The sequence below is a fragment of the Falco cherrug genome, chromosome 1, assembly GCF_023634085.1.
Source record: "Falco cherrug isolate bFalChe1 chromosome 1, bFalChe1.pri, whole genome shotgun sequence".
In the NCBI taxonomy this organism is placed as follows: domain Eukaryota; kingdom Metazoa; phylum Chordata; class Aves; order Falconiformes; family Falconidae; genus Falco; species Falco cherrug.
Genome location: NC_073697.1, coordinates 32,164,686 through 32,385,102, shown reverse-complemented (window position 1 = coordinate 32,385,102; position 220,417 = coordinate 32,164,686). Strand labels below are relative to the sequence as shown.

Sequence of the window (220,417 nt, the reverse complement as noted above, 5' to 3'; positions counted from 1 at the left end):
AGGGGACACAAAAAATTTATGGACCAAATGCTGCCCTTGCTTAGGCAACATGCAACCATAATTGATGTTGGGTAAATGGGTGCACGTGTGAACTAGGAAAGCATGAAGCCCTGTTTTACCTGACTAATGCAATGCCCTCAGGCACCAGATCCCAGCTGGTCACCAGCAGAAGGCTACTTCTGGTGTTGCTGCGGAGTAAAAACATATGGTATTGACTCTTGCCTGTTGCTTCCAGCTGTTATATCGCCTGAAAAGAGATTCTATACCTGTTAGCATAATTTCTCTGTCTTCCCCAAAGGCTGTGCTAGAACAGTCTCAAACACTCCCCAGCAGAGTGGGAAGCATACGGGTAGCCATACCTGCTAGGTGCAGAGCATCCTTTGGCCTGTGCCTGAGGACAGGTGCAACACACGGAGCATTTCTGAGGAGAATGGCAGCACAGCATGCTTCGGTCCTGGGCGCTTGGGACAGCTTTTCTCCCCTCCCCAACGTGCCAGTGCTGCTGAACCTAGGAACCCCCAGGCTGATGTTCATCCGGCTTGGGAAAAATAGGGGCAGGGAATAATATTCTGTTTTGTCCCCTCCCTCCCTGACATTGCAAGTCTGAGATGCTGGGGGCTGAGGAATCACAGACAGAGCAGGGGTGGGGCTGGAGGAACAGAGCTCCAAAGCAGGGCAGGACTTTGGGGGGGTCAGATGAGGTGAAATTGATACTGGTTAGACCTGGTGGTAAAGTGACTGCATGCACATCACGGCAGGCAGAGATCACTTCGGATTCATCATCAGCAATTTCAGCACTAGCTTGAAATGCAGGGAAAGGAACGTGTTTTACTTCCTTTGGAGTAAAGCAAAATGCCTGGTGAGCCCTGAGAGGTATCCTAAGCTCGGTGGTCCTTCTCCAGATACCTCATGGTCATGGATGTGATGGATCACCTCCTAGTCAGGTAGGAGATGACCAGCCATGCATTCACAGTCTCAACAAAGTCCTCAATAATGTGGACCCAAAGCATCCACTGAGGTTGCTGAGGAGAGAAAGCAACCCAGTGCTCAGGGGCACCCCATCACAGGGCTTCATCCTGGGCACTGCTTGGGGAGGGATGGAGGAGACCTCTCTGCCTCTGCAGGGTGGCAGCTGGGCCATCTCTCCTCAGGTGTACATGCACAGCAGGGTGCTGATGTGTTGGGTACAAGCAGTGCGTGTTGGTACGTTCAAGACATATATCTGCAGCTGGAAGAATGGCCCATGCGAAAAAGTAATCAGGCACCAGTGACTATAAAGCTAAGATAGGAAAGGAAGTGACTATAAATGACCATAAAGCTGAGATAAAGCTAGGAAAACAACGCTGTGGAAATTAGTAACTGAAAAATAGTTGGACAGATTAATTGCGTGCTTCGTTAAAGGTCATCATAAGGTCCTCTAGAGAATGAGAGGTCTGGTTCCCAGCTGCGACTGTTCTATAGTTGTGACTAGTTGTCCTGTGACAACTAACAGCATGAACAGTCCTCTTCTGTTAGTGAAACTAACTTGTTCCCACACCATACTCAGCTGCTCCTCTTGGATGTGAGTCAAAGAGGTATAAGCCTTGAGAGGCAACTTCTAAAGCTATTAAGATGCCTCAGCCATGTGTAACAGGTGACAGGGATGAGTTACAGCACACTGCAGCTCAGTGTAAAGCTTTGGGGCTTTCCCACATGGTATCAGCTTGTTGCACAGCAGTCCTTGCAGGGGAAGACCCGCCATGCTGTACTGGGAGGAATGTTTGAAGCTACGATTACTCAGCCATTGACACTCTTAATTAATAATCTGTTTCAAGACACACCACAGGGCAGTTTTTGAATAAGAGTAATTAATGAGAGATTTTATTCGGTCAATGAAATCTTACTACAGGGACACTACAGATAACACTGCAGAAGCTGTTCTGGGTCAAAAACCCGACCTGATGAGAGCTGGAAGGATCTCTTGGTCGGAGCATCTATGAAGGCAGAACATAACCCCTGTTGTGTGTGAGGGCATTTGTAGGGCAGCGAAGACTCGGGAGACAGGACAGGACGCAACAGCCAGGTACATTCTCCTGGAGCAGTCCCCATTCACCAGCATGGTGGGGCTGTTGGGTCCTGGGAACAACCTGGTTCCTGGGGGTTCGGCCACCAGGACTCGGGGCTGGCTCAGGCACTGGGCAGCACATAAAGGCAGCTCAGGGGGGCCTCCCCCCCTGTTTTGCTCGGGAGCAGATTGAAGCCAGAGTATCATTTTTGCAAAAAGATCAGTTTTGCAAAATGCTTTGTTCCTCACCAGAAAAGTGAACACTTTGCTCTTTCACATCAAATTTAGCATTTAAAAGGTTTAGCAACCTTGTAGAAGATGGCAAGGGAGACTGGATGGCAGAATTCCTTCAGCATACATGCAGCACCTTCAACAAAGCAGACTATGGTTAATGGGAAGTATCACAGTGCTGAGAATGGATTTCCCACCTGACCAGTAGAAACGGCCATTTCAGCACCATCTGTTGACATGTCCTGGCAGTTCTTCTAGATGCAAACCCCAGAAGAATTTAATATTGCTTCACCTGGGCCAGGTGCCTCGTTCACCTCAGGAACAGGCATTGACATTGGCCTCTGTAGGGGCACAATTTTAGAAGTATGCCTGTGCCTGGATGTGCACATTGTACTGTAGGCATTTCTTAGTCTTAGGTCTGCAAATGATGAGTAGGATAACTGGTGCTACGTAAGATATCACAAGCATGTAATATTTTTTTAAATAACCACATGCATTTCCACACATGCAAACAAGCAAATGAAGTAGGGAAGAAAAATAATAACACTCAAAATGTTACTGAATACCTATTGGGTTACAAATGAACACTATTTCAGATGTGCTAGGGAATTTTTTCCCCAAAAAGCTTCAAACAGATTTTTAGCTTAGAAATTATGAAAAAAAACTTCCCTAAAGAGATGAAGCATCTCCAATAGCTAAATGAGGGCTCCTGGGGCACAGCTGGTGATGCTTTAAAGTGAAAGGAAATAATTTAAAACAGCTGAAAAGTGACTGAAGAAAAAAAACAAAAAACCACCACCACCTTGCTATGGCAGTCACCTTCTGGTTTAAGGGTATGAGCCAGAAATTGCTATGTATTTCAGTGTCTGAAGATGAGCTCATGGTAAGTAAGGATAGTCTTGAGACACATAGTCTAAGACAAACTGTTTTATAAGGAGTTATTTCGGGTTTTATCATTTGGTACTGGTTAGTAGTTCTGGATTCATTGTACTGTAGCAGAGGGGAATAAGATTTCTTTTCAAAGTGGGTATTTTCTTTAACCAGAGGAGATTTTGGGGGAAGGGATGATATTTTTTTCTTGGGCCCACCAGTGATGTTTTGAAAAGTGTATTCATTAAGGATATTTTTTGTTGCAGGAGTGTTATTTTTTCTTTTTCTTTCCTAGTCATAAGCTTACTCCTGTGAAGGTTTTATGTACAGTTAAAACTTACTTTTCTAGCTGTGTAGTGCACATGGTAGATAAACATTTGTTAAGACTTTATCCTGTCTGTTGGAGAGAAAAGAAAAAAAGTTAAGTAAGGCAATAAGTATCTATGTGTACTTATTGCTCGTTATTGCTATAATGCTTTAGGAGGGATGGCTCAGATTTTGTGCTTTAGGTGCTCCTATATGCAGAGCAGAATGCTTGTCTCTTTGAAGAAAGCTTGTACTTTTGGTTGTGGGGAAAAGTCATAAAATGTGGCTAACCATCACTATACAATACAGACAACTTACCTAAAACAATGTTGGAGGAATTGAGGTGCTGAAAGTGTTAGCTGGGGATGGATGGAGAATCATAGAATCATTTAGGCTGGAAAAGACCTTTAAGACCATTGAGTCCAGCTGTAAATCTAACACTGCCGAGTCCACCACAAAACTGTGTCCCTGAGCACCATGTTTACACGTCTGTTAAATACCTTCTGGGAGGGGATCGAGTGCACCCTCAGTAAGTCTGTAGATGATGCCAGCTTGGGTGGGAATGTTGATCTGCTGGAGGGCAGGAGGGCTCTGCAGAGGGATCGGTGGGCTAAGGCCAGCTGTATGAGACCCAAGGAGGCCACATGCCTGGTCCTGCCCTTGGCCTTGTGTGTTTGCACTTGTTCCATCAGCATCCACCCCTCAACAGTGCTTGCCCTTGTAGGAGAGGGAAACATGGGAGAGAGGGACCTGAATGCAGAAAGCCGTGAGGAAATTCCATGCACAAGCACCCTAATGCAGGCCAGTGTCTGTTCCTTGGTTCCCTGTTGTCTCTGCTCCTGATCACCAGCTTAAAACTGGCCTAGCCTATTCCCAGCAGATCTAGCTCATGCTGTGCCAGAAGAAGGGATCTGAAAAAAATCAGTGTCACCTATGGCTCTGTAAGTCCATAAAAATCAATGGAATTTGAACCAGCCTTGCAGCGTTATGGTGTGATAAAATGCTGAAAAGGATGTGGCTTTCTCAGCTGGGAAGTGGTTAAGAGGGAGTTCTGGCTTCTCCAATGGATTGAAATGGGTGTGAGCCTTAACCGAGATTGCAAAGCAGTCTTTAAAACCTAGTTTAGACATGCTCTGCTTGGGTGGAGCTCTGGATGGATTGGGTGCAGGGCTGATAGCTGACAAGAGAGCTCACCAGCAGGCTAGGAAAACTGCTGGATAACCATGATATGAGTAAATGGCCAGAAGTACTTTGTTACAAAGAGAGATTAGGCCAGGTTCTGACCAAACCATCTGAGGCTCAGATAGTCACTTACTGACATTGCTGCAAACAAATTGCACGCCAAGATAAATGTGCAGAAAATATTACTGTAGCAAAGGTCTTGACATGCTGGAGGATCGTAATCTGTTATCTATTACCTGAAATTCTTTTCACTAAAAATGTATGCTGGAAGTATACTGGATTGCAGAAACAAACTTAGTTGACAAACGCTACATTATGGTTAACACAAATTTGTGAGGCAGTACCATGTTTAATATAGCAAAACCCCCACCTGTTTTGCTTTGCCTTGAGCAGCAGAATTCCTGTTCTGGAAAGAAAGCAGAAGCACCACAGGTTTTATCATTACACTGCCTAGCTTCAGGCATTTGAACACCTCTGTGCAAAGGAAGGGAAGTTAGGCAGCTGAGAGAGGAGCCACCACTTGGCATGGGAAGCTGTTGGAGAGGTGAACAAGGTGAGGGTTAGTGCGATGTGATGCTGAGACTCTCCAGCCTAGTGACAGGCAGCTCTGGTACAACCTACAACAGGCACAGTCTATACACTGCATGGCAATACTGCGTGCGTGCGGATTGTCACTTCCATGAAGATGTGAGGTGGCAGTGCTGTGCCAGGGACTTGATCTTACTGTGAGCTAGCCTCAGCATCTCCAGCCAAAGGCTGGCTCAGAAGCTCTAAGCAGAAGAGAGATGTGAATTTAGACTGCTGAATTTAGGAGCTGCTGGTGTAACAGGCAGGTGGTGGCTGCTTTTTTTCCTGTTAGTCTTTTGGGAAGAGCATTAGGGACATGTGTCCCAGATCAAGCACCACCAGTAAAAAAAACACCCAAAATGAAAACAAACAAACAAAAAGAGCCACCAATACACCAAAAAAAAAAAAAATCCAGCCCCAAACCAAACCCCAAAAGATGGGGAGTCATCCTGTTGGGACCATGAAGGAGGTGGCTGTTGCACATCTCCTTGGCACCGTCAGCAAGCTGATGGTTCTGCATGTAGCCACCTGTAGAAATCTTAGGCCTGTGGTGGTTTCCACAGGACCAGGTAGCAATTGAGAAAACACTCATGAACACTCAGTACCTAAAATGCTGGCTCTGCGTTAGAATAGCACAGAAGTGTAAAATGACTCCTTGAGAACGCTTATGGACTAGGCAAGTTATGAAGCCAAGCTACCATTCATGGCTCCTGTGGCACAAGTACAGGTGGTGTTGACAGGACTTTCAAATTTCTTTCTGGTGTACCAACAATCTGTAGGGGGCAGGGCAACCTTCTGCGGAGTGAGGGATGTAGACATGGAAGTCCTTGACTAAGGCTGTTGAGTGCTGCTTCAGCCTGGTTAGGTTCTCCAGTCACAAAGCTGTTTTTAATAACAAAAAAGCTGCCTTTTTGTACAAAGGCAGTAGTATAACCACACAGCCCTACCAGTGTATAAGGTATACATCTTTTATTTTTTTTATGTATATATTAAAAACAGGCAGCAGTAGAGTAGCAGGTTCTTGGACATGTTAGGCACTGGGGCACCTTCACGAGGTTTTTTGGCATTTACAGCAGTCAGAAGCTGTAATCAAAGACAGTCAGAAAGGTGTACCACAAATATCTCTGAGTTTTGAGTTCCTTATTGCTATTTCTATGAGTCTTTAAGAGTGCTATAGCAAATTAGGTAAAGATAAGGACAAATATTGCAAATGGATTTGGGGGCTTATAATTGCAGATGTCAACAAACATTAGGTGTCTAAATTCCAGCTTGTAAGGCAGGAAAAGGCTTGGACTGAGACTGTAACTGTTCTGAATTTGTGAAAGTCGACTACCCGAATGTTACCTTTGTGTGGAAGAAACTGTTAGAAAGATTAATTTTTAATGACATCGGACATTCAGCTCCCAAATTTGCCCTTTAGCTCCTAAATACACACACTTGCAAGGCCTGTGGGCTTTTATCCCATGATCCATGAGCAGAAAAATTATTTCTGTAAAGGCTCATATTTACGGTCAGGCCTAGCAGAGTAATTCACTTCTCTGTCATAAAGCACAAGGACAGTTATATTTCTTTCTACGGTGAGGGGAACTGCTCTGGAACACTGTTTTATTTGTGTAGTGGTATAAAGTCCAGTTTTTTTGTAACAATAACCCATTTCTATCAGAAACGATCCTGCCGAATGTGTACAATATTTCATCTGGAAGTCAAATGTTCAAGCGACCAATCTCTTTAATTACTTATGTCCTGAGGACATGCTCTTGCATTTGCTTCTAGCAAGCAGAAGCCTTGAAGGAGAACACTGCAAGAGTGACTCAGCATTCTTAATATGATGGAGATAAAATGTATTTATCTTGCGATATGGATTATGCACCTCATGAATTTACCTCCACCTGTGCTAATAAATGCACATTGGCATAGACTAGCCTCGAGTAGTTGAGATATATGCTGGGGCTGGTCGAACAGAAATTATGGCGAGGCCAAGAGCATGGAAAGTTTACAGGGTGCAAGCCCCGGATCAGAGCCAGCCATGTCCTGGCCGATTCCGGGTGTTTGAACTCTGTGCTCCCTGTGGCCTTCCCACTCAACATCAGCAATCTAGCAGGGCTTACAAACTCAAGCAGGGTTCAAGTGCTACTGCTGTCTGGACCTTGGCCTGGTACTACTGGCTGGAAAGGGACGGTTATCTCTGCGCTGAAGGGCAAGCAGAGGTTACCTTGCTGACAGCGCCTGGGATAGCCCGTGCAAGGAACTGCTCTGGTGAAGCATCCCTGAACCACTCTGCCTTGACTTGTGCCGCACGCAGGCTTCCAGCAGAATATTCTGAGCCCTTCGTGCTGTGGTAAACAGACACTGTTTTTATCAGAGAACTGCAGCAAAGACCCAGAGAAGCTATCTGTTTTTTTCTGGATAGAGGAGTGATGGAGACTGTAAAAGGCTTTGGACTTCAGTGATTGTGGAGTTTGGGGGTTTCTGTGTGTGTCATTTTCTCTTCATTTTCCCTTGCTTCATTTTTTCCACAGCCAAACAAAAATGGCTTTCTCTTTCAGCTAGCCTTGATTTAGAGTACCAGATTCTGGCCTGATGGTTTTGTGTGCTGTGCTGGTTTTGGCTGGGCTAGAGTTAGTTTTCTTCCCAGTGGCCGGTTCGGGGCCATGTTCTGGATCTGTGCTGGAGCCAGCGCTGGTGGCTCAGGGAGGTGCCGGTGGCTGCTGAGCAGCGCTGACCCAGAGCCGAGGCCGTGTCTGCCCCTCACCCCCCAGCAGCGAGCAGGCTGGGGGGCACCAGCAGCTGGGAGGGGGCACGGCCGGGACAGCTGACCCCGGCTGGCCAAAGGGACATTCCGTACCGTATGGCGCCATGCTCAGCGGGTAGAGCTGGGGAAGGAGGAGGAAGGGGGCACGTTGGGCGTGATGGCGTTTGCCTTCCCCAGTCACGGTTACCCGTGCTGGAGCCCTGCTCTCCTGGGGGTGGCTGTGCCTGCCCGCCGGTGCAGAGGGGGAACGAATCCCCTGGTTTGCTTTGGTTGTGTGCGTGGCTTTTGCTTTACCTGTTAAACTCTGTCTCAACCCACAAGTTCTTTCACTTTTATGCTTCCAACCCTCTCCCCCATCCCACCAGGGCAGTGAGCGAGCAGCTGTGTGGGGCTCCGCTGCCAGCTGGGTTCAGCTGTGACATGTGAAGGGAGATGAAGGATGAGACAAATATCTAAGAGTTTTTAGATGAATCATTCTTCACTTAAATAGCATTGGCATTGTGTATCTTCAGAAGTTTCATTTTATAAGCTGAACTTCTCTTTGTCCTAGGTCTGTAGTTGTTAACACTAGCACAATCTTTTAAAAGTTTCAGAAAAAATCCTTTTGTTGGGTTCAGTGAAAGAATTGATTGTATCTTTACGCATTTGCAGAAGGGGCCTTTATTAAACCCAGCCTCTCATCTTCAGCCCTTCAAATAGTTCTGGAATTATACGAGGCAGGTACACAAAGCAGTGGGTAGATACCTAAATTTCTGCTTTCATCTGCAAGCGGTGGTGGGGTAGGTGGGTGCCTGGGCAATTCACCTTGTTATGGTTTTTTATAGGCAGACTTATGACCATAAAAATTATTCCAGCTGAAAGAGGGATTTTGGTTTATGCACCTACCCTTAACAAGCATTTAATGCACCACAGGAGAATCGGGATATTTCCAGGGTAATGGTATTTGGGCACAAGGTACAAAGAGGCATGAGGTGGGCGTTTGGAGGGTAGCCTGATTATTTTTCTTTTCCTCTTGCTAACTGAATTAGCATATGGGGTAATAAAGCTTCCTTGAAAAGGTGCATAGGTATTTTATTACTCAAAATGCTGAACAGGGTGTTTCCTATCCTTGATATCAGCATCAGTGTAACTGACTCTGTCACATGCTGTTTCTCTGCACAAACCGGTGTGGGGCTGAATGCTATCCAAGCGCCAAGGATCTCCTGTGTGTTCTTACTGGATATGCAAGATAGGAAAGTGAAGCTTTTTATCTCCTTTTACCATTGGAAAGGCACGGAGGGTATGGTTGCAGAGCACAGCAATGTGGTTCCACGTGGGATAGAAGAGTTTGCACTAGAAGAGCCCAAGAAATAGGCTGGGCAGCAACGCTGCTGCCGGGCTGCCTCTGGACCCCGGCCCCAGGAGCCTCTGAGGTTGTATCAGCACTTGCCACAGTTATCTCTGCATGACTGTCACTTCTGCTGTGGATTTTAGCCTCTCTAAGGACACCTCACATGCTTTTAAACAGCGTATATGACCACTTTTAATTCTGTTAGTCCAAGTTTGGTACCTGAAGAATGTGGCCAGAATTACTCTAGGCTATGGAATATTTGATTTCGTGTCTGTACTTTATGGCAGCTTTTCAGGTCAGTAAATTACCTCCTAAATATTGGCCTATGGTGCTTCTGAAGGCTGCTGGTGATTTTAACATATAACTTATTGCTTGGGATCAGGGACAGCTGAGCAGTGAAGATTTAAAAATATCTAGAGGAAAGATTTCTGACCCTCTACAGCTTCTCATGTTTGTTTAATGTAGAAAACACCAGGCTATTTTTGTTAGTGTAGACACATCTGGGTTTCCCCTATTGGTGTTGTAACCGACTGAATTGAAACGGTTAACTTGTCTTCCAGGACCGGCATGCTGTGGTTGACTCAAAAATGAAATCAGAAGAGCTATCCACGTATAGCTGGAGCTGGCTTGGAAGAGCAATGAAGCCCTGATGAGCAGACGTGAGCCTCTCAACCTTGTCAGCTGGGTAGGACAGTAGAGGGAGTTGGTAGGGGACAAGGAGTCAAGACAAGCGTTACTGCAACTAGCCAACTCTACAGAGCAGAAGGGGCTTTGGTCTTCCTGGAACAAGGTAAGGCATGAGTAGTGGTTTTGATTTATCATTCCCGTCAGTCGGTACTGGTGTGTTTTAGAAAGGCTGTCCTGTGCTCTACAAGCAACAGCTGAACATGCTGCTTTCAAGAAAGTAAGCCTTCAAAGCAAGCTCTGAACACATTTGGACTGCTGGGAGGCATCTCCTCCCATCATCCCATCATCAACAGGCTGGTGAAATCAGAGGGGCTAATCTTAGAGTAGTTGTTTAGGGGTGGAATGGAGTCTCACAGCCCACCAGTCTCTGTTCCTCTGCACAATTAATCTAAACAAGGTGTGAAGGATGCACTTGGGCACTGCCTAATGATCATCTTGGCTCTTTGGTGGTGTGCTTCCTGGCCTAACTTGAGCCCGTTTGAGTAAAAACCTCCTAGACAATGACCGGGCACCATTTGGGGTTTTTATGGACCAGGACTGGTCCAGATAAGTGGTACACGAGGCAACCGGATTTCCAGGAAGAGTTTAACTACTCACAGCCAGATAGCAGAGTCTGGTCTTCATTAGTTTATTAATACAAATCTAACCAGGGAGATTTGCTTCTAATTTGCACAATTAAAGATATGTGCTGTGTAAAGCCATGACTCAGGCTATGCCATAATGAACGGATCGAAAATGCTGTGCGGGTATCTCAGCTCCTACTTTGGCAGACTGTCATAAAACGGTGCTAGGCCCTGCTAATGGACTTGTGCTTTTTCCTGTTCAACTGGCAGAACTGATAAGAGCAAATAGCAATGCTGGGTATTAGGAGCTATCTAGAAGGCTGATGAATGATTAAGGAGAGGTCAACGTGGACAAATGAAGGAGAACAACAAGAATCAGAAAACGTGAACCAGGGAGGGAAGCAAGGTCAAGGAATACGTTAACAGAAAGGAAAGATCACTGAACACGGAGTTATAAACAAACCTGTTGCAGCCAGTTTTCTTCTAAGGGGTTATTAAGATGCCCAAAGGTGGATGGGTATCTATCTGATAGCACTTACCAAACAACCCAAGTTCCTTAAGTCAATGGGCACATAGCACTGGTGTCATTTAAGTTTGGAACCTCGGTGCTTCAGAATATCTAATCTACCACAAGTGGCTGAGGTTTTTGTTTGTTTTGGAGGTTCTGTTTGTTTGTTTGTTTTGCAAACACATCTAATGCTTACTGCAATGTAAGCACATACTGCAATTATGCAAGTGATTTTTTCCTCTCCATTTTGATTACTCATTACTCCCCATCTTTTCTGGTTTCAGTTAGCTGACACGGCTGCTTTTAACACAGATACCTTGTATCTAGGCATAGACTCACTGTTACTTTTTTTACTACAAATAGTAATGTGGCCTTCTGGCATCGGAATTAGGTCTTCTCATAAACATCCAAGCTGTGATGCATTTCCAGCACATCTATATCCCAGTAGCTGCTTTTTCTTCATTTACAATGTTCTGATGATTATTTAGGAATTGCTCCTGTCACCTAGACCCTAGAAGACAGCATAGGAAATTGCTCTGTGCTCAGGCTCCTGTCACTCTTTAGCTTCATTACTTTTTGTTCTTAAAAAATTCTGGCTTTTTCTTTCACTTCTGTTCTCTTTCTACATCCCACTCTTTTAATACATTTCATGTATTTATGGGAGGAAGGAAAGGGTGTGTGGGTGGAATTCCTCAGCTAAAGCTATTCAACCTGTTTCATACCTTTGTGCTGCATTTCATCTTGGATAAGGGTCAACAATCAGTTAAATGTCACAGTCCATTACTCAGTGGGGACAGCTTACACAGACAACAATCTGCTATAAAACAGATCTCTTCACAGATAATCCATGTTTCCCACATGCTTTTAAAGACCATCTATGCTTTCCCAGTAGCTTAAATGGGAATACAAAAGTCCCAACAGAGGTTATACTTACAATACATAGCCACTATGCCAGGGCTAATTTCCATGTATCGGCCCCTTAATCACTGAGTAAAATTTCTATTGCACAGTATTGCTTTTCAACATGTATTAATATATAACTAAGCATGTGCTCATACCTGTGTATTGGGATGTAATGTTCATCACTGTATGGACTGGAAAGCAGCACCATGCTGTGGTCAGTCACCTACACAAGGATGCCCACATTCAGGTTTGTCCTACTCCTACCTTGCTATGCAATTCAAAGCTGAACAAACTTTTCAGCATAGCTGCAAATTTTGCATAACCAGTTTGAATTGCATACTACATAACCTTAAAGTTATTAACCACTCAGAACTACTCAACAATGTCTTCTTCTTTTTTTAAGCTTACCTTGACCTATCTCCCTTTCCCAATCTGTAGTTGGAATCCCATTCTCACTTTTTTCATAGCACTTCGATAGCTGGTATGTAGTAACTTCTCTCGCTTGTCACTTGCTGTAACACACATCCATTTACTTGGTGTAAACTGCACTAATTTTAGATAACTGGGCACCTATTTTGTAAATAACGATTCTGAAATTCTTGGTTGTCTCTAATTTATTTGCTACAGATGATTCCGGGCTGAACCAAGGGAGAAAGAAAAATGGCCATCACTTACACCACCTTAACCCCTACCTCTGTTGTTCAGATGTCTGGGCTTCTATGGAATGTGTATAAACAAGCTGCATTTTAGCTCTATACTTGTGATTTCTTATTTCTTCACTCCCATTCTGACCACTCAGCATGGGCTGCAGAAGCTATAAACTTCAGTTATCTTGTTTCAATTGATGAAAAATAATCCTTGATACAGCAACTTTTTTTCCTTTTCCTCCTCCCCCTCTTCTGGGTGCAGTAGAACTATAAGATGCTTTGCTTAACTAACCATCCTCTCTTTCTCTCCAGGAATTGTTTGATTCTTTAGGTTGTCAAATAATAGCCCCTAGATCTTATGAGAAGTGAAGGATAATAATGTAACCATTATTATTTCAGCCGTAAGTATTGCTAGTTTATTGTGAAATGTTGCTTATCTTAATATTCTCCAAGTATATTTCGGTAGAACTTCTGACGTAATAGATAACAAACAAAGACCTAACCATTAACTGCTGTCGTCAAGAAATATATTGCAGCTTCAGCAATTGTCTTCTGAAACACAGATGTAAAATCATGTTTCTGGCAAACCTCCTCAAACTACTTAATTACTAAAGTTGAGAACATGGGTTTACTTTGGAGAGGAAAATGCAGTCAGCCTGACCGCTAACACTCAAGTCTGACCTATATGTACACAACCTAAGCCACTGCTGTTCTGAGAACTCCATGATTTCAACACATGGGTTGCAATCATGCCACCATGGACAAACTCCCACGGGATCAATATTTCACTAGAGGCTTCAGTTTTGCTATATATGACATATGTAGTAAAACACATCTTGCACATGTAGCTTACTACAGGCAAGACTTGCCACATGTATGTCCAAATAGTTTTTTGTGACCGTCAGTTATGTGCCGTTTGGTATCAGACATCATGCAATGTTATGACAGTTGTTTACTTGTCTTCAAAGGTTGCACTATTTTCTACCATCTAAACCTGCCCCAGTTTTAATACAACTGCATACTGTTTTCTTTTATTACATGATAAAAGTAAAGTTGAGAGAATTCTTGAAATATCCATGCATTTGTGTTAAGGAATCCGATACAACCAAATTTAGCTGCACAAGTTTTTGCAGCTCAAAACAGACTAAAAAAAATGATGGTGATACATTTACAATGGATACCAAAAGCACAGCACATAACCTCTGCAAATCAACACAGTTTAGTATGTAAAAGCAAAGCAGCTTTGTAACACTTAAATACTTAGCTTTACATAAAAAGAACAAAATATATATCTACAACTGTACTAAACATAAAAAATACTCTTTGCACTGTTCTTATTCAAATAAATGAAAAACTCAGATGTGTGGCACACAATTCACTTTGTGATGATACAGCTGGAGGGCAAGGAGGGGGGGAAGCTTCAACATCTGCTTCCTCCCCGCCTCCCCTTGTTTACTCAATGGAACTACTTACTCTAAGCATCAATTCTCTGAACACTTTTGAATGTTTGGTTTTTGGCAAGCAAAACACACTCTGGTGATATGTGCACATATACATTTATATATATATATATGCATATTAATCTCTCTGAAAGTTTGAAGGTTTTTTCCCTTTTAATTCATTCATTTCTTACTGAAAACTTGTATGTCTTGTTTGAAAAACAAACCAAAAACTCTCCCAGGTCTGCTCTGTGAGAATGCTGTATTCCTCAAAGCAAGCAAGGGATTGATTGTCCCATTTGAAGCCAAGAAAACAGACACCTAAATAATGATCTTAAGAATCTGCAACAGCAAGATACTGTATCATCTGACTAATGCTTTAAAAAAACAAATAATCCTCCACATATAGGCTGAATTTGAATTAGAAAAATATCTTTATTTACAAGAGTAAATAATGTAGTGCAAGGAGAGTGGATTTAACCCTCAATAATGCATAGATTGATGCAATTTATAGTCTGTGATCTACACTATTTTGCAGAGGTGCACGCACGCCTGCTTTAAAGGTCAGACCTTTCCTACAGCCACTTACCAGACAGCTTTAAATCAGACAGAAGGCATTTGCACTCCATACTTATTATCCACATATCCCACGTAACATTTATCAAATAAACTATCACTTAGATGGTTTTAAGAGTTACTGTAGAACATGAAATAAATCCTTGCCAATGTTAGCTATGGAAGAATCAAAAATTAAATAGTTCATTCACTTTGTGTCATCTGTTCACACTTAAATATTCTTTTATTTATCCATTAGGGAAGCTACTTTCTTTAACCAGTGGCTCTTGGCAGGGCAGGAAACATTTTGTTGTGTCCACCAGGGAACTGCTGACATTTGTGAAACTTTGACCAAGGGGTAGCCAGCAGAGCTGCTAGGTTATGATCATATTGCAAATCTTCCCGGTGTTTTACTTTCAAAATGAAACAGTTTTCACATCAGAGACTCAGGATGGAATACAAAATGCCAAAAAACCAATTGTCATTGCTGCATGTATCAAAGTCCGGGCTGGTGTGCCACGGAGCTTAGAAAGTGTTGGTGGCTGGGATTTAACTTTACATGATTTCCATGCTTCCAATTTGGAAAATTCTGGTAACTTCACCAGCAAAAGAAACTCAAATGCAGTAAAGGCAATTTAGTAAGGTATTAGATATGTAAACCTACTTCTTCATCAAAACCGGTGGGAAGGGTGCTCCTTCTTCAATTAGGCAAAGACTTTGCATGTTTTCTTCCAGTCCTTCAATTAAATACAGTATGATCATGTGTCGGATATAGTGAGATAACCTGTTTGGAGTGTTAAATAAACTACAGGGATGTTTTTTAATCTGAAGCGGAGAAATCAGATCAGTGAATTTGCCTACAATTTTAGCTGTTGGACTGAATTATTAATGCCACTGATGGGGTTGGTTGCCAGTTCTTGGATCTGTAGTTATTCATATCCCATCTTCCCAATGGGACGTCAACCGTAAGAAAACTACACTTCAGCTTGTAACAAGAGGATTCTGAGGGTTTGATTCCTGCTGTGCTAAATCATTTGAAAAAGTAGATCCATCTTGCTGTACCAGTCTAGTAGCATCTTCATTACTATTCCCTGAGGAAGAAAGTTCATCTGATGATGGTTCTGATCTTGTACCAGAAGAATTACGGGCTTTGGAAAAACATCAAAAGAAATTATTAGAAAAGACCCCACTGCATCCAAGAAGTCTATTTATAAATATTTCAATAGTATGTGGATATAAAATAACATATAAAGATAATACTCAAAAGGTTAGAAAATACTGAAAGAAGAATATCTGTAACTTTAAGTATAAACTTTGTACATATGAAGTATGATTCCCAAGTTGCATAAGTCATAGCTAGTAAGAAAATAAAGAAGGTTTTCAGAATTATTTCCATAGTCAGCATATTACTCACAGCTGCATGTCTTAAATGCTATTAAGGAATTTTAAAATTCAAATAATTTTGTATATTTAATGGTGGTTTGTGGGTTTTTTTAAATACTATCCCCTATAGAGGTAGGCTGTCAATGTGGAAAGTAATTTTTTTCTGTATTTTGTTATGGAAATATGTCAGAAAACAGTATTTTCTGACATAGGCTTAAACTGCCTACTGAGGTTAAAACACAATGTAAGAAAATGTATTTGGTGGAAGAAACTATTTTTGTAACTGGTAACATTAATTTCACAACTTTCCGACCAAGATCCTGTTTCGTGATTTGAAATGAAACACTTGCTTGAAGCTGGCAACGCTTTTAAAATGATGACTTATAATTTTTGCATGTGATGGTAGGGCTTTTTCTCCTTTCCTGAGCAATGTAGTTTTGTCTCTGATGTCTCTTTTAATATAGTAAAAAAAATAATGGGAATTTTAACAGACTGAAGTCTGGCATTTGGTTTTCTGTCTCTTCATATTCTCTGTCCCATCAGAAACGACAACATATACAGCAAGGCTTTCCAGTTTAGGACAGGAGGAGTCTGCAAGTGCTGATTGAATGTATTTACTGATTCTTTTACTGGTCTGAAGAGGCTGAACTGCCTTCTCCTAAGTTACTCCAGTGTACCAGCTCTCTGAACCTCGCTTTTTCTCCCACCTCGTATCTGAATGGATCCAGTTGTATGAAACAGGGAACAGTCTCATTGCATACTGCAGCGACAACACATGAAATCCAAGTCATATAATTACTCTAACAACACTGCATGTTGAGAGAAAGGAAATAATCTCTTGTTTCCAGTCATAATCTCCTGCAGTTAATGTTTTTATTAAGAATCTCCTTTACCAAGGGAAATTCTCCAGAAACCAACAGGCTTAAACCTATGCTTTGCTTCATCCACTCCTTTTCAATGATCAGAAAATTACCTGCATGTCAAAGAAGTTGCTGCACCACAACCAAATCTAGAATTCCTGCTTTTATTTTTCAAGTTTTTACTGAAACAAAGAGATCATTCTTTTTCTTTAGTTTTACTATGACAAATACTTACCAGATAAAGACTGAAAATACTGCACTGCAAATGCAACCAGAATCGATAAAAGAAAGGTTCCCATGAAGTAGATCTGTGACAGTAAGTTTGAAAACAGAATTAGAGCCATGCAAAGCCAAGGTAGTGCTCCAAATGAGCTCTGCATGTACCAAAGCAGAAATACATACCACAGTAGATTGTAAAATATTGTTCCAGAAAACTCTCATGTAAAAATAAAGCAATGCTAATGAGCATGGACTAATGGATTCCTGGTTACTATTATTCCAGCACCTACAACAAGAAGATTAAAACTAATTAGTCTTACTCTACAATTTTGTGGCATCTGTCATCTGGGAACCTCAAGTGGGTTTGCAGCAAACCTCAGTAACCCAGGAAAACAAGCTGATAGTATCATCCCTATCTCACAGATGGTGAAGTAAAAATTCAAAGAAATACCAGATGAACCTCATTAAGCACACAATACCTTACCCTAGGAGCAGGTTTTTTATTTTATTAGTCAACAACAGGTCTAAGCATCCAGGCTACCCTTGCCAAGCAGTCACAGTGCAAGGTCATACCCAAGATACTTTGCTCTAACTAATGTGAGTCAACAGCAGTAGGACTTGATTTAAGATTAGATGTACAAAATTTACTTATCTACACAGGATGCTGGTGCCTTAACCCGCTTTAGGGACAATGGAGTACTAGACAGCGCAGTCAGAGCTTGAAGAGTGCTTTTGCTGACTAGCTATGAGCCGAGTAGCTTTCTCAGTTCCATCAGTTAGGACTTCGCCTACTGGGGCAGTTTAGACAGCTAAATCACAGGCATCTATTTCAAGCTACAATGGATTCTTTTCTACCAAGCTGAGGAGGGAGGGTTGAGTGTGGGTGGGGTGTGTACATATATATATAACTTTTATATTAAAAATTATATTGAAAAATAGGTGTGATCTATACAAAATTATATATAATTCATGTATTATATACATATTTTTTAAAAAGTATGTGCCCTTCTGGACAAAAGTGTATGATGACAGGAAAACCCTGCAGTGCTGTCGACTCAGGAGTTACTCTAGTTGCAAAGCAGATGGATTCAGCCCAAGTGAAGGCAGAATACAGGCTCAAGCTTACAGTCCCAGATGGACCAGCTGGTCCAGCAGCCCTATTTATCTGTCTAGTAATTTCAGGTGGAGTGGAAGTAATTTGGGGTACAAGTTCAGGCTGATGGCAGTGAAGAACCATTTCAGCAGACCGTTGGTGAATCAACAAATGAGGTTTTAATGTTGATACCAACTCCGCTTTTTTTGGGTCACACAACACTCAGTAGCAAAACAGAAGATAAACTACTCATTCTTGGTTCACAGCTTCATGAATTAACTGCTAGCTCCTCCTACTTTAAACATCTGAAAGGCAATTCCACAAATTCACCAAATACTGTGTAAGCTTAAGCAACCTAAGTTCTGTACTGGAACCAGAAGTCTCCAGGTGGTTTGTGCATGAGCAGTGCTGGCACAGGCAACAACCTGTAACCTTCTCACGTACCTAATATTCTGTGCCACGTCTGTGCCAGACCGGAATGTCTTTGCAGAATAAACAGGCAGGACTGTTATTATGCCAGTTACATACTTTTAAGTTCCAATTAAATTATGCTCAATTTATCATTAAAAGATTGTTTTGGACTGTATACAAATTGTCAGTGCCTAATTTAGGAACTTAAATACATCGAATTGGAAAAGACCTCCTGGATCATTAAATCTAGTCCCTGCTATTTCAGATAACCACATATAATGAGGTCTCTTTTAACAGGCATAAACTGAAATACATTTAGGTAATTTATGTATTTCACACATGCTGACCTTAATGTGCCTTAAGTCATACAGGTGAACAAAGTTAATAATTACAGGAGTTGCTGTTCTCTGGAGTAAATGTTACTCACACATAAAGACAGAAGATGCTGATTAAGGGGAAATAAGACTCACCTGTAATAAAGTTCCTGAAGAAGTGACGTATTACTAGAATGCAATGCCTGATCAATTTCCAAGTGATCCAGAATGTAGGAAGGTATAGAGTTACCCTCTTCAATGACAAGGGCCAAATTAAAGAAACCCTAACAATAAAAAAGCATACATGCTTTTTAAACATTAAATTTTCATATGTATATTTAAGGTCTACTGTAAGCATAAAGTATCTAAATAATTATAACTTCCTTGTATAAATTAATTAAGTATAATGTGATCTTTACTGAATAATTATGAAAGCCTTTCCTCCTGACCATATACCCAGGTAAATACCGAAAATGCAAGAGAACTGACATTCATTTGTATACCATGCTGTTTTCTTAGAAACCATCTGGAAAAAGATCTGAGCTTTCTCATTTTTAGTTGCTCTTTAAATGCAGCCCCAATATTAAACTTAATCTTTTATCTAATAGGGAAATAACTCTAAGCAGAAATGGATTCCTGTTCTGTTACTGTTTAATTCACCTCCACCTAGCTCTCTAGATCAATAGCAATTTGAACAGTGAAATTGAGAGCAGAAATTTCCCCCAGACAATTTAAGACTTTAATCTTACAGCTTTGCCTTCTTGGACAAGACTTAGGCATCCCTGTCTCTTCAGAACCATGAAGATGCACACACATGAGATGTATTACAGGATTCCCCATCAAGTCTGGCTTTCATACTTTGAAGTAACTGCTCATGCATCTCTTCTTTCCTTTGCTAGTTCAGCAGTAATGTTTTATCCTAATATCCTTAAAACAGAACCCAACTATGTCACCTCTAAAAAATTCACATACAAGATACTGTCTGGGGACATTGTCATAAGGACAGAATACTGCACCCTGGAAACTTCAGGAGGGTCTGAGGGCAACAAATTCAGTGTTGAAACTGCATGTCTTTGGTAATGTGATATGGTGTATCTTTTAATTATAAAGAATTTTAAGATGAACCTTTTGTTGGTGGAGCGAACAAAATTCACCCTGGGATTCACTCAAGATACCAAGAGAAACAGGTCATTCTTCTTGTTTATATCCTAACGTAGCAAAGGATAGGAATGGAATAAAACTCAACAGTCTATTAATTCTTCCTCTTGCCACAGCAAAAATACCAAGGTCACAACAGAATCAATTGTGCCAAGGTAAGGCAGCACTGCATTAGGCCATTCACCTTTAGCTTTCAAAACATATTAATTCTAGGACTGTCCATCTGTGCTAGGTCTACCTTCTGTTATCATAAAACAGCAACTACTGACTCACAAGCTATTTTGAAATAATTATAACTTATTCTAGCAGGTTTCTTCAGTGCAGATATAGTCAAGCAGAATAATCGGTCTCAGATAAATCCTCAGACTGTTCTAAACTCTGACGTTTTATGAACACATTACAGCTGCAGACCCACCTGTGAATCTCCCTCTAATGCCGCTTGTGCATACATCCGCATTGAGAGCTCAAGGTCCTTAGACTGGTTGTGGTAACCATAGTAGTAGAAATCACCCATCTTCAAATAAGCTGTAGAAGAAACCAGTAGCACATAATTTTTTAAAAAAAGTCTCTCTCTGGTTGTCTCTGTGGCTACTTTACAACAGCCTGCCCACTGAAAATACTTACCTTGAATGAAATTTCTCATGGTTTCTCTTTAACGAATCTAGTGAACCAGATTGCTACTTTTACAAAATTGAGATGTAGAAACTTTATACTGCTTCCTTCTTCACCTGCTGAATCTGCCCTTGGGCAACCTGTAGCCTTATTATTCAGGCTAGCCCTACTAACTTGAAGAGACTTAAACACATGCTGTCTAAGTTTGTTCTGTACCTGTCACTGTGGTGGCTGAATCCATCCCCAAAGTTACAGAACTTTGCTGACAATAATTTCCTTAATTTCAAATCCATCCCAACCTAGGACGATGGTAGGTATAAAATTTTCCTGGTCTAGAAGGAAACAATGCCCAGCAAATATTTTACAAACATCTTTCTGTGATATTGCACAGTAATGAAATGCTGTGGACACTGACCCAGACAGGAGCAAGCATGATTCCTAATCTGTGTTGAAGAACTTAAAAATTCCCATGACTGTCTATGCTTATTTAACCTAAGCTTTCCCCAAATGGTTTGAAACACTCCTACACCTTGCCCTGTGTGTCTACGGCAGCTACCTAGAAAACCCACCTGTTTTTACAGGGGACTATAGCAAAGCACTTCCAGCAAGCAAGTCATTCGCTGACCCAACAGCAAAGGCGGAAAGACTAAGTGGATAGGCTGGCACAGATGCTGAGGGAAAGGCAATGGATGCTTTAGCAAACCATGAAGAGGAGAGCTCCCCTGAACCACACCAACTGCATCACTCCAGCCCTGGCCCAGAGAGCACTCCTGAACAGGCAGCGGCCTTGAGGTCACCCTGCAGAGATAACATAGCCCTGCAATACTCTGCTGCCAGGGTTAGACTCTCCATCCCAGGCCCTACACTGGGGATTTGATGCTCCACTACTGCAGAGAGGGGTTATGTTACTCATGTGAGGAAGAGGTAAAGTAATAAAATTCTTCCCCTCTTGAACCTAGCAAGTCTTTTCTCCTTTACTTGAATGAAATCACAGTCTCACTCCATGAGTCTGATCTTCAGAAGTTTTTCTAATGTAAGATTGTCCTTTTCTAACGTAAGATTGCGGATCTGCCGAAGGGTGAATAAAACTGCACCTTGCTAAGGCATCTACAAACTCCTTGTGAAAGCTAACAGGGTTTGTCAGCTCCTGTGGCTTCAGGCTCTATCAATGTGGCATTCAGTTTCTGCCTTGTTATGTTCACTCCACTTTTCCATGTGCTTCTTACAAAGCACCTAAACCTTTTTGTGAGACAATCAGATCAATGTTTTCAAATATTGAGTAACTCTTTCAAAGGCAACAAGATTACTTAGTCACTAAAATCACAGGTGTAGTAAAATCTAAGGCCAGAGGAATGTAACTTATTATATGTAAATAAGTCTTTTTTTTTTTTTTTCCTTAACAGAGAATCCTTTAGTTCCCCAAGGTAAGCTGTGCCAATGTTGATAAACTCTGTACCCCCTAAAGAAAAACTCATAATAAATTAGATAAGGAATCCTTTAGCCTTCATTAGTTTCTCATGACTCAATTATGATATGGAAGCATATTTGCTTTTGGATTTTCTTTTTGATAAACTAAACAGCATGAGCTCCTAAAGTCTACTGCTATTTTTTTTTTCTTAAACCTTGAACCAATTGCTTAGGCTTCTAAATATCTAGCTATCTAGCCCCTTCTCAGGGCTTAGCTTGGTCTTTTTTTATTATTTTATTCAAATTTTATCCATTTTATGCCATAAAAAGGAAATTCTCAGAAAAGCTGTGCTGAAACACAAGACTTAAAATGCCTTTCTGTCTACCAAAAAGGAAATGTCTGATAAGCAGGGATTACTCTTCCCTTAACTTGCTCACTCACATAGAAGTTATAAAAAATGTAGTTTTTAAAATAAAATAAAAACCCGTAAAATTAAAATTCAGAGAGAATTCCTTATACATACCAAATGATGGTGCGTTGACTTGAGATACAGAGAAATTGTAGTATCTCCAAACACAGTCAGTTGCTAGGTATTTCCTTGCTAGGTCCTGGAAAGAAAAGAATTGATCCATCCATTCATAACACAGATAAGAGACTAGAATCACGTTATTATTAGCAAGTGTTCCTTTTGGGATCATGAGCTGTGAATACATTTACTTACTGGTCTTTCTTCACAAATGTGTGCTAGATTTGACTGTGACACTTCAATCCCAGTTTCAGCTGCTAATACATAATGCAGCAGAGCTTCATGCCTGTCGTTAAGATAAAATAAATCAGTGACTAACCTGACAAAAATAGCATGCGTTTTAGTTAATAGTTAAAAAAATCCCACTAAATGAATTGATAAAATCACCTAAGAGCAAAATTTTGGTAGAACGTTTAAAAGCAAGAGGCTGGCAAACCCATGCAACAGCTACATCTACTGGCAATGTAACAACCTCTTAGTTGGCTCATTGTGTAACAACCTGCCACAGATCTCAAGAATCTGCAGTTTTCTCTCTTGCACTGAAGCTAGATTAGGTCCAGCATACATTTATTCTAAGTGCAAGACTGATGATACAGTTGATTTGATATTAAGCCCAATTATCTATTTAAATGTTTCAGACAAAACATTCTTAAGAGACCCTTACCTCCTACACTTTAAAAAAATCTGTAATTAACTTAGCTGTGTATGTATCTGTCAAACATTCACCTGGGTACTACCTGTATAAGCTTCACCCTTTTATTTCAATGACTTGTTTGTCCTGTCTTTTTAGACTATGAAATTTTTGTAACAGGAATTTTCTCTCGTTATATTTGAATGTGTGAATAGAATAACATTCTCAGTCCCCCTATGGAATCTAGGCATCTCACTGACTGTAAAATCAAGTAATAAAAGCTAGTTTTGCATTTGCGGTATAGCAATTCAGTATTACAGTACAGTAGTACAGCGCCGCTCATGACTGTAGAGGACAGCATCTCTTTCATGTTCTCTGTCACCCACCTACTCGGTATTATGAAGATTAAGCAATCAAAATTAAGAGAAGTCTTTAAAAGCACGTGTTTGGTTTTAAAATGACAAGATAAAAAAAAACTCAACAGTTGGTGTAATTTTTTCCTACTAAAGCTTCCTATTGAAGGGTCACGCTTCCAGTGATTTTCTCCACAACACAATTTAAAACCATGGCAGAGACCAAACCCCAGACCTCCTGGGATCTTAATGCTATACCTGGCATGTGCACAGGACTTTCATGTGACTGTATGCAGAGTGAGCTGGGCAGAGTCACAGGCTTGTACATCAGAACATGCTACAAAAACATTAACTGAGACTTTTTCAGTGTTGAAAAATGAGGTCACATCTCAAGAGAAATGTCTGTGATGGACCTAATAAAAAGAAACTTCTAGGAATCAATTACTCAGAACAGTAGGCTGGCAGTTCCTTATAGATCTCTTAAGCCTGAAGCAGTAATTAAGCACTAGCATAGGGAGGCTGCAGGACTAAAGTAGCCTGTTTTAATCACATGTGACAGCCTGATACCTGCATGTACAGTATCCGATGCTCATGCCTACAGGTCACTGCAAAAATGGAGCACTAACCTGGAGGCTATTTTGAAACTTCTTGGTTGGCTTATTGGATATTGTAACCTCCTATTACACTTTATAGAAAAGATAGTACTAATTATATACAAAAGAAGAACAAATCTAATCCAGCAGCCTGAGTTTTCATGACACGGAATTATACAGAAGAGGGAAAGCAGAATATGGTTTTTGGAACAGAGGGTATATTAAAAATGAAAGGCATTCCTCTGGCTAATCCAGTACACATTACATGCTACAGTACTGTGGGATGAAAACCACAGACAGCCAGTACAACAATATTTCACTACAAACTCCCTCTTTTTCACTTGATTCTGTCATAACTGTTGAATTAGGCTTTGGGTCAACTCCTCCCTCCCTTGATGTCAATAGGTGTTTTGCTACTGATTTCAGTGGTGTTGCTATTTGTGTTTTTTTGAGGTGATGGCCCAATGTTAATTATTTTATCACGCTATAAAGTTAAGTGAAAATAGAAAATGAATTTGAAGAGAACAGAACAAACAAACCATGAAAGCTCCAGATAAGCATTGAGAGCTTTTCTGATGACATGCCCTAAGTAGCCGTTCTTCTCTGCAATGTGTTTTGCCCAGCTGTAGAAAAGAACAAAAAACAAGAAATGAACAGCTGTGCTCCAGTAACATTATCCCAACTCACACTGACTCAAAGGACACAAAAGCATATGGGATCACTTTCTGACTTCTTTCATGAGACAAACTATGGAGTTTCACAGTAATTGCTACATCAGTCTTTTAACTGTCGACTGAATGAGAACATTTTGCCCGTTCATCTCTGAGCATACTAGAGACATCCCATGTTTTTTATCAGCAAAAGTAGTTCCTTGTTTTTCTTTTCTTTTTTTTTTTTTTTTTAAGAAAACAAACCTAAGTTAATAAGTGCTATAACTAATTATCTGCCTTTTTCCTGATACAAAGTATCAGTCCTACCACATCAGGAGACTAGTATTTCTTGAAAATCGAATAAGCATGGCTTTGTTAGATACGTCTCAGAGTTGTTCCATATAATCTCTCTGAGTTGTTCCAGAAAAAAAAAGTACTAAAAGTACTCAACATCTCTCAAAGTCTACTGGTCATTTAAATAATATACATATTCATGTGGATTAAACTTTACTGCAGAACAACCTTTTGTCAAGGAGGTAAGCACCATTAAGTACAAGATACTTAGGCTACGGACTCAAAAAACACCATTAATCAAGATAATCCCACCAGAAATATATTCTCCTTTAACCAAGGGTTTCATTCCTTACATTACAGCTTTTTCCGGATCTCTAGGGAAGTCTTCCATATTTCCTGTGATGTAGTACAGAGAGCATCGTAAAGTCCCTTCTATGTGTCCTCCTTGAGCAGCTTTATAGAAATAGCGTGCAGCAACTGTCTGTGAAGAAACAAGACACAATTCGCAAGGCTGCATTATTAACGTTTACTGAGTTTTGTTTCCTGGGATTAATTTCAGCAAATGAATTAAAAGAGGCAATTGGCTAATGAGGGCAAGCCAGTTTAAGTACTTTAATGTACTTAGGTGAAATTAATACCTTTCTTCTAACTTTTTAATAGTTTAGACTGGGAAAAGGTTTTTAAACACATAAATTCCGGTAATATATGGAATGTCAAAGAGGAAAGTGTCTAAATGTGTAACTAACACATGGTAACATACAAGTCCAGTTTAAGTACTTTAATGTACTTAGGTGAAATTAATACCTTTCTTCTAACTTTTTAATAGTTTAGACTGGGAAAAGGTTTTTAAACACATAAATTCCGGTAATATATGGAATGTCAAAGAGGAAAGTGTCTAAATGTGTAACTAACACATGGTAACATACAAGTCTTGTGTATACTGACAAAAGTAAAATTAGTTGTTCACTAGTAGAGAGATTAACAAGGGGTCTTGGGAAACAGGACTTCTGCTCTGGCGATGCCTAAGTGAGGGCTGGGGCGGAGCAGCAATGCTCAGTATGCCCAGCAGTGTGCAACCATGGTACTCAAGCCCCTGAAACTGGTTTATAGAAGATAACACAGGCTGAGTAGCCCGGGCCAGAGTTGCAGAAGCAGGAGGGCTCTGTGGCTCTCCATGTCTTACCCTCAGAAATAGTAATCTGAAATATAAACCAAAGCAGCATACAGCCCGAAATAATTCATTTCAGGAAATCTTTAACCATCAATATACATTTTCTGTGGGTAAGCATGGACTTCAGAGCATCCATCACAGCCATAACATACGCCTCCTTGCCCATAGCTTTGGTAAATAAAGAAGCCTGAGCACTTTTAGGTGTACTCTTATAATCAGTCCACCCTGAAAGGTGTTTTGGTCCCTCAGGAAGGAAAATGCATTTGCCGAATGCACATGTTGGTGAGTGCTGCTGCTGTTGGCAGCAGATATGCTCACTGTCTGGAGTATATCCGGATCTCAGAACCCACAAGCCATGCTGGAAACATCTTTTAGCTCCAATCACAAGGTCTTCTTGCATCTATTACAGCTTGCCTCACTATGTGCTGTTGGCTGTAAACTCTCTAGTTATTTAAAAGAAATATAACTTGAGTAGACCCTTCCTATTAGGGGAAAATTAATTCTGCACATGTCACTGAGAAAAGTTAATAAATGTACTGTCACAGAAAGACAAACCAAAATATTGCGGTCTACCAGGAGTGTATTAAATAGTTACATTTGCAAGTAGTTACATTGGCTTGAAGGTCTCTCACTGTAGTTGTGACAGTCTCAGAAGCTATGTGAATGTAGTTCACAAGCTCAAGGACAAGGTTCTGCTGCTTTCATCTATTGTGGAAAGCATCCTTTACCTACTTTCCATTCTAAAACTGAGAGATACCAAAAGGATCACACGATGTGAGAGCATACATTATCCTGCCTGCTGTCTCTGGAAGGAGGAAAGCAGAGGCAGTCCCTGGAGCTAAACCTGCACCTGCTTTGTTTCTAAATTAAAGGAACACAAACACACACATAAGTATGACTGAGATATTTGAGTAACATCTCTCTCTAAGCAATCTGACTGAATTCCCCAGTAACACCCTTCTTTGTGATAGAAGTATCAAAATCCAACTCAGAGTGAACACAGCGGTCTCGAAAATGAAGCAAAAACTTCTAAACTGGGCCCTAATGTAAGAAATAGTACTATTAAATATTTACTCACTTGATTTCTACCAGGTACTCCAGGGTAAATCCCATCTAAATAAAGGACACCAAGGTTGTACGATGCATCTGGATTCCCCAATTCTTCAGCAATTAACCAGTGTTCAGCTGCTTTTCTGTAGTCTCTTTTAAAATTGTGGTAGTACCATCCCAATCCATTCACTGCCTGGGGCAAGCCCTTAGGGAAGGAGAAGAGCAGTCTCACGTCACACATTTGATTCTGCTTTGGGTCACTTTGCAATTCCAACCTGCTGCTTGACTTTGGGTGCTCTCGTAACCTTGTCTATATATTCTAGATGTCTGGCAGACAGATCCAGCCGAAATTACACTGATCTGGGACTAAGGGACGTAAAGATTTGCTGGCTTTTTTTCACACTATTCTCCCTCCTGACCTCGTAGCGAGAACCAGGAATAAGACTCCAGTGCTGTCTTACTCTATAGTCTTAGCCATGTCTGCATTCAGATTTGTACTTGTTGACAACAAAAAACTGCAACTGTTTTTCTTGTTTCCTCTGCAAAGCCAAAACAGGACACCTATTCTTGAATAGGTGTCAGAACCTGGTTGACAGCGCTAGCAATCAAAAACCCCACTTCTTTTAAATCAGAACTTTTCCCTAAGCATAAACAGGAAGCAATGAACACAAGTTTGTGATGCTGTTTTCAAAATGTATTTGACCAACATCATACAGATCTGCTTAAGATAGTGCTACATGCCATCATACAGTTGCATCTTTGCATCAATAATTATGGATCAAGAGGAAAAAATCTTCCTGGACAGTTTTTATTTTGGTTGCAATGAGTTACCATCTCCTTGCCTAAACTGGTGGATCATATGGTGGCTGTAAGTATGCCAGCAGTTCAAATTAGTCTGTACCAATGAATATGAACATGCTATTTAGTCCTATTTTATAATGTATGTTTAAATAGCAACCATGCCAGATCAGTGACATAAGGTAAAAGCCACCTAAGGAATCTCAGTGCAGAAACACAAGTTATTTGCTTGCTACTGTTGCCTTCTGTGCTGAACAGTGGTCTCCTGTAATTTGTGTAGACAGAACTGCACACTACTGGCACTTACAAAGGCCCTCTGGAACATTATCCCTTTTTTCTTTCAGATTTAAAGAGTGTTACTAACCCATTAAAAGGCAAAAGCAGTTAAACTTTTCAATAATTGTATTTTTGTACAGGAGCATAAAAACATAAGTATCTGGGTTCAAGGAGAGTGAGGAAATTGTTATCTCCAGGATGCTTCCTGGAATCGGTTCCTCAGATCCTGAGTCAAGTGAATTTTGATCACACTGTGAAAGCCACTCAGTTTATTCAAGCCTTTCCCAAACAGGCAGTAGAAGAGGTAGTCTCTCCTCTTTCAAAGGAAAGACAGAACAGGCACAATTCTTTTCTGATGGTGCTCAGCAGTGAAGTCCTACTGTCCCTTGTCAGTAATTTAACTAGTTCTGGTTCTAAGAGCTAGTAAGGTATTAAAGGTCTAGGTACTCTTTTACTTTTATACTTAGGACCAGATCATGGCCTGGCTAATCTGACTGACTGTACTAGATTATTAAATGGAGCAAGGCTCCTCTTCTTTGTGGCACCTGTCAATGTTTCCCCATGCTATGGAAAAAACCAGAAGGCTTTGGGACATCAAGGTCTCCTCTCTGAAGCAGAGAACAGCTGGCCTAAGAAAGGACATGCAGTCTTTTTCCAGTCACCAGCATCCCCTGGAGGAGCATTAACTCTGTGCAGAGAGAAGTAGCCGTAAACCACCACAGCTCAGGGGGGTTGGACAGGAAGCCACCACTCTGCCTTCAGCTCCTGAAGGCTGCAGGAGTGCACCATCACTCTGTGCAGATTGTGGAAGTACAATCCAGACCTCAGCTGTTGCTCTTTCTCATTCACATTGCACCTTAAAGATGCTCTGTTATTATAGTGAAGCCTGCTGGCATGGATTTTCAAAGATGGCAGTTATCTCTACCTGTCTGGAAAGATCACCATGTCAAAAGCTCAAGCCTATAAAAAATATACCTAGTATGGTCTAGAGGAAAATGCTTAGGAATATGAGGCAAAAACATACTCCTGGAACAACTATTCACTCTCTAATCACTTAACTATCATCAAGTTCCAAAAGATCTAAGTAGAGAGAATTACTTTTCTTCCACAAAAATTTTGGCTGAGTGGCCATTCAAGTAGTCTAGTCTCTCAATTTGGGGGAAAAAGGCTTTCACCATTCATGGTGATGACATTGGGAGAAGCAACCAGTATTTACACAGAATTATAGTAACAGGCATTTTATATAAATCAGTTCATTATTATTAGCACCTGGTATATGACTTTTACAATAAAGTATTTATTACATTTTACCTTGGCGGCTGCTTTCTTCATCAATTCCAAAGCCAGTTTTGTGTTCTTTTTCACACCTTGGCCCTAGGAAACGGATATATGAAACAATCATTGTTTACAAATACAGAATACAGGCTAACGAAAATTCACACATAAAATGCATTTTAACAGTGATACTATTATTTACTAGGTGTTACTCAGCTTTAAACAGCTACAACAACAACAATAAAGTTTTGTGCTTATCCTTCATTCACAGCTCTACAAAGACTAGGAAGAATTACTTCACCAGTCAATCCAAGTGATTTTTATGGGTAAATAATATCACAGATCTTTAATTTTTGGCAGCTAAGGAAGAATTAGTAGCATTCGAAGGTGCATAGATTGTCCACAATTTGGCAAGGAGTAAGAACTCTCAGCTTTCCTGAAAAAGGATGTCAGAGTGTCTCCAGAGGAAGTACACAGATGTCATGCTAATGTTGTCCATATCAATTAATTCTGGACATGGGTCAAACAGACCATGGGTGCTCAAAATTAACACAAGCAAAACTTAAGCAAGCATTTTGTAGAGGACAGCCCATCCATTCCATCAAAAGAATGAGATGAAGACCTAACAGTTCTTCACTAATATATCTAACCTTTAGTACCGTTGAATGTCTTATGGGTGACACTGCTCAGCTGATACAACTTATTTAACCCAGGTTACGCTTGAGTGTAGCCACTGCTGTCTACTGCTTCTAGCAGGGAAAAACTAACTGTATGCAGACTTTAATTCCTACTAAAAAAAAATTCCCAGAGATCTAATAAATGGAGTTCTAAGAAAGGACTGAACTTTCACCTGCATTTCTACACCAAGGCCTCTACCTACTAGTTGGTTAGATTTTTGAGGTGACAAGCCATTATACAGAATTAGGATCTACAATTTATGTGGTATTTTGGTCCTGAATCTGGCTAGCAACAAAGTGACTAAACTGCTTTTAACTTGCTCTTTTTAAAATTTTTGTGTGTAACTGGTAAAAGTCAACCTTAGCTTCATAACTATTGATTGATTTTCAAAGACAAATCTAAAAGCACTTGTATACACTCTCACAGTGTGTCACTGCAGGTAACTTACAAACATTCATGTCATAGGAATGTTTTTTTAGAAGTTAAAATACGAAACATGACTTACCTTAAATAACACAATGGCATAATCATATATTAACACTGGATCTTCTGTTTCTATTGCACCCTTTGCGTACCATTCTATTGCAGCTTCAGGATTTTTTGCCACTCCTTGTTGGCCCCAAAACAGCATCTGAGCCAACCGTTGCTAAAAGAAAACATAAACGCTAATGTTATAAATGCTAGTATTGAGACTGGAATTGCAGGAGCAGGCTTTTGCAGGCTCAAATGGATTTTAAATACGTGAGGAAAATAGTTAAATGTCCTCAACAGTCTGAAAACAATTGGTTATCAAGAATATTCAGAGGGCTTCCCAGTGGTGAAATATACTGACATTAAATCTACAGTAGGGTTATTTTTTACAGTTGTCAGTTCCATGAAAGTCTGTCTTGATTTAAGTGCAGAGGTAAGTGATAAAGGCAGACTTTGATGCATGCACATGGCTCAGTGTTATTGGTCTCAGATCAGCAGCAATAACTGTACCGTGTCAAATACAAACCCAGTGAAAACGATCAGAGAAGGGGGTCGCTAAGTCTTGACAACTCTTCCCTTTTGCCTTGCATCATTGTTATAGCTTTTTACACAGTCACTGGATATTATCAGACAGAAACATGGGAAATAGAAGCAATTCTGGGTAGAAAGAGAAAAAGTCTATCCACTTCACTCTCCTCTACAACTTTCTTAGAAAGTCAGATGTACATACAACACGTGTATAAAATCAAGAAAAGGGAGGTGTACCACTTTATACCTGTGCAGCTGCATTTCCTCTTGTTGCTTCATGTTTTAACCACATAAAGACATCACCGTTTTCTTTTGTTTGAGCTTTTAGGAGTTCATCATCCATCAGCCTTATAGGTTCAACAAATGCCTGAAGAGTAGGTGAACACAAAAAAATGATTACACAATGAATTCATACATCTGCCAACAAAATGAAAATGTTGCCCGTTTCCTGTTTAACCCTAAAAATTCATTATCATTCTGGGTTTTAGAATTCTCACTACTCCTCTGTTGGCCAGTGAATTAAGAACCATCCTTACATCTGATGTAAAAAACATTTGTTGCCTCATTACAGTACAAAACTCTTAAGTCCGCTCTACACTGAGAAGATATGCCAAGGTGTCAACAACTGAAAAAAACCACCCACCACCTTTGTAGTTTTAAATGCACTTAATGGCAAAGAAGTTCTTTTAACCTTTTAAGGCTTTTTAGTTCCTGTAGAAATCTCTCTTAAAAGATAAAAAAAAAGGCTGGCAGAAAGCTTGATGAAGACCTGCCCTACAGCACTTTTATCTAGGTGGCTATCTACTGATTTTTAGTTCTTCAGCAATCAAAATATCTCTTTTTTTTTTTTTTTTTGTACAATAATCTTTCTTCCTGATAAGCCAGGATCCTAGTACTAGCCTACCTTCAGTATTCTTCACAGATAAAAGTTGTGTTACCTCCTGTTTAGCAGCTTATTCTAAAAGAATTTAACTGTAAACTTTATCTCATCAGATACCTATTTAACAGCCAAATCCTTACATTTGATTATAGGAAAGGTGTGAGTATGGAAAGAACAATTCATCTTTTACATGAACTTCATGATGGCTGGCTACTGAAACAGTGGATCGGTTGCTTAATAAACACATCAAATTATATTAATAATTAAAAATCTCAGTGAGGAATTAGGGCCCAAGAATAAGACCTAGACTTTACTGAAAGATACTCATGTGGACAATTCTGAGGATTTGAGCCTAACTTTGATTTGGTTTCCCCCTTGCTAAGAAACAGAGTAATGATATTTACATATAATTTGGGGGATTTCGTAACAATCATAGAATGGTTTGGGTTAGAAGTGACCTTTAAAGATGATTTAGTCCAACACCCCTGCCATGGGCAGGCACACCAATCAGATGAGCTAACATTTGTAAATCAAGACAGAAACGTTCTAGCTACATAATTAATATGAAAATTAATGAAAATATGAAAAGTCATAGAAAAGAAATTTAGATCCGTTTATAATTCTTACCTGTTCCCCTTTTATAGTGTGTTGATCCAATGATGTCTTTATTGCAATATTACTGTAATAAGCATAGGACAGCTCCAAATCAACTGGATAGTTATTAACGCCTTGGTAGTGTTTATAGCCAAGATTCATTACAGCAAGTCTCTCATTCCCCTGAGTGCCAACCAAACTATACAGCAGTCCCTGGCAAAAATCAACAGACATAAACAAGAGTGAATTCACTGCACATCTCACAAGTTTAGCGCTTTGGTGGAGATTCATAGGGAACAGTGTTCATACTGGTAGCTGACATACTAGCTATACCATGTAAAGAGTTACAAAATCAAGCACTGCCCTAAAGTCATTAAAATGCCTTCTATATGTATAGAAAGATTGGAAAGAAAAAATGGAATCTCTAAATACTTTTCAAGTATCGCAGTTACTCTGCCACCACTAAGGGTGCTACAAATTTTCATGCTACTTTATTATAGTGTTAATTATGCTCTGACAGTTTTTATATTCAGCAGTGACTTAACTAGTCTCACTGATGCCAACTGGAGTTTTTGCACTGAATTCAGTGGAAACATATGGAAGTTAACAAACAGCACTTGAAAATCTCACCCCAAGGATCTGACAGGACTAGAAGGATGGGACTTGTGGCTGACAAGGTTTCAGCACAAAGCTCCCTTGAGATAGTAATTGGTGCTGGAAATAGTTGAGGTACTGCAAATTTGCCAAAACCATTTTCAGCACTATTATTTTTCACCTGCACAGTAATAAAACAGTAGTATTCCATTTGCATGGGATATTAAATTATTTCCTACACTATCTGAAGCGGAACCAGTAATAAAATTACTTCGTCTCCATAATTAGCGCTAGGTATACTTCATAATTAGGGTACAAAAAAGGCTCCTGTCTAAGGTTTCTTGTGTTTGAAAAACTGCAGTGAGCTTGGTCTCAGACTGGCCTCTGAGGAGAAGTTCTGATTTAGCATCCTGTAACCACATTAGGCAGATCTGCTATTCTTTATGAGCATTTTATATTACACTATTATATCACAATTAAATACACATTGGCAATTTCAGTATAGCCCTCTTCCAGTGATAAATAAATGCTTCCACTTTATTTGACCTTGCAATGGAATCACATGGAAACATTTCAGTTATTTGCAACCTAACTAAAAGGTCAGGAGTTTATATGCTCTGCAGTTGCTCAGCTGAAGCATGGTCAGTTTTTTTCCAAAATAAAACTGTTCTACTTTGCTTACCTGTAAACCTCTGACCATAATATACTCAGCACCACATTTTTGCACACTGTAAAATGGGACTTCTTTCCTGAACGTACTGTGCAACCTTTCCACTTTAGGACATTTGCCTGATGTGAGACATTTTCCATACCCATCTACAAATGACTGTGGGTGATTCTGCGGTTATTACTTCATCCTACCATCTCAGTGACTGAGAAAAGCATTACGTTCCCTGCTTTTCACTTTACCACCATTTTTAGGTCTTACTATAGTATTGATTTCCTTGTTCTGGATGAGCAGGATAAAGATTCCCACAATCAGGAGTTCATAAAGACTTCACTGCCACTGGGCTTTTTAAGAGTAGGTGTTTTGGGGAATCCCTTCAACTACAGCCTAGATCTGGGGGCCATTTCACATTTTTAAATTCAATTGATCATAAATCCATTCCATTTCTAAATTGCCTTTAAAGGTAATTTCACGGACGTAACCAAGCATATTAAATACTCTACCTTTGTATGATCGACAGGCACACCTAGCCCTGTTTCAAATATAACTGCAAGAAAATAAGAAGCCTTATGGTATCCACAACAACTTGAATCCACCAAGAGAGGAACAGAGAAGCCCATATTGCTGAGGCCATCAGCGCTGGACAGACCCTTTGCAACCTTCTCAAATATCCTCCGGCCAACTTCTAGAACTGTATCACTTCCATCTTCTAACACCAAAAATAAAACATAGGACACACAGTTATTGCAAGAGTTAAAATCAGGAATGGATCTCCCCTCCTTAATTTAATGGGACTGAGACAGATTTTGTTATTTCTCACACTGAATGTTATTCTCAATACAGACAACCAAAATTCCTGGAGATAAAAGGTACTATTGAATAAGAGGAGTGAATAAAAATCCAGAAGACCATCTCAAAGTAACTAACCACTAAAAGCATAAGGATATCTCTATTTCCTTCTACAAAATAAGCCATCCCTCATTTGCAGCACAACATATAAGTCACATGACACTCCTTTACTAAGTTAGCTGATATGAACAAAAATGTGTAAAACAAACTGAAGTCAAAGCATACTAACTTAAATGACATATAATATGGAGTTGTTTAAGAACAATAAAATAAAATATGATTACCATCTGCAGCACTGAAATCCATCTCTTGTAACAGTTTGAACAAAGTGTGGTACTTTTCCCTGAGCTCTTTTCCCCACATGAAGGCATCACATTTAGATTTTTCTCCATAGTTGTGAATCAGCTCCAAATAATAGTTTTCACAGTAACCTAGAGAAAACAACATATTTAAGACATGAAAGCTGACTTGGCTGGTCTTTAAAATAAGCTTTTGGTAGAAAAAAAGATGTTTCTAGGGTAAACTAAAAATTCATGGACAAGATGAACACATCCTTAACAAAAAGTAGTGCTAAAAACTCATACAGCTAGCACAGACCAGTTACAAATAGGTAAGATTTTTTCTACTCTCCTCCATACTCCGGTCACAATGTATGCAATCAAATTCCAATTGGAAACATAAGCTAGTTTTCAGCACACACAACCTATGTTACTCTTCCTTCACTACAGTAGTTGCTTTGGTATATACCTGTCAATTACTGTACATTAGGCAACTGTGGCAGAGACATTCTAGAAAAAATCACCCATTTTGGGGAAAGGGCTTAAAATACGTGTGCCTTTAGGGTCATTTGGGAATGAAATGGAGGAAAGGCAATCAAATAGCTTACATGTAAGCTTGAAAGTGTTTCTTTGTCCCTTTATACACCTGTCTTACTAGAGAAGAGCTACCAAGAACATGATTTAAGTCTGTATTCCATGGCACAAAAGTCTTTGCAGGGACAAACCCATAGTTTTAGATACCAGTAACAAGGCTAAACTTTTCAAATTGCCTTTTTTTCTTGTTATGGCTGAATTTAAGTTTACTTTTGGTGACTGTTATCCAGATTCTGGTAAAAGGAAAGAAAACAGGTCTCCAAAGATGACAGTTTAAAATTCATACATCACAGATCAACACTTACGATTTCTTTGTGCTTTTTCACCTTGCCTTACAATGTATCTGTACTCATAAACAATTTCTCGAATGTCCATACATCTCTCATAGTAGAGTTCAATTTGTTCCACTGTTTCTTTATCATGAAGAGGGTTAGAAATCTATAAAAAGGCAAATCATAGATAAATGGCATCTACAGTACCTGTTGTTGCCTGTGCTTGGGTAGAAAGAAGTGTTGTAGGCAAATAAAACCAGGAAACATTGTTTACTACGATCAGCTTCTCTGGCACATCATGTTAATGTGCCAGGCAACCTGATGCTGGCCACAATAGACTATGACTTTAAACAGTCAGCATAATCCAAGAAACCATGGATGAACTTCCCAAACTGACCAAGTCTACATGACTTTTACCACCAATTTCAACAAAACCATAAATTAATCACATGTTCAATACTGTATCATCAAAAAGTCTGGGAAACAAAGCAACACTGAAAATAAATCCTTACTTAAATACAGATTCAGGAACATTGCTTTACATACTTGCTTCTATAAGTCTTATCTTTTAGCCTTTTAAGTGATAACTAACATTCCTAGATTTCAGCAGAACATGATCATATTTCGGTTATATATTCCCAAGTACTATTATGCTTCATAGCAAGTCTATCACTTGCTAAGAGCTTGAGTTAAAACAAAATAAAATACAGCCATAGCTGGCTGCTAATATTTAAACATTTCCAAATACTGCTTTTGTTTACCTGTTCTGTTTCCAACACATTGAGACGATAGTATATCACAGGTCCAAAGAATGCTTCAATACCATTTACATATCCACTGCCTCCAAGAACAAAGTATCCGGCAGTGTCATCATAATAGAAAACTTCCCTAAAACTTGAACATGAAAGAAAAGTCAGCTGGCTATCAAAAGGTACTATGAAAGAAAAAAAACACACCAAAATTTGTATCTCAGAATTTCCATAACTGACAGCCTTAAAGTCACTGCCAGTATTTTTTGCTTTTCTCGTCTGTTTACTCTCAAAATCTACTCTGCAATTTAGTGTGATAAATTCTGGAGTATTTTTAACAAATCCCTTGTCTACAAGCATATTAAACCAGCAGGGTGTTTTATTTTTCTGACCTGTAGGTATCTTCTGGTGTTTTATGCATCATTACACAACCTCAAAATTTTCAGCTCCACCCCTCCCTTGTATTTTCTAAAACTGGCATATGAAAATGTAAGTTATCTGTCTCTTAGAGTTACTATGTGTAAGTTTACAATTTCTGGGTAACCACAACAGAGAAGGTATAACACTTAAGTCTGCCATGCAATTTACTGTTACATAGTTTCCATATTAAAAAGTGTTTTTTTAAATTATTTGCACAAGAGTGAGTCAATCTTAAATTACAGGGAAAGAGAACAATTAAAGAGCCATTTAAAAAAATTATTCAGTTGCTTAGAGTAAAGGATAGAGGAAGAACATTTCTGGTAGAAATTTTGCTCTCTACCTAAGCAAAGCAGGAAACAATTTCACTGGTGAAATCCTAGCTCTCTCACAGCAACAGCAAAACTTCTCTTGACTTCAGTAAGACCAAGACTTCTTTTGAAGACTGATCCTAATGCCACTGACCTTCCAACCATTTTTTATGGAGGGTTATCAGACTCCAGTGCTAGATCATGCAGCATGTTAACTCAACTAGCTCACGGCATTAACAAAATTATTCAGCTCATGCTCCATGTAAACATAGTAATGAAAACTGGTTTTGAAAGCATAGACTGGAAGAATACTACAGATACTCTGAAAATCGTTTGGAATCTCAGTTACAAACTTGTGCTCTCCTTCTCCCATTTTCCATATCTGAACACATATACACATATTAGTCAACAAAAGGGAAAACGCTGCTTACGTAAAAGACTGATGATGATGTCTTTTCAAATTCTTCCCAACACTGCTTACTTCTATCTAAAATAACATAAAATATTAATTATAATAAACAAAATATTAGAAGGTATATTTATTAATCCATTTCAACTAGTTCAGAAGATTACAGCTGCAGCTTGTTGCATCTCCTCTGCACTAAAGAGGGTATATGTCAGAAGAGGTTAATGGAAAGCATTGGCACTGGTCTGTCCTGGCCAACCATGAGCAACAAAAAATAGCAAAAGTAGTACACGTTTCCTACTTCAGCTGTTTCTTTCCTGTGTTGAGTTATAAGACATCTGTACTTTGCTGAAGCTTTTACTCTTCTTGCACCTTCAGATGCTCTTAAAATCTGGCTCTTAATTTCTTGATGCCTAATTTCCCAACCTTCCCTAATTTATCTATTTTATCTCAAGTCATGCTGGACTAAATGTATCTCGATGGAAGTGAAATAATCATACAACCACAGAATCATTTAGCTTGAAAAAGACCTTTAAGATCATCAAGCTCAATCCTTAACCTAACACTGCCAAGTCCACTACTAAACCATGTCCCTAAGTGCCACATCTACACATCTTTTAAATACTCTCAGGGATGGTGACTCAACCACTTCCCTGGGCAGCCTGCTCCAATGTTTGGTAACCTCTCCAGTGAAGAATTTTTTCCTAATACCCAATCTAAACCTCTTCTGGTGCAACTTGAGGCCATTTCCTCTCATCCTATCAGTTATTACCTGGGAGAAGAGACTGACATCCACCTGCAAACAACCTCTTTTCAAGTGGTCGTAGAGAGCAATAAGGTCTCTGCTGAGCCTCCTTTTCTCCAGGCTAAACAACCCCAGCTCCGTCAGCCACTCCTCACAAGACTTGTTCTCTAGATCCTTCACTAGCTTTGTTGCCCTTCTTTGGACACAAAGTGCCTAAATAAGGAGACTCTTCTGTACCTTTTGAGGTTGTAGCATTTAAAAACATACTACAGGAAGAAGTGTTAGTAAGATGGAACCAAACCACAGCTTTATCTGTTCCAGAGAATGGCTCCAAGTACTAAAATGTTTTTAGGTTCGGTCCTACTTCCTCTTCTGTCCACAAGAGTGCTCATTAAACTCTTCCTGGCCCTCTTACTTTGTCCAGAAGTGGAAATTTATTGACCACAGGTTTTATCTCACACCTGAATAAATTCACTCTGCTCTCAATGAGAATATTTTCCTTAATCTAATTGTACAAATTTCCAAAAGGTCAAGACTAATATATCCTGTATCAATATTTACAGGAACTTTCACATTTGTACCTGAAGCTGAGCTTCAAAACCCATAGGGCATTCCCTTTCCCACGAACTAAAATTATTTCTACAATTTAAACAAGCAGAAAAAGACAGTTCTGATGCTATAAAACACTTTTTTCATTTTTCCTTTTAACAATATATTTAAAAGCATATGATATTAAAAGTAAATACACATTTCTACCCTATTTTCTTGCAAGACAATCAGTCTGCTCACCACTTACATACTTAAAAACAGTGGGGTGCAAAAGGAACCACAGTAGTTTAGTCTGTACATTGCTCTCTCAGTAAAACATTGTTTCAGCTTTACCAGTAATTTATCTCATACTTTAAATTTACTTAGTTGTTCTTGCCATTAATTAGCAATTATTTTTACAATTCAGTATGTAATCTATTCAACCATTTTCAAGAAGAAAGAAGTTGAGAAATAGAAGACTAAGGTTTTTTATTATTTTCACACCCTAATATCATAGTAGCTGGAGGTTCAGAGAACTTTGGCAGGGAGCCTGCATTTTCAGTGCTGCTTTTGGAAGGTTCTGTGAAAAAACAATTGTGATTTATTAAAATGTAAATTACTTATCTACTACAGAGGGATACTGTAATATTTTTTGGTCTTATAAAGGTAGGTAATCCTATGTCACTTTGTCAAATGTGCAAAACTTCGAAACTGCACATGCCTCCCTGTTAGCTAACACATCTAGGCAAGAGGCATGGTACCGTACAGGAGACCAGACATGTAAATTCTCATATCAGAACGGTAAAAACACCTAAGCCTCCAAGTGCAAAGTCCCTCAGAGCTTTTCACACCATGTAACTTCAAGTATTTAGACAAGGTATCTAAGCAAGGAGTACTGGCTGCCTGTAAAGTCAACAGTCTCTAGAGAGCAACAGTGTACACGAACATAGCCACCGAATACACAGTAATTCTAAGTAAATTAATACACAGAATTAAGATAATTCTCTTATCTTAAGCATCTAAGTTGATTTCCCTAAGTTGGATGGTCTGAACATCTCCCAACAATTTCTAGTTTTACATTTCATTCTTTCGCTATGTAAGCATGTACAAATTATAGTATTTCTGTCTTTCTCAGCTGTTAAGGGGTTTGTCAAAGGCATAATCAAATTAGACACATCTCAGTCGTGAACCTCTAATTCAGTAGCGCGCATACCTGTCCGCCCTTAAAAGAAAGATCCAGTCGAAACCACTGCTTGAGAGGAAGGCTGAAGCTAGTTTTCACTGCAAGGTCATCTCCTCTCATGAGGTGCATCTGAATATGCACATAACCTGACAGCAAAAAAAGGAAGAAAAAGGAAATAAACACCACAGAAATATCAACATTAAGAATGGGGTTCCTAATGTATTAGTTATAGCACTTCTGTCTTCTTCATCCTCTTCACTACCAACAGAGATCTGGGCACTCGCCAAGCCATACATCAGCTCTCTCAGAATCCCAGGGAAACTTGCTCCACATTTCAGTTACACATCTTGGATGCTAATGCCCAGGCTCCCACATTAAACCACAGACTCAAAACCAACTGTCTGAGGGATAAACACACTAAACGTATGGCAGACAGGGAGGGTGCCACAGTTGATCTCAAACACCAGAAAGCAGACATGTCTTGCAGCAAACAGCAGAGCAGACTACGGTGTCTACTCAGTGCTAAACGGATAGCACGTGAGGATGCAATGATCAAGTACAAGATGACTCTACCCTCCGATACTTGGACCTGCAGAAGCTAGTCTCATGGTTTGAGCTCTTAAGACCAGAACAGATTATTATGATAATTTAGTCTAAGGCTGAGAATAAAACTGGCCCTAAAACCCCTCAAAGCAAATCTTGCATCAAGGTGATAACTTCCAAACAAACTGCTATTTTTGTTTGTTCTTCAAAGAAAAAATCCAGTTTATAATGGATAGATTAATTACCTAGATTGGTTACAAGACAGAAAAAAAACAGAAATAGCAAAAATAACAGAGAGGAAAAGATTAGTTACGAAACTTGCAAAGAAGGGGAAAAAATGTAATGTCTTATGAGAAAGCCAGGTGTGCACTTTTAAAACTCTGCACACTTATTTCCTCTATGAGCCAGCCAGTCAGCTCCCAGCTGCTGAATTTCACTACCAAGAGGCTGAAGAGTCAGTCACCTTCTGGCAGGAATATTTCTCTGCTGCAAGTGTTGCTAGACTAAGACAGTCCTACCGCTTAACTTTTTTTTGGATAGGGAAACAGACTGTGCTTCTTGCTACATTACTATTGCAATATAGGCAAGACCTTGAATCATTTGGACCTTTTCTGAGGCTATTTCAAATTTTCAAAAATTTTCATGTAGTACATATACAAGAATTGAGACCAAGACTAAAATAATACTTCAATAATAATAACAGATGTTGTTCATTGAGATAAGATTGTTTAATCCCGGTGTATGTTCCTGACCTGTAAGATCCAGTCTATTCTCCTAACAAAGCAGACATTTCCTGAAGTTAGACAAGACCAGATGCTATGCAACTATTTCTCAGTTTTACCCTTTTAATTTAGTAGCTACTTTCCTATTGAGACACTATCATCAAAATAAAGCATTTTGCCAGGGCTCAGTTTCAGAAAATAGGTCTGATAATATAATGATCAGTGTTATTCCTAGGCACAGATCTATAAAGACTATATTAGACCCCTTCTGAAGGCCGTTAAGAATACCCCTTACCTTCCTCATTTAGAAATACAGCAGGAGTACTATACATTTCTTTCGGATCAATAAAATAGAGTATACCACACAGATCCTTTTCACAGTGATGGAGTAAATATAGCCAGATTGAAACAGTGAACCTGCAGGAGCAAAAACAAACAAAAAAATCCACTCCTGATGAGAACTCTCCCTATATCATTTGAAAAGCATGCATTTCACTTTAACTTAGCAAACCTTTCTCACACATGTGATCTTCAGAACAGAACACATCCTCTGCAGTGAAAACCTTCAGAGCAACCGTACTTAAGACTCTCGGATCTGTGATCTCCTTTTAACTGTGCACTTCAGTGGTAACAGCATGAGAGGAGAGTAAGAGAGTGTTATCTGAATCAATTCCAGAACTCTGGGTCAGAGCTACTACCAGATCCCACATCAATAGGGAACTGAAAACACAACTGAGACAACTCGGAGCCAACCTCCCGCATGCAGGCTACAGTACAAAATCCCCAGATGCATGGTGATCTTGATTGTTGAAGCCAGTGAAAAGTAAGCTGTGTCATCTACACTAAATGCCAACTGTGAAAATGTGCTTGGGAGAAGCATTTAAAAATGAATCCAGCCTCTGAGTAGTGCCGATATGAATAGCTGTCACGGAGCTATCGTGGGATACATAAAGGTGAAGCTTGTGCAAACTCTGGAGCACTGCAAAGTAGAAAACTGAAGACCCAACAATGTTATCTACTTAGAAATTTCTGTACAAAGCTGGCTGGCTGAGGCACTAAAAGCAGAATTTATACCACAGTATCTAATTTTAAGGAGCTCCTCTGTGCCAGACCAAGTCTGCTTCAGTGCTTGTAACAGACACTTGACCACTTATTTCCATAACATTTCTGTATCAGTTAGGCCAATGCTGAATGCCTTTGAAAACCATAGCTCCAATGTACAACCCAGCAAAGCATTATGATTATTATCATATCAGATAAAGAAGTTCTCTTTTCTTAGTGACTTTTAGGAGGAAATATTATTAGTATTTTCTATTTCTATAATTAAGAAAAAAGTCAATATTTGTTTATACTACTTTAGAACTGTGTCAACTTGCCTTGCTTCTCTCTCAAGAAGTTGCTGAACACAGAGTATGTGGTATCCTTTCCTAAACTAAACCAGGTATAGGTCTGAAAGCCTAACACCTGCTTACAAAAAAAATGCAAGGGTGGTGAAGTTTTCCCCAATACAGTCTACACCTTAAATATCTAATAACACCATATCCTTCAGAGATGGCACAAGGGTGAGGTGGAAGGGTCTGTAAATCACAATCACTTGTACACTGATTGTTACGACCTACATGCAAACACTGTGTTTCCAGAAATACTGCTGGTAGCTACCTCAAATGACTATTGTCAGTCTGCAGACGTCTGTCTTTACAAATCCCTGACTGAAGTCAAACAAGTAACTTCAATTAGGTCCATCTGCTTCTGTTGACCTTTTGGTGCAGCGGGGAACCACCACTCACATACAGAATGCTGAAGGGAAGCTCTCTTCCCCTTCTTAACAGAGCTACTCCAGGTTGTCATGCAACCACAACACACAAGCAACTCTTAATGTTAACCCTGCAGACACCACCTGAAGGCAAGAGAGGGTGGAACTGTGTGGAACAGGTAAAGAGCTGCATAAATTCATGCCATATATTCTCAAGCAGAGCTTGAGTAGTGCCTCAGTGCCAGAAGCAGAATGCAACTGTACTGTGAGCAAAGGGCAGCAGGCTGTGCAAACCAAGCTGTCACCCATCCTGAAGAGGCCAGGAGCTAAAAATTGCTCTGTACTTATGACTTCAGAGCTATAGTTTGAGGGCTAGTAATTTGTATGGAACCCACGCTATCTGGTAAGTCATCTTTGGCACTCTTCTTGTGGTCACAGGCCAAACGCAAACCAGCAGGCAAGTTCCAGTTCCTGTGATCATTTCCTATTTCTGTAATAATGTTGGCAGGCTAACAGCATCTGGTGGAAGGGAGATAAATTTTATATATATATATGTATTATATACACACACACACACTTTTTCCTCTAAAGTTGCAAAACATGACTGAAGATTTGTAACAGTTTTGGGAATGGGGAGAAGAGGAGAGAAAGATGATCTTCCCAGAGTGATTCCTCTGTAACTGAACAGTGTGCAGGGGCTAAGGAGAGTTTGTCCAGCTAGGAGAGTTTACACAGCAATGGTGGAAGAAAATAGCGTAAGCTCAAGTTTGAAGACTTACCTAGGCAGGGGGCTCCTATCCCTAAGGGCTTGTCAACTGCAAAATGAACTAGAGCCTGAATTTATAGGGAAAAAGCTGGTCCACATTGCTTGCCCTTGCAAGAAACCTGCACTTGGTCTGCAAACAACATTTGAAACACAGAAAACCCCAGGCTAGCTAGTCATGAGACAGCAGTCTGATTATGACAGCACATAACAGCTAACCCACCCTCCTATCTGTACCTAACCAGCTCCGTTACTCCTACTGTTGGTATCCCTTACACAGCACTGCACTAACACATAATATAAATATCTTTCTGAGGTTTAGATTAATCCTCTCCAAAACTGAAATCAGAGAACAGAATGAATTGCTAACTAGTTTCCTTTAGAGCTTTTTCTCAAATTAGTAGGCAGTATTCCTTTAATTTGTGGTATAGCCTATGAGTTTAAGGTCATTCTATAGCCTTCAACAATCAATTATAGCCTGCTTCAGTTATTTGCCTATACTTACATGGGATAATCAATCTGATGTCGTCTGACTGTCTCAAGTTCTCTGTTTTCAAATTGTTCAAATTTCTTCATGATTCCTGTCTTCTCCCCGCTGGAAGCGTAAATAAAGTTGAGAATCTGGACACCATCTGCAAAATAAAATCTTTCTTAATCTGCCAGGCAACAAGCATTGATAACTAATTAACTAACTCACACAGTCAAACATCTGAATCGTACAACAGATTAAAAATTAACACAAAACTTCAGTAAGTCCTTAAACACAAGTTTACTTGCTGTTATTAAATGCATTACAGTGTTGGACTGAATAACCCATGGAAAGTGAAATTAATTGACTTCCAGCTGGTATTAGAAGCAAGGAAAGAACAGACTCATTTCAACCTAAGATACTTCAAGAAAAGAATCAGTTAGTAAGGAAGAAATCTTGATTTATGTTATTTGGTTAAATCTCATCCTATCTTTGCTTATGCCTATGTAACATTACTCCACCAGCTCTTGGACTTGCTCTCCATTTTTAGCTCTGCAGTTTATACTATACGTATGGATAGACACCAATTCTGTTCTAAACTGATATGCATAATCCTGTAATAAATTTGATAAAGCCATTCCTGCTAAGAAACATGAAAAAGATCTTCAAAGCCATGACATGTTAACAGCTTTCCTAAAAAAAACTCCAAAACAACAAAAACCCAAAACACCAAAGCCCAAGCAAATTGTTACAAGCTCATTTTAAAAAATTAACTTGAATAAAATGTTATTTCCTCCTATTCACTGGTATACTGTTTTTATCTATAATATAACTAGAAAATACATAAGATGTTTCACACTGTTGTCAGAGATCACATGCTGTCTCCAACAAGTATTTTAGAAAGCCCCTGAAGGAAGCAACATCATTGCTTCCCTGTTTGTCTTCTCAGCCAATGTAGTGAAGATAAGTGATACAAATACCATTATAGGGGATTTTCTAGGAGACAACCCCTTAGAAGCAAATAACCTTTTTGCTTTTAGGTTCTGCTTTGAATGTAGACTGATGACAAAAATAATTGTCAGCAGGTGTAAAGCCAGATATAGGCAGACAGAAAAAAAATCAGAATTCTGAGAAAATCTAGTAAGCAGTTGTGAGTTTCAGTAATTTATACTGATGGCAAGACAGAGGGGTTTTTTTATTTAAAACTATTTATTTTTAAAACAAAAGTGTTTGCGCATAATGGTTTTGGGCAAAAAAGTGAAGTACTATGAAGTTTATTGCACTATAAAGACTTAAACATATGTTTCTGTGTGGCCATCATCTTAAGTAGACTACCTGTGTAAGAATTATGTATGTAAGAACTGCAGGACTGACCCTGAAATAACGCAGTAAGGGAGTGAACAACTCTCTCTGAAGACAAAGGAATGATGCCTGCTGACCTCAGTGGGTTTTAAATAAGTTGTTTGAATACGCTTAGAAAATAGAAGGCCATACTGCTGCAGATCTCCAGGCTGGCTGTGATGCAACAAGCCAGCTCTGAAGGACTTGATGGCATCAGTCATTTGCAGCTCTAACAGTTACAAAGCTTACATACTCAACAATGTTTGCCAAGCAAATCACTCTACATAACATTTACCTGTTTACTACAGGTATGTATTTTTTAACAGCTTACCAAAGATGTTATTTGGGTCCCATTAGTTTCTTTGTGGAAAAGAGTGACGTTACACCTACCACTTTCATGAGGGCACTGAGGTATCCTGTTTGCCTGGAGCATCCACAAATAGTCAGCACCCCACTGAAGACAAACTTTGTGATCCTTATATGGGCGTTCAAAAGGTGGAACTGCTTCTAAAAAGGTGTAGTTCTTGGCAACTGCATCCTGGTAGTCTTCGTTCTGCCCAACATCATAGCTGCTAACCGATTTGTGACTAATCCATGCATATAATATCACACTGTGCACTATTATTGAGTTTCTGATGATATAATCATCTCTGTAAACCATGATGCTCGGAAATTTCAAATGTACTTGTCGAGTTCTGCTAACATAAAGGTTCTTCTCATCCTTCCACCTCCTTCTATATACTGGTACACCAGTCCTGAACTCAGAGGAAGCTACTGCTTCCAAGTTAATGATACAAGGCTTAGAACATAAATACTGAACTGAAACCTCAGAATTGTTAAGAACTTTCTTTTCTAAAATGTTTAAATGAATAAAGTCCACATAATCCACATTTTGTCCAAACTGTGGGGTAACTGCTGTTGTCCGTGATGTCTCCTTTTCGAAGGACGGCACAAAATTCTGGAAAAAAACCCACAGAACACAACATTACCCAGAGAATCTAAGTTTACGTGATTACTAATATACTCACAGGACACTGTACAAGCAGAAGGTTTATATACCATACTTGAACTCAAAAAAACGGGGTTCATTCACATAGCAAGTAGATACGGATTGCTGGAGATCTACCATCAAGGTTTTAATGGTAACAACTCCCTTACATCAAGTTCTCAAAGTTACACATGCTTCTACAAACAAACTTTATTTACAGGGTGTATCCCTCAGCCCTTCTGCAAGTAGAATCCGGTCTAACATACTGACTCACAGGTCATGCTATTTACACATGCTCCTAGGATCAGGCCCAAAGAGTATATACTAAAATGTACCAACATTTATTAACCGTGTTGTTGTTCACTAGTACTGCCGCAGCCTGACGTTTCTATATCTTTTTTAAAAATTACCTAATTTTGTTACCTCTCATCAGGTACCTGAAGGGTAGAATAACAACTAAGGCAGGTCACAATGGTTTCCTGAGAATTAATTAATCTTCATGAAGTGTTTAGAAGCTTATTATTGAAATGTTCCTATCCTGGAGATGGACTTACAAAACTGAGCAGCAAGACCTCCAGGCAGCATTTGCTCAGCTTTTGCTCTCCACAGCTACATACATTAAAACATACTTGGAGATACATCAGGATTATCCTCCATGCTGAAGTTCTTGTCTCTAAGGCTTCCAACAGCTTCTTTTCTTTCTGCTCTGCAGTCAGCATCCGGCTTGATACACTGCCAAGGATACTGAGGATTACTCAGCTCAGAGGACCAGCCACCAGCACGGCACTTTTGCCATCTAAAATATTCAGAATTGTCACTTAGGACTACCAGAGAAGCTGGTCATTAAGATTGCTTAAAACGAGATCTGTCTTGGGTAACTTTTAACTTTGCTAAGTTTAAACAAATTGAACTGAAATTTATCTTGGATATCTGTATTGGACTGATGGCTTTTTCACTGTGATTATCGAAGTATTTAAAAGCCTCGGCCAAGTTGTTAGTACATTTCTAATTGGGTGCTGTGCACCTGGAGGACAAGACCTTGCCCATGATTCAATATGGGAATCAGTAAAAGTCCCTAATGATAAACTATTCCGCTTCATATTTCTTAAGAATTCTTAAGAATATGTTGACGCTCCTTGAGACCTATACTGAAAAAAACCATCAAGCCAGCAAAACCAGTGAAGATGCAAATATTAAGAGAAGTCAGAATGAAGTTTACCTATACTACTTTCTTGTTCCTATAGATGAAGATTTTGGATTTAACTATTGTGATCAAATGATGTTTTTTTCCCTGGAGCCCAGCCTCCTTAAAGGCACAGAAGAGCTCTACGGTGGCATGTGGAACACAGCTGTGTATAGAGGAGACTATTTACCCCAAGACCTTAACTTTGTTTAAGGCAGAAGCTGGAAGACATAACTGCATGGGGGAACTTCTGGATGAGAAAGCTGGATATCATTGCTAGCAGCTGGGTAACTCTAGATAACTAGATTTATTTAGTGTTCCTAGGTCTTTCTGAAATTGTCACTTAAACCCCTTTCCACACAAATAACCGAGTACTCTATCTTCTTGCGTCCAACAAGAGACACTAGAAGCCAGATGTGTAGCAATGCTGAACACTGATAAACATGTATAAGCACCAAGATATACAATTTGAACAAATAAAAATTCAAAACACAGTGTCAGTATCCAGGCTTTCTACAATAGGCAGTCTCTTCAGAGTGACAGACTTCCCCTCTGCCTTGTTTCCCATTCTATAAAATGAGTATTATAAAAACGATACATACTGAAGGGGCTAAAAAAGGAATAGTAATAGGAGGCTGGTGTCCATTAGAAAATTTACTACCATATCATGCACTAATACACACACACAAATACTGATATTAAAGTTGATGAGAGATCCTTAATTTTAATACTGATTTAATTATCTTTCAGAGCTTGACTTGGCAAAGATACTATTCTTTTACATTTCCTACATAATCCTTCTTTGGTTACAGATACCTCTAAAAGCATTACAAGCACATAGCAGCAACCACAAAGTATTCCAAACCTCTCCTACTTGATGGTTACCATTATTTCTTACATTTTTTTATCTTACAATAAAGAGTACTTGTAAACAGCTTAATCCTTGTGATATGGAGGCTGCGTCATGAGGAAGATAGCAATACATAATGAAAGCAATGCCATGTGGTTATCACAAAATGTAGAAGTCTACCAGGTAGATACTACAAAGCATTGGGGTACCACTGTGCGCTTACCACATACACACATTTACTGCGAAAATATACACAGCCAGCTCAGTTTCCTCAGGCGTTGATCCAATACAGAGATATAGGAGCTAGCCTCCAGCAAAGACAGTTTGGGTCTGGCACAGATCATTAACAAAGATGCAGCAGTGTGTGAAAGTGATCACTTGACTTCCAGCGAGCTGCAGAAATTTTGTGGTGGGGATCCCATGGTAGTAAGCTCTGCAACCCATAGCCAGTTCCTTGTAGAACAAACTCCATGATGTTCCTGAAGCACTTAAGCATGATGTGCCATGACCACTGCTGCATAAGGCTAGCTTCAGCCCTGTTGATCTTACCCCTTTCCCTTTAGTGCCTATTCTGTTCAATAGCTCCCACAGAATCACTCAAGAAACTTTTCTTTGTATTCTTTGGTGCCTGGGTATTAGTTGAGACAGGTGCTGCAAGAATGCGTGAAGAGCGTTTGGGTCTGCTGTTATATGACACCTAACAAACCCTTCAAAAGGCTCATCTCTCAAGGAGCACTGTGCAAAGACCCTGAGTGACGCCACACCGATGCAGCTGTGGCAGAGACCGCAGACCATAAGCTCCTCCAGACCATGGCTGACTCTGTTATCACTTGATTGCCTCTACACAGTGTTACCCAGCCCACCGCATAGCATATGTTATCTGGATGTTCCTACTCCGTGAGAAACCCTAGTTCTTTCCTCCCCATTACCTCAGACAATGCAGAGTTAATTGTGCATCACCTCCTACTACAGAGAGCAAGGATGAAAGGATTACACAATGAGTGTGATTATGAGATTTAAATATATAAGTTTCCAAGCCCAGCAAAGAGGCCAGCTATGCTGGATTAAAAACATTACCATAAACTAGGCAGTGCTCTACAAGACAGACACAGAGGCTTCACTATGTGGGGCAGCTTAACCACAAAAGGTTTTTTTCTTGATCTTTTACTTAAAACTCTCCGAATCTGAAGGAGTTAGCCCAAGTCATCCCATTGGATGCTGGTATAAAAATCCCTGTGGAAGGCAATCACAACAACTGGTAGGGAAGTGAAACTTTTCAGTAGTGTAATATTCCCGAAATGATAAGAAACTGCTCTTTCACTCACTGAAATAAGATCTCAGCAGGACCCTCCGTGAGTTCACCCCTGCAGAAATCCCACATAACCCTACGCAACTGCACCTGTTTGCACGAAGCCTGAAGATAACCGCAGTCCTGCACCGCGCCGTGAACACCTGCCACGTCACACCAGATTTTAACATGTGTGAGAAGGAGACACGCCAAAAAGGGTGTTGAGCTGCTCCCAGTCAGCATCACTATCGCACAGGCACACGAAAACTTTGACCGGAGTTTGTGTTTAGCAGCATGAAAGAGGAAAAAGTAGTTTCGCGGATGCCCCTAAAACGCAGTTGCTTCTGTGAGCCAGCGCAGCACCACACACGCGCACCTGTAAGCGATGTCAAAGCACCCCATTCCCTCCAGCCCTGCAGCTTCACGCCGCCTAGGGCGGAAAGCCTGTTAACGCTTAACGGCCCGACGCGCTCTAGCTCGGTAGGGCAGCGTAGCGCCGGGGGCTGGAGAGCGGGGAGCCGGGCCGGGCCGGACGCCCGCCAGGCTGGCTCCGAGAGGCGGCCCCGGGCCGGGCCAGGCGGCCGTCGCGGGCCGGGCCCGTCCCCCCGCTCCGGCGGCTGCGCGTCCCGCTCCGCCCTGAGCCTGCAGCCGGGCGGCCCCGCACCGGCCCCGCCGAGGAGCCGCGGGGTGCCGGGCAGCCCCCGCCCACGGGGCTCGGCGCTCACCCGGGGCCCGTCGCTCGCCCCGGGCCCTCGCCGCGGCCACCGTCTTCCGCCGCGACGGCCGCGGCGGGCAGGGCCGGGGCCCGGGGCAGGTGCGGGGCCGGCCGCCACTCACCGTGAGGAGGAGGAGCAGCAGGAGGGGGCGGCGGGGCGCGGCGGGGGGCTCGGCCGGGGTCCGCATGCTGCCGCCGGGGCGGCGCTGCCCAGCACGGCCGGGAGCGCGCGGCCGGCCCCGCCGACGGGGCTGCGGCAGATCCGGCTTCCTGGAGGAGGGGCCGCCGCCCGGGCGGGGCAGGGCCGGGCCGGGCCCCGCGCCGCAGGTGCGGAGCGGCCGGGTCGGGCTACACACGGGGGCCGAGCGCCCCTGGGGTGCCGAGCCCCCGGCCGCGCAGGGAGGCGCCCCACAGCCCCCCGCGCACGCCAGTACAGAGGCTCCGGGCGGGGCCCGGCGCAGGGCCACCGCCTCCCTCGCGGCGGCAGCGGGGCTCGGCAGCGGCTCCACCCGCCCTCGCCCCCACCCCGACGCCCCGGCCCCGCGCTGCCCGGGCGGCCCCCCGGCTCAGCTGGCCGGCTTAGGGCGGTAAGGCAGGGCCGCGCCCCCTGGCAGCTGCCGCTGCGGCGCGGCTGGCGCCGGGGCCGCCCGGGAGCTGCCGCCGTTCGCCGGTTCAGGCGCGACACGGGGAAGCGCGGCGGGCGTGGAACGGCCCCATCCCCGCCTCGCGGCGGGGCGCCGGCACCGGGCTGTGCCCCGCCGGCCCGCGAGGGGGCGCTGCCCGCCGCTGCTGCCGGGCCGGCCGGAGGCGCGCGGGTGTCCCCGGCGCGCCGCTTCCGGGCGCCGCGTAGCTTCCGGGTCGCGGCTGGCGGCGGCGATGGCGGGGCTGTCCCGCACGCTCGGCATCTTCGGGGCCTTCGCGGCCGTGGTGGGGGCGGCCTTTTACCCCATCTACTTCCGGCCGCTGCTGCTGCCGGAGCAGTACAGTGAGTCCCGGCGCGCGGGCAGCGGGGCGCGGGGGCAGTAGAGGCGCGGCGGGCGGGCCCGTCTGTGCCGCCGTGAGCGGTGCGGGGGGCCGGTGCGGGAGCGCGGGCCTGCCCGGGCTCGGGTGTGCTGCGGGCTGCTGCTGGGCCAGAGGCTGCCGGGTGGGAAAGGCTTTCTGCTCTCTTAAGAGATATGTAAAAAAAAATATTTAAAAAATCGTAGTGCTCTTGTTTCCAGTTGTTGGCCAGCATGTGGGGAGAGCAGCCTTTAGCTGTTCTCTGAAGTGATTAAGAGGTTTGAGATGTAGTCACAGAAGTTGTGGTCAGGGGCTGTTACACGTCTGTTGTGAGGACAGGCGGGGAGAGCTGGGGCTGTTCAGCCTGGGGAAGAGATGGCTCCGGGGACACCTTACTGCAGCCTTCAGTACCTAAAGGGGGCCTACAAGAAAGATGCAGGCAGGTTTTTTGGCAGGGCCACTTGCGATAGGACAAGGGGTGATGGTTTTAAACCGAAAGGGGGCAGATTCAGACTAGATATAAGGAAGAAATTTTTTGTAGTTAGGGCGGTGAGATGCTGGGACAGGTTGCCCAGAGAGCTGGTAGATGCCCCATCCCTGGGAACATTCAGGGCCAGGCTGGACAGGGCTCTGAGCAACCAGATCTAGTTGAAGATGTTCATTGCAGGGGGGTTGGACTAGTTGACCTTTAAAGGTCCCTTCCAACCTAAACCCTTCCATGATTCTATAAATTGTTCCAGTTACGCTTTCCAGCTGCAGCTGAGAAGTTTAACTTAAAATGTGATAACAGATTCTTTACTGATGATGATGATTTGCTAGAGCTGGTCTTGGTCTGCAGAATTGTCTCAGAAACACACTGCTTTCCTGCCAGCAGCACAGAAAAGCTGCCTGAGCCTGGGCCTGGCCCTGCAGCTGGAGGCACTCCCCGTGCCACGGGGGTGGTAGGGGGGTAGGCCATCACCCCCAAACTTCTGTTACCTACCGTGGAAGGAAGAAGGGAAAAGTTCTGGTGTAACCAGCCACGTCCCCTCACTGGAACTTTTATCAAACTAAGTGAGCTGTAGGCGATAACCTGAAGATGCATGCAGTTAATCTTCTGAGACAACTGAAGAGATTTTGAGGAAGGGGGGGGAAAAAAAAAAGAAAAAAAAAAAAGGAAAAGGGTAACAAACCTACTGATCTTCTTGGAGGGACTTTAGCCTTACATCAAAGCTGAAGTAAAATCTAACTTGCAAGAAATTTTTTATTTAAGGAAGCTATGTTTGTGAAGGTGGAAACTGCCCACAAAGATAGATTTTCTGTTCTGTGTTTCCATTTAAAAACCTTATTCTACGATTTATTTTTGCTTATGGTATACTTGCCTAAAATAGAATATCACACGTGTGACTCAGCATTAAGGAAAGGACAGAACTAGTGGACAGCATCCTCTAATGTACTTGCTAATTACATGAGCAAATGATCCCTAGCAGATTAGGGATTTTTTTAATCTCCATTTAACACATAAAATGAGTGATGCGCAGTTAGCAAGTGCTTAAACTTGGTATTTTGTAACTGATTCTAAACTTCTTGCATGCTGCTCAAACTTTTGATCTCACCTGCACTAATCTCCTAAAAAATGAGCTTTTTCCCGATGGTCATTGCTGCAGTATGAGAGAAGCACAAGTGTTTGTTGTCATGATACTTTAGACAAGAATGTGGAATTTCGCAGTTGTACTTGAGTGGAAGTATTTTAACCTTTTGGGGTACGAAGAATTTGATTTTTTCAGTGTATAGTCTAGTAGGCTGTATGACAACTTCTACAGAACCTCCCCGCCACCCCCTGCCATTGGCTTGAGCTGTGGGTGAATACTGAGTATTTCTGCATTTTGGGACACTGGGTCTGAAGTTGGACGTTTTGGTTAGCACCACATAGTAATCCTGCAAAAGGCAAGAATGGATTTTAGTTCTCTAGAGTGATACTGCACCTGTGTAAACATGAAATGCTGTCATCTTTTTCTCCGATCTTGTTTTCCTTGTGTATCTCCCAAATTCTACACAAATGAGGCAGGAAAGAAATTATGTTCAGGAAGAAGACTTTTCTGCAGGAGTTCCTAGCAGTCTAACAAATAAAATGGAAGATACTTGGAAAAACTGTGTGTAGTCATATTGTTAATAGAACCTTAAAATTGCATACAGGGGTTTGACTTAATTTCATACAGAAATGCTATAATTTGATAGGTTTTTAGTACCTCAGTTTGTGGCCTTAATATTTCTAATACTTTCCTGTCTGTAACTAGTGTTAAAAAAGACTGTTTCCTCATATGAATACATAGATTAGTGGCAGTGTTTAAACTTTGAAGTCTTCAGCACAGACTTCTTCTACCTGGATTAATTAAAACAGTGGGTTGACAGCTGCTATTTGGATTGATGTTTTCACAGTAGATTTGATGATTTTGCTTAATTGTGAGACTTTGCTCCTTCCCTCTCCTGTGGTATGGCTGTTCTCTCATCAAGACTGGCTCTTCCTCAATGTCTTTTTTTTGGCTTAAGTGTTTTCCAAATTGTTTCCAGCCCCCACACCAGTCTCCCTATCTATTGACTGTTCCTCGTCCTATCTCCATATTACGCATCTGTTTCTCTGCACTGGTTTCTTTGCCTGACCAGCTGGCAGTTCCACCTGTTTGCTCCAGGTGTGTTCCCAGAGCTCTCAGTTTGATTCCCATTTTGGTTTCTGCATCTCTTCCAATCTTAGTCTCTCCCTAAGACTAAATATCTTTCTCCTCCATGTCCTACAATAAGTCTGATTCCTTGCCCTGTTTTATTCTGTTTTCTCTGTCTGGGTTTTCTACGTTTTCCTTTGAAAATGGGCAGTTCGCTGAGATTTTGTCTGCTAAAAAAGATGGAATGGCAGTTGCCATGCTCAGCGAACAGAACTGGAGAAGCTTGATCTGCCTCTAGTGCCTACCCCCTTGCAAGGAGAATCAGTTATTGTGCCATGCCTGCTAGTTTCCAGTAGCATTAGATAGCCTAATAACAAGTTGTGTCTGTGCATTCTCAGTGGGATAGAATGCTGAAATATTTCAGGTTTAAGGTGAGGTTAGCTCTGAGTTTCCACTGAGAATATGCACCTTACAATTTTTTAGAGGCTTAAAACTTTAGTGGTATGGGCAAAAGATTAATCCAGCTGAGCTTTGACTTCCTGCTTCAAAGTACCACAGCAGTCAAGTGCTTAACTGGAAGAGGAGGAAAAAAAAATGAGTGGCATTTAATAAGGGAAAATAATAAAGTTTTGTCCATTTCTTTTCTTGGAAACGGTTGAGTCTTTCAAACAAAAAAACAAAGCCTAAGACAGGCCCCTTGTATGTAAAAATATCCCTCTGATGCTTAATTTCACAAAGTTACAAGCGGTAGTTTTGTAGATGCTGTCATGAAATCTACTTGTGATAAGATGGAAGATCTTTCAGGGCCTGAAAATGGGGAACACTGATACTGGAAAGAGTAAATCTTTTAAAGAGTTTTATGTTGAACGTATGAGTGATGGCTCCTAAAAGTACTGGTCATTCCTTAAGTGATGGGATCATGGCAGGTATTTTGGCAGCTTTTATTAAACAGTTAGTCATTACTTCTAAGATTTTTATCTTACTGTTTGTAATCTCTCAGACTATAGCTGTTAGTTTCTCAATGAAGTGTGAATACTACATTCATATTGTGTAGGTGGATACTCAACAGAATTTTACTGTGTAGCATCTAGAATGAATAAAATTTTCAATATTATTTTACTGGGTACAGTCAAGGTGTCTGGTATTTTCTTTCTTCTAGTAGTGTCCTTTCTTTTCTATTTTCCAGGGAAAGAGCAGTCAATAAACCGAGCTGGTATTGTTCAAGAGGATATTCAGCCTGCAGGTAAATTGATTCTTGTGTTTGCATTGCTTATTTTAAAGACCTTCTTGAAGTGAGACCTGAATATTTATGTGGATTTAAATAATATGGTGAAGAATACATCTGAAGAATATGTATATAACAAACTTGCCATGAAAAAAAATGTTATGGTAATTCTTCACTTGAAAGTTATGAATTCAATGAGACTTGTTTTAAATTGACTTAACTGGCCAAATAAGTTGCAGAAATTCTGTCTGTTGTCTTCATACTTTCTTAAATAGATGCCAGTTTCCACACCAGAAATTAACAGAGCAGACAAGAACTATGGGTGGGCTGAGCTGTATCTGTAAAGAATACACACTGTTGCACCCTGATCTTGTGAAATACTTCTTCACACCTTAGCTGAAACACAATTTGTGAGCACTTTGTTGGTACCTTCCAACCTCATGGGTGGAGTGGCAAGGCAGAAATCTGTTACACAGAAAGGAAATTTTGGAATGCACTGCTAATAGTTTTTTGATCCCTGCTATTGCCAGAAGGTGTAGAAAAAGCATATGAGGGGAATAAAATTCAAGTATGGCAGACTCTCCTTATTAGTTTTTTGTTTCATAGGTAATGGAACTGGCTATTCATTATGCAAGGTTGGCACTTCTCATTTATAGCCATGAGAGTGCTTGTCTTGATGAAACAGTTCATATCTGAGTATGTTAAAGGGTAATGTATTTCTATTTTTGGAAAAGCCTAACATCAGCAGCAGGGAAAAACCAAACAGGATTAGTGCCATGTCCTTACTGCACATACCAGTTAAATCATCAGTGCAGGACTTACTTTCCAGGAAAGTGGTGAAATGCTGAAGAGGAGTAGGAAGGGAATTGTGAAATAGAAGGCTGGTAAACCTGCCTTCTTTATTAAACATTAAAGAGGCCTGGCCTGGCTCATTTATCAAAGATGAAAGTACCTGATGACCAGTTCTGCTCCGTATAACCTTCTCATGTAAATTTAGCTGCTGATGAGAAGTTACAAGATCTACTAGTTGAAAGTGAAATCCAGACAAATTCACGTGCAAGCTGCAATCCTAGATGGTTATTCCAACAATGTTAGAACACCTTAACTATGGGTGTGATAGATTTTTTCCTTTATCTGAAGCTTAAGATCAAGATGCGTTTGTCTTTCTACATATTTTTGCAAGCTTAAGCAGAGTTGTGAGTTTGGTGCAGAAGTGGTTAGGTTCTTTCATTGTTTCTTACACAAAGCTGGAATAGCAGACCAGTTGTTTTTTGTTTTTTTTTCTGCAACAGTCTAGTTATGAACTGCTGGTGTTCTCGTATTTGATTTATAGGGTTAAAAGTGTGGTCTGATCCGTTTGGAAGAAAGTAATGTTGGCGGCTGGGTGTATTGCAAAGCAAAACTGAAGAGGGACATCCTCAGCTGTTTCTTCTTTCACTGAAGTGTGTCTTTGGGTGTTGCTGGAGAAGAATTCTGAATATGCTGTGTGGGCACGTGAGGAGCAACGAAGGCTACTGGTTGGAATCCCAAGAGCTAAAAACATACTAGTTTTGACAGAGGCTGCTGGGGCATAGTGCATGAACTGCTAGAGAGCTGAATGGTTCTTGAGTTTAGAAGTCGAATATTTATTTCCTTGAGAAAGGGGAAGAGGAATTATTTTGTTCTGTTAATCTGTAGACACTTGTAGAATAAATTATGAATAGAATAAATCATGCAGACTGCTGCAGTTTCCTTCCTAGTTTGAGATTTACTTTTTGTGGTTTTATTATGAAAACATGATAGTAGTACATACTGAGAGAGATCAGTGCAGAAAATATGAGATGGTGTAAATTTGTACATTAAAATGTCTTCCTTTTAAACCAATGCATATTTTTTCCATTTATTTTGCAAGTACGTGTGATGGGTTGACCTTGGCCAGCTGTCAGGTGTCCACTCAGCCACACTCTCACTCCTGCTTCTCAACAGGACAGGGGGAGAAGAAAGGATGACAAAGCTCGTGGGTCTGGATAAACAGGGAGATTGCTTACCCGTTACTGTTGCAGGCAAAACAGACTTAACTTGGGTGAAAACTGGTGTAATTAATTGCCAATTAAAGTAGTTCGGATAGTGAGAAACAAAAAGTAAAATAACAGCTTCCCACTGCCTCCATTTTTCCAGGATCAGCTGCACTCCTGACTCCTCTATTTCTTCCCGCCCTGAGCAGTGGACGCGGGGGTTACAGGTAGTTTGTAGCAGTTCTTCTGCTCCTTCTTTCTCACACTGCCCCTGCTCCTGTGTGGGCTCTTGATGAGCTGCAATTTCTTCAGCAAATACCTGGCTGCTCCAGTGTGGGCTCCTCCCCAGGCCGTAACGTGGATGTCTGCTCCAACATGGTCTTCTTTATGGGCTCCAGGGGAATATCTGCTCTGGTGCCTAGAGAACCTTCTCCCCTGGTTTTTTTTCTGACTTCGGTGTTCATGCTGCTGTTCCTCACTTTTTTCCTCTTCTTGTGGGAAAAGCCACCTCTGCTTGTCTGGTGTTTTCACAAAGGTGCCACCCACTCGGCTGCTGGGCTGAGTGGTATCTTGCAGTGGGTCCCTTGCGGAGCCAGCTGGAACTGTCTGTTGGCTGGCATGGGGCAACTCCTGCATCCTGCCTTCCTTGCTGGCAAAACCTTGACCAGTACCTGATATGGGAGATTAACACTGTATGTTGAGGTAGAAGAGCAGATACTTTAAATAACCTTTTTCAAAAAGCACCTTTTTCATGGTGAGGATAATGATCATTAGAACAGCGAGTAAAGGATTGACCCTACTGAAAATCTTTACCCAAATTGGATGTCTGTTTTAATAACAGGTTTTGAATAAACTATGTGTTTTCAGATTTCAAAAGAAACAGTCTGTAACCTATAATTACAGTCTATAACCTAACCAATATTGTTATTGAGTACAGGTATAACGTGTACATTTAAATTGAAAGTACTATCTCCTTTTCTTCATTTATTTTTGGCACTTCATTATGGTACACAACATCTTAAAGACCATTGCAGGATTGTATATGTTACATAGAATGTATGCGCCGTGATTGTTATTTATAAAGTTAGCAGATGTTAGTTTGTTAATTTTTTCAGACATCACACAGTTTTATTAAAACAGATGAAAGACTCAATGTTTACAGTGTTCTTTTCCAAACCACCATTCTGTTACTTGCTATTCCTTTTCTACCTCTTGTTGTCATTCCCCTCCCACTCAGGCACGTTTCCTCTTCTGAGTTTTTTGGTTTTTTAGTCTCCCATTCACTGTAAGCATTACAAGTTTTTTTGTTTGCTTGCTGGCAAAATGTGACCATATTTGATTCCTTTGAGTTTTCAGGTGATTTCACGTGGTGGCTGAAGCCAGAGTGAGCGTATGCATTCACTGTAGAGATGTTGACAGATGTCACGGTACACTGCACAGAGAAACACTGTCACAAAGTTAATTCAGTGTTTGCCAGGAAAAGAAGAAGCAATTAAACTGAAGAACAAGGAGGTTTTTAACACTTAAACCTTTCTTCAATGAGACTGTGGAAGTGAGGGAGCCTTGGTTTTTATTTTCTTCAGCAAAACATTGTCTTGATGGATCCGACAGTTTCAGCAAAGTTGTTTCATCTAAAACACCTTTCCAGTGGAAATACAGCATTGCTTAAATGCAGATACTCCATCTATAACTGACAAACTGCAAAACAGAGTTTTAGGAGAAACTGAGAATTGTTCAATAATGCTGCCTGTGTCACTTGGTGACACAAATGCTTAAAAAGCATACATCTTGGTAGCATGAAACAATTATTAAACACTTTTTCAGGATAAATGATGTGACAGAGGATATTAAATTACTTAGTTTAGAGATAGAAGGTAAGATAATCTCTGCTACTTGTTTACGTTGTGAAATTGAGCAGTTTGCTGAGTCTGGATCTTGCCTAGAAAAACGTTAGATGGTTTCAGAACAGTGTCTGTTGCTGGCAGGTGCTGACCCTTTTGCCTTCATATTACTTAAACGTTGCAAAACGTTTGAGACATGAACTCAATTATTTAGCATTTATAGAACTGCACATGTCTGTTGGTCATGATCTCTAGTTTATTCCAGCACAGAAAAGCTTACTAAGTTTTGTAATTGCCTTCACAGAATTTGCAGCAGTGTATATCTGAGTACTACTGAAGTGAATCTAAATCCTGAAAATGGTGTACATTGGTTTTAATGATTATCACTTCTCACTTGCTGTGTTCCACCTAATAAAGTGGGCTGATTGGTCATGTCTTTAAAGTGCTAGGATAGTGAATGTCTTTTTCAAATCTTTGGTATTCTGCCTGGATAAAACTGTTAAGTCAACAAGGAACATATTTCAATAATTCTCCAGAATTTACACTGAATTTTTCTGTGATTGCTCTGGCATTTGCCAGTTGCCTGGAGACTTGCCCAAGACTCGCATGGGAAGTCCTAATCCTGCAGCTGGCTTTCTGGGCTTTGTGACAATGCTCTGTTCTGCTCATGGATGCTGGACATAAGCCTCTCCTTCTCCTAGCTACCCAGTAACAGGTGAAGTTGAGTATTGCCAATTGTGCTCCCCAGAACTCTCCTTATCTTGCTCTGGAAGGAAGAGTTTTTGATACTTTTGTAGCCTGCAACAGCTATTAATTTTCAATACAATCACACAAAGTTGTTGAATGTGTTTATAATTATGCATAATTTTATAAAATTATTAATACTTGGGAGAGACTAATCTACCTTTTGCAGAGGAACAGCTTTGCTTGTTTTGGCCTACCTGTACTGATAGAAGGGTTAGGACAAAACATTTGATAAAAATGCCACCTTAGAATGTTTCTAAAACAGTTATCGTATCTGTTCTGTAATACAAATGCATTTTGCTTATTTATTTTAATTCGAATATGAACAGCAAATGTAACTGCAGCCTTTGGAGGACTGGAGAAAAGTTTTAAACAGTTCTTTTGTGGAGGAATGAAGTTGCAGTAATTAACATTGATAATATACAGCTGTGGGCTGGCTTCAGGGGCGGTGGGTTGGCTGACGTGGATAAGGTGCAGCTGTGGCTGGCTCCTGCTAAGTAGTTAAATAGCTCTGAGGTGTATGGAAGAGGAGCTCTGGATGAAGAGAGACCCAGAAGAAGCAGAGGGAGGAGAGTGAGTGCCCTGGGTGTAGGAGAGGCCCTGGGAGAAGCAGGGTCCCTGGATGAGGAGAGGCTGCCTGGAAGAGGAGCCCTGGATGAAGAGAGAGTCCAGATGCAGCAGAGGCAAGGAGCAGGGTGGACTGGCCTGCAGAGGATGAAGAAACAGCACGGACAGTAGATGAACTTTTGAAACCTTGTGGGGGGATGGTGGCTGTGCTGGGGCAAGACATGGGAACTACTTACTGAAGTTACCCTGGTACGGGATGGTAAAAGCCTTGTTGCAGCTGGCTAGTTTGTGCTGTGACATCTTTGACATCTGAACAGAAGCATCTGGTTGTACCGTTTAGGCCTGCTGTAGTATGTTGATAAGTTCTGAAATTATTAAAACTTGTGCCATGAAGAGCAAATCTGGCATTTTGGTCTAAACACAGCTTAGTTTTGAAGCGTTATAGACTGTTTATGGTGCAATGAAATCCTCAAGCACAAACAATTCAGAAGTAAAGATGGCAAAAGATATTGGCAAGTAGCCAGATTATACACATGAGCAAGAATGGGATTTTTCTTGCTGAATGTTGTACTTTAATTGGTATTATTCCCACTGATGAGAGGGTTGTATTTTCCCTATAATACTCAAAGCACACTGAGTAGCCTCCAGTGATAGTCACAAATTTTACTGTACGTATGCCCTTCTGCAAAAACCAGTACAGAAAAAGAAGCAGTTCTTGTGATGTGCAGTTTTCTAAACCAAAGTAAACCATGTATTTTCCTTTCTTGCAGTCTAGCAATAATTAACTACTCGTTTTCTCAGTACTGTGTACACTCCTACTGACCTTCATGTTAACATGCAGATACAGCAGTAAATGCAAAGCTGTGGTGCCATGCAACCCAAATAGTGTGTTTGCTAGTGGAAGGAAATTATTTTCCAGCTTCTGAGAAAGTGCTGCAGAATATACACTGTCAATGTGGACAATATATAACAGGAGAGAGCAAAAAACAAAGTGCAGGTCAAAGCGTGTTAAAGCTCATTGCCGTGTATTAGCCTATGATCCAAGGTGTGTTTGGGCATAGTGCGGACCGTGTGGGCCTTGCAACAAAAATGGTGTAGTGTTTAAGACACTGCCTTGGAAATTAGAACTGTTGTAGTCAGTTCCCTGTTCCACCACGCTTTTGTCTGGCAGCAGGTAAGTAATTTAGCCTTTGAGCTTCAGTTCCATCTGTAAAATAGCACTAACAGTACTCCCCTTCCTTGCAAGGCATGATGAAGGTAAATACAGAGGTGGGGGGTTTTTTTTGATGCTCTAGAAAACATTTTTGGTTCTTGTTTGAGAAGTTTTTTCATGGTTAGGAAGAATAGGTCTGGATTTGTGGGGAATCACATATTTTGGTTCCAAGAACTTAAAACATTTTGAAGACTGTTTTCCAAAAGCAAACAACTTCTGAAATTTCCCAGGACTTTATGCTGCTGAAATATTGTGCTCCGAGTATGGAAATTCTATATTTTGGGAATCAAACAGAAAACTCAACTGCTTTGCACAATATTCATGGTTTTTTAGATCTCCAAATCTGAGCGTAAACTTCTACGTGTAACTTGAAATGCACCCCAATATAAATGTTACTGCAGTTGCACAAAAAAGCAGAAAATCGTTCAGCTTTTGTTACTGGCCCAGGTGCCTCAGTGATTTTCAGTACTGTGACATGCCATTGCCCTCGTCTTCTGTAACAGTGGGTCCTCCCTTCTGACCTTTGCATGCCAGAAAAGTGGCTAGAAGCCTTCAAAGGGAGCTGCAAGTACTGAGCAGGAGAAGCTGGGTGGCAGTTAAAGGAGGTGAGGAAGAACTGGAGATAACTTCAGGGCAAAGAGCTTTCCTCCTGTAGCCCTGGAAGAACACATTGGAGGGAGGCTGGTGGATATGAAAAGGAGACTGGGCATACTGGCCAGTTGAACGGGCGGGAGCAGGAGGGACATAGGGCATAAATCCAGTGGAATACAGCCTTCATAGGCTCGGTGTCTCACAGAGCAAACTGGGATACCTCTTTCCCTCTTTTCTGTTCCCGCCCCCCCCCCCCGCCCCCCCCCGGCAGATCAGAGATAAAAATTTCTAAAAAAGTTCCTAGTCAAGACAGAGAGGTTTTCATGAGAAGAGAACATCTAAGGAGAAATTATTCAACTATCCTTCACTCTAGCCTAGCTCGAGAGGTCAGGAAGCATAGAATAACTGGGGTTGGGAGGGACAAGGATCTTTCAGGCCCCAGGTCACAGGGAAAGGTGCGTCCTTAGCTGTCAACTTCTTCCTGTAATTCAGTACAGTGAATATCAGCAATACCAATCAGGGTAGAGGAGGAAGGTACTCCCATTGCTTCACCAGAAATTCCTGTAGGAGGAGTCCCTTCTCCTCAGCCACCCGATTACTCCCAGCACTGGATGGCTCAGGCACAGTTTAGGAATGTGTTTGTTCTTCCACCCTGGATGAAGAGAAACCACTGTGGATATTAACCAGAAGCATTTGCCTCCTGGTCTATTATCTGTGGCTTTTGGGGTGCCAGTGATTGTAGCAGGCCAGCTCTAGATCCCTATCTCCTCCCATCTACAGATACAAGGAAGGTTCATACAAGAACTCTAACTTGTTCCATTACTGGCTGAACAGCACCATTAGGAGTCCTCTGAAGCCTGGAAAGCAGGTAATCTTAGTAACAGAATCTTCACTCTCTGCTTGTAGCTTCCTCTGAAATAAGCTCCATTCCCCTGGTCCTTCTTCCAGTCATCCTGTGAATGGCTCACACGGGCTTGTTGGATGTCCGTTATAACAAGGAATTTCTCATAGTTTGGTCCAAAATTCCATGTCCCACATAAGAACTCATGGGACTTCTCCCTTCATTTTCTCTGTTTTTAATATGGGTTATGTGGTTTTGTGGCCTCTGCTGCCTGCTCCCTGCCTACCTCCCTCTGCCTCTAGATCAAAGCAATGATGCCAACAGCACCACTAGATGAAGGAGCCTGTAAGGAGCTGTGAGGATCTAACAGAAGCATTCCCATACATGAAGTCTGGCAATGCTACTAATATGTCTCAGAATTCCTCCTAGCTGTTTTCAGCTGACAAGCTTTCAGTTCACAGCAAGAACTCTTGCTGTTATTCCTTACTGCACGTAGCAGTTAAATTTTGTCCCATAGCTACCATTCCAGCTATTCTTTTGCACTGACATCGTGTCCCACGATGTTTAATCAGAACATTTCATTAGTATACTGCTATTTTTGTGCCAAATGAGTATATTAAACCTGTTTTGAGATAGTTCTTTGACGAATGCCACCAGTAAAATCCCTCCAGGCCAATGACTTCCCATTTGTCATTTCCGCTTTAGCTACTTCTATACTTGGCTTACAATTCCTGCAGCTACTAATTGTTTCCCACGTGACATCATTCCAAATGCTTTGCTAAAGTCCAGATAGAATATATCCCCTGAATTTTTGTCATGTTGACAAACTGGTTACATGATTAGGTAGCAAGATTAATACTCTGGCATGCTCTACTTTGGGCATTTTTATTTGTGTCCCCACTTTTCATTACTTCAGAGCTTGCCATGATTCTTTTGTGCTCTTCTGGAAGGAAAAACAGCTAGGCAGATGTTTAAAAAAAAAAGAATCCCAGAAGTACCTGGACATCCTCATACTCCTTTTGTCTGGATGTATCATAATGCATATTAAAAACAATTGAAAGACTAGGTCTTTCAGAAGTGCCTAAACATCATGAGAGTGACCTGCCTCTCTAGCCCAGGCAGAAAGGAGAGGTGTTTACTGCTGTTGGTTCCTTTCAAAAGCTCAGAAATTTGTATTTGCCCTGTCTCTATGTCATTGATTATTGACTCATAAGAACAGGCCTGGCTAATAAAAAATTACTGTAAGCGTAGTACAAGAACACAAGGTTGGTTTTATTTGGTCAGAAAAACCATCGCTCATCAAACTGAGAGAAGAGGAGGTGCAGTTAGCAAGCCTTATTGACAAAATGTCATTAAGTGAATTGTCACATCTGTGTTCATTAGCAAGATTATTCGGAGGGTGCAAAAAAATTTACACCTGGCTCTGGTCTCCACAGGTCATTGGGTGCCTATCACTTAGAAAGGCTCCTAACGAGGTAGGTGTGACATCCAGATAATGACTGCTTTGAAGAAGGTAAGAAGTTTCCCTTTGCTTCAATCCTTTGGAATCACAGAAGAGATACAGATAAAGGTAAAATATTTCAGCTGGGCCAATGATTTTAGTGGAATGATACTGATGGCACTTTGTGATTTATTTGTGAAATGTCACATCCTTTTGGAACTGGCTGGAACATGATATGTATGGATCCTAGAAATTCTAAAAATGTCTTTATTTACCTAATTTCATGCCTTGTTTACAGTCAGTCACTTCACCCCACCCTTTTCCAGGAATCTTCCCATGATGGCATGGTCTAGCTAAAGTTCTGGTTAACTCTAAGTCTCAGAAGAGCAAAAGATACTTTGTTTCTGTTATTTTCTGTCTTCCAAGATAAAGTAAGTTTGTATGTGTTGTGGTTTAATCCCATCTGGCAATTAAGTACCACACAGCTGCTCACTCTCTCAGTTCCTCCCTGCCCCCCGGTGGGATGGGGAGGAAAATCAGGAAAAGGTAAAATCCATGGGTTGAGATAAGAGCAGTTTAATAATTGAAATCAAGTAAAATATAATGCTACTACTAGTATTATAATAATTTTAGTGAAAAGGGAGATAACAAAAAGAGAAATAAAGCTCAAAGAAAAAAGCCCAAGTGATGCACAACACAACTCCTCACCACCTGCTGACTGATACCCAGCCAGTCCCTGAGCAGAGATTCCCCCCAGTTTATATACTGAGCATGATGTCCTCTGGTACGGAATATCCCTTTGGCCAGTTCGGGTCAGCTGTCCTGGCTGTGCTCCCTCCCAGTTCCTTGTGCCCCTCCAGCCCTCTCACTGGCAGGGCCTGAGGAACTGAGAAGTCCTTGTCTTAGTGCGAACATTACCCAGCAACACCCAAACCCATCAGTGTGCCATCAACATTATTCTCACGCCAAATCCAAAACACAGCACAGCGCTGCACCAGCTGCTAGGAAGAAAATTAACTCTTTCCCAGCCAAAACCAAGATGGCATGCTACTCTCAGCTGAGGCCGTCATGAATCTTCAAGACCATGTTCTAATTCTAGCCCTAAGTCTATGGAAGATTTCTCATCTTCTTGATTCTTTCTCCTGTCTACGTTTGCAGGCAGACAGCTCCAATACTAAAAGTGCCTGTCTTAGATGTTCTGCTGGTAATACAGAAATGCTCGATCACAAACGCAGTTTCATTTTGAAGAAGCATTTAGGATTATCTTGCTTAGGAACCTGGCTCTTTGGGCAAATATCCATGGCAAGTATAAGGCTCCTTACCACTTAATTCTTTCAGCATTCAGCAATTTTGTCTCCTTTGCCAGTTTTGAGATAGATCAGAGGAAATATTGTAGTTCTTACTTATGGCGTAGGGACCTTCATCGCTCATGGTCTATCTGTGCTGAAATAGATCCCGAGCAGGATTTTCAACTATCTGAAAATATTTTCTGACATTTTCAAGACCATGTTCTGGGTGAATAGCTTTCTTTGTGTATGAATTAGCTTACAAAATGTTACCTTTACTGCATACAAGCAGTATGGTAATATTTATGTCTGCTCCACCAATATTACTTGGATAGGAACCGAAGTTGTACACTCTGTTCTCTTGTGTTAGTTAGTATGTTGACTATCGTGTAACCATTAAAGTTCTCTCTCAGAAACACGGCAGGGGAGAGCCCTTAAAACTATATGCATATTCTAAGTGTGTATTTTTTTATGGTCAGATTCACGTGAGTATTTCTGAGTTGAATGCCAGCTGTTATGTTGAAAGTCTTCCTCATAATTCTGATGGATTTACCATATTGTATCATAATGGAAAACACCACAGCGATACTTCATATAGAGATATAGAGTAATGAAGGAAGGGCCACATCTACTTATATTTGCAGAGGCTAGGCATCTGGGGGTTTACTATATTTAGCACAATGTTGCTCCATATGTTCACTGTTGTAGGAAGTGATAGGGAGTTTTTGAAGAGGAATTATGCATAGGAAAGGACCCGAGACATTCCTTGCTGTGGTTGGTTGATGTTGGCTGGATGCCAGGTGCCCACCAATCCACTCTATCACTCCCCTCCTCAGCAGGATAGACCAGGAGAGAAAATAAGATGAAAAAAACCCTGGTGGGTCAAGATAAAAGTAGTTTAATAAAGCAATAGCAAAGGCCGTGCATGCAGAAGCAAAGATAAACAAAAGATGTTATTCTCTGCTTCCCATCAGCGGGCGATGTCTGGCCACTTCCCGGGAAGCAGGGCTTCAGTATGCATAGTGGCTGCTCTGGAAGACAAATGTAAATAACAAATGCCTGCACCCCCCCACACCCCCCCTTCCTCCTCCTTTCTCTTAGCTTTTATTGCTGAGCAGACATCATGTGGTATGGAATATCCCTTTGGTCACTTTGGGTCAGCTGTCCTGGCTGTGTCCCCTCCCAAGATCTTGCCCACCCCCAGCCTGCCGGTGGGGGGGAAATGTAGAGGCAGCCTGGGTGCTGTGCCAGCGCTGCTCAGCAGCAGCCAAAGCACTGGTGTGTTATTTCCACCTTTCCAGCTACCGATACAAAGCACAGCACTATGAGGGCTGCTGTGGGGAAAATTAACTCCAACTCAGCCAGACCCAGTACAGTTGGCACAGGAGCACCCTTGCCCCCAAGTGAAAGCGTAATGCCACAAGCCTGCTCTGAATGTTATGGATCTGTCCAGTGTGTTTCTGCTGTGTTTGCATTTCATCAATTGCAAGGGACATCAAGAATCTTTGCTAGGATGATGGTAACTCTAGTTGAACCTGCAATCCCAGGTCTGAGGCAGAAGTGGTCTTTTCAGTGTTTCTTCACAGATGTGCTGTCTCAGCAGTGCTATCACAAAACCACAGACTATTCTGGAAATTACTATTGAAGGTTGCCTTGTCCAGTCCTCTCCTCAAAGAAGGGCTAACTCCATAGTCAGATCAAGCTGCTAAGGATTTTTGTCTCAGGATTAGGGCTGTTCTGCAGCTAGTCCCTCAAGCTTGGATAAGTCAGTACAAAACATCATCACCTCTGGGAGCTTTCCAGAATCAGTACCTACTTCTCTGAACTCTATGTGGAAGTGTCATCGTGCATTTTGGCGCAAAGCTCATTAGATTGTACCAGGGACTATGGTGTTGATCATCTCCAGACTTAACACCCCTGCCCTGGAGCAAAACATCCTTACCTTTGTCCCTTTGCTTGTGTTAGATGGCACAATCAACGCTGGAATAAGCTGCTGTGCTCTCTTGAAGGTACCAGCACCAGGATCTTCATGCCATTGACTGGATTTATCTGTCTTACCAGGAGGCCCTAGCCCTGCAGTATTTTTAGGGAGGTGGAGGGTCATGGTGAAGCCTCAGCCTTTGCCTGAGTAGGGGCCTGTCCAAAGAACACTTTTATTACGTGTCCACAGTGCAAAGAAAAGCTAGAGAGCTGAATTTGCTTTTCTCACTGCAGATGAGAGAGTGGTAACCAGCAGTTACTGCCTAGAGAGAGTATGGATGGAATGGACTTTTGAAGAGATGTTTGCTCTGCCAGGAGAGGTGAGGAGCTATTTCTGGACGAACTGGCCAGCCGTGCTGCCTTTTGAAGTCTAACTGGCAGGAGGGCTTTGGCAGCTGGAAGGCAGCCACGCAGTGGGGCATGAGTGATAATTACGCCTCCCTCCACCCAGCAAAGCAAGAGCCACAGTCACCTCTGTGCAAACTCCTTTTACCCACCAGCAAAAGAATGGGAGCTGCTCAGCCCAGTCCAGAATGAGAAGAGAACCATCCCTCAAACAGTCCAAACCATCTATTCATCTGCCTAGGCAATATTCCTGTTTCTCTAAGGAAGGGCTACTACCATTTGGAAGCCCTCTGTGTAAGCTCTTTCCAAACACTCCTCTCTTATTTCCCTTGGGCTGGAAGTCATTTTAGATGTGCCAGCTGGGACTCGGCCCCTGGGCTGATTCCAGCACCTGAGCCTAGTTTTATGTCAGAGAGAGCTGGCTGATCCCGTGGGACGTTACAGTGTGCCCTGACGCAGGTGGTGCTTGGAAAAGTGCTGCCGGACTTCTGCAAGGAGGTGGAAAGTGACGGTGTCAAAGCTGAGTGGTGGCAACGCCGTGATTTCCAGCTCCTTCTGATGTTTATTTCCTGGTGAGTGGCATGTTTAATAATATTCTTAATGCTTGTGATGGTGGCAAGAAGTGATATACTCATTGCTTTGCCTATTTCTTTTGTTTTGAATTTTAGAATATTTGTGACTAAAGATATGGTTAGCACTGCACCCTAGAACCCCCAAAACGGAGACTAATCAACTGTATAGTTGCCCACTCCTAAGTGTCTGAATGTAGAATTAAACTTCTGGTTTAGTATTTTCTGTGCTGTTTATTTTCCAGTGAAAGCAAATTGCCTTTTGATATAAAATACATAGTTCAGTCTCTAAGGAACCATCTCTTTGTGTTCTTCTTGTGCATTACTATTAAAAAAACCCCAAGCAACCAACCAATAGCCTGAAGTGATCACAGCTGAATAATGCAGACTTTGTTCCCAGGAAAAACATAAACAGGAAGAAAAATTGCATTCAGTTCTGTTACGTAACCAAGAAAATAAATTCTTTCAGAGATCAGTGCTAGGTTTTCCCCCATGAAGGTATTGTATATAACATAATTAATTATAGAATTACTCACAAGGATGTTTGATTCACCTTGTTTTACAAAAAAAAAGATAAAATCTGCCGAGTGCCATGCAAATAACAATTGAATATTGTTTCTGGACACTGATAATTGGGCAGAGATTGGGGAGTCATGGGATGAGGAAGATTGTCTCATGTACATTGATGGCAAAAGTAAAAGAAAGACTGAATGGTTTATCTGCAGTTGTGTCCGTCGCTTGCAGTTGAAGTCTGGTTTATATTCAAAACTCTCACCAAACATTTGTTTTTGCCAGTTCCTGGATAATTGGTCAGATCAGATTGACACAATAAGCTTTGGGCCCGTGATGTAAGTCAGATGTCTAAATCTGATCTGATCTAGGGAACAGAGTGGGGTTTCCCAGCCGAACAAGCCAGAACTTGGCCTGTCAAAGGTGTCTGCCGTGAGGGACTAGAGAATTCATGATGTCTGACTTGTCTGCAGAGTCTGCTTTTGAGAGTGATACTACTCTGTGGCTAGTAAAACTGGGCTGGCATCCTTTCAGCATCGGTCTTCAGCAGGTTTCGCTCTTTCACAGCTACGCGTTACTGCTCCTTTTCCAGCAGCTTCCCCCTGACTAGCTGCTCTCGGTGGGTGTCCCCCCCCGTCGTCCCCCCCCCCCCCCCGGTGCAACGTGGCTGAAGCTTTTGCTCTAGGGGATGGCTGCCCGGGGAGCCAAGCGCCATGCATCCTCACAGCAGGGGGAAGCCTGAGCTCTTGGGGTACATTTCTCTGAGTTCGCCTTCATCAACAGAGCGTGGTGCGTGAATTCAGAAGCTCAGGCACAGTTGGCACCTGTTTTCTCAGGTGTAAATTCTGGCCCCTCTTCCATCACTCAGTATTTTATAGGCTGGAGAATGGAAAGACTCTTACGTTGTGCTACTGGTCCCACACAGCTGAGGAATTACCGAGGAAGCCAGGCGTGCTTGGCTACAGGATTCCCAGAGCACCTGCCCTTGAGGAATCCAGCTTACCCTGCAAGCAGCTCTGCGCGCTGCCCGCAGTTCACATCTCTGTGCACGGTCCTGGGTGACACCTTAGCTGGCAGTTTGCTTCCCCCACCGTCTAGCGCAAGTATGCCAGGCAATTGTGTGCCTGTGGGGAATCACCCAGAGGGATTCTTGGGTGCTTGGAGAACTTGGGAAGGTAGCCCTCGGGGCCTGTCTTCAGTGGACTTGTAGACCCTTCTGGACACTGACAATGTTTCTTCTAGCCCAGTCCCTGCATAATTGAGGTGCTAGCGATTACATGCAGCTGACAAATCTCTTGGCCGTTTTGGTGACCTCTCTAGGGATGTCAGCTAGAAATGCTGGATCCCAGCTTACACTGTGGTTGTGAGGCTGTGCAAGCATTTGTTTCAAGGCACTATTGTCCATTATTTTTTTCATTATAGAGTCTTAAACTCCAGTGATTTCAGAAACATTTGACCATACCCTTAAGACACATAACTCAGCCCAAAATATACTTCTGGGAGGAGGCTAAGCAAACCTTTCATGATGATCTTCAGAGTAGTGCATGTGCTTTACGAACTCTCATGTACAACACATCACCTGATGTACCAGGAGGTCTAGAACTATTGCCTATGATTTCTTGCCTTGCCTGCTACAGACATGATGTATTTAAAAGTAGTCACAATTGCTTCTCAGGTTTATGACATGAGATGAATCAGCCTCGGTGGGGATGCTGTTCCTTCTCCTCCTTTACAGTCTCTTCTCTGCTGTGGCTGGTTGATTCTCACAGCTTGCTGGGTAACTGCAGTCATAGCTCCTCAGGACAGATGGTCACACTTGTGCTTTGCCACCTGTGCTTCCTGAAAACAATGCTGGGCTCCACTTGCTGAGAATGATGGTTCGTCATTCTCTGTTGTGGTGTGACAATAACCCCCCTCTGAACTTTCATGCCTGGGCCTAGATAGACATTGTGATAATTAAGTCCCATCTCCGCTTAGACCTTTTGAGACCCCACAGTCCTTTGAGAAGGAGACTTGTGTGTCCTGCAGGTAATGCAGTTACTTGCATACTGAGTATCTGCCTAAGCAAACAGTCCTAGGCTTGCTGGGGTCATGTGGAGAGAGCATGTCTGGGTGTAAGATCTCCTAGTGAATCAGCTTGCAGGTATATTGTGTTATGTGGTGGGTGGCTTGCTGCTAGGCTTTCTGGTGGCCTTTCTGTTGGCTGAAGCTTCTCTCTAGGCACGTCTGATCGGACCTGCAACCAGCGTGGGAGGTCGTGGAGCAAAGGGATGTTACAGTATGAGCACAGATGCTGCCCTCGAAGAACATGGATGAGAGTGAGGCGTGTGTTCCAAGTGAGAAATCCAACAAGTCTTCCTACCTGGGGCAGGGTGAAAGGTCTCTCACATCAACCCAAACTGCGTATTTTCACTCTCGACTCCAACCTGGTCCCTGAAGGAACAGACCCACTTCAGAAGGATGGATGCACTGCATGTAGTGATAGAAAATATAGGGACAGCAGGTCTTTGGGGAATCTGACTTGCTATTTAGTAAACAAATACTTATTAAAAAAAAACCCTATGAAGCCATGGTAACCTTGTGATGGCCTTACTGCGCTGTGATGCGTATGGCTGCTTTGTGACAAGGGTTCTGCAGGCTGTATTTTATAGTATTAAATGACCTTAGCCCGCTTCAGAATGAAAGAAGGCATATTTATTTAATTTTTCATGGTTAACAAGCCAGTACTACTGAACAGACTGTCCTAGTATTTCCTTCGAAAATAATGCATTTTTCTCTTTGGTCGTAAAGAAGCCGTAACCCTATTCCTGCCACGCGAAACAGTCAGCCTCAGGCTCCAGGTCGGCGAAGCATTTCTGTGCTTACCGAAATGCTGCTGTCAATGGCACTTACACATCTGTTTAAAGTTAGAAACGGGAACTTGAGGGTTCGACTGTACGGAGGCCTCGGTGGTCGTGCTTTCGACTGTGGTGTAAATCCAGTCTTCCCGCCGACCAGTAGATGGGGCAAGTGAGCCTCCTTATAGTCACCGTCAAGATTTTTCTGAATGCGAGGTTAAAATGTAGCCCTCGTTGGCTCGGTTCAACAGGCTAGTTTGAAGGCTCTTTACCTTTGTACTGTAAAGGTAAATTACGTACTTTGACGCAACTGGACTATTTTCTTTACAAACATGTGTCGTAAACAATTGTTCTGTTCCTTGAAATTCTGAGATTTAAAATTATGTTACTTTCTTTACACAGGGATGGTAACAAATCTTTTGAAGGTTTTGTTGTGCAAAGATATGGGAATGAGTGTTCCCTCCCCAAAACTAGCCAATAGTTAGGCGTTTACAACACTCACAGGGATGCAAAGGATCCAAGTTTTAGTCCCTGGTAGTATTCCATGTGTATGTAGAGTGTACCAATGACTAGATCACCTTACCTGCGTTTGGGCCACCTTCTCCAATTCTCTCCTCCAAAAGCTGTTGTTACTTTTACACATTTATTAACTTGTACAGATTATGAGTGACCGTAGCTGCTGGCCACAGTTGCTCTCTGCCCATGCTTCTGGCTTCCTGCAGTGCACTTATCCAAAGAGAGTCTGACTCTCAAAATCCTGAGCGCTGCCTGTTAGAAGGAGTAGAAGCTTTTTCTTGAACACATAGGAGTGTAGAGTCCTCAGTTTCCCTTTAGCCACAGTCACACTTCTGCATGTTCTTCTACATATTAGCTCCCTGAGTGTGCTCTTCTTTGTACCCACTCCTTCAAGCCCTGGAGCTAGTCGTGTTCTTGCCGGCAATGTGGTGCAGGTGCAAGAACCGTTTGCTGCCTTACGGTGAGGCAAACCACTCCAGTGAAGCTGGCCTTGTGTGAGGTAGGAGCCTCCACAGGTGCAGAGTCCAGTGGCAGTGGGGAGCTTCTGTTCGTCCCATAGATGAGATATCGTTGTTTGGCTTGTTGGGTATATCTTGCCCTTGTGGAAGCAGCTCCCACTGTTCAGCCTTGAATGAAAGGTCATGATATATCTACCCTGTTTTATTTTAGAGTGCGGCAAGCTTCCTGAGATGGTTGTGTGGAGGGGTGAAGAAACCTGTGTCTATATTAAACTGCATAGGCCAGGCAAATACCACATGCTAATAACATAAAAGAAAATAGCTTGGCTAAAGATTAAAAAAAACCACAAACCCAAACAAAAAAACCCCCACCAAACAACAAAACTCACCTCTTTCTCCTCCAATTTCCAAAAACTGAAATGATGGAATATATGTGAGCCTACCTTCTCAGATATGTAGGGAGAGCCTCAGCTGCTGGGCTTTAACTAGTGTAGCACAAGGGTCTGTGTGCCACTGTAATTATCTGTTTGTGATATCCCAAACTTATCTGGGTGGGAGGGAGCACGGAGGAATTCGTGGCTGGATTAGCATGACTTGGTGCTCTTACTTGAAGCCATTATGTTGTCAAAACTAAGATGGGTAATTCTGAGTACAGAGGACAAGGTTTAAGCTGGTGTAAACTGAGAGAGCAGCTGCTTTGCAGACAGTGAAAGTAACCAGACTCTACAGATGTCTGAACTGGTAAGGGTCTGGCTCACCTTCTGAAGTACATTATACAGAATCTAGGCATTACCTTAAACTACTCCATATTTTGGAGGACCAATTTGTGTTACCTTTTCCTCATATCACTCAAAGGTTGCCCCAGCTTTTTCCGTTTTTTGTAGCCTTGTGATGCCCTCAGACCTGATCTCCAACACTGCCTCCTCCATGGTAAGCAGCGTGACTCAGACCAGGCTTCTCACAGCCAAATTCCTACAGCCTGCTGCAGTTCCGCTTTCTTTACTTCCCATTCAGCCTACTGACAGTCCTACAGCAAAAATTCCTTTGCCTCCTGTCATATCTACCTTTGCCTTTGAGTGTTTTCATTGGCTCACTATGTTTTGAATGACATTTAAATTCCTCAGCGCATTTTCAGCCAGCATTTGCTTTTTGTTCTTTGTGTGTGTCTTGACCATCCAGTGTCCTCTGACTTCACCCCTGTCCTCGTGGTCTTCCTCTGTTTATTTTCTTGATATACTTCCCTGTTCCTGAAGAGATGTTCTCCTAATAAGCTGAGCAGTGTTACTAGCTCTCAACTCTCCTACTTTCACACTCTACTCCTGGCCTTCCCTCATGAGCCAGTGATTTTTCTCTTCATTTTCTGCTTTGTGGATGGAAAGAACTGCTTTATAAGAAATTTACTGCTCCTGGGGTAGGTGTAAAGCATGGCTCAGACTGCACAGGATCCTCAGGAACATGGGTTGTGACACAAATGCAGCGTGAGGGGAGCTGGAAACACCTACAGCACACGGTGGTTTATAGTAAGCCAACTGTTCAGTGACATTCTGGCCTCTGAGGAAAGCTATGTGTGCTGTTAGCCAGAGGTATCTCAGGAGGATTGAGAGCCTGTCTGCTGTTTGGCTCCTCACAGACAGCAGATGTTCCATGAGAAGGTGAAACATGCAATAAATGATTGTATTTACTCGAAGCAAATCAGAGCTCAAGAAAAGGCAGTGGTCCAGCCAAGTGTGTTTACTGCTGCGGGAATGCTTTTGTGCTGATGCAGCATCTTTCACCCAAAATCTCTGAACATTTTGAAGCCGTTAACAAAGGTAGGCTTATGCCAGCATTTGCAGACATATTTGAGCCAGCTTTTTACTGCTGATTTTGGATACTGCCATCCGTATAGCCTATACTGAGCTGGGTACTACTATGGCTACTTGGCGAGTGTTTCCTTAGCTGCATAGATGGTTTCTGCAGCTGGTGCTGAGCTTGTGCTGACGCAGCTACATTGGTAACAGGACCTAAGCAGGCCACTGCAGGGCTAGCTCAGGTAGGTACATGTGAGCTACAGTCACTTTAGCATAAAGATACATTTGTCTTGGTTTTGGGAGGGGGGAAAAAAAGGTAATCTAAGACCTGGACTGAAGACAAAAGTCCCTAAGATATGTCTGTCTTTTCTACTGCTTTTTTTGAGGGGAGGGAAGTGGAAAAAGTGAAATACTTCACAGATTATCACTATTGAAAATAGGTTCAGGCTAGGTTGTGCCATGTCTACCTGCTCAGTGAACGTTCAGCTAATGTCTAACACAGGGAAACATCCAGTGACCTAGAAGGGAGAGTAGTCTCTTCATGTGCGTGCATATTTTCTTCATGGACAAACAGATACCTCTTCAGATGCTTATTTTGAGATTCAGAAGTCACTTGTTAGTCTTCTGTGGCACACAGAAGAGATCTGTATCTTTAGCCAACAGCAGGGTGTTTAATGCAGGGATTTCATATTGCTTTTCTGGTAAAGAATGTACTGCCAAATGAGTATCACCTGGTTCTGGGTATGTGCCAGGGGCTAGGCGATGACTTAGGAGCCAGCAGAACTGCAGTGCCCTGAACAGTTTCCAGCAGAGCCCTGGAGGCTGTTAGCTCCGTGACTGGGGGATGGCTCTTTCTCTCCGCTATATCCCCGAATAATTGTGGTGGATGGCTCCTCTGTGATGGTCTGGTGGTCTTCTACTCTACAACATGCAAAAGGGGCCAGTCTCCAGAAGTTCTTGGAATAGACAAACGGCTCGTGTCCTTCCAACTTCTGTACTTTTTTACTGAGAAACTTGCATTGTTCCCTTCTCCTCCTTTGCTCAGCTCACTCCTGGTGGTGCTCTGCAGACTTTTCCCTAAATGACCTTGTTAGAACCAAAGAGAAACAAAAGGCACTGCACACATTCTGCTCTGAGTTCCTTAACTACAAAATGTTTTCAGTTTGAGGAAAGGGGTTTTTCCCCCTCTTTCCTTCTCTCTGCTCCTTGGCTGCCTGCAGTGACAGCCATATCTGTTTGATTTGAGGGGAGCCTTGCATGTGCTGTGAGTGGCTCCTTCTGCTAATAATTTGTTCTCTGGAGCCTGTTGCCACACAGTATAAATAAATTTCACTGTTTAGAACTTTCTGTTTTTATTCCCCTGCTGCTAGCAGTGAATTGACCCACCCTGTTCTGTTTTTCAGATTTATCTTTCTTTGCCGTTCTTGTATGAGACAAAATCACAAGATTAAGTTAACAAGGATGCATTATTGGTGCATAATTTTTTTGGTTATCCTGTGTCATGCTAAAAGTTCTGCATAAAATGGGAACTAAAATGCAGCTGACATCCTGGAACAATATTTGGTTTGGTCCTGGGACAGGGAATAAGACTTTATCCCACTTCAAAAAGTCTAATGGTGTGTGCTGAATAGATACAGTCTCCGTATAAAAAGCATTTTTCAGCTACCCTGCAACGTAAACTCAGTCTCTTTATAAACAGCCTTAATTTTTGCCCATTCCATTTGTGCATGCTGCTAGAATGACTAGGATGTTTAGCACATCAGATGTAGCTTTGTAGTGGTGAATGTAGGTACTGGATGTTCTCCAGTCATGATAGTATGCATGCCCCTGCAACCTCTAGCTCAGAGTAGGGAAAATATTTAGAATGGCTGAGCCCAGTTTGGGCTCTGTGCTGTTTTAATTAGATTGTTCCTGCCTCATTAAAAGCTGGCTTAGGCTTTTCTCTACCACACTAGAATCACTGCTGAGTATACATACCCCTGATTGGGTATGGTGAGGGCCACAGTCATGTTTTTCGTGGTTCCAAGCCTGATGCTTAGAGCACTTGAGGTTGTTTTTACTGTGTCAGTGTGATTGCATGTGAATTTTAATACAGGGAAAAACAGACTGTGATGGACTAATGAAGTCAGTAGAGTGGTTACTTGGAACCTGCTTTCTTGGAAGTCATCATTCCTGTCTTTATTGCTATAAACGAAAGGAATCTAAGCAGTATTCTTTCTGTGTGTCTTTGAACCTTTTTATAACATAAATATGTTTCCAGTAACATAAATCAAGTGGGTTTTCCTTTCTCTTCCACTGATTTCTTCTAAGCAAAGAGGGACATCTCCACGCACAGAGTAAAAAAGGCAGAGAAACTAGCCCTTTGCCGTTTGCATTTTACAAACCAGATCTTGGAGAAAAAAAAAAAGAAAAAAAAAAAAAAAGACTTGAAGGAGGGGAAATTTGTCACATTAAGATTTCAAATTATGTGAAACCAGAATGTCCTCCCACCACAGCATATGTTTGTGGTGGGTAGGCGGGGGAGATGCAGGGAAGAGAGGTGATGGTATAAAAATACCTTGTAAAACAAATGTTTGGCTAGGGGAGAGAGTTTGTCACTTCACCCAGACTAGAGGGGGGGAAACCAGACAGACTGGGGGTGGGTGGGTGGGAAGAATTTACGTCACTTCAGCAAGGTAAATAACTCGACAAAGTGTCTCAGAAATAGCTGTCAAATAATTAGGATGAGAAGATCAGATATTAAACAAGTAGGTGGCCTAGGAAGTTAAGAGGAAGGAGTAAAAGCTATTTAAACAAAAGACGAAGACTACAAGAAACAGTTAAATGTGTCAAACACCAAGCAGAAGGGTGACAGGTAGAAACCCCAAGACAAAGTGCACAGACTTGCTAGTAGCCACTCTTCCTGTGTTTTTGTGAACTGAGAAGTACGATTTTTCTCATTTATCCTTATAATAATTCAGACATGCCAAGTTGAATACAGAGCAGGAGCTTTATATGGTAACATGACTGCTAAATGCAGCTTCGTAATGTATTGCTAGCGTGGCGCTCTCTGCATGGGATGTTTCCCTCCATGTGCCATATGGAACAGTTTGTACACTCCACAGCGTCTGGTACCACGTGAGCGTGAGCAGACACCAACATGACCACCCACAGCAGCATCCAGGGTCGAAAATGATAGTTTGCCTTGTCATGCTGAGGGGGAGCTTGTGCACTGCAATGGGAGACTGACATCTCCACACCTTGGGAGCGGTGCGGTGTGGGAGCTGGCAAGAAGGAGGGTCAGGAGGGATGGCATTCAGTGCCCCTGCGCAGTTCAGGTTGGCAGCAGCAGCTGTCAGCATTGGGAGGTCAGTCTCCTTCCTATGTGTGATATAGTTTTTATTTGGTTTTAATTGACTGGCCTCACTGCTCGAGAAGGCATGGAAGAGTGAGTCAGTGTGAGAGAAAAAGAGAGGGAGACAAAAGAGGTGGGGAGAGTGGGCTGGTGACGTGCCCTGTACAGCCAGTAATCTGTTATACAGACATAAGTTGCCCTGTCTTACGGACAGCTTCAGATGCCTTTCCTTTCTACTTCGTATCATTCCCTGTTGCTTTAATATCTGGAAATTTGAAAGAAGTGTGAATGGATCTCTCCGTGAAGTGAAGGTGCTTTGCTAAATCTATGGACAAAACCTGCCCACCCTCTTGCTTTCTTATTTTGCTAGGAGGTATGTCATTCTCTTGCCTCGTGGTGACTTTTGGTGACAGGTCATTCTCCCTCCCCCATGGTGTGGGACCTGCAGGGTACTCAGCTGAGATGGGGCAAGCAAGGCTCTGGTGCTGTGCACAATGGTTCCGCACCTCTTGCGAGGGCTTATAGCAACCCACCCCCTTGCTGACAGACTGGCTGCTGGGGCTTCAGGGAAGGATGGGACCATTTTTAGTGCAGGCCAGGTTTCAAGGGTGGCATATACAATGGAAGCTCATTAGTGCCCAATTTGCAATCAAGGACGGAAAAAGATTCAGCTCTCTTCTCTTCTGACCTAAAGCGCGTTGCTGAGGTCTGTTGCACAGGGTGGGACTTTCCACTAGTAGGTGTTCATACAAATTCGTCTATATCTGGCTATCTTCGTGTGTTGATGTGCAGTCATTTCATACTTGCATTCCACAGAAAAGCAACGGGTATTTTCCCCCTTCAACAAATTTCAAAGAAAATACACTAACAAAACATTGTTAGAGAAATTTTGCACGCTCCAGTCAGCAAACTGAAACCTAGAATACCTTCTGAGACCCTGTCTGTGCAGCTGCGTTCTTGCTTTGTCCTCCAGGGCTGACTTAGGGTAGCTGTGAGGATTAGTAGTCTGAGTTCCCTGACTTACATGCATGTAATTTTAATGAAATATTTTGGTCGAAATCTAGCTTTTACATTTCAGATTTGTTTCGTTGCACCAGTTGGTGGATTGAAACCACCATCACAGCAGCTGCCTGAGTATCATGTAACGCAACACGCCTTGATGCTTTGTCATATTTCAGTGTTGGCTCACAGCATGAACAGTCCCAACCATTGTGCTATTTTTTTTATGAAGACCTAGAGTTAGTGAAATAGAGAGGATCTTTTTTCCTCCACTTTCTCAAAAACCCACAAGTTCTCATGCCTTTCCACTGTGCCTTCCTTCCACTGATTTAATGATTCATGCTTTACTATGCAAGTGCTTAGGGGTGCTTGCACCATGATAAGAAATGCAATACAGAAAGACGATGTAGATGCTTCTGCATATGTCTGACAACATACTGAGGTCTTCCTGAATATACTGAGCATATAATGCTATCATAACTGAAGAGTGGATGTTATAATAGTGAAAGCTAGGTGGTGTACCAATTAGTCAAGAACTTTTCTGCTGGAGATGTTAAAACTAAAACCTCAATCTTTTAATGGAAATTCACCACTTGTGATGAAACTTTTAAGGGAGTTTCTTATGTGTAGAGTGCGATTTCTGATAAAAAAGACAGAAGTTCATTGCAGGGTGTTCAATAACCTGGTTGTTGGGTAATTTCTGAGATGTACAAGACCCAGTTCTAAGTTCTCAGGATGAATGAGAAAAAACAGGAATATGAATTAAACTCTCCAGTATTGTAGATAAGTGTCTTAACTGTTGGGCTTTTGAGGAGGGTACATGAGTCTTATTTCTGTGGTTTCTTTGTGTGAAAACTCTCAGGATCTACGTTCAATTCTAAAAAATTCCTCTCCCCCCCCCCCCCCCCCCCCCCCCCCCCCCGCCAAGATTAATGGTTTATGTTTTTGCAGAATGGAAACCTTGTTATCCAGCTGGCTAGAATAATAAAAGTTGTAGGTGTCTTGTGAACATGAGGCAAAAAGAAGAAGAAAATGTGTTGTTTCATTGCCTCTGTGTGAGAGGAAGGTCTGGGCTTCATTTAAAAGTTAAATGTAAATATATTTTTGCTAACTTTGGCTTCTGTCAGATCAAGATGTGACATATTCTCAGTTCTCCTTGAGAGCTGCTAAGGATTCAGACCAACTTGATCGAAATCTACCTTTGACAGATGACAGCAGGATTTCATGAGCGATTTCTATCTCAAGGCAACTGGCCCTCTCCACAATCAGCAAGTGGCAATAGCGTTTTAAAGGAAGAATGTCAGAGAGCAGCTTGGTTTTCTCACTTGTCATCTTTATTTGTTTCTCTCCTGGCTGATCCACCAGAAGCAGGTTAAGGATGACACAAACTAGCAACAAATCACGGGGTGGAGGACAGAGCATGTGACAATGCCCTGGCTATGGTGCAAACATTTGAGCTACGTTTCGAAAGCCTGGGTTTGCGTTCAGCAGAGTTCACAAGCGAAAAATAAAAGTCTTTGACGATAACAGTCAACAAGCTCAATCTCATTAGTGTCTACCCTTCAGAGAAGAGGCTGGAGCGGATCCCATCAAGCTGTGATTTGGTTCAGTGCACTAGGGAAGGTTCCTAGAAGCATTCCCTCAGCTTCTTCACACTGCGCACTGAGGGGGAAAAAAACAACATTTGGCAATTTGTTGTCAATATTTGTATAACTCCTGATGCCACTAAAACTGCATATGCAGGCTTTAAACTAACAAAAACAAAGCCATGGCCAAGCTGGAGAGCTGGATTTGTTTCCATGCACAATTAGGTTTATTTGTTTAGGTCTCATTTTATTTGCTTTCAGATGACTCAGATAGGAGTATTGCAATCCTTTCAAAGTGAAGTAGTGTTCTGTGTATTTTGGGCATTGGGCTTAGCCAAATGTGGAAAGAATTGGCCGCTCAATAGTATTTTCCTATCCAGAGGTTTTTCTAACTTTTGAGAGGAACTGAAGGAATGTCCCTTCCATGCCAGGCTTTTACACCCCACCCCCCCCACCCCCACCCCCCCCCCCCCCTTTCACAGCATCTCTCCACATTATTGTTAAAGAGCACAGGAATTTTAAAACACTCCTCTGTTGTGCAACTGTTAGCAACTGATCTTATTAATTGCTTTACCATTATGCTGCATGCTTAAATTCTCGCTGGTGTCATCCATAATGTGCTGCTGCAAGTGCCTTTTAACCCGTTCCAGTAAGAATATATGGACAGTGCACTGCTCAGAATCTCCCATCCTGCTAAACCAGCTCTGGGTTTGCTGGAAATGATTTCCTGCATACATGAAGGGGTATTTACATTTTGGCAAGTAGCCAAGTTTTCTGCTGGGAGTTAGTCACTAAGGGCAGATTATTTTCCAATGGACACACTTGCACACTATTGGTGTTAAGACAATTGTCTCAAGTCTCAATGCCATGGTGTTTCTTTATCCCCGGCTCCCAACCCAAAAAACCAAAAGAAAATAAAAATGTAGGGATTTTTTTGTCTCTTCTTCTGCTATATATGAGTAGGAGGCAATGGCTTTTAATTGGTGCTTTAGGCACTGCTGTGGTTTTGGGGACTTTTTTTTGTTGTCTTTGTTTTCATCTTCTGATCATTTTGCTTCTAGAAATGCTTCCTTGGGTGATGTTTCGGAAAATGTAGACAATATGAATAAATCCCCATTTATTCCTATTTCTATGAAATATAAAGGTTAAAGGATTTCCTGCACCCACCAAAAGTATGCATCTGATTTATGGCCTTCCTTAATGCTCTTCCCACTCATGCTCATAAAAGAAATACAGTAACAAAGGCTAATAGACAATCTATTTTAAAGTTTGCCCTGATAAAACCAAACTGGAACTTTATTCAGTCTTAAATGTCAATTCTAAGATTTGGAATGTTTTTCTAATCAAGAACAATAAAAGTGGAAAGTGTCTCCGTGGAATGGAGCTGCAGCTCAGCATGCTGCTGGCCCGGTGCTGCATGCACACTTCAGGGGCAGATGGAGCCTGCACATCACGTAGCCCTCCCTGTGCAATAGCTTGCTCTGCAAGACTGCTTGGCCCCAGGAGGGACTGAGCAATGTGTCAGGTATGTGATTTGTTGTTTTATTTTGCTTTTAAGAGAATAGAAACCCAAAATATACCTATGACAAATGACCGAATTGAGGAGGGATGTAAATCTTCAAACACAATTAAGAAGAAAGAAATAATATAAATTTCCAAGCCTGTGTTAAAAACTAGAAGAAATAATAAGGTGAGCAAATAGATTGGATGGTGCCTAGAAACCTGTTCCATGCCTATGATGCTTTGTTTCCCTCCCTGTAGCTGCAGAGAACTGAGACTGTCAAAATGGATGAAACCCATTCAGTGGCCTTACTTAACATAGTATCACTTTATAACACTTCCAGGGCATTTTGACATTGTGCCTGGAAAGTCCTCTGCTACTCTCGCAGCACAGTCCGGTGTGGAGGCTGCTGCTCTCTGCACGCACCATTTTGCTATACGCAGTTCTTCAAGTCTAATCCAAGACTGAAGGAGACTGGGGACTTCGTGGGGAGCTGAGAGAGGGGGCTGAATCAGGATCTGTCAGAGCTCACATTCTATGGGCTAGTGTTAAATATGTAGTTTGATTATCAAAGTATGTTGTTGATGCAGGACTCTGAATTAATTTTACTTCTGTTGACTAGCAAACATAAAATTAGATTTTATACACTGAAAATGTGGAAACATTCCAGATGCATATGCTTCAAGTACGTGGGAAAATACAGAGTACACTATATTATAGCTCCCTCATCACATAAAAGACTTCCTACATTAAACTGATTTTTACCATGTGTGGACTCCCTTAGTCGCCATGTACAACTAAGTGGTAAGACAGAGACTTTTTTTGGCAAGTTATATGTACCTTTTGCCTTTTTACTTATACCACACCATGAGCTACAGCTGGGCAGGTTGTGATTTCAGTCTGAGATGGTTTTACCCCTTCCTTCCTGCAGTTGTGTAGTTGCGTGTAGGCAGATACTTGGTGATGCCTGGCTAGTAATTCAAGTATTGAGACTTGTGGGCTTACCACCACTTCCTGATGTGCATTGCAGGTAAGCCTGCAAGGGGAAGGAGACCTCGGGGAAGAAAATTAGGAGAAAAGGACTTTAAGATTTAAAAGCATCAGCCTTGAAGCTACAAGGTAGGGTCAGGACATTGAAAGAAGGCAGACTGCACTTCCTCCTCCAGGTGATAAGGGACCTGAAAAGTTTAGGTCTAGTTAAATCTTATGGCAGTGCCAAGCACAGGTAAGATGATGCACACACTAGTCTTCTGTTATCCTATCCCTCTGTTCTTTTCCCTGAGACACAATAAGCTACCTCTGCATCTAAATGCATGTTCCTGTTTGACTTCAGGGTAAAGTAAAATAGCTCACCCTGAAACATCCCTGGAGAGGTATAAGTAAATCTCATGGTCCAGGCAATACATACATGCTTTTCATCTGTTGTAAAGTATTACATCTTAGCTGAGGGTGGGGAGGAGGTGGCTACCAGCTATGAAGGAGTAACTGCCGTCACTTGAAAATTAAACATACCCTAATCAGTAATGACAGTACCAAATGCTGGGAAGTGTGAGGGGGGAAGAAGGGTGGAGAAAGATGAACCCACTAGTGATGCTCTGAGGACTGAGCGTGGCAGCAGCCAGGAAGACTGAGGGCTCAGAGGATACTTTGTCCCAGTATCCTCTGACACTGGACCTTTCTCCATATCTGAGGCTTATTGCCCATAATTTGACTCAGTCTTATAAAACAGAGGATAAAATTCAGACTGATTTGACCTACAGGTGTTGCTGTCAAAAACCACTTTTCTCCCCCACTAATGCAGATCAAGCTGTCATCCAAAAATCAGTTACTTTGGTAACCCATTTGATCGCTGCTTTGTGATGTTTCACTTTCCACAGATAGTCTTTATTACCTTATCCTGTTCATTTTAAACAAGACCTTCGATCCAGCTATGATTAATAACCTTATTATGGTGATACCTGTTTAATTCCTCATTGCTGGATTTCATAAAGTTTAAGTTGCCATCTTTGAACTTCATACTCTTCAACAAAGTAAAACATATCAGGTGTCTTCATTCCAGCAATTTTTTGTATGTTGCTTTTCTTATTATTATTCACTTCCTTATATTTATAGCTATGTGGTCACTCACCAGCAGATAAGAACTCCCTCTGCTTGTGCTCTGAGTGGTGACTGTAGTTAGCAGGGTGCAGAGCCCAACTCATAAACTTGCAGCTGTGACTTAACACTTCTCTAACGTGGCTGCAGAGCTTCCAGTTGGCCCTGAGTGCCAAAACATCTGCCTGTAACGCACCTGGTAAATAAACCCTGTGTGAGTCAGGGTAGTGGCTTCTTACACAGAGGAGTATTAGTGTGCAATTAAGTAGCACATGGTAGTAGCCTGTTTATGCTACAGATGGCACAGGCTTGAGAAGTCCAGTAGAGCTAAATGATGCAGATCAAGTGAACAAGATCATGTTTGCAGTATTGTACAAGGCACAGGTGAAGGTAAAACTGCAGGTTGTTGAGATCATATGATTGTGAACTGAGACAAACCTTCAGACAGAGACAAGGAGAAAATGGCACCATGCAGGAGAGGAAATCCTCTTCCAACCCTTCCAAGCTGATGTGCAAAGCAGAATTGCTGGAGAAGGCTCTGATTGATGGTATTTACCCGTTCTTTTCTCCATGACACTACCATCACTCAGAAAGGTGGGGGTGGGGAACTAAAACACTGCGAAAGTAAGTGGTACCCATGGTACTACATTATCTGCCAGCCATGTGGAGAAAAGCCAGTGTGCTGGAGGGCAACACAGCGCTGTGGTACAAAACATGCTTGTATGAGGGGGTGAATCTGGGGGATACGAAACTCTATGCCGATATCAGACCATGCATGGCTGAGCTCTCACTTCCACGTGTAAGGGGGAAATCCCTATGTTCATACATCAAGACAAAAGCCCATAATTTCCACCTGCTTTCATTCACCCCTTGCTAGCTGTATGTTTAAGAGTCTCTCTCTCTCTTTGTTGTGTCTCCTGCTTCCTCTGTGTCATGCTTTGTTTCTTCTTCGCAAGCACCCCACAGAAGAACCGTGTGGAGTCTGCACACTCCTGCCAGAAGCTGCAGTACCACTTGGGAGTGGGTGCTGTGTCTCTCTTGCCTGTCTGCTCTCACACAGCCATCTGTAAATATCATCTAAGCCCACTCTTGCACCTGCTTTAAATGCCTGTGTGCTTGCTAAGGGCCCAGCTTTCCAGAGAAGCATGTGTGACAGCTTTGCGTTGCTCTTGGGAGTCAGAAGTTCTCTCACAGTCTTGCTATGTGTCAAGGGGACAGTCATCCCAAGAGGCATCATTCCCAAACTAACCTTTTACTGCGCTGTCTCCCCTGGGATGATACCTAATGATCTTGTGCAGGGGGGGCTGGCCCTGGCGTGGTGGACCGGGACCACTGGAATGGCCATTTCCAGCAAACCGCAATTTGCCAGCCGCCCTGAAATCACCCTTACCAACCAACAAATTTCCACATAAAAGCAAAAACTGAGCTGTCTGCAATGAAACATACCGCTTGCATAGCAATTGCTGCACGTAAGGACATTCACAGAAATAAATGAAAGCCATGCTGGTAGCTGTCGCCGCTTTAGAGCAGCTCCAAGAGCTCTTTCTGTTTTCCTCAGCTAAAATGGTGCCAGGACAGTTTTGTTGCCTGACGGGCTGCTGGCAAGAGCCTCCCTTTTGGATACTGCTGGTTGTGGCACTGCTGGCTGCTGCCGGGCCTGGCAGCCGGGCTCCATCCCACCGCCCCAGCCAGGCGCAGGCCACTGCCAGGCAGTGGGGCGGCCCCAGCTCCGGGCACTGGGCGCCGTCCAAGGGGGGGGGGCTGAGGTCGGTGCAGGACGAGGGGCCTGTGGCCGGGCAGGGCATGACTCTGCCAAACTGGAGACCAGCACCACTGCAGCACCGCGAGAGTAGGGACTGGTGGCCCCAGAGGATAATGGAATAGGGTCCTTGTCCCTGGGCAGGGTGGGGGAGCCGTGGGGGGGCTGGCAGGCTTTGGATTTCTGGTGCCAGTGCCGCCCTGCACAGGAGCCTGCCGGCAGCGGCACAGGCAGGCTGTGGGTCTGAAGATGAACATACCTGCCTGCTCCGTGCCAAAACCTCCCCCAGGTGTCTTCTCCAAGTCATAAACCTGAAACGTAATAAAATACCAGATTTTAATGCTTCTGCCAGAAGAGGGTGACTGCTAGAGTCTGGCTTTTTTCCTCGATAGAGAAAGATGCTTTAGAAATGCTGGTGTCTCTTGGGTGTAGCCAGACAAAATTATCATCTGGCCAGGCAGTAAACAAAACCATTTGTGAAAGGTGAGTGCAAAACCTCAGCACCAGCTGACTATAATCAAAATGTTTGTTCCCATTTGAATTAAAGTCTCCCGTCAAACTGGAGTAAGTTTACACCTCAGCAGAACACTTTTAAATGGAAACCAAAGGAGAACATCTAGCAGTCGACATTTGAAAAGTCACCTCACAGAAAAGTAAACATCTGTAAACAGGTAAAAGGATCGCAATGCCAAGCTTAGTTTCCAACAGACAACTAAGAACTGAGAATAACCTGATGCTTAACAACCTCCAAGGAAAAGATGGCACAATGGGAGAGGCTTCAGTCTGTTTCAGAGGCCTGACTTCTGCCTCCGTGCTTGTGGCAATATTCTTCATTTGTGCAATGTTTTCCACCCAAACAACTGTGCTGTTAAAGAAAAAATGATACAATTGATGAATTAGTTGCTGTTAGCTTTCCAGTCAGAAAAGTGAAAGGAGATGCATTTGTCATAACGAAATGATGTCACTTTAGGAAGGGAATAATGGTTTTGGACTACAAGATAATTAATGGCTGCTGCCCCTGAGGGTTTGATTAAACTATCAAGTACCAAGTGACATCTTTGCCACATGACACTTCTTTGGAAACCATAAGCACCGGAACAGCATTTCAGTGTATACTTTGGCTAACGTGGAGCCACTGCTCCTCCCTAGGGCTGAATTTGTCATGACTCCTGGGCGGTGAGGAATCTTTGGTCTCCTGAAATAGGTTATTTCCTTTTTTGGAGAGAAATAAGGAGACACGAGCAAGGGATTAATAAATTATTAGGTAGAATTCCTGCAGCAAGGAATTGAGACGGATACGAAAAAGTGGTGGTACTGAGACCTTGGGCTGTGTTGTTCAGGAGGAAGATTTTGCATTTCACAATCAGCACAAAGGGAGAAACTCTATGAATTATTTTTTTCTATAGGTGTTTTAAACACAGATAACTAATGCTGGCACCAGGAAAGTTCCATGTATTGAAGGAAGTGCACTGACAAAGAATGAGGAATACCCATCTGAGACCGAAGAGGTGGTAAAGGCGGACAAAGAAAAGGCAGCAAAAAGGGGAGGGACATACAGATGACAGAAAGAAGAAGTGACACAAATATGGGAGAAATGGAGACAAAGCAATTGTTAGGAAATTAATCAGTCTCATCACACTGGAAATCTATCTGTTCCACAGGCGAATGGGCCCAGCTCTGGTAGATAAATGTCCTAGCTTCTACCACTTCACATTTAAACGGTAAATTCTGTCCTAGTGCTCAAATGTCTTCAGGCACTATGTCTATGTCCTTGCAAGTGCTGTGCAAGAAAAACTCATGCACACCAGCTCTGATAGAACAGTGAATACAGCGAGTGAAAAAATAGACAGCTAATTAAAGCTAAATATTAGAATGCTGTTGCAATTTCATCATTGGGCTTAACATGAAATGAATTTTCATTTAAAAATAAGGGGCAAACAGTTGGGTTTATATTCTTAATTTTTTCCTCCTTTTAAGAAAGATTACCACAAAATCTTACAATGTCCAGTTATCTTCACATACAAAGAGATTATTTCCTGCTTTGTAACTTCATCACTCTTAAAGGCACTACAGACATGATGCTTTGTTGCTCCCTAAGTTTCCCAGTTGGAAGGAAGTTTGTTGAGTAAGCGAAACAATAGACATGAAAATAGTAAAGGAAGGAACATCCCCATAACTCCACTTATTACATTCCATAGCAGGATGATGTGAGCTAAAAACAAAACAAAATTCAAGTTGAAATCCTTTGTCAGATTCTGTTTTAAAACTTTCTGTGAAAAGGTTCAATAGATCATTTTTTTTTAAATCCTTAAGCTTGTTTCGAAAGAAGCTCAGTTTTTAGGATCCAAACCTTCTACTGGCTGTAACGTTTGGTTGGTGTTAGAAAATGTTAGGCTTGGATTTCTCAGACTGTTTCATTCACCTAAGCCAGCCAAAAGGGAAAAAAAGAGAAAAAATTGGGGCATGCTGGGCTCAAACAGGAAGTGTTGAAAATATCGCCCCATCATTCAGAAACCGAAGATCAGGATTTATTTCTTTCTTTTTCACATGCTGCAGCAGAAATTGTCTCCAATTTCAGTGATCTTGAATAAAAATAATTTTGCTGGTATAATGTGGAAAACAGAGAAAATATGAAATAAAAGGTGTTGAGTCAAAGACTAAGTTATTATGAAATTGTCCCTAATACTCTCAAATTTTAGTTAAGTGCTTTATTAAATAATTATGCAACTTGATGCCTCTTGTTTTATTTTTTTTCTAAGGATTTGTGTTTCTTAGCTTGCTCACCTGAGGAAGCACAGCTTTTCACTTTCTTTTATGACTGCTATCAGATAAGGCTGAATTGTTTGGGGGACTTGAAAGAGTAACTTGGATATGAGAGATCAAAAAGAAGTTGGGAGATGTTTATGTACTTGCATGGCAACCTGGTCTTGTTATTGCTGTGAGTGAGTTTTCATGGCTTTCCATAAGGAAAAGAGAGTGATAATTTGTTTTCTGGAGACTGATACCTATTCACTGTTAAGGAGCTACGGGGTGGCAGTTTCCACCTCTGGGTATCTTACCACCAGGAGGAAGAATGTGACAATATGCGAAGCTTTGTAGGAGTCTCTGTGATCATCTCCAGGCAGCCTGTTAGAGATCAATGAATCATTTTAAATTCTTAGAATTCTTGAAGTATGAAGGAATTATTTGAAGTAGTGAGATTCCGGTTTTGTACTTTCCTTATAAAATGTATGCTTACCCTAGTAAAGCAGAAGTGAAATGTAAGTTGCCAGAATTTTTGGAGCTCTGAACTTTATAGAGTCAACCAGGTATTTGTTCTACACATATGGTAGACCTGAGGTGTGTCTGTGTGTCTGCTTTTGCACTATTGAAAACATTCCCAGACTTCACAGAGACAATCACCTGGTCAATAACATTCTCAGCAGAGGGCAGACGGTGGGATCTGATGCTGCACAGTCTAGTTGCTATGAACTGTTACTGCTGGCAAATCTGTATGTGGGATTTATAGGTGAACATCCTACCCGCAGCTTTGGGAATTCATTTTTCTCATGCTTTATTAATAAACTGTCTTACTTTCGCTGAAAGAATTTATAGCAGTATGGATTGTTATTGTTGGTACACTGAAGAGTGTGCAGACTTTTGAAAAGGACCGGCGTCTTTGACTAAGTGATGAAGAACAGAGTGTATGGAGAGGTGGGATGGAAAGTAAGGCTACAAAGTATACCACATCTGGCTTTTTTTTTTTTTTTTTTTTTTTTTTTTTTTGTGTGTGTGTGTGAGGCTTCTTGTGCCCTTTGCAAAACATTTCCTGCTGGACACTTAAATGGGTATGTTCTGATCTAAATGGACCTTGTGTCTGACTGGATCTTGCAATTCCTACATCAAATGTTAAACTCTTTCTATAATATACAAATAAATGAGCAGATAGATTATAGAATGCTATTAAAATTATATCCATTTCTTTCCATAATCCTTTAAAGGTGTGAAAATGAGGATACAGATATTCACAGACTTCATAGTTTATTTCATTCTGATGTTATTATATTGGAAAGAAAAATTACTAAGTCCGGGTTCTAATAATTTTTTCCTTAGCTGTTGATAATTCCTTGATCATATTGCTTTTGGAAGCTTTTGTTCTTTTCTTTGTTCTCACAATCCGGAAATTGTTCTCAGCTTCCAAACTTTGGTATTAGACCGTCTTATTTCAGTATAAGTGGTACCTTGCTTCAATTCGTTCCTTGAACTGATAGGTTATGTCAAAGTTCCCCTTGCATGGCATCTCACCACTGCCCTGGTGTATCTGTATTCTTGGAGCAGCCACCACACTAGAACATAAAAAACGTAACTGAAGCACTTACACATTGCTTATTGAAATACTAAAGAATATGCTGAAGAAAGCATTTCAGCTCCTTTTTTTTTTGAAGATCTGGGATTCTAGCCAGCCATGTCCTACTAAGACTAGAATTAGGTAGGATCATAAGATACCATGACTAGATTTTTGAGTTGACTTGAGGTGGCCTATGGTGGTACTTCATTTTTAAACATTTTGGTTTAGTCTGTTTTGCTTTGTTAGTATGTTGCAACAAAGTATAGTAAGTGTTCATCACAGAGCAACCAGAGACCCAGGACAGAGGGTCAGGAAGAACACGTGTGGCTTTATAGAGGCAGGTTAGAAGTTCATTCAAGTGGGAGGGAAAAGAGCTATGTGTCTCAATGGGACACAGCAAAATAGGAAAGGGGCAGCAAGTCATACATGTCTCCAGAATGCTGTGCATCTATAGGATGCAGCTCTCTCTGAAGGGTGGCTTTTCTGCTATTCTGGATTTCCAAAAGGCACAGAAAGCATTAATCTGAAACATGAAACCAGGTCCAAGGTCCTAAACTACACTAAAATAGCAGTGTTGTTTCATTTTCCAGCTGAGTAATTACTCCTCGGAGCCAGGGAGAAGGAGGGGCTTGGAATGTCACTTGGAAATGACTTCCCACACACACACCTCCACATTTTTTAAAAGACTTTCCACGCAATGAAGTCAGTGCTTAATTCTGAGGAGCACGTAAATGGTGATTAGCATACAGTATGCAAGCAGCGTACCTCTCCAGAACTGCTAGGGGACTGTTCAAAAGAAAACAGAAGGAAAAGGGGAAAAACCAGTTTAGATTCCATGTTGTCAGATCATGGAGACACATTCAAGGTCCATTCCACGTGTTCTGTATCACCAGAATGGCACAAAAACGTCACATTCACTCTGGCCAAGATACACTGCCTGTCGCTTCTGTATTTTTATTCCTAGGGTGGCCCATGTTAAAAGTGATAGGGTACTATCCAAAACTAGGAAATGTTAAATTTCATGATATCCACCACAAAACTGAGCAGTATGTAGGGTACTCAGCTGAGAAACCCATCTTCATAAGCTTGTGCTTCTGCCTTTCTGTTCTTGACCAGTCTTTCCAGTAAAAAAAAAAGCCTTCCTTTTCCTTCAACTTCTCCCTTGTTTACCTTCCTATTCTAGTTACCATTGCTTTTTTATCTGTCTGCCTAAATTCCTGTTTTTATTCCTCCCCAATATTGAACATACCTATTTATGGAATCAGTAGCACTGTCAATCACCACCATGTGCCAATGCTATCTCTAAGAATTAGCTAAATGCCTAGTAAATTCCTTGTTGTTTCTGGTACATTGCCCATACTAATTTTTTAAAAAAGTGCTTAGGGTAGAGTTCTTTGTAGAGCAGGAAAGTTGTTTGTGTTTTATTTGAGACAAGGCCCATGATGGAAGGCTTTGCTGCATTGTGATTGCGTTGGCCCAGAGGATAAAGCATCTGTAGAGGTTTGTTGATCATAACGCATTTTAATTTCTGGGGTTTAGTCCATTGACTGCTTTAGAAATTAGCAGCAAGTTTTCAAACCAGCTTCCAAAGCTTCTGGAAGGGCATCTTGACACAGTTCTCTGAGTCCATGAGAAAGAGGATAGAGGAAGTCTGTTAATGCTTAAAAGTTGTTTAGCTACAGTAAATGGAGCTGCCTAAATCTGGATCTGACCAAGGCGCAGATTGATCTTCACTAAGGAGTAAGGAACAAGTTTTCCAGCAGAGCAAAGGAAGGGAGAGATGCTCTCTGGCCATCCTCACCTAGCAGGGCATCAGGCAATGCCCTAGTTAACCACGTGACTGTGATAGCCCAACTCTGAAGGTTTCAGGAGTATTTTCAGGCAGTTCAAAGCATTTTCCCCAGTGTGACCAACACTGACTCAGTTTTGCTCAAGTTCAGCTTGAGCCAGCCAACCATGCTTTATCAAAAAGCTGTATTCCTGTAGGTGATCTATCTTTTCAATAATAGTAATAGCTGTAGCTGTTGAGAGTAAGTGTCCTTGCAGTGTTATCAGCTATGCCTCTGCCACTTTGGAGTATCCATCTGCAATCTTGTGTAGCTATTAAAGAAGAAAGATAACGTGTACAACCCTGCAGGTGAAGGCCTGGACAGAAGGTACAGTTGCATTATCATTCTGAGCTCTGCTTCAAACAAGACATTGCAGATACCACAGGCAGGGTCATCTCTTTCTGTATCCAGCATTTTTTGGCTTATTGCACCTCTGCATATGGCTGTATATGGGAGTATCAGGCTTTTCACTGTGTTAGTGGTAGCCCGAGTGGAAATAAAGACAGCCTGTATTCTGTGTCCTGATGTGAACCCTGACTGCAAGGCCTCCAGAAAGCTGGCAGTTGCGTGCTGTTGGCACTATCTGGTTACTGTGTTTTTAATGGTTTTGCCCAGAAATGAGATGGCAATTGCAGAGATCTTCAGGGGATAGTGTTTCCTTCCCAAGGAGTGGAAAAACTACTTACTTTTCAAGGAGCTTGATAGGTGAATCTCCCCGACTGAGGCACTGGCTATTTCCTTCTTTGGCAGGCAAAATTCTTCTGCACTGTTACCGATACAGAAAGCCACAGAACTGTTTCATAATTTATGGCTCTGATTTTTACCACTTTTCTTGAGCTTTGCCATGTGGGTATAGCATGTGATCATGCAGAAGTGATGAAACAGGTAACGGTATCTGTTGAAAGATGGAGCATTTTTTTCCTATGTGGGTTTACTTGATCTTACCAGTCCGGTATATTGATGATTCTTCACAGATTCCAGGGCTTCCGTCTAACATCTTAATTAAGCTGCCTGGCTCGATGAGCTGTTTTGTGTAGTGAAGTAACTATTCTGGTTGTAACTGTACTACACTTTTTAAAGAGTGATTTCTGTCTGTCTGATTCAGTGGTCTTGAGCCATCTCTGAGCCATGATGAACTTCATATTAGTGTAGGCAGTTTGGAATCTACATCTTGATGACCATTAACATTAGGTAGTTGGGCTGCTGGTTAAGGCACTAGTGAATGAGCATTTCTGTTCTCCTAAGATGAGTGAACTTTCCAGAGAGGAGGTTCTTTTTAGAAGAAGACCTGTTTGGTGAGAAATCTCCAAAGCACTGAGAGCACAGTGGTGAAAGGAGGAACTTGGGCTTGATAATGTCCTGATCAAACCAGAAAAGTGCTATGTTGATTTCACCCCATCAGTCACTCCTAAGTGTTCAATCCTATGCATAAGGTCTGTAGGGCATGTACCTTGTTCAGCCAGTATGCTTTCTCTGACCACTTTCAGTGAAATCCTTACAGTTATTACTTTCCTATGGGTCTCCTGTCCAATAGAAGATCCTGGTCTAAAATGGCTGTGCAGCCATCCTCTATTTTCTATTTGTTCATTCTGTGTTTTGTTCTTACATACAAAGAGTTCTGTAGGCTTCAAGAAACATCAGAAATTGTGTCCTGGACATGGCTGGCTAGTCCTTACCCAACACTCAATCTGCCAACATACGTAAGACAACTGTTAGTGTAATAATAATACGGAATTCGTTTTTCTGCTTCATATACTACAATTTAGCTTTAGGGTTGGGTGAGTGGGTCACATTATCTGTTGGTTTTTGTTGTTGTTGTTTTTTTTGTTTTGGTTTGGTTTGGTTTGTTTTAATGAGAGCTGTGACTCTACTTCTGGAATGTCCAAAACTCTTTTCTGTTTCTCATAATTCATAATCAGTTCCAGTTATATCAAGTATTTTATAAAATGGTAGCTGTGCATTTTTCCTACATCAACCATTAGGACTAAAAAATAAGTACACATAATAGGGCCAGAACTTCAGGACACGTGTGACACTTTGTTAAGCCTGTGAATGTAACAGTTTACAGCATCTGAAAGTTCTTGTTCTTTTCACCAGTTGTATTTTCAACTACTGTTCTATTCAAGTTTAGCCAAAGCCATGTTGTTCTTGTTCCCATTAACAAAGCACACAGATTTTCGTTTTCATTCTTGGCCTCATTAATGATGGTAATGCAAAGTTAAAAAACAAATATAGACCATGAAGAACTTGTAGCTGATTGTCAAGTTCCACTGGAGTATATATTCTTCGGGAGCCCCATGTAGGCAGCTTATCTGACAATCAACCAGTTCTTTCATGACTCATTTCGAACTGCTGGACAAGGTAGTAATGAGAAACCTTTCCCAAATTATGTGAGAAAAATAATCACCGATCAAAAATCTCCAAACACTTGTTACTCAGTACCCGCAAGCAGAGGAATGTGGCTGTGCATCTGCCTCTAAAATATGCGTGCCTCAGAAAGGAGTCACATGGTATTCTGGGCCAGCAAAGACTTCTTAAGACTCTATATGTGCACTTTTTCGCCTCTTCCAGAAGAAATTCAAGACACATTAGTTCTGAAGCCTACATCCTTTCTTCCTTTTCCTTCCTCTGTCAACTTTTTGTGTATATAAACACAGAACACTGTTAGTACTGCTTCCAGAGACAGCTCTTACATTAGTGAAGGAATGCCCAGTTTGCTTAGCTCCAGTGTGGACTTGTAGGTGTGGGAAAAATATATGAATGGAAAATGCCACCCTGACTTTTATACTCAATTTTTATTGTATTTTGGATTATCTGCATATGAGCCTTTAAACATAATTGTTTTCAGCAATGGAGTCAGAAAGTTGTTCCTTCTTATAGCATAAATCTCATTGTCACTACTGTACATATTATCTTCTAAAACTGAACTTAATCTGTGGTTTGGATTTGTGGGAGCTGCTTTTTTTTCTGGCTTTCTTATGTAACCGCAGTTATAACTGTGCCAAATGGCCTGCTTGTTCCAATAGGATGATAATCTGTGAGAGCAGGAGGAAAGAAAGAGAGGGGCTGAAGTGCCACGTCTGCTTGGCTTTGCAAATATGGCACCTTATACCTGCAAAGCATTTGCGAATGTGTAGCTAGCACTATAGGTAGAAGTTGTGCAGCATACTTTAGAAATGTTTTCTATTGAAAGCCTCAGAAATCTTGTGGGCTCACAATTTTCACCAGCATACTGATGTTTAATAAGTTACCATCTGTCGGCTGAGACATGGTAAAGCCAGTGTGAATGATTTTAGCCCACAGAAAATGTAAGACAATTTGACGTAGCTTTGCCTCCAAGGAGAGATGGATAAACTCAGCCATACCACCCTGTGTTTGGCCGAATTAGAAGTGTACAGCCAGGTATTTCCTGGGGCTCAGCTGATTTACAATAACTTGACCCATGATTGTGAGTCCTTCTGCACGTTTATCTGCAGCTAAATGATACCCAGAAACTGAAATCTGGAGGATTGGCTAAATATATCCATTTTTTGACTTAATTCAACTGCTTTGGCACCAGAAAGCCTTTCAGAATTTGCTCTGGCCAGAATGCATGGAAAGAATGCTTCCCTGACAATGTAACACTAATTATTTTATGGACTTCTACACTTTGACGTAGCAAGCATACAGGAGGTACCCCCAAAAAATCTTCCCAGTGCTCTTGTGGAGAATTGTTTCAGAGAGTAACTCAAGAAAAAGGAGTAATGTGTTTGTGTTTTGCTACTTACCACTGACTACTCTTGAAAAATTTCAAGGGGGAATTTGTGAGTTCCAAGTGTACAACTCATACTACACAGTGTGTTACTAAGTACTGTACTGTCTTGCAGGAAGTGAGGTCTGAATATCATGCTTGGGCCTTGAATACATCGTAGTCTGAAATGAAAAGGAATTGCCTTTTCATCATGTATCAACTGACATTTTCCTTTGAAAATTCAACTTCTACTTGGTTGCTATATTCTTAAGGTTACAAGTGAGATTACAATCTCCTGTCCTTCCACGTGACATAGCTTGTAAAAGCTAATTTTACATGTCCCAGTTGAACAAAGCCTAGAATCCAAGCAAGATCAACACTGCAAGTTTCTAAAAAGTCCATTTTTAAGAAGAGTCAGTTGGAAACCTCAGGCTGCAAGACACTCTAACGTTAGAGGAAAGTGATTTTGATTTAGGTCTGAACTTTATACCTTGGCCTTGACTCAATTTTTTTTCCAAGTAAAATTACTATCTGGCAAAAATACCCCAACCCCCTTGCTTATTGGGTAATATGGTTCACTAGTCATTTAAAGAAGTGTAAAAAGATATACTTGGGAGAATGCATTCCTTTGGAAGGATGCAGAGCACTACAAATGCACAATAGCCCCTGCTATGGTATGAAGTGCAGCAGTATTATTTTGAAAAAGCAAGTGATTACAAAAGGTTCTGATCAAAACCAAGATACAATTAGTCCTCATCTATTCAATCTTCACTGAGGCAATGACCCATTTGGAAAAAAAAAAAGTTTGGATTTCGCATCTATTTTTTATTTAATGACTAAGTGTAGACACTAAAGAAGGGAATTGCCTGTTTTTACTAGCTGATTCCCTTTCCTTCCTCCTTGGCTCATGTGTCTCTCTGGTGAGTAATGGGGAGGTTGCTTCTCTGGAACACAAGGGGAAAGTTTCAGTAAATTGCAAAAGCATGTTTGTTACTTGGAAGTCTTTTGGCACATTTTTGAGCAAAGTTCATGGAAACCTTAAAACTATTCTGAATAGAGACTTAGAGGCTACATTATCAAAAATAAGTACCTACGCACAGGGACCTGCTTATGAAGAGTTCACTGCAAGATCAAGAATCTAAGCTATTGTGCAGTCAAGCAGGTGTGTGTAAAATACACTGCTGCATCTGCAGATGAGACAGTTTCCCTATCATGGAAATATACAACTCTCAGAATTGCATGGATGGCTGTATGTTTTATAAGGGTGACTTAAGTACCCAGTTTTATCTGGGAAATAAACCCTTTCCTTACTTCTTTCCCTGACCCTTCTGTTTTCCATGTGCCTAAGATAAAAGTTGTCCTTAGAGAGCAATCTAATGCTTCTAAAATGCTCTGCCTTCAGAGACAGCACAATGTGAAGCAAGATTAGTAATAAGCTCATATTGGAGACCGGTACGTTCTTACAGAACCTTGATCTCAGTAGGACTTCTAAGTCCTCCCACCAGTAACTTGGGGTTTATTTTCTTACTTCAGGAAAACCCATCAGAACCTAGAGGTCTGTAGGGAAAATAAACAGATCTGCAAGATGGCAAAGTGGGTTTTGAAAGTGAGTAGAGAATAGGATGGATGTCCTCTGGCAGGCTTTGAGGTCCAGAAGGATTGCACTAGTCTTTTGGCTGCCTGGATTACCTCTGCAGCTGCTCATGTGCTCACTGTTTTAGATGTCTGCTTGCTGGCTTTAGTAGTTATAGTCAAAAAAACATTAGATTTTTCTTTCCTTAAAATGACCATTAAAAATGGATATTGCACTTGTGAAAGGTGTTAACTAGGCATGCTGAGCCACCTGGGATACATACATAGGACAGGAATATTTTTTGTATTTCACTTCCAATACCTTTCCAACTCAAACCAGAGAAAACAACTCTAATAGGAAAACGAAGCTTCATTTTCTATAGTCCTTTATGTCTTGGCTTCCCCAACAAGGAAGTCATATTAACATCTCCTCTGATGATGACTTATGTGATGCGTTGAGAATGGAACTGAAACTACATCTTCATTTCATACAACCCATAAAACCAGATCCAGGTTATCATTTCAAGGTTCATATGCCTGTGTCATGCTCCTGAGTTTCTCATAGTTCTCTGAACTTGCACTTTTTTACCAGTCCTGTACCCATCTTGGAGAAGTTTGCAGCGTGTCCAATAGGCATGTGTCTGCATGTTTGCAATTGACTTAAAAATGCCTTGCCAGTATGGCTGTTGCCACAGTTTACTCTTTGTCCTCTTCTTGAATACTCACATAACCTGCAATATCCTGGGAGGTTTTCCCTTTCATTTGTGATTTACCTAAAATTCTTCCTTTGGGTTTTTACAAGTCATGTCAGATTTATCAACAAGGAGTTTGTCTTCTGCAATACACTGTCTTAAAAAGCAGGGGAATGCATCCACAGAAACAGACAGGGAAAATCTGTGGAAAAATCGATAGATGTGCCTTAAATGTCCTGTACTGGGAGTGTATAAGAAAGAACATAAACCACAATCCGTCATACAAAACAATTTATATTAACAAATGAGAGCCATGGAGAGAGCTGACATAAGCAATCTGCCTAACATACAAAGCATTAATTTTCTAGAAATGCCCCATACGTGCTGACTATAACTACCTAACCCTAAAAACATTCATACACATGATTTTAAACAACAGCTTATAAAAGTAACAACTCTGACACTGGGTGTTGCCTGAGAATTAATGACTGTCCGCGATTAATGGCCTTCAACTGTGTTTCAGCCATCAGCTCCTCCCAGCTAGTCATTAATCCCTACAAACAGTTCTCAGACTCCTGTTGTCCGTTTGGTATTGGACAAACTGAAAATACATTGTCTTCAAACACTGAAAAAGCTTGCCATAATATAAACTTTCAGTAACACTACTGCTTGCTTGAGGTTTGTGCTAGGGAAATTTCTATGTTGAGTTTGGTCCTAAATTATGCCTTCTACCTACCTTTTGATTCCCACAATTAATCACCGCAGAGCACCATAGGGAAAGAGAACTTCCATATGCTGCAGTAATGAGAAGCCTCTAAGAAATGTGACTAATAGAGGAAATGTGCAGCTTAAGCTGTGAATTAATAATTTATGTGAATTGCAAACAGGACTTTGCATATGGTGCATGTATGATTACAGATGAAGATGCTCATGCAAATAAAAGGATCTGAAAAATAGTTGCACAACTCATGACCAAAATCCCTTTAAGACCAGGTCATAATAACTCTTATGACCTGGGAAATACAGGGCTTGGTCACACACAGTATATATTTAATCTGGGGCTGTGATGTAGTGGCTTTAGAATGTGACTCTGATCTGAAGAGCGACACCCCTGAAAAAATGGCATGCTCACTTAATGAAATCTTCTTCCTGCCTCTGTACTCAGAATCATACCTGCTAACCTTGGAAACGTAAATTCTGAGTTGAAAAGCAACAGTAAGTAATGCAGGAAGTGACAGGATTGGCACTGAAGCTGGGAGTGAGATGGAAGGAGTCATTCACATGGTTCCTTGCTTTTGTACAGGAATGAGTTAAAAGCTGGGATTTCCATGTCATGGAAAATATTATCACTTTGCAAATTGCTCTCCTTCAGAATGAAAACAGTCTGAAACTCCCTGTGGAATGGAAATTCTGTTGAAATATTCTGTAAAATTTGTCACAGTACAAACGGAAGACCTCCCAATCCATAAAATAAGACTTTCTGCCTTGACTAAGACACAGCTGTCCATATGTAAATTAAAACATGAGAATCAGCTTGTAGAATATTGAAGTTATTGTACAACATTCAATGTCCTGTGAGACAGCATTGCTACACCACCGCATAAGTTGTCAATATTTTCAAACCCCCTAAAATTAAATGACTTTTCATTTTTAAACGTTCATAGGTTGTCTGGTTTTGGCTTCAGGGCAATTTGAAGTCTTATCAAAATCAAGTTATTTTGGCTTTAGATTAAAAAAAGTCCTTTTTAATCTCTTAAAGACCAGTGCTTAGAAAAGATAAAGCCACGTCAATCCAGTATGGAGTTGCAGTGCTAGTACCTTACGCAAACCAGTGCGCCCACGTTACTGAGCAAAGTGCCGTGTATCTGTTTTGAATTGGCTCCTGTCGGGGCATCCATCATAATGGTGTCTGCAAGTCTGAGAATGTAAAGCTACTTGCTTTGCGGCCAACCTCTAACTACTAATAAGGGTTAGAGAGAAAGTTTCCTTGGAGGCGGTTCATCCCCTAATTGCTTGCACAGATTTTCTAAAGCCCTTCTCAGATGAAGCTGGCATAAAGTCCTGTCAGAGACAAAGGTTCAGACCACAAGGGCAAGAGCAGCTCCTGTGCTCCCACAGCCATGGCTGCCAGTGCCCCAGGGCCCACGCTTACGACGAGCTGGGGGGGCACTGGGGACGGACAGTGCTGTTTGTAGAGGTGGGCTTCAGCTGGGGCCAGCTGCTGGCGTAGGCAAAGCAGAGCATTGTATCAAGGGTGGAAGATGTCTAACAGCAGCAAAAAGGCTCTGCAGCTTGCTTGGTCTGTTGGAGGTCCTGCTCCTTGGCTTGCCACTGTGGTCTTTGGCAGGGATGGGCAGGAGGGAAGGAGCTGTTGAACTTAGGGCCTCTTCCAAAAGCAGGATGAGTAATGAGGGCTCTCCCCTCAGTCTTTGTCTTACTTTGCCTTTTGCCCTCCTCTCCAATGGCAGAAAGAGTGTGACCTCTCATCCACAGGGAGGCAAAATGCATTTTTGTCTGCTCTTTTGAGAATCCATGAGTCCCTTCTGGTGCAGCGACTTGTAATTCCCTTTCCTAAAGAACAAGGACTGTGGGGAAGTGAGCTTGTGAACAGTGGTAAATAGGGGCTTAATATTTGTGAGATAAAAAATTATTAGAGTGAGAGGTTTAACAATAACCGTACCTTTCTGGAGTTGGGGAATATAATGAATATGGCCAGGTGTATTTTTGCTGGTGTAGACTGTGCAAGAGTCCTTTGAGCTAACCGAATACGGCCAAGCTCTGAACCAAAAGCCCTGACCTGTGCTAACATAGGGTATCTCAGCTTTGACATGGTTACCTGGCTTGCAGACCACAGCTGGCTCACAGCTGGCCAGGTTGTGGAGTATGGACAGGGTGGACTCAGGTTTCCCTGTGTCCAGCTACCCGGGGCACAAGTCTAGAAGATCTATGGGACACCTAAACAAAAGCCTGGTTGTTTCTGGGTGGCAAGCCTGTTTTAGACATCTTTTGGTTTTGATCTTTTGTCATGCCTACAGGCTGGGATTTTTCTTTCCCTGTCAGCAGGTCATTTAGAGTTGGACCTGCTGATCACATGGATTCTAGGTAAGACCCAATGAAACAAATGAAGATCCTAACTTTATTTTGGGTTCTGCTAGCATCTTTTAAACCCAGTATTTCAAAGCTTTTCACAAACATTATAAAGAAGGTCTACAAAGGTGTCATTGTCTCTGTTTCACAAATGATGAAGCTGAAGGACGCAGGTGTTTGAAGGCAGGCCCAAGACAGCAGAGCAGATATGAGTGTGAGGACACAGATAACATTGCCACAGGGTCTGGGCTTTAACCAGGGGATCACAGGGAAGTGCTGTAACCACTTTAGGCTGCACTGTTTATTTATATTTTCATATCAGAGAAGTTACTATCATGTTACTATACACTGGGACTACTGCAATAGTATCGTAGTAGTAACTGTAATATTACAGTTAATCAATAAAAAGGCAGCATTCTAGAGATGTGAATGGCAGACTATGTACACATTTTGGTTAATAAGGTGGTAGCAGTGGTTCAGAATTCACAGTGTCAGGCCAAGAAAGTGACGGGGAACTTTTTAAAAGCTGAATGCCTGACCTGGCAGTAAGAATATATAAGATAAACAAGAAGAAATCCTTTCACAGTGAGGGAATGTAACAATTCCCATAAGATCTTTTTTTAATATTCTCACTGTGAACACAGTTAAATAAAGTAACTGGCAGCAACATTCAGCATAAAGTCATTCCCTGTTTATTAACAGCAGTTCTAATTAATGTAAAGTCAGCTCAATCTAAACAAAAAAAATAATATTTGTAATCAATCTTTGAACTGCTCTGGAGCATCTGGTAGATTTTTCCTCCTGCAATATTGTTATCTGATTACCAGGCAAGAAGTAGTTTTGAGCTCCCCAACAAGAGCTACATTTTCTGCAATAACACATCAACAAACATAGAAATTTACAAATGAAAAGATTCCAAAGTGTTATGAAAATATTTCTTTCCTGCACTTCGATGTGCAACCAATAAATCAAGGCAAATGTGGAACAGGTGCAAGAGGGACGAAATGGTCTCTTTAAGGTGATTCTCTGTATAAGAGTGTAGGCTCAAGGAACATCACTGAGGTGGTGTTGGTGTGCTGGGGTTGCTGCATGAGCCTGGGGGCATGACGCTATCCTTATGTGCTGCCCATATGAGAGAGCCAGAAGTAACTAGAAGCTCTAGTGCTGGAAGTGATTTTATTCAGGTTCAACTGATCTAATGCATGGCTGTGCAGTAAGGAATTTGTGGCTGGAAAATTTCAACCTGGGAACTGATTTCCAGTGGAGAAAGGAAGCTCTTTGCTAGGTATTGTAGAAATGGTAGGGTGGAAGAAAACTTGGACCTGAAACTGCCCAGCACCGATGCAGGATCAGGTATCCATACACCACCCTGACAGGTCATTTTTAACTTGTCATTATAAATCTCACGTGAAGGAGATTTTACATTTTTTTCCAGCAGCTTAACACGGTCTTTCACATCTCCAACTGAAACCTGTGCTTAGTAGCTTTGACCCAACAGTGTACTAATGCAGCAGAACGGCTTTGGGGATCCGAGGTAGTAACTGCCCAGACCCGGTCCTGCCCACTTGCTGGACTCTCACCTGGGGTGTGCTGCACTCTTCCCCACGGTGTTGTACAGATGTGGCCCAGGACAGTCAGGGGAAGAGGCAGGACCTGACCTGCTACCTTTTCCCCAGGGGTGAAAGGGAGTGGGTGTCTGACAACAGAGCCGATCTCAAACAGCTGCACCCTTATGGTGCCTGTGAGCCCTGGGCAGTGAGTTGCAGAGCCGCAGGTGTTGGTGCCACAGGTGGGAAGGGCAGGGTGGGAAGGTGCCTCTCCACGTGTGCGCCCCAGCATGGCGCAGCAGGCACACGTCACAAGCCACCCCTGCACAGGATGGCAAAACTGGGACCTACTCCTGCTGCTGCAGGGGATGCCAAGCGCCTCAGATAAAAGCAAGGTCAGCTAGCCAAATTAAGTTTGTCATAATATTTCAAAGTTCAGAAAAGCTTATCTGATCACAATATAGTCCATTCAGCTCTGAAATTAGCTCATTTTTTCTCTACAAAAGATCCCAGGGTGTGCAAAGCGGAAGGCAGGAGATTGAGAGAATGCTGTATGTTATACGAACAAAGTTATGACACTTTCTTAGACAAGGCTGGTGTTGGCCAAAGCTTCCTTCTTGGAAAGTAAGAAATAAACAGTCCTTCCTCAGCTCGGCTGAGTATAAGGTTTATTTTAAAACCTCTGCTGGAGGGAGTCCAGTGAAGGACTGTGAATTTGATGTAGGGACAGGGGCATCCCTCCTATGAGGAAAGGCTGAGAGAGCTGGGACTGTTCAGCCTGAAGAAGGCTATAGGGGGATCTCATCAATGTATATAAATATCTGGAGGGAAAGTGCAAGAAGGATGAAGCCAGGCTTTTCAGTGCTACCTACTGACAGCACTAGAGGCAATAGGCACGAACAATGACAAACCGTCTGAATGTCTGAATGTCACAATGTTTCACTGTGAGGGTGACCAAGCACTGGAAGAGGTTGCCCAGAATGGTGGTGGAGTCTCCATCCTTGGAGATGTCCAAAAGCCACCTGGACAAGGTTCTGGGCAACTGGCCCTAGGTGGCCCTGCTTGAGCAGGGGCGTTGACCCAGATAACCTCTGGAGATCCCTTCCAACTTCAACCATTCTGTGACTCTTTTAATTTTTCCTTTACAGACCTTGAAAAAACAGCAGCTTTTCAGGGAATGACCTGCTTATATGACCCTGAGCCAGCATGTAGGAGAGTGCAAATATCTGCCATAAGGCAGATGAGTCCAGTCCAGAATTTAGATGAGCGATAGTCTGTGAGACCTCAGTGAGAGGACTCAGGCAGGCCCTCTCCTAGCAATTTTAAGGATGTAAATACCATATCCAATATAGAAAGATCTACAACAGTGAGAAAAGCATGAAAATATTTTTTCCAGTTGTTTGATGTGCTGTCTTGTACCTGTTTGTTCAGGACTCCATTTATTTTAATAACTGATCAAAAAACTGCACTGACTCCATACAATTAAAACCTCAAATCCCAGTGTCATGTCAGGGTACGTGACTTGGTATCACCTCTGAGTGTCAATCAAAACAAAAAAAGCAGCAGATACGGAAGTAGAAAAGAAGTTTCTTGCATGGCTACTTACAACAGACTCAGCCTGTTAGATGCAGGACTGCTGCCCTCTGGATAGGGCCTTCTGAACCATTTTGAAATAGGAGCTAGAAATTAAGTGACATAAGGGCCTTTTGACCTATTTTGAGATGGATCACTCTGAGGATCTCGTTTGTTTTCATTCTGTCATTCTACTGTCCCTTCAAGCATTTTCTCAGATTCAGACGGTAGCTGTGATTGTGGCAGTTCCATGTCTACTTCCCCTCCCTTTAAATAACTGGTTAGAAGCAGACCTTTAGAAAAGCTACTGCTTTTAGTTGCATGGTTTGCTTTATTTCTTTAGTGCTGAAAAATCTCTTGTCCTGAGATTTTTCTTCAATAAAAATAAAGTGGAAACTTATTTTACCAGAATACTATGTTCCTGCTGACTGTGACCTACCTATACTCATGATGCATAAGCCCACACATTTCTTTTTGTTATGGATGAGTATTTTCCCTGTTTTTCTGTTCTTTCATTTTCTATGGAATCAATAATAGACATTTTTCTATGTCTCTGTGCATCACTAGAGAGGATCTGTTAGACAATAACTACATGGAGTCTTGGCTTTGGAAGGTCCTTCTTGCCTAGAACTGAGAGGAGTGTGGAAATTAAGGACAAACTTTATGCCACTGACGGCTCCTATTTCTCCTTCTGTCTGCATGCTTGTTTTAAAGTTATGTAGAAAGCTTACTGCACTCAAAACCAACAAAGATGGTCCGGAGCATATTTTTTCAATACTATTTTAAACGTGTGGTTATGGCTCTGAGAGACATGGTTTCACCAGCCACACCCTTCTCCTTTTCCCAGCTTCCTCAAACGGTTCCTCAGTGCTAGAGCAGATTCACTCCACGTGGAGCAATTGTGCAATCTTACACCATCCTGCACTCTTTGCCTCTCCATTTTCCTTACCCACCATGAAAAGAGTTGATCCAATATATTCAAGGCGTAACCAAAGCATTTTTAAATCAAATTGCTATCTAATTGTTATAATCAAAGGTCCCATTGCTATAATCTATTTACTTGTTTTCTGCTTATCAAATGACCTTCAGTTTAATCTCTAACATACCTGAATTTCACATTGGACAAATTTTCAACGATACTTTTACCACTGGCAAAGATTGTTGAAGGAGATAATTTTTTGTGGGATTATTTCCTCCTATGATACTTCATTTCTCTTGTAAATAGTGTTTGATGATCCTCTACTTTGAATATGTTTCATGTATTTTAACCACAACATGTTGGAAGAAATAGCAAAAACATTATCCTGATAGAATACTATCTAGATAAACACTATTTTTGCAGTGTTCTCTAGGGAATTAAGCAGAAACATAAAAAGTTTACCACTGGAGTATTAGCAAAGGCCTGCAGAAACTGTAGAGTGAGATGAAGTTAGGAATAAATTACAGGTATGAATACAGAGAGCTTTCACTGTCAGGTTCAATTAATACTAACATTTTCCTAAGTGCCATTTTATAGTTTGTGTCACCATTGTACCTGCTCATTAATACATGTGTTTTAATAAACATTCCTGTGGCAGAAGGAAATAATTCTGTTTCATGGATGAGGAGTTGAGAAACAGAGATTAAGCAATTTCTACAAAGTCACACAGGAAACATGTGGCTAAGCCTACATCTTTTGAATGCCAGTCTGGTGGTGCAACTACACCAGCAGCTCTCTGCCAAAAAAGTTGTGCTAAAGCTCTACATTCAATACTGTAAAAAAAATCAAGATGATCATTAACTTCTAATATATTATGAATGGTACAATGCATAGCACCATATCTAGTAGTTATGAATCCTAGTTTACTTAAGTTCTACCAGTTGCGCTACTGCAAATTGCTGCTGCTCAGAACACAGAATTTTGGAGCAAGATCTACAGATATTGACATATTATTATGGCAAGAAGTGAATGAATGGTACTTGTTCTACTTATGTGATTAAGATTACTTCCCTCCTACCACTGTAAAGTGCAATCCTGTAGAAAACTGCTTAACTCTAACCTAACGCTAGTCACCGACTATGGTTAATGTGTTTTGTGACTGTTCACTTATGCACAGAGTCCAGATTACCTCTACCCACAATACCTCATATTTCTGAAACACCCTTGAATATGTTTCAGAAATATCCTGACTGATCATAGATGGTGACTGCTATTAAAAGGTGATTTTTCAGTGGCTTTGGACAAATTGTGTAAATTCAGTTGAGAAAATATAGTTGCTCACACAACTTTTTTAGATTTAGCATCTATCTGATCTTATGTGGAAGTGCTTCTATAATAATGACATGGGCTACTTCGCAGCTTGTGTGGGTCCCTTGACACATGTCCTTTCTGTGGCAACTGGAAGACCACAGTGTACAGGTGTATTGAGTTTACCACATGGCAGTCCCTCTTAAGGCTCCTCCAAAACCTCTTAATCATGTTTTGGTTTCAGTTTTCACCTTGCCTTTTTATTTATATGCCTCAACCCACGACCACCAGGTTGTAGGATACCTCACCATCAGCTTCCTCTGCTGTGCTTCAGCTGCTCTGTCACAGCCTCAGGAGGGGATACCTGATGGGGATGCCAGGGACCTGAGTCTATTTTCATTCTCTCATCTGTCATGTCTTCGGGCAGAGCACTGCTGCAGAGCATCCACCAGCTCCTTGGTTGGTTTCAGGGACCCTTGGAAGGGTCCTCTGTCGTCTCCTTCCATCTCCAAATACTGTTTTTTCATTTCTAACCTATGACCGTAAAGTCTCTCCCCTTCTTTCATTTGTTGCCCCCCATCATTGTTTGTTTTCTCCCCAGTTTTTCTTTTGCTTACGTACTTTGCTGGGAGGTCATGGGCAGAGTGTATTCAGCTTTCTCAGGGACTGGCTAAGGCCCATTACCTTTGGAGGAAAATCCACTAGGAACAGTGATCAACTTCAGGCAGCCTGGGAAGAGTACAGGAACAGGAGAGTCAACCAGCAGTATTTCTGATCACCCACTGATCTGCAGCCTTCTGAGGTAGGCGCAGTCCTTGTTCTCCTTTGAATATGATGAATTTTCTTAATACTACTTTCAGATAAAGGTCATTTTGAGGGTATTTAGTGGGATGTGGATTTAGGTATGAGTATTACTGTAAGCCTGATTCTGGACAAATGCATCAGAAGATCTTCTGGAGGGAACCTTCCTAACAGAAAATGAACACAGCTTTTTATTCAGAATTTCTGGCTGTGTTAATAAACACCTCATATTCTCCCCAGTAAGATGATGGTCCACGTAAATTAGGTTTAAGGTGCTTGCACAAGCATCCTGTATTAGCTTTCACGCTCAAAGTGAATATTCATATTGATTTTAAAAATCCATTAATCACCCCAAACAATTTCACATCTAGAAGAAAAAGCTGAGGAACTCAGTAGTGAGGCATTCAATTGGAATGACCTTAAGTGGGCAGTTTCTTCCTCTTTGATTCATTAGTTACCTGCTTGCAGAATTCTTACCTTGGGTACTTGAATATATAGGAATAGGGGACCAGTGAAAAAAGGAGAAACGATCAGAGGCTTAGGGAGCTTGAAAAGTGAGTCTGTCAGCAAAGAGACATTGCAAGAGAAGTAATTAGGAGGTGCATGGAACAAATACCAAATAAGCAAATAATAGTCAGTGCTTAAAGGATTAACAGCATGATTGCATGGGTGTCCAGTAAGCAAGGCTGGAGAAAGAATTTGAGTCTTGGAACAACTTTTCTATGTTATGCTGTTGCTCAGAGGCAGTGCTGGGGGAGTCCCTGTTCCTTCCAAGCTTTTCTAGAAAGCTGATTAATAAAGTGTTTGCTACACAGGCACCAGGGAAAGGAAACTAGAACTTGCAAACTATCAGATTTGCATTGGAAGCTCTGGTAATAGTAATAATAATTTTAATAAAGTGAACAATATTTTCCAGCTGTAACCTGTATTCTAAAGGAAGTTCTAGAAAAACCTGTTTTAAGAAAAGATTCAACACTGGATTCTTAATCTGTGAGGGTGTTCCTATCAGTTGTTGCTAATTAGCATCAGCAATATGTTCTTTTGTGTATGTGTGTTCATGAGGTTTGACTAACCTTGGTAAATAATGCAAAGTAAAATTGTAGTGTTTGATCTCATGACAAGAAGAGGGGAGAAGCTGTGGGTAGTTAGTCAGTCTGAAGTAAAAGCTTACCACAGCTGAAACAGTTTTCAGATGAGGTAAGTAGCCAAGCAAAGACTGATTAAACTCCTTATTTGAAACACAGGTCTTTTGTCTACCTCTGCTAGTCTTGTAGAGCAATAATAATCTCTTCTTTTGTTATTTTGATGACCGTGTATTTGTGTTGAGAATTTCCATGATATCTTTTGCCTGTAGTTACTTGCTTTCAAGATTTCGGTTAAATACTTGATTTTTTATGCTGCTTGGATACTTCATTTCTTAGACATCTCTGTTTACTTATAAAGAAGAGAGGTTCCAGCTTTCATGTGAGTTACCCAGATGAGAGAGGACCTGACTCTGGAGCAAAATACTTCAGCTGGATTCTGTTAGTGGCCTTGTACAGGTATATACAGATGCTGAAATGAGGCTAAATTTTTGCTGACTTCATAAGGTAGATGTTCAAAGCTTCTTCCCTAAAGCAAGTGACTGTATTAAAGGCAGAGGACTGAAGACCTGGCCATTGTCCATCTGAAAAAATTCTTCTGCTGATAGTCACCTAAGGCATAAGGTAGACTAAAATACTAGATCCATTGCTGGCCAGTGATGAACTTGCACTATTTTCAGGTATTTATCAGGTATGGAAAACTTGGTAGATTTAGCACTTTTTGAATTTTCTTTTTAAAATGTAAATATATGCCAAATGGTGAAAATGGAACTGATGTTGTCCTATGACTTCTTGTGATGGGCAATTGGTGGCCATGCATAATTTTACTCGTGGATTTCTAAGAACAAGATACATGGCTGTGTCTTAAAGAGCAGCATAATGGGGAAAGAAGGAACATTCAGATGTAGGAGATAAGGCAGTGGCAATCTGAAGATCTATGTCCTTGATAGGACTAGCTGTAAGGTTCTGGAAATCATTCCTTTAAGACAATGATTTAAACCATTATTATTTTTTTTTCAGTCTTGTAGTTGTTTTGAATTTTTCAGGATGAGAAAAACCAGTTTATAACATTCCAAAATTTTAATTTTTTTTCAGGGGATTTCTGGGTTCTCCTTTTACTCCTTAGCACTTGACAGTAGTTTAAAGGTGTAAAATGTTAGCATCCCTGTATTTTGTTCGAAGTTAAAAAGAGAAATTAAAAACTTCTACACTTTTGTTCCAAATGGAATAAGTGGAAGAACAGCATGGCAGAATTGGAAGTTAATTATTGTTTTGATCTTTTAGCTAAAATTCACTGATTCAAAGACTAGGGAACTCCTGACTAAGAAGAGACTAAAGTCTAGTCTTTAAGTACAATCCTCTGGGTGTTGGAGTAATCTGAATTTTCCGTTATCTCTGACTGGGCCGAGGCTTCAACTGGCATGAAGGGGCAGGAGTGGTAAGCTGGCCTCACCTTGATTTGTATATTTGGTTAATAAACTGCTAAAGAGGCACTGGGAACATACACCAGATTCAGGACTTGCTGATTCCCATTTCCCACTGAGAGAATCCTTTTTTTTTGGAGGCTCTTCTTATGGAGTTGCCAGTCCGGAACTGTCCTACATCTAATGGAGGAGGAATGAGAAGAGCTAAAATGGAGTCAAACAACTAAATAGCTGACTTTATAGCAAAGACACGTAGAAATGAGCTTGATCCTGTAGGTTAACTATTAATATTTTTTGTCCAGCCCAAGAATACAACTAAAATGGTGAGAACTCTATGAAGTCCTCTGGAAAATTTGATGAACAACTTGTGAGGCTAATCAGCCATATTGTAAGAAGGAAATTACACAATTAACCAAAACCTCAGGAGACTTGGGTAAATTCACTGATAGCTCCCTGCCCCTACAAGACCAAATAAAGCCCCAGATTGTTGTGAAATCCTTGAAATTTCTCTTTTTCCACTGAAAATGGAAATTAGCACTAAGTACAAGCCTAGTGATTAGTCAAGGATTTAAAATCTGTCTTTTTAGAGTGGCTGGGCCAAGCAGGTTCTACATTTCATCACAGGGGCAGGACAGAATCTAATCTGGATCTGACCCATAATAGTTAAAAATGTTTGCTCTAGAGGTACTGCAAGCAAGGCTGAATAACAGCAGTAAGTGAGCATATGACATGATAAGTGAAGCTAAGCTGTATTTACTTTTTCCGCTCTAAAAATTGAAAAAGAAAAAAAAAAGGGGGGGGGTGTTGGCAGTGGAAAGTAATTCAGTATTTATAGAATTCATCCATGTGAACAAAAGATGCAGCTAGTATTTCAGTTGGTGCTATGATAATTGATGACTTTATGTGGGGGTACATTATTATATACCTCACTTTCAAATTACCTAGCTTATTCAAACAAATCTTTCCAAAATGTATCAATTAGATTAACTCAGTGCATCAATCAGCAGCATTCAAGATTGTGCTGACTTCAGTTTTTGTGGTGTCTTCTTTGCAGTATTGTTGCTCTTATAAAAATTGTTTCTGTGGTCCTTTCAGATTTCCAAAGTCGGCTGCATCCAAATTCTTCTAGCAATGGACATTTTGGATAGTTAGGGATAACTATTTCCAAAACCACATTTAATTTATTTATTACCTCATCCCAGAACTTATTTTACCCTAGGGCACAACCAAAACATATGTAACTAATTATCCTGAGAATGTCCACAGCTCCAGTAAGTATGATTTTATTTTATTTTTTGAATCCCACTATTTTTCATTCTTTCTGGTGTCCATTAAGTTCTACAGAGACATTTCTGCTGGATTAATTCAGCTTTGAGTTCATGTGCAAATTCATTTATGTTTCAGAATACTGTCTCATCTTTTGCTGTTCAAGTAATAATCTAGATCTTGGTCCACGGGCTCTTAAGCCTCTGTCAAACATTTCAGGGATATCAAATAAGAAAGTCACAAAATGAAGGCACCAAGGCCCAGATGCAGTCAGTTTAAATTCCACTAACGTCTCTATGCCTGGTGATTCCTCTTGGCTACACACAGCTGAAGATGCAGGGCCAGCCAGGAGGAAACATTAGGCAAGAAGAATAAATTGGAATTTAGCCAATACAAATCAGATCTTGTGTCTCTGATTTTGATTAAAAAAACAAACTGCAAAAGCTCTGAATTCTTCAGGATAGAAAGCTGTCTTATGAGCCTGAATTTTGTTTAAAGATAGCTGTTTTCACTGTCTTCCTTCCAAAAGAGGGAAATAACGAATAACAAATACTTACTGAACTGCAGTGGAGTTATAGGAGGAATAAAGTCGGGCCATTCTGATAGAAGTCTTTTTGTTTGAATTTCTCTGATGTTTGATGTTCTGTGATGTCCTGAGTGAGTCCTGATTCTAGGACTGCAAGAAGAAGTGTTTAAAAATAACCTAAAACAAGAAAACAAAAAAAAGCCCCAATGACAGAAACCTATAGTTGTTTGGAGAAACTTTCAGGCAGATGGGTGCTAAAGCTCTCTCAAATATACAGGTTTTCTGTTCTTCATTGCCACAGAACAGACTCTTCCAGCTTGCTCATGGGAGTGAGGGAAGCTACACATTAAAAGTATGCTGGCCCCAGATCAATGCAGTGTAAAGAACCAAACCTGTTCAGTCTAACTATTAGAAGCAGCTTAATTCTCACGGAGAGGAGATCCACCTATGCTAATTTATCTTATCAGGAAGCCTGGTAAATTAGCCTTAAGCAGCGATCACCAGACTGCCTAAAAACTGGGTGTGCATAATGTAGACAAGGCACTTAGCGCTTTCAGGTCTCATTTACTTTTCCGAAGATGTGGGAGCTCAGTCCATTTCATATTCCAACTCTTGAGTAAAGGTAAAATTCTAGCCTTAGTGAAGGCAATGGCAAAGCTCCCCTGAATTCAGTGAGGCAAGATTAGCCTGATTGTGCTAATAAAGGACAGGTACTTCTTCACACAAGAGCAGTTTCACTGCAGCATTCGGTGTACCTGACAACAGAAGATGACCCTACAGCTGAAACATAGCATTGCCATGTGGGAGCAAGTTCTCATTGGAACTCTTTGTTTTTAATCTTGTAAACAAGGAGGTTTAATACCTGACAGTTTAGATTTGTAAACTCCCCTCACAATTTTTCCATAACTATAAAAAGAAATAATTTTGATGCCTGGTTTGTTGTTTGTTTTTTTTTATTAGTCAAATGACAACAGTATGCTTGGTTTCATAAAAGACTTACAAGTCAGTGTGCCCACAGAAATATTAGTCTGCCAAATAAACATAACAAAAGCAGGTTTAATGGAAGACAGAATAAAAGAGCTGCTCCAGATTTCTTAACTAATTTTGATGCTGAGTTTCCAGTTACCGTGTTTGCTGGACTTTTGTGGGTCAATTGTCTTTGGGAAGGTGAAGTACATTTGAGAGAATTTATACAGAAACATATCCTGCATGGTCTTGCTCTGTGTGTGCGTGTCATTTATTTTACTTGTTGTCCATTGAAGCTAATGAGCCTATTCACAAGAGTAAACATAAGATGATAAAAGTTTCCCCATTCAGACCCTAACTCACATCTCAAGATGTGTGACCAAATGTCGGACATTCCACTCAGAAGACCAGATGAGCTCATCGCAGATAACTCACTGTGTTTCCATCTGGTTCAGATTTGAAGAAAAGTATTTAGCTGGAAGAAGAAAAATACATTTTGTATCATTTTAATGCTGAACAGATTTAGTGACATACTTGCTTATTTAATCTACAGCACTGGAGAGTCTAATGAACTGAGTAAGATACATATCTTGGCTCCAGTTCTGTTCTAAAATATACCAGAGAAGCCCCAACTGACTTAAATGGAATAGCATCTTTGCTAATGAGTGCAAAATGTATTCCAACGAAAAAAAGTGTACAAGCATGGTATGAACGTAAGTATTTCAAACTATTGGAAATTACTTAACAGTTCATCTGCATTTATATCTTGTATGTGTTTTTTTAGAGGAACAATACTGTTTAGCCAATAAAATAGTCTGGAATTTTTTCAGCTAAAGAATTTAAGCATGTAACTCCCACTCCCAATAGCTGGAGAAATAATAGGTACGTGAATCTTCCAAAATCTGATGGAAGGGTGAAATCCAGTGTTAGGCTGCACGTCACACACTGCCATTGTGGGTGCCAGAAAGGTTACTTTTGATATAATACAGCCTGGGCCTGGGGGATGCCAAGCACCTATTAAAGAGTTCATGGCCATCTGCTACATTGGAAAATGGGTTTCCTCAGGATGGTCCAAATATGCTTCCTTTCTGTTGTACTGAAAACACAGAGGGAAAATCCACATAAAAAACAGGTCTCCACGTAACTCTACTTCTATAGGGCAATTTGCAGCTGCTGGTGACCTTATTGGGAGAAACCACCATGCAGCAGCAAATGCCATAATCCTCCTTAACCTGGCATTGCCATTAGAATAAAAACTCTTCTTCTGTCTGTCTCCAGCTGCTCATTCATTCCCAGTTCTGCTCCATCCTTTTTTCCTGTCACACATGCTTGGGGGACCTCATGGTGAATAGGATCAAGGGAGAAGCTCAGCTAAAGCTATCCTGTTATTTGTGCAGGAAGGGACCATATAGACAAGAGATGAAGGTGGGAAAGAGAAATATAAACTGCATAAAGAGTGAGATCTATATTTTCAGTGGCAGTTCCATTTTATGCTGGTTAAAGTATGTCACAGTATACTTGAGGGAACATTTCCAGCTTTCGGAGGTGAACGGGCTACTCTGCCAGTTCAACTACAATAAGAACACATTTTATTGTCTCTGGCCCAAGTTTCACCTATAGCTCAGTTGTTTGCAATATTTTTTTTCCATGATAAGTAACGCATATGAAACCCTACAAGTAATACTGCAGAGAAACACAAGAGTTTAGAAAGAAGTGAGTCTAATTCATGTTTACGAGTTGGGTTTGTTTTACAGTTCAGTTTTCTTAAATGTTGTGCTGTCAATTTATTTTTCTACAGCTGTGTTGTCAAGGTTGTGGGATAAAAGACCTGATTCTTAAGTGTCAAGACTGTTTTCAGCACAACTGATGAGAGAAAAAATTAGAGGGCTGCTTCTCAAAAAAGATTATACAATAATGAATTGTACAGAGAACGTTATTTGGGCACTCAGCTATAAAACATGAAGAGTCTTCTGACAAATCTTTTTTTGTCAGAAAAATGTCATTTTGTTGCAGTATTCAAACACTGAAATGTCAGTTCAACAAAATTTGGCAAAATAGCTTCTCCAGATGATACATGGAGGGAAGGAGAGAATACAGTAAGAGAAAGCCTTGGCTTTTTCCCAGGTGTGGAAAATCAACTTTCCAACCCCAATCTGGCTGGTGAAAGCTCTCCAGAGGGCTCTCACCCTTTCCTGGGGAGTGCAGCCACTATGAACCTTCTCTGGGGGCTTTGTCACAGAGTTGTGCTTTGTTACCAGTGGAAAGGTTGCGGATTGTATTCACATGCATACAGAAATGAATTTTGAAACTAGATGCAGTTTAATGAAACAGAATTCCAATTTTCCAGTCACCCTTCCTGGCTATGCTTTGTCATTAGCTGAACTCATTGAAAAAGGAAGTAAAAAGTAGGATTCTCTAAAAAGAAAAAGACTCAAGGGAACATATTTGAAACAGGTATAAATGCCAAATTTCCATTGCCATAAAATGATTAAGAAGAAGTTAGTGGCTGAGAGGTTCTGTCCCCTTCATCATGGGCAATCAGAAGGTGGGAAATTTTCTTACACAGGTGCCAGAGAATTTAACTGCCTTTCTAAATACGATACTAAGGCTGGAGCGTGCATTGTGCCACATGCACTGATTACAGCCATGGCACAAACAGGCAGTCAATAAAGAATGCAGAAGCAGAGGAGGCACATTTGCTCTGAGTTCTTTTCAATTAAACAATTGGGGATAGAGATTCACAGGTGTTAACATGATCTTTTATGGCGTGCTGACAGTCACTGTTAATCACTTGGACATTTTTAGAGATGTGGGCAAAGAAGGAAAGGGAGTTAACCCTCCTTTTTACCTTTCCATTTAGCAAGTTCTTGTCATGATTCCTCTGCTCACTTGTTCTGAATCTTTTACGGTGTTAACTGTTCATTTGGTAGAACAGAGAAAAGGTGATTCTGTTATGCTTAATTAAAACTGACTCCTGGTTTCTTCAGGACAACACAAGACCAAAAAAAAAAAACAACCCCAAACTTAAGAGGAGAGGGAGAACAGGACAGCAAAACAGCACAAGAGTCCTTTTCTCATTCTATTCCTTCCAAGCTTGCTGCTAAAGAAAAACAAAACAAAACAAAAAAAAAAGTAGCAGAAAGCCTTATCAGCCACTCTGAGACCTGGCAAATTTACACTAGTTGTTGGGCTGTCAAAGGCAGCGTTCTTGGTATCTTGCTGGTTGCAGGATTGCAGCAGTGTTGCAAAGGAAAGAGTTTAGGACAGACTAACTAAACAGATGGCAAGAACAGAGAAAGATTAACTGAACTGGAGAAGGAAAAGCAGATAGCAGGGAGAGGCTGGGAACAGGAACCTGAGCCTCATATGCTGGATATCATTCAGAAGTTAACAGAAGCTAGTACAAGTGGAGTTATCTTTTGGATCCTTCCCATCAACTGTCTGCCCACATCATCTCAGCATTAGGAGAATTAAGGTCCAACAATGCCATAAAGAACCCTCAGGTCCCAGCAGGCAGTGGGCATTTTGTGCCATGAATGTAAATCTCACTCCTTTTAGCCCTTTTGACATCAAATGATGGACACAAAAGGGCAATAAGGAAATAAGGATTATCCTTTTGTTGCTTGCCAAGTAAGCCAAATCACCTGCTCATCAGTTTTGGGCCATTCCTGTCATTTCTCAGATGTCATCTCACCCAGCACTTCATTCAGCAAGCATTTTTCTCTGAACCTCTTAAGCCTTTTTGTTTATAATCTTTCCTGACTTTATAAACTCTTCTATATGACAGGCAGAGGGAGACTTTTGTTGTTTGGACGTTGGTGTGTCCATGCAACTTATTTTGTTAGTTTTGGATTAGTGGTTTTGGTCCAGTGACTTAGCAACTCTTAGTTTCCTTTAAAAATAAATAAACTACTATTTTACAAGGATATTTTTGTCTTCTAAAAAATCTGATATTGTCTGCTATCAGAAAGGGCCACCGAACACTGATACACCAGCAGTCCTAGGGCTTCAGGGACAGTGAATTGCCAGTTTCTAAAGGTGTATTCCTCTCACAAACATGCCTTGGCAAAATATCTTGAAAGCATCTGATGGAAATCTCTGTAGAAATGTCATTGTGCTATGTGCTGTCTCCTTAAAAATTCATAATTAACAGAAATAACTTAAGGAGATATTCAGACAGTAGTCTCAACAGCGTCAGTTATAAGCTGCTAGCTATGCCCTAGGCAGTGTACCTAGTATTCACAAAAGTGATCATGCAGTAGCACGGGGTTCAGCCTGGGCAACTTGGAACCCTGGCTAACAGCCACGCCGTTGGGTCCTCAGCCTTCACGTTGGCCTTGCTCTCTGAAGGAAAGCTAGCACAGGCACACCAAGTCTTGCAGCAACCTTTTCTTGCTACTGTCCTGTACAAAGGGAGTAAGAAATGAGAACATTATGTAAAGAACACTGCATGGGCCGCTAAGCAAAAATTGTTCTACAGTTGGAAAAATGTCATCATCAGATTTCCTCTTTTTGCTTCTGTAAATTGCAGCACTAGGAGAAGGGGGGCAGGGAGAAGGAGGGAAGTGGGCTTATGGCCAGATTTTTATTAGCCATTTAAATGGTAGTCCAAACATAGACTAGAAAGTTTTCTGTTAAGAAATTATTTTTTTCAAAGTTTTCTCAAATTCTTCAAAGTTCAATGCTGGTCTTTATTACACTGTTTGCCTCAGTAACACAATCAACTCTCAAATAGAAACAGTCACCCTCTGGTGCATATTACTTCTTCGTGGTGCAAGGGACTACCCTGTTACAAATGACATTTCACTCCAAGAGGCAGAAAACTAGTATTTTTCAAGCTGCATGTTTTTTAGTTTATCTGATGTTCCATGTAGCCGATGGAGAAGCTACCATAACAAATGGCCAAAAGAAAGATAAAATACAGAGATGGAAGGAAAAGCCAGTGGTCCTTTCATATTTAGTTTTACGTGCTAGAACTTCGACCATTCGAGTTCCTGTGATCCTAAGTCATGCCTGTGTTCTCCGAGATATGCTGGCATCCCTTCCAGCTCTGCTTCTGTGCATCGTTCTCCAGTTCAGTTACTCATATTAAATCACATTTCAAAAACCTGCTTTTTTCCTCTACTGAGTGCTACCATGTGTACCAGTAGTAAAATATACTTAGTATGGCTGCAATGCCATGAGGTGGGTCTCATGACCAGAATGTGAGCATCTGTGGCAGCAGCATGGTCTGGGCAGGTGGAGTGGGGTGAGGAGGTGCTGCAGGTTGCAGCAGGCACAGCCTTGTTCGCTAGTGCCAAAGCGGTCTGGGGAGCACCAAGCCTTTTACCTACGCATGTGGTTCGCATCTGTAAAATTCTGAAAGAGGAACCAGTGGCTACCTTTTACAGAGCACCTGGTCATTTTATGCAGCTGCCTGGGACATCTATTTGGTAGTATTGAGAAGAAGAAAAAAAATCTTGTGTGCCTTCAATTTTCAGTCTCTAAAGAGTCTAAAAATAAGAACCAACCTTTAATACAGAAAGCCTTGCACCCAGGGGGAGAATGACTTAAAATAGGAGCTCAGTCTAACAGAGGAAGATGAGTGCTTTATGATCTTGTTACCTTATGCGATCAGAGTATGACATCCAAAAATTAAAGGAAAAGAGTAAGCCAGTTCTCTAAAGCCTAAAGCAGTTTTAGGCATAGTTACTTAGGAACAGAAACTTAACATAAGAACCATTAATGAAAACTGGGAACTGTTCGAGGATCTGCTGCTGCTTTGTCCATGCACAGCATAAAGGAGAAGTAAATGGAAACAAGACTAAGTCACAAGTCAACACATACAGCTGATATATGGCAGTCAAAGAATGAATGGACTGTTTAGAGACAATTCTGTCTTGTGTTCACAGTGGAGCAGGAATATACATTCTCTTGGCTGGACAGCAAATAGTGTCACACTGTGCCATTAGCTACCTCCTGCACGACTGCATAAATGCCTTCAGCACGGCATGCCACTCACTGGAACTGCAGCCCAAGTCTGACACGTGCTGAGTGTATGGGAGGAAATAACTGAAAACTGAATTTCAATTCAACAGGCCTGATTAGGCATATTTAGTGCCCTGTCACTGCAAGATACCTACCTACATATCTAACTAGCTAGATCACTTACCACCTTTCTGCTCTCTTTTCTTTCACCAGTATAGGTGAAATGGGAGGAAAGCAAGGGAGAAAACCAGAAAAAAACCGAGAACCCAAAAACTGTTGCAGAAGGGAGATTATTTTGAAATGTTTTCTATGAAAATATTAACATTTTTCCCTGGCTCTACTGACTGCATGAAACAGACCTGCTATGTTCTGGTGCTTCCAACACCATTCAGGTTGCAGCCAAGGGGAAGGTTTTGGTGGCTTTTTTCGCTTGTGTGTTTTTTGACAGGATTGTTCAGTCTTCATCTTTTTATTTCCATTAGAACTTCACACAGAGCAAACCTTAATATTTCCAAGCATCTCCTTAGTAACTTAACACTTAAAATAGAAAAATCTCAACACTGACTTCATTGCTTGCTCTCTGCCCTCCAAAATTCCCGATGATACAGAGGATTCTAAGAAAAGGAAGTGGGATGTGCAGGCATGGTCCAAGGGAGGGAGCAGCTCCATGAAGACCTCAATCCAGGAAAGAGGCTGAGCAAATGAAGGTCCAGCAGAGGAACTGTCTCTCAGCTGCATGCTGTTGTGAATACTTTTTCTCTGGTTGCAACAAAGCTCTAATAACAGTACTATTTAACTTCCACTTTTTGTGTTTTCTTTGGAGAGAAAAACAGCCAAAAGGAAATTCTTTTGCCTATGGCCAAGTAATGTTATTCAAATTCCTGTGTTAGCTGGGGGTTGCTAAAATCCCTTTGGAATCTCCCTTGTGCAGTGTTTCTGTACAAACACAGCATGGCACTATGTTAAATCACCACGGTTGCATGATCTCTGCAATCCATGACATAAGGAAAATAGATTGATCATATGGACTAAATCACAATGGGTAGGAAAGATGAACACAGAATGTATCTTTTCTAATTAGGAAATTTTGCTGTCTCAGGTACTCAAAAGGTGAAGTTAATTCATGTAAACATTTTACATCCAGGCAGACTTAAAAACGCATCAGCACAGAATATTTTAAAGTTGTGGCTTCCTATGGGAAATTCAGTAAATTTTATGGCAAAACACTGAAGCCAATAGGATTTTCCTCTGTAGAATCAGAGTAAAACAAAACAGCCCCCATCTCTTCCCTTGACTATTGACGACAGGCACCAGAGCTCTGCAAAGGAAAACAGAAAATGAGCTCTAATGAATTTTTAAGTGAGCTTGCCAAGTTACAAAACTGTCTTCATTTAAGTCTCTTCTAAGAATTTTTCCAAGGTATTCGCAGAAAATAAATTGCTTATGAAAACAGCAGTATAACTTCAGTGGAACCATTGACATACTCAGGAGCCCAAGTCAAAGCTTTTTCATGTGAGTGAGAGTCTCCATAGCCATTGACAGAACAGCACATGTTTTATCAGTTTGGGGTTAGTTTGGCAAACAGATGTGGGTACAGTTGCTTACTCTGCCCTCTGGAAGTCTTCAGTACTTTTAGGATGATCCATTCTTTTCCTTTGGGTACCTTTCCATGCAATGATGACCAAGCCAACTCTGAAACTTTTCAAATCGAGATAATTTCTAAAGCCAAGTTTCAGATACTAAAAGATAGTCCCTGAATAAGCAATCCTGGTTTCTGGAAGCAGGACAATCTGATTAGCAAGGCACAGGTTGCTTTCCTGCAGGGCTGAGTATCCAAGCAAGCATGGCTGTTGTTTACCTAGTGCCTGCTTTGCTACTACATGATTACTTTGGGTAGATTGAAGTGTCCCTGCACTGGGCAGCCCAAGTTATAACCATGGGGTCTCAGTTATTTGGGTGTAAAATGACAGCAGTAATAGCCTCCTCCTGCCTTGCACACACATAAAGGGGAAAATGTTAGAAGACAAACAAGACGTGGGTGTTCTTGTAAAGAGTACTAGACCTGTCTAGTATCTCAGATCTCTCTGACAACTTTGTGAATTTTGAACCTGAGCAATGCCAACTGGCAATGTGATTTCATGATTTTATCCACAGTCCTGCTTTTACCTTGTTTCCCTCCTACTAGTCACATCCATGTTTGGAGAATGCAGTAGTCCAGAGGCATGGTGAGAAGTGGGAGAGACTGTTATCACAGAGCTGATGCTGGGGCTCTGCAAGTTACAGAAGGGCTCAAATGCAGTGGAAAGCTGGCTGGGTCAGAAGCTTTCAAGCCACTTCCTTTTTCTGCTGCCACCACAGCAGGATGTGAGATGGGAGGCACCCTATATTAAGACCTATCCTGAAACTCAGATGATTCTCCCTTGACCACTTAAAAAGTTTCTATTGGTAGATCATACTGGCAGTGCCACTCACAGTAGTCACACTAGATGGAAGTCATTGAGTAGCCTGCTCAGTTAGAAGATTGGATATACACAATGACTGTTTTTGTGTATGAACAAAGAAATATGCTGTCCTGCAAGGTAAAGAGAAAGAAGCTTCCTGATGTTAAAAGTGCAGGCAAACCTCCTCTCTGTATCCTCTCTCCCTTTGCGTGGGTAAGATGTTTCACACATAATATATGTTCCACATGTTACTGACTCATTTTCCTTCTCTTACTAAGACACTTTTAAAGCAAAATTTCAGTGTTTAAAAGCAAGTCCCTGCCCTTTTATATTTAGCAAAAGTAAACAACTTCTCTAAAATCTGTCTAAATTACTCTGCAGGGGGGCTTGTAGAGGTTATATCATGGATCTCACAGTCATAGTGAAAGAGGAATATGACCTGCTCCATATATGAACCGGGAAGTCTACTCTTTTATGTAGAGTTAGTGAATTTCAGATGAAAGATCTGAATAACTTCCTTTTTCCACTTCAAGCTAAAAATAACAGAACCCAGCTCAAAAAACAGAGGGATGGGGATAAAGTAGGAGACTGTCGGTCCTGTGGCTCAGGAGCTCGATGTGCTGCCAGAACGTCACATGCTGATACTGTAAACCAGACCCAACGGAAGTCTTGCAAGTGCTTATCATACTATTCAAACATACTCTTAAACCTTTCTGCACTATTACTCTGCCTCTGTCCCAGTTTGTATTAGCTCTTGTAGCAATCATTTTCCAGAAAAGAGGACTTGATATAAGAATTGTTCATTGAATGATCTCTGCCTGGTGCTATAAGGAAGCAGAACTGTATTATTTTTATTAAACTTAGTTACATTTTGCCTACCCTTCATGCCTAGTTTTGAGAGATCTCATATTGGAAGGTGAAGAGACTGTTTATAATCTGTATTTCTAGCTATATTCTCTCTGGGAGCCATATGGCTACAGTTTTGGGCTGCTAAACAGAGTCCAAATGTCTCTCTGGGTATATTTAAATTGTACAGCAGGTACATGCTGTAAAACACCTCAAGGTGGCTGTTTTTTAGTTGTTTGCTTCAAGCATGTGGCTGAAGTGTGTGTCTGCTCCCATCCACCCACAAGTCCCTCCCAGGAGCTGGTGGGGAGCCAGTAAGCATCTGAATCTCACTGAACTGCGAGCTGGCATGTGGGTGTGTGGGTCAACATGCCTTTTGCACGGCTGGGGAACGAACGTCTCATTTTTGTGGGCCTTTGATAAGGATCTCAAAGATGACTGATAATCTCATTGATTATTCCCTGCCTCTTATCAGGAGGGTGGAGCTAAGTGGTGGAATTCTGTATGTAAGACACCAACCCGAGAAGACAAGCAATTGAGTTGGCTAAGAGTTTCTGTAGCTGCATTGCTTCAACACCTTCTAGAATAGTGCAGTTCTTGTTTTTACCATTCAAGAATGATCTCAACATGTTGGAGACAACTCAAAGAGGGTCCACAACACTGGTTAAAGGACTGGGGGACATACAAAGACTCAAAGGAGCTCAACCCATGTATTAGGTAGGTGATAAAGTTAGGGAAGAGTCTGCAAGTCGTGCTCATTGAGCAAGAAACAATTGGATGATAAGGGGCTTTCCAATCCAATAGACAAAAGTACAAGACCTAGAGGATGTGATCTGAGGCTTCCCCTAAAAGCGCAGCAGGAAAGAAAGTCTTCCTCAACAGCTCCACTTTGGTCTAACTAGATGGTTGTGGAGGGAACTGTTCCTTCTGCTGAATCCAGTGCAGGCGCTGCCTCCAGCAAGACAAGCTGTGGCCATGGCCCTGATTTGGCCTCAGTGGTGATGACACTACTGCATCAACTACACTGTGCATTAAAGAAGCCAAGCAAGCTGACAGGTCACCTGTGAATTGTTGAGGGATTCTTATGAAGTATGGATTGATTTTAGTATCACGGACTGGGCCTGGTAAAGCAGACTTTCTAACATGTATTAAGATTTAGAAGACAGGGGCAAGAGAAGTAAGAACTAAAAAGGGAAACAAATTTCATTTTGGCTCTTGGGGAAAGAAAATTTTTTTCCCACAGATGTCTGACAAATTCTGGAGCAATAAGGAAATAATTTCTGCTCTCATCACAATTCAGAAGCACCACTTCAGGTAAAAGAGAGTTAGAGAATTTCAGATCTCTAGGCAAACTTTAGAGTAAAATGCTAAATAATTTTCTATTACATAGCACTTCAAACTGATAAGACATACTGCCATCAAAGTAGCATAGATCAAAACTCAGACAGCGGACTCACAATGACTGGAGGAAGTGCTGGACTTATAAAACTGGCTGAATTTTTTTTTGTAAAATAAAAAGGGTTACTTGTAGAAAATTTTCTCGTCTTGAAATTATTACATTAAAAACTTACATTTAACTGAGTGTACACTGGAAAAGATTTCTAGAATAATGAAAGAACTTGCAGAGAATGGAAAAAGTTATCACAAAATCTTTAAAGGAACTCTAACACCATCTCTACTGATGCATCACTTCACTCTGGTTGTCCTAATGTAGGGTAAAGCAGGCTTTAATAATAAATCATATTCTTCATATCAAAGGAAAACTAAGCAAAACCAAATGCAGAATATTTATTGCCATTGCATTTTCTCCATTGGTTTATGGAAGAGTAACATTTAACTGGTCAAATTCCAACCCCTAATTAAATCCCACCTGAAATCCACCTCTTGCCTAAACTGACTGACCTGTTCATACCTCAGTGCTATCTGTGTTCCTTTACTGAATAAACTGATACTGATGTGCAGCTGGAATGTTTTTTTGCTTGTAAAACACTTTTGAATTCTTTAAGGAAAAAGTTGCACAATGAAAATTATAAAAGCAGCTACACATACAGTGCAAAAATTCCTCAGATTTAGTTTGATGCAAATCTAGCTTATTAAAATAGTCACAAGTAACTATTCCATTGTATCATCATGATAGTGGGGAAAAAGATAACATATATGAAATTAATGTCATTTCATAGGTTATTGTAAGTGCAATAGTTTACTTTAAATTCAAGACCCTTAAACTGTTATGGATTAACATCTTTAACATAAACTTAATCTTTATAATGTGATTCATAACCCATTTTTGTAAGCAATGATTTCCAACAGTAAAAAACTTGAAACAGCACACTTCTTTCTAAAAATAAACTTGATGCTTAAATGAAAGTGAAGACATTTAATAAAGGACAGTTAATTGGACAAGTTTTTTATATATATATCTTAAAAAAGTATATATTACGTTGTACATCCTTAGTAGTGGGGGCTATTTTGTCTCCTTTGTATTGCCTTAAGAAATAATTAATTTGAATAGGAAAAATTAAGAAAATATCCTTGGTACTGAGTAGGAGGGAGTAAAGAGACAATTCCCAGACATCACAGATAATTGTAATTTTTCATATATCCATATATAAAATCAAGGGCCAAAAGTAATGACCAGAGAGGATCACAAACAATGTACTTAGGCATTATTAGAGGAAAATTAGAAATAATGCAGAAAATCTAGAAGTGTTTAGTAAGTGATTTTGTTCTTTTCTACAGGAGGAGGAATGCAATACTACATTCACATAATCTGTTGATGAAATACTTTCCACTACAGCAGTTTTCAAGGCTTCTCTATCCAACATATAGAAGTGGGAGTTTTTGCTGCTCATTTATCCCACCTGTCTTGGACTCCTCTCTCAGGACAGACTAAACCACTTTCTCAAAAGTGCCTAAAGACAGATGAATTCCATCCTCTGGGTCAAGGAACATGAATTTGTGTTGTAAAGTGATGTCCCTCATCAGGCATAATAAAAAAACTGAAAAGGCAAGTCAGCCACAGGATGCAATCAGAGGAACAAAGGGACCTGAATGCAAAAAGAGACAAGTAATCTCAGAATGAATCAGGTGAGGGTAGTTCTTTTTTAAAATGGGAATATATTAATGCTATTTGTCAAGAATATTGGTAAGATGTTATCTGGAAACTGTTCATTCATGTTTGAGAATTCAGACTTGTGCATGAGTAGAGCAGGCACCTGGACAAAATGGGGTAAATTGCTGTTGTAGAGCAGGCATGAAGGAGCTTGTCTTGTTTATCATAGCAAAAGAAAGGCTGGGATGCGATATGATTGCTTTCTGGAAATACATCAGAGGGCTGAGCACCACAAGAGGAGAAAGATATGTGAACTAACAGCATATACAGGAAATGGAAGATCGGTAGGTAGATAGATGTATAGATAGATAGATAGTCACATTCAAAGTGGCTCTTCCCTGTAGCAGTCATATCAGAGGCTCAAACAGTTGGAAGCTGAAATGAGAGACATTCAGATCAAAATGAGATGAAAATTTTAGTTGTGATGGTAATTGTAGCAACTTATCAGTTTGTAGTAGATTCTCTCTCATTGGAAACTTTGAAATGAAAATGGTACATTTTCTCTGAAATATATCTTTTTGTTCATTCACAGTAATGCTCTTGAATCAGGAACTGGATCATGGAAATCACACGGCTCTTATTTTGTTTTGTGTCGATTGGACAATTACCATAAATGCCTAAAATCTTGTTGCTATCACTCTACTTACTTACTTATACAGCTCCTTTTAAATTGGAAGAAAAGTGCAAATGAGAGTCAAAGGAAATAAAAATTGGGTCCTATTCTTTAGCACTTCTGAAAAACAAAAATCCATTGTTTTATATGTCTTTAATCTGTCTTCTTGAATGGTTTTATTTCATACATGGTGATAGCTCAGCAGAAGGCTGTTGTTAGCTCACAATAATAGATAGCCTCTAGGTTAACTTCTGGAAGTAACTCTGGAAACTAATTTTCAGGCAAAGCTCCAAGAAAAAGAGGCACATGTTGAGGAACTGACATAACTTTTTAACACCACGACCAGCATATTTCTTCAGGCAAACCCAGCCAAAAGAAGTTGCCAAAATCAATATTGATCTAGTTCTTCATCCAATCAACAAATGCCATTGTTTATAAGATATAACTTTTCTTGGTTAAAGTTCAAAGCTAAACGCCAAGGTTTTTCAAAACTATTAAAATGAGACGATGTAGGTTTCCAGAAATTCTGGCTTGCTCTCAGACTCAGTGGGTATTCTGAGCCATCAGAAATTATCCAAAGAACCTCCGCAGTTTTTATATAGAACCTAATGGTGAAATAACAGCAAAGAGAACGTGAGTGCATGCACACAGGCCTGTGTGTGTAATATATGTACACAAAAAGGTACTTCACAAATCTTATATAAAAAAATGGCACTTCAGATTTTTCTGAACCACTGAAATTCAGTTTGAGACTAAGAAAAGAGAATTATGCAGTATGATGAAACGAAATTTACAGGATCTCCTGTATACTGACAAATGTCTGCTCTTCCAATCCAGCAAAATAAAAATTGTGTTGGGTTCAAAATTCCATGAGCTTGGGTTTTCTAATTGTAAATCCATTGAATCATTGCATAGGTGTGAGATTGATTTAAACTTTTACTTAAGATGTTTCTTTAACAGAACCTGTCAAATATTCCTGAATTTTCCATGGTAATAGTATGTCCAGAACTACACAAACTCAGAAGAGGACAAACAAAATGTTCATCTGTTTTAGGAAGAGATTTTCACAATTCCAGGCAAGGATTATATTCCAGAATCTGGGCTTCATTTTGTGCGACATCCTATAGGAGCCTTTGATAACATGTAGGCAAGTAGGCCATATGGCAAAACCCCAAGCTTTCAACTAATCTTCAGCAACTTCAGTAAGTGGGATCTGCACTTTTCAAAGGTTTTGGGTAATAATCTGTGTTCTAAATAGCACTGTCAAGGTGTTCTTTAAATATTACTGCATACTGCTATCTAGATTTGGCAGGCCATTTAGGGAATGACGAAGCCTCTTGCTTAGATACTTAACGGTAAAATTTGGTTTATTTTCATAACTTCTACATTCCTGGAGCTATAGTCTAGACTGATTTTTAATAGGCTTATATGGTACTCTGAGGCTGCTGCTTTGTTTTTTCTTAGATTTAGGATTTTTGGTTTCCTAGCTTGAGGGTGAAGTGATTGGAACTGATTATAATTTCCAGTGTTAATTCCTAAAATACCCTGTATGTGTCTATCTAATAAGAAATCTGGTTATTTATTGCGCTGAGTAGAGATAGTGCTGCCTTCTCACCTTTACCATTTCATTGGCCCAAGACAGTCTCTAAAGCATCACAGCAGTTTGTCTGTACCTCTGCACACCTAAAGTTTCTGTCTTGTGACACAATAGACAGCAGTAGCTTAAATTCCCCCTTACTCAGTGGGTTACATGGTAACCCTGGATGCGACAGGGGACGGTGCCATTTTCTTACTGTCTTCTTAAAACTCAGAGGTATGCCTCTGATTGTGACAAAATGAATGCTAATTGTATTAGATTCACTTAGCTTTCTGAAGTACTGTCCCTAAAAAATAATGTGGTGCATTATATAGTCACCATGGTATCTAGTAATCAGACTATAAAATTAAAAACCTAGCATATTACAGAGGGGGCATTTGTCCAAAAATACAAAAAGGGTATTGCCTTTGTACTGAGAGGCCTTCAGGTCTTTCTCTATGCAGAAAAAAATAAGAATTTGTGCTGTTTACTGATGAACACTTGTAGAGGATAGATCTAGTTCTTCCAGAAATTGTGCATTATTGTGGTCTCAAGCTATGCCATGCTTTAACTTTTGGGTTTCATAGTTCTAGCATAGACTCTGTGGTAGGACATACATTTCATCCAGCTGTTGTCACAATTTAGAAAAAAAAAACCCAACCCCAAAACATTTTCTCAAAGAAAACTCCTTGCCTGTGGGTGCTGGGTTATTATCAAACTTTTAAGTGTAACTTCAAAATGGGCATCCCACTGAGATGTTAGTAGGCAAAGAAATACCTACTTACCCCTAGTCTTCACTTACAGGTCAGTCATCTTTATTAGGAGTAACTTGTTCTGGGTTTAGGGCAAGCAAAGGTAAAGACCTCTTCCTCCACCCTGCCAGCAGAGCCAGCCCTCTGTCCAGCAACGTAGGTACTTCCCATCAACCTCATCCCAGAACTCTGCCCAATTCCACAAAACGAGGGGTAGGGTATAGCACCAGAAAAAGCTCCCAGCAGCACTTCGGATACACCACCTCCAAGTATTCCGTGGGGAACGGACAGATGGGAATGCAAGCTCCTACTTTGAACTGGTCAGAAGGGGCATTTCACAGAAGGAGAGGGCTCTTATGGCCAAGGTGGTTGATGGTGGACAATCCAGTTTTCTGCTGTGGTTAAGTATGCTGCCTTGCAGACTGAATGGTTTGCACTGTGGTGGCCTCATCTGAAAGTTTCACACCCATGAAAGTGGTGAGGAGATGCTGCTGTCGTCTTTCAGCCCTTACAATTGTAAGGTGCTATAAGCCTGTCGGGCCTGTGGGACCTGGGAAGCAGCGGTGGACTGGGTACATACCAGAGTGTGGCTACACTCACCAGGCGAGGAGTTTTACATTTATCTGCTTATAATCTATTATGAGTTTTGTCTACATGTTTTTATTTGATTCAGGGCTTTTTAAAGGGTTCCTACATTAACTGCTTCATTGTGATGAATTTCACTGTGATTTATAAGACTGCATTGGGTTCATTTGTTCAGCACTTTAGGATCAACTGTGTCTGTACAGGAAAACCAGAAAACCCTACCCTCCTCAGCCTTTGCTTTTTTAAAAATCTTTCTGGATCTTGCTTAGAAGTAGGTGTACTGTTCACATTTTTTCTCCTCTCAGATACAGAAGGCCATTCTGGACTGGACATCCAATGACATATTTTGTTTTCAGGAAGATGTTTAAAAATATTTGAAATCTACTGCCAGTAAATATTCATAATATTCCCTGCAGAAAAGCTTGTTCCCAGAAGTTGCCACAGGTGACATGGAAGTTCAGGAATGATAAATGTTTCTTTTTGCTGACAATTTCACATTTTCTTCTTGCTGCTGACATTTAGAAAAAGTTTTCTGCTGACATTAGAAAAAAATTATTATTTTCTCTGTCCAGACGTTCCTGGCCAAAATATTACTTTTGTGCTTGCTTTAACATTCTTTAGTTCCCAGTCGTCCCAAACAAATTCTTTTTTATTGATCTAATGATAACTAGGTTCAAAATCTCCCTGATTATTCTTTCACTTTATGCCTTATATTTGTAGCTGTAGTAGGAAGCTCAGCTGCTTCATTTTAATACTTTTAGTAATCTTCCTTTCTGTCTGCCTAGCCACACAATAACTTTCACTTAACTTTAGGTTAGTTAATGGCAGGTGGCTACATGAATTCATATGGAGTTTTTTCCCATCTCTTCTGCAATCTGAATTAGTGATACTTTCTTTCACACACAATTCTCGAAAGTGCACCTACCCCATCTCTTTGGTGCCTTTATGTGTTGTTTTACAGCAATTGGTTGTGATTTCTTCACTACTCTTACATTATCAGGCATCTCTGTTTCCCTGATCACATCTAGCATTGTCCATCCTCTTGAGTTCTGGGCTTGGCTTTTCTCTTAACATTATACAGAATGTTCTTCAATTCTGTACAAAGTCAACTCAGGCCAAAATTTAAGGTTGCAATGGCCACAAATGAATGTATTTTGAAATAGCCTTACCTTCTAGAACTAACATCCAGTACAAGCCTTATTGGTTACAGATTTGCACAGATTTTTAATTGCTGCTAATTCAAAACTTTTGAATTTACTTTTATAACACTTAGACAATTAAAAGCAGGCTGGACAACAATGAACAAATCTGGGTCTTGTTATGACACAATTGTTACAACATTTCTGGCTGTTTGTATTTTGAAGTGAGAAAACTGAAAGTTATTCTGAACAAAACCAATGACTGTGAATGCTAAACTTTTAAACTCAATTTCACTGCCTTTGGTTTTTCTACCATGGAAAAAAACATTCCTAAAGAAACCATGACAAAAAAAATCAGCTCTTGAGCGTCATTATCTGGCTGCCAATCAATAAGCAAGCAAGAAGGGCACAAGTCTGCAATAACACAGGAAAAGGAAAACAAAACATGCAGGCCAAATCCTAGCAGATCTGAAAAGTTCAACCACTTTTACCTCAAAAGCCAAAGCAGTGGGGGAGAGGCAATGAAAATGTTCTGCAGAAAAGCCTACTGCACCTCTGTAAGTTGGAAAGATTTGTTCCATCTATTGCTGCCAAGGGAGAAGGAAGAGAGGACACTGAAAGTTTTGCAGGAAACACACACTTGTGCAGGGCTTTTGATATGCTGCTTCTTGTTTATCACTTAAAATGATAGGAACTTGCACACAGCTGTTCCTGACAAGCAGACCTCTTATGGTGGTAATACAGACTAAGAGAAATATCTTGGTTTGGGTTCGTAACTTCATTCCCTAAAGAAAAGCCACAGCATGGACACCTGCTTGTTGCTTTTTTCTGGGGTTCTGGATTCCTTAGATCTGCACCAGTAAAATAACACTTTGCCTGTGGAGCCAGACTGCCCATTTCCATGCTTGCACCTTTGCAAATTCAGATGCAGTTGGTACCAGTTGAATTGCTTTGCAGTAAGGGACCCACACTACACTTTCTGTCTTGCTACTCCAAACACTCTGTAATAGCCTTATTCTACTGATGATACAGGGGATGATACAGTGTCATATGTAATGAAGTCTCACTTGCCAAGGAAATTAAAATATCAAAATATTTATTAAAATATTAAGAAACAGACAAAAATAAGTCTCCTAATTTTTAGCCTCATTGTCTCACAGTGCCAAATAAGATTCTGCCATGCTACACTGTTCTTTTCTACCTTCATACACAATACTGTATCTTGTTTATGGCCTTGAAGATTTAAATATCTGCAAGGTTAGAGGCCCTTTTCCTGAAGGCTTGTTTGGAGGCATAATAGAGACTTGAAAGCATATACAGTGTGTTGAAGGTATATTACATAAGAGACTCTTCTCCCCCTGCCCCCCCCCATTCCTTTTACTATAAAAAGAATGAGAATTTCTAGCAGAAAACAGTCATCCAAAAACTTCCTCATTTTGCTTTTCCGTTCGCATCACTCCTAGTGCCCATGAGAATGAAGCAATGGAAATGAGAATTGGTTCAGCTTCATGCAGGTGTACTATTTGATACACTACATTTCAGTTAAGAATATGACACCTTGCATTAGGTGACAGAGAGTACTATATAAATAACAGGAAGTTTCCTGCTAAAGCAGGAAGCTGCTTCCCCCCACCCCCCCCCCACCCCCCACCCCCCGAAGCCCTGCAGAGATACGGTAATTACAAAGCAGTGATGCCTTGCTCTATTTTTCCTACTCATCTGACCCATCACAAAGGCTGCAGGAGCTTCCTGGTTTGGAAACCATAGCACTCCAGAATCACCTAAATATATACATTGTTAACTGCAGAAGGCAGATAAAACCAGTACTAAATCTAAGACAATGCTAGATGTTCAGGCAAATGTCAGCTTTGGAGCCTTCTAAAACTGAATTTAGATGTATCCTGAAATGATGGTTTAATCCCAAGCTCAGACAGGTACCACTGGGAGCATGCTTTCCTCTTCAACACAATTCTATATTGTTCAGCTGCAGGAGCACAGGAAGTTTAAGAGTTAGGAAGCTATGGACTTTTCCTTATGCATCGACCTTAACCTTTTTCTTTTTTCTGTGAGTGATTAAGTGCTTGTTTGTCAGCCTTAAAGGGCATATTTTACAAAACAGCCCACGAAAGACAGCATTAAAAATTGCTGAGCAGAAACTTTACCAGAGTTGAAGAGGGACAAAATTTACTTTTCTGAATTTCCAGTTCTTGTTCAGCATCTTTGTTTAGTGTAAAGAACATGGAAGACTGAAGAACCTGGCTACAATCCCTTCATGGGATGAACTTTCTCAAATTTTAAACATAAGGAAGATCGACCTTGTCAGCAGAGGTCTACTACCTTGACCTCTGTTGGGGTAACCCTGTTACGTTTTGAGGGAGTCTCACCATTTGAATCAATTAAATCTTTCTTGGGATTTAAATACCAAAATTTACACTGGAGGTGGCCAAATCCCAGGATATCTGAAGGGATGAAATTCTGGCATTTTGAAATTTGTTTATGTGCAGATTAGAGGGGAGAAAAGCCTTTGAAATTTCCCATTGAGCAGGCAAAGGGTAAAAAATAATTCTGGAAATACCAACACCCATTTCCAAAATAAGGTGCTCTCTAGGGATCATAGCAGCAGTTTTGAGAAAGCAGCTGCTAGTCACAGTAAGCAGTAGTGAAATCAACAGGACTCATGTCAGCATCTGCCACAGCTTCAAGACTCCAGGCAGACTTGGGGGGCCTAGAAAGCCAGCTGGACTGGGAGCCTGGAAAACCTGGGACCCTCGGACCAGGTCAGTCTGAATTAGAAATGGACCTTTGCAGCCTCCTTTGTGGCAGGATGCCTGGCAAGCAGGAAAACTGTGGCTTGAGCTGGGGTTGCAAGATGACTGCTGTAGAGATCAAGGCCAAAATAAAGTTAAAGCCAGAGCTTTCAATGTTTCCTCGCTCTTGGCTCAACTAGGATCCGGAACCCTTCCCAGCCCATGGCCCCAAGACTGCTTGTGCCGAGGGTTGTTGCGGAGCTGTGGGCTCTAGGACCACAGACTCCTAGACAGAAACCTCACAGCAGTGTCACCACAGCCCATCAGGACCACGACAGAACACCTCAGGTTTAACAGATCTGTAGAAAAATTTTGGGTTTTTTTTGAAACTGACCAGCTGACCTCTGAACCAACGCTTCCATCAAGGCCATAGGGATATGATGTGTAAAAGGAAAATACAAATGCCTCAGACTGAGCAAAGAATGTATCATAATTTCACAGTTAGTAGATGTGTCTCTCAAATGCCAGAAGAGGCATTTGCTGTCACACCATCAATCCTATGGCTTTTAACTTTACAAAACAGGATAAAAACTCCCTACTCATCTTAATTATCTTGCTGAGACCAAGACTGGGATTTTCTTTCTAACAACTGGGTCATAGCACATTAACAACTATCTGTACCTCATTTATCAGCTGGAAGTGAACTAGTAGAAAGACAACAGTGTAAGAACTTCCCTGAACCAGGAACTTTCAGAGGGTTATTTTGCTTTTGACTTTACTACCACTATAATTATTTTTTTTTCATTGTCAGTGTTCAAAGGACCCAGTTAAACCAGGTCTGCACTTTGACCTGGAAACTGAGTACAAACTGAGAGTGATTGTACTCCTGAATTTAAACTGCAAAGTAAGCTGGTGCACAACAGTCCTAGTTTTTTAAGATGATACAGTTGTATCCTTACACTGAGACAATGAAAGCTGTATATCAAAAACATTATGAAACATCACATTGAAATACACTGATTCAATTTAAGATCCACATTGGCATAAATAGAAAACAGATGCTACAACTGCATTCTTGTGGATCTTGGTTGAAGTACAGGACAATACTCTTATCTCTGGAAGTAGTTCATATCATTTTCTCTGAAGGTATAATACTTTGCTGCTTCTAATTTCGTACTTCTGTAAATAGGAGAAATTTTGTCTTCACCAAGCTAGTGATCAGCCTATAAAGCAGGACTGATGCTTCTAGAGTCTCTTCCCAGCTGGTAGCGTAGCAGTGGAGGTAGATGGAAAGACATTACAGAATGTAACATCCATCAGTTTATTGACTCATCTTTACTCCTGCAGTATGGTACATGAACAAATATGCAAGAAACATTGCCCTAACAAACAGAACAAATAATGACTAGGTAAGAGGAAGAGCTGAATTTCACATGCAACCATAGTTCCTTTTTTTCCCTTTCCATGATACATTTTTTCTAAAGTGGACCAATCTCATTACACTGCGTGAATCCCATACTGTAGCCTGTCTCCCTCCTTCCCCATATGCCTATAAAGCACAAAGTGCTGGGAAAATACTGTGGCTGCTTCTGACTGGTTACTGTACATTTTTGTGATAAAATGGTTTGTGAGACTATCAGGATGAACTCCAGCTGACTGCTTTCAGTCCAGCAATATTCCATATAGCCAGGAACTAACCCTTGAAGCATTTCCTTCTTTCCTTGAGCTCTGCAATGGGGAACACTGGCTAGTTATCTGTACATCTTGAGTGCTTCTCTGTATTTCTTTAAGCAAGACAAAGAGGCATTCAATAGGAATTTGCCTGTATTATATAGTTTCTACTTCTGTTTTTGCCATTACCACGTATCAGTTCTGTTTTTGTTTCCCAGCCAAGTTCCTTTCATATTTTCCAGATCATTCAAGTGCCTGCACCCAGCGCCCCAACAAGGTTTAATGAATAAGTATTACATTTTAAGCAAGCAATTATTCTTGATTCATCTTTTTTCAGATCTGTAAGGGAAACAGTGAATTAAAGAAACTAATGAAAAGGAGTTCCTGCTGCCACTACCATGTGCTGGCTCTGAGCCAGAGCCTGTCTAACATTTGCTGGCATGAGTCATGAGTGTGAAATGAAGGTGGACGATGTCTTTTCTGTAAAATGATTAACAGTGTGGGTCCACTTTCACTCTTCTCATGGAAAGAAGTCAGACAGTTCTTGAAGAAGAGCTAAACTAAAAAATATTCCTGGTCAGCCTGCCACAGGGAACCAGGATATCCTCACCCAGAATTAGCTCATCCAGCCTTTCCCCCTACTCCCAAATGTGTAAAAAGTTCATAGATGGGGATATGTTTTGGTGTCTGGCACCAATGATTGTTGCCATCTGAAGTAGCTCAGATCAGGATTAGGTCTTTTGGATGAAGATTTGGGCACCAAAGTCCATTTATTTCAATGCTGTTTTCTTTTCCACTTCTATTGGTCTGGAATACCTCCAGGTATGAAATTTGTGCACACCAGTGTCCTACCATTGTCAGTCTCTAAGAGAAAGCATCTTTCTCCCTTTCATGAGAAAACCACAGCAGAAGCTGGTAGTTTCCACCAAGTTCTGACTGAATAGCATAATATTGTTTCCCTTTCAGCTATGGTTTTCATCATCTCTCTTTGTTTTTCCTATATCATTGTCAACTTTTTATATCTTGCATTGGTGTATTGGAGCATGTGACCTAACAGCCAGACATAATTCTGACATGACCGTCATCTCTAGTAGCCATGGAGGGCAGAGGGAAGTAGTTTATGCTGTAACCTGTAGGCAACTTGAGCATCTAATAGGTGCGCTTTGGTTTCCCCTTATCTAGGGATGGCACAGGAAAACTAGGATCCTAACTTTAGTCTCCTCAGTGTATCTCATTTGGATGTCAAAAGCAGATTGCTTTTGTCACTTTTCTATGTGCTTACAATGACAGAAAATAATCCTCGTGTTTTGGTTTTACATCTGGAATCTGTTGCTGGACATGAATTTATTACTGCCCAACTTCCATTGCAGCATTGCTACTGCCATCCTTATGCTCCTGATGACTAAGATGTCAACAGAAGCTGATGCTAATAACACTGCATCTTCTCAGACAGTATTTGTGCTAGAGCTCCCCATCACTCTGATTGCTTGCATTTGAATTTTTTTTTTCCTCTCTGGATGATGCTAGTATGAATGTCTAATATTTATGCTGATATTAAAGTTTACATTTCATTTTTGCTTATGTTGTGTCTCTTCAGGCAGAGTTAATATTAAGGCTGTTACTGGAAAATGAGTCAGCACTTTCAGCAACTGCAGTCTTGAGTCCCCAAATGCTTAACCTTATGAGAATAGTTTTGTATAGATAGCCAAGGACTCCCAAAGCTTGGACATGGACTAGCTGAGATTGTAGTACTTGAGATGCTGATGTAAGTTTGCAACTTTTATTTCACCCTAATGAAGTTTCCAGTATTGCCTGTACATGTGAATGGGCACAGATCAGCTGATACAACACAGATTTCAACACTTTTGAATTTGAGCTAGGCTCTAATTAAACTTGCTTTGGTATCTATTCCCTCTAACACTCTGTTTCTCTGTTTTCAGAAAAGTTGTGAGCTCTTCTGGCTTAGCTGGCCAAGGAAACATTCTCTCTGCCACAGGCAATCCTTAGATCCAGGCAGCTGGAGTCCCAGTCCTTCAGGCTCACCTTTTTCAGCCCCATCACAAAGCCTGACCTGACGATGAGAAACATGCCTAGGTCCTAAACTTCATCTTCTTCTTTTAGCACTGATTTCTATTTGCATCACAAGTCCCTGACTTCATTATCATTAAAAGGCCTTTGTCACACAGAACTGTGATCGCAGCTCCAGGCAGACTGCATGTTATCTTGCATAAAGCACAGTGTCTTACCACACCTTCCACTTCCTGTCTGGAAGCATCTCCTGATGTTGCCTGCTTTGGTTGTAAGGACAGGAGCCATTGCAAGTATTCCCCTGGACTGATCATAATGGAGAAAAAAAGAGCAGTGCAGAAACTTTCTAGGAAGGTGGTTTTTTTAAAAATGAAAACAAAGCCTATTGACTGGAAATGATCTAAATGTGATTCTAGCCACTGCCAGGTCTCTTGGCAGCGTGAGCTGCCAGCTTTCCTTTCCTGTTTTTTTTCCCCTCTGATAACATATGTAAACAATCAGTAGTACACATCAGAAGGTTTTTCTTAGGCTTACGTAGGACCTGCAGCATAAAGCACACACACAATACAGGATGGCAAAAACTACTCCATCAGAGGTAGGACTCGTTCTGTCATAGGGCAAATTTACAGGATGATAAAACAGCATGATGGTAATGGAACTATTTGCAATTCAGGGAAACAGATGCTGAGGACAGTCAGATGACTGCAAGCCTCTGCCCAAGGCACAGCGTGACATGAAGATTGCATGGTCCTGGCTTCTCACACCCATCCAACAGTTCACTCACACTTGCCCCTCATAGCTGATGGAGGCAAAGACGTCATTACTGCAAAAGCCAAGGTTTTGGAGGGTTTAACAGGGTTTTCACATTTTTCTCCTCCTGGCACATGGAGTCATTTGATAAAGTTGTCAGGGAGCCCTGAAGCTACTGAACACTACTGAACTTCATGACGCAGATCAGCACTGCTCACAGCTATTGTTTCAGACTGCACAGGCCGGCATCGGTATAGGCATCAATATTTCTTCAGAGGGACTTATTTTTAAATGGAAACTGAGACTGTGATACAATCAAATGCATCTCAGGAGGTTTTGGCTCTAAACTATTAAAAGAAAATATATGTATACTGCCAGGTAGGTCTTTCCCACCTTCTCATCTTAAATCCTCCATTAGTTCTGCACACACTCTTAACTTGGTTGAAGTCATTTAAATGTCTTTGTGCTTGCCAGACTAGCTATCTGGAGCAGGGAAGGAACATGATACAAAAAGACAGAAGAGACTGTAGAAATTACTGGTGAAAACCAGAAAAGAATAAAAAGTTATAAAAATATGGGCAAAAGGACACCCCAAATCCTCTCCTTCTAAAATGAAATCTCAGAAATTGGGGGACAACGAAACTTGAATTGGGTAATTAAGCCTTCTGCCCTGTAAGCTGTGATCTGGGAGGCTCCAGAATAGTCCTGGAACTTACCAGGTTTGATCACTGAAAGACTTCACTGGTATCAGAGGCTGTGAACAAAAATACATTGTGCTGCCTTTTTTGTTTTCTCCACCAATGTAAACAACACAGAATTATGCCTACCAGGGTGTCCTTGGACATACTGACTTGGTGAATGTCCCCGATACCCTGGCTCAAACAGCCGATCCTTGATTATCTTGAGCATTATTTAAACAGAAATGAACAATACCATTTTGACACAGTAGGAAGTTCATTAGTATCCAGACATTTCTCACTCACTGAATTATGAAGCAGAAAAATATGTTGCATTATTACATGTCATTTTCCAGAATATTTGACACTGTGATGTTGGATGGAGGGCAAGGTGAGTACATGGTAAAGTGTTACGTAGGTCCTAAGTCACGGACAAAATGTACTGTTCCTATACCAAGAAAGTAGTATATAAGTCATCCACTGCTTCATCCTCTCAGCACCTCTGTGCTGCAGACTGAAAAGCAGAGGTATGAGGAAGAGGCTTGAGCAGCCAAAAAGGACATGCAACTTGTGTTCTTCTCTCTAAGGAGCTTTGAAAAGATTTCATCCACTAGCTGCAGAGCACACCTACTACGTATGTGACTGTAGGCAGCAGTAGATGTGATGTCCACAAGGCTGTGCTGCCCCATATCCAAGCCCACTTCTCCTGGTCACTATATCTTTGTCACAAATCATAAAGCCAAGCTATCCACATGCACACCTTCACTCAGATTTTAAAACCTAGCAAGCAGTCAAATTTCTGCTGCTTGTTCTCGATGGCCAGCTCTGCTCCATAAGGTAAGAACAAGGAAAAGTCACTAAAAGCTGGGATGTTTTTATTTCATTTCTTCAGACTGACTCATACTCTCCAATCCCTTGTCCTTAGGGAAGATACAAGGAAATGATGTAATTCTTTTTTTGGTTTTCTTTTCATGCTTTGTACTTTTTCTTTCAGCATCATCTGCACTGGGCCTGTTTTTTAATTAATCTGTATGCACTGAGCTAAAGTAGAAGCCTGTGCTGTCTGTCTCTGCATACTCACTTGTAATAGGGATGTAAATGGTTGAGGATAAGAAGTATTGATCTCCATGACTTACCAGGTGACCCATTAACAATACCTCAGGATTTCTGCTAGTTTTCTTTAGAGATCAAATTTAAAAAGATGGACCAAATACGAATTTTAAAAGCCTGATAAAGTTTAAAAAATCCCATCTGTTTGAGAGATGCAGTCGATATAACTCCTGCAGCTCTAAACTTCTTGTAAACCTGGGGTGAAGGGAAGATACTTTACATTTTTGTGTTAATTGAGAGAAGAAAATCAGAAACACCTAGCAGATGTTCAAAATCTGGATGCCAGTTTTTTACAAATAGCTCCTGGTGCTTTATCAAACTGAACTGAGACCTTATCTCTGAACACCCCTGTGGACCACCTCCAGTCCAGATTAAAAACTAAATCTAAATCTATCTGTGGTGCCTGACTATGAGTTAACTTTTGGTTTTGCAAAGATAAGGTAGAAAACTTTGCAAAAAGATCTTCTGGTCAGGAAATTAATATACTTGTGTTGTTCTAGGACCAGAACTAGAAAGGGAGATAAGCTGCACTGAGGCAGAGCATGCCCAAGAGGTGGAAAATGTAGGTCTGAGTCCTCTCATACTCAGAAAGGAGCTGAGCATGGCTGTCTTCGGAAGTTCCTAAACTAGAATGACATTTTAAGGCATAAGTGCAAAAGATATTCTAGAAGCAGGTTTTAATTAGCGTGTGACGTGCCAGGAGCCACAGTTTGGAGCCACAGCTGACTGACATCATAGCTCCCCAGGAAGCAGCATCTCCCAGCTCTCTGGGCAAACTTAGCCTCTCATCTAGGGATAGGAAAATTACAGTTTGGGACACAATCCTCAAAATACTATTGGCAGGAATCTGGACCAAATTGGATATTGCACAAAAGTGGATGGCAGTCTTTTACAAAAAGAAATCTTTCCTGCTCCTGCCATTCATACCAAACTCAGCCCTTATGAGAGCCCTGGTGTCATTGCACCAAAGTCAGTGTATCAGTCAAGTCTCGATGGCAGTAAGCTGCAAGTTCACAGACACAGCTCAGAGTATGTGCAAATTGAAAACCACAGGTGCCAAAGGAGCCTCCAGGTAAGAATAAGGAGGCTCTCAGTGAGCTCAGACATGTCCATGGCAGTGGAGTGCGTTTGCCTGAATTCCCTGCAGTGCCACAGTTTTAGATGCCACCATTCCCTCTGGCAGCTACCAAAGCAATCTGGAAGACTGTGGGTATAATACCCACTGTAATCATGGGTGCTCTCTATTAAGATTAAACAGAAGCTGAGTTGAAACTCTAACAGCACATAGTATGAACTTTAGGACATAACTGCTATTTTTAGTGACCAAATCCATTTATGGATCAGACCCCAGTGGAAGAAATTCAAGAGTATTTGAGCAAAGCCAATAGAGCACTACTGTAGGAATTCTCTTTCTTAGGAGTCAAATGCTTTTTCACTATTCACTTTACATTCCTTTCTACTGGCTTTCTGGAAACATGCATTCACTCAAAATGTGCCTGATCATTTGTTGAGAACAAATGAAAAAATCATATACGCAGGAATTAACTGAAACTAGATTTTGTACTTGTACCAGCAGCTGCACTAGAAACTTGCCTCAGCTCTGGCAATCCAGCCAAGGAACTGAAATTACACAAATGAATGTGACTAATCAAAATTAAAACACTCAGTGCAAAAAGTTGGCCAGCAGTAGTAAACGTAATTCAGGGCAGTGTTTTGAGAGCAAAGTCATGACTCATTCAAATAAATAAACTAGAAATCAGAAAGGTAAATTGTTGAGTGTTGCACTCTTTCTTCTGCTCTTTGAAGCATTAATATTCCTTTGCTCAGGTGGGAAACGTTCAATAGTAAAAACTTGACAAAAGCTGAAAATCATTGACGAAGTCAGAATTAGCTTTCGTGCTCTAACTTCTGATCTCATGACCAATACATTGATGTACTATATGGTATCTGGTATTTGCATTTCTAATCTTACTTGTAATCACCTCTGGTAGAGAGGAGTAAGAACAAATGAAAGCTAACTACTGTTTTCAGAATTCAGATCTGATTCTTTCCAGGTTCTGACTGATGCTTTTGGTTAACTTTTTCCTTAAGAAACAGAAGCAGAAGACAGAAGTTGCTTTTCATGGAGCTTTAGAATGTATTGACTTGCTTTTCAAGATTAAGTATCAAAATAAGTGAGTTGGAAAGAAAACGTTCCCTCTTGCTCAGATGCTGAAACAATTGTGCTGCACTCACCACTTAAAACATAAGTGAAAAGAGGCGTCTGTGATATGAACTAGATATGAAAGAGAAAGGTTGATCCTAGTAGCAAAACCAAACTTTTGAGTGAAGTTTTACTGCTTAAAGAAACCAAGTATCATCATTTCAAGTTACTACATGTGTCCTTTTTCCTGCAGAGTGCCCGAAGCTTGTCAGCTAAAGGAAGCAATCACTATTGTGGGTTTTTCCAACTGAGAAGACAGAAAAGACATATTTATTTTAATATCAATATTTAAGTGAGTGAATTTTCAAGCACATTCCTTTAAATGAAGCCTACCTGATTCCAGACTTTTTCTCCCCTTCAACCTTTCTGCATTCTCATGGAATTCTATGTAGAGCAGGACCTTCTTCGATCATAGACAATTAAGTCTTTCTTCCTGATTTGGCAAACCCATCACTCTTTTTTGGAGAACTGGAGTAAAAATTTGTCAATTTACATCGCAGTTATTTCATCATGCAGCTTGGAAAACAGTTTTTCGTACTGCTTATGTGAGGACCACAACTGTTACTACTTGATAAAATAAAATCTGCTCTTCTGAGTTGCATGTAAAGTACATATGTGAGGATTTTTCTGGCTACATAATGATTCGGCATAGCTGGCTTTGGTCTTTGCATTATTAAACCCAGAGAACTTGCCAGAGGTTGCTGGCCAGGAAAGTATACAAGCAGCTATATGAGTATTACTATGCAAAACTGCTGGGTTTGCATCCGACATAAAAATATGCAGCATCTTCCCAAAGCCACAAAAATATGTATGGTTGCCTCTACATTAGCATTTTGGTTCAGAGCAGTAACACAGTTTTGAAGCAAATCCTGTCCTCTGACTATCCCCATTTACTGCACGTTGGTTCGGTTCACAGGGCAGTTTTGGTGCACAGAAGCACTGAATTCCCTTCGAAGGGAACTAACCCAGGTGGTCTGCCCAGTGCACGTGAAATGTACTCCAGCCTCCAGTGGGGACATAAGAATCAAAACCAACCAGTGGGCCTTTGGGAAGCTTTAAACCCCTTGTATGGTGAGAAGAGCCAATCCAAGGGATCAATTTAAAGGTGGCCTGAAGTTCAAATCCTTGAAGTTCTTATAATCAACATGCTGATTCTCAGCACTAAGTACTTCAATATGGTGATCTATTTTTGTTAGGATTAATTACTCATTAATGTAGACATAGCCAGCTCATAAGATATACCCCAAAAAGAAAAAAAAATTCCCTAAAAGTATAAAATAGGTTTTTGCACAATATTTTGAGGTACATGTTTGTTTATCATGCTGGTAGTTCCTCTAGAGTCCTTCCTAGCACCTCCTCTATGGCATAAAAAGTACAGCTAAGATTTTACAGATGAAGCAAGTTACCCTTGCTTTAAAGTAACTTATATTTCAGATGGAAAAAACCTGAAAAGATAGATTTGAAAATATGGTATCAATTTTGGTCTACTACACGTGAACTGAAAAGATGAAATAATAAAGTAACCACCATTTTATTCTTAAACTCCTATGCAATGGGGGACTTCTGATGGGACAGTCATGATGGTGGTCTCATTTTACAACTGCTAAAGCACCTGTAGGTTCTTTCAAAATTCTAACATACAGTAGTAACTCACTTGTAAAAATGTCACAAGAAAACCAGTTCTGTCCTACACTGCCTACTATTCCTACAGAGAAAGACAAATTGATCACTGATCTAAAAGTTGGGGATTGTGTAGTTGTCATAGATTGTGCTCAAATTCAGTTTGCTTTGGAAAAACAGATTATTTTTTTGACCTAAGCAGTAACTACTTTACAAGAGTAATTTCTCAAGACTGAAAGTAACTGCCAACTTCACAGAGCAAATGGAAGCATTTTATTTTAAACCTGAATGATAAATGAGAATTTTTGAAGAAGGCTTTATTAACTTCAAAACTCCTGTCATCAGGACAGAAGCCTTCCTTCAGTTAAAAACTCATTTAAGATGATGACAGCAGGGTGCTCAAAGGCAAATGCAGGTAAATTGAGCTTACCTACTTCCAACTTGAGCAACAGAGAATTTACCCCCTTCTCGGTTCTTGGCTGACATTGCCTCTTGAAACTAACAACAGCATTTCTATTCTTCTCTCTCAAATTTTATGGTACACTTCTCTGACCTTTCAGAAAGTACCAAGAATTCCCAGAAAATCTGTAGATGTTAGTGCTCTCCCCCAAACAATATTCTCTTCTGCACATCTACTTTATCAGGTTACTCCCAATAACAGCGGTTATCTGGAATGAAACTGTTGGTACTGAAGACCCTGTCTGTGTTCGCCCTATATATGTTTCAGCGGATTTTAATTCGAAGTAGCTTGAGCTGGACCCATGAACTGAAAGACCATGACCCATGTGAGGATATCTGGGAAGGTCCTTCCAGTTTAGTTGCTTTGTAACAAAATTCAGCTCTTGCACCCGCAGATTGCCCTTCACCCTGAAGAAGCACTGCAAGTGGGGACATCTGGGAGACTATGGAAATGTACTGTAGGCACAACCCCTGAGCTCCTGGATGCCCCTCTTAGATGTCCCATCACACGGACAGGCAGTCAGTGGTAAAAGAAATAAAACCTAGCCATGCTGCTTCTGTCTGAGCTATCAGTAGTTTCCACTCTGCTACGTATTCTTATAGGCGATACAATGAAGTACAAGGGAAAAGGAGAAAATGAGCCAAGCTCCATGGCTTTGTTTCAGGCAGCATTTGTTTCCTCTTTGGTTGTTCTGAGCAACAGTAAAACACACCACCCGCCTGGCTTCCAGGGCTCTTTATCTCTTTCTGTTTCTCTCTCAAACAGAGGATGAGGGACCTGGTGTTTTCCAGTTGCTCTGTACTTCATAACAGTATTTGTGAAAGTGGGAGACTAAGTAAGTGTCTGTGTCTCAGAGAGGTGGTGAGAAAGAATGTTAGTGAAGTCTTACTTTGTTTTCTTGTCTTGCTACTGCAACTATATTCTTTGATAAAGCACTGCAGAGGTGTTGAATATGACAACGATGATTTATTTTTATCACCCCTTTTGCAGTAATTAGCATATTTTTCTTTTGATTTTTATCCTTCTGCCTTTGGCTTGCTCTCTCATTCCCATTTAATTCTGCCTCCTCCCTCTTTTCTCCCCCTTCCTTTTTTTGTCTCCCTCAGGTTCTTTCATTGTCACATTGTACTCCTTCAAATGCCGCAAACATTTTGTCAATGGAGCCTCTGTAGTGGCTGGAAACCGAGAAGACCCTGTGCTGCTGCTTGCCAGGCCGCAGGGGACCAGGGTTTTCTCAGTTTCCAGCTGCTTTTGAAGCAGCACTGATTGGTTCCTCTCATTGCTGCAGAAAAGGCTGGCACACGGGAGCAACAAATTCAGCATGTCCTTCTGGCATGTTTTCCATAGATCTGCAAGTGCCAGAACAGCATTGGGGAGCAATTTGATGCTGTCTGCTCAGCCATCCCTTTCTCTACTGAAGCAACAATCTTCTCTTTTGCCTTTCTACCCCTTTTTCCTTCACTACTCTGCAATTTCTCTCTCTCCCACGTCTCTTTTCAGTCCCCTACTCCAGCTTACCTAGAGTTTCTGTAGGACCTTAAAGACAACATTTTTCTCTTGTGCTACTTTTGCAGCAGTATTTAAGCTGAGCAAGCGCAGTTCAGTGAGATGCTACTCAGCCAGTAACACAGTGCGGTGCTTTAAAAGGTGCAAGTAAAACAATGTCAGCTGCTTTTGTAATCAACATAAAGGGCAAAACAAAAGTTTACTAAGTTGATTAAAGCAAAACAACCCTCTCAATAATCCTTTCAGAAGATTTCTATAACAATGAAAAGTAACACCATAAACAATGGGAACAAATGTATTTAAAAATGAAAAGGTCTGAATATCTTTTTCTCCCTCCTGAAGTTTTAAGCACCTCCGATATGCTCGGGGAGCCTCCTGTATTATATGATTAGGAAATACCACTGCAAAGACTTATTCAGTCAAGCAAATTCAAGAGGCTAAAATGCAACGCTGTAAGTGGCTATAGCAAGCAGTGAGAACGGATGGAGGACAAAAGCAACAGAAGTGCACAATAATTGTATGTGTGCCCTAGGTCAGCTGAAAATCACTAAAATATTGCTTTCATAAAGCTACATAATTGTATTTTATGAATCTATTATTTCCTAATGGTCATTCATCTGGCCATTGGGCATTAGAAACTGGCAGACATTACTGCAAAAGCAATTCACAGAAAAGATTTGGAAAAAGATAGGTTAGTAGATTTGTAAAGCTGTTCAAGGCAGATATGTTAAGAAACAGCATATAAGTGGTTTGGGGGTAAAAATCAGGCCAAGGCTCCATGAGGCAGTAAATCCAAAGTTGCAGCAGTTAATCCTGGATCAAAAATGTCACTGCCTCTTGATGCAATGTACTTAACTGGTACAGCTTAATGTAATAGATGAAAGTAGTTTAAAAATGCAAAACCTTGCTTCTGTAATTCGAGTTTGATCAAATATCACTTTTTCTCCCACAGTTGTCATTGAGGCAGCATAAAGAATAAAGCTGACATAAACAGCCATCATGTGTACCTATTATGTGCTCCAGCTGATTCAAGATACGTTTCATTGTGCCTGATCTGGACTGAATTTGTATAGCCCAGAGATCTGGTAACCCACAGAACTAGTCTTTATAAAAACATATGTACAGCCTCAGAGATAAAGAGTGAGTTGATGAAGTAAAGAGGCAATACAAAAAGTAAAACTGTTAATTTTGGCCTAGATTTTCCCAACAGTTCATTTCCCACTTAAGTACCTAAACAAAAAGTTTCCAGTGCAGCCTCTGGATGCTGTGTGGTTTCAACATTAGACTCCTCAGCTGTATGCCTAACTGGATACCCACTGGGACAGACACTATGTAAATTCATTTCATCTAGGCAATTAAGAAAAATAGACTGAACTCTTGCTCTCACAGTGACAGATTTACAAAATAGAAGTCAAGAATATGGTTTATCCAGGGCTCCATTTCTGTTAAGTATGCTACAATATGGTAAAGGGGGAGGACTATTCCACCAAGAGCATGGCTTAGCAGGAATATGCCGTAGAATAAGAGTACCAACGTGGTTGTTCAATTGGTTGTTCAGTAAAAGCTTTATTTGCATCAGAAAAGTTACTGTATTAGGCAGAACATATCTATTCTTGTGTTTTACATTTGTTAGTAAACACAGGACTTGTAAAATACCTCCCGAAGTCTGCAGAACGCATGAAACCAGTCCTAAATTCCCCAGCATTATTTAAAGAATTTGTCTGAACTGTGCTCAGAAGGATGACTGAGAAACCCAGTCTATTCCTCGTGGTAATCTAGTCACTGGTTGCTAGAACAAAGCCTCCAACACAGGTGCAAGCAAGCACCAAGGGATGATGTAGCACCTCTCTATTGTGGACTAGATACACAGGACAACACATCACTTCTCTCTTGGACTACTGATAGGAAGGACTTTCAGTTGCTACACATTTGGGGCAGATTTACATCAATTACCTACAGGGTAAAGGCTCTTTATCCTTTCATTTTATTACTAGTGTCTTGACAGAGCCACTTTACCAGCTTCCTATCCTCTTCCTTCCCCTCTCTAAAATTAGACATCAAGTTATTTACACTTTCAAACATTCTAGTATGTATCTGAACTGTACATTGACTACTCTTCTGCAGCTTTTTGCTTCAAACTCAGTTCCTTACCACTAGATTGTTAAAAAAAATCTTTCTTTTGGCTCTGATCCAACACTGAAAGGCTGCCTAATTGCAATACGAACCTGTCCAGTTCAGGTCTGTGTCAAATGGCTCAGGGCAAGTGCCCTCCAAGTACAAATATGTAACTGAGCCTGGTGACATTTTCTAAGGGAACACACAAAGGCTGTTCTGCATGCCCCCACAGGCTCCAGAACCAGCTCTGCGGCTCCAGCAGCTGGGGTGTCCTGGTGCCAGCAAGGCCAGGGAGGTGGAGTCTGGAAGGCATGTGGGTGCAGCTACCTGGAGGTCTCTGCTTCCATATTATGTTTCAGGCTAAACATCCGAGAAGGTTGTCAAACATTACATGGACTGGAAAGGCTTTATGCAAAAATGGCCAGAGTGGAGCTTAGTAAAAAGCAGCTGACGATAGGACCTAACAAGATTGGGTTTGCTTATGCCAAAACCACTAATTATCAGATGAAATGTAAAGGATTATGTACGTGGTAGTGCTGTGACAGATACTGCAGCTATGTGAGGCAGGGAGTACAGCAGTCCTTCGTGTGTTTTTGCTAGTACAGCATGTTTGCTAGTTATTTGGCAATGAGCCTCACTTAAAAAATGTTCTGGGTCCAGCTCCACCTGCCCTTTTCATAGCTTTCCAAGACTGCTGCCCATTCTTATCACCCCATGCTGGCACTGCTGCCTGTTTTAACAGCGCTGATGCTGAGACCAAACTAATAAACTCAGCTGAATACTGCTGGGTCTGTCCCGAGCAATGCAGATGTCTCCTCACTGAGCTCCATTGCTCTCTTGCTTCCATTTTGATGTAGCACTGAAACACTGGACTTAGCCTGCAGCAAGCTAGCCCAGATCAAAAAGAAAAGTTATGCTTTACCTCTATGCCTTAACGTACAGCAAGGAGACCCACCTCCAGTTCTAGGCACCAAAGGTGTCACGTCTGCGTGCGTGTGTTCAGCAAAGGGTGCAGGACAGCACTAAGTGAAAGGTTTGCAGTACCCTGCAGTAATGCCTGATGTGTCACACTGGTGTTGAAGCAGCCCTTTTTAGCAGAAGAAATGAATTACTCATTAGTTGTTGTTCAGACCGAAGAGATGCTAAAACTGCCCACTCGGTTTCAACATCACAGTGACACAGTTGTACTCATCCTGTTTCCAGGAACTGTTCAGTTTACGTCAGTCAGGGCTCTGCACCTCGCTCCAGGACATGGCACAAGCCCTGTAAAAAGAGAGATGCACAGACAAGCCAGGGTAAGTGGCAGAGATCATCTTGCTGCTGTTACAGAACAGTATATCCAAGCGTTCAGCATTTATCATCAAAGCTTTTTGCATATAACTACCTTCTACAAAAGACTTTGTAAATAGGAAAAGGGGAAACACAGAGATCCAGGCACCCTTTTAGCAATGCTACGTCAATTACAAATACAATGATCACTAGGTTTGGGCTCATTGGTGACACTTTTTCTTCCCTTCAATTTGTGTTACAGCCTGAAATCACAAAGCTGTGATCCCCGAGAACCTCCTTTGTAATGCATATCAACTTTCGTTGTGCCCCTTTGTTCCCAATGTGACTGAGCATTGTGCTGCCTGTGTCCAGGGAGCAGGTTTGCTTTATTGTTCTTGTAAATATGTACTGCTGGGTGCAGCTCCGTGGAAGGCATTGAGTTTGTGCATGACTGACGCCGACCCGGACAACTGCTCTGACCCCCAGCAGATGGTGGTGCAGGGACTGCAATGATCTGGAAGTAATAGCATGTGCCATTTCTTTTTGTTTGGAACAGACAGCCAGACTCTGCGTTTCCCTCCCCTGCGCAGCAACAGCTGTATATACAGTATAAACTGGCAAAATCCTAACTGTCATTCCAGTCTTCCTCCTCTGCCATTAATCAGAAAACCTTGGGTGCTGAGACTTCACGAGATTAAGCACTACATGAACACCACATGGCTCTTCCCAATGATAATAAAATTGTGTGCATTGGGGCATAGATCAGTTGCTTTCCTAGAGAAAAGTGAGTCATAGTTAAAAATATCCACCCCCCACAATATTAGACTCAGTAGTGGTGGACTTGCTGTTTTTTAACCTCTACCCAGAAAAAGCCAGGGTACAGGAGTCAGCATGAACTACGAATTTTAATTTTCAGACTACAAATAGCCTCTACTGCAGCTTTAGTAAGTTTCCATTGTCATTTGTATTTGTTTTTAGCAGGGACCAAAATAAGTGTGTGTTTTGAAAGGAAGGTATAAAATGGGTGAAAGTCCACAAGTGTTTTTTTTCTCCAAGGCCACGGGAGATTCATTGCTTCAGAATGATAGCAGAGCGGTTGGTATTTGATTTTGTAAGTGAGAGGCCAGATTTTTTATAATGTATTGTATATGGGGCATCTCATCAGAGGTCAAAAATGACAAATTGTAGTGTGTTGGAGTTAATAATCATCCATTGTAAGTTTGGCCTGTGTTACCAATAGCCATAAAACTGTCCTGATGGTCCAGAGGGGAACTTCCTTGGGATGGATGGAATAACTTCTCCCTGCCCCTCCTCTGCCAGCCCTAGCCGAGATGGCTATCAAAGAAAGGGGCTGAAAACCAGCTGCACTCTAAATATTGTATTTCTGGCTGCTATAATGCTTCTGCGAGGCTTGCAGCTGGCCGGTCAAAGAAAGGCAGACTGGCAGTGCTCGAGATGGTGAACAAAGGTAGGGCAGGAGTAATGGCAAGGAAATGCATTTCTATTTCCACAAAACCTCCTTTAGACTTTTCCCCCACTCTATACCCAATAAACACCTCTTGAGGATTTCACACACAAGACTTTCAACCTGTAAACCCACATCCATACTGTCAAACCATTCCTCAGCAAAAGCAGACACGTTTACCTTGTTTAATTCAGAGCAATCTCCCCCTTTCTGTGCAGGGGAAATCTGTCCTGGGTTTGCTCCTCTCAAACTCCCCACATTAATGAAATATTCCTGGGGGGACCTGAAGTCTCCCAGGTCTCAGCACCTTGACATTGCTGTCAGGTTACAGTCAGCCTCTGCTGCTGGGCCGTTGGCTGAGATGCATATTTCTAATTATCTTTCATTTAGAAATGTCGTCCTAGACTTGAGAAATGACCTCATAAAGTTTGCTGAGACCAGCTTCAGTTCTGACAAGCCCCCATCTTCTGAAGAAAAGAACAGTTAGAAAATCTCTTTTCACCTCCAGCATGAAAACGCACTGTGTTCATCACCCATCAGGGTTGGGTCAAGGGAAAAATGTTTGAATTTCTCTTTATATGATTTTTAATAAAAATTATTTTTTGGTCTGAATTCCTTCCAGACTTTCCTAATCTTGCTTCTAGATGCACTACCTCAAATGACAGACACAAAATTATTATTCAATCTGAATTCTTTCCAGACCTTCCTGATCTTGTTTCTAGTTGCACTACCTCAAATGACAAACACTTAAATAGAAGTAGCTTTACTTTCTTGACTAATCCCATTAGCTTTAATGAGTCTAATCGCATGAGTAAAATTATGCATGTGCTTAGCTCTTGGCAAGGTCAGTGCCAGTAATGAGCAGAAAAACAAACTGATAATGAAGCCATCAGTAATAAGAATGGCTGGATATCTGGATTTCTGGAAAAAAGATACAGCTGTCTGGAACATTAAAAATGAAACATCGCTTGCTAAGATTAAAGTAGAGAGAGTGAATTCTGAACCAAGACTGACAAGAAATAAAACTATACAGAAATTCTTTAATTAATTAGTACCCATGACATGTCTTCAGTTACCTCCATAACAGCTATAAGCTCATTATCTTAGTTATGACTTATCTGTTCATCCATTCATTTATACAAAGCTCATCAATATGATATCCAAGCACTAATGAACTTTAGCATTAAAAGGTCATGTGTGATCCCCTAAAAGGAAAAAATTCAAAAGGTTATTTTATTCACAAGTGTCAGCCACCCTGGATCTGAGCAATGAAATATTCTTGGGCAATTTGTACGGAATTTATTTTCATTAATTACTGCCAGAAATAGTCTTTCTTTTTTCAGGATGATGATTATGGAAAATGGGCTACAGAACAGCAGAGGTTCCAAATGAGAGCGGTATGAAAGTCAATCTAAACCCACAACAAACAGAATTTGTGCAACTGTTCTTGACAAAAGAAATAATCCAAATAGATATAAACATGGCAGTATTACAAGATAATTATTTTTTAAGATTACATGTTCTCTGACCATGCCTTTAGACTACTTCAAAAAATTTTCTGTTTCAGGAATGTATAACTTCCTCAATGTTTTAAATAAAGAACAGCCCCAAACCAAGTTTTATCTTCATAGCCTGAGGCCACGGACAGTCTCTGTAAGCCACTAAACACACAGAATTAGTTTAACTTCTTCATACAGGACCAGCACAAGGCACCGTCACTAAATTCTCAAAATAGTGTTTACTTATTGTGAAGCAATTATTTTCCTAACTCCTTTCTCCAGCCATAACTAGGAAAATTTGTGTGTGCATGTATTTGTATGTAGAATTACAGGTTAAGGATTTCTGTCTACATTTCCTCCCATTCAACATAGTGTGTGGTTACGACTGGGATGTAGACTTGCCTAGTACATAGTAAAATGGGTTGGTTTATAATATCAAATAGATTTGTAGTGGTAGTTTTATCAAGGAGTTATGCACAGTTTGTGGTTTTCTTTTAGAGTAGGCTGCTAAGTTCTTTTTTTGTACCTTGTTATAGTTAGTCTGAAACTTCCTCAAGCACTATAGCCAGCAGAAAAAGGGGTATAATCAAGAGTGGGGGTTTCTCTCATGTTTTGTTGAACCAAATGAGTTTTCATTCTTTGGGGGCTTTTCCAAAAACACATTTTATTTGCAGGTAAAGTTGAAGCATGCCAGCATATATATTTCTCAATGAGCCTCATGAATGGGAGAACAGACTAAGTCAGTCACTGAATTACAGGCTTAGGTGTGAGCATGGCTCTGGCAGTGCAGATGGTAAACTAATATGTCATGACAACATACCTAATGACAGCACCTCTGGTTAAAAAGTTTTTCTGCACAGGGACATCTATTTTCACATTGGTTCAGAATTGTAACATTGCAAACTCAATTTCTTATATAGGAATAAAATCGATGAAACCTCCAGAGCCACATCATAATCTTTAAATCTTCCTTTTGCTTTGTTAATACTTGTGATAATTCACAGTCTAACTTGCTAGTTCAATTTTTCCTGTCTTCTTGAATTCAGTGGGATGCACCTAATTTCTTTTGGTGTACTCTGCTCAAAGTCAGTCCTACAGCGAGCAGGCAGACTGAAAAGGAGCCCTATCTTCTCTAACACGTTTTAGAAGCATGGAGATTTTTGCAGTTTATCCTGCTGTACTCCTTGTCAGTAATGACTCTGTAATCCTGCATATTGCCGTTTAATTTTAGAACTGGTTTGGTGGGTACACATGCTAACCATGGCACAAGGTCAGGGTGGCGCGGGAGACACGCTCGCAGCAGCACCAAGGTGGGGCTCGGTGAACCTCCGCTCTGCCAAGTGTCTGTGGTTGTGAATGCTGAGGTGCAGGGGCTGGAGGTACCTGGTGGGTGGTGGGCAGGCTCTGCCAGCCTCCAGGGCATTTTACTCTCCAGCTGATTCACAGGTTCCCTAGTCTCTTGTACCTGCCAGGGCACCCTGATGATGGGGAGGGTGATGTCACCAGCCACTGCTGCAGACAGCACTGCTGCAGAAGAGGGCTGTATGTGGAGAGATGGTGCCACACTTAATTGGTGGACAGGCATCATGTGCATGAGCGGAGGAGCACTGTGCAAGAGAGGTTCAAAGATGGGCTCTTTGAAGAGCCCAGGAAAACTAAGAAAGAAGATACAGTATAGTTTACATGCAAACAGAAAAAAACATTTACCTAATGGAAAATAAGTGAAAATACTTTTCTGGGGTAGGGTAAGGAGCAAAATTTAATACAATGCCAAGTGCTTTAACAGTGTGTTCTAGAAAAGAATTTAAAAATAAAGAGGTTACAGAAGTCAGTCATCAAGCTGTTCACACTGTTAACCTACATAACCACATGATGTTATTACTGTTAACCTCATCTTCCCTCCCCCTCTTCCTTCCTATTGTTTGCTGTAGTCACTTCTTGCATCTTGCCTTTACGGACTGTACCTGTTTGCAAGGCAATACTAGAGCGAGGCCCAAGCCCAACTGCAGCTTTTGGGAACTACCTTACTGAGGCATAGTTACACCTCAACCAGCACTAAGATGCAGATTCAGATTTCTCTTTGCGCTACTGTCCTCTCTGAGGTTATGACACACAAGTGAAAACTATTTAACAATGTTCCTGCTGCAGATTGCTAACTACGCTATCCTTTCTCCCTATCATCCTCAAGACAATGTTGCAAAACCCTCTGAGCGATGTTGAACAACAGCATCCATTTCACACAGCAGAGGCACTTCTGATATCGAGCTGTCCAGCTAGCAGCTTAAGCGATAACTTTTGTTGGCACATGCACCGAAGTTCAGATGTAAGATATGTTCTGTGGGCAACTGCCTGTTTATTTTCTTTCCTAGACATGCGGTTAAACCACATTGTACATCCTGTGCTTATAAAATTCCAGCAGGGTTGTATCACAGTACCTACTACTAGAATGTGTGATTTACACCACCAGATACAGACTACAACATCTCGAGATAAACCTGCTGTTTAGAATGACGATTCAGATAACTCTATGGTTCTACCACTTACGATGCTTTTTAAGGTCACTGGATTTTATAAATAGCTAGGATTTTACACAACACACTATGACTTATCTTTTATAAAATGACAGACTCAACTGAGAAGCGGAGTCTTGTTCCCTTGCGTGTCTCTCATATGCTTGTGCTAAGCACATAAAAGACAGGGCTGTTCTACACAAATGGGTGCAGGTCTGTTGTCTTCTCATCTTTTTCCATGCCAGCGAGGCAGAAGGCAGTTGCCAAATAAGAAGCTGGCAAGCATGTTAGCTAGTGCCATGCCGAAAGGAATGAGCTTAGGGGAAGCCCAGAACCAAGCAAGGCTGAGCTGAAGAAAGTTTGGTCTGGACTGGTCGAACAAGCTGTTGAAACCTTCAGCCCAGTTATCACAGCTTGCATCTAGTGCTCCCTGCTCCTGCAAGCCCTTCTGCTCTTGAGCTGGGCTGCTCAAACACCACTGGCCATCAGCTTCTTCAGTACCATTGGTGGGACAAAACTCCTGCCCAAAAGGCCTCCTCCCCATCCACACGACTGCCTGATCCCTAATGACTCTGTGGGCTTTTGCTAGGCTCCCTGTCTTTTCTCCTCTTTCCACCCAAAGTAAGATCCAGAGAGGACAGGGGAACTGTATGAATTCACTTAGCACAGACTTAGCACAGACACATGGACCTGGCTCTGTCCAAACCTGCACGTTGATGAATCCGAAGTAGTAGGAAGTAGTCCTGTCCTCCAGCTTACAAGTGAGAGTAAACTGGATTTCCTTCTTTAACAGCCTTCCATTTTCGAAGGCGGCTAATGATTCTAAGAACCCAGCTGGAGGAACTCGGGTCAGCATCTGTTTGGAAGAAGAGTGAAGCCCAACACTTGTTGAAATCACTTCCTTCAAAGGCGCCTCCCAGCTATGCTTCTCCAAATCATCTCTGAAGCGACAGGTCTGATTCAGAACCCTTCCACCAACCTCAGCAGGGCTTAAATCAAAAAGTCAAACTGCCAATTTGCACAGCAGACACAAGATTTTAAATGGTGCAAACTTTGTATTTAAATTTGGTTTTCCACCTCAGCTCTGGAAATATTTACATTCATTACAGACCAGAAAGTGGGGCTCTGCTCCCCAAAGTACTAGATGTTTTCAGTTTCCAATAAAGTCAACAAGGGTTGTTCACACTCTATTATGTGAAATACATACTTTTAGCCACAAGAAGAAAATTCAGTGCATGAACAATACTAAAAAACCCTCTGTAGTTTTATTATCTTTCATTCCACTGGCTACACAGATAATTTGAGGCTATTGTTTTTGATTTGACTAGTATTCCTAGCCTTTTGAATACACATTGTTTATAATCAAAAAGAAAAAAGAATTTCAATGGTTGTTTGTATTATAATATACCTCTGTCAGCGATGGAAAGGACTATAATGGTTTCTGTAATTATTAATTCTTCAAAATAATATACCTGCTCCAGTATCCAATTAATCTGGTTATTAATCAAAATGCCTTCTTTGTAAAATATTAAAAGAGTCTAGACACCGAAGATTATTGTGTGCTGTATTTTTAGATTTTCCAGTTTGATTCAAAACACACTAAAAGAGGGGCCCCAGAAAATGACCATCTAGAGACGGTCTATGGCAAATATCCAGAAACCATTCTTAATGGAATGGAGCTAACATGAGCTGAGATCATTCTTTAGCCTTGGGAGAAAATCATATTATAAAAAAAAATTAACAAAAGGTATGTTTTTAGGAAGAGATTTCCAAAGGGATTATGAGTTGCTCTTTGCAAACAATACAGAGGATTTCCAGTATGCATTGTGCTTTTGCCGAGAACTGCGCCTATGAGGGAGCCAATCAAAGTCCTTTCATACCTAATGAAGAGGGGGAAATCACAGTGGGGAAAGTCCCTTAATGATAGCAAACAATAGCTGTTTGTACAGTGAGTAGAATTACAGCAAACTTTGTTGCCAAGCAATCTCTTAAAACATGATTTTACTCATCTGAGACATTATTCATTGAATTAGGATTAGCAGTAGAGAGTGTAGGTGGGAGGGAAACCCAAAATCATATCACAGGATTACTGAAATGTTATCTTTATCCCTAATTTGGGAGGCAGCAGAGGTACGGAGGTGAAGTAATAAAAATTATGTGGGTTTTGGAATCTCTGTAGATCTTTAAATCAATGCAATTGTGCTTGAAGTGAGATTGACATGTTATACTAAAAACATAGAGGAAGCTGAATGGACAAGACAGAATCTTTGATGTAAACGGATTAATTTTCAAACACGGTCTCGTAATTGATGATCAGACCCTCACCTTGAAATGGTAATGTTGTTAAATAAACTCAAAAATTGGGGTGTTCTTTTGTTTATGTCAAACTTGGAGCACATCTAGGTAATTTTCTTTTGTAGATACCTTCTGTTCCCCTGACTATAGCCAGCAGCCTTATCTGAGAGGTCACCACAAAGTTCGCTTTATTGGTTAGAGTCTCAGCAGACTCAACAAGTTTTGTTTGCCAAACAAATGTATCTTACGCATTTTGGTTGCAGATAACAGCATTACCAAAGCAGGCTTTTAATTTAAAACTGATTTTTCAAAAATAATGATGCAACATTTCCATGTACCAAATCTCATAGATCTAATAGCTGTGTCTCTACATCCCAGCCTTGTACTGCTAGTTTTTATTCACTATTTGGAAAAGGATTTCTTTAACCATTTCCCACTGGTTTCCAAGCTCGGTAGGAATTTTCAGGCTCAACAAACAGGAGTGAAAAAGCCTTCAGCCGGCGCTGCCTGACAGAGCAACAGTGCAGGTTACCACCAGCTGGTGGGTTTTGACTTCTTTTACGGCTCTGGTAGGAAGCCCAAGCTGCTCCACAGTTACCCAAGGACTTGGTTTGGTTTTGTATGATTTCAGTGAATCCGACAGAGCAGGCACGTCGTGTATTGGCAGAAGTTCCACAAAAGCTCTGGTCTGAACTCCGGAGGAAACGTTCACTATACACGGGGGGGGCGGACGACTGGGGGGGGGGGGGCGGTGGGGGGGGAACTTCTCCACCTCCCCAGTACACCCCAACTCCTCGCTGACCGAAGGCCCCGCCTTCCCGCCGAAGGGGCCCGCCCCCGGCCCTCACGACGAGCCCGCCAGCCGCGCATGTGCCGGGCCCACAGACAGCACGAGGCGAGCGGCCCCACACGCGCCTCCCGCGGGGGGAGGCGGCGGCGGCGAGTTCCCCACGCCGGCACTGCCGGCCGATCCCGCCAGCGCCCCGTCCCCGCGCGCTAGCAGTCACCCCTCCCCGCCCGCCCTCGCCCCGAACGGTTTCTCCCCGCCACCGTTCCCCACGCCGGTCCGTCCCTCCCCGCCGGCGGGGGACGGCGCAGGAGCCAGACGCGCGAGCGGGCAGAGGGAATCCCTCGGTTCCCCCGCGGCGCCCTCGGCTCTCGCGAGAACGGCCCCGCTCTCCGCTCTGCCCGCTGGCCCGCGGCACCCAACTCTCGCGAGAGCGGCGCGGTTCCCACGCCTCGGCTGTTGTGTCTGAGGGGAGAGCCCAGGCGCTGAGTGGGCGGTGCGCGCCGTCCCCCCCGTCCCGCGCGTGTCTCACGGGCCCGCGCACGCGCGCTCCGGGCCCGGAGAGGGGGGCGCTCTCGCGAGAGTAGGAGTTTTGGCGAGAGTTTGTGGAAGATGGCGCCTGTTGTGACAGGGTAAGTGCGGGGGGTTCGCAGCGCCGCGCCGGCAGCCGTCTGTTTCTGGGGGTGCCGGGGCGCCGGCTGCGCCGCTCTCGCCCGTCGGCGCCTCTGCCGCAGCTCAGGGGAAGCGAGAGCTGCCCTGCGGACGGCCCGGAGGCAGGCCCCGAGAGGCAAACCCTGGGGGGCTGGGGTCCCCCCCGGGTGGGCGCACGGGAGGAGGCCCCCCGCGCCTCGGGTGACGGACCGCCAGCGGCTGGGCTGTCCGGCGGCCCCCCGGCGCGGAGGTGCCGGCAGGGCCGGGCGCTTTCTTTGCTCTCCTCTCCGGCACCGGCACGCCGGTCGGGACTCCGTGCGGGGTCAGTGTTCATCCTGGCTGCTCCGGAGGGGGGTCCCTCTCTGAGGGCTTTCTGGAGAGCCGCGGAGCCCGGCGGGGAGGGGACCGCGGCTGGCACAGGCCGTGCCCCCTCATCTGTCGCCCCAGCTCATCTTGCCGCAGGAGGGGGACCCACGGGCTCTGCTGGCCACAGACCGGGAGCGCTCGGACAAAGGCTTTTGCTGCTGTGGTTGGGAGAAGTTGAGCGCAGTGCTCCTGCCCTACCTCGGCGCCCTTCGCGCGGGGAGGGTCGGCTGGAGCCCCCGGCCCGGGCCGCCGAGCGGGGCGGGTCTGTCACTGTCGCGCGTTGCGGTGGAGCGCGCTCGGCCGCACCGAGTGCCGCCGGGCTTACCACCCCTGCGAGCGGGGCACCCATCCCCTCAGGCTGGGGGACTGAGGTTCCCGTTCTTTCCTCCCTGCATGCTATTCCCAGGGCTTTTGTTGAGTGTTAGTTGCCTTCTTCCAAATACTGCGTTGCGGTGAAGGGCAGCAGCCTCCCCACCCCGGTATGCCATGCTGGATCATAACGAATGATAGTCGCCATCCCTTTCAGCCACGCAGGGCGATATTTAATCATGGCTAGCCAGCTGCAGCATGTGTCACGGTAATAAGTGACATGCTCTTAGCCACCTCCAGCTGATGAATAATAACAGATCCACTGCTGGCGTACAGTATGCAGTCTCACCTGCAGTGTTGCACTGCATATTGCCATCCTCACCATATCTTGCATTCTGCTGCCTATTGTAAGTTCCTCATCCTTTATTTTGGACTGAACTGAGCACGTGTGACCTCCCTCTGTGTTGAGGGAAGGGACAGTCAAGAGAAGAACAGGCCGTTTCTGTATTCCACCTGTTTGTTCCAGATGAAATCTTGACTGGTGAAAGTACTGCTGTGTCTTTCTAAAAACATGGACCTTATTTTATGATTTCACAGTGTGTCTGTGACCTTCTGTCTTCCCTGTGGGATTACATTGTCTGTAGCATTGGCTCTGTGGTTAGAGAGCAACAGCCTGCTTGGGGGTGGGGTGGAGTTGGTGGTTGATGCTTTTGTTCTCATGGAGAAGGTAGCATTATGGTATTTTGTTGTTTTGTTTGGCTGCAGTAGTGTTTCCAATTCCTCGCTTTTGCTTGTCAAAAACTATATCGAAGCTTTTGCTTGATTTGTGTCCTGATAAAGGCATCTTATGGCTCATACATGTTTTCCCAATTAAATGTTCTTTAGGGAAGCTGGTCTTGTTTGTTATGGTTCCTGGAGTGTACTATTTTAGAGGTTAGAGTTGAAAGAAAGGAACAAATGATTTTAAAGTTTGCTATCGGTATTAGTCTGTGCTCTAGATGGCGAATAAGTTTTCCCATGTTTCTATTAGTTTACTCCTCTGAATATTTGGGCTCCATTTCCTTTTGTTTATTGATTATTGCAGGTTTGTCAGAAGTGTTCTCATGTTTGTGACGTTACTTTTATCCTTCTTGGAGATCTGTTAAAATTCTGACAATAACAACTACAGTTATTTTTTTTAAATAAATGATGGAATAATTTGAACATTAGGAAAAACAGCATTTTAGCAAAAGTGAAAAAAATTGTGTGTAGTTTTGGATGTTGATGCTAATTTATTGTTCAAAAACTGTAAGTAAAATAATTCTCTGAAAAACAGTCTTGTTTTCTTATTGTTAAATATTTTTAGCATTGGTAAAATGAAGTCTGTTTGGTTGATGTTATAGTTAGATGAAATTAAGAAGCCTGATTTTTTTTTTTTTTTGTTATTATTATTTTGTTACATGACCTGGTTTTGGAGTACGGCTCTGACGCTGAGTTTTCTGTGTGTATGAGGGTTAAAAATTGATCATATTCCAGTAGCTAATTTTTTTTTTTGTCAAAAAAGTCAGTAATAGAAACTTTCTTTCTAGGCTGTTCTGTAAAAGCTGACTTGCACAGGGAAAAAAGTTGAAATTAAAAAGCTGTAGCTGAAGAATGTAGTATGCAAATACTGCATTGTATTTTAGTGGGCAGCTTGCAGTTCTTACGGGTGCTCAGACTTTTGAGATAAAGCACATGGCTTTTCTGCAGTCAGTGTAAGCTAAATGTAAAAATACAATTTTTTTTTCCTGTGAAAACTGTATGCCTAAGCCTAAGTTATGGTACATTGCTTTATGATGTGTTGGAATGGAATAGTAGGAATTTATTGCACTATTTTTGAGGGACAGTCAGAGTACATTACCGGTTTCTTGTTTGCAGCATGTGGTACTCTCCTACTTGCATCACAAGGAATGTTTTTATCAAGATTGCTTGTATTTACAGTATGACTGAATCTAAATTGTACAGTGGCAGAACTAGATGTAATGAGAAGTACACAGAAACATGTAAGAAGTAATTGAAAATTAATTACTATTTGAACTATTATTTAACATGAAGTGGATAATTTATGGCTGGGATAATAGAATAGTATTTTGGGGTTTTGTGGAGTATTTTTGGTTTTGCTTGTGAATGATTTAGGGAAACTCATAATTTTAAGATGGCAAAATTAATAAAAATGTTATTTAATCGGGGAAGCATGTTTTGAGTGCAGAACACTTTGTTTTAAATAATTACTGATACTACAAAAATATCTGTAGGCCTCAACCAGTTTGAAAATTTTTGTGCTAGGCCTAATACAACCATATGACAGAGAGAATTTCTAATGCTATGAACTTATTTTTGTGTCATTTTAAAATGACATAAAATATGGAATGGTGTCTTCTCTGTAGCCTGTGACAGTCTGATCTTTTAAATATTAGAAAATAATGCAAGAAGCATTGCAAAAAAATCCAACAACAATAAAACCCTTGCAAAGAATCATGTATCAGCAAACAAGTGAACAAAATTTAGAAAGGGTAGATAGAAGTGATAAATGCTAGGCATTGGTTTCAGTACTTGATTAACAGTGAAAACCTCTGTAATAGCAGTATACAAGATAGTATTTGGGTTATTTTTCAAACAGGGTTTGCGTTGAAAAAGACAGAAATAACTGAGTGGGCTTATCACTAGTGTGATGTTTTCCATAGCATTGTAAAGTAGAAAATTGTTTTAGTAACCCTTTTCTAAGTATCAGACTCGTTTAAGTTATGTGTCCGAATTAGTCATTCCAAAGTTCTGTGGTTAAGAGGTGTTTCCTGACCCAGAATACTTGATGATTGAAGGGTAAGGGAAGACACATCAGATCTGTGATGACACAGGAGAATGTTTGGCATCAGTGCAGTGAATTTTAGCGTACTGGTCTAGATGTGCCAGCCATCTGGTAGTTTTGTTTGTTTATTTGTTTTTAATGAGAACTATGGAAAAACTTGTAGGAGGTTTTTGAAGGATGACTGCTCTGTGGGGCTCTTGCAACTAGGAGGGCAACAGAAGAGAGGTTCAGAGGTGAAAATGTAAGTTTATTGAAACTTTAGCCTCATCTACATCCCAGTTAGTAATTTTCAGGATGAGGACATTGACCAGTAAGGGTCTTGAAGTAGAGAGTGAAGTGGATGCCGCTCAAGAGATGTCAGGGGAGGGTGGGGAGACTTTTGCGATCTTACCTTAGGCTAAAAAAGCTATCTGGAGAGGAATGTTCAGAATAAATAGAGCAGGGTCAAATCTGGATTTTGAAGGATGAAGAAGGGTGCTTCACTATTTCAGATGTGAACTGCTGTGGTCACAGGATAAAATTTAAGCTACTAAAAGCATATCTTCGTGATGTGGTAGGCACTACCAGGGTTTCAAACCCAGATTATTTCTAGGACCTATAGAAAAACATGGGTTAAGGGCTGAGTCTTAGTTAAGAGTCCTGAAAGTCAGTGACTTGTAGTAGTGGAAAGGAGACTGAAGCAGTGATAGAAAGCTAAGTCCTGTGTTTTGTCTGTGCTGAGGCTGAGCTGATAGCCATCTGTACAGAGAAAGAGATGCAGGCTGAGAGGTTAGCTTGGACGAACACGGAGGGTATGTAGTAGAAAGTATGTTTCTAATTAACGGCAGGGAGTTATTAGTTGAATTTGAATCCTGGCACTGGACAAAGTAAAGGAGAATGGAGAGGGATGCAAGACAGAAACCTGTTAAATGATTCATAAGATAGTACAGGTGAATAAGGAGGCTCCTTCAGGAGGATACACTGAAAGAACAATTAGAATGATAAGGGATGAATCATGAGAGCAACAATGCCAGGGAAACCAGGGAGAATATTTCTGGAAAGGAGGCATTGCTGGTAGCTTTGGGTGATTGACAGGTCTAGGAAGATAAGAATTGCATATTGATTCTGAGCCTCATCATAGGGTTAGACTGCAAGAGATGTTAGTGAGAGTGGCTTCAGTGAAGCTCAAGGAATGGAAACAGGATTGTGTAGACTATGGGAGTAGAATTCAAGGATAGGATGGTTCTTCAGGCTATAGTTTTTACTGTCACTGGAGTTTTAAACATGGTGCTTATAAAGATTTGAGTAATACCATAACTATGGCTATTGTATTGTGTGTATACACATAATGAGTGTTAAAGCTTGGGAAAAACTCGTTTACAATCAAATGAGTAGATGGTTTTGTGTGACTAACATTTAAATCATTACCAAGGAGCTTGTCAATGTCTTAAGTCTATTGGGAAATCTTTGGGAGCGCTGTATTCTTGAAGCAGTCTTCTGAGATGCTTGCAAATACTCAATCTTTTGTAGTTTCAGTAGGGGCGATTTTAGGAAGTTAACTCTTGATCTGGATTTTATTTGCTTTCATTGTTTATTCATTGTATTAAGTAGCTCTTTGTCATTTCTGACTTATTTTGGTTGATATAGAGCACAAAGAAAGTTTGAAAATCATCTTTTTATAACTTGATTTCTCCAGAAGTGCTCTACAGACTGTTTTATTAGGCATAGTATGTGTGCTTTTCTTACTGCTAGTCAAAAGGCAATATCCTTTGCCAATACCTCTTTGCAGAGATAACTCTTAAGTTTGCTATTCTGTACTATGAATTGCATTATTGATCATGGGATTGTGGATAAGAGTTTTTTTCCTATGAGTTGCTAATTTCTACTTCCCAATAATAGTTCATTCTAGGGTTGTTTTTAATTATTTTGAACTGAATCAATTTATATGTTTAAAAAGCATGTGAAAAGAAGCTAAAGTAGCCTATAGCTGCTTGTAAGGTCTTCCTGAAAGAGCTGTGGTGCCTTCATGGGCAAAGAATTTGAGTAAAGGTTTTATACATACCTATTCTATGCTATGTTTGCTTTTTGATAAAATTGAAGAAAGAAATTTTAATTCTAGATTTGTAAAGTACATATTTAATAGAAACAAGTATTCTAGCTTATGCAATACATTTGAATCTCTGTTGGGAATGACGAATGTAATTTATGCAAGATACTAGTTTCACATTTGGAGTGCAAATTGTGTCAGCAGAATTTTAAAGTTTCAGGACATCTTTTCTATGTTAGTAGTACTTGCCACCCTAAATTCTTTGGATGTTAATTGCAAGCACATTATTAACTGACCTGTATGGCACTGTAATGTGCTGAATCACTGCATCCCAAGAGCATTTCTCAGGGAAGGTATACTTTTAAGTGGATTTTTAAAATTATTTACATTATTGCAATATTTTACAAAATTGAGCACTTGTAGTGTTGACTTGCTTTTTAAGAGTTGCTTATTTTTTCCTGTGTATTTAGGTGAAGAAGGGAAAAAGGTAAATGTCACTAGCTATATTGTCAAATGTAATCTTAATTCTGTTGACAAAACTGGATTTGCCTTTTGAGTCTATACTATTTCAAGACAAGTTTATAATTATAGGTGTAAAATTATATTCTTGATCTTACTGAACTTTCATTATTTTTATGTGGAAATGTTTATAATACTCTTAATACTGTACACCTTTCATACTTGTCTTGAACATAACTGCAGTAATTAATAATTAAGATTACATGAGGCAAGGAAATTATATGGAATTATGGTTCTCTCTTTCCAATGTAAAAACTCAGAAGAGGAAACGACTGATAAATTTCTTTGAAGAGAAAATTATTAATAGAAAGTAGCAATTTTCCTATCATTATATTCTTACTGAGTCTTGGAAAAGTAAGTGCTAAACTTAGTTTGACATTATCTCATTTCCTGGGGTTCTGCTTTATGCTGTGGTGCTCTTTACTCATAATTCGCGTGCATTTGTGTGTGTGTGTTTTGTGGTTGCTACCTTTTTCTAAAAAAAAAAAAATAATGTTAGGTACCCTTTGAAACATAAAGAAACTCTTTCATTGCCTGTTCCTATGTGGCATCATAGGCCCCTTTTCAGTGCCTATGTATACTATTGAAAATAATTTAATTTTTCGAGAAATACTTAATGCTCTTCAACTGGAGTTTAGTTATCCAGATAGTGATATATGCCCATGTATATTCATGCTGTTTTGCATGTGAATGCATAAACTATATATTTACAGTGGTAAACATTTTTACCAAGAAAGGAAAGAAGGTAGGGGTTTCAGTACGCATAGTCTAAGAAATCTCTTGGTTAAGATCAGTTTTACATCCTTGCAATAGGCAGAGGCTATAACTTTACAAGGATAAACACTATTTTTGGATTCCATTTAATATTTTTTTACAGTTTTTGAAGAGCTTGACTGTTCTATAAAATTTTACCATAAGACATAGTCTTTATAATGTCTTACTATTTTAATTAATCAGAGTATTCAATGAGTGACAAGCGGCTGGGGCATGATTTATTCTTTCTAAAACAATCTGAATGTTTTAGTCAACAGCATGTTTCTTCATTAAGTTTGTGATGCTTTTTTTTTTGAACATATATTTTATGTAGATAAGTCTTGAAAATATTCGTGTTGAAATTAAGTGTATATTTCTGTAATTATTTAAATAAAGCTCTTCTCATTGCTTCACTTGGAAAACATGAAGACATTAAGGTGGCTGTGTTACGGTATAACTTTTCCTCATTTGTTTTATATTCAGGAGGAAGAAATAATTTGTTTTCATTGTAGTTGCATGACTGACTTGTATGAAGTGGCATTTAATCAGTATATTCAAAATCCAGAACACTTGTAATAAGCAAGAAGATGTATTGGCAAGTGGTCATTTTTGACTGCTCTGTGTGAGATTACACCTGTTACTCTATTTTTCTGCTTCTGGTAGGTGGGATTCAAGGGTATGTATTGCAATGAGTCCTAGTCAGTTTTCTGATTGTTACGGTTATTTGAATGTATTTGAATAGCAGAGTAAACATTTGTAATTTTCCCTTTTTGAGTATGGACAAATGTAGACATTTTTCTGTATGTGCCAGAGAAAAGTCTTTTTACTTGTATTCTTGGTAACATTGCTTGGTCTGTAGAACATTTCATCTGCACTTTTTTTTCAAACTATACTTTGGTGTGTTTCAAGTGTGTGGTGCCTTGGGAGACTACCAGGAAACTTGGTATCAGAATGAAACTTGATCAGGCAGCATGAAACTCAGAATTTTCTAAGCCTGAGAGAGGGTATTGAATTGTGAAAAATACTGGTCCCTAATTTTTGACGTACCATAGAAACGGCACAAAGTAAAAAGTACTCTTTAGGCAATATACTACTTTCATTTTCCTGGCAGCTCTTATTTTAACTCTGTAATTTAATTTTGTGTGGGAGCAGTGGCAGAGCATCTTGCAGGTAGTGTTTCTTTTGCAAGCTGTGGATTAGGAACTGCCAGTGTAAAAAAATAAGGTCTAATTTGTTTGCTCAGCAGAAGTTTGTGAAACTAAGCATTTATCAGTTTTTGGTAACAGTGTGGGGTGGTCTCTGGTAATGGGTTACTGCTTTCACCAGTGCTTTTACGTAAAGGGAACTTCAAAATGAAGGCCTAGAGAATTAGAGGTGCTTGTGCTCGCTCTGAATTATGCCATTGCGGAAGAGTTCTAAGGCCTGGCATTATAGAATAAATAATAATTAAACTTACTCAGTTATTTTATTATTGTTGTTGTTCCAGCCATCTGCGTAAAAGCCCTTCATGTCCTGAACATGAAAAAACAAGCACAAAATACCAGTGACTTGCCAAGGTCAAACGCAGAGTCCATGGAGAGGTGGAAATAGAACTGTTGTCTCCTGATTCCATTCTCATTGCTTCGTGTGGTTATGGGCTGTTTGCTGTTCAGTTTGCTGGGTTTTGACAGGTGGCATCATGTCTTCTCTCGCTACTGTGCCTGTGAAAGATGGTCAGCAGATACCAGACTTTCTTAGGTTTTCAGTCTGCATAACAGAAAGGTATGGTAAGCAAGACTAAGACTGACGGTATTCATAATGAATGTGTTTTGGTAATATTGAAGGATATTAGAATAGACACTAGAGAGATGCTGCTCTTACATAATGGAGACATAAAAGCAATGGCTAGGGCATGACCAGTGGATAAATGTGGCATGAAGAAAAATGAAGTGGTGCTGCAGTGTGCTATAGCCATGTCTTTATACTACAAAAGAAATTATTCTGTATAGGTATTTATTTTAAAATTCAAAATATTTTACCACTTTCCAAATCAGCCAGCCAGCTCTGACTTCAGTAGTGAGGGTAAGAATTCAGAAAAGAAAAAGCTTCATTGAAAGACTGGTGTTATTCTGCATGTGTGTATTTCTTTTCAGGCTCTCATAGTTTTGTAGTAGATACACAGTGATGACTAGTAAAATCCTTAATAATGTAATATCTTCCAGAAGTGAGGGGGATATAGCAGAACTATTTTGGACGTGTCTTTTCTGTCCAAGTATTTTTCTAGCCAAATTTTTTCCTTCTGCTGTTCATTGCCAGCACTGAGTCCTGGGGTGTTGTTTTTCGTTTGTGGTTTTTCTTTTTTTTTTTCTTTTCCTTTTGCTTTCCAGTTGTTTGTTTTTTTTTTTTTATTGCATGGTTGGTTTTGTTTTTGATTTGTTTTATTTAAATGTGCATTACAAATCTTTCGTTAATAAGCTATGCAGAGCAGTTAATCAAAATAAGTATTTGGGATCAGGCTTCCTCTTCGGAAGAGGCTTGTAGCACACTTGATGCATTGTGACAGGCTCTTTCAGTCAGTACAGATGATACTTTTAACCCTAATTGTCATGTAAAAGTTTGAGAGATCTTCATGTAAGTACTAAATTTACAAGTGTGGCTTTCAATATTAATTGATTTGCTGGTTATGGAGGTGAATGTGCCTCTTAGTTTGTCTGCAGGAGTGAAAGAAAAATATATTATGCAGAGATAGAAAACAGGGAGTTTTCTAGATCTGAAGTAATTTTTTTGCCATAAAGGTCATCAGAAACAGGAAGGTGAAGGCATAAAAACTTATTCTAGTATATTTTAATTAATAATACGGACATTGGCCAGGTTAATGTTCAATTTTGATAATACAGTAAATAAGAATTCTGTTAGCAATGCTACCACTTATAGCAGCACCCTCAAAGTACTCAGAACTGTGCTAAAAGAAATGTGAGAACTATGGTAAAACAAATGTCAGAACTTTTTCCATTTTTACTTGCAATGGGCAAGATACCTGTATTTCCTTGTAGTTAACAGGTAAAACAAAGGAGTCGTCATGAAACAATGTGTTAAAAAAAAAAAAAAAGAGAGGTCTTATTGAGAAGTTTTACTCACAATTAGCTTGTTGAAGTGATAAATCATACTTCAAATGGCAGCAAAGAAGAGTAGACCAGGCTCTTACAGTCATTTGCAAGTGTTAGAGTCTACTAGAAAGTATAGTTCAACTCTTTTTATTGGATCCCTTGACCTGTAAGGATAACTATTATTCTTTTGACTAGCTGCTACATGTACATTAGCTTTTGAGATTGCAGTCAATAAAAGGTGACCTCTGAAGGTATGCTGAAGGTACGTGACAAGACAGAGTTTGAAGCCAGTCCTTGTGTGAGCGTTCCCTGACTCTAGGCTGAATTTCCATATGGAAATAAAACATACAAGAACGAACTCTCTGAATGTTCATTCAGATAGTGCTTCTGGACAAAATCTTAATGTTTCTGGGTTTTTATATTGTTAGTACTTTGCAAGCAAGCAGAAAAACTGAACTGACTCTTAGCTGTTTCACCTTATTGCTGTGTGGCTCTTAAAGTCAGCAGTAGACTGGTTAGACTTGTCAGTTTGCATACTCATTAAAGTCTTACTGCATCGGTTCAAATTTGAAAGTTTTATCTTTTTTGGTTAGAACAGGTCTTAAAAAAACCCAAAAGCAACAGACCGATGTTTGCCAGATGTTATTAGGCAGTGATGAGTATTACATCTGTAGAGATAAGAGACTTCACTTACTGGAAGTTTTCCTCAGTGCTTCTGGTGCATAGGATTCAAATTGTGGGTTTTGTTGTTTAAGGTACTTTCCTAACATAGATTTTACGGGTGGTACTTTTGACACTTTCTCTGTTGTATTCAGTATTCTCCTACTTAATGTCCTGACTTTAGGCAATTTTGTTCAATAATGGTATTACTTCTTTTTTAAGATAGAAGATGTTATTCTACCATGTCCAAATCACTTTCCTAATATATTCTCCTTTTTGTTTTGGCATTAGTCGAAATGTGTATTAATCACTGCTTGACATTCCTTTCTGCTGATTCCAATTTAGATCTGGTCAATTCTGCTTCCTCTTGTTATATGTACAGTGTAATGAAAGAACTTTGGGGGTTTCTTATATTACTTAGTTGCTTTCAGTCTTGTTCTCTCCTGAATTTCATGACCAGCCCTCAATTAGTTTTGCTTCTACATCTCTTTACTTTTTTTTATGAAGTAATACAGCAGGATACTTTCTCTATGCTTTTTTTCCTGTGATGTTTCTATATAAGCCCAATTCTCTTTGTTCCTGGGCAGTCTGCGTTCGTTTACCTTTGTCCAGAACAGTATTTCCAGAGTACTTCCCAACAGTATTGCTCCGGATCTGTCATGTTCCCTTCCCTCCCCCCTCCCCCCCCCTTTTTTTCTGTTACTTGCCCTGTAAGGCTTGTGGTGTGCTTAGAGCATCAGCACTGTTATCTACAGAATGGGGAAGTCACTGTTACTACTCAGCCAATGTGATAATATAACAACTGTATGTTTTAAGTCAAATCCAAACCCTATTCCTTGCTTTTTGGAACTTGGAGCTTGGCCATATCAGTGTCTTTCATTGTGAGAGGAGATATCTAATGGTATGCAGCTTGTCTCCCAGCTAAAGAGCTGGCGAGTATTGGAGAGAAAATAAAATCTGAAGAATTCAAGAACCCAAGATACCATGTGTAACAGAAGACAAAACAATGATACAGAGAAGTGAGGAAAATTAAGTTATATGGGGAAAGGCAAAGAAAGATCCTAGGTGTTAATACTGTGAAGGCAGGAAACATATTTTGGGAGGGGTAAGTAGATGACATAGTGGAGGATCACTTTATTTTGAAGGAGTTTCATTATTCCCTTTCACTACGCTTCTTTCTTTTGACATGTTTCAGTCCTCTTCTTCATCTTAGAAGTGTATGGGAAGCTATCACTATTTTGTTATTCTTTTGCTACTCCAAGAAGGATGGATAGAACAGAACTTTGAATTAATTAATTCAGAGACTGCAATCTGTTGCTAGTAGCATTGTAGGGAGTATATTGAAAGCTGTAAAGAAACAGGACACTTTGTTCTTTACTAACATGGTGTATTTCTAAAGCAACAGAACTGGGGGAAAGGATTGGTTTTGAAGTGATGAAAGCAAACTAAGTAAAGCTGAAACGAAGTTTTGAAAGCCAAATTCTGTAAATAAGCATTGCCCAAAAAGGGGTATGTGTGTATACAGGTAAGCTTCAGGTTGTTTGTTACACAGCTTTGTTATACAACTTGAATTAATATTGACTATACAGAAAGTTTCCTTTAACATAAGATGGGTTAAAAGAGCATGTGTAACTTCCTGCATAAAATTGTAACTTTTCTTTTTGCCTGGTTCAGTGGTTGAAGAGAAACACTAGATTTGCTTTTCTTAATATTGTTTTAGAATCTTAAGAGAAATGGTATTCATACTGGGATGTTTTAGTATAAGTTAGAAATTATCATTTTGATTGAAATAGTTTGATATTTGTTGTTCTCATCAGAGAACGCATCTTTAATAGTTTGTAGGTTTTGTGCTACACTTGTCATGAACTTGTCTGCTTATTTTTATGTCACAAAAAATACGTATCTGAAAGATTAACAAAGATATTCCTGAAGTAGGTGGGTAACACTGGTGCACTTTTTCTTTCAACAGTGAGCCTCGGTTTATGTTCAGTGATTAAGCAGCTCATGTAACCCTTTGGCTACAGGACTCCTATCCCCTTCATTTTGCAACAAGATTTAAAAAGTCCAATAGGCATGTCCTTTGCATATCAGAATTGAATAATAGTTCCAGCCAGTGAGGCTCAGTGTGTGCAACCTTTCTGCTTTGGTAAAAGGAACCTTCAAACATTCAGTCTTGCAACACTGGACTGTAGTTGGAGTAACAGGAAGCAAACACTTAAGCTTTGTCCTGGATCTTCATTGCTTCTTCTGTCTGTGGCCTCTTCCTTTTTCCAGCTGCTTTCTTCTGTCTTGGAAGCCAAAAGTAACTTCATGCTCTTCTCCCGAGAGTTGAGTCATTTATCAGCTTCTCCTTTGCCAGATAATCTGTAATGGAATACACTACATTTTCTTCTGGCTGAGGCCATTTATTGCATTGTCCACTTGCTTTTGCCTTTCTGTCTCAGTCCTCTTGATTTGTTATTCTGTCCATTTTCTACAGTGTCTACAGTTAATTGTAGCTGTTAGAAACATCTTCTTGAGGACTCTTGAGTTCAGAGTGCCCTAGGTCTTGGCACAGTATCATTACTGTAATCACCTATGACTCATACTGCTGGGTGGCAGGCAGGTTCAGGGAGCTCCTTTAACAGGGGCTCTGGCATACCTGAAAGGGTGGACTGTGTTGGTTTTCATTACAGAACTAGTCAGGATGATGAGCTTTTTCGACCTCTTTATACTCCTTGTGTATTGTGAAGAGTGGTGCCCTAATGGTGAGTATACTTTGGGTTTGTCCCACGGTGTGCTGGCATGGTCAACCAGATCTTATAACTATTGGAAGTAGCATAGTTGAGCAGACATTGGGTGCCTGTCATGGCATCGTTTGTGGTGTTAATGAAGATATATTTCCTAAAGGACATTATGGCTTATTGTTGCAAATCTCTCAGGGAAAACCTTTCCTTGGGGGGGAAAAATCTTAAATAAACAAAACAAAACCAAAAAACCCTGAAACCTCAGCTGGATCTGCAGCTTCTTTTTTTTTTTTTTTTTAAAAAAAAAAGTCTTATTTTGTTCTCAAAGTTAGAAGCATCTGCTAGCAGGGCTGTATTGCATGGTACCAAAGTAAAACTGCTTGAGACCCTCAAATGTAGAAGCTCAGTTTTCTTATTTATTTAAATTAGCTTTTTGAAAAGCAAATACATGAGTAGTAGAGATTCATTATGCTTTCCCTTACTGTTTGTAGTTAATTTTATTGAAAAACATTTGTATTATTGTACCACATTTCACAGCTGGCTTTCTTTGCATACCTTCAAAAAGCTGTGGCATTCTGTGTCAGTGCTCAGGTCAGCAGTGAGCATCTGTAGCCATGTGATTTTGGGGCTTTTCAAGTGTCACTATAATATGAGACTGGCTTTGCTGACATGTTAAAACTGAATTTTAGTTCTGGGGTGGGGTGACCCTTTGAGGCTGATCATGCCAAATTGTCTTGGGATTCCCTTCCACATCTAGTGTAGCCCTGTTCTACAGCAGAACTCTCCCTTGGTCTCTTGTCTGCCCCACTGGTCTCCAAAGCACATAGAATGTGTCCCTTACTATCTACAGTGTGCTTGGACCATGTGAGGCCCAGTTATGAATAAAACCTGTTCATTTCTGGCAACAGTGGGCTCAGAAATCCCCTGAACTGAAAATAGTTGTAGACAGGGGGATGTTCATAGGAAGTACCATTTAGGGTTGGGTGGTTCTTACTTTTCTTCAGCTGTTGGAGATGGACAAATGGATTGCTGGAGCCTTGGCCTGAATTAGAGTAACCACTAGCAGTGCGAGCAGAAGGCCCTGCACCTCTGGACAGACTGTCATAACTCTGCCCTTCTTCACTGCCTCACTTGCTTTGCAGCAGCAAGAGGGAGTAGAGGGGAATGCATGGACAATAGTCTGGAATGAGGGAGAGAATGAGCTCTCTAAATATGAAGGTAGGTAATGATGGCTATATGTGTGTAGGCATCCTAATCTTCTTTTGTCTCTATTCTTTCGATTTTTCTATTACTGCAAAGATTTTGTTGTCTGAAGAAATTTTGGAGATGAGAAAGTTAAGATTTCACTATCTCAGCACTGAAATTTTTGTCTGATTTTTTTTTTTTTTTGTTGTTTTGTTAAGGTATGGAAACATTGAATGGCTTTTCTGTTTTACACGTTCTTGTATTTAGCTGTAGGGAAGTTGGTCTTTCTCCCCCCAAGGGAGTTTCCTGTGTATATGGAAAAAATACAAAACAGAAGTGAAAAATACCTCAGGCTTCCAAACCTGCTGCTCATATTTCACTTCTCCCACTACCCTTCTCATCACAGAAACAGTCCAGCAGTTCTTCCTCTGTCCCCATAGCAATATCATCTATTTAAAGAGCTAGACACCATCATAGCTAATATGGTAGGTAACTTGGCACACAAAGTTATTACAGCAGCCTGTGAACCACTTGGGGGGGAAAAAAGAATTAAGTTACACAGTGATATACTTTTCTGGTGTTTATCTTCCCGTTGCCAGAATGTTTTATTAGGCTTTCTTCAGGCTAGTAAACACAACATAATTTGATACCTGTTCCAAGAGGCTTATAGTCATAAATAAATTTAGTATGCAACTCGTGGTTTTTTTTTTGTTTAAAAATCCACTTAAAGCAGGAGCTCAACAGTTAAATTGCATTTCATAATTTATTATTGTCATTGGAAATTCTGGAGACCCTCTGCTTACAATCTGACTGAAGAGCAAAGAGTTGGTTTCTATATTTCTTATGTCTGCGTGAACAGTGTGTAGATAACAAATTGAAAAGACTTGTAAGATGAAATGCTGGTATTTTTTATATGTGTGACTGCCATTTTGACAGTATTTAAACTTTCCCATAATCATGTAAGGTAATTCAAGCACTTCAAAATTGGCATTCTAAATTTTCTTCTTTTGTTTAGATTGCATTTTGCATATGCTATTGTCAGGTAACAGAGCCTTTTTGGTCTCCAAGTTGTTCTATAAACAGCAGGACTAAAGAACTTGTGTGTCTTATACATGTGTGACTTGTATGGTGAGGGAAGTTTACTGGACAATGCCATGAGCTCCGTCATCCCTAATGGGCCATGCGTGGCTGTAGTATAGCTGAGGCATATGCTTGCTATCTATCCAAATGGCATATGCAAAGTGACCTCCTGTGAAACAGTGTGCCATTGCCAAGTTCTGCTTGTCGTCTTCAATGACAGTATTTTGGAAATGTCTATCCAGCCTCCACTTTTCATAAAACTCAATGAAAAGATACCATCTCTCTAAAATGCTGAATTCTAAGCCATAGCTTCTAATATAGGTCATCCCTTGATTTTTTTCAGGATGAGACTTTTAAAATTCGTTTACCTTTGCTGCACAGGCATCTACATGTTTTAATTCAGGAGTTCAGCTTATCTATCTCATTGCTGAACCTTAATGATTGTGTTTGTGTATGATTTTCTCATTTTTCTTGGAGAGTTCAATCTGTCCTGTTTGAAGCAGCGCTAGGCAGGAATTGTGGGAAGGAAATCTCCCTGTTCATTAGCATGTTCCATGTACTACACACTTGGCAGTCCTGTTGGCAATAATTTTTAAACAGGTCAAGATACAATTGAGATGGTGGTAGCTGCTAACTGAAGTTAATTCCTGAATTTGGTTGTTTAGTACTTCAAAACAGTTTTGACAATTTACTTTCCCTTCTGGCCTGAATGTACTTGAAAGGATGAGACAATGTTTTGAAAAGAGGTTGGGTTCAGAGCTCAGCAGTTGGGAGTCTTCGCAACACTGCTTAGGCACGCTTATCATGCAGTAAAATCCTTAGACAAAAATTTGTGCCAGCACAGGCATTAGTCTGGGAAACTAGTGTTGTAGCAGTCACAGGTTCAAGATCATGCAGAAGTTCAGTGCTGTTGCGTAAAACTTTCTTTTAAAATACTACCTCCTTAAACACTTAGAATACCTAGGTCAAGTAAAATTTGTCTCAAACACTCTTGTTTTCAAGTTGGCTTCATAGTGTACCTCATTAAGATGCAGGGAGAAGTTTTACCAGTAATTTGCATCTGTGTGGAGTTTAAACTTGACAAACCTGAAAAGCAAGCCTACTTGAATTAAGTATGATTCACACAATTTCAATTTAAAAAAATGGACAATAATAACTGCTTTGCAGTTGTGCTCTGCAGATACTTTTTTTTTCTTAGAAAAAAATGCCCCATTAGAGCTATTTGGGCACAATAGGAGCATGTGTAACTATGTAAGAGAACCGTAATACTATAATACTAGAAAAAAAGATGATAAGGTGTTAGCCTGCTGACATCCCAGATGTGTAATCTAATCTTTTCATATGATTGTTGTAAATGTACTGTGATAAGGAGGAGTAGAGGTGTATTTTTGGAGTATCTGTTTCATTATCGTGTTCAGGGATCGTTGACCAATTTACCACAAGCATTGTTAAAGGTATTATTGCATTTCATGATAGGTATTGTGGAGATTATATTTCTCTAGCAATTTTTTTCTAAATATTTGAGTTCTGCATTAAAAATAGCAATAATTGAAGGGAACTTCTAGTTGATATAATTTAAACAGAAATATACTTGTTGTACATGCTTTATTTTCCTCTTTAAATCATTAAACATTTGTTAAATGGGAATCTGAATTTTTGTCTTTCCTGTGTGGCAATGCTCTAGTAATTATTGCAGGAGCTGCAACTGAAGTATAAATTAATCACTTGAAAACACAGAAATAATTTGCCTATGAATCAATTCAACAACAACAAAATCCAAAGCTTTTAAATCTTTTAAAGCATTTATGGTATTATTGAAACACAGGTTTGTAAACTGCAGAGGGAGTGTCACTTAATTTTGCTGTCTAGTTTTGTGACTTTAAAGGTTCAAGAATTACTTGTTTATATAAAATGCTTCCCAGTTGGAGACTTTTAGTATAACCACAGTGAAAAAGATTTGACGAGCAAGAATAGCCTCCAAATGATTTAGCTGTCCTAGAAGGTTGAAAGAGCTGTCTAATTCTCCCTCTTTTCTGGGATGTGTGTTTATTGCTGGTGTTTTTATATTAATGGGATGATATATTCATAAGCTTAATTATGAAGCAATATACCTGAGATTGATTAATTTTAGGATACTGACAGCTCATTTTGCAACTGCACCCAGTTAATGTTAGCGTAACAGTGTAATTCCTGGGTGACGCAAGAGGAAAACATCTGAAATCTAGGAAACCCTATAATTTTGTACAACAGGTTGGTGCCAAATATGTCTTTGTTAAAAAGTGTATGTATTCACAGGTTTTGTGTCATTTTAATCTACTGAATAAATGGATTTTATTTGCCGATTTGGAAATTACTGTTTGCATGGGAACCTGGTTATGAACTGATAACCTATTCTCTGCTTGCATACTGATATCATTTGTGAATTGTTTTACAAATCTAGGATCAGTGGATGAGATGTAGTTGCATGGAAGTAAGCTTATGTAACTCTTAACAGTTTGCTTTTAACAAACATAGGGAGCTGCTTCCATTTTGCATTTTGAGGGATTACAGCAGTGTGGAAGCTGGAGGAAGAAAGGGAATGAAAGGAGAGGGTACAGACTCTAATAAAACTGTGTATAAAAATAAAATAAAATTCTAGAATATCAAAATGACTCAGCTGACTGAGTTGCTGGAGGGGGGGTTGACAGGGCATCATCCCCATTTACTAAAGGTGTTTTTGAGAAGTATGAAAATACAGTAAAGATTTTTTTTTTTTTTTTTTAAATTGCTCTTGAAACTTTTTTCTTTGGTGGGCTAAGCACTGTATGTACTATTGCTGTTAGAGCTTACAGTTCCTAAAGCAAGGTCAGTAAATGGAGTGTATGAATTGTTTGGTGGTTGGTTTTGTTTTTTTTAATTATTTAAAATACAACAAAGTGGGTCTAAACTGAAGCTATGGATGCACCAGGTTTCTAATAGGGTGCTGCTGCTGCAGTGGGAGGTCCCATTCTACTCAGAGCATTCCTGTAGAACCATGGTGGTGGTGCTGGCACTCCTTGGGTTCATGACAGAATCAATAGAATTCACTTTCCTTCCTTCCTTTCATCCCCCTCCTCTCCCAAAAGATAGTGTGGGGTTTTTTTCTGGGTTACTGATTTGAATTTGTGGGAAGGTCTGACAAGTGCTGGAGTTTGTGTGTTAAGGGTGACTCAGGATATCCATGGGGGAAGCTGATAGGTGAGACCTATGTTTTGGTGGTGACAAATCAGCTGCCTGTGAAGCCGCAGTCCAACTGTGAGCCGGAGCGGCTGGGGGACACACATGTTTGCTTACCCTGACCTAGCAGAGAGGTGGGAAAGGCATTTGAGACTCTGGTGGCTTAAATGGTCACAGCAAGACTGTCAGAGTTGGTCTGCTTAAACCTTAGAGATGTTAGTATACTTAGCTGTCATTTTGTATTAAGTTCTGACTGCATTTAGGGTGAGAGGCTTATAGCTATCCTAAGCTAAACTTTGACTAAGGATGTTAGTCTCTGGTAAGATGTCTTAATTATGCCTAAGACTTGTTTTTTGCAAGTCATTTCCCTTACAGCATTCTTCTGTGTTTTATTTTCTACATTTAGTTCTTTCCCGTGAGAGTTATAGGCTTGCTAGGGTGTAAGAGAATACAAGCTTAGCTGCTCCTTCAGTGTAATTTCTTTTGGCTTCTGTTAAAGTTGATATGCTGAGGTAACCAAACAGCTTTCTGCAACCAAACCCATTGGTTTTCCTCAGTCTCCTACTACTCAGTGTATCGATAGGCTGAGTTAGCTCCCTCTGAAGGTCTCAATTCTGCAGGTGGTGCAGGGGAAGCTGGTTGAGGAGCCTGGAGCAGGACAGTAAGCCCCTTAGCGACAGATTAGTATGTTCTTGTTTTTCTGTTGATAGGAAGCAGTCACAGTAGTAATGAAGGCTCCTTTATGTGGGTATAGAGTAAGGAAAAGCACATGGAAGAATGGTTAACCTATTACTTCAATAGAGCAGTGGTTAGAAATTTTGAGTTTACCAGTGGCTATCCCTGTCAGGAACCTGTTATCTCTTTAAGAGGTGTTCAAAAGAAATACGTATTTGCCTTTATGGTTATGTGAGGTTAGGCTGGCTTTTTGAGGATCTTCTTCCTTTGCAAGTTCAGTATGGTTCTTTACTACTTCCTTGCAAAATAATTTACAATTTCCGCTTCTATTATATGTTTTTGGCATTGCAGTGAACAGTGGCAGTTCAAAGAAAACAGTGAACCTTAAGTTTTTGTGCTTATTTGTTTTTTGGGGTTTTTTTTAATGTTGCCTTCTGCACAGAAGCTGACCACTTATCTTTTAGTTATGGATGGAAGGTCTGTTTAAAGATGGGAAACTGTTCATTGAACACTGCAAACATTCAGTCATTGAAAATTGAAAGCAAGGTTGAACAAATCCTCAGGTACTTTAGTACAGCATAGGATTCCTTTATTGGCAGGAAAGTGGTCTAAAAAAATCTCTTGTGTCTAATTTGTGACTTTTCAAGTAATCAGACAACAGAGGTAACAATCAGTAGGTTTCTTAAAGTTGATCCTTGTGCCTCTAAAAAAATCCTTCTTCAGACTAAATCTTATTTGCAGTTATGCACAGATGGTAACTGTAAAAGGGCACTACTTTATTGCTTGATGTCTCTGTTCTTGTATTTAAAAAAATAATCTCTTAAAAGAAAAAAGTAGCTGCTTGTTTTTTAAAGGCTCACTGGTACTTCAATTCTGATTTAATAGGGGACATAGAATCACTTTCTTAGGAAATAAAAGTCAAGTTCACTTGTGAAATATCTATTCAGAGATGATGTACAAGATGAGATCCAAGGGAAAATTTGTTGTGCTAGATAGACAAGAAGAACCATAATAACTGAGCAAAGTAGTTGTCACTGAAAGCTGTGAATGTGGAACGTTGCATGTGGAAGCATGCTTCAGACAGTTTTAATGCATTAGCAGTTTACCATTATTTTAGTAGCCAGTTTTGTGATCTCTGTGCAGTTGTTTTCCAAACAGTCACTCCTTTTTGGTTTGAGTAGATGAAGATAAAACTAATGAGCCTTGTATTGCTCGTTCCCGATGCAGTTACAATAGATGAGCCAAATTATATTGTGGTTTAGGGACTGAGATTCTGTTGGCATGCTGATTTTTCAAGCTGATAACTCAGTTGGTAAGGTAAGTGTGCAAATATGCAGTTTTCACTGAATGTTTGAGCCAATGTTATTTGGGGGTCAATCAAAAAGAAATAGTAGCATGTGAATATAAAGGAATCTTAATAGGAGGAGTAATTTATGATGTTTCTCACACTCTACACCATTCCAATATTTTAGTGGCATATTTCAAGTTTGTAATATCTGTGTTCTTTAGTATGCTTGAAATCTTTTGGCTACTGTAGCTTCTTCCAGCAGGTATCTATAGTGAAAAGCAAAAGCAGGAAAAACACATCTTCAGGTAGGTATTTAGGCACTTTCTTGTTCGTAAATAAGCTGTCGTTACTGATGTTCTTGGCTTAACTTGGTGTGGCAGTTATGTGAGTTCTGTCTGGATTAAAATTATGTACTTTTTGGACTAGACCTTTGATTTTCAGAGTTAGTACAAGTACAGTGATGTTACTGGATGAAGTTTTTTCCAAATGTAGGTAGACCACTATAAAGAACTGAATTTGTTTACTTTCTGTAAGTTGTTAAAAAATGAGTCTACTTACTGATACGGTGCAAGCTGTGTTTAAATGGCAGTTGTGGTTCTGTGATTTTCTTTTTATGGGGACTGGAAAAGAGAGAGGACAATAATGAAAGCAACGTGGGAGGATGAAAGTGGGTCAGAAAAGGGAGAGGGAGTTTCTAATTGAACCAGTGACTTCCAGTGAGAGGGCGTGATGAAATGAAGCAGAGCTTTTTCTATTGTATTTATGTCAGTATTATTTGATATAGTGCCAAAAGTGTATATAGTGCTGTGCAGTAGAAGACTTGTTTGAAACACGTAACATGTTCTCTGTGCTGGAGGACTTAAATTCTTTAAGTACAGGCCGGAGCAGTACAGGATCATGCAGTACAAAGATGTGATAGTGCGTGGTTGGTGGCATTCACCCTGGAGCAGGTGGGTCTGTAGTTTGTTTTTTGGTTGGGTTTTTTTTTGGGTTTTTTTTTGGTTTGTTGTTTTTTGTTTTTTGGTTTGGTTTTTTTTTTTTCTTGAAGAGAGGGAATGTTTTGTGTATGGCTCAAAAACTTTCTGGTTTTGTTATTTCAGGGGCTGCTGTGCCCCCTACTTCCAAAAAGCCACAGTGCAGTTGGACCACCCATCATTCATTCTGTACAGAGGAGAAAAGGACTTTAGGAGTAGGAGAAATGCTGGCATTGTTCATGTCCCTTAGACATTCTTGATTGGTGAGGTTTTAATTAATTTTATCTCCTTTTGTAGTATGGATAAGAAAGAGGGTCAGCAGTATTTCAAAGCAGATTGAGGTTGGCTCTTTGTACGTTATGTGTGGCTATGAAAACTTTATTTTTAAAAATGGGTTAGTTTTTAGTTCAATTCTTAATCTTCAGGACAAAGTCTTTATAGCAAAATTTATTACAGTAGACACTGTAATGCGACTCAAGGCCTAAGTGCCACTGCCAGGCAAAGGTGAGAGTGAGTTGATGACTGCATGCGGCTCTGTTAGTGCATTTGTTCATTCTGAATGATGAACCAGCCTGTGGCATGATGGGTGATCTAAAACTGACATTTTGCTGACTTCACCAGCTCTAGCGATAGTGGTTATGAACACAGTCACACCTGGAGGGAGGAGCAGAGGAGATAGGTGTCATTTCATCAGCAGTTTATGTACCTCAAGTGTGTGATATTATGGACGGAATAAGAGCCTCTGAAATGCATCATTTGTCTGTGTATCAGTTACATATCATATTACATAAATCAAAGTATGTTCATAGCAGAAAGAACACTCCTGAGATGCATATATCACTGCAAAGTAATGGATCTGCATAATCTTCAGTGTCTTCTGCACATTGCTTAGAACTGACTAACTTAGAACTGCTGCAGCAGTATTTTTATTGAGAAAGCAGGACAGCAACAACTTCTGTGGTTCTGTTCTGCTAGGTGAAAGGAAATAGTAGAAGACGGTAAAATGTTTAGGGTATAAGTAGTCTAAGGATTTAAAAACTCCTTTCTCTCAGATGCTATGCAGATAAAAACCACAGTAGTTAGGCACACTCACGGTGTAGGCTGGGTCATATTAGGCTGAGTTATATATAAGTTACAACAATCTAAAGATCAGTGGAGAGTAAAGAAAAAATGTGGGGGGCATGGAGGGGGGTAGCTTGAAAAAAGTAAATCTGCTCAGAACTTCATGAAGAGTGAAGGTTTTGCAGAATTGCAGGCTGTGGAGTATAGGGTGGCCGAGAGAAGACTTCATCACCTGTCCTTTCTTTTGACAATATAAGCTTGTTTATTTTAGTTCTTTCCTTTTAGTTTGTTGCCAGTGTGTTGCTTATTTAGTGCTGAATGTTAGTAGTACAACTGTTTCCCTTAATGATCAGGCCTGTAGATATTGAATGCATTTTTGTTTTGGAGAAGATAGAATTTTTCTGAAGGTCTTTGTTTTAGCCATTTGTAAGGTTCATTTATTTAATATCCTCATCCATGGAAAAGATAAATGTGAAATGTTATGTTTGAGCATAAGTAATATTAGTTGTTTGTGTTTACTTCCATCTTAACTGAATTCATATGCCCAATTAGATGTCTTTTACATTAATCTCTTAGAAATTGTGTCCTTTAGGTGGTTGGGTTTTTTAATCATGTGTTAAACTTATAGAACATCACTTTTTTAAGCTGTGCATTTCTACCATTGGCAAGTCATAACAGTGTCTGATTTTCAGCTTCATTTAAAAAATAAAGGATATCAGTGTGAAATAAGTTGCACTTAGAAATCAAATGCATCGGTTTACTCCAACGGAAAACAAATATTAAAAGTGATATTAATCAACAGCTGCAATTAATATATATTTCATAGAGCAATCATAGCAGAAACAGCTGTATGAAATTGTGCTCTGTTTTTATATATCAGCTCATGCCAGATCATAAATGGTCATTTTAAAAATATGTAGGAACTGTCTTTGTGTCTGTGAAACCACTGGATGGGATGAAGTTTCTTAGTGATAGATGATCTTTTCCTTTCAGAGTTGTGTTCTACAGTGTTTGTAAGAGAATATGGTTGTATAGGTGAATGCACAGAAATATATTCTATATTAGCATCTCGTCTTCATAGAAGTCTGTGCACAGGAAAATATACTTGCATTAACAGAAGATTCTTGTGTTTTAAAACACAAAGCAAGTTCTTCTGCCTTGCTTTTACTCTTCATGTAACGTGTTACTCTAAATGTAGAAATCTGCAAAAACAAAGTAAGCCTGATGTGGAGTAGCTGAGTCTTACTAAGTAGGATTGCAGTATATTGCTTAACCTGTATAGAATGTTTTTAACAAGTGGAAGATGAAGGTATAGCTCCTGAGAACTATTCAGTGTGCCCTGTACATGGACACCATTGTATATATGTTGGCTTTGATAATTTTTAGCTTGTTTAAAGTCCATGAGTATGAACTTTCCTCAATACTGCTTAAGTTCCTCGCTAATTTTTCTGTGGTAAGCAAATTGAAGCTGGAAATGGACAGAGGATAGAGAATTAAAAGAAAGAGAGAAAACAGAGTCCCAGTTTGCTGCTTGAATCCATCTCTTTCAGCTTTTCTCAGGTGATGTGTCTGTTAATGGCTGAAAAAAAGGAATACTTTCATATTAATCCTCAAACTTTAAACGTAAAACTAGAAAACCTAGTATTTTACTTCCTTAGATCTTAGGTAACCTTAGTAGGCCAAGTGAACCAAGTGAGGTCATGTACTGATGAGCTTGTAGTATACCACATTTGATAGGTTTGTGGTAACTGGTCACACAGCAACTTGAATTATTTGAAAATAATTTTTGTTTCTTAGAGTAGAACCAATAGGCCTTGTTATGGTGAGGGTCATCTTGTGCCAAGGGCTGAAAGTACATTTGAAAGGCTTTCTAGCTTACCAGATATGTAGAAGTTGTTTTAATGTTGAGGGAGAACAATAGAAGAAAAACTGTAAATGACTTGTCTTATTTTAATATCTTCCTTTAAAGGGCTTTTGTCTCACTGTCCAGCCACAAACTCTTCACATTTTCACAGGTTTCATGGCTATATAAGAGGTCTAGGAGAAAGTTGCATCTGAAAGTTGGCTGTGTTTTTAGAACTGGGATTAAACAAAGCACAGAGGTTTCTTTTGCTGCACTCCTAACTACAGTATATCTATAGTAGTTGAAATGGCAGTATTTCTTCCTTCCCAGTCCTGTCACACTTAATGGCTTTTGGGGTACCAGCTATTTGGTAGATATTAGAAATGTTGGAACTTTGCTTCAACCTCTAACCAAACTTCATTGTCACTTCATATCATTAGAGAGCAGAGATTGGAATTTCTTGTGTTCATTCTTTCTGAGTTGCACAGTGTATTCTGAAACTTCTCTAGAGATTATATAAAAATCTGAAATTCTTTACATTAGACTCCTTCTGTTTCCAGCATTGTTTTCCTCTGACCTCCTCTGAGGAAGTAAAAACTTTCTTTAGTCACTCTATTCTGTATTTAATTTAGTATTCTTAATAATCTCTATCCCCTAGTAAGCCTGTGTGAAGCACACTGTCTCAAAACCCATTTATTTGACAACTTTGATTAAGGAAAGTGGAGCTTGCTACTCGAGTCAGTCTCTGGGTCTAATTCTGCCTTGGATTAGTGATTGCTGTATCTTATTTCTGACAATGTTGAGAGATTTGTGCTTCAGGAGGAGGAGCTGGAACAATTTCACTGAACAGTTATGGGATAACTTCCTTCCAGGGAAGTTTCCATGTGAGCACTTGCCTGGGGATTGTTTACAGAATCCATATTGAGGTATTGCATTCATCTCTTGTAGCTTATTAAAGAGTTCCTGTAATGTGTTCTGCAGCAAATACTGTGATATGTTCTACCATATAGCTGGACTAGTAAAGAATTGGTTTTGCTATTCAGTTATGTTAGGTCCTTGCTAGATCAGTCAAAAGCATCAAGTGTGTAGGTCCAGTTGCAACTGATTTGGCAGTCGGACATTTTGAAGTGAAAGTTTTCCAGTGAACAGGCCCTCTGTGCCTTTTGAAAAGCCAACACTTTTTTCCCATGTAGAAAGCATCCATTTTTCTTCAGTATTCTCATTGTATGGTGTCTGGCTGGCTGGAGTTACTTTTTTTCATAGCAGCTGGTATGGTGCTGTGTTCTTTGTGATCAAAACAGTGCTGATAACGTGGTAATATTTTAGTTCTTGCAGAACAGTGTTTGCACAGCGTCAAGGCCTTCTCTGTTTCTCACTCTGTCCCGTGTCTGTCCCCCGCAGTGACTGGGGGGTGCACAAGACATTAGAAGGGGACACAACCAGACAGATGACCCAAACTAACCAAAGAGATATTCCATGCCTTATAATGTGTTCAGAAATAAAATGGAGAGGAGAGGGGTTTAGAGAAAAGTTACCCAGCTTTTGCTTGGGAACTGGCTTGGCATCGGTCTGCCCATGTGAGGTGATAAGCGATTAGCTTGTTTCTTTCTTTCACTTCTTCATTTGTTAAACAATGTTTAGCTCAACCTACAAGTTTTCTTCTTTTTACTGATGCTTTTCTCTTCACCCGTCTGATGGGGGGAGGGGAGTAAGCAGCTGTGTGGTGCTTAGTTGCCTACCAGGCTTAGCCCCCAACAACCATGATGATCTCTTCATGCTTGTGTAAGACAAAAAGAAAAGGCAGAGATCTTGACGCAGATCTCAACACATGGATATTTGCTGTAGTACGGTTTTGGATTCTTCAGGGTAAGGCAGGTATTTTGCTTTTCAAAGTTGAAAATTTTAAAACATGATGAAAATTTCTATCACAAAAAAAGCCAACAGAGGAAGCAGTAATTGTAGTATTTTTACTGGTCTTTGTATATTTTGGGGTTGAAACTGAATGTTTTGCCTTGGCACAGGCTTTTCTGTTGCCTCATCTCCCATAATATTCTCAGGCCCATTCTTCTTGTCTAGCACGTCTTAGTTTGCCACTCATGTCTTCCCATTCCCAGTCCTCACTCTTCCTGCTATTTCTCCCATGTTGGCCTCTCCGACATGCTTGCTTTCTTCTCAGTTGTTATTTCTGCTATATTCAAATCTGACAAACTCCCTTTTGCTTTTTGCCTCTCTGGAGAGTGTTATTTACAGAAAGATCCATGCTATTCCTACTAGATGCCAAAATTTGTGTCAGTCTATAGTCCAAGAGAAGATAGAATTCTTAAGGCAAATTGCTAAAGTTTGTCTCTGATGTCGTGGAAATACTTCTTTAAGGCTTCTGTGCTCAGTAAATAAAGGTGAACAGATTTTCTCGGGGACTATAAAAAGGATGTTCTTGGCTGAAGGCCAATACTGGAAAAATTGGAATTTCATATTCCAGGCAGGAGGATGCTAGAGCAGTTTAGTGACCACAGATTTTCAGTTAAAGTTGAGGATGGGACAGAATGTAATTTTTATTTTTTTTTAAATAATTTGTTCTTGCAAATGGCAAAACTGTCTTGGTTAATTTTGTCTTACTTATTTTTCCTTCCAAAGCTGACTTGACACATACAAAAAAAAAATCCCCAACCAAACCCAAAATCAACCAAAAAACCAGCCAAAATAGTTAAGTTTATCTCCAGAAAGTAAGACTGTATAGCAGAAAATAAGTTTGGTGCTTTTAGTAGAGGCATATAACTATTGAGATTTTCTTTGTGCTCCTTTGTAGATGCTGGAAACCAGTGGAAATTCATACTCCTGCAGCCATAGAAAACTATAGCATAGTATGTATTGTATCTAAGCTAGGCATTCCAAATAGGATTTAGAATTCTGATATTTTCTGAAAATATTTGAAACTTACCCTATACGTTCTGTCATTTTTTTTACCTAACTTGAGAATACTAAGATTTGAGAAAAACTAGTTAGTGTACTTGTAAGATTAATGTTAGTGCAGTTGTTAATTTCCGTGGTTACTTGAAGGGCAGTAAAGGTTAAAAAAAAAAAGAGAGGGAAAGTTCATTTCCCATTCTGTGAATGGGGAAAAGAAGTTTGAATAAAACTTTGAATAGCAAACTGGGGCTTGCTACATGAAAAGGATGGACTTGAAAAGAATGATTGGGGGCATGATACAGGAGAAAAGTTATGCCTAGAGTGCAAAATTTGGAAATGAAATTAATATATGCAAAGCATCAGAAGACAAAATACATGACATAATGGAATATAAATTATTGGAGAAAGTACAGGACTAGGAACAAGTGATTACAGTGTGACTAATGCTCACACTCATGTTTGCAGTGCAGTGTGTTAGGGAAATATCAATACAATAGCTTGCACTGAGTTAGTTTTGTGAATTGAAATGTCAACTGGACTCTTGACTGTATATCCAGAATTTCAGTACAGTACACCTGAAACAGACCTTAGTCTTGGATAATAAAATTTAAAAAAAAAAATCAGGAAAGGAACTTCTTGAGCATTCAGATATATGTAACTTGAAATATTAATTATAAGCTATATATTATATCTATTTACCTTGTTCAGTACTACTACAGGAGTAGAACTATGATACCTTTTTAGTTTCCTCTAGTGTATTTTTTTGTTATCCATCAACCTTTCAAGATCTAAACAAAGAGGGAGAAAAGAAATACTGAATACAAAAAGAAATTCCAGAACAGTGAAATCCAGAGAAAACCTACGTAAGAAAAATGGTGCAGTCTCTGTCATCTCTAACAGGTAACCTTGAAATGTCTGAGCTGGCTCATTTTTCCACATGCCAGTCAAATATGAAAGTTTGAAATTATAGCAATCATAGATATAAAATGTCATTTAGTACAAAACCATAGATAATGTTTCTTGCACTTTCAAATCAGCTGTCCTGACATCAGAATAATTAAAAAGCCTCTTAATCTTTTCTTCTATGTGGTAGTTACTAGATGGTTTTTGTACTTAAAGTTGCGTTGTCAGTGCAGATAACCACGTGAAGTTGCAGACATATGGAAGGAGTAAACCAGATGAACCATTAAATGAAATACATGTGATACTTTTTTTTAAAATTTCTTTTCATGTCGTCTTTGTGTATCTGGAGTTTGCAATGTGACCAAAAAAATCTGGCATCCTGGATGCAGTTGCTGTAGTGGAGTATATCTGGTTCATAGGAATATACATACTGTACCATGCCTTCTAGTCATCAGTAATGGATGGTTAAGGAAAGGATATAAAAGGCTCAGTAAATGTAAACTGGTTTTGGTTTTTTTTTCTTCCAGTAATGTCTTTGCTGCTGGTGGAACATGGTTTAGGTTTTCTTCAGCATAATATTGGAAAATGTACACCTATGCTTAACAGAAGCTAAGAGAGTTTTGTACCAGATTTTTGTTTAATCTTTTGAGTCAATTTGTGTTTTTAGCCTTCACAATTTCCTCTAGCAATATGCTTCACAACTAGTTATAGCAGTGTTTGTAGAGCAAGGAATTTTTTTTTTTATTCTGAAATGAAATTTTCAGATATTTGATCTATTTCCCAATTCTTGTGTTTGTGTGAGAGAGGATAACTATCTCCTTTTCACATGTTGCATATCTTATTACTCCCGTAAGTCTTTGCATCTGTTTGTCACTTTTCTGTCATGCTGTCACTCACTGAAGGCTAAAGAATTTTAGCCAACTGCTTCTGAAAACTATTGATCATCCATATTGATTTTTATGATATCTTTTATTACTCTGAGAACTTTTTTCCTGCTACGTTTTCAGTGAACTTCAGGCAGTTTTCAGAACTGTGGGTGTGTGGCAGAATAATGCTATTACATGATAATGTTTCTGTTTCCTATTCCATTCTCAGTCATTCTGGAATGCTAACTTCTTTGACTATTGCTATTGAGCTGGGGAGGTATTTTACTGCATGTGTAAGAATGCAATGTCAATCAACCTCATTCATGTACATATTGGTCACTTATTTAAATAATTTGTTTTATTCCTGTACAAGTCTCATTAATTTTTCCTAAATATAGTTATCCCTGTGAAAAAGTCTACAAATGTAAGTGGATTGTAAGTCAAGTCTTAAGAGTTCTTAGTTTTGAAGAACCTTTATGGGATCTTTGAAAAGATCTTGAGGTGGTGCTGTTCATTGACACCAAGGCTAGAGTAGATAACCATCACCTTAATTGGGGTGACGTTACTGAGGAAAAAGTAGCTGAATTTAATTTATAGACAGTAAAAAATAGGACTTAAAGTAATTACATATTAATATGTAATTTCTTCCTATTCTACCTCTCCCTTTAATGTATACTGAAAAAATACTAAGTTCTACCAAGGTTAGTTTGCATCATCTCCTTGGATGATGCCATGTTGCCAAGGGTAGGTAGCATTTATATGCGTTGACAAGTTGATTACAGTGACATCATTATTTTGGATGGAGGAGGCTAGGGAAGGCTGGCATGTGACTTAACAAAGGTACTTCACTGAACATCAGATAATTAGAGTTTAACCTGTGCACCTGGTGCATCTCCATCATACTTTTCGCAGTGCTTTAGCTCTGCCTCTGAAGAAGGAATTTTGTACTTTTTCAGGTGCTGTGGATTCAGGATTTGACTAAAGGAAAAGGTGGGGGGACATGGTTTACTGGTGGCCTTGGCAGTTCTACATCTGTTGGACTTTATGATCTTAAAGGTCTTCCCCAGCCTAAATGATTCTTAAAGTGACTGCAGTTGTTTTGTGTAGATGCCTTGTTAAAAAGGTTCTCTTTAGACAGCAATAAGTGTACATGCAAGGGGAATGCACCTGCTGCGTGCAAGAGCTCCCCATGGATAGATGTTGCCTTAGGAGAGTGTAAGATTTTTGTCTGGGAAGTTTTCTTTGTATCGGTGCTGTTTCTGATTTACTAGTGTCTTCCTCATCTTGGATTGGATCAGTTGGCCACAGTCTAAGCGTGGTGTGCATAATGCCTGCTTTGCTCCAGAATGGGCACCTCTTTATTTTTTTTTGTGGTGGATTAAAATGTGCAGAGGGATTTAAACAAAGACTGTATTTCTACCCAAAATCAGGCAGCTGATCTATAGGGGTGTTTTTTAACTGTAGAGTATTGTTTAAAGGTAATCTGTTGTCTAGTCGGTGAGTCACAGACAGGTGAATCCTCTGCCAGATATAATGATCCTAGGTCTTCAGGAGAGAACAGTAACTATATAGATAGTACCGAGGAGGTAGAATACACACACCTACCCACACCGTTAATCCAAGGAAAAAATCAGAGGCACAGGGCGTGCTCAGGAGATGAACCTAGGCACATCCCGAAAAGTGCTAGAAGCATATATATAACTTTGCTGCCGCCAGGCTGCAAAGCTGTTTGGATTTTCTGGTTACCTCTTTGCATTCACAAATATGACAGTGTAGTGATACATGCCATAGGGAAAAGTATAAATGAAGTACATGTCCAGTATACCTTGAAATTTAAAGTATATATAACAAATCTTGTAGGAAGAATTTGTTTCATTTAAAGTTAAAGCCAAACAAGTGAACAGTGTATTACCAACAGCAAAATAAAATGTGAAAGGAACTTCTGTCTGGTTGAAAAAATAAATTTTGATTTCGTTGTTTAAACAAGGAAAAAAAAAATTTGGCTTCATCTTATTTATCCAGTTCCTCAACATAGAGTGGACTGCCAGTACTTTAGAGGACTAATTTCTCAAGTCTTGAAAAATAACTTCAAAATTTGCTGAGTCTTCTTGTCACTGTCTTTTCAGGAGAGTGCTATTCTGCCCAACTGTATAAACGGCAATAGCTATGTATTTTTACTTTGTATATTTCTAGAATTACTCAGATGAAATTGGAATGTATCAAATTATTCCACCACCATTTGCTGTAGAGTTCAGGACAGATCCACGGCATGAACAGGGGAATTTCTTGTCACATCATTTAATGATCAAGTTCTTGTCCTGGGGAGCCTCCAACAGTGTTGTGTGGCAATATTAGGAGAGGGCTTTTTCACTTTACAGGAAGCATGAAGGGAAAGAGATGCCTACTTATTATCAAAGAGTTTGGCAAGTCATAGAGGTATTTATGAACACTGACAGCAGAACTATAGTTTCTTATGCCTCAGTTAATTTTTAGAAAGAAAGGTGGGGTTTGGTAAGTTCCCCCCCTCACACCCCCTTTCCCTATTTGTCCTTATTTAGCTTGTGGTTATACTTCCTTACTAGGTTGAGCAGATATACATTGCTGGGTACAGCCCTCCTTGTTTTCAGTTCTTTTACCTGACCGTTTTGGTTTAATCTGAGGATGTTTTTGTTCATGAAAAAGTTTCTGCCCAGTGTCAATTTAGTGCCTTATGTAAGTAAAGACTTTTGTGGAAAGTCTTAAACTAGTGTAAAGGTTCTCTGTCAAGAACAGTGTTAAAGCACTGAAAGAAATACAGCTGTCTCAAACGCTTTGTGGCTAGAAAAGTTAAGTGTATTAACAGGATGTTTCAGGATCATGCTTGGCTATACTCCACAAGAAAGATTCTTGTTGTAGTTCTGTACCAGCACGTATGAAATATTTTGTAATCCTTTTTGTAAGAAGTCCTTAAGGAAAAACAGTTTTCTGAGAAGTTGTGATGGGAGGAATTAGCTGTGATTTGTCAACTTGGAGATAAGCCTGTTCATTTCTGTATGTTGATAATACTGCTTTTTGTTGGCACATCTGGTCAATACTGTGGCATAGATTTCCTGGTTATTTACATACTTGTCATATCTCAACTTTTCAAAACAGAGAAAGTATATGTGATTTTAGCAAAGAAAGTTACTTAGTATTCCAAATAAAAAAAGGCTCTGCTATTGTGGGAAAAGATGTTGCAAGGATATGGTTGATATTTCAATAGTAATCTACTGAGGAAATTTTAAGGAAAAGGCACCAAATTCTAGTGCATTTTCAAAAATTATAAAATTGGGATAGTAATTCACTGTAAAATTGTGACTAAACACTTTTGGTTTAAATTAGCAACTTCTTCTTTTTTTCAGGAAATTTGGAGAGCGACCTCAACCGAAACGGCTCACCAGGTAAACATTAAAGAAATGCTGGTCTTAACAATTTTTTAAAGTTACCATTTTCATTGTCAGGAGGATTTCTAAGTTAAAAAATTGAGTCTTGCTAACCCTAGAATTTTAAATATCAAAGCTTTTCAATTAATATATGCAGTCAGCAGCCAGTAGTAAGATTATGAACAGCAAGTGGCTTGTTTTTAATATGATACCCAAATCCCCTTTTAGAAGTGGTATTGACTGCATATATCAGTTATTGTCGATTATTCAGCAGGATGTGAATCTACATCTAATTTAAAACTAAAATCTATTTTTAAATTATCAGGAATGAGCTGGGGTTTTTTCCTTGAGTAAGTGTCTTGTGCGGTCATGTAAAATAACTTTTTACTGCCAAAATTCAACTATTACATTACTACGGTCATGCAGCAGGTAAGAGCAAAATGAACACAGTGCTGTCAAGGAGTGATCTTAACCAATTTTTGCTGAAATGTAAACAGTCAGAGATAGCATCAAATAGTAGGATCAAGTCAATCCATTCTGAAAAGTGTTTAGACTGACTGGAGTACTGTGCCTAATCTGCTCCTGGTCTGTCGGGGAAGCATTTATACCAGAAACTTGAAGTAGTCACCATTTTTTCAAACCACTGCAACATAGTCTATGCAAATAATTATTATTCTGTGCCACAAATTGTGTCGATTACTAAGCCTAAAATCTACTGTTTTCTTGAAGTGCAGAAGATGTGCTTTTTTATTTAGTTTTGTGTGGTAATAGTGCTGTAGACATGGAAACCCATTGTCACTATGGCCTACTTCTGTTTTGGATGAAATTATGTTGCCTCATGTGAAGCACAGGATGGGGGAGAGTATTTACATTTTGTGCTGGGGATTCTCATTACATTTCTGGGTAAGCTTTAGGTTAGCTTGTGTTAAACTTCATTTCAATGCAAAATTGATTTATACTGACTGATGAGTAATTAACAATCATTGCTGTTTCCTGTTGGCCTACCTGTTTTCAGGGATATTTAACGATATTTTTTAAGAAATGCAGTGTTTTCCATCTTAAACAGTAACACCTTTTAGCATTACCCTGAAATTACTAATAAAATTTATATTCTATGATTTAAAAAACCCAACAAAAAATGACTAATCAGTGTAAGGTGTGTTAACTAAATTTTCAATTAACTATAGTGACTCTGAATTTCATGTGCAGGATTTTAGCTACTAGATGTGCTAGGTGAGTACAGGGTAGGCATCTGTGAACTGGTAGCCATCCTTCAGAGCAATAGCTTGTAAACCTTTATGCTGATAGAGGCTGGAAACAAACAACCTAACTTTTTTCTTCTAAAGAGAAAAATGCTGAAATGGAAGAGAAGACACAAATTTTTAAGAGCGATTTGTTTATGTAATGCTAAAAAATGTGCCTGTAAACTATTAAAGGCATTTAGTTCAATTGTTGGAAAATTATTCTGCTTTTTTGTGGAAAGGCAGTCCTGTTTGTCTAATAATGCGCTCATCATTGTGCAGGCTCTGGTGGAACAGCACTACTTTGTTCATACTGTGCTGGTTGTTTTTAGATGTAACCTATAATAGTATTACCTTTATTGAGAGTTTTAAGATTAGTAATGAAAAATGTTGTGCAAGAATTGCAATAGTGAGTTGGGTTTTTTATTGGTTGGAGGGGAACATTCCTAGTTCTTGTAGGAGCTTGGATTGTACACTGTAGCAACAGACCAGTAGAAAAGGCAGAATTTCTTCCTCATACAATGCTAAATAAACATTAGATAGCACCTAGTGGTTTTGTGCATGGGTTGCTGGTTTTGAGTGATGTTTGAATGGTAGTAAAGACAAAAGTTTTTAGTATGAAAGTACTCTTTAATAATTAAGAGTCTTTCAGATTGTCAGATAGAAAGTTTTTAAACCACTTAAATGCAGCTAATACTATAATTAAATGTATTAAATCAATTTCACAGTGAATTGTATTTTGTGGCTTAAAATATATTCTTAAACAATGGTTGCAAATAAAGTAAGTCTGTACACTTTGAGACAATTCTTCCACCTGTGCTTTCATGGATAAACGTCAGGTTTACCGATGTTAGCTGTAATTAAGATCAAGGGCGGGAAATCCCTCTTCTGTAGGGTTGCATCTCTTCATGTAACTTCCTGTTAAATTCATAATTTGTTTCTCTGGTTGATGACTTTGAAGATGAGTGCATGGGTGGGCATTCAACCTGCAAAAGCTCCTTCAGGGACTTAAAAGTGTTCCTGTCAGCACTCCGACACAGCTAAACCCTAGGGTGTTGAATTTGGCATGCTCCTTAATGAACAGTTAGATTATTATACAGAAGAATGATAGGGTGTATTGCTATCTTCTCTCAAGGAATTGCTGTTGTTGTGTTTGAAGTAATTATAGCTTTTATGTGACATCTGTCATTACAGTGATGATGAATGATAGAAAATCTAATTTATCTTTTTTTACCTGACTGTATGCAGGAAGTAGAAGCTTTCTGTAGAAAACTAGACAAAACAATAAGCTGAAAAATTTAACTTTTTCTTAGTACCTTCACAATTAAAAGAAATTTATATAAACTTTTCACTTAGTTAATAGCTTAAACAAACGAACTTTCAGAACAATTTGTTGTTACCATGAGACTAAATTGGTTACGGAGACAATATTGATTTAATCAAGTGTGTTCTAATCAAATGTTTGTGATGTGGTACTTCATAAAATTGGGCTTTTAACATGGTGCAGTGATTGTTTTTGACATGATTCTATATTACCAAGTGTCTTTTTTTCTGGAAAACGTAGTAATTGTAAATGACCACAGACCCCTACTGCTAGCTTCATGCAAGATGGGTGCTTCTTTTTGTTGTGTAATTGTCCTAAAAAAACCTTACTCATCTTGACCCTATTAATTGTTACCTTTTTTAAATTTCAGATGTTTGGGGGTTTTGTCCTAACGCTGTCTTGGAATTACTGTAATTATAAACAAAACCAAAACAACTTCCAAAGCTTATTTTGTCTTCTAATTTTTAGGGAAGCAATGCGAAATTACCTAAAGGAGCGAGGTGATCAAACAGTGCTAATACTCCATGCGAAAGTTGCGCAGAAATCATATGGAAATGAAAAAAGGTAAGTTTATGTTCTTTCCTGACTTCCCTCTACAGCTCTCAGCTAGGGGAACTATAGTGTGTAGTCTGGTGTATAGTACACTGCAGAATTCTTCAGATTGTAATGTAGTCTGAAGAAACGTAAACCAAAACGTGTTTTGTACATAATTTAGTTATGTAACAAATGCTGCAAACCTGTGCCATTCAATGTAGTGATGCCTGTTTCTACCAACAGGCTCTCCATCGATAGATGAAGTTTTTCTTCCATTGAACTGTAATCGTTCTAATTTTAAACCTTCCATTTTAAGTCTGGAGTAAACAAGGTGATGAATGGTGACTATTTGTAGAGGAGTTTTTTCCTAAGTAATGTCAAATTAATATGAAAGGGAAATCGCTAGCCTCAGTAAGATGGTTTTCTGAATCGGATCTGTAATAGCTTTAAAAAGAATGACAGGTCAATCATAACCATATTTTTGATAAACATTCTCTTGTAAAAATCAATGCAGTACAAGTTAAAATAATAGGTAGTTTTCTAAGGGACATGATATACAGGGAAACATGAGGATGAATGCTTTTTAGGCAAAGGTGAATTTCTTGCAGTCTTCTCTATGTGGTGTTTTTATTGCATGACTAGTAGAAGCAAATAGGGTGGCCCTTCATATGCAGATTTCTAGTCCTTTCGTGATGAAGTAGAATTTTCTTTAAGTATAAATGGTACTTTTCTACCTTAAATTTCACTAAAATAAATAGCGCAGTATTTTATTAGTTTTCAGATACTTTCTTAATATTTTTTCACCACAAAAGACCGCATATTTGGGTCGTTAATTAAAGGTGTTGAAGTTTTAATTTTTCTTTTGCCACTGTTGTGTAAGTCTGTTACATCATTGTTTTTCACAGTTTTCTGAGATTTGAGATTTTAACATATTTACATATGAAAGTGTTAGAAAACAGAAATGTTAGAAATAGACCTACAGAGTTCTCTGTTCATTGCTGATCTAAATCACATTTACTGGTGTCTGCAAATCACAGAGATGCAGACTATATTTTCAACTGTTCTTCAGTATTCTTGTGCCTGAGTACTTGTCTTTCAATATGTGTTGTTTTTTCTGTTAGCCAGTGTCTCGAGTCCTTGCATTTGGGCCGTGTCCAGGTTCTGCAGCTCCATGGAATTGTTTACTCAAAGTACTTTTTAGATCTTTCTAAAATTCTTGATGAGAATCAAATGGGAAGTCAGCGAATGGGAAAGGGCACAGAAGCAGACAAGTATGCTGTGTGTTTGCTATAGAACTACACAGGCTTCTTGGTCACTGCCACACTGAAACGCAGAAGGGTTGCAATGCAAGGCCTTACTACCAGTGAATGGTAACTTTAACCCTCTGCAACAAACTCAACAGCCAAAAAGATGTAGCATAGCAATATAGGCATCTCTGATTGCTATCTTTTCAGATTGTATTGTCATTCAAGAATTGCATAGTGAACTCATCACTGCAGATGACTTAAGTGTATTATTCCCGAAAAATGAGGGGTGTGCCTATAGATAAGAAAGTGACTTTCTAAAAGCGTATCTGTAACTTCAGGCAGTGTTCTGAGGCCAGAGCAGTTCATGAAGGCAGGGACATTTTACAAGGTTGTCCTGTGTTATCAGTGTTTTGGAGAACAAATTGCGTCAAAAGAAGGGAGAAATGAAAGAGATAAAGTATGTAATTTTGATTATTAAATGTTCCATTAGTGTTTGAAAAACTTACGTAAGTGTTCTGAAGAATACAGGGCAAAGTTTCGAATTGTTATTTGCTATCAGTTTCTGAAAGCTCATATGTGCATTTCATGGCATTACTAGAAATTCCTGTTGCCTTGAATATACATGTATACTTCACGTGATGCTGTTAAACTGTGGCACATACATTACTCTAAGTAGTGGTAATGTTCGTTCGGTAAACTATTCATCGGTTTCTCACTGTTTGCGATGATTGTTAACTGGACTTAGGTACCACTTAAGATTTTGTGAGGCGCAGTTTGCCTGTCTCAGCACAGTTGCATTTGTTCCTGAAAGGTGTCTCAAATTCACCTCTTTGAAAATGGAAGCATGTCAAGTAACTGTAGACAATTTCAGAGCTTTCCAAAAGATTACTAACATGAAAATGGTTCAATATTTGTTAGAAAATAATATGATGGTGAAGTGATTGCCATGCAGGTATGGGTATGAAGTGAAAGTCTGGAATACATACTAAGATTTCATTTTTAAATTTAAATATTTCAGTTTTTCTTAATTGTGACACGTCATTTAGACTGCCTCTGCTACTGTTCTGCTAGTTCCCAGACTGTTAGCATCAGTAATGATGCCCTGTTGCTATTGGTGTAAAGAAAAATGCCAGTTATTAAATCCTTGGATCCATGTGTGCCCTAAGGTCCTTCATGAAACTGAATGATGCTTCTTTCTTTTTTTTTCTTTTTTGAGTGTTTTTAATTGCTTCTGTTTTATTGATAGCAGAACATGCCCTTTGGTGGTTTTTATTGCTGGACTGAGCAAAATTAGTAAAGATTTAAAGCTGTTTTATACAAGTAATCAATCAAGTTTTTAGCATTTTTACATTACATACCATTTCTGTAGTGAGTTGTTTCATACACATCTGCTTTATAGACAGAAACCTATTTTTATGGAGAAATTTCATGTTTTCCATGGGACTTTATTATGGCATGGATATGATCTGGTTAATTTTTGATCCATAAAGAATAAGTTTAATGGCACTATCTTTGTAAGTAAGAATTCCAATTACAAAAGGAACCATTTCTTACATTTGACACATCTTTAAAGCAAATGTAGAACCTTAGAAAAGGCTAAACAAGCTCCCACCTTTTGTTCCGGTCTTTAAACCTTTTTTGTTGTGAGGTCATGGAAAATATTTATCGTTAATAAACTTTGCATGGCATAATTAAAAGGTTGGCACAATAACTACCTTTCAGTGTTTTGATGAGCTTAGTAGATGGTGAAATACCCTGGTGAAAACTCAACTGTAGACGGTGCAGATCTCACGTAGTGTGGTCTGGTTTAAATAGGCCTCACAGAAACACAATTCCAGGTTGTTGCCGCATGGGTGGAGACATTCTGGGTTCATTTGAGAGTGTTCTTGATACTTGACTGTAAATAACAGTAGTGAAAGGAGGCTTCTTCCTTTGAGTGGACTCTTCTTATTAGCCTTGCACTTACCAACATTAATGTCCTTTGGTTTAACAAAGAAGCCAGAGGGTAAGAAGCACAGGGATGGACTTCAGTTGAATTTAAGGCTTTTTGCCTGGTGTTTCCTGTTGGATGGCTGTCGTCTTTCAAAGGCATTTGACTGGTAAAAAGCTCAGGTGATGTATAAGCCTGATGAGTGTGGGTGTTTGGCTTGTGCTTCTTGTACATACTTTTTTTTATATTTACCATTCACTGAAATTTGTCTCACACTCTGAACAGTGAGTGTGAGCATTCAATGGTTTAAAGGATTGAAGTGTTTTGGATTCCAAGACATAGTTCATCACTGACTGAGCCAATCGATATTTGTGGAGTTTAAATGCTAGCACTACTGATTAGCCTGAGAATGGCCTAGCTGTGTCCTGTTTTATGTCTGTTAGTGAAGGAGCTCCCGTAATTTCTGCTCAGATACTTCCCTTGACCAAACTGACTATGCCTGCACTCTGGTTAACGCTCTTATTTATTGAGAGCATAGCCTTTTCCAGGGCTTACCCCATGGCTCCACTATTTCTTTCATAGCACTTTGGCACCTAAAGATTTTTCATTTGTTTGTTGTTGCATTGAATTCCTTAGTGGATGTTGTAGTTCTTTGAGCTCCTAAGAAGGAAAGACTACTGCTGAGTAGTTTCATGCTCAGAACAATGTAGGTAATTGACAAGCTCACCTCCTGTCTTAACAGGACTTGAATTTGACCAGCTGGTACAAAGGAAAAATTTCCCTGCTAATGTCACCCTGAACATAAAGAAAACCAGCTGGTAGGCACCTATAAATTCTCCTGAAGGCAAAGACTTCTGTAAGAGGAACACGGAGATGATTTGGATGATTTGAAAAAGCATATCTTTATGAACAGAAGCCTGTGGTTTGAAAAAAGCATTGAGTGCATCAGAACTAGGCAGCAATGGCATGAGCTGATTTTATCTTCATTCTTCCCCTTGCTTCTTGGCAAGTTCACTTAGGGTACCTTCTCTACTTGAAGTACCGTATTTTCTGTGTATTGATTGGCCTGAATTGACTGACGGTATTTTGTTGTCTCCTTTGGTGATTGTCTGATTTAAAACAATATTCCAGGTGGTGCCAAAGAATCAACCTATTCCACTTTGCTGTTGCAGTCAAGACTCAGAAACCACTAATTATCTTGTTCTTCCCTTCAAGTAATTTGGAATAAAGGGGAGCATCCTTAGACAAATCTCAGCTTGGCTTTTTTGCTGTGGAAAAATGTTCAGTTTCCAGTCAGTCTGATGGAACAGATCTGTTGTAACAGATGGGTAACAGCTTGCTTCTGTTTGCTCTGCTGAGTTACTGAGCCTGGAGTCTTAACGTGAGGTTGCTAATACTATGGTCTTTCCTTACTTAAGTGGCCCATGAAATTATCCTGTAGGAAGGCACTGTGGGGATGCCCTTTACTTTTTGGAGATCAATCTTCTGACCTTTCCTGGCTAACATAATTTCAGTGTTATACTTTATTTAAAACTTTCCATCATTTCAATTACACTGATCACAAGTTCTTGGAAGAAGTATGGGAGAGAGCCTTTTATGAGAAACTAGGAGTACACAACAAAATGTTGTAGAAGTATGTTAAATACATAAAGTATTTGCAGAGACCTGGTATCCCAAAATGTTACCCTGGTTCAGTCGCTGTGCTTTATATCAGAAAGTAGAAAAACACTGAATCTGCATCTCGCCATGCAGCTCTAACAAGTGTGGAACAGTTTTTGTCCAGGAAAGACATTCCTGGTTGTTATATTGTTATATTTCCAGTAATGAAAGAGCTCACAGAGTTGATCCCTAACAGATCTCATGTGTTTTTTAGATCAAGCTGTTAGGTGTTTACCTCACAGAATAATGTCCTGTGTTGTTTTACTGCTCATTCATCAACGAATTGCCAGTCTGCTCGTTGCATAGAGAAGAGGTATTAAGAGAATATGGTACAAATCCAGTGAGGAAATGACATCCTACATGATTTTCCATCATTACTTCTTGTACTGAAAATTCTGAACAAGCTCAGAAGAACCAGACACAGCTGCCATTCCCTCCAACATAATTTTCTTTTTACTATAGGTCATATGAATATTTCAGAAGAATTTTTACCTCCTACTCAGTCTTACTTTAGTTTTGTGGTTAAAGAGAGGTAGGCCCTGTAAATCAAAGGTTAAAGGAAGAGTATTTTCATTTGTTCCACCAAACATTGCCCTGCCTTATTTCCCATCAGTAATACTGGAAATTACCTTAATTACTTTACATATTTTGGGGAGGTGATTTTCTTCTTCTCTTTCCTCTTTATAGTTATCTGAAAGCCAGCCTCTCACATAAACATGTAAATTCTTATTTTAATCACAAATGTTTTATTAATGAGAGAACCTGTTTCTAGCAGTTACTTTATACATATCAAAGACACTTTCTCCAGTCCTCTGTGAAAATTGGAAATATGGGGATATTCATAGTTTACTCACACTATATAATAATCTCTTCTGTACATGAGTTTCTGGGATTGTAAATATGACATAAAAAGCCCTGAGTCTGTACTTGTCTGTGTCTGAAGGGTGAGTAAGAGGCTGACATATATGAAAACGCATTCAGATTGTGAATGTCCAGACTCTTTCTTTTTGTTTTAACGAAACTTAAAATCGTCTCTGTTTCGAAAGTGTCATTCTTTATTCCATAAGTCATAGTTTTCCAAGGCTTTTCCCGGTGGTCTAATTTTAAAAGAGCACTTTAATTGTTGTGGCTTGTTTTCTTTTCACCAGTGGGTTAAAACTTGTTTCTTGTAGGTCTTCAGTGCCATCTAGTGGTCGTAGCTATTCAAAGGACTTAGTTTAGAATAAATCTGAAATGAAAAAGGATATGAAAAAAGGTTGAGATTTGTTTCTTGTGTTCTAACCGATAAGAGGAATACAAAAGAATACATGAGGAAGAAAGGTAAATGTGTGATGTTTGCTTTATGGTGTTATATCTACATGGAATACAGGGGGTTTGGTTTCTTGTTTGCAAAGCATTGCTCCGTTAATAAAGGTTGATATTAATTTTGTGTCTGTGTATAATTTCCTTATTGGAAATAGCTTGTAATTGTTGAGAAGAAAATAAATGGGATACATCCATGAACACTGAAAGGATCTTGTATTGACATTCGAGTTTGAGAGTTCAGAATCTGACTAGCTAGGGTGGTGTGCTTTTCCTGGCAATCTGAGTTGGTTCCCAAAAGGCCAACTCTTGAATGAATGCACCTGTTACTTGAAGTTTCTTCCCAAAAGAATTGCATTTCCTAACCTTGGAGTTAGTTCATAATCCCAATTTGAAAAGTATGTTCGTAGAGGACCACCATCATGTTTCTCCTGTCTGGGATGGCAGAGTAGGCCTCCTAAAGTGTACTTAGGCATGATTGTTGCCCTCACTTGTCCCCTTGTCAGTCTAATAAAAATGTGACACTTTATTCTGTTGCTTCCTTCCTGCCCACATGTGTATATATATTTGTCTATATCTATATATTTTTTTCATGTGATCACAATTACTTACAGTGTAAATTTTCTCAGTGTAATGCTAAAGTTGTTATTTCTTGCTTTGTTTTGGTTTTCTGTTTTCTTAAAACATGCTGAAAGTTGCAGCAACCAATAGGTGAGCCTCAGAATAGATATTTTTTTTTAATAACACTTATGGTATTTACATATAGATGTGGGGTGATACAGGGCACATAAAGTAGATTGGTCATGTAGAAAGTAAATATACACTTTGTACTTTAATACAAATTTTATGATCTTGACCATTGTCATTGTACTGTCTCTCTCACAAACATAAGTCCTCTTAAGATCATTTTTCTTTTAGCGTAGAGAAGCATTCGAAGGAAATTAGGTCACGTCGCCAGTGCTGTTTGAAATAAATGCAGCTGAAAAGCAGGAAGTTCATTGCTGGTTTTGAGATCAAGAATTTGTAGTAGGAAGGGGAGGGTTTAATTGGCACGTAACAGAAACCCCTGGTGTTCTTAAATATACCCCTACTGCATCATTCATCATCTTTGTGATGGAAGGTGGAAGAGAGAGATCAGGTAGCAGAAGATAAGAAGCAAAAGCAAAAAGGGAATATAGCATGTGCACCATTTGGTGACATTTATTACTGCTTACTCTTTTTATTCATGGTAATTTTCAAATTTCAGAACTTCTGTTCTTATAGCAATAAAGCTACAGTAACCCATTCTAATTCAGATAACTATAAATTTCAGCTTTATGATTGGTGACTGAGCTGGTGCAAGTGTTCTCCTGTGCTGCTACTGTGAAAGTGTTAAATTTTATATTTTAGGTAGTATATTATGTAGTTTCTCAAATTGACAGTTCCATCAGGAAACATCTGCTTTGCAAATTGGCAAGTTTCTGCCCATTGCCTTGGTTCTCTGTGTTCTGCATTTTCAATTGGAAGAAAAAAAATATCCAGAGCCTTCATATGACCCATAATTACTCCAAAGAATAAAATAGAAGTAGTTAAAACTGATGCAATAACCACATGAGAATGTGAGTTGTTAAAATGTTTGCTTCTACAAGTAGCTTTCTCTTAATTCATAATTCCATAAATATATATCAAAATTTCTATGCTTCAGTATAGTGTGAAGGCAATAAAAGGGGCAAATGATTGCTGTATGTCTTTGCTGAAATGGATTATCATAATGAAGTCTAGCATTTGTTTACATTTGTTTGGAAGTTCAAAAAGCAATCTGTAGAAGCAGTTTCACAAATTTAATGAGCTTCTCAGACATGCCCATAGCTCTTTTGATGTCACATGGCGAGCTGCTTTCTACAAATTCTTTTGTAGGCAGGCTTTTTTCAAACCCGAGCCCAACACTTTTGAAAGACATTCACAGATATTTAAGCTATATGCATATTGGTATATCATCAGTTTTGTTGTGTTTTAAAAAGAGTGAAATGAAGTGAAGAATTTTCACTGTGGATTTACTGGCAAGAAAGAAAGTTTGGTTATATTTTTTTGCCTGCAGAATGTAATTTTTGCTCATTATCATAACCACCAAGATGTTTTGAATTACAGTAAAACATAAAATTTCTTTGTTTCTCTAACAAAGAATAGACATTACTTGTGTGCATTAAATGAAATTATTAAAATCTTTGCATTTGTTTGCATGGATTCTTAATACTTACAATTTATTATTATGTGATTATTAACTCGGGAATTAATTTCATCTGTTAAGAATTCTGTTACTTAGAAAAGCATTTTTATATCGTAAATAAAGGTACTTTTGCTGAAAAGGTGAGATAAAGTGTTAGACCTGATTTTCATACTAAATCTGACTTCCACTAATCGAGGTTTATATGGTATTTAATAGAAGTAATCCATTAATTCAGTTGTCCCAAGCAAAATCTTTAAAAAAAAAAAAAAAAAAGGAAAAAAAAATAAATCAAATCTTACCTACAGACCTGTATGAGGTAGTTGTCATATTTGGATTTCAGAAGTGCCAAGTTAAGCACTGCTCTCCAATTTGAAATAAATAGAATAATTAAAAACTTTTTCAGTTATTTTCTCCCTTCATGACTCTACCTCACAGCTAGATGTACTCATTCTGCTTTTTAAACTTTGATCTTAGCTAAGTAATGATAAAACCACTGCAGGTGTCAGCTAAACAAAAACCAAAAGTGATTAGTATTTGCATTTTTAGCAATTTGCAGAAACTTCAGGATCGATACATTGCATTATAATGCTGCCTTTAATTTTGAATGTATTGCTGTAAGTAGCTTCTAGACTGATTTCAGTCAGTGATGCTAAAGACTAGATCATATCTTTTGCAGTTACTGATGAAGATGTAAACTCATCTATTCTATTTAAAAACTGAAAAGAGATTTATGCTTGGACAGAGTAGACTTCCTCCTTACTAATGATGAAACAATAAATGTATAGGAATTGTGGTCAGCAGTTGTCCATTAAATTAATTTGTGGAACTGCTCTGTGTGAACTGATCAGAGCATCATGTTAAGCAGCTACAAAAGGAAAACACTGTCACTTTCAAAGCCTTTTTACTTTCTTCGAGAATCTCTTTGTAAGGGTAGAAAGAGGTTTTGTTTTGTAGAGATGCAAACTGTTACCTATCATATATTGAACTGGAAAGATGCTCAGTGACAGTGCATCTAATGCTGATTTTCCTTGCCTTTTCTCTTTCTGATTTGCATTTTAGAAAATCAAGGCAAATGAAGGGCGTGCATGTATATACTGGAATGCAAAGTGTGAATGGGCTGAGAAAGCTTTGGATACACAGCAGTTTGTCTGAAGAATTTTCTTGAAAGCTGTGTGTAATCTCATAATATGTTTTTCATTTTCAGGTTCTTTTGCCCTCCTCCATGTGTGTACCTTATGGGCAGTGGATGGAAGAAAAAAAAAGAGCAAATGGAACGGGATGGTTGCACTGAGCAAGAGTCACAACCTTGCGCCTTCATTGGAATAGGAAACAGCGACCAAGAAATGCAGCAGCTGAACTTGGAAGGAAAGGTAGAAGAGTTGTAATAAGCCACTCAAATTACTACAAAGGATATTATAGCTATGTGGTGCATATTTCAAGGAATACCCTTGCTAATTTTTGATAACTTCTGTTACACTGTAGCAGATACTACATAAGTGGTTTAAAAAAAACCCTCAAAAATAAGTGGGATGATCCAGTAGGTGGATTTGGTTCATGGGATCATAGCAGGATACTAATGTTTACTTTGTAGCTTGTTGATGCAGAGTCAGTAATCTTCTTACCTTATTCGGTAGGCATCAAACTGAAGTACAGTTTCTGGCCTAAACTCCATATCCCTCTCCCTGGCTTGCAGGAGTGGATAATCTTATCAAGGAAGTATCTGAATAACATCTACTGCTAGAAGTGGTCTTTAAGTCCCTTTGCATAAAAATACTATTAAAATAGCATCTTAATAAATTTAGTAGATTATTTTTTACAAGACTTTTTAAAAGATATTTGTCATGACTTAAACAGTTGGAATAGAACTGGCAGTGTGTGAGCGCTCATTTTGGCTGGTTGTTTTAATAAGCACTGTTTTATAGCTACCTAGTTTTTCCAGCATAGTCTACTTAGAAATGCTTCGTATGTTGCTGAATAGGAAAAGAATAATAAAAGTTTGAGATACTTTTTTTTTTTTTAGGCTCCTATTGTAACCTGGTATAAACAATTGGCCAAAAGTAACTTTCTGGTTACTTTCTCCCATCCTTTTGAGAAAAGTTTGGCTCTGCACGTTTTCTGCACAGGCAGACTCCTGTGCATGCCCAGTGTAGTGCCTGTATAGCTCTAATCAGATACAATTTTTGGTAGTACTCTTAACCACTCAGAGATGGCTTTGACACATCTGTAGTCTCTAATCATCTGTTTTCCAGTCCTGGTAAAGGTCTTTAGAAAGACACTAAAGTACTGAAGCCAGGTGCCAAACTTCACAAAGCTAAACCGGAGACATAGAAATACACATACGGAAGAGATGGAAAAGGCAGTTTCTGCTCTGTTTTAGAAACTGTTGCATCAGTTTTCATGTTTTGTTCATAATTAAATACATGGCATTTCTTGAACTGGGTTGGCTTCAAAGAAGAAACAACTGTATTTTTTCACCTGCAGAATTATTGCACTGCCAAAACATTATACATATCAGACTCAGACAAGAGAAAGCACTTCATGTTATCGGTTAAAATGTTTTATGGCAATAGTGATGACATCGGTGTGTTCCTCAGTAAACGGATCAAAGTAATCTCCAAACCTTCTAAAAAGAAACAGTCGCTGAAAAATGCAGACTGTAAGTATTTTACAATTCTTTTCTTTATGTAGCAATTTATTTTGTTTCCTACTAATTTTCTTGTGTATTCTGTGGTGTAGCTACAAAGTAAATACAATGAAATCTTCAATTTCTGTTTTTTCTAATTTATTTCAGAACTGTATACATCAGCATAAGTGTTGAATTTTATGCACTGTTAGTTATTTAGTAAATATAAAAGGTCTGCAAAAAGACTTTAAGGAGCGAATCTTTGTGGGCATATGTGTAAAGAATTCTCTACCTCAGCTTTCTAAGCTGTTGGATCTCCTAAGCTGCCATGATCAGGTGCTTAGGATGTTTTGATCTGTATCAAAGAGATAGCTTTCAGATTGTGACAAATAAGTTGCGTAGTGTTATCCAAACTGCACTTTGTCACATCACAGCCACCTTCTTACCGTCTCATGCCGTTTTCATGTTGGTTTTACTTTTAGTATGTTTTGCATAGTTCCTTTTAAGCAATTAGTTAAGAAATCTGTATGGTGATATTTCACCCAGATTTATTTGCTTACCATGTTTTTCAACTTAAAGATCTCTGGTGCTAATGTATAATTGGGAGAATTTTTGCTTTTCCTCCAGAGTGTTTTTGCCTGCATACCACTGGAGCACCTCAAGAGATACCCTTTTTTTTTGTTGTTTGTTTTGTTTTTCTCTCTTCACTAGTGCTTTAAAAGGCTCTTCCATCTGTGTTGGGCTGGAACCCATTCACCTATGGAATGTGGATCTCGGGGCGGCTAGCTTGCCACATGACTAAAGGCAATCTGTTGCTGTGCAGTTCACACCTGTGGGTTCAGAGTATGCACTGTTGACTTTGTATTCAGACAGATAGTGTTGATGGACAGTGAATATGAACCAAGTAGAAGAAACATGCCTGTTTTGATGGCAAAATGCTAGTTGCTGATTGGGTTTTTTTAGGGGAGCAAGCTTAGCATTTCTGTCTTTTGAATAAGTAAGTTTGGATCTGAGAAAATTTCAGATTGCATGGTTACAATTTTACATAGTTAGTCTGTCTTCCTTTCAATTGATTGTGATTTGTAAGAACAATTTTTCTTGATACTTCAAATATACTTCAAATGATCACTGAAAGTTACCTTAAGTATTGCACAAGGGCAAGCTAAGGCTTCTGCTCAGTCAGTTGTTGGAGAACTATGAACAGAGGGAGTTTTCAGCAGCAAGCACTGGCTCATATGGCTAAGTAGCAAAATTCTGTGAACTAGCATGCCCTTGGAGAGCAGCCACTGTGTATGTTATCCTGTTTGTAATTTTGTGATTATTTTTGGTCTGTCACAAATACAAATATTTTCAAAATTAACCAATAGTTGAGAATTATTTCTTGATTTCCACTATTCGTCAGTTTATTTTAATGTTTTTGTGACTTTTTGTTACTTTTTTTATGCAATAATGAAGTAATTGTATAATCTCAAGTCTGTATGTGTTCCTTGCAGTATGTATTGCATCAGGGACAAAAGTGGCACTATTTAATAGACTTCGATCCCAAACAGTTAGCACGAGATATTTGCACGTAGAAGGTGGTAATTTCCATGCCAGCTCACAACAGTGGGGAGCATTTTACATTCACCTCTGTAAGTAAAAATGAAGCAATATATTTTTTCACTTACTTCCCTCCATCCCCACAAAAAAAGTCCTGCATTTTTTCCTCCATATTAATTACCCGTATGCAGATTTGTTTTGTATTGAGTGTGTATTTTCTGTAATAGTGTGATGTTATATGTTCCTCCTATCAAGGAAGACTGATTAAAAGAAATAATGTGACGATTCCTTTTTCATGTAGTGGATGATGATGAATCGGAAGGAGAAGAATTCACAGTGAGAGATGGCTACATTCATTATGGGCAGACTGTCAAACTTGTGTGCTCGGTTACTGGCATGGCACTCCCAAGACTGGTACAGTTTAATTTCTCCAGTGCTGTAATTAATTTGTAGATGACATCTTAGTGTAATTGCATAGTTGGATTTGCATTGTTTACAATTTTTTACTTTGTATGTTTTGTTTTGGTAATATGTTTATATGGAAAATGGCATTCATGTTAATAAAAGTGTATTTTTATATCTTCAGATTAATTCTGTAAGCAAAGAACAGATTGCAAATTAGGTGTAGAGAATTTTTCAGAATTCAGAACTGCCAATGGTTAATCTGCAAGCTGTCCTTAAGAACAGGTCTCTTTTAAAAACAGTAATGTAGGTTCTAGTGTAGCAAAATACTTCAAATACTGATACCTAATAGATGAGTGAAGTCTCTGCAGCCGGTAGAACTATTCCACTTGTTGAGTTTAGCACAACTTTAAAAATGCTCTACTGATTTGAATCTAAAAGCAATCTGTATACTTCTAAGGATACATAATTACACCAATACCAGCTTGCAGAAGCATTTTGGACATTTATTAATACGGTCTGTTTTACATATGGAACATTGGAATAACTTTTTTAGAAAGACACAATTTCAGCCTTTTGTCACAGACACAAAATTGATTATAACCAATTAAGGCTTGTGAACCAAGAAAATTATTTTATTGCTGGATACACAGTAATGGTTTTTATAAATAAAGTATAATTATATTTTTCTTGTCCTGTTTTATGCACTTAATGCCAGCCTAAGTGGAATTTTATGTGACTGTTAATAAACAGTGAATGCTTCATATGAGACCTTTTGTGAAATTGTGGTTTGTCAGCCCATTATGAATTTCATACAAGGCTTTACTAATTCTACTTTTAACTAGAAACAATTATTAGAATACACCAATGCAAAACCAACATTCCCTGCAGGCAGGTTTTTGTTCCCCTTCCCAGAGATACTTTACTAGGACTGTATTGAGAAGTACTCTCCAATATGAAACTTAACTAAAAAATAAGATAGCCTGTTTAGAGTAAGTGGTGTGAAATCATCATTTAAATAGATCTTTTTTAAAAATTTATTTTTAAATCACATTGACAGGAAAATCCAGACCTGGTTACTACTGATCTGGTTCAGCATACGTGAACTTCAGTAAGAGGATCTCACTTTGTGGGCTTCATGTTAATATTTTCTCACTGCCGAAGGGAGATTCCTGAAACTTTATTTGTAGGTAGAAATAAATTCAAACAAATTAGGCTAAACATTCCTGTTTTGTTTGCTATTGGGGACATTTGTCATGCTGCCTTATAAGATTGATTGAAGGTGATACAATTAAAAGGTAACTTGCAGACATAGGTTAATGCAAAGAACTTTGAAAAAACAAGTTAACCTTGAAACTGATATTGCTAATAATGCCATTTATTATCGTTAGAAATCCCAGAGGACATGGTTGGCTTTCTGGTTGTCGGCTTAGAAATCTTCAAACACTTTGGCTGCTGCTTCTGCTGATGTTGCATAAAATGAAGTATTAAACTTTTTTCTAGAAGTTGAGGTAGAATTCCAAACTACAGCTTTCCACTTTCTGTAAGGGATTAACTTCTTTAATTTAAAAAAATAAATTAGTGTAGCATCTCTGAATTAAGTCAGCAGATAGTTTTTCACTGAACTTCCAGACGTAAGGAACAACTTTCTTTGCAGTTGTCTTTAGGTAATTAATGAAATTTCATGAAAACTGTTGTTAAGATACACTATGATTGTTTTATTTGCAAGACTGTACTTAAGGACATCTCAATACCTCCTTATTTTTAACTCTCCTCATTTAGCAACCAGTCTGCCACAGAATGTTGTTGATGCTGTCAGTGGTGGAAGCTTCTGTAGAAGTGTATTCATACTTCACCTGCTGCTCTTTTGTACCAAGGGATGGAACAAAAGTAGATTTTAATGAAGCTTCAAGTTTCTTCCCCACTTTTATAGCAAAAGGGCTAAGACAGACAGGCATGCAGCACATTGAAGCTGTAGTACTGTCACTTCAATGTTGTGTTCTTGTTTCAAAAGCATTGAGATTTATGAATCTAATGTTGGTTTTTAAGCAGGAGACATGGAAATTGGGGGGGGGGGGGGGGAGCCCAACACCAAACCTTTCACTTCCTTTACTAACAGTACATATGTAATCTCAACTGTAATGAAGTACAGAAATTGTCCTGAATATATATGTATAACTTTCATTCACAGATAATTCGAAAAGTAGATAAACAAACAGCGTTATTGGATGCAGATGATCCAGTATCGCAGCTCCATAAATGTGCATTTTACCTTAAAGACACTGAGAGAATGTATTTGTGCCTTTCCCAGGAGAGAATAATCCAGTTTCAAGTGAGTTGTTTAAAACTATTTCAATAGATGAGAAGCATGGTTGCAAATTTTTCCCAAATATTCCCAATGTATGTACGAATGCCAGTTTTACAGTTGGTTTTGAATGTGTCTTAATATTTTTGTTTTGAAAAAACAGAGGATGAAAAGCAACAAACTTTATCTGTCCCTTTCCAAATCTGATTTTCTTTCCTCATAATCTTCTTCTGTGTCAGTGTAGACAATGAATTCCGTTTTCTCCAGTGGAAGAAATGGAAGCACACTAGTAACTTGTGCATGCAGTGGTGATACTGTGGCTTAACATGTTGACATATGCCAGTGGAATTGCACCACTTGTGTGTCCATTTCTAGGTTACAGCAAATAGGAAACAATACACTTCATGATAGTCTTATTTCATTATGGGCTTAGAAGAGTTGTATTGTCTTGCTCTTGGCTAAGATCATAAGCGTAGACTGCTATGGCAGTTGACCACAGTAATTTGTAAAGCCACAGAAATTTGATTTGTCTGTAAAGAGTGTAGCTGTCTCAGTCTTCAAGTATTTGTTTCTCCAGCAGGTGGAGAAAAATATCCTTAAGTTACTGTAACAGGAAAGAGCCCCTAGGGAAAGCTATAAATAAAAACCACCAACAAACCTAAACACACAACCAAAAAGCAATACCATAGTGTACAATTGTTCTGATGGCTTATACTGGCTTATACAGTATACTAACAAGTTTTGGGTTTAGCCTCATGTATGTTAGCGTGATTTTAGCAGACTTTCAGCATGGTGATTCCCATAGAGTAACAAGACTGTGATCAAGTCCAGGCCTACCTACCTAAGTATTGCAGTTTTCTTTAAACATCCAGGGCGGCTCAAATAGCAAAGGGTGTTGAGAGAGAATGTTGTGTTCCAGGAAGATAGCCACACTCAGGAAAGACTTGGGAATTCCTTAGGAGAACAGCGGTAGCTTCTTGGGTAAGAAAGGCAGAGGTAGGAAAGGGGGAAGCTAACTTTTTAAAGATTTCCCTTAATTTAAAAAGGATTGGTAAAGGCTCAGTTGACGTCTATCCTGAATTGGGACAATGGGAAGAAAATCTGAGAAGCTTTGTTCATATTTCAGGAAACATAATCATGAAGCTCAGAAGGGACCAGATCTGTTGGTTCTACCCACAGCATATAGCAGAGTTATATCTATCAGTATATGTTCTTGTAAAGGAGAGCAGATCTTTGTCAAAAAGAGAAATCTCTGAAATGGGAGCTGCAGTAACTCAGGATCAGCCTTACTGTTTGATCTTTCTCAAAGTACTTTATGGGAAGGGCTGAATGAAGAAACAACTCCTGCTTCTCTGACAGCTGCCTTAGCTCAGCATCTTGGAATTGCCTGTGGGACTACCAGGACATCCTGCCACTCTACATTTTCTGCAGCACTTATGGTACCCAGTCTGATAAGAGCTTTGAACTTTCCACATGGGTAGGGTTTAAAGAGACAGCCCACTATTAAGAGTTCTTTGAGTGGAGTAGGTACCTGCTGCTTCAACTTGTTCAATAAAATCTGTTAACTTGGATGTTGGGCTGTTACCACTCTTTGGTAAGTGAAATCATGATGGAAGATGAACTCTTTCTACCAGTGGCAGGAGAGAAATTCCGTTTTATCCATTTTTTCCTTTGGACCAGAAGACCAAGACCAGAAAAACAGGCACGTGTAGCATCTTTCACCTGCCTACTCTTAAGCATTTACTGTTGAATATAGTTCATATAATAAGAGTCTAGACAAACTGTGGTCACTGTAAAAAAAAAAACAAAAACCAAAAAACAAACAAACAAAAAACCAAAAAACCAAACAAAAACCAACCCAAAACCAAAAAACAACAAACACCAGACTTTCCTTTGGGGTGAGAGGTTTCTCTTAGGTGAATGGAAATAGCCCAATATAAAGACCTTAGAGGCTTGAGGCAGAGAGGCTGTAGAAAGTCAGCAGGTCAGTATGAACATACAAAAACCTTGAAATTCAGTTGCTGAAGTTCCAGCCAGATCTCTCTTTAAAGATGTCCATGTATTCTGCGGAATACAGAAAGTATATAAATAATACCATACTGGATCAGTGTACAGTCTGTATCGATGTCTAGCAGCAGCCATACGGGGTGGCGCTTACAAGAAGTGGGCAGACGTGGTTGCTTTATGCAGTTGTACTCTGCCAGCACCCATACTCACTGTATTAACGGGCTGCATCTTTGACTCGTATCTTTTAGTATAATTTTGTAGATGCGTCCATCAGTTTGATTCCTTTTGAAATTACTGATGCTTTCTCTCACTGCAGTATTCTGCAGCAGATAGTTCAAGACATTTCCTGTCGTCTGTCTAGTAAACTTTTGCTGTATTTGTTTTCGATGATTTGACAGTTTCTGTGAGTGATTCCTAGTTCCAGTTTTGCAGGATTTAGCGAGCAACTTCTACATTCACCTTACCCATCAACATCTTAATTTCTTCTCTCCAAATTAGAGTCAGTCTTTTCAATTTCTTCTCATAAGGTTAGCAGCTACTTGGTGATTTTGGTTGCCCCTTCTGTATGTTTTGTCACTGTGGCTTTCTTAGACAAGGAGACCAGAACTATATTCCAGAATTAGATGAACAAAGGATTTACATTGGCAAAATAATACTTGATACCTTATTCTCAATAGTTTTTTCTGATGGGTGTCCAACATTGTGCTGCCACTTCACATTGAGCTGGTGATTTCAGAAGATTTAGTGATGACTCCAGGATCCTGAGTTGTAACTACTGGTTCCAAGTTCAGTATTTTATGGGCATGGCTTACAGATTTTTTTCTTTAGAAACCTCACTTTTATCTAAATTAAAACTCATTACCACTTTTTTGCCCTTTGTGTTCATTTTGATGCCCTTCTGGATATAACATACTTGCAATTGTAACTGCATTTAACTACCTGAAAAACTTAGGATCAGGCAGAAGGTCGAAGATTTGACTTTATCAGTACGCTGGTGATGACATTGAATAAAAATCACTGCAACAACAAATGTCAGGGAGGGGACTGTGCAGTTGGCTGTTGTGCATTTGAAAATAAGAATGACTGTTAAGTTCTACCTTTTCCTTCTTGCTTTCCTTTAATTAGCTTTATATTTAAACAAAACCAAAACCTTACAACTTTTTCTAATCCATTATGATTTCATTTTTTCAATATCCTTTGATGTAGAGCTTTCTTGAGGGTTTTTTTTGGGGGGGGGGGGAAGGGTTTAGTTGTTTTTGGTTGTTTGAGGGGTTTTTTTTAGATCTAAGTATATTCTATTCCTTGCATTCCTTTTGTCTTTGTCCTTGCATTTACCATTTCCTGGGGAATTCAGTCCTTTATCTGTTAATGTTACGCAATTGTTTGTTTCCCATCCTGCCTCCATGTGAAGCCTGTCAAAACATGAGGTACTAAGCATGGTGGTAAGGCATTTCAGTCTTCCAGTGCCACCTGTTGAGAAAGTTTAGTTCTGAAAGGAAAGAAGGGGACGGGGAGGGCCTGGAGGTCAACTGCTGTATTTGGAAGCGACAAGAGGCAATGCTTCTCTAGAAGAGGAATCATAATCTTTCAAGGATTTCTCTGACAGAAGGAGTAATGTGTTACTGAAAAAATTCTTGATGTAGCAGGACTTTCAGAACAAACTCTGTGGCGTTTTCCTTCGGCTTTGTGGCAGGGGTTTAGGAGATCTGAAGAAACCAGTCAAGGATCTTGTACCTGTACAACCTTGTACATTTGTGATATCCGTGGTTTTGTTTGTTATGAGCTGAAGTATGTCATCTGTGCCAGCAGGAATTGTAGTCACCCTAAGAAAAATGTCATGCATTGAAATAGTATACAGCAGTTCCACTTTTGAAGTTGGACTAGTAATTTAGAAGCTCCATATGTTTCTAATAAAAATATCAGTTAGGTCTTGAGCTTGGAAAGATCTGTAGATACTATCCCTGTTGCATACTTCCCTTGCAAGCTGTTCGTAGTGCTTTTTTACATGATGATACTGGAATGAAGAGTCCACATGAGAATTCAGCTTTGATCTTAACTTCCTTTCAGCTGAACCAGTAAATTTGTGCTAATTGAAGTTCATCTAACAGTTTTGAAGAGTGAAGGTTATAGTTACGTACTTAGATATCCTTAAAGCTTAATGGAAGAAAACAGAATTTAGATATTAAAGTTAGAATTTTTTAGTCCTTTTTTCCTCTTTTCCTGTGTTTAACCTATACACAATTTACTTATTGGTTGCTAGATGACGGAATTGTTCAGAGAGGCTTTTGTTGCCATAAATAGTTGTCAGTGTATTTTCTGTCTATGTTTGTATACTAATCTAGTAATATTTACAAGAAGATAGTGAAAGTTTATGATTTGCAAGGTTGTCATTTCAACTTCTCTCCCCTGTCTTTGCACATACACTGAAATATAAGCTTGTGGATGGTGAAGGACACTCTAAAAAAAAAATAAAATAAGAACTTGGCCAGATGTAAATCATAACTAATGAAAAGTATTCCACTTCAATCTGTAGCTGTTTTAGTCACTTTGCGTTAGTAAGATCTGTTTTGAAGTAGCTTCTTCTAGTTGCTCTAGTTTGTTCATTTATGGCTATTGAATAACATTAAAACTTCGAAAGCTGAACTAAAATAAAACTCAATAAACAGAAGGTTGGAGAGGGGACAGTATCCTAGATGAGAGTTAGAGTTACAGTGTTCTCACAAGTTTTAATTCTCTACTAGTTTTGCTGAAATGTATGTGTCTGGTTCTCTAGGTCATTTTGTTAGAGGAAAAACATACGGAAACATGTTTTTGAAATAATAGACATTGTTACTGGCTGAGTTTGTTTTTAGCTCTCTGACTTGGCAAATGATTCTGCAGGCCAGATTTAAACCTTTTCTTTCTTTCTAAGGCCACTCCATGCCCCAAAGAACCAAATAAAGAAATGATTAATGATGGAGCTTCTTGGACAATCATTAGCACAGATAAAGCAGAATACACATTTTATGAGGGGATGGGACCGGTCCATGCTCCAGTGACACCTGTGCCTGTTGTAGAAAGTCTTCAGGTAAGTTTGTTGGGGTTTTTTAATGAACTCTTTTATGTGAGATTATTTTTGTCATACTGATTTAACCTCCATGGTACCTTTGTGGAATACTGTAGGAAAACATACTTCTAGCTTTATAAATAGGAAAATTAGTTTGTTGCCATAATTTTTCTTACCTACATTTCAGATATGTGAGCCTGCGCATCATAGGAATAATATTAATATTGTTCTCTACATTAAGAAGGTTTTCTTAAAATACTGTGGTAGTGATATCCTTAGGACTTCTGTTTGATTATATAGAAATTGATTTTGGATCTTAAAACAGCCAATTAGAGATCAAAGGGAGGCCAGACAGAAACGTTATTAAGAAAATCAGCATCCTACCATGGAAAAACTTGAAGCTTCCCTAACGCATTCTCTGAAAGATTCTTTGTTCTTCATTTTCTGAGCCTTGTTTGTTGACTTCTAAGTGGCCACTATCAAAACTTTGACATTCCTTCACGATATTAAATTAATTGGTAGTATTGTTTAGATGTGTTAATTTACAGTTCAGTTGTGTAGGTGTGTTTCTTTCAGTTTTATCCAGCAGATAGAAACAGCACCCTTTACTGTTCTTGTACACGTGAAAAAAATTTTTGGTTTTTTTCAGTGTGTGTGTATGTGTGTTTTATTAATACATGTTTTTCTATGGATTTTCTTCTTTTTTCCATTCACTTTCTTTCCAGTTGAATGGTGGCGGGGATGTAGCAATGTTGGAACTTACAGGACAGAACTTCACTCCAAATTTACGTGTCTGGTTTGGGGATGTGGAAGCTGAAACCATGTACAGGTACAGTATTTCCTACTACTTTTATGGTGATTACGTTTTACTGGATGCTTTGAAGAGTATATACTCATGTGTATACACTCAAGCGTATACTTTCTGCCGTGCAGAAAGGGATCTGGGAGTGCTAGTTGACAGCAGGTTTTCAATATGAGTCAAGCAGTGTGCCCTGGCAGCCAAGAGGGCAAACTGCATCCAGCTAGTTGGAAGAGGTGGTTATCCCACTGTATTTAGCATTGGTGCAGCCTCACCGTGAGTATTTCTTGCAGTTCTAGCCCCACAATTTAAGAAAGATGTGAAAGCGCTTGAATTTGTCCAGAGGAGGGCAACAAAGCTGGTGAAGGGCTGGAGGGCGTGCCCTGTGAGGAGCAGCTGAGGACTCAGGGTTTGTCTGGTCTGGAGAAAAGGAGGCTGAGGGGCGACTTCATTGCTCTCTGCAGCTTCCTGAGGAGAGGAAGTGGAGAGAGAGGTGCTGAGCTCTGCTCCCTGGGATCCTGTGCCAGGATGTGTGGGAATGGTTCAAAGCTGTGCCTAGGGAAGGTTCAGACTAGACCTTAGGATACATGTTTTTACTGAGGGTGGTCAAACACTGCGACAGGCTTCCTGGAGGGGTAGTTGATGCCCGAAGCCCGTCAGTGTTTAAGAGGCATTTGAACAATGCCCTTTATATAATAGGTTTTAACTTTTGGTCAGCCCTGAAGTGGTCAGGCAGTAGGACTAGATGGTCATTTTAGGTCCCTTCCAACTGAACTATTCTGTTCTATTCTTTAAGCTTAAGTTTTATTATGCTCAGTTGACTCTCCTGTTTTTCAGATGCGCAGAGAGCATGTTATGTGTTGTACCAGACATTTCTGCATTTCGAGAGGGTTGGAGGTGGGTCCGTCAGCCAGTCCAGGTTCCAGTAACTTTGGTCCGTAATGATGGCATCATTTACTCCACCAGCCTTACCTTTACATACACACCGGAACCAGGGCCACGACCACACTGCAGTGCTGCTGGAGCAATCCTCAGAGCCAACTCAAGCCTTATGGCTTCCAGTGAAACAAATACAAACAGCGAGGGAAGTTACACAAACGTCAGCACAAATCCAACCAATGTCACATCATCCACAGCAACTGTAGTTTCCTAACTACTGTTGTTTGCCTGGACTTTTAACTGACTTTCAAGTGCTACATTCAAGAGAACTGAACAATTTTTGTGGTTTCATGGGAAAACACCTTTTACTTTTAGGTGATACTATTTGAACCTTGTTACCTGCAAGTGCTGATCCTTAAATATAGAAGCCACAATAAAAACAAACAAAAACCCACACACAAAAAAAAACCAACAAAAAAAATACAAAAACATCCGAAACATAAGAACTTTATTGAAAATCTATTTTTCAGCTGTGTTTTTTTTAATGGGCAAGAAACAAAAAATGTGGCTGGGATACATGTTGAGCAAACTAGAAAACATGAATACAACATAGTTTTTATGGACCAAGGAACTTGTATAAGCTTTAGTATAAAAGGTACATTTTCACCATACCTTTTTTGTATCACAACATATAGTACACTTTTGTTACCAAATAGTTTATATTTTTTTTTCCTCTGAGCTTTTGCTCTGAAGTATATTCAGGTTCCAAGCCTGACCATGCTTGTATAATCTAATTACCATACTCTTCCAGTTTTAAAAAAATATATATATTTTTGGTCTGTGGCTGGAACTGTTCCTTTTTTTAAACTGAAGTCTTGTGACTTTTTATGAACTGAAATTGTTTTTATTTCAGCAAGTAGAACCTTGTAAAGGCCAGCATATTTTTTTTAAGATTATATGAAGTCTGTGCAAAAGCTTTAAAAAAAATGCCTCTGCCTTGCCTGCAATACATGCAATGTATGTTAACTTTAGTGCTCTGTTTTCAGTCATTGTTAATAGTTATTTCTGTTTTTCTTTTTTAAATATGTATTTATAGTGATAATTCATGAGGTTCTAACATTACCTGAGGTTTTTTTAAAGTGGCATCTCAAGCAGTCATATTAATGATTGTTCATGTCACAAGCATACGTTGGTGTTTCTGAAGGGTTGTTACTGGGTTACTCCCCTCTTCCTTGTTCAGTCATATTACATCTGAAAATGTTTCAGGATCTGTTCAGGTTTTTCTAATCTTGTACATAATTTGTATTAAGTGTAAGTTAAATGTTTTATTTCAAAAATGGAATGTTCCCAATAACTTCATTTGGCAGCATGTCTTCTGTCTTGTTGGCATGTAACTAAAGTACCATGAGAAGTGTGTGCTACAAATGGGATTGGTAGGTGATGCCCTTCATCACTTAAGAATCACAACAAGCATGTTTTTCTTCATACTGTTCAGTAAATTAGGCCAGACTTTGGTGTAACACTTGTATTGAGAACGTGCTTTCATTGTGAAGTGATCATACCATAATAACTAGAAGTAAATTTTATTACTTAGAAATGGGCAAATAGAAAATTGTAAAAGCACTATGAAGATGTCAGCTCTTCCCATCCTTATTTCCTGTGGGTTTCTCTCTCCCTGCCAACAGCTTGTGCAACATTCAAGTCTTCTCTCCATCATAAATTCAAGGCTCATTTGCACTTTGACTTCGTTGGTTGTTGCATTTGTTTTTCATTTTGACTCTGCCATGTTTTGTCTCTCCTTGTAGACCTGCCTGCTTCATTTGTATTGGAAAGTATACCCCAGTAGTTCCTTTGTAGTCACAGAACTAGGCATAGACTCATAGGACAAGTTCTGATAGTGGGATCTTCCTCTTTAAAAGCCAAAATACAAATTTTATGGTGTGTTCAGCCTCTTCTATACCCCGAAGTAAGAGTCAGAACTGCTGTGTAAATGTGAACCTGTGGCTTCCTGCAGTGCATTGCTTACAAGCTTATCTGTTGACAGTTTTCATAGGGTTTTTATTTCTGACCACTTACTCCAGTTCAGAGACCCACCACCATTTTGAAGCATTGTCTCTGCACCATATTTGTGTACTCTGATGCTCCATTCTACTTGTTTGCTTTAGTGCTCCGTGGCCTATGTGGAAACAATGTAGTTAAAGGAAGAAATTGGTTATAAAGCATATTTAGCCAATAGTAGAATCAGTGCCACTGTCCTTCTAAAATGTGCTTGTATTCTACCACAGGCCTTCATACTTACTCCCATGACATAGTCACAATGCTGGTTCTTAACACTAGTGAATACTGCCTCACCTCATATCCGTTCCAGTGACCAAGGGCAGAATTCATTGTGGCCTTATCTCTGTGTTAAACTGTTTACTGGCATTTACTTGCAAATCTGTTTACCTTTGTATGTGCTATAAAATTTTGTTTTAATTGTGTGTGGCAGGAATCATTTCACAGTGTTTTTATTAGAAACACATAAGTATCTTACAGTACGGCTTAATTCAAAAGCCACGGATTTTCATCACTAATTAGACTGAGAATTAAAATAAGCGATATATTTATCAGATTTAGAGGGTATTCAAGAACAAACTATGATATACACAGAGTAGGCAAACCATAACAAGCCTTTTAACCTTCAAAGACTATTTAAAATAGCTTTTCAGAACTTGACACATGCTTTTATACTCATTGTTTTAAAATTTTTACATATAAATGCAATACTTTTTATATTCAGTTTCTTTACTTGCAGTGACTTTGCCCAATAGGTAAATATTCCTTGACTTGTAAAGAACATAACGACTTAGCCTGATTTCTGCTGTTCTACACACTACAGCCAAGCGGGTGAGAAGAAGAGACTATTAAGTTCTGCTTACAAGATCATTTTAATAACACCATTTTTCCCTTGGGCTTGTGGCTCCATTGTTGCCAGTAGTTATTCTATAGTACAGAAATGGTCTTCCAGGTTCTTACTGTGTTTAAGATGTCCAGTTGTTCAGATACATTATCTTCCTGAACTTTTTCCTGTGGGGTGATACTGTTACATTTATTGGCCTTGTGAGCTGTTAATCAATTTCCATTATATTAACAATATCTCAAGATTTTGATAAAACTACTTCTAGTACGTTTCAGTATGAAGCTGTTAGCTGTTCAAGTCTAGCTGTTAAGTCTGCTGTTAATTCTATATACATAGAGATTGTGTTCAGAATGTTGTTATATTTCCAACTGTAGGAAGAAAAAGCAGATTAAGTGCTCTAATTTAGCTATGCCTTCTTTTGTTTTCATTTGTTTGGAACTGCATTTCAGAGTTCAACACTAGCATAAACTTTAATAATCTGCTGCTGATGTTTTTCCAAATTATTTGCCCTGAGGGTATCCCACAACTGTGACAATAATGGTATTCTGTACTACTTCTGTTGCACAGACTTGTAAGATCAGAATGGTTACCTGAAAAGACATGAACTCAAGACATAAATCAGCAAATTCCCCATATACAGAACATCAATGCCAAGTGGAACAAATTGTCTATTGGAAGCTACCCACTTGTAGATTAAATGACTCCATAGAGGTGTCCAACTTGAAACTAAGATGCTCTTCAATTATTAACCATATTATTTACTTTCTTTCAAAAGCAGCTGTTTATGAGTACTGAACAAATGTTTATACTTTCCTGTGCCAGACTTTTGACTTTGTTTTCAAGCACTGTACTGTGGGATTGAGTGGCAGCTTTGTTAGAAAAAGAAGTATATTAGGGTTTCTACTTAACCCTTTTAGGACTGAACAATTTCTTCCCTTTAGAAGCTGTAAAATAAATGAGCAGTTCTAACTTTGTAAACATTCTTTCTGTGTTCAGCACTGCATTTGCCCCATCTGGAGGTGCTATGCTAATGTAGGTTTTTTTCAAATCCTGTAGCATGTGTATACATTCAGTCTTAAAAGGGTTATTTTTACAAACTGTGCACCTGTAAAGTTTCTTAGCAATAAGGTAGAAAAATGAGCAAGTTTTTACCATAATTTTGTAGAATTAATTGCTCAGTTCCATATTTCATCAAGAAAAACCCTGCAATATGGGCAGTTTTGAGGTTTAAATAAAAGTGAAATGTAAACCACATAAAAGTGTTTTTTGTCAAGTGTACTCTGTGTGTGTATGTGCATTATGCTGTCGGCTTGCAATTTTTTCTACAAGGCTAAAGATAAAATGCCATGTTACTGTTGATGTGACAAACATAATTGAACATCTGTATGATGATATAAAAGTAGTTATGATTTGACCAGGTGTTGAAACTTGGCATGTTTTTGTTAACCAAGGAATATGATTTTTTCTTTTTTTTCTTTCTTTTTTTTTTTTTTTTGTTGTTGTTGTTTAATGCAAATGAACAGTGAGGTCATCTATGGAACCAGAACAACACAAAAGAACACCAACCCCAGGAGTGGAAAAGTCATCAGTAGTTATGAGGCTGTGCACACTGGACTCCGCTTTAAACGGGATATGGAATGTCCACCCAAAAATCTTAATTGGTTTCATTATTGGTTGTATTATTGCTGGAGTTAGATAAGAAACTGTTTTTTCCAATAATGTAAAAAAAAAAAAAGGTTCACTTTTTTATATTATTTATTAAATAAGAAAAAATGAACTGTGTTTGTTTAACTTCAGTAACTTTATTATTGCAACTAATATACCTGTTTTCATCTTTTTCTTAGTTGCAGATTGATATTTCTTTTAGTTGGTTAATAATTAGAACTAGAAGTGTAGCAAGCTACCTTGTTTCTTGCTATGACAGTATGCTCTAGTAGAGCCATAAGGAATGACTAGAAGTTATGCACTCTGCACTCTTTTAGTTTGCAAGCACAAGTGACACAGTCACTTGAAAAAAGTTTCTGAGGTGGGAAGTGGACACAGCAGAGAGAGTGTGGAATGGCAGAAACCTACCAGTACTAGTTTTGTGTTAAACTAATAGAAGAAGT

The 220,417-nt window shown here is 40.1% G+C and overlaps 3 protein-coding genes and 1 long non-coding RNA gene across 10 annotated transcripts; 3 read left to right on the top strand and 1 right to left on the bottom strand.

Moving 5' to 3' along the window:
* Window positions 1-14,440: 14,440 nt before the first annotated feature.
* On the bottom strand, window positions 14,441-51,447 carry SEL1L3 (SEL1L family member 3). Of its 2 annotated transcripts, none has more exons than XM_055720788.1 (24): window positions 51,141-51,447; window positions 46,385-46,952; window positions 44,690-44,816; window positions 41,964-42,085; window positions 40,434-40,549; window positions 37,973-38,028; window positions 36,826-36,958; window positions 36,098-36,230; window positions 35,205-35,351; window positions 34,575-34,777; window positions 32,844-33,023; window positions 31,584-31,703; window positions 30,843-30,983; window positions 29,696-29,758; window positions 27,339-27,515; window positions 25,443-25,570; window positions 24,685-24,768; window positions 22,764-22,854; window positions 22,566-22,650; window positions 20,438-20,547; window positions 19,021-19,148; window positions 17,230-17,332; window positions 17,063-17,135; window positions 14,441-15,732 (listed from the first exon to the last, which is right to left on the bottom strand). In XM_055720788.1, the coding sequence occupies exons 1-24, from the start codon at window positions 51,204-51,206 to the stop codon at window positions 15,566-15,568; spliced, it is 3,321 nt and encodes a 1,106-aa protein (XP_055576763.1). In that variant the 5' UTR covers window positions 51,207-51,447; the 3' UTR covers window positions 14,441-15,565. The 2 variants fall into 2 exon arrangements, with proteins under 2 accessions (XP_055576763.1, XP_055576700.1); XM_055720725.1 differs by having other exon boundaries at window positions 34,575-34,780; window positions 51,141-51,443.
* Window positions 51,448-51,750: 303 nt separating this feature from the next.
* Window positions 51,751-57,744, top strand: SMIM20 (small integral membrane protein 20). The gene is made up of 3 exons (XM_055721752.1): window positions 51,751-52,003; window positions 55,843-55,899; window positions 57,215-57,744. The coding sequence occupies exons 1-3, from the start codon at window positions 51,895-51,897 to the stop codon at window positions 57,250-57,252; spliced, it is 204 nt and encodes a 67-aa protein (XP_055577727.1). The 5' UTR covers window positions 51,751-51,894; the 3' UTR covers window positions 57,253-57,744.
* A 7,409-nt stretch (window positions 57,745-65,153) lies between these two features.
* Window positions 65,154-217,153, top strand: RBPJ (recombination signal binding protein for immunoglobulin kappa J region). Of its 6 annotated transcripts, none has more exons than XM_027799831.2 (11): window positions 65,154-65,242; window positions 190,347-190,385; window positions 193,401-193,496; window positions 203,015-203,180; window positions 204,292-204,466; window positions 205,927-206,064; window positions 206,274-206,386; window positions 208,566-208,706; window positions 213,598-213,753; window positions 214,458-214,561; window positions 215,369-217,153. In XM_027799831.2, the coding sequence occupies exons 3-11, from the start codon at window positions 193,408-193,410 to the stop codon at window positions 215,682-215,684; spliced, it is 1,398 nt and encodes a 465-aa protein (XP_027655632.1). In that variant the 5' UTR covers window positions 65,154-65,242; window positions 190,347-190,385; window positions 193,401-193,407; the 3' UTR covers window positions 215,685-217,153. The 6 variants fall into 6 exon arrangements, with proteins under 6 accessions (XP_027655632.1, XP_027655630.1, XP_055576939.1 ...); XM_027799829.2 differs by lacking the exon at window positions 65,154-65,242 and adding an exon at window positions 69,169-69,296; XM_055721192.1 differs by lacking the exon at window positions 65,154-65,242 and adding an exon at window positions 125,319-125,666.
* Window positions 141,841-155,536, top strand: LOC114014829 (uncharacterized). The gene is made up of 3 exons (XR_003558486.2): window positions 141,841-146,268; window positions 148,447-148,538; window positions 154,780-155,536. It is a non-coding gene; the product is annotated as an uncharacterized LOC114014829 (long non-coding RNA).
* Window positions 217,154-220,417: the final 3,264 nt, after the last annotated feature.

What these genes read in the sequence shown, in the direction of transcription:
- SEL1L3 (XM_055720725.1), bottom strand. Translation starts at nt 51,206, where the DNA reads ATGCGGACCCCGGCCGAGCCCCCCGCCGCGCCCCGCCGCCCCCTCCTG. An exon ending in ATATTTTACAATCTACTGTG is followed by an intron (nt 17,136 to 17,229) that starts GTATGTATTTCT and finishes TTACTGTCACAG; the next exon opens with ATCTACTTCATGGGAACCTT. An exon ending in GTATTTTCAGTCTTTATCTG is followed by an intron (nt 15,733 to 17,062) that starts GTAAGTATTTGT and finishes GTTTTTCCAAAG; the next exon opens with CCCGTAATTCTTCTGGTACA.
- SMIM20 (XM_055721752.1), top strand. Translation starts at nt 51,895, where the DNA reads ATGGCGGGGCTGTCCCGCACGCTCGGCATCTTCGGGGCCTTCGCGGCC. An exon ending in GCTGCTGCCGGAGCAGTACA is followed by an intron (nt 52,004 to 55,842) that starts GTGAGTCCCGGC and finishes TCTATTTTCCAG; the next exon opens with GGAAAGAGCAGTCAATAAAC. An exon ending in AGAGGATATTCAGCCTGCAG is followed by an intron (nt 55,900 to 57,214) that starts GTAAATTGATTC and finishes TTTGATTTATAG; the next exon opens with GGTTAAAAGTGTGGTCTGAT.
- RBPJ (XM_055721046.1), top strand. Translation starts at nt 157,681, where the DNA reads ATGGCGCCTGTTGTGACAGG. An exon ending in AGCTGAACTTGGAAGGAAAG is followed by an intron (nt 203,181 to 204,291) that starts GTAGAAGAGTTG and finishes TTTCACCTGCAG; the next exon opens with AATTATTGCACTGCCAAAAC. An exon ending in GCATGGCACTCCCAAGACTG is followed by an intron (nt 206,387 to 208,565) that starts GTACAGTTTAAT and finishes TTTCATTCACAG; the next exon opens with ATAATTCGAAAAGTAGATAA.